General features: G+C 39.2%; 7 protein-coding genes across 9 annotated transcripts; 3 read left to right on the forward strand and 4 right to left on the reverse strand.

The window, feature by feature from the left end:
- Positions 1-14788: 14788 nt before the first annotated feature.
- On the forward strand, positions 14789-16369 carry LOC117300250. Its single transcript, XM_033783977.1, has one exon. It carries the CDS (start codon positions 14789-14791, stop codon positions 16367-16369), a length of 1581 nt encoding a protein of 526 aa, XP_033639868.1.
- A 17353-nt stretch (positions 16370-33722) lies between these two features.
- LOC117300146 (cullin-2-like) lies at positions 33723-139554 on the reverse strand. Of its 2 annotated transcripts, none has more exons than XM_033783865.1 (22): positions 139376-139554; positions 129450-129620; positions 127770-127872; positions 125444-125538; positions 124004-124109; positions 122901-122983; positions 106121-106217; positions 101916-102026; positions 93033-93195; positions 92537-92626; positions 88815-88849; positions 87411-87518; positions 73598-73660; positions 67896-68024; positions 66286-66372; positions 56375-56521; positions 55580-55657; positions 54840-54906; positions 42172-42371; positions 39593-39694; positions 36812-36928; positions 33723-36456 (listed from the first exon to the last, which is right to left on the reverse strand). In XM_033783865.1, the coding sequence occupies exons 2-22, from the start codon at positions 129566-129568 to the stop codon at positions 36328-36330; spliced, it is 2229 nt and encodes a 742-aa protein (XP_033639756.1). In that variant the 5' UTR covers positions 129569-129620; positions 139376-139554; the 3' UTR covers positions 33723-36327. The 2 variants fall into 2 exon arrangements, with proteins under 2 accessions (XP_033639756.1, XP_033639757.1); XM_033783866.1 differs by having other exon boundaries at positions 139366-139554.
- Positions 77576-80291, forward strand: LOC117300147. Its single transcript, XM_033783867.1, has 3 exons — positions 77576-78907; positions 79278-79355; positions 79738-80291. The coding sequence occupies exons 1-3, from the start codon at positions 77677-77679 to the stop codon at positions 79983-79985; spliced, it is 1557 nt and encodes a 518-aa protein (XP_033639758.1). The 5' UTR covers positions 77576-77676; the 3' UTR covers positions 79986-80291.
- On the reverse strand, positions 135008-138388 carry LOC117300255 (uncharacterized protein K02A2.6-like). Its single transcript, XM_033783985.1, has one exon. It carries the CDS (start codon positions 138386-138388, stop codon positions 135008-135010), a length of 3381 nt encoding a protein of 1126 aa, XP_033639876.1.
- A 1375-nt stretch (positions 139555-140929) lies between the features above and the next one.
- LOC117299944 (polypeptide N-acetylgalactosaminyltransferase 11-like) lies at positions 140930-181727 on the forward strand. Its single transcript, XM_033783560.1, has 11 exons — positions 140930-141193; positions 143709-144226; positions 145712-145881; positions 165903-166063; positions 169145-169359; positions 173122-173239; positions 173770-173922; positions 174196-174414; positions 175328-175432; positions 179464-179607; positions 180277-181727. The coding sequence occupies exons 2-11, from the start codon at positions 143781-143783 to the stop codon at positions 180394-180396; spliced, it is 1851 nt and encodes a 616-aa protein (XP_033639451.1). The 5' UTR covers positions 140930-141193; positions 143709-143780; the 3' UTR covers positions 180397-181727.
- Positions 181728-186904: 5177 nt separating this feature from the next.
- LOC117299938 (plexin domain-containing protein 2-like) lies at positions 186905-221149 on the reverse strand. The gene is made up of 13 exons (XM_033783551.1): positions 220932-221149; positions 216141-216289; positions 215549-215680; positions 211410-211479; positions 208259-208381; positions 205581-205634; positions 202880-202944; positions 201796-201889; positions 198789-198890; positions 195202-195350; positions 191264-191294; positions 189032-189162; positions 186905-187792 (listed from the first exon to the last, which is right to left on the reverse strand). Exons 1-13 carry the CDS (start codon positions 221086-221088, stop codon positions 187541-187543), a joined length of 1509 nt encoding a protein of 502 aa, XP_033639442.1. The 5' UTR covers positions 221089-221149; the 3' UTR covers positions 186905-187540.
- A 16184-nt stretch (positions 221150-237333) lies between these two features.
- Positions 237334-257350, reverse strand: LOC117300355 (E3 ubiquitin-protein ligase TRIM33-like). Of its 2 annotated transcripts, XR_004520166.1 has the most exons (4): positions 257245-257350; positions 243590-243775; positions 238270-241267; positions 237334-238208 (listed from the first exon to the last, which is right to left on the reverse strand). XR_004520166.1 is itself a non-coding variant. In XM_033784120.1 (3 exons), exons 2-3 carry the CDS (start codon positions 243744-243746, stop codon positions 239376-239378), a joined length of 2049 nt encoding a protein of 682 aa, XP_033640011.1. In that variant the 5' UTR covers positions 243747-243775; positions 257245-257350; the 3' UTR covers positions 237334-239375. The 2 variants fall into 2 exon arrangements, 1 of the variants encoding a protein (XP_033640011.1); XM_033784120.1 differs by having other exon boundaries at positions 237334-241267.
- Between the last annotated feature and the right edge of the window lie 9218 nt (positions 257351-266568).

Here is a 266568-nt window from a genome sequence, read left to right on the forward strand (position 1 = left end):
GTGCTGTGTGTGAAAAGAAAACTAGAACGTCTTGCACGAAGACTATACGCATACGAACGGATCCTGAAACTGTCCTCTCAGTCATAACAATGCAACATACGGACGTAGCCTACAGAGCTCAAGCACGTCAGAAACGAATAAGTTTGAAAGAGTTTCTTACTTTTTTACGCCTTTTAACCAAAAAGGCATTTATGAATGGGAATAACAGAGTATTGACTTGTCTAAAACGGCCGTTTAATGCCCTGCAGGGTCGTTGCCATGCGAATTATACGGCAACGACCCTTCCGGTTCTAAACGGCTGTTTAAGAACTCGTCGCTACCCTTTTATTCCCTTGTTTATATAGCGCTCTTACACAAGGTACCACAGCGCTTTACAAGAAACTATACAATAAGCAAATAAATAATGGCACTGATAATGGGAAAACAGTCAAAGCAATCAATCATTGAACAAGTTATGTGACCCCTGCGGAATGGATTTGATGAAGGAGACGGTTCCAAAGGCGCAGAGCATGTGCGTATAAAGCATGATCCCCAGCAGCGGATTGCACCTTTGGAACTGCCAAGAGTGTACTGTCTGAACCAGAGCGACGGCCGGTCTTCCAGGTTGGTGAATCTTGATGAGACTGGTGAGATATGTAGGAGAGGTATGGTGAAGACATTTGTATACAATGGTGAGAATCTTGAAAACAATACGCTGATGGACTGGGAGCCATCGAAGTGGTGTGACGTGGTCGTATTTACGACACTTTTTATCAGTTTTGCAGCCCGGTTTTGGACGCCCTGAAGGCCTTTGGTATCGGATGATGAGATCCCATGTAGCAATGAGTTAAAAAAGTTGAGTCTTGATGTGACAACTGCCCGAACTGCCCTTTTCGCATGTTGAGTTGTCGGCAAATGGCCTTATGCGTCCTATATTGCGAGCGACAAAGAGAAGACACGTGATGGTTCATCTTCAGAGCAGAGTCAAACTCCACCCCAAAGTTCCAAACAGTAGTGGAAGGTGCAATGATCTCGTTGTTGATCCGAAGTGAAATATTTGCGAGGGGAAATAGCGACAACCATGAACTGAGTTTTGCTGCAGTTAAGTTTCAGCATGTTGTGAGCCATCCACGTCCGTAATGCTCTCTGACAATGACGATAGACCAGCTTTGATGGAATTATGACTCCTGGGATCGACTGCAATGAATAGTTGCACATCGTCCGCATAGGAATGGTATTGCACGTCCTCATGCTGCTTGATGATGATGGCGGTTGGACTGGTGTACATGGTGAACGGTTGTGGGCCAATAACAGAGCCTTGTGGGGATGCCAAAGTCAAGAGATTTTGGTTCTTTTGACCCGGATGGCAGATCGATCTCAAACTTTTGCAGATTTGTCAGATGGATTATGTAAAGTTCTTACACTGCAAGCAACTGTTTTGTTAGCAAAAAGCAATTTTGTAATGTTCCTTTTTGTGAATTTCTGGCTTATTGTTTGAATTGTTAATGTACAACTCGTAATGCAATATGATTATACCAACTGAATAATTATGCTCTTCCGTATGTATGTTGTACAAATGTCCATGCTTCCTGTGTATAATTACAACAAAGTTAGGTTTCAGAGTGAAATTTGAAACACTATTAATAAATACCTTGGACGGTTTCAAGTCTCTGATTGGTCAAAACCCGGTCACGTGTGAGAGTGTTATTGATGTTATAAAGACCAACTTTGGAAAATAGCGAATAAGTGGCCACTAAATCAGCATACATTGTGTAACCTTGCGAGTTGCACTGTATCGCACGCTTATTTATATCCCTGTATGTTTCATTGCAACTTCGCGCACGTACGCGCGCTGAAAATGTATCAATTTTGAGTGCGCGCGTATAAACTGACGCTCATGCGCGCGTTTTAATGCACAAGGAACAGCTATCGTCCAATCATTTGCCTCCTTTGACCCCAGTGAAGGCGCTGAACAGATCATTATTCACAAGAGTCACTGGTCTCAAAGATCAGTAATGTGATTAACGCACGAAAGAGATGGGAACCATCAAAAGCTCAAATATGGCCCCTGAACAGGTCTGGAAGTACCGCCGAGAGAAAAGTCACAAATTGGACAATTTTAGCCGTTTAATTCGCTAAAAAAGGTATTTATTAATGGGAATAACAGTGTTCATACCCGGTCATTACCATGCAGTGAAGACCGGGTACTCGCACCGTTATTCCCTAATGTAGCAACTTAAATAAACTAGTGCTCTTAGGCATTCATGGCTGTGTGTAGCATTTAGTACGTTAATCTGGAGGTCGTTGGTTCAAATCCCACTCTAGTCAATTCTTTGTTCAACCCCAAAAATTTGGCGTCTTATTAGATTAAGCAGATTCTATGTTTGAGGTTTTATTATTGTACAAATAAGTCGATTCTGTTTAGCTTTTAGTACGTTAATCTGGAGGTCGTTGGTTCGAATCCCACTCTAATCAATTCTTTGTTGAACCCCAAAAACTTTGTGTCTTATTAGATCAAGCAGATTCTATGTAAGAGGTTGTATTATTGTACAAATTAGTCGATTCTAAAGCGGTCAATTTGCCTAGTGCATCACTAACATTACACTCTCTTATCTACAAGTATGTCATAATTTTGCTATTTTCCATGAGATTATCAGCGATAACTAGTGTGGAAATCTAGTGTAAAGTTAAAAGGACTGCACAGACCCAACTAATGTAAACATCATGTGTAGCCTGCCAGTTGACTACAATTTGTAGAAGACCTTTTTTCTGTCAGGATTTTGAGTGAACCCGTGTTGGAAAATTCATGAAGAATAGAGCTGACTGCTGGGATTCACAACAAATCCCCTTTTTATAGTTTTGTTTTATGAAGGGTTTGTAACACTTGATCAGCCCATTGCTTTGATAAGCAATGGTAAATTTATGACTGGATATGCAAAGCTGATTGGGTTGCACATTAGCAACAACTTGACATAACCAACCCATGGTGCTTGGTAAGGGCCCCTTAATGTAATTTTTGCTCTAATTCCTAATCTTTGGCTTGAAGGAAGGGGGCTAATATAAGTTATCACACAAGCGCGTGTTGAATATTGAAAAATATAGAGCTCCTGCATCCAATATCCAATGAGGCTGAAGGTAGAGTCAGAAATGGGGCGCAGACATGCTATATTTTTCCGTATTCCACGAGCGCACGAGTTGTAATGAATTTATCTTCCAGTGTCACATGCAACGCGCAACGGTTAAAAATTCAGAACGTTATTTCGTGACGAAGCTGATTTTTTTTGTAATTTGCTTATTTGTATCTTGTATCTTTTTGTCTCATTGTTTATTTTATTGTTCTCTTTATGCGCTTAGAGGCTTTTTGCATTAGGCGCTTTACAAATGTCTTATTATTATTATTATTATTTTAATTAAAGAGGACGTATGGCTTTATGACAAAAATGTGAATACTACAATGTAGCTCCTGTACTAGCACATAAGTTGTCCTTTGTAAGAGGTGTTGTATGTATTTTACATCATTATTTACATCTTGTGGTTTTTCTTAATTGAAATAGTTGTTCCTTTTGCATTGTTACCCTTCCTTAAGTTTATGTCTGCACCCGATAACTTTGCTTTAGCCTTGATGGTTTTTTTTTTTTGCCCTGGCTATGTTGTTGTTTTTCTGTAAATGTCAGGACCATTTCCAATTAGAAATTAACAAATTTTTCAAAAAGAAGTTAATTTTTTCTTCTTTAATGTTTCAACCAGTCTCGCCCTATTTTCATGTACATTATTTACTGCTCTGTACCGACCTTGGGCAGCCGTCTTTTGAGCCGAAATTGCATTGGCCTTCACTTGGAGATAATGGCAAATAAGTTTCCCTCAAAGCACATAACATATAACTTGAATCTGAATGCAAACCTTTTGAAAATTGTTTGCTCATAAAAGGAAATTGAATGGTTGACCAGGTCTTGCTGCTGGCTTTTACAAAATAAAATGATTCTTGTGGTCTAGTGAAATTGAATGATCTGACTTGACCAGGGAATTACTCTTGAATGTTGAAGGCTGATTCAACAGAGCATTCGTTTTCAAACAAAAGTTGAATGAGCCTGGAGTTAAAATGAATGGATTTTTGATGAAACTGTCTGGGAAAACCTATACTGAATAGACGAATGCAGTGTTTATGTTTCACAACAGAAACAATGCACAAAAACTCAAACGGCTTTTACACATTAATGTGTATTTATTTTTGCCAAGGTAAAATATACCGTAAGCTTTTTAAAGATATAACAAAGCATTTTTTTCCCTCTCTGAAATGTATGTGTCGGTCATTTAGGCTAATTGATCATGAAATCAGAGGAAACATTAGTAAGAGCATTTCAGTAGAATGTTGTGCATAATGTTATCTGTGACCCACTCTGTGAAAATGAGTCACATGTCGCGCAATGCAATATTAAGTTATGGACAGTTTAAAGTGGAAAATGTATTAAAAAGAATCTTTAAAAAGAAATCTTTTTTCTTTTCTATTTAAGATCTTTAGTTGCATGGTCATAACCTTTAGAACACTTACTTTTAGGCAATAAAGCTATGAATACAATAATTTTGTGATCATACTTATGTCTAATTTGTATCCTTTTGCACACAATGGTAGTTTAAAATATCATTTTACTTGTAATTCGTTTTTCACAAAAAATGGTGTAGTGGCTAATTTCAAACGGGAGTAACTCAGCAAGGCGATACACTCCAAAGCTTAGACACATACCAAATTACTGCTGCTGATGTGTTCTTTCCAGCCATGCATATAACTCAATTCTTGAAATTGCCTACATGTGACTCATTTTCACTGAGCGGGTCACATTTAAACTTATAAAATTTTAATTAAATATCTATGCTCGTATTCAGCTCTCCACTTCTCTATAAAAGCACTCTACTGCTCCACTTAACTTTCTGCTTGTGCTTTGGTCACTATGGCGTTTCAGTAGCTTTATAACAAAAACGTTTTGCTTTGATTCGTTGAGTGTCATGGCCGAGTGGTTAAGAAGAGCATGGAGTTCAACTTCTGGTACTACATGTACATGTAAGTCACCAGAGTGTGGGTTCAAATCCCGGCATGACACTTGTGTCCTTGAGCAAGATACTTTGCCCAGGTTGTATACCAGGAGCTTGTCCTATTGTCCTATTGTCCTGTAGCATTTACTTTTAGTTTTACCATGTTTAGTTATTAAGATAATAAAGCCATATAAATGAAAACTAGCAATTGCTTATCACGTAAGAGGTCCAGCATACATGTGTAAGTAAATGATCAGGCTGAAGCAGTTGCTTAAACCTCTACAAATAACCTTTAAAGGCAGTGGACACTATTGGTAATTACTCAAAATAATTCTTGGCATAAAACCTTACTTGGTGACGAGTAATGAGGAGAGGTTGATGGTATAAAACATTGTGAGAAACGGCTCCCTCTGAAGTGCCATAGTTTTAGAGGAAGACGTAATTTTCCATGATTTTTATTTCGAGACCTCAGCCATCAACCATCTAAACGCACACAACTTCGTGTGACAAGGGTGTTTTTTTCTTTCATTATTATCTCGCATGTTCGATGACCGATTGAGCTCAAATTTTCACAGGTTTGTTATTTTATGCTTATGTTGAGATACACCAACTGTGAAGGCTAGTCTTTGACAGGTACCAATAGTGTCCACTGCCTTTAACATGACTTAAGACATTTTACTGGATTGGAATAGTGAAATGGTCGGAGGATAGCACAATTATGGCGGGGTAAATAATCAGGAGTACATGTATAACAATAGTAGGGTATTAAGATGAATATTGATTCATAGATCAAAATCTAGTTTAAATACAGGAGTTGTGAATGGCCGAGGATATTAAAACATCAATTAAAATTGCACACAAATGGTTAAACTTGAACTTGGAAACCTGCATTATAAAAAGACTTGTGATTTACCTTTAATGGTGGTGAGAAACTTCAAGTTGATATCATTTAAATATTAAATATTTAGAATAATTGTTATTTTATTTTAATTTTAAGGAAACTTTGAAAGAACCAGAAACAAATAAATTCAGTTGTAAATTTCAATTCTTCCTTGTCTGATTGATTCATTTTATTAGGTGTTCATGCAATATGAGCATGTGGCTCCTCTTGATTTTGTTGTGTTTTAGGTGTTTGGCCAACAGTCAAAAACCTATTTTTCTTGTTCTGCCTTAGGTCCCTCCCCCACTGAACCTTCTCAAGCAATTTTCACAATAAGTGAATGTTGTACTGTGTTGAAACTTGGCATGTACTTAGACCTAAGTGAATACACACAACCGAATCATTTTCAAGATGATGTCATCATTGACGCCATAACATTATGTTTTAAAAAATAACATTCATTGTTTCAATTGCGCATATCTTTAAAGGCAGTGGACACTATTGGTAATTACTCAAAATAATTATTAGCATAAAACCTTTCTTGATTACGAGTAATGGGGAGAAGTTGATGGTATAAACATTGTGAGAAATAGCTCCCTCTGAAGTGACGTAGTTTTCGAGAAAGAAGTAATTTTCCATGAATTTGATTTCGAGACCTCAAGTTTAGAACTTGAGGTCTCGAAATCAACCATCTAAACGCACACAACTTTGTGTGACAAGGGTGTTTTTTCTTTCATTATTATCTCGCAACTTCTACGACCTATGAGCTCAAATTTTCACAGGTTTGTTATTTCATGCATATGTTGAGATACACCAAGTGTGAAGACTACCACAAAATAAACTGAACGTTGAATGTTTTTATTTTAATAACAATTCCTTTTATCACCATAAAGGATAAAAGGCCTTATACTCAGCGCAACCTTAATTGTACTTGGCATGTTCCCAGCTTTACACACAGGGTATATATATCCTCTGCTTACCAGTTTTCACGCTAATATGCCTTTTTCTTTGAATTGGGAAAAAAATAATGATGCCATATATCAACCGATGCCCTAATTATCTTCATTTGTTAATATGAAGTATGCAAACATGTATTAAAACTTGATGGACATTGAAATGTTCACACCACACACCGATCTTCAATGACTTCAACTGGCCCCATTTGTTTTGAGTTTTTCCTGTTTTCACGGCAAACGAGAAAGTATGGTTTCCCGGTGAAGCCATACATGGAAGAAACATCTGCAGTGACTACAAGTGTTCTTTGAGACTCTATGTATGACTGTATAGCCAGAAGTTGCCTTCATTTTATTCAAAATATTTTTTTATTAAATTTTTTAAATTACCATGGTAACTTGTACAAAATAAAAAAATTAAAAAAATAAGAAAATAAAAAAATATATAAAAAGTGTGAATAATTACTGGCTTCCAAATCTACGAAAGCCCATTAGTGCCATTGCAAGTACATATTCACTGCGATTCTTGTTTTTTTTTAGTACATGTTCAGCGATTCTTGTTTTTTTGAAGTACATGTTCAGCGATTCTTGTTTTTTTGAAGTACATGTTCAGCGATTCTTGTTTTTTTAAAGTACATGTTCAGCGATTCTTGTTTTTTTGAAGTACATGTTCAGCGATTCTTGTTTTTTTGAAGTGTTATGTTTGGCGATGTGCATGAGGGCGCTGTTAGCCATATATTTTGGTCTGTAAAGGCAGTCATGCCGATAGCAGAGATCAGTAACGAATTAATTCGTCATTACGTTAATTTGGGGCTTAATTAAGATGAAATAATTGCATCGCTTCTTGCAAACAATAATATTATCATAAGCAAACGGCATCTTAACAGGAAACTGTGAGCTCTTGGTCTCTTTCGGCGAAAAAATCATTGTAGACGTCGCTACCTTTATTGAAGGAGAGTTGCAAACATCGGGGCAACTGCATGGTTATAGGTGGATGCACTTGCGATGCATTCAGAATAGAATCAGTATTGATAGAGAAACAGTGCGCCTTCTGTTGGGAATACTAGATCCAGAAGGCGTTCAACAGAGGGCAAGGAGACGGCTTCAGAGACGCAGATATCACGTAAGCGGTCCAAACTTCCTATGGCACTTGGACTCGTATGATAAACTGAAACCGTATGGAATTTGTATAAACGGCTGCATTGATGTTTTTTCCAGAAACGTGCTTTGGGTAGAAGCTTACATAACAAGTAGTGATCCTAGTGTCATTGCTGGTTATTATATGAAAACGGTAAGGGCAAAAATGGGGTGTCCGAGAGTAATTCGGTCAGACTTTGGAACTGAAAATGGTACGTTCGACAAATGCAACACTTCATGAGAACTAATTGCCAAGATGCGTTTGCAGGAGACAGGAGTTTTCTTCAAGGTACCAGTCAAAGCAATCAGCGCATCGAATGTTGGTGGAGTGTATTTCGGAAAAATTGCACTCAGTATTGGATTAACTTATTTGAAGAACTTAAAGATGATGGTCATTTCAGTGGCGATTTTCTGGATACATCTTTAATACAGTTGTGCTTCATGAATCTAATCCAGGTACTATAATGATGAGGCATTCCTAGTTTGACCAAGTCTCATTAATTTGTAAAAATTTGTATGTGACATCATTGGAAGACGTTTCACTTTCTGACTTTGTGAACAACATGATGACCTTGTTATCGTCTGTAAAGTGAAGGGGTACAGCCTCAAAGCTATAAAGAATGGCGTACCTATCAACCTTCACTTGGCTAAAAACTAAATCATGAAAAAGATGAAGATAAAAAAAAGCTGAAATCCGCCGCTTATCTGATCCGGAAGAATCCACCATGTCAAATGCGCCCTCACACACCGTGCACCTGACGCCGCGCGAGGATGGGGGAAAACATATCTAAAAAACAACTCGCCAAATATGTACTTCCAAAAAACAAGATTCGCTGAATATGTACTTAAAAAAAACAAGACTCGCTGAATATGTACTTCCAAAAAACAAGATTCGCTAAATATGTACTTCAAAAAAACAAGAATCGCTGAATATGTACTTCCAAAAAACAAGAATCGCTGAATATGTACTTAAAAAAAAACAAGATTCGCTGAATATGTACTTCAAAAAAACAAGATTCGCTGAATATGTACTTCAAAAAAACAAGAATCGCTGAATATGTACTTCAAAAAAACTTCCAAAAAACAAGATTCGCTGAATATGTACTTCCAAAAAACAAGATTCGCTGAATATGTACTAAAAAAAAACAAGAATCGCTAAATATGTACTTAAAAAAAACAAGAATGGCTGAATATGTACTTGCGATGGCACTAATGGGCTTTCGTAGTGAGGAGACTCTTTGCTTGGCAAATAAAACCACACAATTTTTATCTAGGGACTGTTTACATCGCGCACAGAGAGGTAAAAGATTTGCCACGATTTTAGGGACACCTCGAAAACAGGACCTCCTACGATATATATATATATTAAGTTATATATTATATATTAAGCCAAGCATTAAGTTGTTGTTTCCCCTGTGTGCAGAGTTCCAAACTCATAGCTGTGTTTCTGGGTCATGCTGTATTACATTTAGGTAGCAAATCGATGTATTACATTGTTTTTGTTTCAACCAATCAAAGCGCCAGAATTTTTGTTTTGGCGGGCTTGTTAATTTTATCTCTCACTTCGTCACAGTCATTCGTTTGGAATAGATGTTTTTAATTTTGTGTTCTTCGTTTTGGACGTTTATTTGAGCGTTTGTTCTTCTAAGAATATGTACTCATAGTACTATTTCTATTAAAAGGACTACAATATGTTGTAGTTTTCACACTATTTGTGGGTTTTTACAACTATTACTATCCGCAATCCGGTCGCTATATATGCTCGGAGAGACGTTGCCGCCCATATGGACGGAGCGGGAAACATCGAACAAGATGATGTTCGCTTTGGTGCAAAACATTGGAAGGAACGTTGACGGTACTCGGAGTCCGCTGGAGTCGAACGACACGTTCTGCTATAACATTGAGCTAAGTAACATGCTTGTTCTAATTTTGGCACCGCAAATAATGGATAGTGAAAGGGTTGTTTTGCTTGTATTGTAGCCTAAGCTTAGGTTAGTGTAGTAGTAGTACAGTAGTAGGTTGAATGTTTTGCCAAGATTTGGTGTTCGGTAAAGTTGGGCAATATTTTAAAAAACTGTTGTTTATTGTCCTTTCTCTGCAAACCTTCATGACACTACCTACGTCATGTGTCAATACTGTCATGTATTTGTGTTTGTGTGCTGTTATTTATTAAATTCTATGACAGACTGTGAGACATGAGCGAACAATTGTGTTGCAATTCAACACAATTTTCATGAGCCACGTCAGGATTTCGTTGGATGTCCGCCCGTCTTCGGTGTACAGTCTAATTCTGTTCTCCGTGCATTGCGTAATTGTATACATATTTAAGTCTGGTTTGTGTTGGCCGGGGATTATTTTATTTGTAATATCCGATATTTGCTAGGTATAGATCATGGATGTAACTTTTGATGTGGGTGCTGTTTTTTTTTAAATTTATTATTATTATATTTTGTTAGTTAATAGCGGTACGGGGACGAGGTTGCCCCTCTAAATTATACCACAGGACATGATTGGTTGTTTTTTTGCTGCTCTTACTTAATATACATGCATTGCATTAACATGTTTTCGCTGGTATTTGTTGGTTTTTGGTAATGTGTTTTTCCTTTGATTTGAAACTGATCCAGTTTCGGTCATTTGTTACTATTAGGGATGTCAAAACGGGTCACGTGACACGCGTAAAAATGGCGAACTTTTTCACGTCCAGTGTCAATGTTTCATCTTCCAAAACATCGCTTTTCTGCGTCCCGTCGATTTATTAACTTTTTGTTTCCGAGCGTGATGAAGTTTTTCGTTGTGGTTGTAGTCTCACGAAATATGTCCCAATATTGTCATACTTCCCCTTAAAATGAAGCTTAGATGTTTATCTTTTCATATTTAACCCGGGTCAGGGCGATAAACATGATCTTGAATTAATAAAACACCGAACAAATGTAGCGTTTGATTAAACGCAATGAAAGCCTGTCAGCCCGCGATACAGTTGCATACCGTTGGAAAGCCCCATTCGTGATCTAACGAATGACAGCAGTGTCAAAGTTCAAGAACGAGGCAGTTTCCGATGAAAGCGCAATCAACACGAGGGGTTGCTCAAGTTTTATGCACCTATCCGGTACAGAGGTTGTGTATACAGCTAGTTGTCTGGTTTCCACCTCTTATAAAGAGTAACGCATGCAGCACACGGCAAAGCTGTTTACGGGGTGACGTCATTGGGCCGAAACCAGACTATTGTATGCTGCGCAATGGTTTTGCAAAATGGAGACTACAGCGCCGCGTCCCCCGTGAGAAGGCCGGTTTATAGTCGGTCGCGCGATGGTCGCGCGACGGAAGACTTGCGCGCAATCCTAAGACTGAGGCCTAAAAACCATGTCTTTTTATGATCGCGCGTCAAGATTTCCGACGCCCGACCATCGGGCTTGAGTGTGCATTGTTGACGTTTCCAAGGTTAAGATCGGACGTGTGGAAAGTGTCGCAAGTATTGTTTACCAAAATTGAAGAATAACAGCGGGAATTTTAAATTGTTTCTAGAGAAATTTTGGTTGTTTATAGAGTGTATTCATATTATCTTCGAAAAACAAACTTTTGAGTTGATTTTTATACTCTTTCAGTGTCATTAGTGTTCAGTTTTCAGAATTCAGTTCTCATTTTTTTTTTCAATTTTACTAAACTTTAACTGAAACGTCCAGTAGAGTCAGTGCACAACCTAGCTTCTGTATAAAACAATTATCAGTCTGTAAGTTGGAGCAAATTAAACACAGTTCAGTTTTTCTTTGATTTTTAATTAACATTTACTTTTATTAATAAATAACTTTAAGTTTAACACATATTTTCTACAGTACAACAACTGCCCTTATTTTGATGAAAATTCTTGAAACAACAATTACACCTAATTTGCATATTTAAAAAAAATAACAAATTTAATTAATTAACAAATTAGTTGGTGGATATTGTTTTTGCATACATATCCTAAAGGTATCTTGCTTTCCTATTCCTGGTCCAAAAATGAAGGTGGTGACATATTTACTTTTTGAGATATTCCTTTTTGAAAACGTGAGTTTATTATAGAACGGGATTCAAATAACCACCAATTATGCATAATTTGCATATTTAAGAAACAAAACAATAAACAGCATAATGGTTTTTTTTGTTTTTTTGTTAAATTATCTGAAATGAATCTCACTTTCCTATTCCTGCTCCAAAAATGAAGGTAGTCAGACATTTACTTTTTGAGATATTCCCTTTTGAAAACACAAGTTTATTCATTGTTTATTTTAAAACCGGGATCAAATTACCCGCAATTAGGCATAATTTGCATATTTAAAAAACAAACAATAAATAAGATAATGGATTGTTATTGTTGTTCTTTATTTTATTTTGAGGCACCTGACTTTTCTATTAGTGCTCCAAAAATGAACATTGTCAGACATTTACTTTTTGAGATATGTTCCTTTGAAAACATGGGTTTGTTCAATGTTTGTTTGTTTGTTTAAAAAGCAGTGAAAAGTCAATATTCACACCTTTCACTAATCCCTCGGGACTTTAGGTCTTTCTTTAAAACTTGTTAATTTAAATTCCTAGCAATCAAATTGTTTTATTTCTTCTATTCTCATAAAACTTTTTGCAAGGAAGTAATATATTTAGGTTTTGTGCGACTTGAAACCTTAGTTTGTTAATTAGGACCCTGATAACATTGTTATTTGTTTGTTTATTGTTTACGTTAGTTGCTATTAGCAACGGCCTTGTTGAACTTGACCTGTAAATTAATCATAACTTTGGAATCCCTTGACCGATTTTCTTCAAACTACCACCTAACAACTCCTATCACTGTGTTCTTTCATTATAGCCACATTGCAAAGCAAAAAAAAAAACATTATAATTTCAACTGACATCCCTATTACTATAATTATTCTTATCTAGCCAGCCTCTTCTTTTATTTTGAGGCAACATGTGGTTGCTTAATTAATATTCAATTGGTTCATTATCTGACCTATTTTAATAGGCCTAGTTAGCTGCAGGCAATTTGTGTTTGTTTTGGAGTCATTTTCATTTATGGATTAGGCTCATGGAATTATTTCATTGTTTTGGTTTATTTTCGGCCAGTGCACAGCTTTTGTGAGCTGCAACCTAAGGTCTACTGCTCGGAGTTTCTTGTGCAACATTTTTAATTATGTATATTTACATTTCTGCACACTCAGTTTTCGCTGTGTGTACGTATACTGTTGTTTCCCGACTGGCTTACGCTGTGGTTAATGCGTTTTTAGTTTTAATTAAAATTGTCAATTGCAGGTATTTTTAATGTTTTGGTTGGTTATAACAGTGCACAAGGCACCAGCTATTTATTTCGTCTTGTTGCTTTTCTCAATCCAACGGTGTAAATCCAGTTTAGTGTAAGTTCTGTATTGTTATACTATTAGTTAGTCTGCATGTTCTGCATTTATAATAAATAAGCCTGCCCACGACAGGATATAATTTTCACATCAAGGTGGAAGGCAATTTTTTTGTTTATTTGTTTATCCATACAACATGTATGTAGCAATTAGACTCGCTGGGTTAGCGAAATCTTTGCAATGGGTGATCCGTTTGTGGTGTGGTTTAATTTTAGTGTTACTTTATGTAAGTGTTGGCCTCAACCCATTATAACAACTTCAAACTTCAATACAAAAAATTATCGGATACATTATACATGTAAGTAGTTTATAGGATAAATGTTGTCCGGATTTAATGGACATTACATGTACCTATGGAGGTGGGTGTGCAATATTATGTGTTTGTGGCTGATATACTTGGAAATCATACGTTAGGTGCATGCTTTCATGGCTATTTTAGGTAGTCAATATCAAGTTTAAATTGACTGGTAAATTTTAACAAGTTTTATTTTATTTCTCCTCTCCATATATGAACAAGCAACATGGCCGTATCGACGTTTGCTACACGCATGTGGGGTTTATTTGACCGTGGTCCAGTACCTCGGGTGGTGTGTTGTCGTCATATCCTTTGTTTCACAAAGGTGGTTAATTGTTGGTGGTCCAAGCTGGTGGTTGACAGACAAGTTCTACGGACAGTCAGACGGGAGTTTGGTTTCCGGGAGTGCCTCCCTCGCTGGCGTTAAGTGTAAACAAAATTGAAACAAATCGCTGGAGTTCGTCAACACACACCGGGACTAACTTGCTAATGATGTGGAGTTGTGGTATTTGAGTTGACTTTAATTTGATGGACGTTTAACTGTCTTTAAATAGGCTCAATAACATTTTCTTCGCCAGTGTGAGCCTAAACCTTTTTTATTACTTTTGGCTCGAGGAGATTTTCTCCAGTATGAGCTTAAACTTGCTTATTACTTTTTACTTGTACTTGTACTCAAGTTCATTTTCTTCAGTGCGAGCCTGAACTTTATTATTACTAGGCTCAATAACATTTTCTTCAGTGTGAAACTAAACTTTATTATTACTAGGCTTGAGAACATTTTCTTCAGTGTGAGACTAAACTTTATTATTACTTGGCTCGAGAATATTTTCTTCAGTGTGAGACTAAACTTTATTATTACTAGGCTCAATAACATTTTCTTCAGTGTGAAACTAAACTTTATTATTACTAGGCTTGAGAACATTTTCTTCAGTGTGAGACTAAACTTTATTTATACTAGGCTCAATAACATTTTCTTCAGTGTGAAACTAAACTTTATTATTACTAGGCTTGAGAACATTTTCTTCAGTGTGAGACTAAACTTTATTATTACTAGGCTCGAGAACATTTTCGTCAGTGTGAGGCTGAACTTTATTATTACTAGACTCGAGAACATTTTCTTCAGTGAAGAATCCCGATGGAAGACAGGCCCACTCCTCAGTGGCCGAAAAGTCCAATCACTGACCCTACAGAGGATGCAACAGAGCTGAAGAAAGCAACCTTCTGTGGTAAGACTGCCATTGTAGAAAACCCATTGCAGCCCGATCTCCATCAGTACAACAGCTGGGACGCTCTGGTAGAGGCTTTCAAACTATCCCTTCACGGGGTGGCCAAACCTGGAGATGACACAGCACAGTTGCAGGAGGACATCGAAAATCTTCTGTGCCAAAAATGTCAACTCGAAAGCTTCCCTGAAGAGCTGTCTGCCTTAAAGGCCAAACGAGGAATACCGTCCGGGAGCAAGCTCTCACAGTTGGACCCAGCCTATGACGAAACCGCAAAGCTCATCAGAGTTGGAGGACGACTACGTAGGGCAGAAATCCTCTCCGATGCTGTTAAATACCCAATCGTCCTTGATCCTCATCACCACATCACCAAGCTGATAATACGTGACTATGACGAGAAGCTTCTTCACTATGGTCCAGAACGTATTCTAGCTGAATTAAGACGCAAGTTTTGGATACTCCGGGGAAGGGAGGCAATTCGTCGTCATCAGCATCAATGCTTTGAATGCCGCAAATGGCGCGCAAAACCCGAAGTACCAAAGATGGGTGATCTTCCTCCATCCCGTCTCCGTCTATTTAAGCCAGCCTTCTACTCTACCGGTGTTGACTGTTTCGGTCCGATGCATGTCAAGATTGGTCGCCGCTCCGAGAAAAGGTGGGGGGTGATCCTCAAGTGTATGACGACCAGAGCTATTCATATAGATCTCTTAGAAGGCCTGGACACCGATGCCTTCTTGATGTCCTTTCGGCGCTTCATTTCCAGACGAGGGAAGCCCTATGAGTTGCTATCTGATTGCGGAACCAATTTCAAGGGAGCTGAAACTGAATTACAGGAAGCATTCCACGCCATGAAACCTGACCTTGCTGCACAACTAGGCGACCAGAAAGTGAGATTCAAGTTTAATCCACCCAGTGCACCTCACTTCGGCGGAGTGTGGGAGCGAGAGATCAAGAGCATTAAAGACGGTCTCAAGGTTGTAATCAAGGACCAATCAGTCACCGAAGCCGTACTCCGCACCGTCCTTATAGAAATTGAAGGCATCCTCAATTCCAAGCCATTGGGCTACATCTCATCTGATGTTGCAGACATAAATCCCATAACTCTGAATATCCTACTGATGGGACGCCATGACCAGTCACTTCCACAAGTAGTATACCCTGTCGAAGAGCTGATAGGACGACGCCGATGGCGCCACAGCCAAGTACTAGCGGACCAGTTTTGGTCACATTTCCTGAAATACTACCTGCCAAGCCTCCAACTTCGCCCAAAATGGCAAAAGGACTGCCGTAACCTCACCTGTGGCGATGTTGTCATGATTGCCGACCCTCAGCAGCCTAGAGCTCATTGGCTAGTTGGTAGAGTCATCGAGACACTTCCTGGAGTTGATGATCGCATCCGAGCTGCCAGAGTTAAAGTTGCTGATCGCGAATACACCAGACCCGTTGCGCGTCTGATACGCCTACCTGAGATCACCGATAGTGAAGACCCCTAGAGATGGACACCTATCGTGGACTTTTGAAGACTTTCTCTGTTTGATAAAATTTAGAGCCTAAATTTGGGGTGGCTGTCAGAAAGTCTCCGCATCAGGACAGTTTTTGTTATAGCGCCCTCTCTTGAATCAAAATCTCCAATGTTTCCATGATCATACCAATCGCCATTTTACAAGTCCAAATCCAAACTAATCACGTAAATTCCTCAAATAATTCCTAAATATCCAGGTTAATCCAATCATCGAATCACTTCTATTAATCACCAAAGTCCCGTGCGTGCATCTTAATCGTGAGTACTGTTTTAATTATTGCAAAGGGTGATTTTAAGGGAAGTTGGTTTTCCATGTAATTCACGTTTCGATTTGTTTACATCCACATTGTTGCAATGCATGCATATAAATGTACATGTAGGCCCATATCATAGCGTATAATGTATAACGATGATTACTGTTACCAGCCCAATATGTATAATTGATTGGGGTTAATTTCTGCTTTCTCTATAGAACCACGGGTATATGATCACCGATAAACCACTACAATCAAAGTTCAAGTACACCTTCTTTTCAGCCGAACAACTATTGTTATTGTTCTTTTCTTTTTTTTAGGTGTTCGGCCAACAGCCGAACAACTATTGTTATTGTTCTGTTTTTTTTTTTAGGTGTTCGGCCAACAGCCGAACAACTATTGTTATTGTTCTGTTTTTGTTTTGTTTTTTTAGGTGTTCGGCCAACAGCCGAACAACTATTGTTATTGTTCTGTTTTTTTTTTTTAGGTGTTCAGCCAACAGCCGAACAACTATTGTTATTGTTCTGTTTTTTTTTTTTTTTTTAGGTGTTCGGCCAACAGCCGAACAACTATTGTTATTGTTCTGTTTTTTTTAGGTGTTCGGCCAACAGCCGAACAACTATCAGGTGATCGGCCAACAGCCGAACAACTATTGTTATTGTTCTGTTTTTTTAGGTGTTCGGCCAACAGCCGAACAACTATTGTTATTGTTCTGTTTTTTAGGTGTTCGGCCAACAGCCGAACAACTATTGTTATTGTTCTGTTTTTTTTTTAGGTGTTCGGCCAACAGCCGAACAACTATTGTTATTGTTCTGTTTTTTTTTTGGTTTTTTTCCTCGCGTTCTTCTTTCCCTGCGAACCTTCTCCAGCAATTTTAAACAAAAGTAAAGCTTGTACAAACTTAAAACTTACTATGTACATAGGCAATAGTAAGTAGACGAAACCGCCACCTTTTGGGAATGATGACGTCATTGATGACGTCATGGCAAGGTTTTTAAAGTTGAAAAACGACATTTGCTTTTCGCTGTATCTCAACGAATATTAATGCTATGATGTTCATTCTTGGGCATCACATAGATAAAGACTTGGACAACATTTGAAAAGTTAACGCCAAAATCGTATGACCTCATCTTCCGGTCGTACCGGAAGGTCAAACTCTGCCTTTGTGTTTTTTGTGTTTTTTTGTAAAAAAAGACAATTTGTTGTCATAACTCAAGATTGATATGGAATTTAACATTGAAACTCATCAGACAGTTGAACCTTAATAATAAGACCACACAAACTTAATGATGTCATGATGACGTCATCAGGTTTTGAATTACAACAAATCAAAGTTAAATATTTTAAAGAAATCATAACTCCTGAACCACATGGTGGATTTTGACAATCTACATATCATTGGACAGGTCGATCAAACTTCAAAAAACGCTACACACAAAATGACCCCATTTGACCTTGGCTTCCGGTTCAAACCAAAAGTTGAACAATATTTTACAATTTTTGATCTCTAAAACTATGAACATTTCAACATAAATTTTGCATCCCGTTATAGATGAGTGATCCTGCTCAAACTTTCCCACAGAGATGATACCAATTTGACCTGAAACTCTGGTCGAAATCGGACGATAAAGCCCACGGATGTGTTGACCCGCGTGATAACTGCGTACACTGCAAAAGCGCTTTGGCTGGCTGTTCCGCTCCATTGATCACACCTTTATCAGTCCACGAGGCCTGTGTGTTCTGCTCGGAATAGTGCATCGTTTGACTGTACGCGTGATTTCCATTCAAGTTTTGACAAGTCTCAGGTCATTGTACTTACAACGTAGCGCTAGTTTAATGGTGTACCAACATTTTACAATTGAAGTCCACTCATATTCGGCGTCAAATTGTTCCCCTGTTCGCCCTTCTCATGGCTTAATTATCAAAACGGAATTAAAGACGAAGCTTCGCTGAGATGGCCACCTACTTCAGTGATTCGTATGACTTTTAATTATGTGAGAAAATGCAACCAGAAAAAGACGAACATTGGTTATGTTTTGATCAAACACCGAGAAGTGGATTCGTGACATCGACTCGTGAAGGGTGTTTCTATCCGGCACTCACGGCAGTGTTTAGCGCGCTACACGGTAAAGCTTTGTGTACAAATCATTGCTTTTCAAAATAAGTGTTTATTTAATGCCTAACAAAATCTAACGTGCATCCCAGTTATCGTAGTTGTATCTGTACCCGTGTCGTACACTTGCGAAACCTCTGTAATACTTAATAATAAGTCTTTTACAGTTATGTACTTCACAAGTCTAAAATTAGTAAACTGTTGTTTTGTATAAAGTTTCCCCAAATCTAGTTAACCTTTTAAGAAGTTTACTCTTGAGTTAAACATCACAAGGATCACAAAACCTTCAAACTTTGCACATAGTTAGCTCTTTACTAATAAAATACATCGCTTTAATAAGTATTAACCTTAGCATTTGTTTTCTGTGCAAAGAAAGGTATAAATGTAATAGATTTACACTTTTACTTTCTGTGAAAATTAAAAAGCTATCAACAATCTGTTCATAGATTTAATTTTCCTCGTGTTCTTCTTTACCTCTGAACCTTCCCAAGCAATTTTAAACAAAAGTAAAGCTTGTACAAACTTAAAACTTACTGTGTACATCGGCAATAGTGAGTAGATGAAACCGCCACTTTTTTGGAATGATGACGACATTAATGACGTCATGACAAGGTTTTTAATGTTGAAAAATGACCATTTGCTTGTTGCTGTATATCAACAAATATAAAAGCTATGATGTTCATACTTGGGCATCGGAAAGATAAAGACTTGGGAAACATTTGAAAAGTAAACGCCAAAGTCGTACGACCTTAACTTCCGGGTCGTTGCCCTGGGTCAAAGTTCGCCTTCGTGTTTTTTTCATCAAAAAAACAACTTTTGAGCTTAACTACGGCATAACTCAAGATTGAGATCGATTTGAACCTTGAAACTCAACAGATAGTTGAACCTTCAAAATGACGTTATCGGGTATTAAATAACAATAAAACGTTTAAAATTTGTAAAAATCATATGGCGCGAAAGTTTTTGGGGGAATTCCCAACAGCGCTCTCTTTTTGCCCACCAAAGAGGGCGCTGTTGATTATCAAATCTGTGTACAGCATCAAGTGCAGGGGTGAGCTAGATTTTTAAAGGGCTTTCATAAGTTGCAAACAAAAAAACTGATGCCAATCTCACACAAACATATTGCATTTGTGAAGAAACAAGGCGTTCAAAAGTATGATACAACTTTAACTATAAAATAACGACACATTGTATAAAAAACATCTTTATGGTTCAATGTTTTTGAACTACGTCATCACGTAACGTCCAACCGAACGCCGTGTTTTTGTAATTAACAAAAAACACTAGGTCTAGTTTTTTGTTTTCCTCGCGTTCTTCTTTCCCTGCGAACCTTCTCCAGCAATTTTAAACAAAAGTAAAGCTTGTACAAACTTAAAACTTACTATGTACATAGGCAATAGTGAGTAGACGAAACCGCCACTTTTTGGGAATGATGACGTCATTGATGACGTCATGGCAAGGTTTTTAAAGTTGAAAAATTACATTTGCTTGTTGCTGTATATCAACGAATATAAAAGCTATGATGTTCATACTTGGGCATTGGAAAGATAAAGACTTGGGAAACATTTGAAAAGTTAACGCCAAAATCGTACGACCTTAACTTCCGGGTCGTTACCCTGGGTCAAAGTTCGCCTTCGTGTTTTTTTCATCAAAAAAACAACTTTTGAGCTTAACTACGGCATAACTCAAGATTGAGATCGATTTGAACCTTGAAACTCAACAGATAGTTGAACCTTCAAAATGACGTTATCGGGTATTAAATAACAATAACAACGTTTAAAATTTGTAAAAATCATATGGCGCGAAAGTTTTTGGGGGAATTCCCAACAGCGCTCTCTTTTTGCCCACCAAAGAGGGCGCTGTTGATTATCAAATCTGTGTACAGCATTACGTGCAGGGGTGAGCTAGATTTTTAAAGGGCTTTCATAAGTTGCAAACAAAAAACCTGATGCCAATCTCACTCAAACATATTGCATTTGTGAAGAAACAAGGCATTCAAAAGTGTGATACAAGTTTAACTATAAAATAGCGACACATTGTATAAAAAACATCTTTATGGTTCAATGTTTTTGAATTACGTCATCACGTAACGTCCAACCGAACACCGTGTTTTTGTAATTAATTGGTTTTGGTATTGTTGCCATAGCGTTCGAAAGTTTCATGAAGCTATGATTCTGACTGAGGTTTTGTGTGGGCGCCTTGATCAGTTTTCTGATACGTGCGCATTTTAAATCCATATTAAAGTCAGTGGTCTTCAGACTGTGGCTGTATTCCAACAATTGTGTCTTGTTTATTTTATTGGAGTCTGAGTATAATTCCTTTTATCACCATAAAGGATAAAAGGCCTTATACTCAGCGCAACCTTAATTGTACTTGGCATGTTCCCAGCTTTAAACACAGGGCATATATATATATATATGCCAAGCATTAAGTTGTTGTTTCCCCTGTGTGCTGCATAGTGCAGAGTTCCAAACTCATAGCTGTGTTTCTGGGTCATGCTGTATTACATTTAGGTAGCAAATCGATGTATTACATTGTTTTTGTTTCAACCAATCAAAGCGCCAGAAGTTTTGTTTTGGCGGGCTTGTTAATTTTATCTCTCACTTCGTCACAGTCATTCGTTTGGAATAGATGGTTTTTTTTTTCATTTTCCCACCACCATCCCACTTTACTCCACCAGTTAATTTGGCACTATTTTATGGTGGCTGTTTTGCTGCAATGGCATAATTAGAGGGTTCAGACAGCCATTTTCCCCGTTTTGGGCCTTTATTGAACAACCTTTAACAATTATATACACCAATGGAATTTGTTAATTGGTTTTGGTATTGTTGCCATAGTGTCCGAAAGTTTCATGAGGCTATGATTCCGACTGAGGTTTCATCGGTGGAAGCGCAACTGTATCATTTGACTCTGTGTAATTAAACAGTGTATATTGTCAACTAAATAATTTCTACAAAACACAGTAAAATTTATCTGGTGTAGGCCTTCACAAATTATATTGAGTTTGTGGCTGCTATATGCAGCTATTTTTTGGGTCAAATTGAACCTGTGTTCGGGTGCAAGTGCATCCTGGTTTTTGGGTCTATTAAACCCAGGTTTGGGTGCAAGTGCATCCTGGTTCAGGGGTCAGGTGTACCCCGCTTGTTTTCCTGTGTCCGGTGTGCCCAATTCGGTATCGGGCACAATTACCTATGTTTATTCTTCATTTTCAATTGTACATTTTCTTTTTGTGTGGGCGCCTTGATCAGTTTTCTGATACGTGCGCATTTTAAATACATATTAAAGTCAGTGGTCTTCAGACTGTGGCCGTATTCCAACAATTGTGTCTTGTTTATTCTATTGGAGTCCGAGTATAATACATGTATATCTTAAAAAATTAACATGGTAATAACAATCCATACATTTTCCGCAAGCCATCAATAAACAAAGTTTTCTTTGGGACCCCATTTTGACCTTTACTTCCGGTCCAAGCCGGAAGTAGCATTTCGGACATAAACTTGTATCTCATGGACTTACTATGTACCCCCCAAAATTTTAAAAATATAACTCCTGAAGAAGTCGTCGTAAATTCATTCAATTATATTTGATTGGTTTTTGTAGTTTTCTTCTCAATCTTCCCTACATTAGCATAACTCAAGATTTTCATTTTTCATGACGTCACTTTGACGTCGTCAGATGTTGAATCCCCTCCCCCCCCACAATAGTGTGGGCCGAGTCTATGATTGATACTTGCCCAAATAGCCACTACTTATGCATATTTCATAGCCGACAGGCTAATTCGCTAGGAAAATTGACAACCAGAGGGCGCCCTCTCGCGCCCACCCAGCATGCTACGCAGTAGCTCCGCCAAATACGTCCTTCTTTTTCTCATCTTACAGGTAACCCTGAACACGAGCCGTTAGTGGGGAAGGAGGGCAGGAAGGCTATTTGGGTAAGTATCAATCATAGACTCGTCCCACACTATTGTGGGGGGGGGGAGTCTATTTCATTCACTTACCCAAATAGCCACTTCTTATGCATAGAATAGCACCGTAACATGGAGGTTGGGTAGGCGAGGCGCCTTTATGAAAAATCAGACTATAGTCGGCAAGTACCCAAGACTTAAAACTACAGACTGATAGGAAGTGCTTATGAAAATCAGGGGACATTTTTGGGGGCCCACCTCAAGCTCTGTCCTGGCGGTGCCTGGACGGGTGGGGCTCGGGGGCTCCCTTCTGGGTTGAGATGCTGACAGCACCGCTTTCCCAAAAACTCTCCCAAAAACCTCTTTGTTCTGGAGCACATCACGCAGATAGCAGGTGGTGAAGGTTGATGGGCCCTTCCAGCAAGCTGCTTGTGAGATCTCTGCAAAGGAGATCCCCCTGAAAAACGCCCAGGATGTTGACACGGCACGGACGTCATGTGCACGTGTGGGTCCCTGACTGCCTATATCCTTATCTGACAGCCAGTCGGGGTTCGCTGACTTTATTGCTAATACAATCCACCGTTTGATTGTATCTTTGGAGGCTGGACCATGCGGGGGAGTAGTCGAGACAAAAAGTTGGTCGACGGTCCCTCTAAGTGGTTTGGTACGTTCCAGATACCATTTGAGGGAGCGTATGGGGCACCAGAGCTTGTCTGATCGGACAGATGATATAGAGGAAATTTCGGGAATGAAGATATCAGGCGGGGTAAAAACTGCCGTCTGGTTCTTAGTAAGGAATGAAGCCTTGGGTACAAGGCGAACCCCTCCCGGTGTGGCGGTTTCAGTCTTCCGCCGTGTTCAGTTTTCCGGGTGACGTACTTGGACATATCAGCAAGTTGTTCGAACGGTTTTAGCTTTCCGGCGTGTTCAGTTTTCCGGGAGACCTGTCAGATACCGCCGCGAGTACCCTGGCGAGTACTGTAGTTCTCTCAGCAGTGACCCCAAATTGTTTATATTACGATTCTTTTCTGTGTAGTCACATAATCTCTTGCCCCATCTTTACATGTATTCATGAGTACAACTTTAGGCAGGTCACACTCTGCTTGCATAAAAAACAACTCATACGATCCACGCGTTTGCCGCTAGTTGTACTCGACTCGTGGACGCCGCCATGACAGCTACCGGAGGGTAACGGATGACTCAATACGGCACTAAAAATCGACTACTTTCGCTTGCTGTGCGCAGGCATGGCATGACGTAATGCTACCGTATTTGGTCATTCGGAAAACTGAACACAGCGGAAAGTTGAAACCGCCACACCGGTTCCCACCGGATGTGTCCTGGTTGGATCGTAAGTGCCTGGATTTCACATCCCCTCCTAGCTGAAGCTGCAGCTATGAGGAAGGCCAGCTTGATCGAAAGTTGCAACAGTCAAGACCGGTGTGCCAGCTCATAGGGGACCGCTGCTTAGTTCTCTAGCAACCGCCCCAAGTCCCAGGATGGGACCAGCCTCTGTCTCGGGGGCCTTTCGTTAAACATGCCCCGAAGTATCTGTGTTAGCACGTGCTCGATGAGATTGTGGAGCCATGGGAGAACCCTTCGTGGACTGCCGCAATGGCCGATCTGTAATTCTTAATTGTTGTCACCTTCAGTTGGGAATTAAAGAGGTGAACTAGAAAATCTGACACCATCGCTAAAGATGCAGTGGTCGGATCCACAGCGTGGTCGTCACACCACCGACTAAAATGTTGAAGTCGGTTGTCGTAAACCTTTCGTGTGGAGAGGCGACGCCCCTTCGCTGCAAGGGTCGCAGCCTCTTCAGAAAGGCCAGCTGTAACGAGGGATCGTTTGACAGTGGCCAACACGCCAGGTGGAGGTCTCCCGGCGCCGGATGTAATAGTCGGGAGTGTGGTTGGTATAGGAGACCGTGTCGATCCGGGAGAATCAGGGGGTCCCCTACTAGAAGTCTCACTAGTCTTAGGAACCATGGCTGGCGTGGCCAGAAAGGAGCGATCAGGAGAATCCGGCACGATTCCTGCTCTATTTTCCCTATGACTCTCTGAAGGAGGGATATCAGAGGGAACGCATATGTGAAAATGCCTGTCCAGTCTATGGCTAGGGCGTCAGTGGCCCAGGCCCTGGGATGATGGAATCTTGCGCAGAATACCGGGAGTTTGGCGTTTATCTCTGTCGCAAAAAGGTCTATGTGTGGTCGACCCGCTGTCGCAAAGATCTGTTGGGTCACACCGTTGTGCAGGGTCCACTCTGTAGGGATCACTGTACCCCTGGACAGTGCATCCGCTATCGTGTTTTCCACTCCCGCAATGTGGATTGCATGCAGAGTTGTCTCGTTCTCGATGAGCCAGAGGCTCAAGTCCCAGGTGAGGAGGCACAGCTGAGGTGACCGCGTGCCTCCCTGTCTGTTTATATATGACACGACTGTCGTGTTGTCTGTTCTGATGAGGACCGCACGGTTCCTGACCTAGGTTTGGAAGTGCCGTAGGGCATTGATGACCGCCTGGAGCTCCAGGATATTGATGTGTTGGGACTTGAAGAACTTGTCCCACACTCCAGCTGTTTGCCGTGGGCCCAGGGACGCGCCCCAGCCCTTGTTGGATGCGTCGGTTAAGATTGTGACCCGGGGAGCCCTTGGTGGGAACCCAAGGCCGCAGTTGACGTTTTCCTCCTTTTGCCACCATCGCAGATGAGGAAGGATGTGGCTGCTGATTGGCACGAGGATTGATATATAGTCCCTTTTCGGCCTGAAATGTGACAAGAGGTGTAGCTGGAGTGGTCGCATTCGAAGTCGGCACCATGGAACCAGATGTACCAGGCTGGCCATGAAGCCCAGAAGTTTTAACCAGGCTGTGGTGGATGATAGGAACAGGTCCACGCACTGATATAGAGCTGTGGATGCGCTCCGTTGTGGGAAAGGCCATGCCGTTCCGAAGGTCGACGACCGCTCCTAGGAAGGTCGGAGACTGGGTTGGTATGAAACGGGATTTCTCTTCGTTTATAATGAAGCCTTCAGCCCTCGTCACCTCGCAGGTGGTCTACATATATTGGGCTGTTTCCTCTTCCGATCTTCCGACAATCAGCCAGTCGTCCAGGTACATATAGATCATGATATTCTGACTACGTAGATAGGCTGTGATTGCTTGTGTGACTCTTGTGAACGCCCTTGGTGACGTTGAGAGTCCAAATGGGAGGGCCGTGAACTCCAGGGTGCGCCCCCGATATCTGAATCGGAGGTATCGGGAGTGCCCCGAAGAGATTGGTATGTGGAGGTAAGCGTCTCTGAGGTTGATTGACGCTGCCCATACCGCCTTTGGTAGTGATTCCAGGATCACTTTTAGTGTTTCCATCCGGAAGCGTCTCGGTCTGATGAACCGATTGAGCGGTTTGAGATTGATTATAGGTCGCCATTCCATAGTTCCCTTTTTTGGCGTTAGAAAGAACGTCGAGAGGAACCCCTGGAACTGTTCTGCGTCCGCCACCGGACGCACTGCCTGCTTTTCTAGTAGGGAGGATATCTCCAAGGCGCTTTTCTCTGTTCGCCGGAACTGGCGTTTCGTGAACCAGGGTGTCCGACGGAGGGGTGCTCGTGAACTCTAAACGGTAACCGTGTTCGACCGTTGCGAGCACCCATGCGTTGGACATGATCTCGCTCCAAGACCCTACGAAATCTCTGAGACGGCCCCCGACGGGTTCCGGTTCGGGGGCCAGAGTCGAAAGCAGGGCGTCACCGCCTCCACCCCCCCGAGTAGCGAGGAGGAGGAGGGGGCCTACCGCCGCCACGTCCCCTGCCGCCTGTCTGGAAGTTCTGACGGGCAGGCTGGGAGTAGCAGGGTGCCGCTGGGGCAGTGCCGAGGGAAGAAAAACTGCCCGGTTCTTTGGGCTCGTCTTCCTCAGAGCGTGCCTCATGTGAGCTCCTCTCCCCCTCGGGCTCCTCCTCAGGTTCCTCCCCGTTGGATGCCTCAAGGGTTGTTGAAGGGTGCAGCGAGATGGCCGTAGGAGAACCTTTCCGTTGCCATTCACGCCCCGGAGTGCGAGGCACCTCCGTCCCACTATCGATTACCTCTGCCAACTGTGGAGGTTCGGTAACGACTGGGGCTGCTCTGATAGGCCCCTGCACAACCAATCCCGGGTCTGGGTCCGGGAAGGTGGATGGTGGGGGAGCCCGTTGTGGGGTGGGTGCTGCCCCCCATCGCTGTTGGGCGATCGTTGCCAATGAAGCGTTGATTGAATCGAACGCCTTCATAAAGGCTGACGGGGATATGGTATCCTGTTCTTTCTTCTTCTTTTTGACCTTCAGTGTAGCTGAAGTTCGTCCCTCTTTCCGGGCGGTACTGTGTATGTGGGAAGAAAAAGACCGTCTGGTTCATGTTTCTCACAACAGCGCCCTCAATAGTCCCTCGATCCAAGTCACCGCGGTGTCGAGGAAGGAAAATGGCTGACCATGGAATTTATCGAACGGCCTTACCGGCATAAATTCCTGGTAGCCCGTGGACCGGCTCAGTACGAAAACAGACGGGGCAAGGGAGAGGCCAGAGGCCGGTATACCCCGTATATATTTTCGTTTGCGCCCACGCTCTCCACTGGAGCGAGGGGGAGCGAGCAGGGGTAGGGAACGGATTTAAACGGTATACCCAAGCTCTCTCCGCTATTACTTCCTGCGCTGGGCCGGGAGTACGACTGGTCACGACCAGAAGAACGTTAGCCAATCGTAAAATTATTGAGCCCTGGAGTCAGCCTCCTACTACAATGGCCGGGAGTACTTCTCTCGGAGAGTAGGGAGTCCCACGAGTGTGGAACACTGACCCTAGAAAAAACTAGGTTTTTTACCACGGACGGGAGTACCGTCTCGAGGTGAGACGCTAGTTAATTTATATATCGTAATTAATTAAATTAAGGAAGACACGGAGACACAACAATAATATATATACACTTGGAAAATAAGGTAAGGGGATGTACACGATCCCCGAGAATCCTGAGTGCTACTCGCGCTCGGGTCTCAACAGAATTCAGAATATATATCTTAGCAAATCATGCAATAATTCTCAAGAATTCGGGGATAAGTGTAACAGAAAAGACGTCTCGGGCTCTTCCAAAACGTCACTCAAAATGACTGAAGACTCTACTAATGAACTGGTTGTAATCTTATAGGAATAAAGCGAACGTACAAGTACTCTAGCTAAAGCAAGAGGGTGGAAAAAACTCAAGTCTACCACGTACGGTCGCTAGAAAAAGGACGTATTTGGCGGAGCTACTGCGTAGCATGCTGGGTGGGCGCGAGAGGGCGCCCTCTGGTTGTCAATTTTTCTAGCGAATTAGCCTGTCGGCTATGAAATATGCATAAGTAGTGGCTATTTGGGTCAGTGAATGAAATAGACTACTAATTTGCATAGACTCGCACCGAGGAAAAGGCGGTGGGTATACGCGGTGCTACTGCATGTCTTACGGGGGGCAGAGAACGCTTCGCGGCCGTTAGGCCCGATAGTGATCCATGCCCAAAACGTACAAGGGGTGTCGTCCCACGGGTGAGCAAAACATTATAAGTATTGTTAGCACTGTATTACCGTGGAAAAACTCACCTAAACACATGACTGACGAGGTGGAGCTTGTTCTGGCTTTGCAGCTTGGTTGGCCGCCTGCAACACCGCTCTACCCGCTCTCCCATCCACCTGTAGAACGTCCTTCAGGTAGCAGTCGGAGAACCTGGACGGGCTCTTCCAGGAGGCCGCCCTTGTTATGTCACTCATGGAGACCCCTTTAAAGAAAGCCCATGAGGCCGACACCCCCCGTACCTCGTGGGCATGAACTGGACCATCGGTCGCTGGCCATCCGCCCGGCACTGAGCAGATGGCTGTAACTATCCAACGCGCGATTGTATCGCAGGATGCTGGTCGGAATGGTGGAACCGTGTTCCGGTTCGGAGTGACTTTGTACCGTACCGGGCACCAAAGTTTGTCCGCTGTGACCGCCGAAAAGGTTTTAAGGTCGGGAACGAAAATATCACGTCAGGTGCAGGTCCCTCGGAGCCGGATGAACCACTCCGGACCCGGGCTGGTGTATGAGGTCCGGGCACCAGGAGCTTGACCAGCCGGGGGAACCAGGGCTGTCGGGGCCAAAAGGGGGCGATCAAGAGAACTTTGCAATGATCCTGCTCGATCTTTGTCAGCACCCGTGGAATGAGGGAGATGGGCGGGTAGGCGTATGCCAACAGCCCCTCCCATCGCATAGTCAGAGCGTCGATCCGCCATGCCCCGGGGTCGGGACCCCTGGCGCAGTAGATCGGTAGTTGATTGTTCGTCCGAGAGGCGAACAGATCTACATGAGGTCGGTCGATAAGCAGGAAGAGCGACTGGGCCACACAGGGGCGAGGGACCACTCTGTCGGGACGATCAAGCCCCGGGAGAGAGCGTCGGCCGTGACATTCTCTTTCCCCGGGATGTACACCGCCGACAGGGCACCGGCTTTCTTGGCCTTGCCAGGGCGCGTGACCTTCGAATGAGTCGACCCACGCACACTGACCGAGGAGGGGGAGCGGTAAGCAACCTCTCTTTGATCAGTGGGTCTTCCGGCAGACGCAGCCGACAGAGGCTGCGTAGGTCGGCTGGAGGACTGCAAGCCGGGCGATGTAGTGTCGGCGGCGCAGTCCCCCGAGAGCTCCGACTGTCCCGGGGAAACGGACATAACCCCAGTAGTGACAGTCGAAGCCCTCCCCAATTTCTTTACGCCACTCATTATTTTCTCAACGAAATCAAACTACAGTTTATTTCACAACTCACTACAACAACAACAACTAAAACTCTACAATCTTTCTAGTCTTTTTAAGCACTCTTAGCGAGGATAAGGTTTAGACAACGGTTGAACTGTTGGAACAGATTTAAAACACAACCTCACCCACTCGCGGCTAAGAGAAAAGAGGACGACTCCATGACGGGCATGTCGCGGGGCGTTATTGGTAGGACGGTGGAGGGCGCTATTGTGTGTAAAAGTGTTAGCATTTCTGCCTCGCGGCATAGGGAATATGCAAATTAGTAATTCGACTCTACCGGTTAGTAGAGTGAAATAGACTCATTATTTTGTTAAATACTATTTCAGGTTGAACAATTAAACTAGCAGGAAATCAAATCAGAGCCACAGCGGTGAAAGACAAGTACTTTACACACTGACAGCCACACGTGCCAACCCCTATAATCAAACACAGTTTAAAATTTGATGGAGAAAGCTTCCCAAATTAAGATGAAGTTTTCTCTGTGAGTTTTTATTTTTTAACATAAACATCCAGAATAAATGGTGTTATGGTGAGGACAAAAATTGGTGCTTAAAGTAGCAGGCACAGCCACGCATAACAAAAGAATATGTCACAGATTCTCAAGGATCATTTGCTTGTGCTTATTTTGACTTACTATAAGCACACTTGGGTTTCACAGTCAGCACTTCAGAAAATTAGACCTTTCACATGATATCTGTAAATTGCACAAAGCGCATGCGACATTTTGGTTGGCAAAATGAGGTAACATCGCGCCGTTTCGTACACGGCTAATGGCTGCGTGACGCACAACTCTATGCATTTTGCCAACCAATAGGGTCTGTATGCATGTGTGGATGTAATTAGCATACTTCACAGGAAGGACCCATGGTATTAAGCCCATTAATATTATGTGGAACAGCTCTCTTTTTGTAGTGGTCATTCTCACCGTGATCATACCTTTGTGCATTTATTTGGTTCAAGCAAGCTAAGCAATAGATGGGAGCCTAACCAAAGGGTTGCATACAATGAGATTTAAATTAGGCAAGCTAAGCAATAGATGGGAGCCTAACCAAAGGCTTGCATACAATGAGATTTAAATTAGGAAAGCTAAGCAATAGATGGGAGCCAAACCAAAGTCTTGCATACAATGAGATTTAAATTAGGCAGTCTAAGCAATAGATGGGAGCCTAACCAAAGGGTTGCATACAATGAGATTTAAATTAGGCAAGCTAAGCAATAGATGGGAGCCTAACCAAAGGGTTGCATACAATGAGATTTAAATTAGGCAAGCTAAGCAATAGATGGGAGCCTAACCAAAGGGTTGCATACAATGAGATTTAAATTAGGCAAGCTAAGCAATAGATGGGAGCCTAACCAAAGGGTTGCATACAATGGGATTTAAATTAGGCAAGCTAAGCAATAGATGGGAGCCTAACCAAAGGGTTGCATACAATGAGATTTAAATTAGGCAAGCTAAGCAATAGATGGGAGCCTAACCAAAGGCTTGCATACAACGAGATTTAAATTAGGCAAGCTAAGCAATAGATGGGAGCCTAACCAAAGGGTTGCATACAATGAGATTTAAATTAGGCAAGCTAAGCAATAGATGGGAGCCTAACCAAAGGGTTGCATACAATGAGATTTAAGATAGGCAAGCTTAGCAATAGATGGGAGCCTAACCAAAGGGTTGCATACAATGAGATTTAAGATAGGCAAGCTAAGCAATAGATGGGAGCCTAACCAAAGGCTTGCATACAATGAGATTTAAATTAGGCAAGCTAAGCAATAGATGGGAGCCTAACCAAAGGGTTGCATACAATGAGATTTAAATTAGGCAAGCTAAGCAATAGATGGGAGCCTAACCAAAGGCTTGCATACAATGAGATTTAAGATAGGCAAGCTAAGCAATAGATTGGAGCCTAACCAAAGGGTTGCATACAATGAGATTTAAATTAGGCAAGCTAAGCAATAGATGGGAGCCTAACCAGAGGGTTGCATACAATGAGATTTAAGGTAGGCAAGCTAAGCAATAGATGGGAGCCTAACCAAAGGGTTGCATACAATGATATTTAAATTAGGCAAGCTAAGCAATAGATGGGAGCCTAACCAAAGGGTTGCATACAACGAGATTTAAATTAGGCAAGCTAAGCAATAGATGGGAGCCTTACCAAAGGGTTGCATACAACGAGATTTAAATTAGGCAAGCTAAGCAATAGATGGGAGCCTAACCAAAGGGTTGCATACAACGAGATTTAAACTAGGCAAGCTAAGCAATAGATGGGAGCCTAACCAGAGGGTTGCATACAATGAGATTTAAATTAGGCAAGCTAAGCAATAGATGGGAGCCTAACCAAAGGGTTGCATACAATGGGATTTAAATTAGGCAAGCTAAGCAATAGATGGGAGCCAAACCAAAGGCTTGCATACAATGGGATTTAAATTAGGCAAGCTAAGCAATAGATGGGAGCCAAACCAAAGGCTTGCATACAATGAGATTTAAATTAGGCAAGCTAAGCAATAGATGGGAGCCTAACCAAAGGGTTGCATACAATGAGATTTAAATTAGGCAAGCTAAGCAATAGATGGGAGCCAAACCAAAGGCTTGCATACAATGAGATTTAAATTAGGCAAGCTAAGCAATAGATGGGAGCCTAACCAAAGGGTTGCATACAATGAGATTTAAATTAGGCAAGCTAAGCAATAGATGGGAGCCTAACCAAAGGGTTGCATACAATGAGATTTAAGATTGGCAAGCTAAGCAATAGATGGGAGCCTAACCAAAGGCTTGCATACAATGAGATTTAAATTAGGCAAGCTAAGCAATAGATGGGAGCCTAACCAAAGGCTTGCATACAATGAGATTTAAATTAGGCAAGCTTAGCAATAGATGGGAGCCAAACCAAAGGGTTGCATACAATGAGATTTAAATTAGGCAAGCTAAGCAATAGATGGGAGCCTAACCAAAGGGTTGAATACAATGAGATTTAAATTAGGCAAGCTAAGCAATAGATGGGAGCCAAACCAAAGGGTTGCATACAATGAGATTTAAATTAGGCAAGCTAAGCAATAGATGGGAGCCTAACCAAAGGCTTGCATACAATGAGATTTAAATTAGGCAAGCTTAGCAATAGATGGGAGCCAAACCAAAGGGTTGCATACAATGAGATTTAAATTAGGCAAGCTAAGCAAAAGATGGGAGCCTAACCAAAGGCTTGCATACAATGAGATTTAAATTAGGCAAGCTAAGCAATAGATGGGAGCCTAACCAAAGGGTTGCATACAATGAGATTTAAATTAGGCAAGCTAAGCAATAGATGGGAGCCTAACCAAAGGGTTGCATACAATGACATTTAAATTAGGCAAGCTAAGCTATAGATGGGAGCCTAACCAAAGGGTTGCATACAACGAGATTTAAATTAGGCAAGCTAAGCAATAGATGGGAGCCTAACCAAAGGGTTGCATACAATGAGATTTAAATTAGGCAAGCTAAGCTATAGATGGGAGCCTAACCAAAGGGTTGCATACAACGAGATTTAAATTAGGCAAGCTTAGCAATAGATGGGAGCCTAACCAAAGGGTTGCATACAACGAGATTTAAATTAGGCAAGCCAAGCAATAGATGGGAGCCTAACCAAAGGCTTGCATACAACGAGATTTAAATTAGGCAAGCTAAGCAATAGATGGGAGCCTAACCAAAGGGTTGCATACAACGAGATTTAAATTAGGCAAGCTAAGCTATAGATGGGAGCCTAACCAAAGGGTTGCATACAATGACATTTAAATTAGGCAAGCTTAGCAATAGATGGGAGCCAAACCAAAGGGTTGCATACAATGAGATTTAAGATAGGCAAGTAACACATCCAAACAGCCAATGTGTAATGATACATGTAAATGTCTGACTTTGTGTCAACACTCTAATTGTAGATACTCAAATGCTATTTATGACACATTTGTAGACACAATGGGAATTAAAATAATTGAGACTTCAAAATATAACCAACAAGTTTGACTTTAGTGCAGTAACATTTCAGCGCACATTTTACAATTGTATGTACTTTTACATGTAAATAATTGCCTTTTAATTGTTCAACTTTCAGTTGCATACTAAATATTGACTAATTGGGAATTCAATTCACCTTCTTACTAGCAGTTTTAACTCATTTAAAACAAAATGAAAAGTAATGGTCATTCATTTTAAGCCCTGTTCATATAATTGCTTCTCTCCACCCAGGGGTAAATGGGTACCTGTGAGGGCAGAGATGGTTCTTGTGATTGATTTAGCCGAGTAGCGCATATTAATGTTGCACAGAATGCATACTCCCCACCAGAGAGCTGAGATGGTTTAAGGAATGATTTAAGGCCCAGTGACTAGGGGTAACAATGTGAAGCCCTTTGGGATGCCCTCCGGGTGTGAAAAGCGCAATATAAAAACGGGTTATTATTATTATTATTATTATCTTAAACTGCAGGTCAATCTTAAATGCTAAGCAAAGTTTGATGTCACAGTACAAGTCACTATGGTGATACTGTCATCTTATGATGAATTGTACCATGTGCAATAACATACATCAACAAAATGTAGGCAGACGGTTTATTTATTTTAAATTGTTTTTATCATAATATCCTTTTGTTGTAATTTTGGTTACAGTTTCGACTGGTCAGTACATCTGTGGGAACTGTCGAATGGACCAACTTGTCCGTCTTGCAGAACCACTATTGCATGGTGAGGAATCAATAAAAAGTTGATTACATTTGGTGTACATGGTATTACCGCATACCAATATATCTGGTGAACCAAAGGGTGTTATGTTACTAATTATAAAGGGTTTCAATTATGAGCCAAACGGCTTAGAATCAATTAAACAACTTTGGCCAATTTGGAAGTCAGTTCAATGATAAGATATTTCCTGAGGTCAAGACAAATCTGAAATTACAACCAAGATTTACCAAAAGTTTTTTTGTATACAAACTTATTTATATCCATACCAATTTGTTCTCTCGATGTTGATTTAATTGCATAAACATGATAAATGAAGTAGATTATTTTGACTGAATGTAAACATCAACATTTACAACGTAGGAGCATCTTGCCGGGTGGTATAGGATAAGTACGATTCTTTAATTGGAAATATTACATTATCAAGTTTCATGTGGGTGGCAGTAGGTGATGCATCTATAACTGTATTCTTCACTGCTATCCAGAAGGTAGCACAGATATTATTTTTAGGGGTATGTATCTCAAAAATACACTAAGTATGATATTCTGCAGTGAAAACATGTTTTTCCACAAAGCCTTTGACATTAACTACATGTACATGTAAGGGAGCATGGATAAAAAAATGATGTCACCGGCACACACGCGACATGACGCATTCCTTCGTGTGACAACTCAAACAAAAGAAAACCTACCCAGTGTCACACGATTTCTCGCAATCGCCCAGTCTTGGGAAGAATCACTGTATAACAAGGGAAAATGGTGCTGGCCAAATACTACTGTGTAGTACGGTATACCTGAGCTACAGAGCACAAACACTAATCCTTCACTCCTCTGAGGGCTACTTAAGCCCTGCCTTGTCCATGTCATCTGAACAACAGAAGGCACCAACAATAGATGGATAGCACATGACAGTTTTGGAAAGACCACGTGCTGTCACATGTCTGCACGCAAGCGACTGCGTTTATCCATGGTCCCTAATGCACACATTGCAAAATGCAAAGAAATGCTGCCATAGAAACGGGCATTGGATCCAAAGTAGTTGAATACAAACTAGTTACTGAACAAATTCCAATTCTGCTTTGCAGAGAAAAACCTTGCACTGTACATATTGTCCATGTAAAAATTACTGTTGTAAAATGAGAAGTATTATGTCAAAACACATTATTATAAATATCACAATTTTTTTCTACTCCGTTTTATGGAAATTGAAGTTGGTGTTTGATACACAACAAACTCAGAGTGAGGATTTTTAATCATGGAAGTTCAGTCAAATGTAGAAGAGAGCCTGATAGCTGTTGCAGATGAATGACCATTAATAAATACTTCGGACAGTTTCCAGGCTCTCATTGGTCAAAACCCAATCATATGGGGACGTATTAACGGATGATAAAGGACCGGCTTTGGAAAATAGCGAATAAATGGTCCCTAAACCAGCATACATTGTGTGCAACTAGTTTGCGCTTTGCAATGTATATCGCACGCTTAATCATCTTGTAAGTTTCATTGCAACTTCATTACATGCACGTACGCGCTGAAAATGTATCAATTTTGATGTAACAGGTGCGCGCGTATAAACTCATTTGTCCATATATGGTCTTGTGACAGCAACATACTACATGGACGCTGAGCTCATGCGCGCGTTTTACGCACAAAGAACAACTATCGTCCAAACATTTGCCTAATTTGACCCCAATGAGGGCGATGATTCTTTTAAGTCTCAAACTATCAGTAATGTGATTATCACATGAAAGAGATGGGAACCATCGAAAGCTAAAATATGGCCCCTGAACATGTCTGGAAGTATCGCTGAGAGAAAAGTCAATACATTTGGACAGTTTTAGCTGTTTTCTTTAAATAAAAAAAAGGTATTTATTAATGGGAATAACAGTGCGAGGACCCGGTCTTCACTGCGTGGTAATGACCTCGTTTGGTGGCTAGCCCTGTTAACAGACCTTGCCAACCCAGTCATTTACACGCGGTGAAGACCAGGTTCTCGCACTGTTCTAATTCTTAAAGGGCATTTTGTTCCAATTGAATAACATTCACACCAATTCAAATGTGTTAGAATTGCCTTTAGCACCATACCAAGTCCCCTCTCCAGTTGGACAATGCAACACTTTTTGCTCACGAATCAGTGACTTAATCAATGTCTATGATGAAGCTATCATAGGTGGTATACTGTTATGCAATATATGCATACTCATCAGCAGCTGATGTTCGTTCTAAGTACTGCTTGTCAATAAGAATCTCCACACACTTCTTGATCATACTCACACTGGGTGAAAACCGGGCTTTGGCTTGGCTTATCACCTACATGTACATTGAAAACAAACAAATAGGGATTTGTTGGATGTGACAAGAATAGTGACTACAATGGCAGAGGTGTGGGTTCCATCCCAATTAAATAAATAGTATGAACATGTATATGGACTTTTTTTCTGCAGTGTACTCGGGAAAGTGCTTTTACACGTATTGCACAATGGTGTAGGGGAACAACCAAAATAATACTTGGTTAAAAAATTGTAAACGAATGTTGTTTCACGTTGCTTTTTTTTAAACAAAATAAAACGGGGAAAAGTAGACCTGAAATTAACATGACTGTAAAAACTTTCAGCAAAATTCCAAACTATCTGATCCCTGGTAATATGATGAAAAAGACACGTACCTCTTGTATGAGTATCATATGCTTCAGCTGTTTCCGTGCCTTCATGATTCGTACAATGGCAGCCTGGATGTATAACTTACGATCTTCATCAACAGCAAAATGGGTCTGCTCAACCTCCTTCAATCCAAATCAAAACTAGTGTTCATTATATCAGCACATATACAAAAATAAATAGTTATCACAAAAAAGGGTAAAAATGGTTTATGATTCCTGATAATTATGATTGTTTGCAGTTAACACTTTAATGCAAAATAGTAAGCATATTACATGAACAATGTACATGTATAAGGAGCAGCCATGGCGCCACCAGTCGAGTTCTGATCAAATCTAACACCAAAGCGGCTTGAGTTTTTGTTTATTGTGACAGCTGGGGCGTGGTTGCCATGGTTGTTGAATTGATTATACATGTACTCCTGTATGAAGGGTTAGAGAATACCATCATTCCCTGTTGGTTAGCAGACCTGGCAATGGTAGCCATCTTCTCAAGCAGCTGGTGAAATGTAATCATCTTCTACAGTATGTCAATTGTAAGAAGAAAGAAAACTCTGATTTCAAACATTCCCACCAGGTCAAAACGCCATCTGTAGGAGAAGTACAACTCTGATCAAACCTGGGTGGGTGTGGTTCGTAAGCCATGGAAGGCAGCCCACCTAAGAGAAGGGAAACTCGAAGGAGACTTCAAACCCCATATGATCATCGCTCCCACAGCGTGACGTAGGAGTCGCCTTGTGGTTGGCGTCAGGAAGGGCATCCGACTGTGAAACTTTAATCCAATTTTCAAACTATGGCTAGAAATATAAATAGGTGGGGTACAGCCTCAAGTACTCTGTGGGCCATCCCACCAGCCTACGTCAAAACAGGAAGGTGGAGGAGGCCAAGCCGCAGAAATTAATGACAACTACTCACCCGACGTCCTGATGAGAGTTTGAGGGTGGCAACTTTGAACATTGGCAGCATGTCGAGGAGGTCTGGGGAGATGGTGGATGCAATGGTGCGGAGGATGCTGTGTGCAGAAGGAGGTAGTGCAAGGTGGCTAGGTAGGGGTGAGCGGTACAAGTTCTTCTGGATGGGCATTGATGGCGGGAGTGGAGGTGTCGGGATGTTGCTGGCGGAGTGGTGGGTTAACAAGGTGATGGCTGTTCAGCGAGTCAGTGAACGAATCCTAGTGCTGAAGCTACTGGTTGAGAGGAGGGTGTTCAACATTGTCACAGCCTATTGCCCTACAGATCAGGAGGTCACAGGAAGAGAAGGATTCCTTCTGGGATCAGATGGTTAGGGTTGTCTCGAGGCCGACACTGAGAGAGATTGTCATTGTGGGAGGTGATCTCAATGGCCACGTGGGAGTGGCTGGAGATGGTTATGATGGCGTGCCTGGAGGCATGGGTTACGGTGACAGGAATGTTGAGGGAGAGCGGATTCTCAAGTTTGGTGACTCGGTCGGGCTGATGATTTGTATCACATTCTTAAAGGAACACGTTGCTTTGGATCGATCGGGTTGGTCTTTGAAAAAGCGTTTGTTACCGTTTGTTATCAAATGCATATGGTTAGAAAGATGTTGTAAAAGTAGAATACAATGATCCACACAAACATGCCTCAAAATTACATGGTTTTCCTTTTACATCGTCGGATAACAACGTCCGCCATTTATGGGAGTCAAATTTCTGACTCCCATAAATGGCCGACTGTGTTAGTTCGCAAAGTAAAAGGAAAACCACGCTATTTCGAGGCAAATTTGTGTGGATCATTGTATTCTACTTTTACAACATCTTTCTAACCATATGCATTTGATAACAAACGGTTACAAACGCTTTTTCAAAGACCAACTCGACCGATCCAAGGCAACGTGTCAGCAAAGCCGTCGGCCGCCATCTTGCATTTTCACTGGGCTTGTACAACATCGACAACAGCATTTGGAATAGTTGATTGGTACTGCATGTGTAGTACGTACTGCACTTTTTGTTAATTGATCGCTGACGCCTTGGGTGAAGACTAGTTCATACATACCATCTGCGTAGTGGTTGAGTTGACGGCGAGTTGACGACACATATATTTTCTCCGGTCAGATGAAATACACAGCGCCGGAAATCTCTTTTCAAGAAATATTGTTTTTTTTTCGGCCAGATGAAACATGGAGCGCCAGGAAAATTCAGGAAAATTTGAAAAAGCCGGAGCTCCGGCAATAGCCATAAAAAAACTGGCATCCCTGTTTAGGCTGTCAGTGTCCTGTAGGAGATGCGAGGTGATGGTCCATGGCCGGAGGAGAAGCGGGTTTGGAGATCTGTGGCGACACGTATCAGATGGTGGACTGGTTTTGCTACCTTAGTGACATGCTGGACATGCCTTTAAACCGACATGATGATTTATTAGTTGATTGGCTGCTTAGCTATCATTCTGTAAGCTTTTGTTTAAGGGGAATTTAAAAGCGCCACTCTATTACTATTTGAACTTTTTACTAGAGAATAAATGACACATCATAAGCACACAATATAAAAAACTTTAATCAAGAAAATAGGTGTAAGCTTAAGTAGTATACATTCTAGAAATGCTTTAACATCTTAAAATACACAAAACATTACAACTGCTTCTGTGACATCAGCACAATGATATGTTCAGGATGGTTTGGTGATTTATTCATGTATGAATTTGATATCTGCATTGTTTTGTTAATCTACAGGCAACTTGGAGAGTAGGGACTTAAGTTCTGATAAATACATCAGTTGTAACACGTTCTAAGTAAAAAATGACTTTCAACAACACTAAAGATATGACCAGAAAACATACCTGAGGTGTGTCTTTTTGTACTGCAGCAGTAATTTTGAATTTAGTTCTCTTATTGCTGTATCCATTATTGATTGTGTAGTGTGTGGTTGCAGTCAGATCACCCTGTAATAAAATACAAAACATTCTATTCAATTGTAACACATAAAAGCTACTTGTGACGTTTTTTTGCAGTAGTCAAGGGCCCCACTTAGACCAACAGTAAACAATTTCTGCTCATTTGTTTCAGTTTGTTAAAGGCTATTGTGATAAAAATTGTAGTTGAAGGTAACTTTTCCTTTTATATTAAATAAACTGTATATCATCCTAGGATTGGGTGACATCTCGTTATAATCGAAAATCGTGATAATATTTCTTAAACGATTACCGTTTCGTCTTGCAAGTTGCGGTTTTGATGAAGTATCACGATGTCTTCACTAATTGAGCCGTCTTGCAAACACAAAGGGCTGTTTCAAATAAATATATACAGTAGTCCCAAAACCAACCGCAAGATTCCCCGGTTGATCTCAAAATTACATGGTTTCTTTGTCAAAAAAAACCATCAAAGACTCAAGCTCCCAGGCGATCTCCCACAGACACTACAGAAGTAACACAATGTATCATTTACCTCCCATGTGTGTGTGCCACAAAATGCACACATTATTTGAATCATATTTCACAAACCACAACCCATCAGTACTGTTGTAGTCACCTCATGTGCATTATGGATGCTTATTGGTTAGCTAGAATGAAATGGGTGGGATCTAGCTAAATATGCATAATGTAAACACAGTCTAGCCTTGCTGAAGGCAGTCGAATTATTCACTCCGAAAAAAGGCCGCCGCTGTATAAAAACCCACCCGTATTCACTGTGCGTAACATCACACGACACGATGCCCCCGTACACTATCCGCATGCGGAGGCCGTCAGGCCGACAGCCTTGTAGGGTCTGTGTTGAAGCCACTGCCCTCATTAATATAATAAGCGAAGAGTTCCCTCTCTTCTCATTACCATAATGCCCGCGAAAGACTAGACATGTCTACATCACACACAACCACGCATGATAGGCATGCGTGATTGGACGTCAAAATGAATAATTAATTTGCCTCACATCCTGTGTTGTCTGATAGGTCTGACGAAAGATATACATATTCATGAGCTGCATACTAGCATATTCGAGAGCCCCCCCAATTTTTTCCAACATTTTTTCAACACATTAAACCCGGAAGTTACAGACCCGACAAGGCTGTCGGCCTGACGGCCTCCGCATGCGGTTAGTGGTACGAGTGCGGATGACTTGTGTGCACAGTATTCGTACGATGTGACTGTGTGTACGGGTGGGTCATGCTGTGTGATCGCACGCACCACGCACAGGGTATACGGGTGGGTTTACAGCGACGTCTTTTTGGAGCGAAGAGTGCGACTGCCTTGAGCAAGGCTAAACACAGTCATGCACAGTAGACACTTTAAAAGACACTTTATGTGTGTGTAATATAAATCTATGGTGTATTTGAAAGGCCATGTTTTCACACCATGGGTAGACAGTACAACCCACCTCGATTTGTAACTATTATAAAGAATTAAAATCGGTAGTTATAAGATGTCAAAATTTTAGACTTCAAATATAAATCATAGTATAATCGAATATCAATACAAACCACAAAGTTTTACAATCAAATATTGCAATACTTTTTTTGACGATACATCGTGAGATAATTAAAGCAATATCGCCCAAGCTTAATCATCACAAAGGTCTTGGTCAGTGCCCGAGTTGGTTGAGTATTGTTTGGGTCAGTGCCTTGATTGTTTGAGTATTGTTTGGGTCAGTGCCTTGATTGATTGAGTAGTGTTTGGGTCAGTGCCTTGATTGATTGAGTATTGTTTGGGTCAGTGCCTTGATTGATTGAGTATTGTTTGGGTCAGTGCCTTGATTGGTTGAGTATTGTTTGGGACAGTGCCTTGATTGGTTGAGTATTGTTTGGGTCAGTGCCTCAATTGGTTGAGTATTGTTTGGGACAGTGCCTTGATTGGTTGAGTATTGTTTGGGTCAGTGCCTCAATTGGTTGAGTATTGTTTGGGTCAGTGCCTTGATTGTTTGAGTATTATTTTGGTCAATGTCAACTATCCTCAGATAATTGCTTGTGATAAGTGCACCAAGCATGCAGTGTTAGACCATACACCAGTGTAAAGCACCAAGCATGCAGTGTTTGACCATACACCAGTGTAAATCACCAAGCATGCAGTGTTTGACCATACACCAGTGTAAAGCAACAAGCATGCAGTGTAAGACCATACACCAGTGTAAAGCACCAAGCATGCAGTGTTTGACCATACACCAGTGTAAAGCACCAAGCATGCAGGGTTTGACCATACACCAGTGTAAAGCACCAAGCATGCAGTGTAAGACCATACACCAGTGTAAAGCACCAAGCATGCAGTGTTTGACCATACACCAGTGTAAAGCACCAAGCATGCAGTGTTTGACCATACACCAGTGTAAAGCACCAAGCATGCAGTGTTAGATCATACACCAGCGTAAAGCACTGTGCAAAGCTAAACATCTAAAAAAGTTATTTCTAATTAAATAAAAATGATGATTTAACCTCTGGTTCATGGTCCACCAGCTTGACGTCTACCAGTGACTGTATTGTTCTCTGTAGTTCCTTTTCACTTAATTGAGTGCTTTCTAGTAGCTCATTGTAGCGTAGACAGGACTGGCTGTTGAACTGCAGTAACACAGCCATCTGAAATGTTGTTGCAGTAACAATGTAGGACTTTTTCAGATAGTTCAGTTTGAGTTCACCTGAGGCATTGATAAAATAAAATAATAAAACAAATGAATGCAAGTAGGGAACACCGTACTTCTTCCTGATAAGACGCGTCTTATTTGGCTGTCAAATGTCAAACAAAAATCACTGGGCCTATCTTCAGATGCGCCCTATCATACCGATAAGTTCATTGTGATGATTTCTTCTTGAAATCTGACATTTATAAGGCCAAACTAGAGGTACATGTACAGTTTTTGTTTACTACAAAAACAAGGTGTTCGTGGTGAGTGAGTGAATGAATTGGTGACAACACTTTACCTCATCAATCCAATGACTGGTTAAGGAGTTATGATTTTTTTACAAATTAAACACCAACTTCCGGTTTGCATCGGATAAAAGGTCAAATAGGGGTTACTTTTTATGTAGCGCGTGATAAGTTTATTAAGACCTTTTAAATGATGGATGGGTTGTAAAAATCCAATATTTGGTTTAGAAGTTATGATTTTTTCAAATATAAAGTTTCAACTTCCGTTTTGAACTGGAAGGTACTGTCAAATGAGGTCACACTTGGTAGCGTTGGTGATGTCTTTTGAGTTCTTTCTTTTGACGTATAGATGATAAAAATCAAATCATGTGGTTTAGGATTTTTTTATTTTTCAAACATATCAATTTCCAACTTTAACTGGAAGTCAAGGTCAAACAGGGTCGCATACTGTATAGCACGTGATAAGTCTATTAAGACCTTTCAGATGATGCATAGATTCCAAAAATCCAATGTATGGTTCAGATGTTATGATTTTTTTCAAATATAAAATTTAAACATCCGGTTTGAACCGGAAGACAATTTTTTCAGGTCACAAATTATAGCATTAGTAATGTTTTTCAAAGCCTTATCTGACGACGTTCAGATAATAAACAACTAATTTCTGGTTCTGGAGTAATATTTTTTCAAATAATTAACTGCACCTTCCTGTTTAACTGGAGGTCAAGGTTTAATAGTCAATGTTGTGTATCGTTTCTTAAGTTGTTACATACCTACCCAATGACGTATAAATATATAAAAAATCAAATGTGTGGTTGTGAAATTATTTTTCTTTGACCAATTATTTTCAACCTCCGGTTTGAACAAGAAGCCAAGTTTAAACTGATTTCATTTGTGTAGATCCTGACTAGTTCATTTAAACCTTTCAGCTGATGTATGACTTGTAAGCATTTTATAATTATGTGATGGACTATCTGAAGGTGTATAATGTATCTTATAACATCAATGCAAATGTATTCCTACTTGTAGTTTTGGTGCGAGACGTTGTTCATTATTACTCAACTATTGCGATTCACCACGATTCACTTAGCGCTCGATGTTACTAAAAACGTTACAGCGCCCTCTTTCGCTGGACTAAAGAGAGCACTTTTGGGAATTCCCCCAAAAAACACGGCGCTTGCATGCACTGCATAGCGTACATAGCGTGCGTTGTTGATCAAAATGGGGTAAACGCGTGGGTCAACAGGTGCCTTGACGTCCCTTTTCGACTGATGTAAAGGTCCAAATGTTATTTCTGTGCAAAAGATTGAGCGGGATTGCTGTTTTACAATCTGAAACAAAAATTACGTTGAAATGATCAGTAGTTTTAAAAACATGAATACGATAAGATTTTATGAAATTTTCAACTTTCGTTTGGCACTAGAAGTATTAAAAATATTTTACGTGTTCTGTGAAGCATTTGTCCAACTTTTAATGATCTATCCGATGATGTGTAGATTGTCAAAATCCGAATCATAGTTTTTGAGTTATGATTTTTACAAATATTAAACTTTGATCTAACTTAATTCAATTCCCGATGACGTCATAATGACGTAATTAAGTATGTGTTGTCTTGACACTGAGGTTCAATTATGTGTTGAGTTTCAACATTCCATTCAATCTCAATCTTGAGTTATTCCGTAGAAAAGCTTGAAAACCCGAAGGTGAACTTCGACCCAGGGTAACGACCCGGATGCTAAGGTCGTACGATTTTGGCGTTAACTTTTCAAATGTTGCCCCAGTCTTGGTCTATCAGATGCGAAAACTTTGAACATCATAGCTTTCATATTCGTTGAAATACAGCAAAACGAAAATGGTCCCTTTTCAACTTTAAAAACCTTGTAATTTGACACCTAATGACGTCATCATGACGTAATGAAAACTGTGCCGTCTTCGTATTGAGGTTCAATTTTCTGATGAGTTTCAAGGTTCAGTTTGGCTTGAATCTTGAGTTATGCTGTAGAGAAGAGTTGACGGTGAAGAAGAAGGAAGATGGAGAAGAAAAAAAAACAGAGCAATAACAATAGGTGTTCGTGCTGAAATGCACGACCACCTAATAATACCTTGATTTTGTCCAGGATAATTTGACTTGTTATAATTTTTCCTCATATAAAACCTGCACTGTTCATGTTGTGTAGTTTAACCATGCTTTGATGAATGTACCGCCACCAAAGAACTAAGTGACTACCTTGCTGCTGCCCGCAAAAATAACAATAATAATAATAATAACTAGACATAGTGTTTTTTGTTAATTACAAAAACACGGTGTTCGGTTGGACGTTACGTGATGACGTAGTTCAAAAACATTGAACCATAAAGATGTTTTTTATACAATGTGTCGTTATTTTATAGTTAAACTTGTATCACACTTTTGAACGCCTTGTTTCTTCACAAATGCAATAATTATGTTTGTGTGAGATTGGCATCAGTTTTTTTGTTTGCAACTTATGAAAGCCCTTTAAAAATCTAGCTCACCCCTGCACTTGATGCTGTACACAGATTTGATAATCAACAGCGCCCTCTTTGGTGGGCAAAAAGAGAGCGCTGTTGGGAATTCCCCCAAAAACTTTTGCGCCATATGATTTTTACACATTTTATTGTTATTTAATACCTGATGACGTCATTATGACGTAATTAGGCCTGTGTTGTCTTAAAAATACTAGGGTTCAACTATCTATTGAGTTTCAAGGTTCAAATCGATCTCAATCTTGAGTTATGCCGTAGATAAGCTCAAAAGTTGTTTTTTTTATGAAAAAAACACGAAGGCGAACTTTGACCCGACCTTCGACCCGGAAGTTAAGGTCGTACGATTTTAGCGTTAACTTTTCAAATGTTGTCCAAGTCTTTATCTATCCGATGCCCAAGTATGAACATCATAGCTTTTATATTTGTTGAGATACAGCAACAAGCAAAAGGTAATTTTTTAACATTAAAAACCCTGTCATGACGTCATCAATGACGTCATCATTCCAAAAAAGTGGCAGTTTTATCAACTCACTGATGCCTATACTGTACATAGGAAGTTTTAAGTTTATACAAGCTTAACTTTTGTTTAAAAGCTCAAAAGTTGTTTTTTGATGGAAAAAAACGAATAAAAAAGAACGAATGCGAACTTTGACCCAGGGTAACGACCCGGAAGTTAAGGTCGTACGATTTTTGCATTAACTTTTCAAATGTTGCTTAAGTCTTAAACTATCTGATGCCTAAGTATGAACATCATAGCTGTTATAATCGTTGAGATACAGCAACAAGCAAATGATCATTTTTGAACATTAAAAACCCTGTCATGACGTCATCAATGACGTCATCATTCCAAAAAAGAGGCGGTTTCATCTAATCACTATTACCTATGTACATAGTAAGTTTTAAGTTTGTACAAGCTTTACTTTTGTTTAAAAGCTCAAAAGTTGTTTTTTGATGAAAAAACACGAATCAAAAAACACGAAGGCGAACTTTGACCCAGGGTAACGACCCGGAAGTTAAGGTCGTACGATTTTGGCGTTAACTTTTCAAATGTTTTCCAAGTCTTTATCTATCCGATGGCCAAGTATGAACATCATAGCTTTTATATTCGTTGAGCTACAGCAACAAGCAAATGGTCATTTTTTAACATTAAAATCCCTGTCATGACGTCATCAATGACGTCATCATTCCAAAAAAGTGGCGGTTTCATCAACTCACTGGTGCCTATGTACATAGTAAGTTTTAAGTTTATACAAGCTTAACTTTTGTTTAAAAGCTCAAAAGTTGTTTTTTGATGAAAAAAAAACGAATAAAAAAACGACCGGAAGTTAAGGTCATACGATTTTGGCGTTAACTTTTCAAATGTTGTCCAAGTCTTTATCTATCTGATCCCCAAGTATGAACATCATAGCATTCATATTCGTTGAGATACAGCGAAAAGCAAATGTCGTTTTTCAACTTTAAAAACCTTGCCATGACGTCATCAATGACGTCATCATTCCCAAAAAGTGGCGGTTTCGTCTACTCACTATTGCCTATGTACATAGTAAGTTTTAAGTTTGTACAAGCTTTACTTTTGTTTAAAATTGCTGGAGAAGGTTCGCAGGGAAAGAAGAACGCGAGGAAAAAAAAAAAACAGAACAATAACAATAGTTGTTCGGCTGTTGGCCGAACACCTAATAAAAACGCAATCTTTGAAAAGGAGGACCTTTTCCACATTCGCGCAAGCTGCCATTTTTTTTTACGGAGAAAGCGTACGCTAGAAGGCATTTCGACTGGGCACGGACTGACGGACGGACGGATGGACGGACACAATTGGGTATTACATAGGCTCGCATTCTGCTAAAGCAGCTCGCCAAAAATCGTAATAATAATAAACAAAAAATATGTTTTATTTACCATCGTGATTACAAAATAGCATTCGTCTGCACGATAACATTCCCTTTAGTGAGTGTTCTTATATCATCACAGTGATCCCTGTATGTGTTGATGTACAAGAAGTGAATGGGATCCTAACACAGAAAAACAGTTTGCGATCCGTCAAGCCTGCGTTATTTGTCATGTTGCATCTTGTACAACGTTGCGCCACAAACGTTGAGCATAACAAATATTTTGTTAGTAATTTGGGGTACTGTGTCTTGTCTGCTGAGCGTCTTATCCGCAGGAAATTACAGTAGTTCTTTTAATAACTACTGTAAAATAATTTATTAAATTGAAAAATAAAAAGAAAATTAACATACAAAAACACATTTACACTGAAATAGATTTCCTTGAGTATTATCATCTGCATACATGTAAGGGAAACCTTTGGATAAAAGTCTCATTTTTCTGAGTGCCATAACAAAATCATTTTCTAAGTTCTAAGTTCTCTAAGAACAAACTCTACCTGGAAAGTAGATACACACATGGTGTTACCGCAAACCAAAAAACCAAATTTACATGTATACTGATCCCTCACCATGTATGCCTCTAATCCTATTTAAAATTATTTTTACTATATGTAATAATATTAACAATAATAATAATAAATACTTGTAATGCACACATATGTACATGTACTTGTTATACTCCGGTAACAAACTAAAGTTTGATTGGTCGAGAACCAATCACGTGACGTGCAACAAATTTCTCCCCACAGTAGTATGGATGGGGTTTACGAACGAATACTTACCGGTAGAATCGAATTACTAATTTGCATAGACTCGCACCGAGGATAGGAGGTGGGTATCACGGTGCTACTGCATGTTTTCTGGGGGTGTAGGACCCAGGCGCACTCCTAAGTTCAGAAAACGCCTCGCGGACCCTAGGCCTGATTAAGGTCCATGCCCGAATGAATGGAGGTTTCGTCTCCATGGGTGAACAAAACTTAAGTATTGTTAGCACTCTATTATATGGAAAAATCACCCATCAGAGTGAACCCTGACGAGGTGGAGCTTGTTCTGGCTTCACAGCTCGGCTGGCTGCCTGTAACACAACTCGACCTGCTCTCCCATCCACCTGCAGAACGTCCTTCAGGTAGCAGTCGGAGAACATGGAAGGGCTCTTTCAGAAAACCGACCTTGTGATATCCTTCATGGGGACACCTTTAAAGAAAGTCCATGAGGGAAAACACCCCCGCATCTCGTGGGGATGAACCGGACCAGTGGCCGCAGGCCACCCGCCCTACACTGAACGAACAGCCGTGATTATCCGACATGCCATCATATCGCGAGACGTCGGTCGGAATAGTGGAACCGTGGACACAAACAGTTGTTCGTGGCCGGTTCGGATTGACTTTGTGCAGGTTGAAGAACCACCTTACCTTATGCCCGTACAGGGCACCAAAGTCTGTCGGTCGTGACCTTTAAGGTCGGGGACAAATCTGCAGTAGGTATTAGGCAGACTGCGTCCAGCTGACACTGTAAGGGAGTGGAGTTCACTTTGTTGGCAAGGCTTAGCAACTGCTACCAAAAAAGCCACCTTGACTGTATGAAAATCGTCTCGGGTGCCATTTTCTCCCTCGGGTGTACAAAAATGCCATGGACCCCGTCACAGCAAGAAAAAATTGTAATATACCAACCCTGCTGGGTGTTCAAGGCGCAGATATGGCTTGGTCGATACTTGTACATTGCTCCCCACGATTTTATCGGAATTGATTGAAGTCAGCAATGCCTAATTTTTTGCTGATGGACCCCAAAAATAAATAAAAATTGTCAGAGCGAAAGTTGACAATCATTTTAAATGTTTTGTCCTGGTAAACAAAATTATAACTCAGTTGTACATGTATAATTTCACTAAATATTAATAAAACAATTTTTTTTTCAATTATTCAGTTTTCAAATGAAAGTTTATAACTTCCTTGACAAAAAGAAATTGACTGAAAACACTAGACACACATTTTGATGTAAAACTTGACATGTTTTGAACTATTTATTCTATATGTACATGTATACTCTTGCTTTTATTTAATTCACCATAACACAAGTCTGTGTCTATCAAATTGGGTAAGTTAATATGTTTTATTAAAGAAAGCACCAAATAAAACTAAATATTTCGCTAGGTATTTTGTGGACACTTCATACATTTTTATTTGTTGGTGTTGGCATAGAGCAAGGAACAGAAGGAGTTACAACTTCAGTCTTAATCCCCGAAGCTCAAATTAATCTGATTAGTGTTGCATCAACCTCCAGTGGAAACACTATGGATGTGAACCGCAGCGCCTGTAAAAGGCTGTACACATTCCGACCGCAGCGAGCTCTTTGTACCCCATGTGTGTTACCGCCTTTCGCTGTCGTCGCTGGTATCAGGTCGTTTTCCATTCATAGTTATTGGAGTGGTAAAGTAGTAACACACAAGTTCAACGCGTGCACAGTAAACAATGTCAGCCACGTTGCATGCGCACAATGCTACATTAGAAACTGTAGACTTTGAGCTTTTGACTGAATTTTGAAGCAAACAAATCGGCCTTTCCTGTGATGAATTATGACATTTGTTAGGTTTTGCTGATCGGGAAAATTATGAAATATGTGGTATTGATTGTTTTATCATGAACAGAATGTCGGTGGTCTCCGGCCGTTGAAAACGAATTGAGATTGTTTGCAAACGCTTTTCCTAGTGGGGGATATGCATTTGAGCTTTTAGACACAATTAGACACAAACTGACAAAGGGGAATATAACTTTTAGACAATTTCGCGAGGATATTTTTGGTTGAGAAAATTGAGAGAGCCATAATTATTAAACTGATTTTATGTTTGTTATATAAGATTATTACAAACAGGGTATTTCCTGTTGCATTTTTTTTTGCCAAAATCATTGAAATGTCGTTACTAATGGCTTAAAATCATTCTTGCCGTATGCCATTGGTTGAGAACGACGCTTGAACGCAATGCAATCTGTGTATTTTTTTTACTGTGGCGTAACCACAGACATATATTCCCCCCCCCCCCCCACAATAGTGTGGGACGAGTCTATGATTGATACTTACCCAAATAGCAACTACTTGTGCATATTTCATAGCCGACAGGCTAATTCGCTAGAAAAATTGACAACCAGAGGGCGCCCTCTCGCGCCCACCCAGCATGCTACGCAGTAGCTCCGCCAAATACGTCCTTCTTTTTCTCATCTTACAGGTAACCCTGAACACGAGCCGTTAGTGTCTGTTTATATATGACACGACTGTCGTGTTGTCTGTCCTGATGAGGACCGCACGGTTCCTGACCTCGGTTTGGAAAAGCCGTAGGGCATTGATGACCGCCTGGAGCTCCAAGATGTTGCTGTGTTGGGACTTGAAGAACTTGTCCCACACCCCAGCTGTCTGCCGTGGGCCCATAGACGCGCCCCAGCCCTTGTTGGATGCGTCGCTTAAGATTGTGACCTGGGGAGCCCTTGGTGGGAACCCAAGGCCGCAGTTTACGTTTTCCTCCTTTTGCCACCATCGCAGATGAGGAAGGATGTGGCTGCTGATTGGCACGAGGATTGATATATAGTCCCTTTTCGGCCTGAAATGTGACAAGAGGTGCAGCTGGAGTGGTCGCATTCGAAGTCGGCACCATGGAACCAGATCTACCAGACTGGCCATGAAGCCCAGAAGTTTTAACCAGGCCCGTGCTGGGGCCGTGGTGGATGATAGGAACAGGTCCAAGCACTGATATAGAGCTGTGATGCGCTCCGTTGTGGGAAAGGCCATGCCGTTCCGAAGGTCGACGACCGCTCCTAGGAAGGTCGGAGACTGGGTTGGTATGAAACGGGATTTCTCTTTGTTTATAATGAAGCCTACAGCCCTCGTCACCTCGCAGGTGGTCTGCAGATAATGGGCTGTTTCCTCTTCCGATCTGCCGACAATCAGCCAGTCGTCCAGGTACATATAGATCATGATATTCCGACGACGTATATAGGCTGCGATTGCTCGTGTGACTCTTGTGAACGCCCTTGGTGACGTTGAGAGTCCAAATGGGAGGGCCGTGAACTCCAGGGTGTGCCCCCGATATCTGAATCGGAGGTATCGGGAGTGCCCCGAAGAGATTGGTATGTGGAGGTAAGCGTCTCTGAGGTCGATTGACGCTGCCCATACCGCCTTGGGTAGCGATTCCAGGATCACTTTTAGTGTTTCCATCCGGAAGCGTCTGATGAACCGATTGAGCGGTTTGAGATTGATTATAGGTCGCCATTCCATAGTTCCCTTTTTTGGCGTAAGAAAGAACGTCGAGAGGAACCCCTGGAACTGTTCTGCGTCCACCACCGGACGCACTGCCTGCTTTTCTAGTAGGGAGGATATCTCCTTCTCTAGAGCCAGGCGCTTTTCCCTGTTCGCCGGAACTGGCGTTTCGCGGACCAGGGTGTCTGACGGAGGGGTGCTCGTGAACTCTAAACAGTAACCGTGTTCTCGCTCCAAGACCCTACGAAATCTCTGAACGGCCTTATCGACCCTACGAAATCTCTGAGACGGCCCCCTACGAAATATCTGAGACGGCCCCCGACGGGTCCCGGTTCGAGGGCCAGAGTCGGAAGCAGGGCGTCACCGCCTCCAACCCCCCCGAGTAGCGAGGAGGGGGAGGGGGCCTACCGTCGCCACGTCCCCTGCCGCCTGTCTGGAAGTTCTGACGGGCAGGCTGGGAGTAGCAGGGTGCCGCTGGGGCAGTGCCGAGGGATGTCCTAGGGGCCTGTTGTTGAGAGGCCTTACAAAAGGCTGGGCGTGGCGTGAAGCCAGCCCTGGTAGCCTTTCTTGCCCCAAGCTTGGCTTTTGGGGCTGCTGGTTTTCGCAGGTTTAGCTTGTCTGCAGTTTTTAAGCGTTTTGCCTCTGTCTCAAGAACCTCTTGGAATTGCCCTCCAAAGAGGTCGTTCCCAAGAAGAGAGATATCCTCTAATTTCTTCTTAGCCCCTTCGTAGGGTTGTACAGTGTCTCAAGTACATTTGTCCTTCTGGAACTGGGGGTCTGGAGCGAAATTCTGGTGAATTGCTCCAGGGACATCCTAAGGCCTTCCTCTAGACAGCGAAAAGCTATGGCTAGCATGTCCGCTGGGGTGGATGCGCCCTCCTCACAGGCGCAGACAATGTATTACGAGAGCAGTAGAAGAAAAGCGTTGGCTTTGGCGCCGAAGCGTGCTGCCTCATTTTCCTCATCTGCTCCTCAAGTCAGGCTTTCCCCTTGTCGGCAATGATTGCCTTAGCTGAGGCTTTACCGCTATCGCTTTGGAGTTTGTCTTTTGCGGTAGACGGTATGGTGGGGACGGTGAAGAAATCTTCACAGTCCTTTTGCGGGTACTGGAAGTAGTTCTTAGACCTTTTGGTATGTGGAATCCATTTCTTTAGAGCGGCTGTGCTTTTGATGCGGTGCACGCAAAGACGGTCTAATGGGAGGGTCGGGAACGGTGTGCTGTGCGTTTCTTCCCCTCCAGTTCTTGTCTTGAAAGAGCGACGGTCCGATGAGTCCCCTGGGGTATCATCAGTCGGTAGCTTGAGTACCCGAACCATGTCCCGTTGCACCAGTCGGAGCTGAGTTTCAAAAGAAGGAAAACTGCCCGGTTCTGTGGGCTCGTCTTCCTCTGAGCGTGCCTCACGTGAGCTCCTCTCCCCCTCGGGCTCCTCCTCAGGTTCCTCCCCATTGGATGCCTCAAGGGTTGATGAAGGGTGCAGCGAGATGGCCGTAGGAGAACCTCTTTGTTGCCATTCACGCCCCGGAGTGCGAGACACCTCCGTCCCACTATCGATTACCTCTGCCAACTGTGGAGGTTCGGTAACGACTGGGGCTGCTCTGATAGGCCCCTGCACAACCAATCCCGGGTCTGGGTCCGGGAAGGTGGATGGTGGGGGAGCCCGCTGTGGGGTGGGTGCTGTCCCCAACCGCTGTTGGGCGATCGTTGCCAATGAAGCGTTGATTGAATCGAACGCCTACATAAAGGCTGATGGGGATATGGTATCCTGTTCTTTCTTCTTCGTTTTGACCTTCAGTGTAGCTGAAGAGTCATCAGAAGAGGAGACTGAACGCTTTTGGTTGGTCTTCTTGACTGAAGCCACGCTGACCAGGAAAAACTCTGAATCAGTCATTGGTATTCCCGAGCAGCGGTCCGTAAATGAGGTGGACTGTGATTCCCTCACGGGCGGGGGACTAGAGCGCCCGGAACGCGAAGATTGGGCCGGAGAAAAATTTAATTCTGAGCCCACTCGCTTTTGTTCAACTGCCTGGGTTAACAGTCCAGAGGATTGTTGAGGTGTAGAGTATCCTGAGGAAATCTTCGCCTGAGGACTGAGTGAAGTTGCAGTCGTTGGCTTCGAGTGTGATGTACTTTTCATGGGTTTACCCTTAGTACTACTCGAGCCCTTAGCTGTGCTCTTTACCATTGTAAATAGGCGTGATATGTTGTGGTAAGTCGCGCACTTCTTATTTACTAATTATTTTAGTAAAAAAATATTATTATTATTATTTTTTTATTTTTTTTATTTATTTATTTATTATTATTATTATTTGGATAATCACGCCAAATAAATAATTGCTAATGCGTTAATATCACGTGGATAGTGATAGGAGACGCTAGGGCATGTATGTGCAGTAGCGCGGTCTTTTTCAATTTTGACTGGTACTGAAGTTCGTCCCTCTTTCCTGGCGGTACTGTGTATGTGGGAAGAAAAAGACCGTCCGGTCGATGTTTCTCACAACAGCTCTCTCAATAGTCCCTCGATCCAAGTCACCGCGGTGTCGAGGAAGGAAAATGGCTGACCATGGAACTTATCGAACGGCCTTACCGGCGTTAACTCCTGGTAGCCCGGGGACTGGCTCAGTTTGAAAACAGACAGGGCAAGGGAGAGGCCAGAGGCCAGTATACCCCGTATATGTTTTCGTTTGCGCCCACGCTCTCCGCTGGAGCGAGGGGAAGCGAGCAGGGGAAGGGAACGGATTTAACCGGTATACCCAAGCTTTCTCCGCTAACTTCCTGCGCCGGGCCGGGAGTACTTCTCTCGGGCGGGGGGAGTTCGACTGGTCCTGACCAGAAGAACGTTAGCCAATCGTAAAATTATTGAGCCCTGGAGTCAGCCTCCTACTACAACGGCCGGGAGTACTTCTCTCGGAGAGTAGGGAGTTCCACGAGTGTGGAACACTGACCCTAAAAAACTAGCTTTTCTACCACGGACGGGAGTACTGCTCCCAGAGGGAGTCCCACGGAGGTGAGACGCTAGTTAATTTATATATTGTAATTAATTAAATTAAGGAAGACACGGAGACACAACAATAATATATATTCACTTGGAAAATAAGGTAAGGGGATGTACTCGATCCCCGAGAACCCTGAGTGCTACTCGCGCTCGGGTCTCAACAGAATTCAGAATATATATCTTAGCAAATCATGCAATAATTCTCAAGAATTTGGGGATAAGTGTAACAGAAAGATGTCTCGGGCTCTTCTAAAACGTCACTCAAAATGACTAAAAACTCTACTAATGAACTGGTTGTAATCTTATAGGAATAAAGCGAACGTACATGTACCAGTACTCTAGCTAAAGCAAGATTATACGCCCGCGGTAACAGACATGGAACCTTTGAAGACGACTAGTTGTAACTCCTTCTGTTCCTTGCTCTATGGTGTTGGTAAATGGACGTAAGAACCAAGAGCCTGTTCTTACACATGGAAACAATGTATTTCCAAAGAAAATATTTCTCATGACATTCAGTGCTAGTGTAAAAGAGAAACATTTGTTTTACTCGTTTGCTTACTTTTTGTTGTTTTTTGTATACTGATAGTCAGAATAACCCAATAGTTGTCTCACCTGTGCATAAATGATGCAGCCACGTTAGCTTTCTACCTGGAAACTTTTCACTGTAGAACTCCTCAAACTGAAAGAATATTCAATTCACTAAATTATTATTAAACCATTAAAACAGTTTAAGAAATAATTTGAAGCCTGTTTCAACAATCCTCTACATATAGATTGGCAGGTTAATGCAATTATTATCCAATTATTATAATTGATTCATTACATGTGTGCCATGACAAGCTGCGAATCATGCTTTCTTACTCAAGTCTCAACCTACTTTATGCTGGATACCTGAAACAATTTTTACCATTTAGACAGAGAAAAAAGTCGAAGGAAATTGTTTCGTTGTTGACTATTGTATGGTACATGTAGAATGGTACATGTCGACAAGTTAAGTATCATTTTGAAGCTTAGGAAACACTCTCCCAGCCATGATACTCCTGTCAAATTTGGTTTATGTTCAGAATCAATTTTGTTGTCTTCACTTGTTCAAGTATCTACTTTTCTTGATTTTTCATGTAATTGTAAACCATGTATGGCACCTATAAAGTGAGACAAGTTTGACACAGATTTTTGTCCTGTTTTTTTCCAACGGTATAATACAAGTGTTTCTGTCAGTTATTAGATTATTTATTAGATGCATGTTTCCAGATAAATGTTTTTGCAGGCCCTTCAGGCATATAAAGTCTTTTTTGATAAATACTCCCTTGGCCGGATATGGGTTAAGTTGAAACTAATACAAACATACTCACCTTGCTAACACTCTGCTCCAATTCTTGTGGGATTGCAAATGGTGTGAGTGTGGATTGGCCAAGTGGCCATGAGCCAGTCTGCAAGAATAAAAACAATCAACATAGAAACATAAGATTCTCCACATGTGGGTTTTCGGAGGGCAGGGTGCCTTCTAAAATTTCAGGCAGCCGCGAGGCAACAAATTTGCCAACCTTTTAAAATTTGACAAATCATGGACAAATGCAACTTCAATCCTAGTACAGAACGCAGGGATAAGTTTCTCCTACTCAGAATTTAGCCGCCATGAGCTCATTCTAGCGAGTAGTCATGTTGGGTGGCTCAGTGACTGACAAGCTGCTGCCATGAGATCACCCTAGACCAGACCAGCCTGGCTGTGCACTCACCAATGTATGCAAAATATCAAAACATACGCTGGTGTATGCTGATGTGTGCGGATGTAAGCTATGATTTTTTTCCAAATGGGGCATCTCAGTTCATTGCCAAACAAAATCAACAGAGCATCTTTTTAGTAGGGATGCAAATAATCATGACCATTGTCATGGCGATAATGAACTCATACTAATGGGCACCAATCCGCTTACTAATAAGCTAGTCTAGTTTGACTACTTTGACAGGCGTTTCAAACATATTCCAGATGTCTTTAGCTCATTTCACTAAAGAAAATATTAATAGTAACAAACAAATTACTGGTACTGTTCTCTTGCACACTACGGTAATTTAGATATAAATGTTTCTGAGGACAAATCATTACATAAAGAACAGGTACTAATTATGGTACATATTAAAAAACTTACTGTTAAAACGTAAATAGAGAAGTTGACAGCAAGGTCCACTTGCTTGGACTGACAGTAGGTGTGGAAGTTTGTATTGAGTCCTTCACTGATTCCAATATCTGTAAACATTCTATGAAGCTTGTTGGTGAACTCATAACCAAAGGCTTGCTAAAAGCACAAATTAATTATGGATTTCAATCAGTTGATGAAAAGTAAACAATCCCATATTCAATTCAGTATAAAGCATATCCTTAAAGCGTTAATATATTTTTTGTTAGTACTTATTACTTTCCATCAAGTATTGCATCAAGTATTTTTAAACTCTCTCGGATGTTGACAATCTAGGGGTCAACACCACAGAGACAGTATCCAGTTATGGATAAAAGAATCATCTGTGACGTATTGAACAGCCTGCAGTGGCTTTGGAATGACAATTCTGGCTGTGTTGATTCAGTTTTACATATCACTGTCCAATTGACAAGTTGTGCCGTTTCAAAAAGAGTATTATATGCCCTCTATTATGTTAAGAAATTTTCTTGCGGACAATTTTTAGTGCACATCTGATATATTTTTCATGGAAATTCCATGACACATTTGTCCATGTCTGTTGGTTTAACAGTGCATTCATAAATACCTCAGACAGTTTCGCTGTTCCTATTGGTGGAGAGCGCGTCACGTGGGTGTGTATAAACCTTTGTTGATGACCGGTAAAAAGTGTTAATTCATGGGCGTGACACGCGATCTTGCAACTGTTCTTATAAGAATTATGAATATAATATAATGAGTAGGGTAGATGGCCTTAGCTTTCGATCATAACCGGACCTTATTCAGAGGCATAAAACAAGTACAAACAAATACTAGCCATTAATATATTAAAAAAAAGGGGAAAGGGATTAAGGAAAGGATCCAGGAAAAGCAGGAAAGTTATAGACAATCAAAGTTTCTATTTCAGAAACAATTAGTGGCTATGTACATGTAGAGGACCAGATTTAGACTTTTGAGTCACACTAATTGCAAAAGTTTGTTTTATTGTTGATTCTTGTTTATCGGGTGGTTATTGATGACATATCCAAAATCACACAAGAATTTCAAGCCAGAAGTGACCTAATTTGCATATTCAAATTAGGTGGTAATTAGCAATCTTTCAGGTCAATTATCTCTAAAACTAATCATTTTATGGACAAGGTAGACAAGACCCGAGTTTCTTGGTCTTTATAGAAGAGACATGATTCGCAAAGCGTAGACCGAGTTTGGTCTTAGTCTCTCCCACATATTGTAGCCCACATCTCTTACATGATATGACATAGACTACATTACCGTAATTTTCAGATTATAAACCGCCCGGCGTATAAACCGCACTTCCCCAAAATAGAGAAAAATATTGAAGTGTCGGCGTATAAACTGCCCGGCAAATAAACTGCAGTCACGAGCGCACAAAGAGAGGGGGCCGTGCGTAAGTGGGGTCCTACTACTTGCCGTCAACTTGCCTTTAACTCACTTGGTGCCGTCAACTCGCCGTCAACTCCTCCAATAATACATTTAAAATCCACAAAAGAGGCAAAGAACTGTAAAGTATTAGCTATAGGAGAATTTATAGGAGTGTTAGGTTACGTTTCAGTATACAAAATTAAGTTTTTTCTCATTAATAATTACCTCTTGAAGCAACAAAACCATTGGCCGCCATTTTGCTTTTTTTTACAGAGCTTACACAATATGGTCAACAGAGGGCGCCTTCCTGCATATGGATTAGTCTAGGCCCAAGATGTCAATGATTGGTACCACATAGTGTCTTGGGAGAAGACTAATTCATACATGCCATCTGCGTAGTGGTGGAGTTGACGGCGAGTAGAAGGCACAAACGAGTTGATGGCGAATTGACGGCGCAAGTAGTAGGACCGAAAATAACAAACTCCGACCGGCATTAATTTATTTATAATTGTTAACATTTCCATTGGTATATTGTGAACAATAAAAAAAGAACTTTGTTGTAAACTCCTTATTAAAGTGTGTTTTTGTTTCTGTTAAAACAATCAAACAAGTTTATTCTCCAAATCCCTCGATTATTTGCTTACATCCATGGGTCGCTTGATGAGGGGTGAGTTGGCAGACGAGTCCAACCATCAGACGATCGTTTCAAAGTCTGCTCTAAATAAAAAAGAATCTCCCCAAAAACATGGACCGAAAATAACAAACTCCGACCGGCATTAATTTATTTATAATTGTTAACATTTCCATTGGTATATTGTGAACAATAAAAAAAGAACTTTGTTGTAAACTCCTTATTAAAGTGTGTTTTTGTTTCTGTTAAAACAATCAAACAAGTTTATTCTCCAAATCCCTCGATTATTTGCTTACATCCATGGGTCGCTTGATGAGGGGTGAGTTGGCAGACGAGTCCAACCATCAGGCGATCGTTTCAAAGTCTGCTCTAAATAAAAAAGAATCTCCCCAAAAACATGCACCCATCTGTACATGGCAGCCGGTACCCAGAGGTAAGCAATTTGGCAATGACACTTAGCATGTGTTTCTCTTCTGTGTTGAAGGGCAACCCGACTATATTTCTTTTGCAGCTATCCTCGTATTCACGATCTTGCCTTGCGCTCGACCTCAAAATTTTGTTACACATCACGGATTATATTGTGGGTCCATCATTTTGATGTTCAAAATGTGCCATAAATATGGACAAAAATTGTCTTGTTGGACAGATGGATTTTTTTATGGAGTCAAACAAGGACTTTTGTGACCAATTCATCTACAAATAAAATCAAGGCCTTGTTATGGCAGACAAGGTTGGTGGAGTCGTCCATGTAGCAATAATTTCTTGTTAAAGGATTTTCAGAGTGAGTATGGCGCGCCGGTGTATAATTTTTCCTGTCTGTTTTGTATTTGTTTTAAGAAGTTTTTTTAAACGATGTTGGCTGTTTTTTTTCTTCTTCAATATTAATAGTTCGGTGTACAAGCTGCCAGGCGAATAAACCGCAGGAGTTCAAAAAAATGTCAAAATCAAAGTATAAACTAGTAGAGTGTCATGGCCGGGTGGTTAAGAGCATCGAATTCAAGTTCTGGTGCTGATTCACCGGAGTGTGGGTTCGAATCCAGGTCGTGACACTTGTGTCCTTGAGCAAGATACTTCACTATAATTGCTTCTCTTCACCCAGGGGTATGAATGGGTACTTGCGAAAAAGCCACAAGCGCCTTACAGGCAGCTCAGGGCTGTATACCCCCTAGGGAGCTGAGAAACATTACAGGGATGTTATTGGCCCTATGACCAGGGCACTAATGTAAAGAGCATTGATACGGTTATTGTGAAATGCGCTATATAAGAGTTTGTTACTATTATTATTATTGATATTTATAAACTGCGGTTTATAATCCAAAAAGTACGGCAGTTGTACAGCACTATATACGCCTCCCTTAATATTTATGCATGAGGTTCGTCACAATGCTAACTCAAAACGAGGCGATGGGCGCAGCCACTGCAAGTGATGGGGAACGTGCGCCCATAGCCTCATTTTGGGTAAGAATTATGACGTCATGCATAATTATTAAGAGAGGTGTATAGGACTCTTTCTCTGTACACAGATACAGAGTCCTAACTATTGAGGCTAATTTTCAACGCTTCATAACTCAAATCTTACCTGCAACAAGCCACTAATGGTCGTCATATATTCTTCACAAATCCGTAATTTTCGTGAAATAATGCAGCTCCCAACGTGCTTTCTTGCAGGTAAAATTTGAGTTATGAAAGCTTTGAAAATTTTCCGCCCCAGATATGTACCCTGATATCCAGGACGTCACTGTAGTACAATACGAAAGTGTAAGGCCGCCAGGGCTAGGTAGTTGTGCTACATTGGGAGTCGGTCTTGATGGAGTGACTCAGTCGGTTGAATGAAGAGCCAGTGATATGACTCTTGACCTTAAATGAGGGCTTAATGTATGACTCTTGACCTTAAATGAGGGCTTAATGTACAGACACGTTTGGAATGGGTACATTTGTGACAGCCCAGTAAATCTGTAATATATAATATACAATGTATATAATAGGACTTTTGGTTCAAATCCCGCTCAAGTCAATTATTGTGGATCACACCCAGGTAACGATACAACCTTGGAAGCGGCAGACAGGGGATCACCTTAAGGGGATGCGACTTTTTATATCAGATATCAAATAATAAACCACAAGGGAAACTGACTGGGTACATTTTATAAATGATTTTGGGTTGAACAAAGAAAAAACTGCAGTTTGCGGTTGAATGGCTTCTGACAGGCACCCCCCAAACAAAGATATTGACTAAATAGGGAGACCGCCAACATAGGGCTAGATAGCTCAGTTGGTAGAGCGCCGGCACATTAAACCGGAGGACGTTGGTTCAAATCTCGCTCTAGTCAATTTTTCTTTGTTCAACCCAAAATCATTTATAAAATGTACCCAGTCAGTTTCCCTTGTGGTTTATTATTTGATATGTAATAATAATATATAAGTTAACTCTTATGAATAAGATGAAGAATATTTTATCATCTTGAGGTCTGGTGTGGTTTTAAATTCCTTGAATAACTGGATTCATTCCCTCTGTAGCCATCTCTGCCGACAGTATTGGTTTTGTTCCCTTTGCCATATTTTTAACAGTTATACTTTAAACTCTCAAAATTGTTTCTATTTATTAGCTGTTTCGTAGCAGAGCACAGCGAAACAGCTCTTGTTTTTTGTCATGTTCAGTAGATGCGATTGTTTGCATAGTTCCGAACAAGCAATGGAAGGTTATGGCGCATTAAACGCAGTGGACACTATTGGTAATTACTCAAAACATTTATCATCACAAAATCTTTCTTGATTACAAGTAATGAGGAGAGATAGATGGTATAAAACATTGTGAGAAACAGCTCCCTCTGAAGTGACGTAGTTTTCAAGAAAGAAGTAATTTTCCACGAATTTGATTTCGAGACCTCAAGTTTAGAATTTGAGGTCTCGAAATCAAGCATCAGAAAGCACACAACTTCGTGAAACAAGGCTGTTTTTTCTTTCATTATTATCTCGCAAATTCGACGACCGGTTGAGCTCAAATTTTCACAGGTTTGTTATTTAATGCATATGTTGAGATACACCAACTGTGAAGACTAGTCTTTGACAATTATCATTAGTGTCCTTGATCCTAAAGCAAGGATGTCATGATGACGTCATCACCGGTCACGTGACGTCATCTTAAAGGTGTTTTATGTTAAATGTTTGAAGATCTAAACTGCTCACAAAAAGTAAGGAAACTTTTTTCAATCCGGTATATTTGTTATTATTTAATACTCTGTTTGTATATGGTATACACATCAATGCAAAGCTGAACTGTTCCTCTTTAAAATGATACCACATTTGCAATGATTACATGTTGCTGAACTTGGCTACATGAATAACAATGAAGCAAAGTCACAAATCAAATGTGCCAAAATTATCGTTTTCTGTGCTAAATGGTCATAAGGTAATGCTCAATAATCAAACCGATCAAGCTTTTCAGAACCGTTAATGGTTTACACAAAGATTTGGACACGTGAGCTCATCCGACACAATTAACCCTCATCTCTTGAAAAACACCTTGTTTGATGGGTACTTGCAAGATGATATTCTACAGCAGATTGCAATCCCATACTTGCAGACTCTTGGACCAAATGCCATATTTTAAGATGACAACACTCGCCCCCATCGATCCCGACTGTGGGACCAGCTTGGCCTCGCTGTCCGCGCCAGAACCACCAACACATCAACTGTCATGACTGTGGCTGACCTAACCAGGTTCCTTAATGAAGAATGGAACGCCATCCCTCATCATCAGCGCATCACAAGACTTTTGTGCAGCATGAGAAGAAGGTGCCAGGCTGTCATCAACGCCTTCGGATCGTCCACTTGTTACTGAACTTTTTGTATCAATAAAGTGTATTAAGATCAGTAAGTTGTCTTGCTCTATACCAAACTTCTTGTCTCAATAAAGTGGATCGAGATCAGTAAGTTGTCTTGCTTGTTTGAATTACAGTGTCAATTTGATTGTTCACACGGTAACACAAAATTGCTAATTTTGGCACATTTGATTTGTGACTTTGTCTCATTCTCATTAACGTGGTCAAGTCCAGCAACATGTAATCATTGCAATTGTGGTATCATTTTGAAGAGGAACAGTTCAGCTTTGCAATGATATATACCATATACAAAGAGAGTATTAAATAATAACAAATATACTGGATAAAAAAAAGTTTCCTTACTTTTTGTGAGCAGTTTATATCAAATCAGCCAAAAAAGACCATAGGTTTCTGTTTGCGGGATTGGGTAGGGATAAATTAGGTCTTCATTTTGTTTCGTGTGTGTGACCTCACATGACCTCTACTTCCGGTCGAAACTGACCGAAAACGGAAGTGCCCTGTAACTCAAAAGTGGTAAAAGTTACTTTTCAAGGACGTGAGTGTCTAGCAAGGGTGGGCAGTTAAAAAAATATATTGATGACGTCACAAATTGCAATAGCGCCCTCTTCGGTAGGTTGAAAATTCTTCAAAATAGACTTTTTGAAGATGTCTGTGGTGAAGTTTTTTGTAATCACTTTAAATTTTAAACACACACGTTTACTGTAAGTCAGGCGCCATATGTGTAAAGTTTCAGATCAATGATGTCATCGGGGTCACATGACGCGGCATTAAAGATGCACTTTTCAAAGTCGTATACATGTAACTCTCGAAGTAATGACGCGATTATGTTGAAACTACGTAGATTGTTAGATACTGACATGTGTTAGTAAATTCTGAAGTGACGTCATGATGGCGTCATCACATGATTTGTTATGATATTTTTCATGTTTGCACCTTTAACCCATAATATGCTACATGAACATGGTACATGTATAATCTAAATTGTTTGTTTAAATACGCTGGATTGGTCATAACTGCTTTGATGCCAATAGAATTTCAAATTCAGTTGAGAAATTTAAAAGGTTATTATCGAAACAGCTCTGCATTTGTGCACAAATGCAATCATGTCTAGTTATTGTTTTTGTTTTATTTGTCTGTTTCAGTACACACAATTTGTTGCATATAATGTAGTTCCTAAAGAGCAATTGCAATGAAACGTTCAGGGATGGAAGGTTATGGTGCAATAATGATCCTAAAGCAAGGATGTCATGATGTCGTCATCACCGGTCACGTGACGTCATCTTAAAGGTGTTTTATGTTAAATGTGTGAAAATCTATATCAAACCAGCCAAAAAAGACCGTAGGGTTCTGTTTGCGGGATTGGGTAGGGATAAGTTAGGTCTTCATTTTGTTTTGTGTGCGTGACCTCACATGACCTCTACTTCTTTCGAAACTGGCCAAAAACGGAAGTGCCCTTTAATCAAAAGTGGTAAAAGTTATGAAGTTGCTTTATAAGGACTTGAGTGTCTAGCAAGGGTAGGCAGTTCAAAAAAAATATTGATGACGTCACAAATTGCGATAGCGCCCTCTAGCGGCAGGTTGAAAATTCTTCAAAATGGACTTTTTGAAGATGTCTGTGGTGAAGTTTGTGTAATCACTTTAAATTAATTTTACACACACGTTTACTGTCAGGCAGGCATCATATGTGTGAAGTTTCAGATCAATGACGTCATCGGGGGGTCACGTGACGTGGCATTAAAAGAACACTTTTTGAAGTAATTTAACTGCCGAAGTAATGATGCGATCAAGTTGAAACTTTGTAGGTTGTTAGATATTGGCAAATTATTAATAATAATTCAAACTACAGAAATTATAAGGCGCATTTTACTAAAAAAGATAAACATTCAAAGGCGCCGGTCAAGTTTTGTCAAGATGTTGGAAAGCAAGCAAGGAGTTTCTGCTGGAAGAGAGTAATGTTGTGTACTGGATGTCTGATGTATTCCGGGAGTGAGTTCCAGAGTCTGGGTGCTATGTTGGAGTAAGCCCTGTCCCCGTAACTGTCAAGAGATCGTGTATGTAGGGTGGAGCTGAACCATGTAGTGCCTTGAATGTGAGTTTGATTATTTTGAATTGAATTCACTGATGGACAGGTAGCCAGTGTAGTTTATAGAGTATGGGGGTGATGTGATCGAATTTTCTAGTACCAGTTATGAGACGTGCTGCAGCATTCTGTACCGACTGGAGACGATTAAGTGTGCTCTGAGGAAGACCGGTAAGAAGGCCGTTACAAAAGTCAAGTCTGGATGTGATGAATGCGTGTATGAGCTGCTCTGCCGCCTGCTTACACAAAAGGTGTCTGATTTTGGCAATGCCTCTAAGGTGCATGTAAGAAATTCCAAAAAAATTGTAAAACTACGCAATGATGACGTCATCACATGATTTTTTATGATTTTGCATCTTTAATCATAAATTGCTAACTGATGCGATTCTTCCATTACAATATCCAGAAGAAATCTCCTAGTCATGTTTACCAACTCACACTTCTTATCTACTAGTAATCTCATGAATAAACACTGGCTTTAAATCCCTTTATCTCAGCCACAGGCAATTAGCTGTAGCTGGTACTACTTTTAGCCACTGAAGCATCAAGATTGATCTTCCAGCATGAAAACCACTGTAGTTTTGGACAATCTGCTTTGAATACACAAACAATTTCAAAATCATGTTATTAACGAAACAGCTCTGCATTTGTGCACAAATGCAATCATGTCTAGTTTTTATATGTTTTATTTATTTGTTTATCAATTTAAATTTGTTTATATATTTTTATTTGTTTTCTTTTTTACTTATCTAGTTATTTATTTATTTATTTATTGATCTATTTATTTATTTATTTATTTTTTATTAAGGGGCCTACATTGTATTTGTTTATTTATTATTATTTTGTTGGCATTTAACTATTTTTCATATGTTTTTCTATGTTTATAACTCTTTTAAAACTGTTAGGGGAACCTGTTAAACCTACGTCTCTCTTGCCAATTTAATGTTTTATATAAATGTTTCTTTTTTTGTTAAATTTTTGATGGTGAAGTTTATTATTAGCCTGGTGGGAGATGGGGGATATGTTGCGTTTTTACTCATTCTGCGTCATTGCTTTTTTATTGCTGTCATCTTTCTGTTGTTGTCTAATGTTCTTAATGACTATATAGATTTATTGTCAATTATAGATTTTTAATATATATGGCCAGGGATATTGGAATTGAAGGCATTTGGGCTACAGATGTCCCTGGCTTTTGTTTTGTTTTGATTATGTTTGTATTTTGTATGTGTTTTATGCCGAATAAATAGTAATAATAATAATAATAATAATAATAACAATAATAATAATAATAATAATAACAATAATAAAAATAATATAACAGATGTTAAATATGCATCGGGGATAAAGAACATTAGTTTTGGTTTTTACCCATACAGCAATGTGTGTTAGCACTGTATACTCAGTACTTTCCCGAGTCCTGTGAAAAAATATCACAGGCATGTCACTCGGGTGGGATTCGAACCCACGACCCTTGCAATTCTAGAGCAGTGTCTTACCAACTAGACTACCGAGGTTGCCCGGCAGCTAGAGGCAGTTCAAATCCTATGTTTTGGCAGTAGGTATCGCAACGATATAATAGATGTTAAATTTGCATCGCGGATACAAATTATTAATTTTGGTTTTGACCCATACACCGATGTTTGTTAGCACTGTATACTCAGTACTTTCCCGAGTCCTGCTATATACATTTATAACTGCAAAAAAAAGTTAATGGGGGTTGAAGGGAAGGGACTGGCTTGACCACAATAATAATAACACTAATAATCTCTATTTTAGACATTAAAATTAATGGTTTCTAAGACGAACAAAATAAGTAATTGGATCCAACTTTGATTCATGTACACGTATATGTACTCCCAAATCATTACCCTATGTTGACTCTTATTTTGTTTACGATGGGAGGTGAATTATTCATGTTATTGATTATAACAAGTTCAGAAGAAGCTAATACCTTGAGCTTGTTGATCATTGATTCTTCTGTATCCATCGATGTTGACAAACCATGGATTAATCTTTTTGCTAGCATACGAGCATAGAACTGCAATATAATCACACAAAATGGTTTAGGAACAATCAAATAAATTTACAACTATTCAGACACACTAGCTTGCTGAATACACTACATTTACAACCGCAAACATGAACAGGTAACTAAGTGAAACATAAGCAGTGAAGTGGAAATGAATGTCAGACAACTCGTCTGTCGGACAACTCGTCCGCTCGGACAACTCGACAGTTCAGACAGCTCAGCCGTTCGTACAACTCGCAGTTCAGACATTTCGACTTTGAGACAACTTGACGGATGGCCAAGGTTGAGCGGCTGACATCCGTTACTGTCATGTTTACACGAATTTTCCTGTATAGCTAATGTCCTGCGATTCTATAATTTATCATTATTATGTATCAATTATTATTTATCACAAGAAAGTGTGGTGTCCCAGTGAAGCCATACGTGGAGGAAACATCATGTTATCACTATGTCATGTGATACTTTGTGTACAATGTATGACTCTGTTACTTAGCAAGCGGCAGTTCTCTTCAATTTATTCAAAATAACAAGTAAAAAAAACAAAAAACAATTTAAACATTAAAATATTAAAACATCACCAACAGCTCTATAGTATATAAGAAGGTTTACTTATTTACTTTACTTATTACAACAACAACTTATATAAGCTCGATCGTGTATGAAAAAAATAAAATGAAAATGGTAAATAAAAAAAACGTTATTATCCATAATGAAAATGGTAATGGTAAATAAAAAAAACGCTATTATTCGTTCACCCAGGTATTATACCCACCCACCATAATATACCCCCACCCCGGGGACGCCCGTGCATGTGCCAAGTCAGTAACCCCCTCCCCCCAGATCGCTATCCCCCCCCCCCACATTAATTAGTGAATGAGGCACAGGTTAAAAGGGCGATATCTGTGGGGGGAAAAGGAGATGGCAAAACAAAAGGTTTATTAGTAGTTTCCTTCCTGGATGTTCACAGACCATGGGGTTGAATGGTCTGAAGGCGTCTAATCCAGAGTGTCTCCTACTCAAATACATTTACAACCATAAAATAGCATCATAGAAATTCATTCGTCTTCTCCTTAATAGTGAAGTTAAAATAGTAGAGATTTTATCTTTGGGTGTTTATTTTCCACAAGGCAGTAAATGAAGTTGAGATTTATATAAACCTGTTTATGTATGACATCCAGACAGTTTAACAGACCCTTAACTCCATCAGGACCAACTAGAAATGAGTTTATTAAAAAAAAAACAGTTTTTTTTTTTGTTTTTTTTTTAAATCAGTAATATCGTCAAGAAAAACAAAACAAAAAAACATTTCAAACAACTGCTGCATGATCTAACTAAGTTAAAAAGCACATGCCTTATCTTTGTGTCTTTTTAAGACTTGTTTCTGATGAAATGTCACGTCAGAATGCTATGCGAATTTCCGGAAAGAAGTATTAAAAAAGAAGAAATACAAATCTGGACAGAAACAAAGGTGGTTTCGGCATACCCCCCCAAAAGCCTAGTCAAGTAAAAACACATATAGTTAAATGACCTACCCGTTGGAAGACATCCTTGTCATCTATATATCTAAAGACTAAGATGGACTGCTGTAACTTATCATCTATCTCAGACTCACTGACTCCTTTGGCACTTTTCTTGAGTAACGTATCACAGTGTTTTGCTAACTACAAAAAAAAAAGAAAAAATATTAAAAAGGTACAATAAAACACAACCATTACCAAGTTCTGCTACATTAGTTAAAAAAAACCAGGGCAATGTTTTCAGTTGAGGCGCGTTAATGTGTTGCACATGCTCAACAAAATTGTTGTTTTACCAGCTCACTGGGAAAAATTGTTTTTTATGTCAAATTGTGTTACTAATTTAAAAAAATAAAACAGAGCATCCCACAAGTAACATTTTAAGGGAAGCTTTTATCAATATGTAAATCTGTGGACATTTGTGTTTTGTGTCCTTCAAAAAGTACCCAAACCCATTAATTGGACTAAATGAAAATTAGTTTAGCAAATGCATAATCTGATCATTTCTTTTCATGTGACTAATTACCACCTGATAAATACACACAGACACAAGGATTTGTTGTTGTAGTGAACTCTGCCAAGAATTAATTTATTCCGTACTCTGAATTTAGTGGTAAAACGCCAATTAATAATAAGGGATTTCCCTTTATTTAATTCCATCCAGTGATATCCACTCATAAATAAGTATACCAATTTCAATTATAAATACACTTTGCGGCCAATCCGCAAAGGTTCCCAATTACACTTTGCGAACGGTAAATTTCCAATCCGCAAAGGTTCCCACTTCTCAGCGATTTGCCAAAGAAGGTACCAGACCATTTACAATTATTATAATTATAAATGCACTCATTGACTGAAGAAAACTCCGGGTCAATGAGGTTCCCACTTCCAGCGAGTTGCCAAGAAGGTACCAATTTAATTTACTTCTTTATATACAATCACATCATTTTATTACCACCATATTTATCCATATCAATTCACATAAATTAATTTACCACTTCCTCACAGGCTACCATGCCTATTAGCTTCTTGTTTATAGGAACAACCTAAACTTACCGCCAAAGCAAATTTTGCTATAAAAATTTGCCCAAACACCCCCCCCCCTTTTTTTTTTGTCCGGGTGTGTAGTGAAGAACCTCAACCCATCCGATAAATTTTGATGGAACCAAATGAACATGTCTTGCCAGTACGCATCTTCCTCGGAAGAATTAATGAGATGGGGGTGTTTTATAACATGTGCGTTTTGCATTTCCAGAAGTATCTTCATTGCATACATATTTAAATCCCAAGTGCACCGTTTGCCCGCCCCTCCTTTAGCTTTACCTTGGTACTTCGCCCTTAACAAAATGTCTGACCAAATTAACCGTGTGTTGGGTAGGATATTCCTAATTACCTTTAGGCTCTCTTTTACCCTATGTCTAATCTGTCCCAAAATTTCCTTCAAGATATCTTTGGTCCCTAGATGTAACCGCCCCATCTTCGCCCCCATCATCAGATATCACTTGGATTTCCTTCTAGGATCCTCCTGTGATATCTGATTATGGGTGCCGCCCTGGCTGCGGGTTCGTGTGTGGGCGTCTGCTGTGACTGTGACGGTGTTTGTAGAGCTACATTGTAAGTGCTGCCCTGGCGTTCGCCCGGGCTCTGGTCCGTCCCTCACTGCTGGTGCTCATACCCCGGCCTCTTTTTGCATTGGACACTGTCACTAAGTTTCCGCGGACTCCTTGTCCGCCACGTCCCGTACCCCGCCTTCGATTTCCGCCTCAAGACTGCGCCATTTGACTGGACACTTAAGAAATTTTGCAAAACTATACAATCTATCTTAACTCCTTCGTGGCAGAATATTCAATGACGGTTCCCAGAAAGACAAGCACCCTTACCCCGAAATCCCTTGCTTTGGTTGGTTGAAAAGAACAATGGAAACACGTCTGAATGCACCCTGACAATCACACTTGCTTAGCCCCGACTGTAACATGACTATGTATATTTCCCGGTGTTAAATCAGTTTATTGCGTTTCGCCTTAAACCCTATTATGTGAGTTTGCATATTATACATCAAAACCCCATTTGGGAACCACCCAAAAATTTGTGCAACCATTACAAAGGTTTGATAATAAAATGAACATCAGTTGGGCAAAATGATTAACTATTTACAAGTACTGCAACCAGCACTCAAGTCTTTACTCAGATTTTCTTTATTGATATGTAAACTTGTTTTTACTTTCACACATTTGATGGCTACATTTGACCTTATCAACAATATGATATAAGTTGTATAGCCATAAACTATGTTAAACTAAAGTATTTGAAAAAAAAAAAAACTAGAATGGTTGGGACGAAGAGTATGAACACATGCAAGACTAATTTAGACTTGCAAAGTCTATAATGAGGACAAATGTCACATAAATCATCTGAATACAAGTGCATGTAGTGTGCAAAGTAGGGCACAGTGTTAAGCCAAAACAAAAGCTGTGAAAATCCCCTTAGAATCTCCTTTTATGCCTAACCTTGAGCAGTAACATTTGAAGGTTGACAATGCCTCTCGGTTTTGCCTTATAAGGGACCATGGATAAATTATGTCACGGGAACGACCGCGTCGCGACGCGTTCCTTCGCGTGACAAAACGAACAAAAGAAAAACTACGGAGTGGAACGCGTTCTCCTCAACCACCGGGTCTCGAGGAAGACCCACTGTATAACAAAGGAACAATGGGTGTAGGCCGAAAACCACTGTGTAGTTATAATCGGCTTATCTGGGTAGATAAACCCAAGTTGTAGCCCTTTTCACACAATAAGTCAAAACACAACCGCAGATTAAAAAATAAAAAATACTACGTCTTTGCACGACCGCCATGCAAAATAGTCCCCCAAAGTAAAACAAAGTCAATAGGAAAAACATCTTACATTAAACAGTAAAACTATACTCTTTTTTGTACATCCAAGGTGTCCAAAATGTTTCATGTTTGAACAATGAAGCCAACACGTTATGAAGTTTTTCTTAAACACGCTTAATATTTCCCAAGGAACTGCTGAAAATTCACCACGTTGCACAAAGTACCAGCGACGGCGCCAATGTTGTATGAGTTTAGCTCGGGCACCAACGCTGGTTAGTATTGCAATTTTCGGACACCAGGTTCTCCCAAAAGTCTTAATCTCAAGGCGGTTGAAACTAATTTCGTAAGCTGTTGCGCAATTTTTCCAACGGAGGGCGGCTCTCCCGCTATCACATTGTTTAGGAAAGCCCTCTAGCGTTCAATGTTTCTTGCATTATAGTTTGTTGCACGCAAAGTAACAAGACTACTAGGCCTGAATATTGAAAACACTGTGTGTGAGTGTGTCGCTGGATATAGTGTGATTGTGTACTACGATGTAATTTTGCGTTGTGTTTTGTGTGATTGCGAGCCGGTCAGCATGATTTCGCGGTACCTTTATGAACGAATCTTGTAAGTGTAATCATCTCTGTAAACACGGGTCCTAATGTAACAATTAGATGTAGATACAAAATAAGTTGGCGATGATTTCAAATTTAAGAATAATAGTCACCACTTCAACTTGTTATGGCAGTAGCATATTATTGTATTGGCTTTGGCAAACTTGAGGGTTGGCTGTACATGGACATCTCCAACCCATTGTCTGGTGTATACCTGAGCTAGACCGCAAACACTAATCCTTCACCCCTTCGTGGCTTACTTGCAAGCTGCCTTGTCCATGTAATCTGAACAACAAAAGGCACCAACCATCTTGGGACGGGCGCGTGACAATTTTGGGACGGACTCGTTCTAGAACGAGTCTGACCGCGGGCGGCCGCGTTCTTTATTTATCCATGGTCCCTAATAAAGTGAGTTGCTTTTACTAATGCTGTAAGAATATTAAGTTATGAGTGCTTGTGAAGCTGATTTAGATTTTCACAAGTCTTCATGGATGATTTTCTTTTTACCAGGATCTCCATGTTGGCCCTGTCTGTTTAGTCAGGCAAATGCTTTACATAGTGATTCTCCAATCGGAAGGAGTTCACCTCAAGACCATTTCAATTTTCGGCACTGACATTTTTAGTGGCGAGTTTCAAGACCTGTTTGAATTGAGGCGTGGCATAATGAAGCGACTGAAAAAAATGAACTTTGGAAAGGTCCCAGGACCAAAGGGGTCTTGGCCTGTGCCATGTGGAACCAAGACACAAACTTCAGTTGGTCAAAGCTTCCCCCGTAAACAAATATAGCCATTTCTGGTGAAATCAAAGACACAACAGAGTAATCCCTCAGCCCAGCCTCCAACTGAACAGGGGCAGTAATTAAGCTGGCCAGCAACCAACATCTTTTACCTTCCCTTGTCTGGAGAACTTTGGGGGATATGGGAGAGGGTTTGTTCAAAATGACATGTACATGTATTGGTAGCTGCACGGATCCCTAGTCTTGGGCTTGTTGGAATGGCCTAAGCCCTTTGAAGAGAGCTGGGCCCATTTCAGTTCCAACCAATGGATGCCTACATGCTTATTCAAATCATATTTTAATTATTATTTAATATATATGCTTTATTCTCTTTCTTTATAAATGTGTGTTTTAGGGACACTTTATTTTATTTTGAACAATGAAATATATAAAGCAATTTGCTTCTTTAAAAAATCTTTAAAAGCTGTTATTTGTTAATGTTTGTTTGTGTTTTTGTTTGTTTGTTTGTTTCATTGTTTTAGGTTTCACATTGGGCACAGAGGCTCCTGCATTGTGCCCTTTATTTTTATTTTTATTTAAAGCTATGGACTGTTAAAATAAAAATGAACATGAATATATCATTACATGTGGAAATGTTTTTTGAGTAAATTGTACAGCACAATCAAGTGGAAATTTCATAAAAACTAACGATGTACATGTAATCGTTAGTTTTTACCAGCTCCAGCTCCAAAAACCAGCTGCAAAACCAGTTCCTTTTGTGGGACTATCGTGGCCGAGCGGTTAAGAGCACCGAATTCAAACTCTGGTGTTTCTGATCAGCAGAAGGTGGGTTCGAATCCCCAGGGGGGGGCACTTGTGTCCTTAAGCAAGACACATAACCATTGCTTTGTCGTCCGGATGGGACGTAAAGCCGTTGGTCCCATGTGTTGTGTAAACGCATGTAAAAGAACCCAGTGCACTTATCGAAAAGAGAAGGGGTTTGCCCCGGTGTTCCTGGCTGGATTGGCAGCATATTTCGCCACAGCACCTTGTAAATCATTACATGTTGCTTAAGGATTAGGTCTTATATGTATATCTCAAAATTCGCCCCACTCCTTGCAGTAATAATACCTGGCGCTTTGTATCCTTTGGCAAAATGCGCATTATAAATACAGTTGTCATTTTCATTGTCATTGTCATTGTCATTGTCATTGTCATTGTCATTGTCATTGTCATTGTCATTGTCATTGTCATTGTCATTGTCATTGTCATTGTCATTATTATTATTATTATTATTATTATTAATCGTGATGTAGTGTGCTCGCAATAATTGATCCATTTTTTTTAAAAATTAGAAATTAAAGTAGGTCAAAATATGATTTTTGAAGGGTGTGGTATTATTTTTAAGAACATTTTAAAACCAGCTCCTCACTACTTTATCCTTTCTGTACTTACATATCTGGATCACAATTCTCCTTGAATTAAGCTCAATTCTGCAGGTTAAATTTTGAAATACACAAAGTGCTCGACTCTACAAAACTCATTGACTTTAATTAAGTTAAAAGTGGTAACATACCAGTTCCGGTGATCTACATGGAAGTCTTGGGTTGGGTCTATCATTGACTATTGCAGCACACGCCTAGCGAAAAGAAACAAGGCACAAACTTACTATTGACATGATTGATATCTCATTTTACATCATTCAAATCTTATTAGACCAATTGGGTGAATAGAAAACAAGAATAAATATTAAGTCTTAGATGTGGGAGGAAAACCCCAAAGGGGGAAACCAGTGCAACCAGGACTGAAAACCCAATCCACACGCAAGGCTCCAGTATGTGGTTAGATTTGAACAGGGGTCCACAGTGCAATGGTTAAAGGCCACCCTAATCAACTAAATCGTAGTCTAATAATGTTTAATACTCTTACATGTACAATGTACGTGCAAGTGAAAAAATGCATCTTGAAAAAGAAACGACATAAAAAAGGCAATTAACTAACTTTCTACAAAACAACATTATGATGAAGTCTGTTTTAAAAGGCTGACAATATTATTTCAAATAAAAACAGAAGTGCCATTACAATGTATTTCATGATAAGAACACACAGTGTTAGTTGGACATTTTGAAAATGGAACCTAATTCCTTATTGTTTGGATATCAGGTAGCTTTGTGTCTAGATGTCAATTGAGGGTCATTGAAGTCCCAGTGAATGGGTTACGTTTGTACAGGTATTGCTTCTGTGAAAAGTATACACAGTGAGCATACTCACTAGGCAGGCAACTGACAGGTAGGGCTCAGAAAACTCTGTTTTAAAATCCATTGCAGACGGCTATTAATCTAGTGCATGTAAGGAGGAGTTGAGCCCACTGGCATTAACCAGCATGTCAAAGAGAAATTGCGAAACACAAAACAAATCCTATACTTCCAGCAGCAGGGAGGAGGGATTGATACATGTGGTGTTTAAATACAGTTAGAATAAGCCATTTGTAGTTGAATAGTGTCCGTGTGCGTGTGTGTGTGCGTGCGTGTGTACTTGTCATCGCCGGGAAGCGAGGTCTTCTGTGTGAATACACACTCGCACATCGAGGACTTTGAGCACAGCGAGGACGTCCTCGCTTTGAAAAATTGTGATAAATGCAGCATTATAGCCAGTTTGGACGCCACTGAGATATCTAAGCTTTTGGGACTAATCCTTGGTTTACGTCATTTTCGAGAGGAGTATGTGTGAGTTAACACCATTCTGTTGCCGGTTAGCACTCTTGGATGGTTACATCGCCCTCTGTTGATATGAAGTTTCCTTCTTGTAGGTAGTAGTAGAGGCGGCCATTTCTAATCCTGAACTCATTTATGCATGACGGTTAGCTTATTCGATTTGAGTCGGGTAGCGTGGCTGGTTGCAGGTGTCATGGGGACGCATCATAAACATTGAGTGCATTGCATCCACCAGGACCCTAGAGACAACCATTCGACCCATGGCAGCTCTCGAGAGAAGACAAGAAATGGTGAGTGATCTAAGTGTAAATAAATTTCAATGTAATCCTTACTGTACTGACTACATCACTATATACATTTCTTACACTTGTCAACCAACACATAATAGTTAAATGATTTAGGACATTACCAATTTAAGTTTATGCCTGTGATTAAGAATTCACCCCTAATAATACGTACCCCAGTTGGAATTCCACAAGTTCAATAATGGATTTGTTTTCAACACATCTCATGACACGAAACGTATATTTTTAGGCCTATGTCTATAGGTATGTCTTTAAGAAAAGAGATGAACATCAAACATGTTTGTTTGCTTAAAAAAGTGGATCTGAATGATTTTCAGCAGAAACGAGAGGAACATATAACATTATTAAAAACGACATTATGTTATGAAGCAAGTACTAAAGTAGAACACGGTTTACTATCACTTATATAAAATCACGGCGCACGGGAATTCTCCGTTTCGGCATACATTGTACGTTATACGGTACGAGTTGACTTGGGTACGAGTTGACTCGGGTACGAGTTGACTCGGGTACGAGTTGACTCGGGTACGAGTTTACTCGGGTACGAGTTGACTCGGGTACGAGTTGACTCGGGTACGAGTTGACTCGGGTACGAGTTGACTCGGGTACGAGTTGACTCGGGTACGAGTTGACTCGGGTACGAGTTGACTTGGGTACGAGTTGACCTTTTTACGTCGTGAGGGGTCGTGAGTTGTCGCTATTTAGTGCGACCCTTATGACATGTTCCACTAAACCGATCGATATGTTACATAATTTGTATGTCTTCTTTCTAGTATGAAGAAGGGGACAGCGTAATGGCACTGTGGCCACCAGACTCGTCATGGTATCCAGCTGTAATCACCTCCATAACCAAAGGTATTTAATAATAATAATAATAATAACAAATTCTTATATAGCGCATTTCACAATAAACCGTATCAATGCGCTTTACATTAGTCCCCTGGTCATTGGGCCAACAAACATCCCTTGAATCTTTCTATACAGCCCCGAGCTGCCGTGGCACTCCGAAAGTTTTGTATTCACATATTTAAACAAGTATCATTACTTTTGTACTGTGGACACACGAAATTACAGTTACACACCCTTATTGTGATCCACATCACGTGCAGAGCACGTTTTAAAGATGGCACAAAGTTGTATGTTTCCCCCCCTCCCCCCCAAATGAAATACAAATTAATAAACCCTTTGCCTTTCATTTTTCAGGGAAGTCACTAATGAAGTACTCTGTGCGTTACAATGAGGATGGCATCACACGCTCCTTATTTCAGCACCAGGTGAGTAAATGATGATGTCATGTATTAATTGCATCAATATGAGTTTAATAACATGCTATGTTTCTTCATAGTATATTATGTTCTGTACAATTGAGACGTTTTTCCAAGGTTTACGACGTGTTGCGGCAATAGAATGTCCTCTCTAAATGTAACAGAGTCCCGTAACCGTTTGTTATCAAATCGATATGTTTAGAAAGATGTTGTAGAAGTAGAATACAATGATCAACACAAATAGGCCATGAAATAGCGTGGTTTTCGTTTTACCTCGTCGACAAACACGGTCGGCCATTTATGGGAGTCAAAACTTGGACTCCCATAAATGGCCGACCGTGTTCGTTCGCGACGTAAAATGAAAACCGTGCAATTTGTAGTGATACTTGTAAAACATCTTTCTAACCATATGCATTTCATAACAAACGGTTTCAAACGCTTTTCATTTCTCAGTGGTGTTAATTATGTCATTTGTCTTTTCCTTGCTAGCTGGCCCATCAAACATCAGATTTTCAGTGTGATACTTCAAAGTCTGTCAACCCCAACACCAATTGCAGGGATGACGATGACCCACAAGCTAGTTTTCAGTCTGATCCTTCAAGGTCTGTCAACCCCAACACCAGTTCCTGGGATGACGATGACCCACAAGCTAGTTTTCAGTCTGATCCTTCAAGGTCTGTCAACCCCAACACCAGTTCCTGGGATGACGATGACCCACAAGCTATTTTTCAGTCTGATCCTTCAAGTTCTGTCAACCCCAACACCAGTTCCTGGAATGACGATGACCCACAAGCTATTTTAGAAACTGCCGAGCTTCACCAAAGCAATCAAGCTGTAGGATGTGAAACAAATGATTCTAGTGAGAAGTGTGCCGTAACAGTCATGCAGACCGATAATGTCGGTGGACAAAGGAAATGGGACAAAAAACACTATTGCTTTTACTGTGATGAGCCTCAGGCCAAGTTACCCCGTCATCTTCAGTTGCATCACAAAGAGGAGAGGGAAGTTGTAGAGATAGCATCGGAGACTGACTTTACTGCCCGCAAGAAACTTCTGTTATACATCCGCAATATTGGTAATCACAGACACAATTGCCAAGTCCTTAGAGAGGGAAAGGGTGTCCTTATTATAGTATACAGACCAAATCATGAAGCATCTCCACACGCATATGGACCATGCATACATTGTTATGGCTATTACGTGCGTCTTGATCTTTGGCGTCATCAGTGCCCACTTAAGCCTGCTCTCCCTGCACAGACTGATGGTAGCAGTAGGATAGGTCGTGTTAGGGGGCGAGTAGCTAACAATAGTGATTTGTTAAAACCACCCCCTGCTGGTGTATCTTTCCAGTTGAACAAGGTTCTTAGTTCTATGAGGAGAGACAATGTTGGTCTGGTTGTCAAGAATGATTCTTTGATTCTGGAAGTTGCCAAACGTGAATACCTCAGACTTGGCCACGATGTTACACAACATGGCTACATTCGGAACAAACTACGAGAACTTGGTCGTCTTGTTATACAACTGAGAAAAAACACCCACCAACCAAATGCATCACTGGAAGTATTCGTGCATCCCCGCCATCTGAATGATATCGTCAAGGCTGTTCATGATGTCGCCGGCTTCAGTGAAGGAAAACAGATGTATCACGTTCCATCTCTAGCACTCAAGATTGGACACTCCATCAAGAGATGTGCACTCATACTGCAAGCAAGTGCTTTAGAGTTTAATCTTAGGCAAAAAGCGGAACAGACCGAACAGTTTAGGCAGTTATGTGAAATTAAGTGGCCAGAACTTGTGTCAACCCATGCCCACAGAACACTGTACCAAGGAAAGCGCAACAAACGTGCTGATCTCCCCACAAATGCAGATGTGGTGAAAATCTCATCGTTCCTTCATGAAACTGGCAACAGGGAAGTGCAGCTCCTACACTCTGCTAAGGGCCATGAAATTACACCAGCTTGGAAGAAATTAAATGAAGTCACACTGTGCCATCTCATTATCTTCAACCGCAGACGACAGGGGGAAGTATCCAAAATGAAACTGGAAGATTTTCACAAGCGCAGTAGTGCAGCCATTGTGAAAGGTGATTGCGTGATGACTGATCTTGAACGCCACCTCTGTAAAATGTTCCAAGTCATTGAAATAGTTGGTAAGAGGGGCAGAACTGTTCCTGTGCTTCTTGGTACTGATGTGATGGCGTGGTTGAAGGCTCTGGTCGCAAATAGAAATGCAGCTGGAGTGGCACAAGACAATATATTCTTATTCGCACGAAGTTGTTACGGAGGCTCAGGTCATATACGAGGAAGCGACTGTCTACGAGCATATGCAAATGAGGCGGGCCTTGAGAATGCTGGTAGCATGCGGTCTACAAAGCTTCGTAAACATGTAGCGACTGTTTCACAAATTCTGGCCTTGAATGAACATCAGCTTGAAACACTTGCAGACTTCATGGGTCATGATTTGCGGGTCCATCGCGAGTACTACCAGTTGCCAGACACTGTCCAGAGGGTTACCAAACTGTCTAGACTTTTCCTCAGCTTGGAGAGAGGCAACTTGGTTTCGCAACATGGCAAATCTTTGGAGGAGTTGCATGTTACTGGAGGTAAACAAACCCGTTTTTAACTTGTCTTTCCAATTTTATTCAAACTGTGGTACCCCCCCCCCAAATAACATTCATTCACTGTACAACCTCCCCCCCTTCCACCCCCCCCCAATGGATTGGCCAACATGTTTAGGTGTGTACGCCAAAAAGCAAGCATACCTAAATGTAACAATTGCTCTTTGTTTTTGGGGCCTGATAACTCGGCCTGTGGCCGTCATCACCTAACCCCCTCCCCCCCCCCCCTTTGAACCTCATTCACTGTACACCCCAAACCCCACACACCCAACCCAACGGATTGGCCCACATTGTTATTTGTGTGCCACAAACCAATCAAAGCTAACTCTAGAAGTTTAATTTCTTTTTATTGCAGAAGGCTTCACCAGCGATGAGGACAGCAGTGATTCAGGTGACTCGTGTGACCCAGCTTTGGAGGACAGTGTTGATGCCAGTAAGTTTATAATATTTTTGACTGCCTATATCTCTTGTAGGTCTCTTGCATATGCTGGTCCTATTCCCTGTTTCCCCCCCCCCCCCAGACCAAAATGCGATAAGATGCCAGACTCCGTTTGCTGTCAACAAATTTAAGGTGTCATGCACCATCAAAGTACAGTCATAACCTAGAGTCACTTTGTAGGCACAGCCAAGTGATTAGTCTAGATTAGCCCATCTCGGCAACTCATTTTGTACGGTAGGATGAAACAAGATGGCTGCTTCTTGTCAGGCATTTCCGGCAGGTACCGGCACATTGGTAAAATGAACTGATTTAGGGTATGTATACGCCCCATTTGATTATGTTTACTAATTGACCTCTTCTTTCCTGTGTGTTGTAGGAAGGCCACCAACCCAAACGGATCCAGCTCCAAAAGCTCGACAAGTCAAGCGTCGACAATTCAAGCGACGCCCCTGGACTGCCCAGGAAAAGAAAGACGTAACTGAGGGCTTGCAGAGATTCATTTTGCTGAAGAAGATTCCAGGAAAACGTGACATTGAATCATCCTGTCCTGTGGCATTGCAGACCAGAACTTGGAAAAACATTAAGGACTTTTGTAGAAACACGATGACACTTAAACAAAGTTAAGGTCTCCTGCACCACCAAAGTACAGTCATAACCTAGAGTGACTCTGTAGGCACAGCCAAATGATTAGTCTAGACCTTTGGCCTGCCCCCCCCCCCTCCCCCAAAGAACAAGAAAATCGTGTACCACCCCCAAAAACATTTCCCAGAAGGCCAGTATACACATTCACATTAGTGAACCGCAAGAAAAAGGATTCATGTGTTATGTCCTCACATCGATAGGTACCATTCGACTTTTGGCAATGTCCTCCATTGGATAGTATTAAAAGTATGTCCTCAATCTGCAGTGTACACATGTATTGGTGTGTGTGTGTGTGTGTAGACCTATGTTATTGGATCTCCTCCCTGGACACCGCATCAAACCTCGCCAAATTCACACGGAAGAAAGAGTACTTCGTCTTAACACTCGTCTATTTTTGAACAAAATCTGTTTAGAATTGACAGATTTATGAGCAAAACACACCAATATTTGTGGTGTTTTGTGCACCATTTTCACTGTTGCTATGGGCGTTTCCTGAATATTTTTTTTTTTTTTTAAGTGACAGTTGACAGTCAAACTAACACTAACACTGATTCCTTGATGTGATCTGATGATGTTGTCATGTGGTCATTGTGTAACGCATCACCCCTTGCTACATGTATGATCAGATCATCATCAGTGCACATTGTTATGCGTAGCAGGTATTCAGGTGTGCTATCTGCCCAGTTTACCTGTCAAGCGAGACCCACAGTACAGTAATTGGCACAAAACAAAAAACATTGCAAAAACACATACAAGTGCGCAAACGGGGGATAATGAACGGGACAGGAACAAAATTTATTTGACTGACAGATAATAAAAAACGGGGAAAAAAAGAGCGATAAAATATTGATTAGGATGGAAAAAATTATGGGGATGGGGAAACAATATGAGAATGGAAAAAGAAAAGGGACTAATAAATGATTGGGGACAACCACAAAAAACTGAACAGGAAAAAATAAATGAAATGTACAAACAGGGACAGGGTAATTGGTATTGTGACGTCACTCTTTGCATAGCAATTAAGATTTACACAAAGTTAAGATCAATCTTAGTGCTTTGTGAAATCGGAACAGCACGTAGCGCGGGTTTCCCGCTAGATTATTATTATTAATGGTTTATTTTAATCTGAATAAAAAACAACCAAAAGGTTGACAACATTCAAATTTACAGTTTATTATTCAAGTTTTTACAGAATTAAGAAAAATGGAATTAACAATAAACAGGCAAAATCTATACATAAATACACAAAAATTTAAAGAAAAATAAAAATCATTAACAAGCAGAAACACGCCATAAAAATTTGCCAAGCAGCCCCAACCACTATTTCAATATTCTAGCTAATGAGGGTAGCGTGGATTTACTATAGCGCTCAGTTTTGCATTTAGGCATTTGAAAGCTAGTAGTTGAGGCTGCTCTGAGATGCATGTTAGTGGTGTTAGATCTGGCAAGAGGTAGTAAGTGACAAAATTTTTGAGAACAACGAAGACTATTACCAAACTTAAGCAACAGATTATGGCGTCTAGATTCTAAAGTGGGAATGTTAAGACTAGTCAGAGCATGTGAGTAGGAAATATATCCATAGCCTAAAATAATATGACTGGCTCGTAACAGAACAGAGGCCTAAAACAGTTCAAGATGTTCAATTTAAACATCGAATCACGGTGCTCCCAACCTGGGGAGGTTTCACAAGCAGCCACTGGGATAGTTTTTTTCTAATAAAGTATGTCATTCAAAGTTACAGAACGCATACTGAGGGCTGCCTTCCAGAGTAATCTTTATGCAGCTACATGTACATACAGCAGTAACAATGAAAGTAAGGGGTTGTATACTACTAAGCTTTGTAATTTAGGCAAGTACATGTATGTGAACAAAATGGGCAGTGGCCGATACCCCAAAAGTCTCTTTAAAAGGTCACAATGCAGGTAACAGACCCAGAGGAAGACTAGGAAAACGATGGCTGGAAAACATCAAGCACTTCTGCGAAGAGGCTGACATGCCATCTGTGGCAGCAGCAGGACACCTATGTAGCAAGGAACAGAGGCCTAGAGAGACTCATAGTTGGGAAGCTATCTCCGAGACCTACATGTACCTCTGGAAGCCGGCTATAATGATGATGATGTTCCAGCCCATAACTATCTGATGATTTGGGATGACTTTAATGCTTGACTGGGTAAGAATGATCTTCCCTTTCCTCTTTATAACAAATCAAACAGGAATGGTGACATTCTTCATAATTTCAAGAATGAGAAACAACTGGTGGCTACTACATGTTGTACATGTAACACCATGTTTCAAAAGCCTAAGGGAAAATACTGGACGTTCCTCAGTCCCTGTAGCTGAAAATATCAAATCGACTACATTCTGGTGTGAGGAAGAATTGGTAGAAATGTGTTCTCAACTCTGAGATGTTTAGTTTGTTTTGCGTAGTAAAGGCTCAAAAACTCAACCAAGTCTAGGGCTGCTAACAAGCACACAAGGATCAGGTACGATTGGAAGGCTTTTTCTGTGAACAGAGTTACAAGTGGTGTATGAGGTTAAGGTTAAGAGCAGGTTTCAACTGCTCTAAGCAAAAAGGCAGGAGGACACAACAGAGAGGTATGATAGATTTATTCAGTCTAAGTCTGGCAGCTAAATAATGTGTCCTAGTGTGTGAAAGAACAAGATCTGCTCACTTCCATGACCACACTGATGTCAAAGAGGCCTGGTTGACAATAAAATCAGATCATACATGTGTAAACCCCATATGGAAACAGCTGCAGTGTTCTTCACAGACTTTTTTTTTAGGAGGGCGGCATGACAAAATTCAAAATGGCCCCCATCGATATGGCTTAGTCAAAATGCCGCCCATTTTTATATGGCCTCAATTGTGAAAGCAACAATTGCTTGAGAAACACCTTTCTTAAAGATAATGTTATTATCCCCAATTTGTTACACATTTTGCTTTGTACACTGCGCCAATAACCTCAAAGGGATGATCTGCATGCCACAGTCGCACACACAGAGTAGGAATTTCGGATTCAGAAGCAGGTGATTGGACGACCTTTGTCCAATTTTCAAGGCGGAAAAAAAACACACCAAAAAACCCTACATTTTTGGACGATCTTATCCCCAAATGTTGCATTTGGCGATGTTGAAATGCTTCTTTTAACGATGTTGAGTTGTCCAACCGCCCTGACCAGGCGTGGTCTGTTTTTGAAGGTATTTTTATTCATATATGTGATAAACACGCTCCTTTTAAACAAATTAAAGTTCCTAACAAGGCTCCTAGCTGGCTCAATGATGATTACCTTGTTCTCAGGAAAAAGTTGGAGCAAGCTAAAATTCATGCTCAAAGCACTAAATCTCCCACAGATTGGGACGCCTATCGAGATTTTAGAAACACGACCAATAATCTGGCCAAAAGGTTGAAACGTGAATTTTATGAATCCTCTATTAGAAATGCTGGCTCTGACACAGGTAAATTATGGAAGGTCATTAAAAGTATTCTGCCTAGCACTAAAAAGGTCAGCATAAACAAAATTAGGTCCGGATATGAAATTTTAACTGATGGATCTGCCATTGCTAATGAGTTTAACAATTTTGTTGCTAGTATCGGCAGGAAATTAACTGATACCCTGATTCAGCAGAGTTAAGTTGACTTCATCAGCTTATGTACCCAGCTGTCAATTTCACCAAACTTTTCCTAACTTAGGATTAATCTTAGGACTTAGGACCGGTTCAGTTACGTATCAAAATACGTAGGACGCATTGAACTCATCCTAAGTTAGAACGGGTTACTCGTCCTAACTCAAGATAGGATTGATCCTAGCGTTTCGTGAAATCGGCCTCTACTGTAGTAACTTCTGGTGTGCCTCAGGGTTCTGTGCTTGGGCCACTTCTTTTTACATTGTACTAAGCTTGGGCGGTTCCAGAAATTTGGGGCTCGGTTCCGGTTCCGAAAAAAAGCTCGGTTCTGAGACATACCCGGTTCCAATTCAATATAAAACATAAGCCGCCCGTCCCGAGCTCACACACACACAATTGAGCCGATCTATTTTAACTGAAAATAACCAAGTTAATCAGACATCGGTCCCGAGCTCACACAAACACAATTGGAGCCGATCTATTTTTAACGAAAATACCAGAATACCCACCCCAAGTCAATCAGACATCGTGCCACCGAGCACCTATTCTCCCTGCATTTAACGAAGTCTTTGATTTAGCCGGCAGTATGTCCGTTGTGTAGCAGTACGTCCGTAGTGCAGTACGTCCGTAGTGCAGTACGGCCGCAGTGCAGTATGTCCGTAGTGCAGTTCGTCCGTTGTGCATGCAGTGTGTCGTCTCTGTACATACAAGTGTACATGCCTGTACATGCCTGTACATGCATACAGTACTAGTGTTTTGTGCATGGTTGGATGGGGCAAGCTTTTATGAATATGGATATATCGGCAGCCAATCACAACGTGCTGTCTATTTGGACTTTGGACTCTGTACATGTACATGTATATGCATGAGATATACATGTATAGATGCCTATGCATTGGAGGGGGCTGTGCACTGTGTATGCAGCCACACGTGATAGTTGATACTCATGTCGGCTTGAAGCCTTTGCACACTGTATCTGCGGTCACCGCTTTCAACATCAAGCCTCAATTTCTAGAGCCGGTTCGTCGCAGGATCGGCTCCACAGAGTCTTTTATAGTTGGGATTCGGTCTTTTAAAATCGGAACCGACAAAAGCGGGTACCCGGTTCCACAGAAGAGTGGAACCGCCGGTCCGGTTTTCAATTTGGAACCGGGTAGAACCGGGTAACCGAAGGAACCGCCCAAGCTTACATTGTACATTAATGACTTTGCCAATACTCTTCCGGTAGACTCTAAAATGTATTTTTATGCTGATGACACAGCTATTTTTACTTGTGCTAAATCTATTGGTCTTATTAACAGAGCCCTCAATGCAGATATGATTGAGGTTTCCAAGTGGCTGCAGACTAATTTTTTAACTCTCAATACAAGCAAAACTAAAAGTATGTTATTTGGTACTCAAGCTAAACTTTGCCGTATTGAAGAAAGTTTACATGTGAAGATCGGTTCCAATACCATTGACAATGTTGATCATTTTAAGTACTTAGGTGTCTGGCTAGATCAATCTTTATCTTGGAGTGTGCACATTGACAAAAGTACTAAGACTTTTAATAAATGTGTGGATGAGAAGTGTTCTTCCTCAACATACTTTAAACCGGTTTTTCAGTTGCCCCAAACAGCATCACAATAATCAAAGTGAGGGAGAATCAGAGTTTTGTGATGCTGTTTGGGCCAACTGAAAAACCCTTGCCATGCACTGTAGCAAATTTTAAAGTTCACTACAAAAGTTTGATTTTTTAATATAATGGGGCTTGTGGTGTTTTTCCTGGCTGGACCAGAATTTTAATCATTGTCTATAATATTGTATTTTGCTTGTTGTAAAAAAAATTTGTGCTGTTGAGTGTTATGGTATAATTATCCATAGTCTTTATTTAAATTTGGCTGGTTTCTATTTTTAATATTAATTAATATTTTGATATACATATTTTTATATTAAAACAATTTGTTTATTTTAATGTGTATGTAGTTGCTGGGCACCTCTGAAAAACAGTGTTTCACTGAGAGGTTTCCCCAGGGTAAAGAAGAAATAAATAAAGAGGTGGGCTAAGGTGGTCACCACAGACTAGCACCTTTCTTGTCAAGCTTGTATTGGATTATGATTGGAGGTGAGCGATCAATGGAAGGGAGGAGGAGCTAGGCTTATCATGCTTGCCAGGCGCCGGTGCCTGCTGTAGTGATCACAGTGACCTTGACTATGCTGATGACATTAGCCTCCTCTCAGACACATTGGATCAGGCACAAAAACTGCTTGCAGCTGTTGAGCTCCTGTGTAGCCGAGTTGGCCTGCAGCTAAACTCAAAGAAGACAAAGGTGGTGGAAATCAACTCAGTGGACAGTAACCTTTAAGACCAGAGATGACGCTCCGCTAGAGGTCATTGGAGAGTCTAAATACATATATTGTGTACATGTACCTTGGCGTCCTCAAAGGATCAACTGAGAGTGAGATGAGAAAGAGGAGAGCTTTGGAATGGAAGGCCCTTCATGGCATGAGGTGGGTGTGGAGAGCTGGTCTCAAAGATGACATCAAGAGACGTCTGTCCGCTGCTACAGTTGAGTCTGTACTTTTGTAGGGAGCCAAGACATTGATTCAGACAGCTAATCAAGAAAGAGCACTAGAGGAATGCTATGGTTAGCCCTGGGAAAACCATATGCCCAACTTCCAGCCCAACTTCCAGCCCTACAATGCCCTTCCAAGAGTGTCTGTCAAGATCAGGGAACGAACGATGAGGTTGGCTGGCCACTGTGTCTGCCATTCAGAGCTAGCTGTAAGCCCCCTAGAACCCATCAATAGAAACAGGAGCAACGGCAGGAGGAGACTTTCGTAGATCAGCTGAAGAAGGGCGCAACACAACAAAAAAACAACTTAGCTGGACCAAGATGTGTTGAAGGCGACCTTAGAGTTTCCCGAGAAGGCGTCGGCTGAAGACAACCTCTCGCTCAACTGTATTAGCTGGGTATTGCAAAGTCACACGGTTACTTTTAATCATTTCATAATTGTACTTTGCACTCATTACCTGATGATGTTGGACTCATCTCACGTAGGGTGGTGCAGGTACAGTGGATACAGGAAAAGGGAGAGTTGGACTGGGGCTCAAGACGAAGAAGACAGAGAGGTCCAACAATAAACACTAAAACCTACAGTGTAGGAGAATCCATGGGGTCCAGAAGAAAAACAAAAAGTTCACAGTCCAAGTAGTGATGGCGGGCTGACATGTCAAAATCGGGGGTGAATGGCTGCTAGCAATTAGTACAGAACTAACAGAGTTCAAGTACTTAATGTCCAGGGAAGATGATACAGAGAAAGATGTAAGAGTGCACTCGGCCTCCAAAGATGAAGTCAGTCTAACAAAGTGAAATTGATCTAAAACCTAAAGCTCAGATTCTTCTTCACAACAGTGGAGTCAGTCCATGGCCCCATTTCATAGAGCTGCTTAATGGCTGATATTGTGCTTACTGTGCGATTTCAATTTCATAGCGCTGCTAACCGTAAGCCAGCAAAAATGGTTGCTAACCTTCCAGTGATCATTTCCTTACTAACCTGTGAAATACGTTTACACCTTAGCAAATTTTTCTGCTACAGTAATCTACGAGTCAGTTGTAAACAGCTGTTTGAAACATCGCTAGATAGTGGCCGTGTAGTACAGGATCTCGCCTTTGACTTGGTCCATTATTACAGTTTTAGGCCTCAACGCTTATGGTGTGACATTTTAAAATAATGTTATTTGCACAAATAATGTTTAAAATACACAAAAACACTCAAAACAAACAGAATAAAATGTAGTACCTTATCTAATGCCATAGTGAAGACCTTATCCTTTCCCAGTGTTTGATTCACCATACTGCTGTACTTAGTATGCAATGCTAAGATAACATCAACAAAGTGAGCATGGACCTGTCAATATCAATATTAAAACACAAATAACATGTGATCACCAATAATCACACACTCATCGCAGTAAATACATTTATACAGCCTGTTATTTGAAAACAGACTTGTTTTACTCATTTCTCAAAAACTACAGCAACTCTATCAGCAAGTAATATTTTAAGGGAAGCTTATTTTCAAACCGTGTAAGTTTAATTTAAATCTCTGGACATTGTGTTTGTGTTACAAAAAGTACCCAAATCCTTTAAGTGAATATGTTCCTATATTTTATATGCCTCTATCAATAAAATTGGTAACAAAATAATCTTTTTATCTTAGTCATAGTCATAGACAAAAATGTCAACTTGTCGCACAACATCAGAACTGCTCCAAACCAGAACATTTTCAAACATCTGCTGAAAACTTACCTGTTTAAGTCATTAATTTTTGTAAAGCGCCTCGGGAATTTTGTGTGAAGTGCTAATATAAGTACCGTTCATAATTATAATTATTATTACAAAAAATAAAGTGATAGGAAACAATACGTTTTCAACACCTCCCTTCACTGATAACAAACGTACGAACAAAATATATTCACACAAGCTGGAACCAATGTTAACTAATATGTAAATGATTCAAATTAATCAAATTTGCAAAATAAATTCAACTGGTCTTTGGGTTTTTGTTAAACAACAGAGAAAACAAAAACCTAAGATTGTTTAATATTAGCCGCGAGTAATGAATGTTGTTTTAGTCCAACAATGAGCTTGGCAGCTATACATGTAATTTGGCTCTTATTGTGTGTGGTTTATCCTCACATGCATCTTATTTTCATGACTTTTAATTGCCACAACTTTTCTTGTGACACACTTCCACACCAAAAATGGTGATACAGCAGGCATCTGGGATAACAAACTAAGTGTGTGGAGTAGTTGCCCCTCAACCACACCTGTTTTTTGTTCATACAACATCCGGGTTGCACTGTTATGCACCCCCCCCCCCCCCCTCCAATCTACGATACGTTGTGGTACGGTATTCTTAAGCAAAACTGCTCAAGGTATCTTGTAAAACTACCTTTTTTGCAATGCTAAACAAAATAATTGTGAATCCTGAAGTGGTAGAATAAACATAAGAATGATCCAATGAGGAAGAGGTTCCCTCCGTCACCAAGTGTTTGAGCCTGTCAACAGAGAAATGTTGCTAAAGGACTGTTCATAGAAAACATGTACACTGTACAATCCATATACTGTGTATCTCTCATGTGAAAAATGTTCAAATATTTGGCATGATAGTATGTAGTGTACACATTGTATTGTAACTTACATTGTCACCCTGTAGACTTGAAACTGACTGTAAACCTTTGGAAGTTATAGGATAAACAAATAAATAAATAAAGATTAATTCAGAGACACAATCAACTCAACTAGATTTTAAAATTGTGTACATTGAGCTTGTCAACCCTAATTACAATTTACAGGCACAGTCACCTCAAAATAAATTGTGGTTGCAAACATGTAAAAAGTGTACCTAAGTATATTTTCTTTTGAAATTTAGAAGCATTAGCCAGATAACATGGTTTGTGTTAGAATTTTAATCATACATTTGGTAATCGTCAAAGACAGGTAATCTCACTTGGTGTATCTCAACATTTGCATAAAGTAACAAACCTTTGAAAATTTTGACTCAACTGGTTATCAAAGTTGCAAGAGAATAATGGAAACTAGAACAGCGAAGCTGCCATGACGAGCTGCTGATCACTAGATAGAACCAATGACTGACAGAAAAGCCAATCATTTGATCAACTGATGGTCAAAGGGGTGGGGGACATTGACAATTATGAAGTAATGACCATTTAAGGTTTTCATTGATTTAGCTCATTCAACTGGAACCAGTGATCTTTGAGTTTTATCTGTTCATATTATATACATGTAAGCAACAATATGTTTGATTAAAGTTTTGCACTCTTCAGAGATGCATTTTATTTAGTTATCATTTCATATGCATCTTTACGTAAAAAGCAATATTTGATTTATGTTTCAAGTCATTATTACATCATTGAAATTACCCCAAAAATGACTGGCCATTATATATAACAATCTCACTTGTGCTTGTTCATACCAAACAACTCAACTCAAAAACTTAAACTTAAACCAAACACTTCAACATTTCCAAAATTTTTGAACGGCCAGACGGACGGACAGACTGACCGACAGACGGACGGAAAGTGGTATTACATAGGCTGGCACTGCTCTGCAGTTCGCCAAAAAACCATGTTGTTGCACAGTTTTATGTGCTTTCAAATGCCTAACAGGGGCTTCTGGCCTGAAATCTTGTGACATTAGAGTGAGAAATTACCTCTTCCAGAAAAAAATACACTACTACTTCAGAGGGAGCCCTTTCTCACAATGTTGTATAAGCTCTCCGTTGCTTGCTACCAAGCAAAACTGTATGCTTATAACTATTTGTTAGTAAAAACCAATAGTGCCCAGTGCCTTTAAGCGGCAGGTTTGAATGTTCAATGTACAGGTGTGTATCAATACAATTGTCAACTATGTTATTCCTTGGTAAGTTTATTTTATCATACCAGCCCCCGATTTCACGGAGCGCTGCGACGCGTCGCAAGTGCAAGTTGCGACCGGTTACACGTCGTTAGTTGCGATGCGTATGAAATCGATTTCATCAAAGTTACGATGCGTTGGATACGTCGCAAGTTCCATGACAACGAGGAAGAACACGTCGTAAGAATGCTATGTTTCATTTGTTTACGCACAAAATGCATGAAAGGACATAACAATTACCACACGTAACTTGCGTGAACCAATCGGGAAGACACTAGACGACAAATGGAAATTTATCCCCCCCCCAAAAAAAAAAAAGGACGGGTAAAAGAAAAGAAAACAAACACACGCATAACAAACGAACACACACAAACTAAAACAACTGAACAAATAAACAATAATAAACCAACCAAAAAAAAAAACCTAAACACTAGTCCGAAACGGATGAGTGTCTGCCATATTGAATGAACTATAATACACGACTGTTTCATGACCAAGTTGTACACATATTGAATGAACTATAATACACGACTGTTTCATGACCAAGTTGTACACAACATAAAACAGCCGCAGAACTTTAGCAGTTCATCCTCGTCCAAAGAGTGAAAAGAGTTTGTATTGCGACTCATCGCGCTTACGACGTGTTTGGTGAAATGGATTGTGGAACTCGTCGCAGCCGCGACGTGTCTTAGGTCCGCGACGCATGGCAAACCCTATGATGATGAGTTTTGCGAACTCGGGGGCTGGTAAGGTAATGGAAAGCACTGAATGCAAATATACTTCTAAAAAACATACAAAACTATGTAATAATAAATCTACTTTCGGATAAACAAAGACAAATTGATTAGAATAGAATTTGAACATGCAATCCTGGCACACATGTGGGTGCTCTACCAATTTAACTACAAGGTATAGTAGCCCCACGATTGGGGTCTCACAATCTTGTCAATATCTTTGTTCACGGGCACCAGTGAGAAGTTGTGTATAAACAACAATTAAAATAAAACCAACACAGGTGTATTCACATGACTTAGGCGCCTTGTCAAAACCTCCCGAGCGTTCCTCCACAGACAAGCCGCAGATCGGACAGCAAATACCGCCGTTGCTAAGGACCTCGAACAGTCTGCTGAAGAACTGTTACGTGCGTTGAAGCGTGACGAAGTGAATGAGCTATCCATGCCAGGCGCTATTGTTGGTATAACAATGAGCTTCATGAATAAACAAGTTGTATTTTAAGGTCATGAATATCAGCGGCTTGGACGCAGACCGACCGTGCTCTCCCAGAATAAAATATTTGCAACTCATGAATACCATCGTTCTGGAAGCGGAAAGGCCCCACCGACAAGACAATTTTCACCATGCTTGTTGGGTGTGCCAGCCGACCCTCCTGCTCACATGTAATAATCGCGTACTACATGTTTAAACAATAAACATTGTAGTCAACCAAATCGGCAACTTTGGAAATCAACATATATTTTGTGGCATTCAACAGGCATTCAAGAGGCACAGAACTGGCTTGTATTTTTAAAAAGCACAATGTTGAGTCCTAGCTTAATAACTCAAAACTTTCACCACTTTTACCAGCTTTGTTCGGTCCATGAGAATTATATGGTGCCAAAATTAGTGAGTGGTGTGACGAGTCGAATTTCGTGAATAGGGTCTATATTGGTGAAGTCAATTTTCAGTTATGCTACTAAATGCATCATACACATGCCGTCTTCCCCTATGATAAATATATCCTCACCATATGTTCCCAGATCTTCTCGTATTAAAAAACAAATTCTCAAATTTATTTATTTTCACTGCTATTCTCTGACATGTCTGATGACGCCCACTTTTGCAACTGGGTGGGATAACATCGTAAACCACTAAAACTATAAACCGGAGCTTGCATGTAGCTTTCGAGTTAATGGCTGAAACTTTTGTCAGTCGAAGCCGGGAATAAAGAAAACCATTTCTAGAACTCACACATATAACCCAGTCTTAAAAATCACACATTGGAGGAAATGGCTTTTAGTTACAAATCTATCCTCACTTTGCTTTTTAAGCTGTAAAGGTAAAGCCATTGTTAACCACCTGCGTTCCTCCGCAGTTCCGCCGGTCAGCGAATAAGCTGGACCTAACCGGAGCCGCCGGAATATTCATATTTATTGACATGTAAATGAGCTGTCGTGGCCGTGGACCTGCCCGGTTGCTACGGGTTCTTTTGTTATAAAAATCCGCGGACTCCCACAGAATGCACGCGGAATGGCAGCTTGGAGGTTTTGACAAGGCGCCTTACATGCATTGAACATGTTAACAGACAACATCACCTCAATTATAATTGTATTGAATCTATAGAACTGAGTTTATTGATAAAGCTTTGACAACAAATTCAGTTCTATGGACTCAATACAACTATGATATACTAAAAATGTTGTCTATTAGCTTAACTATTTGATGATCTTATTTGTTGACTAGTTGTATATTATCCACTACTATACATACCCGTTTGCTTGATGTGTTCTTGTAATTCTGTAACCATGATATGAAGACCATTGGGTACTGGTTTTAGCAGCTTATACATCCTTGCAAGATCTTGGAACAAAATACGACATTAATCATGTTGATGTTTACTAACATACATTTAACAACTCATAACCTAAAATTGATGTATCTTTACCTAAGAAGTTACTATTTGAGTCCTTAATCCTCGGCAATGTGTATATGTTTCTGATTTGAAAATCACAACTAATTCCACCATACAAAGACTAGACAGAAATTAAATGCACTTTATTATCCTGTACCATTTGTACATGGAAAGTAAATTGGTATTCCACTTGAAAAGTTAAATAAAATTACATGTACAAACACTACATGTACATCCCCCTAATGTTTGTTAAATAAATAAAGAAAATAACTAAAGAGTGCCACAATTTGAAAGACTTGTTAGTTAGCATTACAGTGCTCCTACGGTATGTCCCTTACAGTCCATAGTATTTACCTGACAGCATCTCTGTGCGAACCATATTCCTACATTCACCATGAAGGAAAGACATGTGATCAGCTACCATCCGTGTCCGACACTCATGCATCACTTTATTGTACGAACTATGATGTAAGAACTTCCGACTTCTAAAATTTTCCTCTTCCAATCTTTGAAGGACCTTAAAAAAGGAAGAAAAAAGGTTATCCTTGCTTATTATAAATCTCAAACATTTTATTAACAATCTATCAGCAGCCCGTGCATTAATGGGGTAAAATCCTGATGTTTATCTGCACAAAAATCCATGAGTTTTCGTACATGACCTTGGTATGAATATTTAATTACAAAAGGGCTTTGTGGATTCATTCTTTTTCGGCCTTTTCTGAAAACTATTGACAGATATAATGCACCAGTAAATTGAAATGAAGAGCATATATGTTGTTTTGTATGACAAAAACGGTGCAACGCTAATTTAAAAAAGAGAAATTTGTACATGAAAAATGGCTTCAAAAAGAAAGAAAATAAGTCACACAAACACGGCAGATTGTCCTGTTATGAATGTTGCCAACAGTCCCCAAATAGTATTTGTTTTCTTTCTTTTTGAAGCCATTTTTTACGCACAAATTTCTCTTAAAAATTTGAAATTGGAGTGGCACCGATTTTTTCCATACAAACAGCAAATATGCTCTTCGTTTCACTTTACTGGTACAATTTTGTTGTTGAGACTTTTCAGAAAAGGTCAAAAAAATACTGAATTCCAGAAGCCCTTTTGTTTGTTTGTTTGTTTGTTTGTTTGTTTGTTTTGACTTACTTTTGACTTACTAATGTAAATATTCATACCGAGGTCACGCATTAATACCCATGAATATTTTGCAGATAAAAGAAACGGATTTTGTGTGTGCTGAGGATAGACTGTTAAGTAGTGCTGCAAATACATCAAATTGCACTACTTTACACTTCTTCTGTAACTTTTATTCTAAATATCCAAACTTTCAAACTTATTAATGACTTATCAATAACTTATCATTGACTTCGAGCTCCCTGTTTCAATTTCTAATTGGATTTTAGACTTTTTATTAGAATGTTTGTCAGGTTGTAAGAATTGGTAGTTGCACTTCACATTCTCTTGTGTTAAATACTGGTACTCCGCAAGGTTGTGTTCTGTCACCACTTTTATATTCATTGTATACTTATGATTGTAAAGCTACATGTACCAACCCCAATTCGCTTGTTGTTAAGTTTGCAAATGATACTAGTCTAATTGGTTTAATTGATGATGAAAGTGCTTGTCTTGCTCAGATTACTTTTGTTGTTAAATGGTGCGAGGAAAACAATCTTATATTAAATGTAGACAAAACCAAGCAGTTGATTGTGGACTTCTGTAGGAAACATACATGTAAGAACATTAAAGAGCCTGTTTATATCCATGACAACGTTGTAGAACAAGTAGATAAATTTAGATTACTTGGTACTCACATTGCCAATGACCTTAGTTGGAACACTAATTGCCATGAAATTCTGAAAAAGGCCTGTCAACGTTTATTCTTATTACGTAAACTGAACTCATTTGGTGTTCGTAAGTGTATTTTAGTAAATTTTTACCTGGCTATAATTGAAAGCATCCTTTGTTCATCCATCATTGTTTGGTTTGGTATATTTTTGTATTTTCTTCGTAATATTTTTAATGTAATTCTGTGATTGTTTAATCTAGAGAGCTCAAGGTACACTACAATTTCCGATGTTTTAGGAAGAAGCATGCAACATCGCCAAACAAGGCCTTCAAGCCGATCCTACACTGACAGACCGCACAAGCCTCACTCCAGAACAAGTACACGACCTTCTCATCACCTGTGTCGTCGCTTCCAGCTTCAAGACGAACAAACCTCTGGGACGGCCATGGGATCTCCTCTATCCCCGGTCCTGGCGGATTTGTACATGGAGGACTTGACAGCATCGAGAACGCAAATCTTCGCCCCAACCCCTGGCTCTGCTACATTGACGACACCTTTGTGGTTAGGCCCCACGGCAAGACAGCACTCCAAGAGTTCCTCCATCACCTGAACAGTCAACATCCACGCATCCAATTCACCATGGAACAAGAACAAAACAACACCATCTCCTTCCTAGATGTCCAAGTAACAAGACAAGCTGATGGCACTCTAGCCCACACGCTCACAGCAAGCCAACACACACCGACAGATACCTTCACAACTCTTCATTCCATCGTCCTCACTTCAAGTCTGCTGTCTGCAACACCTTGGTCCACCGGGCCTTCGACACCTGTGACAAATGCAGCTTGAAGCAGGAACTACATCACATCAAGACACCACTTCAACTCAAACGATACAAGACATTCAACCTCAGCGAACCCAAGACAAGCCTCACACCAGATGAACGACAAGAGTTCAAGGCTGCAATCACCCTCCCATACATCAACCACACTTCTCACAAGCTTCAAAGTATCTCCAGTCAAGCTCGAGTCAAGACCTTCCACATCAGTTTATCCAAGTGTAGGCTCTGGTACCATGTTCAACTAAGCATTGCTTACATGAAACTTTATCTGCAAAGTCCTCGCATCTAAAATACGGTCGCATGCATTGCAGGGAACTGCGTTTTTTTTACGTGGACATACACATGTAGGAAAGAAAGGACATGGAATTACTTAGGAATCTTATCAAAACCTCCAAGCTGGTGGAGGCTGCAGCTTTTCCGCAGAATTCTGCAAACTTTTTAATCCTTTGAAAACAAAAGGACCCTTGACAACCAAGCAGGTCTGCGGCAGAATGATTCATTTACATTTTAATAAACATGAACATTCCAGCAGCTCAGCGGAGAGATCGGTCGGCTGCTGTGAAGTCTAACTTATTTAAATATTAATGAGCATGACCTGACAATACAACTTGTTTACACAGACTAATTGTTATACCAACAATAGCGCCCGGGCATGGATAGCTCATTAAACTTCGCCCACGGCCATTATTCCGCTGACTATCTGCTGTCCTTAGAAACGTTGTATTTGCCGTCCAATCCACGTAAACACAGAGGTGTCACCTGGCTTTTCACCAAATACTTTGAGTATGGTTCTGTTTGACCCATGTATGGCAATGTACATCAGAAAATTTACAACAATAACATTCAGATGTACAAAATTAGTGGTGGATGTACACGCGACAATGGGCAAAATGGGACCACATAAAACATGCAAATGACCACATCAAGCGCCTTTGTGGAGTGTTTAAAAACTTGTTGTTCACTCAGCCTCATCGTCCTTGGTTAAAGCACTGGAGATGAACATGTAGGCTGGTTTGATGATGATAAACCTGTGAAACTACACGCCCTAATACACCAACCTGTGGGAAAAGGAGACCAGGAAGGCAATGCACATCATTCAGAAGTTATTTTCAACGCCTGCTAGGAGATGGTGAAGACATAGCTAGCCCTGGCGGCTTTATACTTTATTAATTGTATTCTCACAGTCTACTAAGTCTTGCACGTGAATGTATACTCGTACGCACAGACAACACTGTGAGAATACGTGAAAACATGAATTTTAAAGTTGACAATTTTCTGCCCCAGAAACGAGCCTTAACATTTAGGACTCTGTATCTGTGTACAGCAGAGAAAGAGAGTCCTATATAGGGCTAACTATATGCGGGTAGTATCACTGGCAAGTTGGGGATAAACAGTAACATTAGGGGGGGTCCAAACATAGAGACTACGGGTATGTTCAGACAGCTTACTAAGTTACACCCGAACCTGTTTAACATTTAAGTTGGTCGTAAAAAGTTGTTTTCCTTACGTTCAGACAGCAGTGAGTTAAACCCGATACGGTTTATCTTTGGTGTTGAGAGGTCAAAGCAGACGCGACCCCATTACTCTAACATCCGGTTTATTGTCATGTTCATTGGTCTTTGTGTGTTTACGTAATGATCTTGTACATATAGGTCAATGGGTCATCTGTTGTAAATTAAACAGGATGTGTTCTTTTTTATTCTGTCCACACACAGTGCTAACCCGAAGCGGTCTAAAGATAAACCCCCAGCTCGACGGTCTACTTTTATGGGTTGAACCCATTTCTGTCTAACTTAACAACCGTTCAGACACACAAAGTTGAACTCGATCGGGTTGAACTAACATCTGTCGATGTAAGTTTTTTTAATACCCGATAGGCCTATACACGTATTGAAAATTCAATATCGAGTATACTCGAATTTTTTTAGTTTTTCCCCATCGCCTAGCCCAATAAATCGGTCCAATCCGAAAAGAGTGGATTGGACAGATTTATGGGGCTAGATGAAGCCTAACTAAAAACTGTTCTTCATAAATAAAGGACCGACAGTTTAATAGGATTCATATTTACCGGTTTTCGGCTTGATCCTTCGCTTAGCAATATCAAATTGTCTCACCACACTCCGCTTTTTTTCCTTTTTTTTCTTACCAACAAAGACGTGATTACCGTTGCCATTTCTGCTTGCCAGGGGAAGAGAAGTCCGCGCCACCACCCGCATGACACCATGAGGTATGCTTTGGTTTCCGGTAGTTTGTTTACACATAAAGGTACCATTATGCAGCTAGAACACAATCTCTTCAGACAGCATACGTCTTACACTTTTTTTTTCCGCAGTCTGGCTCTGTGTGTTTTTTAGCTCGATGTACCGTAATTTTCGGATTATAAACCGCGCGGCGAATAAACCGCGATTCCCCAAAATATACAAACAAATATTTAGGTGTCGGCGTATATGCAGCGCGGCGTATAAACCGCGACCAAAATATTAAAAAAACATGAAAAAAATAACCTCAAAATACGGAAGTGAAGTACGCAAACCTGCCGCGTTATGGGTGATTTTTTCTTTATAAAATATAAAAGAAATAATAATGGGGACGGCTAAAGTTTTTCCCTCATCTTATTGTATAGCGGTAGTAATGAAACAAAATGCGCTACCTTATTGTTTGCGTAATCACAAGGACAGGGGATTCACTTTAATTAAACATCGGAGTAGACGGGAAACAAGGTTGAAATGGGTCTTTCAATAAGGGAATTAAAGAAAAGTGGTTGGTCGGTGTTTCTCCCTCTCTTTTATTGTAGTCCCACAACGAGGATCCACAACAGATTTTGCAACAACAGACGGGCGGACGGACGTAGCGTGTGTGTAGTAATGTATCCTACAGCGTGCACATTATGCACATGTACACATGCGAGTTCGTAAAGCTAGCAATCTGTTAATTGCGCTGCTCAATCTCGAGATTGCACAACAGATGTTGGGGGCACCATATTGAGCGATGTTCGCCGACGGGTTGTGCTACGTCCTCGCATTTGCGCCGCCTGGAAATGAAATTCCCAATGTTACTGGACTCAACAATCAGGGCGGTTTGAAAACGTTTTGTTAGACCCCCCCGGCGCGGCATAGTTCTTTGTGTACGTCCATTCACCATTCTGCTGTTGCGGTGTGCGTGGTTGAGCTGAAGAAACCGCTGGCTGACACGAGTGTAGCCTGGATGTCTGACGTCAGTATATAAAGATCGTGGGATAAATAGACAGGGGACGAGTCTATTTCGCTGAGACACGAGTATAGCCTGAATGTCTGAGGTCAGCATGTAGAGATCGCTAGGATAAATAGACGGGCACCAGTCTAGTCTAACTCGAGTTGCGCTGAGAGGGGGAACTGAGGGCGGTTGATAAAGGTTTTACAAAGGAAACACGGAATACAATTGTGGTGGGATTTTCAACAGGATTTTGTCATCACACAGGCAGGTTTTTGTTCTCGTTGAAGAAAAAAAACATTATTTAGAATATTTTACAAACGATTTTTTCTTTTAAAAAATGCTGTTTTTTCTCTTAAATATTTACGTCGGCCTACAAGCTGCCCAGAGAATAAACAACAGGAGTTCAAAAAAATGTCAAAATCAACATATAAACCGCGGTTTATAATCCAAAAATTACGGTACTGCATACCTTCTACACTGTTTTCTGCACAGGCAGCACAGTCTGGCTCCTGTGTGTTTTTCGCTTGTTGTATTTATTTCCCCTTATAAGGGGATGCGGGGCCTGAACCAGATGAAAAAGGGTAAAATACTTGGCTCTCTTCAGTCTACACGATCAATGGGAGATTATTTTCATATTTTTTTCCCACTGAAGAATTGCATGCCTGGTTTTTGCGACATCAAAATTTTCAAGAATATCAACAAATTTTGACAAATTAAAATTGTTGATATTTCGATATGGTTAAAAAAATTACATCAGCGATTTTGATGTTAAAAAAATCTCAAGTTTTTGAGTATTTTTGATATATCGACCGACGTTATAGTTGAACCATGAGTTAAACGGACTTTAGTACTGTGTCTGAACAACCTCTATCATGTCTATGGGTTTCTTCTTACCTAGTATTCTAAACCTGCTGAAGATGATCTGATGTGAAGGAATGTGTTTGTTTTGCAAATGAGAGGGAGTGGGGTGAATGTGACAACAAAAGGGACTATAGTGTTACAAGTATTTTAATGGGGCTTTCTTTCTGTAATTACTAATGCCATGTGCTCTGTCATTAAGAGGCACGCCATTAACAGTGCATTCCTGTACCTCTGGCAGTGCCATGTGCCTGCAAAAAAAATGATTGACCGCCAAAGAAAAGTTGGTTTGAACTAGAACACATTCTATGAGAAATTCTTAAGTAAGCATTGGGTGGTGAGGTGTGACTACTTGTCACTGTTTAGTCAGAGCTGTAGAGCAGTTAGCAAACCTATAATCATAGGGAATGTTGCTGTACAGAAAAGGACAAATCAAAGGAACCAATGAGAGCTGTAAGTGGAGCCTTGTTTTGAATACCCGGATTTGTTTAAATTATTTTTTATTTGATCAGCTACTTATCCTGACATGATAGATAGATAGATAGCTAGATAGATAAAATGGTTTATTAAAAAACTGTCCTCGCAGCCCAAAGCTGAATTACAACAATTTTACATAAAATTTTAAATTGAAATTAAATAGGAGGCACACAACCAGACATAAACAACCAGAGACAAGAAATTTTAACAAAAGGGATGAAACCGGCTTTTGACCTCCTCCCCTCAATTGCTAATGAATTCCTGAGACAGTGTAGAGGCAAGTCCAATAAACCTGCTAGGCAAGGCCCCTTACACGTAAGGTTTGGACCCTGCCTAACCCTGCTAGGCAAGGCCCCTTACATGTAAGGTTTGGGCCCTGCCTAAACCTGCTAGGCAAGGCCCCTTACTTGTAAGGTTTGGGCCCTGCCTAAACCTGCTAGGCAAGGCCCCTTACTTGTAAGGTTTGGGCCCTGCCTAAACCTGCTAGGCAAGGCCACTTACACGTAAGGTTTGGGCCCTGCCTAAACCTGCTAGGCAAGGTCCCTTACTTGTAAGGTTTGGGCCCTGCCTAAACCTGCTAGGCAAGGCCACTCACACGTAAGGTTTGGGCCCTGCCTAAACCTGCTAGGTAAGGCCCCTTACATGTAAGGTTTGGACCCTGCCTAAACCTGCTAGGCAAGGCCACTTACTTGTAAGGTTTGGGCCCTGCCTAAACTTGCTAGGCAAGGCCCCTTACATGTAAGGTTTGGGCCCTGCCTAAACCTGCTAGGCAAGGCCCCTTACATGTAAGGTTTGGGCCCTGCCTAAACCTGCTAGGCAAGGCCACTCACACTTAAGGTTTGGACCCTGCCTAAACCTGCTAGGCAAGGCCCCTTACATGTAAGGTTTGGGCCCTGCCTAAACCTGCTAGGCAAGGCCCCTTACATGTAAGGTTTGGGCCTTGCCTAAACCTGCTAGGCAAGGCCCCTTACATGTAAGATTTGGGCCCTGCCTAAACCTGCTATGCAAGGCCACTCACACGAAATTCTTGGGCCCTGCCTAAACCTGCTAGGTAAGGCCCCTTTACACGTAAGGTTTGGACCCTGCATAAACCTGCTAGGCAAGGCCACTTACTTGTAAGGTTTGGGCCCTGTCCAAACCTGCTAGGCAAGGCCCCTTACATGTAAGGTTGGGGCCCTGCCTAAACCTGCTAGGCAAGGCCACTTACACTTAAGGTTTGGGCCCTGCCTAAACCTGCTAGGCAAGGCCACTTACAATTAAGGTTTGGGCCCTGCCTAAACCTGCTAGGCAAGGCCCCTTACATGTAAGGTTTGGGCCCTGCCTTAACCTGCTAGGCAAGGCCCCTTACATGTAAGGTTTGGGCCCTGCCTAAACCTGCTAGGCAAGGCCACTTACTTGTAAGGTTTGGGCCCTGCCTAAACCTGCTAGGCAAGGCCACTTACTTGTAAGGTTTGGGCCCTGCCTAAACCTGCTAGGCAAGGCCCCTTACACGTAAGGTTTGGGCCCTGCCTAAACCTGTTAGGCAAGGCCACTTACTTGTAAGGTTTGGGCCCTGCCTTAACCTGCTAGGCAAGGCCCCTTACATGTAAGGTTTGGGCCCTGCCTAAACCTGCAAGGCAAGGCCACTTACACTTAAGGTTTGGACCCTGCCTAGACCTGCTAGGCAAGGCCCCTTACTTGTAAGGTTTGGGCCCTGCCTAAACCTGCTAGGCAAGGCCACTTACACGTAAGGTTTTGGCCCTGCCTAAACCTGCTAGGCAAGGCCACTTACTTGTAAGGTTTGGGCCCTGCTTAAACCTGCTAGGCAAGGCCACTTACACTTAAGGTTTGGGCCCTGCCTTAACCTGCTAGCCAAGGCCACTTACTTGTAAGGTTTGGGCCCTGCCATTCTTTTAAATAAACTATTTATAAAGAAGTACAACTTGACTGAACAATGTAAATTGAATGCATCAGATGTGTTTAAAAGTAGGAACTATTTAACCAATCCACCATGTTAACACATCCAATTCAAGTAAAAAGCAATCAATTATACTAAAAAGTTACAAAAGTACAGTTGAAACCCAGTCCAGAAATATCACATACCTTCTCCATGTATTGTGCACAGTTATGGTTTTGTAGAAGATTTGCCGACTCTTTTCTGTAGTACTCTCCAGTATCATGTATAAGCTTTTCCTCCAAGAGATTTTGGTAGAACTGAATAAAACAAATGGCAAATAAATTTTAAGGATTTGGGAATTTTTTAAAAATGTCCACACATTTACATTAAAAGTTTACGTTGAGGGTCATGGCCGAGTGGTTAAAGGAACATGTTGCCTAGGATCGGACGAGTTGGTCTATAAAAAGCGTTTGAAACCGCTTATGAAATGCAATGGTTAGAAAATGTTGTAAAAGAAGAATATAATGATCCACACAAACATACCTCGAAATTGCACGGTTTTCCTTTTTATTCGTCAACTAACACGGTCGGCCATTTCTTGTGGGAATCAAATTTTTAACTCCCATATAGCCGAACGTGTTAGTTTGCGACATAAAAGGAAAACCATGCAATTTTGAGTGATACTTGTGTGGATCATTATATTTTACTTAAAATAATAATAATAACAAGACTTGTAAAGCGCACGCATCTACATTTGTACCCTGCTGGGTGTTCAAGGCGCAGTTACACCAAAAACAAAACAAAAACAAAGCAAAGAAAATCAGACACAACCTGCTAGGCAAGGCCCCTTAAAGCAGTTCATGTGCTCAGTTAAATCACGGTTAAATATAAATCGTAAGCCAGGAGACTGTGAATATTTTTTTCGGCAACCATCGATTATTTTGCACCAAGCAGGGCCTAGCAAAGGCTGGCAAAGAATCTGAGCCTGTTGAAACAGCTGCAGAGGACGACAAGGCATGGCTTAAATTAAAACGAGGAAACATCGGAATGGGCTTTGGAGAGAGCATCTCGACGACAAAGAAGAAGTTGCCTAAACTACAGAACAAACAGATCGTCCACGTGTCAACAGATAAAAAACAATATGAATTTGAAGGAAACATTTATAATGAAACAATTTTCTTAGACAACCTAGCCCTCTGGTTTCTGACATGTTTAAATATAAATGAAAGAAGGGGAACATTAAAATTAGACATCTTAAAGCTTGGAGGTATGATTAGTAGAAACAAGGCTTAGAACTCAGCTGCCCCAATGTAATTTGCTTGTTTTTGTTACGGATATGTAGATGCATAGAGCAGCCAAGATAACATTGACTTAATTTTTTTTAGAGTCTTTTGAGATGACACTTGAGTTTTGAACTTCCATTCCAGTCCCAAATATTTTTTTGTTCAAGACACTGGACACTATTGGTAATTGTCAGAGACCAATCTTCTCACTTGGTGTATCTCAACATATTTTCAAGCAGAAAATAACCAACCTGTGAAAGGTTGCGCTCAATTGGTCGTCGAAGTTGCGAGGTAGCAATAAAGAAACAAAACACACAAAGTCGTGTACTTTCAGATGCTTGATTTCGAGACCTCAAATTTTAAATCTGAGTTCTCGAAATCAAATTCGTGAAAAATTACTTCTCGAAAATTACGTTACTTCAGAGGGAGCCATTTCTCACAATGTTTTATACTATCAACAGCTCCCCATTACTCGTTACCAAGCAAGGTTTTATGGTAATAACTATTTTGAGTAATTACCAATAGTGTCCACTGCCTTTATCGTTGTTTTCTCTCTAATTTCACTCTCTTAAATTTAATTTTGAATAGCTCAAGACATCTTTGCTTTCTTCAATCTTGTCTTTTGTATATTGAAGTTTTCAAATGTGTACATGACATGTAGAAAAATGTTTTTCGGCCTCAGGCTGAGAATATTTTTGTTGTATTGTGAATTAACCATCTAAAAATAAATCAAATCTATGCCAATGCATTTTGTCAACGTGAATCGCACCCTTCAGAATACCAGAGTGCCGATGAAGGCCAGCCAAATACCGCACCACCATTGCCGAAAACAAGTCATACATTTTGCTGAAATCCCAGTTCCGATTTGAAAAAAAATAATTTGTTTTCTACATTGGTGGTACCGTGATGTGGTAGGTAGTTGGTCCATGACCACGTCCATACAAACAAAATAATGTTTCGCAATAAGTGCGGCCTCAAAAGTGAAACTGCAAAGTTTGTTTACTTTCACGAGCAAATTTTCCTCGATGTGCACCTTTACCTCCGTCGCCCATCCAATTTGATTGTATAGTGCATCAATGTTTAAATTCATATGGATCTTTGTTGTTTTAACAATTTTTGTTTTAACGAATGAATTCGTTAGTATTTTTCTCACAGTATCGACCGGCGTCGACTTGCATTATCCGGAGTTAATATTATGTGCTTGATGTAATTCATTGTTTTACCAAATAAAACACTGAAAGAAAACCTTCACCAAATATCTATCGGAGAAAAACCAACTTTCTCGGTTTACAAACGTGCGTCTGCTGTTGTGAGCAGACGACGCGTTACCAACAGAAATAGTACTCAACATGGCCGTCAAGGCGCACAAAGAACTTTTGGCGGGGTCACGCAACCTCTCTATATACATATCCGAATAGCGCCCTCTGGAGGCTATAATGTGTATTTATACATGACGTCTTTTTAAAAACCTATCTCTAACCAATAATTTGACCAAGTTTTATCATTATACAGCAAAGCATAGTGGTGTAATTGCCAATTGTGCAACCATATCCTTACCCTAGTGCTAAGGATTTGTGCAATAAGCTCACTGTGACTAGGCTTAAAGAGTGGCCATTTACTACCACTAAGCTACCACATCAATTTGCTATCACATCAATTTATCATCCCTAGACATAGACCTTTCAAAATAATGTATTTAGATTTTGCCACGTCAGGTGGTACCAATAAGTTTGGCCTCTGGCCCATGGACTATTACTGAGGTATGAGATGTTTAATTTGCATCGGGGATAAAGAATATTAATTTTGGTTTTTACCCATACACCGATGTGTGTTAGCACTGTATACTCAGTACTTTCCCGAGTCCTGTGAAAAGATTCGAACCCACTACCTTTGCAATTCTAGAGCAGTGTCTTACCAACTACATTTGTAGACTACCGAGGTGTATGGGTAAAAACCAAAATTAATATTTTTTATCCCCGATGTAAATTTAACATCTCTTATATCGTTGCGGTACCCGATGCCAAAACATAGGATTTGAACTGCCTCTAGCTACAGGGCAACCTCAGTAGTCTCGTTGGTAAGACACTGCTCTAGAATTGCAAGGGTCGTGGGTTCGAATCCCACCCGAGTAACATGCCTGTGATATTTTTTTCACGGGACTCGGGAAAGTACCGAGTATACAGTGCTAACACACATCGGTGTATGGGTAAAAACCAAAATTAATATTACTGAGGTGCTGTAGTTTTTCAGGAATGAGGGAAGCAAGTCACAAAATAATATTCATCTCAGTGAGACGAAAATTATTGTAGGATGTAAAACCGTATTAACCAGTTATGATTTTATACCATAACATATGTTCATGTATATAACTGGTTAATACGTTTTTACATGCTAAAACTGAGACAAAAAGTATTTTTATGACATTGTTTTACTAATTTTTTTCAAAACTACAGCCCCTCAGTATTAGCAATATTTGAAGGGAAGCTTTCTACTATCATTATCTTCAAACTGAGTAAGTTTAATGTAAATCTGTGAACATTGTGTTTTGTGTTAGGAAAAAGTACATAGACCCTTTAAACCATATCTCGTTTAACAAAAACAAAGTTATCTCCTCACTCCTGTTCTGCGCTCCTAACACTGGCTCCCTGTGTCTCAAAGGATCCAATTTAAAGTTCTCACTCTTGCCTACAAAGTTAAACATGGTCTAGCCCCTAAACATATCTCAGAATTACTTATTCCCCAAAAGCAACCTATGTACAACTCATGTTATCCGATTATCATCTACCGCCCACCTTGAATTAAACTCTGGTCCTATCTATCCCCCCCCCTATTGACCACTATTGTCAACATACATAATGCATAAATAAACTCATACATGTTTCATACATGTGTGTATCCATTATTTGTATACACATTTGCTATGAATGTGTACCCTTCAGATGCTTGCTTTTCAGTAGAAAGGCATATTTGCACAGAAAATTTGGAACTGGCCGGTGACATCTTAAACAAGAATTATTCCTCATTGAATTTGTGCTATTTATGTCAGTGTTTCAATTCATATGAAGTCTTCTTGCATGTACATGTATTATTGCAATATTTGACCCTTGTAAGGGTATTTGTATACATACCTGAACCTGGTCTTTTTGTCTGTACTGCTCTACATCAACAAGTGAATTTATAACACTGTGAAGTACAGTCTGATTAGTGTCTTCACCACAACGATCTCTGCCAACCAAAAACAATAGCACAATTAACTTTAACTCATAAATACCTCAAACAGTTTTGCTATTCCTATTGGTGGAGAGCAAGTCACGTGGGTGTGTATAAACCTTTGTGTATGACCAGTAAAAAGTGTTGAAACATGGGCGTGACACACGAGCTTGCACCTGTGATTATAAGACAGTTTCTTCATTCCAATAGGAGACTTTCCAACGCTAGGCGGCAGCAGCCATACCGGGTAAATTTCCATTGTTTACGTAGTTCTGAACATGCGCATAATTCTGAGAACAATGGATTTACCCGGTAAGTCTGCTGCCCTCTATCGTCCCAGAAAGTCTCCCATTGGTCGAGAGCAACGGCCAGGACAGTTGTGGCACATCACGCGATACGCACGACGCGCACATCATTCCCTTATAAGGAGTTGTTTACCCGATCGGGTCGAAGCTTTACCATTTCATAGCTGGAGGGATGTTGTGTTGAAAGAAATCATTGAAAAATTAAAATTTTTGCATTTATTTTACTTTTTGACCAAAAAGTGTTGATATTTTTTGACCGAAAAGGTATTTATGAATGGGAATCAAAGTGTGTTTTTAACTAGTGGTTTAAACCCGCCGGGGCCTGGTTCTTGATAATTTACCTCGACTTTGACTCGGTAAAATTATCAAGAACTCGGTAAAATTATCAAGAACCAGGCCTGGTTCTTGATAATGGGCTTAAACCACTAGTTGAAAGCCTCTTCACCACACATTGATTCCCTTATTTATATACCGCATACTTAAAGAATTCTCTAATCTGATTGGTTAACAATGGAGTCATGGAAATAGCTGTGTCCCCTTTCTCTATCAACATGACGTCATAGTTGACGTGCCATAGTATATTGACCGTGCCCATCCCCGAAATTAACAGTCGCAAATAGGTCGTTTGGGTGTACTGTATGATAAAGACAGCAAAAAAAAGTAACTCAGCTGTTGTAAAAGCACCTATAATTTTAAAATTGTTACTCGTATTCTAAAAATGAAAATACCATGAGAGGGACAATTTAATTACTGTGATTTTGACACCTTGTTTGATCTCTCCTGTGATTCAGCGTGAATCTAATAGCGGGAATTTTGAAAAGCTGCTCTTGTCAATAGGAATTACTGCAACAATGGAAATGGGCACTTTTCACCTGTAGGCACATACCGCAACAATACTCGACCGATTGTTACAAACAAGGTGTGAAAATCACAGTAATTAAATTGTCCGTCTCCTGGTACACCATGTATATTCATTTTTAGAATACGAGTAACAAGTTTAAAACTATAGGTGCTTTTACAACAGCCAAGTTACTTTTTTTGCTGTCTTTATTTATGTACGACTAGCATTCCATGTCACGGCGGACACTTTCTTCGCAGGCGACCTTTCACCGTAGTCAGGGTTGTTGATTAAAAGAATCTTTATTCGGTATATAAAAGAATGACTGCTTAAAGACAGTGGACACTATTGGTAATTGTCAAAGACCAGTCTTCTCACTTGGTGTATCTCAACATATGCACAAAATAACAAATCTGTGAAAATTTACGCTCAATCGGCCATCAAAGTTGGGAGATAATAATGAAAGACTAGACATTAAGTGTTTGTGAACAAACACGAAGCTGTTCCTTGTTGTTTTGCTTGGATTATGTGCTTCATTGCCCAAGGAATATATAACCGAAAAAAAGGTTTCAAAAAAGTTGTGTAGCTCTTGTTATAAGGTTTTACTTCCCGGTTGACCCGTAAGTAAAGGTCAACATGGGCCCACAGCTACCAAAGATTAATCTGCAATGCCAAGGAGTCTATAAAATCGGTTGTGTAGATCTTGATATATAGCCCCACTTCCGGTTGACCCAGAAGTAGAGGTCAACTTGGGGTCACATTTTTCCAAAGCTAATATTTATTGCCTACGAGTCTACAACTGAAGTTTGAACATTAGCTTTGTACTTTTTTAGATATGGGTTCACTTCCGGTTGACCCGGAAGTAAAGGTCAACATGGGGTCAAAGTTGTTTCAAACTAATCTTGAATGCCCAAGGAGTCTATAACTGAACCAAAATTGATAATCTGTTGTATAGTTCTTGAGATATGGTCCCACTTCCGGTTGACCAGGAAGTAGGGGTCAACTTGAGGTCACGTTTTTTTAAAGTTAATATTTTATGCCTAAGGAGTTTGTAACTGAAAATATTTTGAAAATCTGTTGTATAGTTTTTGAGATATGGTGACACTTCCGGTTGACGCGGAAGTAGAGGTCAACTTGAGGTCACAGTTTTTTCAAATTAATCTCCAACCCCCAAGGAGTCTTTAAAAACAAACAGTTGAAAAGTCGGCCGTGAAGTTCTTGAGATATGATGCTGCAAAGATTTCCTAATTAATAAGCATATGAGGGTCACTGGTGGTTAATTAATAAATAATTTTAATATGTTTTATGATAGGAATTAAGCTGAACATCCTAAAGCTTCCATTTGATATTATTTTACGTGTTTAAAAACACATAATTAATTTGTAGGATACTCCTTTATTTTCCTACTCCTGCCGATAGGGGGCGCTCTTATGAGACATTTCAATTGCACGATTTCTGCACCGTAATGTCTGTATCTGACTCTGTATTTGTATGTGTACGTCGCAGAGACCAAAACTGTCACAAAATGTCAAGCTATAATTTCCCCTATAGAACACGGCCCAGTTTTATGGCTCTGTCTGCTTCAACCAAACTCTGCCCATTTATTATACCACCATTCTCCGCTTACTGTGCAGGCGCTGAAATATCTGTACAATTAGTTCAAAGCAAAGATTACATATGATAAGTTTCCCCGCGCACAAGCAAAAATATCCCTGCTAAGCTGTGAAATATGCTTTAAGTAAGCGATAATATCCGCGCTTCTGATGTGTCAATTCTTTGCTTACGCAGTGAAGCAGAGTCAAATTGGACCAGTTTCACAAGATTTCCCCTCATGTACTAACAATCTTTTTTGACTTTACATGTTTGAAGTGTAGGCCTTACCAAACCTACTTACAGGGCAAAATTACATGGTTCATGACCACCAAAGTCTGCGCTTACGATCACCATTTTCCGCTTTACTGTGATGTGCAAGCTTTGAAAATAATGTGCGAACTTGGAAGCACACAAACAAAAGAAATCCCTGCTATAAGCAGTCTATTTCGCTTGACGTAAGCGCAGAATTCAATGCTTCTGCAGAGCACTGAATCTTTTTCATTAAGCAAGTTCCCATCATGACTCGACTAGTCGAACCTCAAAACTAACTACGACACTTGTCGAGATAAAATTAATACAGATTCTCAAGATTTGTGCCGCTATGTGCCGCAAAGGCAATATTAATTATGTTGCGAATGGGTGACTAGTGAATTTTACTACTCGACTAGTCGCACCTCAAACCTGCCTACGACACTTGTCGAGATAAAATACGGATTCTCAAGATTTGTACCGCTATGTGCCGCAAGGGCAATATTAATTATGTTGCGAATGGGTGTGACTAGTGAAATTTACTACTCGACTAGTCGCACTTCAAACCTAACTATGACACTTGTCGAGATAAAGTACAGATTCTCAAGATTTGTGCCGCTATGCCGCATAAGGGCAATATTAATTATGTTGCGAATAGTAGTAAGCAACACAACTGGTTCACCAAACAGGTAGTCGAGACAAATTTTGTAGTCGATGTGTGGACACGATTATAACGGAGTAGAGAAAAACAGTAGTCGTGACTCAAATAATAATTTGTAGTCGCGAGTTTAACACTAAAGCACACTAGTCGGCCCTGCCTACTTTTGTCACAAGTAAAGCACGGTTTTTCCTGCGAATGTAAACCAAATTTTTAAGTCACTGTTTTCGCAGTGAAAGTTTCGCGGGAGTTGAGCACAATTAGTCAACTGTAGCAAATTTTTTGATGCAAATTGTGACGTGAAGAACACATTCCCTGCTAAGCTGTAAAATACGCTTAGCGTAAGCACAGTTCCCTGATTACGTAAGCGCTGCAATTCTTTCCTTTAAAAGCCATTGGCCCAGGACCAAACTACATAATAGCTTTTTAAACACAAAAAGCAGCTTAACCATGCCTAATGTTCAAGTTGTGAATCCAGGTATTCTGCTCAATTTCTGCAATTTTGTAAAGCAAAATGTTTTGCCTGTTTATTATAAGCAGCTCTATAAAACTGAGCCACTCAACCACCAGAGAAACGTCAGCATAATCAAATCTCTGCTTTTTTATTCCTGTCAAAGTGTTTTTGTTTGTCATGGTCTAATTTCCGAACGTAACGCGAAATACTGGAATTAGTTTAGGCAAATGGTCACCGGCGCGAACAAGGTGACTTTACTCGTAAATAATTCCAAATCCCGGGCGGTCTATTTTCGTCGTCCACGCTCGTCGGCTGAAATGAACCCGGTCCACGACGCACCATGCTCAGGCTTGTCAAATTTTGGGAACAAGTTTAGACTTGTGCTAGTCGGTTACCGTAAGAAATCTATGTATATTGAACAAAAAAACGCAATAACACCGGTCGAAATTGGTATAACGACCTGGTCAAGTTAACAGTTTTACAATTTTGACTATTCAAATCAAGTTTTACGCCGTACCCATGATCTTTGAAAAAACATCCCCGGAAATACAGGTTTTTTAAAATAATTACACTGTTTCTATAAGTTCTGATGCTTTTAAAATGACCATCAATAAAATATATCTTAATCTAAAGCAGTTTTGGGAAGTGTACAACATGTAATTTAATTTTAATCGAATAAATTATGTTTCGGAAAGCTGGGTTTGTTTACACTTCAAGAGCCATTGTGTTTGTGCACAGACACAAAACGTGCATTACATGACGTCATGGTGACGTCGTCCAGAATTTTATGTCGGAAATCACATTAACAGGACTCACTAGTGTATAGCAGAAAAAAGTTTCAGGATCGGCGGTCTACTTTTTGAGATATGGTGTTAACTTGGTTTGCTAATTAAATATTCACAAGCTTAATTAAGGCTTATTAATTAACAATTTTAACATTTTTTACGATAAGAATTAAGCTTATGTTCTAAGCTTCAATTTGGTACAATAAACTCACTCTTTCGTATTATGGTTTAGGAGATTAGGCTGCCGCAAAAACGTGTACAAACACTATGGGATTTAGGGAGAAACAAAGAATAATAATAATAACTAGACATTAAGTGTTTGTGAACAAACACGAAGCTGTTCCTTGTTGTTTTGCTTGGATTATGTGCTTCATTGCCCAAGGAATATATAACTGAAAAAAAGGTTTCAAAAAAGTTGTGTAGCTCTTGGTATTAGGTCACATTTTCCGGTTGACCCGCAAGTAAAGGTGAAAATGGGCCCACAGCTACCAAAGACTAATCTGCAATGCCAAGGAGTCTATAACTGAAAAAGTTAAAGCAATCGGTTGTGAAGATCTTGATATATAGTCCCACTTCCGGTTGACCCAGAAGTAGAGGTCAACATAGGGTCACAGTTTTCCAAAGTTAATATTTATTGCCTTAGAGTCTATAACCGAAGTTTCAACATTGGTTTTGTACTTCTTGAGATATGGGCCCACTTCCGGTCGACCCGGAAGTAAAGGTCAACATGGGGTCAAATGTGTTTCAAACTAATCTTGAATGTCCAAGGAGTCTATAACTGAAAAAAGTTTGAAAATCGGTTGTATATTTCTTGAGATATGGTCCCACTTCCGGTTGACCCGGAAGTAGAGGTCAACTTGAGGTCACGGTTTGTCAAAAGTTATATTTTATGCCTAAGGAGTTTATAACTGAAAAAAGTTTTATAATCTGTTGTACAGTTCTTGAGATATGGTCCCACTTCCGGTCGACCCGGAAGTAGGGGTCAACTTGAGGTCACGATTTTTCAAAATTAATTTCCAATCCCCAAAGAGGCTTTAGCAACAAACAGTCTTAAAATCGGCTGTATACTTCTTGAGATATGGTGCAGCAAAGATTTTCTAATTTAATATGCAAATGAGGGTCATGTGGTTAATTAGTTACTAGTTGCCATTTTTCAAAAACAAATTAAAGATGCAAACATCACGACATCGTCTTCTCAGACTCTCCCCGAGAGTCCTCAACCCATACAGGTCCGCAGTGTGTTGCAAGAGCCATAGAGATGTTTAAACATTGCAATGAAAGTGACTGCACCCAATTTATGAAGTACTACGTTGTACACATGATGCCAAGATTCTAATTGATTAATTAATTAATAGACGAACATTGATTGCTTTTATGGACTGAAACAAATCTTATTAGAATCAGTGTATTTTTCTACACATAATATGATATTTAGGAAACTAACAGATACATTATTTCGAAGTTATTGTGTTTTTGACCAGTTTAAAGTATAGATTTGAAGAGCCATTGTGTTTGTGCACAGACACAAAACGTGCATTAAATGACGTCATGGTGACGTCGTCCGAAATTTTATGTCAGAAATCACCTTAACAGGACCTGACTAGTGTATAGCTGAGAAAAGTTTCAGGATCGGCGGTCTACTTTTTGAGATATGGTGTTAACTAGGTTTGCTAATTAGATATTCATAAGCTTAATTAAGGCTTATTAATTAACAATTTTAATTTTTTTTTACGATAAGAATTAAGCTTATGTTCTAAGCTTCAATTTGGTATAATAAACTTACTCTTTCGTATTATGGTTTAGGAGATTAGGCTGCCACAAAAACGTGTACAAACACTATGGGATTTAGAGAGAAACAAAGAATAATAATAATAACTAGACATTAAGTGTTTGTGAACAAACACGAAGCTGTTCCTTGTTGTTTTGCTTGCATTATGTGCTTCATTGCCCAAGGAATATATAACTGAAAAAAAGGTTTCAAAAAAGTTGTGTAGCTCTTGCTATTAGGTCACACTTCCCGGTTGACCCGCAAGTAAAGGTCAAAATGGGCCCACAGCTACCAAAGACTAATCTGCAATGCCAAGGAGTCTATAACTGAAAAAGTTAAAGCAATCGGTTGTGAAGATCTTGATATATAGTCCCACTTCCGGTTGACCCAGAAGTAGAGGTCAACATAGGGTCACAGTTTTCCAAAGTTAATATTTATTGCCTTAGAGTCTATAACTGAAGTTTCAACATTGGTTTTGTACTTCTTGAGATATGGGCCCACTTCCGGTCGACCCGGAAGTAAAGGTCAACATGGGGTCAAATGTGTTTCAAACTAATCTTGAATGTCCAAGGAGTCTATAACTGAAAAAAAGTTTGAAAATCGGTTGTATATTTCTTGAGATATGGGCCCACTTCCGGTTGACCCGGAAGTAGAGGTCAACTTGAGGTCACGGTTTGTCAAAAGTTATATTTTATGCCTAAGGAGTTTATAACTGAAAAAAGTTTTATAATCTGTTGTATAGTTCTTGAGATATGGTCCCACTTCCGGTCGACCCGGAAGTAGGGGTCAACTTGAGGTCATGATTTTTCAAAATTAATTTCCAATCCCCAAAGAGTCTTTAGCAACAAACAGTCTTAAAATCGGCTGTATACTTCTTGAGATATGGTGCTGCAAAGATTTTCTAATTTAATATGCAAATGAGGGTCATGTGGTTAATTAGTTACTAGTTGCCATTTTTCAAAAACAAATTAAAGATGCAAACATCACGACATCGTCTTCTCAGACTCTCCCCGAGAGTCCTCAACCTATACAGGTCCGCAGTGTGTTGCAAGAGCCATAGAGATCTTTACATTGCAATGAAAGTGACTGCACCCAATTTATGAAGTACTACGTTGTACCCATGATGCCAAGATTCTAATTGATTAATTAATTAATAGACGAACATTGATTGCTTTTATGGACTGAAACAAATCTTATTAGAATCAGTGTATTTTTCTACACATAATATGATATTTAGGAAACATACAGATAATTTATTTCGAAGTTATTGTGTTTTTGACCAGTTTAAAGTATAGATTTGAAGAGCCATTGTGTTTGTGCACAGACAAAAAACGTGCATTAAATTACGTCATGGTGACGTCGTCCGAAATTTTATGTCAGAAATCACCTTAACAGGACCTGACTAGTGTATAGCTGAAAAAAGTTTCAGGATCGGCGGTCTACTTTTTGAGATATGGTGTTAACTAGGTTTGCTAATTAGATATTCATAAGCTTAATTAAGGCTTATTAATTAACAATTTAATTTTTTTTTACGATAAGAATTAAGCTTATGTTCTAAGCTTCAATTTGGTATAATAAACTCACTCTTTCGTATTATGGTTTAGGAGATTAGGCTGCCACAAAAACGTGTACAAACACTATGGGATTTAGGGAGAAACAAAGAATAATAATAAAAACAATAAAAATCTAGACGAAAACAATACCTGTTCCGACGGACGGTCGGAACAGCTAATAATAAAAATAATAAAAATCTCGACGAAAACAATAGCTGTTCCGACTGGATCGGAACAGCTAATAATAAAAATAATAAAAATCTCGACGAAAACAATAGCTGTTCCGACTGGGTCGGAACAGCTAATAAAAATAATAAAAATCTCGACGAAAACAATAGCTGTTCCGACTGGATCGGAACAGCTAACAATAAAAATCTAGACGAAAACAATACCTGTTCCGACGGACGGTCGGAACAGCTAATAATAATAATAAATATAACTGAAAGAAGGTTTCAAAAAAGTTGTGTAGCTCTTGTTATTTAAGGTCTTACTTCCCGGTTGACCCGTAAGTAAAGGTCAACATGGGCCCACAGCTACCAAAGATTAATCTGCAATGCCAAGGAGTCTATAAAATCGGTTGTGTAGATCTTGATATATAGTCCCACTTCCGGTTGACCCAGAAGTAGAGGTCAACTTGGGGTCACAGTGTTCCAAAGCTAATTATTTATTGCCTAAGACTCTATAACTGAAGTTTGAACATTAGCTTTGTACTTTTGTTTTAGATATGGGCTCACTTCCGGTTGACCCGGAAGTAAAGGTCAACATGGGGTCAAAGTTGGTTCAACTAATCTTGAATGCCCAAGGAGTCTATAACTGAACCAAAATTGATAATCTGTTGTATAGTTCTTGAGATATGGTCCCACTTCTGGTTGACCAGGAAGTAGGGGTCAACTTGAGGTCACGGTTTTTTAAAGTTAATATTTTATGCCTAAGGAGTTTATAACTGAAAATATTTTGAAAATCTGCTGTATAGTTCTTGAGATATGGTGACACTTCCGGTTGACGCGGAAGTAGAGGTCAACTTGACGTCACAGTTTTTTCAATCTAATCTCCAACCCCCAAGGAGTCTTTAAAAACAAACAGTTGAAAAGTCGGCCGTGAAGTTCTTGAGATATGATGCTGCAAAGATTTCCTAATTAATATGCATATGAGGGTCACTGGTGGTTAATTAATAAATAATTTTAATATGTTTTATGATAGGAATTAAGCTAAACATCCTAAAGCTTCCATTTGATATTATTTTACGTGTTTAAAAACACATAATTAATTTGTAGGATACTCCTTTATTTTCCTACTCCTGCCGATAGGGGGCGCTCTTATGAGACATTTCAATTGCACGATTTCTGCACCGTAACGTCTGTATCTGACTCTGTATTTGTATGTGTACGTGCAGAGACCAAAACTGTCACAAAATGTCAAGCTATAATTTCCCCTATAGAACACGGCCCAGTTTTATGGCTCTGTCTGCTTCAACCAAACTCTGCCCATTTATTATACCACCATTCTCCGCTTACTGTGCAGGCGCTGAAATATCTGTACAATTAGTTCAAAGCAAAGATTACATGTGATAAGTTTCCCCGCGCACAAGCAAAAATATCCCTGCTAAGCTGTGAAATATGCTTTAAGTAAGCGATAATATCCGCGCTTCTGATGTGTCAATTCTTTGCTTACGCAGTGAAGCAGAGTCAAATTGGACCAGTTTCACAAGATTTCCCCTCATGTACTAACAATCTTTTTTTACTTTACATGTTTGAAGTGTAGGCCTTACCAAACCTACTTACAGGGCAAAATTACATGGTTCTCATGACCACCAAAGTCTGCGCTTACGATCACCATTTTCCGCTTTACTGTGATGTGCAAGCTTGGAAAATAATGTGCGAACTTGGAAGCACACAAACAAAAGAAATCCCTGCTATAAGCAGTCTATTTCGCTTGACGTAAGCGCAGAATTCAATGCTTCTGCAGAGCACTGAATCTTTTTCATTAAGCAAATTCCCATCATGACTCGACTAGTCGAACCTCAAAACTAACTACGACACTTGTCGAGATAAAATTAATACAGATTCTCAAGATTTGTGCCGCTATGTGCCGCAAAGGCAATATTAATTATGTTGCGAAGTGGTGACTAGTGAATTTTACTACTCGACTAGTCGCACCTCAAACCTGCCTACGACACTTGTCGAGATAAAATACGGATTCTCAAGATTTGTACCGCTATGTGCCGCAAGGGCAATATTAATTATGTTGCGAATGGGTGTGACTAGTGAAATTTACTACTCGACTAGTCGCACTTCAAACCTAACTATGACACTTGTCGAGATAAAGTACAGATTCTCAAGATTTGTGCCGCTATGCCGCAAGGTCAATATTAATTATGTTGCGAATAGTAGTAAGCAACAGAACTGGTTCACCAAACAGGTAGTCGGGACAAATTTTGTAGTCGATGTTTGGACACGATTATAACGGAGTAGAGAAAAACAGTAGTCGCGACTCAAATAATAATTTGTAGTCGCGACTTTAACACTAAAGCACACTAGTCGCCCCTGCCTCCTTTTGTCACAAGTAAGCACAGTTTTTCCTGCGAATGCAAATCAAATTTTTAAGTCACTGTTTTCGCAGTGAAAGTTTCGCAGGAGTTGAGCACAATTAGTCAACTGTAGCAAATTGTTTGATGCGAATTGTGACGTGAAGAACACGTTCCCTGCTAAGCTGTAAAATACGCTTAGCGTAAGCACAGTTCCTTGATTACGTAAGCGCTGCGATTCTTTCCTTTAAAAGCCATTGGCCCAGGACCAAACTACATAATAGCTTTTTAAACACAAAAAGCAGCTTAACCATGCCTAATGTTCAAGTTGTGAATCCAGGTATTCTGCTCAATTTCTGCAATTTTGTAAAGCAAAATGTTTTGCATGTTTATTATAAGCAGCTCTATAAAACTGAGCCACTCAACCACCAGAGAAACGTCAGCATAATAAAATCTCTGCTTTTGTATTCCTGTCAAAGAGTTTTTGTTTGTCATGGTCTAATTTCCGAACGTAACGCGAAATACTGCAATTAGTTTAGGCAAATGGTCACCGGCGCGAACAAGGTGACTTTACCCGTAAATAATTCCAAATCCCGGGCGGTCTATTTTCGTCGTCCACGCTCGTCGGCTGAAATGAACCCGGTCCACGACGCACCATGCTCAGGCTTGTCAAATTTTGGGAATAAGTTTAGACTTGTGCTAGTCGGTTACCGTAAGAAATCTATGTATATTGAACAAAAAAACGCAATAACACCGGTCGAAATTGGTATAAGGACTTGGTCAAGTTAACAGTTTTACAATTTTGACTATTCAAATCAAGTTTTACGCCGTACCCATGATCTTTGAAAAAACATCCCCGGAAATACAGTTTTTTAAAATAATTACACTGTTTCTATAAGTTCTGATGCTTTTAAAATGACCATCAATAAAATATATCCTAATCTAAAGCAATTTTGGGAAGTGTACAACATGTAATTTAATTTTAATCGAATAAATTATGTTTTGGAAAGCTGGGTTTGTTTACACTTCAAGAGCCATTGTGTTTGTGCACAGACACAAATCGTGCATCACATGACGTCATGGTGACGTCGTCCAGAATTTTATGTAGGAAATCACATAAACAGGACCTGACTAGTGTATAACTGAAAAAAGTTTCAGGATCGGCGGTCTAATTTTTGAGATATGGTGTTAACTTGGTTTGCTAATTAAATATTCACAAGCTTAATTAAGGCTTATTAATTAACAATTTTTACATTTTTTACGATAAGAATTAAGCTTATGTTCTAAGCTTCAATTTAGTATAATAAACTCACTCTTTCGTATTATGGTTTAGGAGATTAGGCTGCCGCAAAAACGTGTACAAACACTATGGGATTTAGGGAGAAACAAAGAATAATAATAATAATAATAATAATAAAAATAATAAAAATCTCGACGAAAACAATAGCTGTTCCGACTGGATCGGAACAGCTAATAATAATAATAAAAATAATAAAAATCTCGACGAAAACAATAGCTGTTCCGACTGGATCGGAACAGCTAATAATAATAATAATAATAATAATAAAAATAATAAAAATCTCGACGAAAACAATAGCTGTTCCGACTTGATCGGAACAGCTAAAAAAACACCCTAGTCACACCTAGTTGTGCGCTTTCAAAACCTCAATTCTACATCTGAGGTCTCGAAATCAAATTTGTGGAAAATTACTTCTTTCTCGAATAACTATGTCACTTCAGAGGGAGCAGTTTCTCACAATGTATTACATGTATACTATCAACGTCTCCCCATTACTTGTTACCAAGTAAGGTTTTGTGCTAATAATTATTTTGAGTAAGTACCAATAGTGTCCACAGCCTTTAACAATCGGTGATGTCAAAACCATGGTTATGCCCTCAGCTTCGCTTCGGGCATGGTCATAGTTTTGACATCACTTTGGGCCTATAATTTTAACTGTGCCCCTCATAGCAGTCAATATTTCCATATTAATATAGCAGATATTTTGCTCAGGGTGCTGGGCAAAAATTGTGAGTCCTGGGCCGGTCGCCCAACACCGCCCACCATGACTACAACAAAGCTGACCTAGATCATTCCCAACATTGGTCGTTTGTAGCACCCTGTACGATACTATGACATGTATGAATAGGCCCGGGTATGAGCAGAGCAAGGGAATGAGGTTGTAATTACGCTGGTACTAGGTAAATTGATATACATTCCATGTGTTGTGCTGCGGGGATTAGTGAAGGAACATTTGGGGGAATCTTTGCGCCATCATCTGCTCTTATTGCACATACAGTAATTCACTCATTTAATGTTTGTTTCTTCTTCCAATATTATTACCATGGTATAACAAAACAACTGTTGCATGCTGTTACAGAGTCCATGGGTTTTGTACACCCGAGGGGGCAAATGGCACCGTCTGGCCCTCATGCAATGTTAAACAGAGCATCGTGCACCAATTCATAGATAATAACACAAGATTTCGGCCAGACCCAGAAATCTTCAGATAACTTTTGCTGTAATTATTTATTTATTACTTCTTCACCGAGCAAAGGTTGCGATCATTAAAAAAAAACACTAGTACATGTAGTAGAGTGGATAAGCTCCCATATTATGAAGATAGAGTGCCATTTTAGAGGAAAGCATGAAACTTCTTACATATGTAGTTAGTTTAGACCATAAGGATCAGTTTTAGATGTGGAGAGAAATCAGATTTGACCTCTGATAACCTTGAGAGGTCAAATTCAAAATGGCCGCCAATCTACCTATTCCAATGTAAAAACACGCTTAACTTTTGAACCAAATAGTCTAGAAAAATGCTTGAGGTATCAGTTCCCACTAAATTGGGGATGCCAACTTATTTGGTAATACTTGCAAGATCACCAAAACTTTAGGTTTTGCTTTAAGGTCAAGGTCAAAATTGACCCCAAAAATGCCAAATTTGAATGTTTACAACATGTTTAGCCATTATTTGCCATGTGTTCTCCCCTATATTCTAAAATTATATATGCGCGAAGCATGCACATAACGTGGAGTCGAGTTCAGCACATCATAGATGCAGCTGAGAAACTCCCAGTTTCGTAATCAATTTTGGTCGTTTACACAGCAAGATGGCCACATTGAAGTTGCTGGGAGACTGATTTGAAGATAGTGGCTCGACAAAAGCCCTGGTATGGCTGACATTGCAAGTTCTGGAACATCCAATTCTTTCATACCATGTTACCAAGACCAGCCATGCACATTAGAGGAGTGGTGCACATGGTGAGCAAAGGACTGTGTCCACTTTGACTACTGGCTCAAGAACCTGTCATTAGAGCTTCTTCTACTGCAGTACACTTCAGGTCTCTTCGCTTCAAGCTGTACGTAGAATCTCTGGCTAAGATTATGCCCTGGATGTTTGCCCTATTAGGAATTCTAATAACATGGACAACAGAAGGCGAGCGTTTTGCCAACAGAAGGCGTTGCGGGCCAAAGTTCATTGAATTATTTCTCAATGTGTGTTGTTGACCGATCCTTGATTCACAAAGATTGTGCTGCAAACGGAGATCAGAACATGTTCAAAACAACTGATTCTCAAACCACAAGTTCATTCAAATGGTTGGTGATGGAAAATGGATAATTAAGGGCACAAAGTAAGAGATAAAGTCGTCCAATTTTAGCGACTTCCCTTTTTTGTTTTTTTTGTTTTAAGTTTAATTTTTTTTTTTACCATACATGCAGCAGGCTAGTAAAAAAACCTTTGGTAGACCCGCCCGGCGGGCGATTGAAAAGAAAAATTAATCTGATGGGCGGACAAGGTTGGTGGAGTCGTCCACGTTGCACGAAATTTTCAGAGTGAGGGTAGGATTGATGATTTTTCCTGTCTTTTTATTTACTTGTGCACAGACTTTTTTGCATGCACTTGGTTCGAAAAACAATTGTCAATGAATATCACAAAGTGAAATATGGCTTTTCTATAATTTTACAAATTAATGTGCTCCTTTTTGAAATGGAATAGTCTAGATTTTGCGGCAATGATCGGACATGTGTCCCATCATCCCGTGTATCTGAACTTGTCTCTCCACTCTGCATTGCATGCCGACAAATGTGTTGCAAGCTTTTCAATTAATAAATTCAACACACACAAATTCTGCCTACATGTAGTCTTCCTACCCTATTTTGAGATGGGATTTAAATTGGAAACAGAATATTTTGTTTTACCCTTACTTTAAAACTTCATAAGTATTTATTTTCTATGGCTCCCTGGATGTGTTTTTTCCTCTGACAATGACTATGTAAAAGGCACAATGGGCAAGAGAGAGCCTGGGGAACCCATCAAAGCTTAAACAAAACCTAAAACCCTTCGGCTTCCAAAGACGCTGCCCCTTGATCCCACTGAGTTGGGAGGCGCTACGCTGCCCCCATACACACACCCTCTCGACCATGCTCTTGACAAAATTAGCCGACATCGAATTTGCCCTAGCTACAACCTTGCTCTTGAAGAATCTTTTTACATCACAGTATTCTGTGTGTAATCTGTGCAAAACAAGCGAAAGCTCGGCATATACATGCATGAAGCGTGGTAGTGTACAATATGGTCAGCCCACATAGAGAAAAACAGCAACTAGTTGTGCCTTACATGCGTTGATGATACGAATTCAGACCTTTGAACCTTAGGAGTGGAAAGCTTAATTTTTCTTTTGGCAACCAAGTGCTATTTTTTAGAATACTGTCATAGTGAGATTGTGCTCACATGCGCATATATGGCTGTTTGCTGTATTTTAATGGCATGCTTAGAACTCAAACAGAGTTGAGAGTCATCGCTGACAAAAAAAGTCTGAAACTATGACCCAAATTTGTTTAATATCATGAAGTTTCAGCATTTGCAGATTTTACTAACCATTGAGGTTAGATATCACAGGGCTCAGCCCTGGAGAATTACATGTATATCAAATAGCAGAATTTTCTTCACCAGGCTAACTTGAAAAGTCTGAATTCAGATTAATTTCAGAAATTTCTTATCCCCGATACAACTTGCAAACTTTAAGGGCAGTAGACTGCCTAAGTCTCGCGCACACCGGAGCGAGAAAACACCACAAACCAAGAACTTGTTTTTTATGTAATCAAATCATTGCTTTAAATTATTCTTTATGCCGAACCTGAACCACATCAAAAATCATTACAGCTTGTTTAAATTAGTTTTAGCTCTTAAAACACAAAGTACAATTAATAGGGTTTTAGTTTATGTTCAGACAAAAGTAAAACTCTGGGGCTAGGTTGTTTATTTGACCTTACATTTTTTGAAACCCCTTTTGTAAATCTACGCCCGAATGTGAAACTACTAAAAGCTGGTTTATACGCAGACGCACAATGGTCGCGATGCCTTAGATTAACGCATGACGCAGTTTAAAGAGGAAACCGACGCCTAAGCAACCAATGAAAAGGCTTTCCACCCCGCACCACCAAAACAAGCTTGTGATTAAGTTTCGTGATCGGAGATGGGCACAAGTTCTTAATTTGTTTCAAGTAACTTGACATATCCGTTTATTAAATATCCGTTTTACTCCGCTATTTTGTTGAATTTATTTCTACTTTTAAATATTGTTAATTAGTATTACATTTTCAACAACATATGTAATTTTTATGGTCATAAGGTACGTAAACTAAAATAATGGCCGAAACAAAATCTCCCCAACGTTAAACTCCATAAGGTTGGGACCACAATGGTCCCGGAAGTTCAGTTTCTCGCGAGACTTGCACAGTCTATTGCAGGCTGTATGCAAAGTAAAAGGCCCCGCTGCTGCAGGCGGTATGCAGGCTGAAGGGTTTAACATGTAAAAAAAATAAACCATGGAGAATACACTTTGTATGTAACCAGTGCATGCAGCCTGGTATGAAACCCTTGTTTTAATCCTTGTCAGGAAAGTCACTTTACCATGAGATATTGTCAAATGATGAGAAGTTTCAAACTATGGTGTTTACTGTACTTACTTGTCTATCTCTCTAAGAAGGAGGTCTTCAAGATTCTTCCTTAGTGGTTTGATCATCAGTCGCTTCCATATATCCAGGGCCAACTGCAAATACAAAATTAGAAACTACAGTTGGGTGATATCAACTTTGCTTTCCAGTTTGTAGCTTGTGTAACAAAGAGTGACAACAGGTTCTGGGAAAACCCAATGGATTTATGTTAAACCCCCAACTCAACAGAAATGTACCAAGTAAAAACTACTATCCTGTATGATACAGTTCTTAAGAAGAGTGCCATGGGCTAACCACTAAATAACTTTCAGGAAGTTACATGTATTGTAAAAAAACCTGACCTTTGTCCCTCCTCAATCACTTGTTTTAACTCTCTTACGGTCCATAATCGGGGGAGAATGACCCAAGAGAAAAAATGACAAGTAGAATTACTGTTGCAACATGTTGCTGATGTGGAAGGTGTTCAAAAGATAGTTTAATAGCCATTGAGACAATTTAATTGTATGACTGACGGCACAAAACCTCTACATTCATTGATTGAAACACATTTTAATTGAATAAATAAAATTAATTGGAGAAAATCAGTTCAGAAAGTCCACACCATTGCAATGAACAATCACTGAAGCCCGTTTCAAGCAAGGTTTCTAAACGATAGTCATTGGGTATGAAATCGCATACAGTGTGATGTATGTCTACTAAATTCCATAACACCCACACAACAACTCTTAAAATGTGTACCTTTCAAGGTGTACATTGTAAATATTTTCCAAAAGGGGGGCACAGCTAGCCCATTAGACCCCACCACTTATTGCCGCTTATTGGACCTCCCACTTATTTCTGCTAACAATTTGGACACCCTGTTTTTCAATCCAGTCAAAGTTTGACACATTTTTATCAAATCCTGGCTAAAAGCCTGCAGACATGCACATTATTACATGCAGTGAGCAACCCAACGTACAATTGTAGTTCAGAGTGTGATACTAAGCTGTGCTTTAAGTTTTCCCCTAGTAGCATCATAAAAATTATGCTACTAGGGGAAACCTTAGAATTAAGATTTTTAATTGTTTTTTTTTCACAAATGACACTGTAATTTGATTCTTGTTGAAGGTCTTTACCTCACCAATATCCATGAGTTGCTCCTCCCCAGTATCCAACATGAAACCAAATGTTCGATCAGCTTCACTCATTTTCTGTCTCTTTATAAACTGCTGATTTAGGTAACTATGAAAAAGCAACAGAAACTTTCTCTTTATTATCAAACCATCAATTAGACAATTAAAACCATCAGCACAGCTGCATAAGAATAAAATGCCATTTAAACCAAGCTCTCAATCATGTCAATGCAATACAAATTACTGAATTTCAACTTATATACATGTAGGCCTACATGTACATCAACAGAAGATTTTCCTTAAAACTATCAACAAACTGTTATGAAATTCAAACAGCTCTCCATTGCGTGTTATCAAGTAAGTTTTTATGCTAATAATTATTTTGAATAATTACCAATAGTGTCCAGTGCCTTTAATGGAATGGGTATTTTTTGTCAACATATTAAGATGGGCTGTACAAAAGATTTGAATCAATATAAGACCTTGATTATTAAGGGAATAAATATGTGCTTGGCTGGTTTTAAACACGAAGTTTCATACCGATTGCAATCTGGATGCGATAATTACCCGAGCCATAGGCGAGGGTAATTATCAGCATCCAGACTGCAACCGGAGTGTTTAAAACCAGCCATGCACAATTTTATTCCCATTCATAAATACCTTTTCCGACAAAAAACATCAAAACGTTTTGGTCCTAAATTAAAAAAAACCCAAAAATTATAATTGTTCAATGACAAAACACCGCTCCAGCTATGAAATAGTAAAGCCCTCTGGTGAAAACTCCTTATAAGGAAATTGGCGTGCGCGTCGCACGTATCCCGTGATGTGGCACAGGTGCTCCAACGATTGCTCTCGACCAATAGGAATGAATAAACTGTCTTAACAGCACAGGTGCAAGCTTGCGTGTCACGCCCATGTTTAAACACTTTTTACGGGTGCTATATAATCTGTTAAACACCCCCACGAAGTGTTCTCCACACACGTAAATTGGGATCGTTAAATCTCGATGATTTTATTGCAAAATGAAGTTCTTAACGACGGAACCGCTAATCACTAATTCATGAATATGGTTGTGGATGGAAAAAGGATTATTTAGGGCCATAAATTTGGGAAAAACATCGCCCCACAACGTGGGGTTTTTTTTTCTTCCCCCGTTTTGAAAAGTGCACACGAAGGCCGTCCCGATCATCAGCTTTCTAAATTCCGATGCGCGGCATACCGATCATTCTTCTGAGGTTTATTGGCGCAGCATACAAAGCAAAATGTTTGACAAATTGTAGTCATATCAAAATGGGTGCCATTTTGATTACGTCATGCCGCCCTCCTAAAAAAAAGTCTGTGGAGAACACTGCTTACGTGATGCCCTCTCGACCAATCACACTGGATAAACTGTCTCAGGTATTTATGAATGCTGAACTTAAGTCAAGTAAAGAACAAGCTTACGAATACAATTGGTCCAAATAGCTGGCTCCTTTACTATATTCTTCCCAATGGCGGTGATAAATGGACAAAAGACTTTCTCCAGCTTGACTAACATCCTGTCAACATGTGAAATATCAAAATGAAGAAAAGGAAAACACAAAAACAAATATTCAATAGAATTGTGGAAACAAACACTAGGTGTTCAGATTTCATTGGCAGATTGGGGTCAGTGTTATGTTAAGTTTTGGAAGTTTCACATCCCGGCTTAAATACATGCAATGTTTCAACTTTATCACACATTATTAAGCGTAAATATAAATCATTGGAAAATGCACAGGTGTAAGTCATGTGATTGATGTCATCGAGATGCCACTTCATATTGTAAATGTAACAATGTAACACATCTTGGCCTCATTAAATGGAAGGTTTCAGCTTGACCAGATATTCTGTTACATGTGTATTAAATAATGTACTATTATCATATCAATACTACGTTTGATTCAGCCAGAAGGTTATATTGGCAGTTTCCTGTGGAAAAGTTTGCGAAGGCTGATGTCAACATTTTGATCAAAGTCTTGGATAACTTAACGATGACACTGGGTACATTCCAACAGGTTAACTTTCCAACCGTCTGCTCTTGGAGTTGTTTGACTCGGGCAAAATTACCGAGACCCTTGGAGTGAACTAACCGAGCTGGCTCCTGCGTAACATTTGACCACACTTTATGAACTCCAGTTCTTTGTTTTCTTTGATTATTTGTTGATACCAATTTCGTAACGTCCGTCGTTGTCAGTTTTATTTTTAAATAACTGCTTATATGGGATGGTACACGTTTGGTAATTACTCAAAACAAATGTTAACTTAAAAACTGACTTGGTAACGACCATTGGAGAGCTGTTGATCATATAAAACATTGTGGAAAACGACTCCCTCTGAAGTAACGTAGTTTTTGAGAAGGAGGTAATTTCTCACTAAAATAATAAGACTTCTAGCTAGAAGTCTTTTATTCTTATCTGAAAGCACACAAATTCGTCTAACAAGGGTGTTTTTTCTTTTATCATTTTCTCGCAACTTTGATGACCAATTGAGCCCAAATTTTCACAGGCCTGTTATTTTATGGTTATGATGGGATACACCAAGTGAGAAGACTGGTCTTTGACGATTACCAAACGTGTACCCTCCCTTTAATCAAAAATTTAATATCAAGTATAATTGAGTTTTTATCCGTGTGCAAGATGAAGCCTAAAAACAGATTTTAATAGGGTTGCACATTTTCTGGTTTTCGGCTTTATCTTTCGCACTTACAGTATTGAAAGTCTAAATAATTATCAAATTGCGCCGTTCCGTTTTTTAAAAAAAACTTGTAGGCGAAGAGCATGCACACCCGGGCTCCCCACATGAGGCATGCTCCGACACAAAAGGTCCGAAAATCTTCCCCCTCCAATCGTGTTTTTATTGCTTGTTGTGTAACATGTATAAGGGGATGCGGGGCCACAATCAAACACAAAGGTACCAATACTCGGCTAGCTTTAGTACACCTGATCTAGTGGTTGTTGACTGCATTTACTACAAATCGCCGCCATATTGAAACTTTTGATCGCAACTTCCGAACGGGGCATTTTCTAACTAAATAAAGCTGTGTATCCTAAAATTTCCAAGACAACATGTCAGCTTCTTTGCGCCTGATTTCGGCCGGTGTAATGTCACAGACAGATGGGAGATTTAACTGAGTCGTTGCGCCTGCACTGGAATTTCTGGCTCGGTTAATTTGACCTAGTCAATGTTCCTGGGCACCTTTGGCTCAGTTAAACTAACTATGCGGCGTGGTTAAGTTACCTGTCAGGAAAGTTACCCGGGCTGTTTGCACTAGACTTGAAATTGGTAAGTTACTAATTGGCTCGGATAGATTGCCCAAATTAAGTCCAGTGAGAACACAGCTTTAGTGGTTCTTGAGATAGGAATGTGGAAATGAAACTTTCAACTTCCTGTCTGAACCGTACGTCAAATGGGTTCAAACATTATTTGTTGTAGGCCTCTTCCATGATTTATAGATTGATCAAATAGCTTCTGATGTTTAGATTTGATTTTTTTAAATAATAAACTTTCATGAAATGTATCTCGACAAATGATGATGTCACAACTATTTGATGATCTTCAAGTTTTAGTCTACATGTAACTACATGCAAAATTTCACGTTGACGCAAGTTTCACAAGTATGCCATTGCTAACTGACAAATAACTCTTAGGAAGAATGAAAAATAATCATAAGACAAAAAATGAACAACAATAGTACATGTAGATGTTCCGCTTTTGCCAGAACACATGAAAAGGGTAAAGCTTTCCATACCTTGTGTAATGCTTCTATGTGTTCTTCCAGAAAAATCTTAGTTTCTTCATACAGGCGGTTACTATGTGGCTCAGGAAAGGCTACGCACAAAGCATACACATCACTGACAATACTGTACATTAAGGATTGTTTGTTTACTATTGGACAAGCTGGGCTACCTCCAACATTAATAGATACAAATCAGGGTTTCAGACATTTTTGTTTGCCCAGGGAATCGATTAATTTTTCAGAACTGATGGAATTAATTTTCAAGAACATTAGATAGGTTTCGCAAGTGTACGGATACACATACAGATACCGATATGTCAACACTTTGTGTGTTCACGTGATGCATATCCGCGACTATCGTATTTTGCACACACGTTAGCAACGGATACGGGAGCTCATACACATCGTAGAAAAAACGGATACTGTTTCGCAGACTTTTAATTGTATTTTTGTCCCAGATCAAAAAACATTTCCCATGGAAATTCTTTCACTAGTATTGTGCTTGATATAGATAGCAAATTGTTAGTCATTTGCAAGCAAAACGATGAGAAAATGCAGTGTATAAAACACAGGGTCTCTTTCGGTCATGTTTGTCAGAAAAAATTATGAATGCGAGTGCACTCAAGTGATACATACCTAAAGTTTGCCAAACAAAATCCAACACGCGGCTGACGTGAATGAATACGATTATCATATCCGTATGATCTCTATCTATATCCGCACGCTTGCGAAACCTCTCTATTGGTAATTTTAGGTTTTTACCCATACACCAATGTGTGTTAGAACTGTATACTCAGTACTTTCCTGAGTACTATGAAGAGGGAAAAAACAGGAATTTTACTCGGGTGGAATTTGAACCCACGACCCTTGCAACTCTAGAGCAGTGTCTTACCAACTACCACCGAGAATGCCCAGTAGCTACAGGCAGTTCCAATCCTATGTTTTGGCACCTGATACCCCAACAATATATTATACCTACAGTGTACGTATTTGCATCGGGGATAAAGGTGTATGGGTAAAAACTAAAAATGAATATTCTTTATCCCCGATGCAAGTTTAACATCTATCTCTCTATCTCTAAAACAGAAAATGCACCAGTATTTCATGTATTTGTTGTTCTCATGCCAGAAAATGAGATGTATTTTGATGGTTATCGCTTATCATTGGATTTAAAGATGAAAATCGAAATCGAAGGAAAACATCTCTAATTCTAAAACGTATTGTTTAGTTTGTCCAACATGTGTAGAAGGGTCTCTTCTCATTTTAGGGTAGGTATACAGTGTATAAATGAAATGAGCAACTTCGGGCGAAGAAAACAACATTTATAAGAACTAAAGCTCTAAATCAGTTTCATCAAAATAAAAGAAGGCGCACATATCTGACTTAAAAGAGACACGCTTACATCAAAATTGTACTGTAAAAATTCATCCGTAAAATGCGGTAGCATGTGCAAGAAATAAGAGGATTTGCGCGGAGTCCCATGGCAGAGTAACTAGCACACCTGACTCAAGGTCAGAGTGTATAGTGGGTTGAGGTTCCAGCAATTTGGGTTACTAAGAAAGACGACGAGCATCTATCACTCAGATGGCCAGAGTTGTTGTGCAACACAAAAATGAACTCAGTAAACAATAGTTTATGTTCCTTCTACTATTAGAAAATCTCACTATACACAACAAAGTTTTAAAAGGATACGAGAAACGATCATTCCATGTTTTCCTCTTGACATTTCCCAGCTGTATGACTCCTTTTACAGTCTTGAGTAACCTGTCCCAAGTTTCATCAAAGTTGACAACCCTGGGCTTCAAAGACATCACTATAACGTGTTCCCTTAACGTTCAAGTTACACTGCTGAACAAATTTTCGCTGAAAACAAAAGCAGTGTTTCAAATGGATCATACAACAAATGAACAGAGTACAAATGAAAAGAGTACAGAATGTGCAACACCTTGGCAAAATTCCATGCCCCAATTAACCTATTTTTTACATTATTATTATGAATCATTACCGGTACAGTAACTTTTGCAATTCTAAGAGAAAATACCATCTGAGTTACTTTTAAATGGTACAATACAAATCATCTGGTTATGATGGAAGTGTCATGGCTGAGCGGTTAAGAGCAACAAATTCAAACTCTGGTGTTTCTGATCAGCAGAGTGTGGGTTCCAATCCCCAGCCGTGACACTTGTGTCCTTAAGCAAGACACTTAACCAGTTAACCATTGCTTCGTCCTTCGGATGGGACGTAAAGCCTTTGGTCCCAGTGCACTTATCAAAAAGAGAAGAGGTTCGTCCCTGTGTTTATGGCCATGGCTGCTGTTATGTAGTTTCCCTTCGCTGGTTGTGTTTCCCTTATAACGGTTTACAAGGTGCTACATAATTGAGTCTCAGAATCCATCACAGCAATAACCTAGGCCCCTATATTTCTGAAATTTTGTATATCTTAGCGTACTGAGTACCTTGTTTGGTAAATACGTGCGCTAATACTTTGGTATTATTATTATTATATTATAATAATGATTGAAGATGACAACAGATTCACTTCTTAGAAGACACACATGGTATTTAACAAAACAATGTTTTAATATGTTAAATTTGCATTGGGAATAAAGAATATTATATAACACCCAAGCAGATCCTTGCCATTTGATTGGAGGATTGTCCGTCACGTGATAGCAAATAAAAGTACCAATACACGCTGAGTCACTCACCGTGCTTTTTCGTTCCATCCGAAAAGTACCATTGCACGCTGCCAGCGTGCAATGGTACTTTTCGGATGGAACGAAAAAGCTGAGTAAAAACATCACTGCGTGCGCGTGTCTTTGGTAACGCAGCAGTGTTACTGCAAGGCATATTAGTAAAATTACTAGCATTCGGCTTCTACAATTAAAAATTGTAGGCCTACGCTTTGTTTGTTTTGAAAGTTGTATCTTTCAATCAAAATGACAAAGATCTACTTGGATGTTATATAAAACAAATAATGAATGTTTTTCATTCGTGCAATGGTGCGAAAATGTTCATTCGTTGAAAGCTGGAATGTTCCATTCAACTCGGCTCCGCCTCGTTGAATAGAACATTCCATCTTTCAACTCATGAACATATTCGCACCATTGCACTCATAAACATTCATTATGTGTATATCATTTGGGGTTTTTACCCATTTGTAGATGTGTTAGCACTGTATTGTAATATCCACTATGAGTGTTATTATTATACAATGCTTCAACACTACTGTTTGTTATTGATGTTAAGTGCTTCAATGCACATGTGAGAATCTAAAATGAAAGCACACACATGACGTTAGAATATTGTCCGTGTCATTTTACTTGCGCCCTAAAGTACCTGTCAGATAATTACATTGGCGACGAGGATGAAAAGGTAAAGAATTACTGACGTCTGGTAAGCAATCTCTTGTCAAATCATAGCTATATTTTCCAGAGCAAAACGGAAACATTTAGATCAAAAAGACGGAGCTAGAAATACCAGTGATCGTTATATTAAAAGTCAGTACCCTGTATCAACGTAACGTAGCATACACAGTATAGAAGCATGGGCGACTAAACGATAGCAGTAACCGTTGTCACAGAGACGAGAAATCTAAAGACACAACCCTTCGTACACCCTGATGACCAAATGACAACTGGGAAAGCATGGGAAGAATGGATAGAAGAGATTGAATGGGAATTCAGATACTTCAGAATAACTGAACCTGTAGACAAGAAAGATGCTTTGATAATCTATGGTGGGAAAGAAGTTGCAAGATTAGAGAAAAGTCTGCCCAACCCCACAGCAGAATTGAATGAGTATGACAAGCTAAAGACAAATCTCAATGAATACTTCACACCCAAGAAGAACAAACATCATGCCAGATATTTGTTCCTGAAAATGAAACCTAATACTGCTGAAACTACTGCAGCATATTCAGCTAGGCTGAGAGAGCAAGCCAATGAGTGTGAATTCTGATAAACCTGTGATGACAGAATTCTAGAGCAACTAATCCAGACAATTGATAGCAAAATGTTGATCCAAAAAGCAATCAACAAGAAGTGGTCATTGACAAAAATGCTAACAGAGGCTGCACAGATAGAGAATACATCACTGCAGATACGGAAAATGAAATCTTCAGATGAAGCTAGCAGTGTAGCCAAGGTACAGAAACAGCAAAGGTACAAAAGAAAACCAACGGATGGAAAGCACAAATTTGACAAATCACCACCATGCAACTACTGTGGACTGACAGGCATGCACAGCAAAGGCAAAAACTGCCCTGCTTACGGCAAGAAATGCAATAAATGCCAGCGTTGGAACCACTTTGCGAGTGTTTGCAGAGCTGATACTCCAACAAAACAAACCAAAGCTTCTCAACAATCCACTACCAGCCAGAGGTATGGCAAATCAAATTATAAAAAAAATCAGGTGAAGAAAACCACAGCAGAAGAAGAGGAAAACCAGACATCTTCAGATGATGAATTTTTTGACCAAGCCGTCAAACATCTGATTTTCCTGGGTATGATTGGATACCTTGCAAAGTTCATCCCCAGATATTCCTCATTAACGGCGCCCCTGAGAGAGCTGACCCATAAAGATACAAAGTTCAAGTGGGGACCAGTAGAACATGCAGCATTCGAGACACTCAAAGAGAGCATCACAAATGAAGACACTATGGCCTACTTTGACCCCAAACGACCTATCGTAGTACAAGCTGAGGCGAGTTTCCATGAAGGATTATTCGCTGGACTATTCCAAATCCAAGCGACTCCCAAAGGACTCCAACCAGTACACTTCATCAGCCGTACAATGACTGATGCAGAGAAGAGATACAGTCAGACCAAGAAAGATGCACTATCTATTCAGTGGGCAAAGAACGGTCACTACAACCTTGTAGCAGTTGACAAACAAACGAGATACCCAGAAACTCGAACAACCTACTCCACCGCATTCAAACCAACAAAGGAGAAACCTAGGGAGATGTTTGCGACTCATGGAACACCGAGACAACTAGAAAGCGACAATGGCCCACCCTTCAATTCCAAAGAGTTTGCAGAATTTGCAGAAGAAGGATTTCATCACCATCAAGTTACGCCAGAGCATGCCAGAGCCAATGGTGAAGCCGAAAGCTTCATGAAGTTGATGAATCGCAGCGAACAAATTTCCCATCTCCAGGGAAAGAAAACCATCCAAGACATGCTAACCGGATACCGATCAACTCCACACCACGCAACCAATGTCACACCATATGAGGCATTGATGAATAGACCAGTGAGAACCAAACTAGATCACCAAGTGAGAAACAACTCCCCAAAAACCAAAACCTGTATAAGGAGAAATTGAAGCTAAATGCTGAAATCAGGAACACAAAGCAACACAACTTCGTAGTTGGAGACTATGTACTACTCAGACAAGCCAAAAAAAACAAATGGAGTACAGCATATGAACCAGCTTTCTACATCATATACCGCATTGACAGCTCATCCATAGCAGCCAGAAGAGTTACAGAATGACGACTGGAGAAGAGACTACTAACAGGAAGGGAAATGTCTTGAAACAGGCTTAAGCGAAGTTATATAGAAAAAAGAAGAGAAAAAAACAGAGGAGCGCACTTATTTTTGGTTACCTTTGCCAGACTTGTATTTTTTGATCAAAAGGTTTACATTTCAACCTAAGGGTCAATAAATAACGCCTTTTCAAAGCATTGTTCAGTCACTTCCGGTTAAGACAGTTTAAAAGGTCAAGAAAAAGTCACCAACATATTCATTTTTGTTAAGTTCGTAAAGCCCTTTCATAATATGATTAGATTGTCAAAATAGCTTATGTGGTTGAGAAAATATGAACTAAATGAAGTATTGATGTCTGAAATGAAGACTACCTAATCAAATGGGAACCGTATGTTGATAACGCCGGGAACACAGACTACACCAAAACTACACCACGCGCTATATGGGGCTGGATGAACACATGCATACACTACCGTACGTGTACATTACATGTGTTGTGTGTGTACAATCTTTACATACGACCAATGGGAGAATTTCGTAGTTCTTTATACATGAATTTTTGAATTTTCAACCTCGATTTTGAACCGGAAGACAAGATCAAAATGAGGTCATGTCTGCGAGGCGTTTACAAAGTTTTTAATAACCTTTCAGATGATGTATCGATTGTAAGAATCCATAATGTAGATCAAAAGTTATGATTTTTTGAAATAATAAACTTTGAATTTTCATAACTCAAGAATGGATGACGTCATCATGACGTACACTTACACATTTTTCTTCTCCTAATGAATACCTAACTATGTGTGAAGTTTCAAGTTCATACAAGTTTGGGAAAGGTATTTTTGTTAGCGGACATCGAAGATTCAGAAGAAGAAAAAGAAGAAGAAGAAGAAGAAGTATTCAATAAAAAATAAAAACGAACAAAAATAAGAGGTGTTGCGGGCTGTTGGCCCGAACACCTAAAAATTATTTTAAAAATAAATAAAAATCTGATTTGGAAGCCAGTAATTATTCACACATTTTGTAATTTTTATATTTTTTTTAATATGTTTTCCAAGTTACCATGGTAATTTTTAAAGTTTAATAAAAAAATATTTTGAATAAAATGAAGGCAACTGCTGGCTATAGAGTCATACACAGAGTCTCAAAGAACACTTGTATTCACTGCAGATGTTTCTTCCATGTATGGCTTCACCGGGAAACCATACTTTCTCGTTTGCCGTGAAAACAGGAAAAACTCAACAAAACAAATGGGGCCAGTTGAAGTCATCGAAGATCGGTGTGTGGTGTGAACATTTCAATGTCCATCAAGTTTTTGTAATATTCGGGAATAACTGGAGAGTATTCGAGACAAGATGTCTGCCTTCATGAGCATGTTTACATGTGCTTTAACATCAACACTTGAGGGCGCTATAACAATAGTGCGGAGGCATTATCCTACATCTCCCCCCAAGTACAGATTGATGTACTTTAATTCCCAAAAATGTTCAACAAAGTCCAAAAGTGTCCATGAAAAGATCTCTAGAGTCCATGAATCATGTACAAATGTTAACGCTTAAACAACTTTGATAATTTTAAAAACCAAAACAGTAAATAGGATTTTTAGCAAACAAGACAACTGGAATAACAACTTCTAAAAATTCTGCATGGTTTTTATGCAGAGAGAGCATAAACTTTCCAACTCTCAATTTTATAGCCTGCAATGTCTTTCAATGCAGCTATTTGCTTTTTTGGGAACGTTTTTTGTTCTGTTTATAAATCAAGGCGGTAAGGCGGCTTCACTAAACGTCCTGATCGGGTTCGTCATCACCGCTGGTGGTGGAGTACTCGGTGGTGGGGACAACGACGGAGATTGTTTCTCTGGAGAAGTGGATGGAGGAAACTGCTGCATGTTAGTAGGAAGTATTGTCTGCGTGGTTACATCAGAGGGTGGAGACAGTAGTGCATCTGGGTCGGGTGGTTGAGGGGTGTGGTCTGGTGTGGTGACGAGAGCTGATCGATTGCGACGAACTGTGCCAAGATTGGTTTCAACAATGTAAGAACGTGGCTGGGATGATTTAGCGAGGATGGTCCCTTGGCGGTTCTGGTCTCGGATCCAAACTGAGTCACCAGGGTGTAGTGTTGGTAGAGTCGTAGCACGGTGACGAAGATTGAAGTTGTGCTGTTGCTTTGTGCGATACGCTTCTTCTTTCTGTCTGATCGTCTGGTCCTGTTGAGCTTTCGGATGTAGATTTGATGGAAGGATAGGCAGGGTTGTCTTTAGTTTCCTGCCCATCAATAGTTCGCTTGGGGACAAGCCATTTTGAAGTGGGGATGAGCGATACATCAGAAGGGCGAGGTACGGGTCTGTGTTCTTCTTAAGCAGCCCTTTGATCGTGCGAACTGCTCTCTCGGCTTCCCCATTTGCCTGTGGGTACCGTGGGGAACTAGTAGTGTGGATGAATCCATACGTCTTTGCAAACTGGAGGAATGAGGCTGAGCTGAATTGTGGCCCATTGTCGGACATAATCACATCTGGGATTCCGTGTACTGCAAAGATTTCCTTCAAGGCTTGGATCACAGCAGCTGAGGTTTGGACAGATGGGAGAGACTTGATTTCTATCCAGCGTGAATAGTAGTCAATAACGATGAGGTAGATTTTCCCTCGATACTCAAACAAATCTGCTCCCAGTCTTTCCCAGGGGCGTGACGGAAATGATGCTGGCATGAGAGGTTCACGCTGTTCTGGTCGATGCTTTGCACATGTCACACAATTGGAGATCATGTCTTCAATACTCTTGGAGAGACCAGGCCACCAAACAGATGTGCGTGCTCGGGCTCGGCATTTAGTGATACCAAGATGGCCTTGATGGATACGATCAAGTATATCCAATCTCATGGATCGTGGGATAACAATGCGATCATCATACAGAAGAAGATCATCGAGGATAGAGAGATGGCTTCGGTTTTCCCAGTACTGGCGCAGTAGTGGAGTGTGTGGCATGTATACGGGCCAACCGCCAATGCAGAACTCCTTTATTTGTGTGCATTCCTCATCTGATTTCTGTGCTGCAACAATTTCGAGTAGACGTTGTGATGTTGCTGGTAGTGAAGTCAACACGTGATTAGTGAAATGCTCTATTTCGGATATCAGAGCTGTGTCGGTTTCGTCTGGTGTACCAACAGGAGCACGGGATAGTGCATCAGCAGTAGTCTGGAGCTTGCCGGGAACATACTCAACAGTCGGACTAAATCTCATCAATCGAAGACGGAACCGAAGAATACGTGGGGGCATCTTGGAAAGTTCCTTTGTCTGAAGGAGAGACACAAGTGGTTTGTGGTCTGTCTCAAGAGTGAAGTGGAGACCGAGGACATAGTCAGAGAACTTCTCACAACCCCAGGTTGCAGCTAATGCTTCCTTCTCGATGACTGCATATCGCTTCTCCGTGTCGGATAGAGAACGCGATGCGTAGCATATTGGGTGACGTTTACCATTGTCTTGAGTCTGAAGCAGAACGGCGCCAATTCCAGATGAAGAAGCATCCGTGGCTACAAAGGTTGGACGAGATGGTTCATAGTGAGCCAGGACTGCAGATGAGAGAAGTAGATCTTTCACTCGTTGAAAAGAACTCTGCTGGGCTTCCCCCCAATACCAGATTGTGTCTTTCCTGAGCAACTGGCGCAATGGCTCGTTAATCTCTGCCAAACCAGGGACAAATTTGCCGAGTTGGTTGACCATTCCCATGAATCTCTGAAGCTCAGTGATGTTGGAGGGGACAGGATATTCTGCGATGGCTGTAGTTTTGCCTTTATCTGCGTGAATCCCTGCTGTGTCTATCACGTGGCCCAAGAACTTGATGGAGTGTTTGGAAAACTCACATTTTTCGTTGAGGGTGAGACCTGCGTTATGTAGTCGTTGCAGGACTGCCCGCACACGTGCATCATGCTCGAGTTGTGTGGCACCATGAATGAGAATGTCGTCCATATGGCAGATGACACCGTTGAGATCAACAAGAACTTGAGACATGGCTCTTTGGAAAATCTCAGGTGCAGAACTGATGCCAAAGGGTAGCCGGTTGAAGCAATATCGGCCTGAAGGAGCGATGAATGTAGTCAAGAGTGTGGATTCTGCATCAAGTGGTATCTGCCAAAATCCGCTCTTTGCATCTAGCTTAGAAAATATTGTACTTCTTCCAAGCTTCGCTAGGCTCTCATCAACTGATGACATTGGATGAATTTCTCGTAAGACGCTCTTGTTGAGATTGGTTAGGTCGACGCATATGCGATGTTTACCGTTTGATTTTGGAATGACAACCAGGCCGGAACACCATGTTGTTGGCGATGTCACCGGAGAAATAACCCCTTGTTTGAGCATGGATTGGATTTCTTTTTCCACTTGTGGTAGTAGTGGGTGGGGCACTTTTCTTGGTGTGTACAAACATACTGGCTTGGTGTCGGGGCACAGTGTGATATGGTATGGCGTCTGAAGTTTTCCAAGGCCAGTGAACAACCCAGGGAATTCTGCTCTGAAGTCCGGCGTCGAAATCTGCTTTACTTCATTCACTCTCTTGATGAGGCCAAGATTGACACATGCTCGTTTACTGAGGAGTGAACATCTCTGATTTTGAATGACGTAGAGGCGCTCAGTGATTTTCCTTTCGGAGTATTGCAGTGTAGCAGTCAGCATTCCTTTCACTGGTAAAGGAGTGCCTCCCGGACCACGAAGTAACTGAGTGGTTTCCTGGAGTTGCACATTGGCAAGCCATGGTTCTGTATCGCTGATGACGGAGACAGTTGCACCAGTGTCAAGTTTAAAGCAGGTGCGATTTCCATCGACTGTAATGAAAGCACTCCAGTAGTCGCTGTTACTTGTGACTTCACCAAGGAATGGTAAATCATCGTCGAAAAAATCTTGGACTTCATGTACCTTTGTGGTGTTGCGTTTGGATGCATTTCCACTTAAGCATGCTGACTTGAAATGTCCTGGTTTTGAGCAGGTGTCACATACAGCATCTTTCGCTGGGCAGTCACGACGGGGATGGCTTGTTCTTCCACACCATCTACAACTACGTGGCTTTGAATCATGTTCAAGGGTGTACTGTTTGGTGCGAGGCTGTCCCTTAGGTTTCGCAACATGATCAATGCTAGAAGATGTGGCCATGTCACCACATACTATGTCACGACTATCCTTTCTAGCTTCTGACTGGCGGCATATCTGGACTGCTTTGGTCAGATTGAGATCGGCTTTGATTTGAAGAGAGTCAGACAGTTTATCATCTAGTACTCCCACAACGATTCTATCTCTGATGAGGCTTTCTTTAAGATCACCATATTGACAATTGTCAGCCAGTCTAAACAATTTTGGATAAATATGTCGATTGATTCATTTGGCAGCTGTTTCTGTCGATTAAATCGAGCCCTCTCGACGATTACGTTGCGTCTGCGTTCATAATGCTTATCGAGAGCTGCCTTAACTTCAACATATGTAGCCTTTTCCTCTTTGATACCGAGTGCAACAATGATATCGTCGGCACATTCCCCCATAGAATATAACAGAGTGCTCACCTGTTCCTGGTCGCCTTTGATGTTGAGGCCGGAGGCGATTCTGTAGCGCTCGAATCTATTGGCCCCTCTTTTGCCAAAGTTCACTCTGGTGTGGTCCGTTTCCACCTTCAAACTTGTCTGGCAAGGGTAAATGGGGTCGTGGGGTGTTTTCCATGTCAGATGTGGGTCTTGATAACCGCTGCCACCATGTAATATTCGGGAATAACTGGAGAGTATTCGAGACAAGATGTCTGCTTTCATGAGCATGTTTACATGTGCTTTAATATCAACACTTGAGGGCGCTATAACAATAGTGCGGAGGCATTATCCTACAGTTTTAATATATGTTTGCATACTTCATATTAACAAATGAAGATAATTATGGCATCGGTTGATATATGGCATCATTATTTTTTTCCCAATTAAAAAAAAAAGGCATAATAGCGTGAAAACTGGTAAGCGGAGGATATAATAAAAATTTGGTTACAAAAAACAATTTTAACATCCATTCCATAGCATGGATGATTGATGATCACATCTTATTTTCTTATTAAATAATATATAGCAATGATTAACAGATTAAGTAGTCTATACTTGTCTTTACTTCACTTGGAGATTCTGCTCTGCCCTGCTCTCAAACTAAAGTTGGGTTCTGTTTGTGTCGTGTGATCCTCCAAAAGAAGATGCAGTATGCCGTGGGTTTAGCTAGCTCATTTGATGAGATGACCACCACACAGTACGTACACGTCCGTACACACACAGCAAGCAAGAGAGACAGGAAGAAACTGCGTGGATAGCGCCCTCAATCTTCAGTACTTATAAATTATTATCATTTTGTTTTGTGCTACGGCAAGTGGCATGGTTGAAACAGCATGCACACTCGTACTCCTCCCTTGTTTAACCGATATAAAGTTTGTATTGATAAATAATCCTGTAATAATGCGGTCTCGCTTACTAATAAATTAATGAGTTTTCAAAAAAATTAATATAAATAGGAGTACAGTGTCAGTTTGTTCACTTAGGCCGTGTCCGAAACGACGACTTCGGCTACAGCTACGTCTAGATCAGCGCGTCAACCAGTGTTTAGCAGACGCGCGCGATCTAGCCGTAGCTGTAGCCGAAGTCGCCGTTTCGGACACGGCCCTATTTTGGTTCAATTGTATCCTCCCCTTACCAGTTTTCACGCTATTATGCCTTTTTCTTTGAATTGGGAAAAAAATAATGGTGCCTTATATCAACCGATGCCCTAATTACCTTCTTTTGTTAATATGAAGTATGCAAACATATATTAAAACTTGATGGACATTGAAATGTTCACACTACACACCGATCTTCGATGACTTCAACTGGCCCCATTTGTTTTGAGTTTTTCCTGTTTTCACGGCAAACAAGAAAGCATGGTTTCCCGGTGAAGCCATACATGGAAGAAACATCTACAGTGACTACAAGTGTTCTTTGAGACTCTGTGTATGACTCTATAGCCAGCAGTTGTCTTCGTTTTATTCAAAAGATTTTTTAATGAAATTTTAAAATTACCATTGTAATTTGCAAAAAATAACAAAAATAAATAATTTAATAAAAAGTGTGAATAATCATTGGCTTTCAAATCTGATTTTTTTTTATTTCCACCCATTTTTTTCTCTTTAAATTTATAATAAAGCATATTAATAAACAGTGATAATTGAATCAACAAGCTGATCGTTTAAATTTTAAAATAAATAATAATATTGATCGGAGTGTTAAAAAGAAAAACCTCCAAAAATATTAGAAAATGATATAAGGCACATGGCTTCTTTAAGCCTCTGTATTTTTTTTTTCAGAATGCTCAGTAAAATATTCAGTCACATGATTTGATCATCATGAATTGTGAATTGAAATAGTGTTTGATGAAACTTTTTCGGTGGGCAAATATTTTTATATGGCCTCAACATTATGACATATTTTTGTACCTTGTAGAAATGCCTAAACTACCAAACTTTTTGCATTTACAAGTGCAAATATCCAGTGGAGCCTTCCTTACGTGTTTCTAAGTTTTGGTCAAGAGAGGAGACTATTTGCTTGGCAAATAAAACCACACAATTTTTATCTTGGGACTGTTTACATCGCGCACAGAGAGGTAAAAGATTTGCCACGATTTTAGGGACACCTCGAAAACAGGACCTCCTACGATACATTAAACGCTAAAGCAAAGTTGCCATTTAGCCCAATTACCACTTGTAATGGTAAGAATAAAAATTTATGCACTATTTACATCTAGCTAGCATGAAGTTTGTCTGGTGTGTCGTCGTGTCATTTTACTGCAAGATGGGAAGCAGTACTAATAGTTGAGTACGGACGACGTGTGGTGTGTGGCCATGATGGAGCAAAACACTAGCCATGGTGTGGTATGGTGTGATCAAACTGCATACATCAAGTCATGGAGGTAAAATCTATTTCTACTCCACTCCACGATATATATTAATATTATGATACTACTTATCCTGTCTCATATGTTTTCAGTAGGATAACAGGAAAATTGTTCACAATCAAACACTATTTTTTTTCCCCTTCAAATCATCTATCCATTTTTTTAACAATAACACTTTCACTTCATGGTGTGTTGAAATTTTTAAAGTTTTGGTTTTACGTTGCGAGAGGCAGTCCGCCATTAACAGTGCTTATGCATGCACGACATTGGAGCAACGTCATATGTTTTCACACCTTTCATTGGTTGGTATTTTATTGAATATTAAGAAGCTAGGGGTATGGCTGGCAAAATAAATCAAACAAAACTACTTAACAAATTTAATTACATTTTTGTCCTAATAAGGCATTATGGCTTCTAAAAATATTAGAATCCAGAGATATCATAAGGCATGAAAGTAAAACACCCACCCCCCCCCCTACTCGCACTTCATAACAATCCGTTTTCCCCCATTTCAGACCAGTAATGTTTGGTTTCAGGAGATAAGAAACCAATCTATGATATTTTCTCTTTAATTAATGTAGACTTAATAAATATTTATTACGCTTATTGAAATTTATTACAGTATGCAAAATTACCATGCAAAATAAAATACACCAGAAATACCAGAGAGAATAGAGACCACAAAATTACTCAACTCAAGCTCTTACTTACAACTAAAATTTTCAAGGGTTGGCTTTAAAATATCGGTTTTAGCCGCTGATTTAATTTGTGGCGGATTGAATTCCAGATTGGTACTGTTCTGGTATATTATACAAATAATGAATGTTTATGAGTGCAATGGTGCAAATAATTATGTTCATGAGTTGAAAGATGGAATCCATCTTTCAACGAATGAAAATATTATTTGCACTATTGCACGAATAAAAAACATTCATTAGGCCCTATTTGTTTTATATAACATCCAAGTAGATATTTGTCATTTTGATTGGAGGATACAACTTTCAAAACAAACAAAGCTTAGGCCTACAATTTTTAATTGTGAAATTACACCCGTTTCTTTTGGGTTGGCCTGTTGGATTCAACAGTGACAATGTGCGTTCTGTACAGCTATTTTGAGATATGCAGACGCCGAATGTAGTATGCGCCTTGTAACACTGCTGCGTTACCAAAGACTAGACACGCGCACGCAGTGATGTTTTTACTCAGCGTGCAATAGTACTCTTTGGATGGAACGAAAAATGCACGGTGAGTGACTCAGTGTGCAATAATACTTTTATTTGCTATCACGTGACGGACAATCCTCCAATACAATGGCAAGAATCTGCTTGGGTGTAAAATAGACTAATGGAGTATAGGCACATGACATTGATTCCAATAGTCCCAGTGTTTGTTTGATGAGAGTATAGCGAAGAACTTTCAATGTTAGATGTGCCATCTTGTTTAAGAGGCTGATTTTGTAACATATTTCGAACACTCATTGTGGTTGCAGCCTGCTGTGACTCGGTGCTTAAACTTCATGCACAGGTCTGGAAGGTGCGTGGAAGTTAGAGTGCCTTGTCACCGACGGCAAAACATGCCACACATGTTCAAAGTTAACATATCTGCCCCGCCTGAAGAAGATGGCCAAACCATGAAGATGCTTATTTAGACATGTTAGAGCCTGATCATGCTGGTTGGCCCATTTCCTTAATAACTGGGAATGGATTGTTTTTCTTTTTTGTTAACTGTGTAGTCAGTCTAGCTATGGTGCCGACATCTTGAAGGTGCTCTATGACATGTATGATCTCGAAAATAGTTTTTGTCTCGGCAGACAAACATAATTTATCATGTACATTGCCTACAGTGTACTAGCACTAGTAGCATACGATGATGAAATAGTTTCCGTCTCCTGAGACAAAAACTTTTGTGACATTGTTTTACCAATTTCTCAAAAACTACAGCACTTCAGCAAGTAATATTTTTAGGGAAGCTTTCTACTATCATTATCTTCAAACCTTGTAAGTTTAATGTAAATCTGTGGACATTTTGTTTTGTGCTACAAAAAGTACCCAGTCCCTTTAAAGCCATTGGACACTTTCGGTATTAAAAAGTATTGTCCAAGGCCCACACTTCGTGTATCACAACTTATATATAAAATAACAAACCTGTGAAAATTTAGGCTCAATCGGTCCTCGGAGTCGGGAGAAAATAACGGGAAAACCCACCCTTGTTCATGTTGTTTCCGCACGTTTCAAGGTGTCATGACATGTGTTTACTATAATCCGTAATTCTTGTTGTCGAGAATTGATAATTGTTTTAATGTTTTCTCAAAAAGTAAAGCATTTCATGGAATAAAATTTCAAGAGAAGTCTTTTACCATTACCTTCTGTAAACCCTGTAAGTTGTTTGTAAATTTGTGAACTTTCTTTTTTTTCTGTTCCGAAAGTGTATAATGGCTTTAAGGGATGCGACAAAGAGCTGCGATTATTGCAGCTAATGTTATCGGAGAGTTAAATAACCGTATAGAAGTGACTGTATTTATTTTCTACAGATGGTGACCAAATTCGTCCAGCAAACAAACAACAACAGTTTTAGAGTGGTGTGAGATGCAGGATTTGAAGAGATGGCCAGCCGACATCTGCGTTGTTTCTGCTTTGGACTGGTGTTATCATCTATTACATGGGCTATCATCATTTATATGTTTTTAGCTGAAGTAAGTCAACGTGAACATGATGCTGTACAAGGCAGCAGGCGTTTTCCCCATCGATTGGTCATCAACCATAAACTTACAAACAATATAGAATTACCAGCTGAAGAACTTTCCAAAAATGATGTTTACGATGACTTTATTAACAAAAACATGATAATTAGGAAAGTGAACATTTCGAATGACCTAAACCCAAAACAAGGTATCAGCCTGAAAGATAGTGACATTACGGATTTGGGAATAATAAAAACAGATGGAGATAGACAATTGCGTGATGAAGGATTCAGAAAACATGCTTTTAACGAGCTTGTCAGTATGCGAGTGGGTTATCATCGTAATGTCACAGACACTCGAAATCCTTTGTAAGTATTACTGTATGTAACACATTGTACTTTAAGACTGAATCATACTTTCCACTATTATTTCCAATTTCAAGGGTAATATCTTTAAAAAAAACACATGTTTTTGTTTTTACTTTGGTGAGTTTTTATCTGAAAGTTTGTGGTGTCGAGTTGCTTTGAGTTCACATAAAGATGATTTTTTCCTTCAATATATGGCAATATGACTAACTGTTTGTTTCTATGCGATAGTCCTAACATACACATGTAGGAGGGAAATAGACTGTGTGAGTCTCGCACATACTGGAACGAGAAAACATGTCAAAAGAAAAACATGATTTTTTTCTGAAGTCAAATGATTGTTTGAATAAAAATAGTCATGACAACTTTTTTGAAATATGTTTTTTGCATTTATTTTAAATACACAAATACATGTAGTTTGTTTTAAATTATTAAAACAAAATTAATTAACATCTATACATGATCTTAACTTTTTAGAAACCCTCTTAATGTACATTTACTAAAACCTTGTTTTTGTACACAAAACATTAAAGCTTGACACAGTTAGGGGGATACCTCAACGACAAATGAAAATGCTTTTCATCCCACACGTCCAAAACAAGCATCCACATAAGTTTTGTGATCGGAAATTGGCAAAATGCTTAATTTTTCGCAAGTAACTGGAAGCTGAGTTCAAAATTAATCATCATGCTTTCTTGGTTATATTTTTGAATTTATTCTGCTTTCATATTGTTTATCACTTACATTAGTTTTATATTCACAACTACATGTACATGTATTTTCATGGTAATAAACTACGATAAACTAAAATAATTGCCTATACAAAACCTCCACACAGAAAACACGTAAGGTTTGGACCATAATGGTCCCTGAAGTTCAAATACGTGCGAGACTTGCACAGTCTATTGGTCACCTGTAATAATAATAATATAATAATTTATTCATTTATATTGCGCCCATTCAATAAAATGTACACAAGCGCATAACAAAATAATTGTAGGCAAGTGGGCCTATAGGAAGTTGGGTTCAATCAATCAATGGCATAAAATAAAGTGATAATTATACATTGTAAGCTATTAAGATGCTTAATTGTGTTGGCTCTTTGAACAAATGGAACTGGAAGTATACACCAAAAAAATTAAACGTGCAGCGATTTTCTTTGCGGATCTGTTCCGATCAAATGATCAAGCAATCAATTTACAAGCACTTGGTGTAGTTAGTTAGAAATACTATTGCTTTTGTTGAAGCTATGTAGCTATGTAATTAAAAAACTTGATTGACCTGCAAAGGTGTAAGCTTAACTTTTACTTCGCTGATTGGCAAAGAAATTACAATAATTCACAGAGAAAGGGTCTACAAATTCCTTTAATGCTGTTGGAAAACGCAACGTATTTTTAATGTTTACCAAACTGTCAAGGCAGCTTTGCAAAATTGTCAACAATTGATACACGGACTTCATTTTGCTATTTCTGTTTGTGTTTTCCATAGATGTAAATACAAGGTATACTCAACAGATCTTAGTGCAAGAGTAAGTGTGATAATTTGTTTCTACAATGAAGCATGGTCCACTTTGCTACGCACTGTGTATAGTGTACTGGATAGGACTCCAAGGAATCTCATTCATGAAATCATTTTGCTGGATGATTTCAGTGATTTTGGTAAGAAGCTTTATCATTTTACACTGGGCAAGCAAATCATTTATGAAGGGGCAATGTGGTGCTGTCTGATCATGTTTCCTGAAGTCGTCACTGTGTAGGATGCATGTTGGAATTTCATCAATGGAAACCAAATGTGTACATGTAGCTAAACCAATAGAACTATCATTGCAGTCCCTTACTTTGTGTAGGCTCAACTTTAAATACATAACAGGTACACGTAGTTTCATCCTGGATTGCTAAAGAAGCCTTTTTATTTCGGGACATAATTAATATTACCAAAGGTCCATACCATGGGTTGTCAAAGTATGCTAAAATTATCTTTTCATATTGTGACGTCACTTTGCTTAGATCAATTCGCACATAAGCTAAATCTTAGCTCTTTGTGAATTTTGTGTGTGTAAATAAACAAATTCCAGATACAATGACTGCTGGTGTCAAAGCAACTGACACGTTATATAGTTTTGAACATTTCATTTTTAGAAAAAAAGAAGTATCAGCCCATCTTTGTTACATTTATACTAGGCATATCCATTTAAACGATAATAAAATCCACAACTAGGTCACAATTATGAACAGCCTTATAGGGTAAAAGGTAGACCTACATTGCTTTAAAATGAAATTACAAGGGAAGACAAATAAAACTCTTTTAAAGTCTTTAAAAATGTATTCATACTGTGATTGATAATGAAATAAGTTATATTTCGATAGGGCCTTAGCAATGGGCTTTTTTCTCTGGTCAATCTGCTGCGTGTAAAAAAAACCACCTTGAAGCCTTCCATGCTTGAAAAGATTTATTTGTTTTATGAGTGATAAATAAAATTTTCAAATAAAATATCTTACAATAGGGCCTTCGCAATGAGCTTCTTTGGCCTATCTGCTGCGTGTAAAAAATATATACTATCTTTAAGCGTTTTTTGGCTGAATGACGTCAGTGCAAAGGTTTATGCAAAAACCTCAACTTTGAAATTAAAAGAACATGAAAAAATGAATGCATTATATATTCATGCCGTTTAATATCACCCCCTTTTACTCACCTCCTGGTCAAACAAAAATTAGTGAGCAAGTGTAACACAAAAATTAAATGTAAAACTAGACATTGAGAGTTTGTGAACAAACTCAAGGTGTTTGGTTTCCGGGAGTAAAAGCCTGGATTAAAAAACAAATATTACACCTTGCTTTGTTCTCAAGATTTGTAATAAATGATTCAAATTGCAAAAACTGTCAAAACAACATGGTTACGTCATCTAGTAAAAGTGTATTTTTGGTGACGTCATCGATAATATTTTTGTTAAACCAGACCTTTGCCAGACTTGTATGCTGTGATGGTAAAGCATCAAAGGATGTATATTTCAACCTAAAAGGTTTAAACAGGTCAAAAAGTCAACAAAAGTTCACCAACATCCATTTCTGTAAAGTACGAAAAGCCCTTTCGTATGATGTATGGATTGTCAAAATAGCTTAGTTTAGGAAATATGAACTTGGGAAATATTGACGACTGCAGAAGAGACTGTAAGGGGCATGTATGTTTTAACCGCCTTGTACGAAGACTATTCTTCATGAAGCTTTTTCGCTCTCTATGGATGATCACTGGAGCGTGACTCTGCTGCACCGCTAATACACTACACGGTGTGTGTATTCTATGCACATACCAATGGGGATTTACGTTGTTCTTTAGACGTGAATTTTGAAATTTCCAACCTCTCTTTTGAGCCAGAAGACATAATCAAAATGGGGTCATGTCTGTGGGGCGTTTACAGAGTTTTCAATGAGTATTCTGATGATGTTTCAATTGTAAGAATCCCTCGTGTAGATCAAAAGTTATGATTTTTTTTGAATTAATAAACTTTGAATAATCATTACTCAAGAATTGATGACGTCATCATGACGTAACTCAAACGGTTTCTTCTAATAAATCGCTAACTATGTGTGAAATTTCAAGTTCATACGAGTTTTGAAAAGATGTTTTTGTTGGGGGACAAGGGACGTAGAGAAGAAGAAGAAGAAGTATCAACTAGATATAGTGTTTGTAGAAACAAACACTAGGTGTCCGGCTATTGTTGGGTCAGTGTTTGAATCAATGAAAAAAGTGTTGTTAATAGCTCGTCAAATTGCAAAGAAGTCAAAACCAAACAGTTTTCTCGATGTGAAATAATTTTATGATAAAGCATCAAAAAGTGTACATTTCAACCTAAAAGCCTTTAAATAATGCCTTTTCAAAGCATTTAACAGGCACTTCCGGTCTAAAAAGGTCAAAAGGCCAAGAGAAGGTCACCAACAAACCCATTTTTGTGAAGTACGTGAGGCCCTTTCATATGATGTATAGATTGTCAAAATAGCTTTTGTGGTTGAGGAAATGTGAACTGATGAATAATGACGACTGGAGAAGAGACTAACTAACCGGAAGGGAAATGTTTGTTGAAAATGCCTTGAAAACAGACTATGTACGCAAAGCCCTTTCATATGATGTAGATTGTCAAAATAGCTTTTGTGGTTGAAGGCATAGCAACGTACGCATAATGATGACTGGAGAAGAGACTAACTAACCGGAAGGGAAATGTTTGTTGAAAATGTCTTGAAAACGGACTAAAAACAAAGCTATTTATAGGAGAAGAAAAAATTAAATAAAACTAGACATTAAGTGTTTGTGAACAAACACGAAGCTGTTCCTTGTTGTTTTGCTTGGATTATGTGCTTCATTGCCCAAGGAATATATAACTGAGAAAAAAGGTTTCAAAAAAGTTGTGTAGCTCTTGTTATAAGGTTTTACTTCCCGATTGACCCATAAGTAAAGGTCAACATGGGCCCACAGCTACCAAAGATTAATCTGCAATGCCAAGGAGTCTATAAAATCGGTTGTGTAGATCTTGATATATAGTCCCACTTCCGGTTGACCCAGAAGTAGAGGTCAACTTGGGGTCACAGTTTCCCAAAGCTAATATTTATTGCCTAAGAGTCTACAACTGAAGTTTGAACATTAGCTTTGTACTTTTTTAGATATGGGTTCACTTCCGGTTGACCCGGAAGTAAAGGTCAACATGGGGTCAAAGTTGTTTCAAACTAATCTTGAATGCCCAAGGAGTCTATAACTGAACCAAAATTGATAATCTGTTGTATAGTTCTTGAGATATGGTCCCACTTCCGGTTGACCAGGAAGTAGGGGTCAACTTGAGGTCACGGTTTTTTAAAGTTAATATTTTATGCCTAAGGAGTTTATAACTGAAAATATTTTGAAAATCTGCTGTATAGTTCTTGAGATATGGTGACACTTCCGGTTGACGCGGAAGTAGAGGTCAACTTGAGGTCACAGTTTTTTCAAATTAATCTCCAACCCCCAAGGAGTCTTTAAAAACAAACAGTTGAAAAGTCGGCCGTGAAGTTCTTGAGATATGATGCTGCAAAGATTTCCTAATTAATATGCATATGAGGGTCACTGGTGGTTAATTAATAAATAATTTTAATATGTTTTATGATAGGAATTAAGCTAAACATCCTAAAGCTTCCATTTGATATTATTTTACGTGTTTAAAAACACATAATTAATTTGTAGGATACTCCTTTATTTTCCTACTCCTGCCGATAGGGGGCGCTCTTATGAGACATTTCAATTGCACGATTTCTGCACCGTAATGTCTGTATCTGACTCTGTATTTGTATGTGTACGTCGCAGAGACCAAAACTGTCACAAAATGTCAAGCTATAATTTCCCCTATAGAACACGGCCCAGTTTTATGGCTCTGTCTGCTTCAACCAAACTCTGCCCATTTATTATACAACCACCATTCTCCGCTTACTGTGCAGGCGCTGAAATATCTGTACAATTAGTTCAAAGCAAAGATTACATATGATAAGTTTCCCCGCGCACAAGCAAAAATATCCCTGCTAAGCTGTGAAATATGCTTTAAGTAAGCGATAATATCCGCGCTTCTGATGTGTCAATTCTTTGCTTACGCAGTGAAGCAGAGTCAAATTGGACCAGTTTCACAAGATTTCCCCTCATGTACTAACAATCTTTTTTGACTTTACATGTTTGAAGTGTAGGCCTTACCAAACCTACTTACAGGGCAAAATTACATGGTTCTCATGACCACCAAAGTCTGCGCTTACGATCACCATTTTCCGCTTTACTGTGATGTGCAAGCTTGGAAAATAATGTGCGAACTTGGAAGCACACAAACAAAAGAAATCCCTGCTATAAGCAGTCTATTTCGCTTGACGTAAGCGCAGAATTCAATGCTTCTGCAGAGCACTGAATCTTTTTCATTAAGCAAGTTCCCATCATGACTCGACTAGTCGAACCTCAAAACTAACTACGACACTTGTCGAGATAAAATTAATACAGATTCTCAAGATTTGTGCCGCTATGTGCCGCAAAGGCAATATTAATTATGTTGCGAATGGGTGACTAGTGAATTTTACTACTCGACTAGTCGCACCTCAAACCTGCCTACGACACTTGTCGAGATAAAATACGGATTCTCAAGATTTGTACCGCTATGTGCCGCAAGGGCAATATTAATTATGTTGCGAATGGGTGTGACTAGTGAAATTTACTACTCGACTAGTCGCACTTCAAACCTAACTATGACACTTGTCGAGATAAAGTACAGATTCTCAAGATTTGTGCCGCTATGCCGCAAGGGCAATATTAATTATGTTGCGAATAGTAGTAAGCAACACAACTGGTTCACCAAACAGGTAGTCGGGACAAATTTTGTAGTCGATGTGTGGACACGATTATAACGGAGTAGAGAAAAACAGTAGTCGCGACTCAAATAATAATTTGTAGTCGCGACTTTAACACTAAAGCACACTAGTCGCCCCTGCCTACTTTTGTCACAAGTAAAGCACGGTTTTTCCTGCGAATGCAAATCAAATTTTTAAGTCACTGTTTTCGCAGTGAAAGTTTCGCAGGAGTTGAGCACAATTAGTCAACTGTAGCAAATTTGTTGATGCGAATTGTGACGTGAAGAACACATTCCCTGCTAAGCTGTAAAATACGCTTAGCGTAAGCACAGTTCCCTGATTACGTAAGCGCTGCGATTCTTTCCTTTAAAAGCCATTGGCCCAGGACCAAACTACATAATAGCTTTTTAAACACAAAAAGCAGCTTAACCATGCCTCATGTTCAAGTTGTGAATCCAGGTATTCTGCTCAATTTCTGCAATTTTGTAAAGCAAAATGTTTTGCCTGTTTATTATAAGCAGCTCTATAAAACTGAGCCACTCAACCACCAGAGAAACGTCAGCATAATAAAATCTCTGCTTTTGTATTCCTGTCAAAGAGTTTTTGTTTGTCATGGTCTAATTTCCGAACGTAACGCGAAATACTGGAATTAGTTTAGGCAAATGGTCCCCGGCGCGAACAAGGTGACTTTACCCGTAAATAATTCCAAATCCCGGGCGGTCTATTTTCGTCGTCCACGCTCGTCGGCTGAAATGAACCCGGTCCACGACGCACCATGCTCAGGCTTGTCAAATTTTGGGAACAAGTTTAGACTTGTGCTAGTCGGTTACCGTAAGAAATCTATGTATATTGAACAAAAAAACGCAATAACACCGGTCGAAAATGGTATAAGGACTTGGTCAAGTTAACAGTTTTACAATTTTGACTATTCAAATCAAGTTTTACGCCGTACCCATGATCTTTGAAAAAACATCCCCGGAAATACAGGTTTTTTAAAATAATTACACTGTTTCTATAAGTTCTGATGCTTTTAAAATGACCATCAATAAAATATATCTTAATCTAAAGCAGTTTTGGGAAGTGTACAACATGTAATTTAATTTTAATCGAATAAATTATGTTTCGGAAAGCTGGGTTTGTTTACACTTCAAGAGCCATTGTGTTTGTGCACAGACACAAAACGTGCATTACATGACGTCATGGTGACGTCGTCCAGAATTTTATGTCGGAAATCACATTAACAGGACCTCACTAGTGTATAGCTGAAAAAAGTTTCAGGATCGGCGGTCTACTTTTTGAGATATGGTGTTAACTTGGTTTGCTAATTAAATATTCACAAGCTTAATTAAGGCTTATTAATTAACAATTTTAACATTTTTTACGATAAGAATTAAGCTTATGTTCTAAGCTTCAATTTGGTATAATAAACTCACTCTTTCGTATTATGGTTTAGGAGATTAGGCTGCCGCAAAAACGTGTACAAACACTATGGGATTTAGGGAGAAACAAAGAATAATAATAATAACTAGACATTAAGTGTTTGTGAACAAACACGAAGCTGTTCCTTGTTGTTTTGCTTGGATTATGTGCTTCATTGCCCAAGGAATATATAACTGAAAAAAAGGTTTCAAAAAAGTTGTGTAGCTCTTGTTATAAGGTTTTACTTCCCGGTTGACCCGTAAGTAAAGGTCAACATGGGCCCACAGCTACCAAAGATTAATCTGCAATGCCAAGGAGTCTATAAAATCGGTTGTGTAGATCTTGATATATAGTCCCACTTCCGGTTGACCCAGAAGTAGAGGTCAACATAGGGTCACAGTTTTCCAAAGTTAATATTTATTGCCTTAGAGTCTATAACTGAAGTTTGAACATTGGCTGTGTACTTATTGAGATATGGGCCCACTTCCGGTCGACCCGGAAGTAAAGGTCAACATGGGGTCAAATGTGTTTCAAACTAATCTTGAATGTCCAAGGAGTCTATAACTGAAAAAAGTTTGAAAATCGGTTGTATATTTCTTGAGATATGGTCCCACTTCCGGTTGACCCGGAAGTAGAGGTCAACTTGAGGTCACGGTTTGTCAAAAGTTATATTTTATGCCTAAGGAGTTTATAACTGAAAAAAGTTTTATAATCTGTTGTATAGTTCTTGAGATATGGTCCCACTTCCGGTCGACCCGGAAGTAGGGGTCAACTTGAGGTCACGATTTTTCAAAATTAATCTCCAATCCCCAAAGAGTCTTTAGCAACAAACAGTCTTAAAATCGGCTGTATACTTCTTGAGATATGGTGCTGCAAAGATTTTCTAATTTAATATGCAAATGAGGGTCATGTGGTTAATTAGTTACTAGTTGCCATTTTTCAAAAACAAATTAAAGATGCAAACATCACGACATCGTCTTCTCAGACTCTCCCCGAGAGTCCTCAACCCATACAGGTCCGCAGTGTGTTGCAAGAGCCATAGAGATGTTTAAACATTGCAATGAAAGTGACTGCACCCAATTTATGAAGTACTACGTTGTACCCATGATGCCAAGATTCTAATTGATTAATTAATTAATAGACGAACATTGATTGCTTTTATGGACTGAAACAAATCTTATTAGAATCAGTGTATTTTTCTACACATAATATGATATTTAGGAAACTAACAAATAAATTATTTAGAAGTTATTGTGTTTTTGACCAGTTTAAAGTATAGATTTGAAGAGCCATTGTGTTTGTGCACAGACACAAAACGTGCATTACATGACGTCATGGTGACGTCGTCCAGAATTTTATGTCGGAAATCACATTAACAGGACCTGACTAGTGTATAGCTGAAAAAAGTTTCAGGATCGGCGGTCTAATTTTTGAGATATGGTGTTAACTAGGTTTGCTAATTAAATATTCACAAGCTTAATTAAGGCTTATTAATTAACAATTTTACATTTTTTACGATAAGAATTAAGCTTATGTTCTAAGCTTCAATTTGGTATAATAAACTCACTCTTTCGTATTATGGTTTAGGAGATTAGGCTGCCGCAAAAACGTGTACAAACACTATGGGATTTAGGGAGAAACAAAGAATAACTAATAACTAGACATTAAGTGTTTGTGAACAAACACGAAGCTGTTCCGTGTGTTTTGCTTGGATTATGTGCTTCATTGCCCAAGGAATATATAACTGAAAAAAAGGTTTCAAAAAAGTTGTGTAGCTCTTGGTATTAGGTCACACTTCCCGGTTGACCCGCAAGTAAAGGTCAAAATGGGCCCACAGCTACCAAAGACTAATCTGCAATGCCAAGGAGTCTATAACTGAAAAAGTTAAGCAATCGGTTGTGAAGATCTTGATATATAGTCCCACTTCCGGTTGACCCAGAAGTAGAGGTCAACATAGGGTCACAGTTTTTCAAAGTTAATATTTATTGCCTTAGAGTCTATAACTGAAGTTTCAACATTGGTTTTGTACTTCTTGAGATATGGGCCCACTTCCGGTCGACCCGGAAGTAAAGGTCAACATGGGGTCAAATGTGTTTCAAACTAATCTTGAATGTCCAAGGAGTCTATAACTGAAAAAAGTTTGAAAATCGGTTGTATATTTCTTGAGATATGGTCCCACTTCCGGTTGACCCGGAAGTAGAGGTCAACTTGAGGTCACGGTTTGTCAAAAGTTATATTTTATGCCTAAGGAGTTTATAACTGAAAAAAGTTTTATAATCTGTTGTATAGTTCTTGAGATATGGTCCCACTTCCGGTCGACCCGGAAGTAGGGGTCAACTTGAGGTCACGATTTTTCAAAATTAATTTCCAATCCCCAAAGAGTCTTTAGCAACAAACAGTCTTAAAATCGGCTGTATACTTCTTGAGATATGGTGCTGCAAAGATTTTCTAATTTAATATGCAAATGAGGGTCATGTGGTTAATTAGTTACTAGTTGCCATTTTTCAAAAACAAATTAAAGATGCAAACATCACGACATCGTCTTCTCAGACTCTCCCCGAGAGTCCTCAACCCATACAGGTCCGCAGTGTGTTGCAAGAGCCATAGAGATGTTTAAACATTGCAATGAAAGTGACTGCACCCAATTTATGAAGTACTACGTTGTACCCATGATGCCAAGATTCTAATTGATTAATTAATTAATAGACGAACATTGATTGCTTTTATGGACTGAAACAAATCTTATTAGAATCAGTGTATTTTTCTACACATAATATGATATTAGGAAACTAACAGATAAATTATTTCGAAGTTATTGTGTTTTTGACCAGTTTAAAGTATAGATTTGAAGAGCCATTGTGTTTGTGCACAGACACAAAACGTGCATTAAATGACGTCATGGTGACGTCGTCCGAAATTTTATGTCAGAAATCACCTTAACAGGACCTGACTAGTGTATAGCTGAAAAAAGTTTCAGGATCGGCGGTCTACTTTTTGAGATATGGTGTTAACTAGGTTTGCTAATTAGATATTCATAAGCTTAATTAAGGCTTATTAATTAACAATTTTAATTTTTTTTACGATAAGAATTAAGCTTATGTTCTAAGCTTCAATTTGGTATAATAAACTCACTCTTTCGTATTATGGTTTAGGAGATTAGGCTGCCACAAAAACGTGTACAAACACTATGGGATTTAGGGAGAAACAAAGAATAATAATAACTAGACATTAAGTGTTTGTGAACAAACACGAAGCTGTTCCGTGATGTTTTGCTTGGATTATGTGCTTCATTGCCCAAGGAATATATAACTGGAAAAAAAGTTTCAAAAAAGTTGTGTAGCTCTTGGTATTAGGTCACACTTCCCGGTTGACCCGCAAGTAAAGGTCAAAATGGGCCCACAGCTACCAAAGACTAATCTGCAATGCCAAGGAGTCTATAACTGAAAAAGTTTAAGCAATCGGTTGTGAAGATCTTGATATATAGTCCCACTTCCGGTTGACCCAGAAGTAGAGGTCAACATAGGGTCACAGTTTTTCAAAGTTAATATTTATTGCCTTAGAGTCTATAACTGAAGTTTGAACATTGGCTTTGTACTTCTTGAGATATTGGCCCACTTCCGGTCGACCCGGAAGTAAAGGTCAACATGGGGTCAAATGTGTTTCAAACTAATCTTGAATGTCCAAGGAGTCTATAACTGAAAAAAGTTTGAAAATCGGTTGTATATTTCTTGAGATATGGTCCCACTTCCGGTTGACCCGGAAGTAGAGGTCAACTTGAGGTCACGGTTTGTCAAAAGTTATATTTTTATGCCTAAGGAGTTTATAACTGAAAAAAGTTTTATAATCTGTTGTATAGTTCTTGAGATATGGTCCCACTTCCGGCCGACCCGGAAGTAGGGGTCAACTTGAGGTCACGATTTTTCAAAATTAATCTCCAATCCCCAAAGAGTCTTTAGCAACAAACAGTCTTAAAATCGGCTGTATACTTCTTGAGATATGGTGCTGCAAAGATTTTCTAATTTAATATGCAAATGAGGGTCATGTGGTTAATTAGTTACTAGTTGCCATTTTTCAAAAACAAATTAAAGATGCAAACATCACGACATCGTCTTCTCAGACTCTCCCCGAGAGTCCTCAACCCATACAGGTCCGCAGTGTGTTGCAAGAGCCATAGAGATGTTTAAACATTGCAATGAAAGTGACTGCACCCAATTTATGAAGTACTACGTTGTACCCATGATGCCAAGATTCTAATTGATTAATTAATTAATAGACGAACATTGATTGCTTTTATGGACTGAAACAAATCTTATTAGAATCAGTGTATTTTTCTACACATAATATGATATTTAGGAAACTAACAAATAAATTATTTAGAAGTTATTGTGTTTTTGACCAGTTTAAAGTATAGATTTGAAGAGCCATTGTGTTTGTGCACAGACACAAAACGTGCATTACATGACGTCATGGTGACGTCGTCCGAAATTTTATGTCAGAAATCACCTTAACAGGACCTGACTAGTGTATAGCTGAAAAAGTTTCAGGATCGGCGGTCTACTTTTTTAGATATGGTGTTAACTAGGTTTGCTAATTAAATATTCATAAGCTTAATTAAGGCTTATTAATTAACAACTTTAGCATTTTTTTTACGATAAGAATTAAGCTTATGTTCTAAGCTTCAATTTGGTATAATAAACTCACTCTTTCGTATTATGGTTTAGGAGATTAGGCTGCCACAAAAACGTGTACAAACACTATGGGATTTAGGGAGAAACAAAGAATAATAATAACTAGACATTAAGTGTTTGTGAACAAACACGAAGCTGTTCCGTGATGTTTTGCTTTGATTATGTGCTTCATTGCCCAAGGAATATATAACTGGAAAAAAAGTTTCAAAAAGTTGTGTAGCTCTTGGTATTAGGTCACACTTCCCGGTTGACCCACAAGTAAAGGTCAAAATGGGCCCACAGCTACCAAAGACTAATCTGCAATGCCAAGGAGTCTATAACTGAAAAAGTTTAAGCAATCGGTTGTGAAGATCTTGATATATAGTCCCACTTCCGGTTGCCCAGAAGTAGAGGTCAACATAGGGTCACAGTTTTTCAAAGTTAATATTTATTGCCTTAGAGTCTATAACTGAAGTTTGAACATTGGCTTTGTACTTCTTGAGATATTGGCCCACTTCCGGTCGACCCGGAAGTAAAGGTCAATATGGGGTCAAATGTGTTTCAAACTAATCTTGAATGTCCAAGGAGTCTATAACTGAAAAAAGTTTGAAAATCGGTTGTATATTTCATGAGATATGGTCCCACTTCCGGTTGACCCGGAAGTAGAGGTCAACTTGAGGTCACGGTTTGTCAAAAGTTATATTTTATGCCTAAGGAGTTTATAACTGAAAAAAGTTTTATAATCTGTTGTATAGTTCTTGAGATATGGTCCCACTTCCGGCTGACCCGGAAGTAGAGGTCAACTTGAGGTCACGATTTTTCAAAATTAATCTCCAATCCCCAAAGAGTCTTTAGCAACAAACAGTCTTAAAATCGGCTGTATACTTCTTGAGATATGGTGCTGCAAAGATTTTCTGATTGAATATGCAAATGAGGGTCATGTGGTTAATTAGTTACTAGTTGCCATTTTTCAAAAACAAATTAAAGATGCAAACATCACGACATCGTCTTCTCAGACTCTCCCCAAGAGTCCTCAACCCATCATAGAAATGTTTAAACATTGCAATGAAAGTGACTGCACCCAATTTATGAAGTACTACGTTGTACCCATGATGCCAAGATTCTAATTGATTAATTAATTAATAGACGAACATTGATTGCTTTTATGGACTGAAACAAATCTTATTAGAATCAGTGTATTTTTCTACACATAATATGATATTTAGGAAACTAACAAATAAATTATTTAGAAGTTATTGTGTTTTTGACCAGTTTAAAGTATAGATTTGAAGAGCCATTGTGTTTGTGCACAGACACAAAACGTGCATTACATGACGTCATGGTGACGTCGTCCAGAATTTTATGTCGGAAATCACATCAACAGGACCTGACTAGTGTATAGCTGAAAAAAGTTTCAGGATCGGCGGTCTAATTTTTGAGATATGGTGTTAACTAGGTTTGCTAATTAAATATTCACAAGCTTAATTAAGGCTTATTAATTAAAATTTTTTACATTTTTTACGATAAGAATTAAGCTTATGTTCTAAGCTTCAATTTGGTATAATAAACTCACTCTTTCGTATTATGGTTTAGGAGATTAGGCTGCCGCAAAAACGTGTACAAACACTATGGGATTTAGGGAGAAACAAAGAATAATAATAATAACTAGACATTAAGTGTTTGTGAACAAACACGAAGCTGTTCCTTGTTGTTTTGCTTGGATTATGTGCTTCATTGCCCAAGGAATATATAACTGAAAAAAAGGTTTCAAAAAAGTTGTGTAGCTCTTGGTATTAGGTCACACTTCCCGGTTGACCCGCAAGTAAAGGTCAAATGGGCCCACAGCTACCAAAGACTAATCTGCAATGCCAAGGAGTCTATAACTGAAAAGTTTAAGCAATCGGTTGTGAAGATCTTGATATAGTCCCACTTCCGGTTGACCCAGAAGTAGAGGTCAACATAGGGTCACAGTTTTCCAAAGTTAATATTTATTGCCTTAGAGTCTATAACTGAAGTTTGAACATTGGCTTTGTACTTCTTGAGATATGGGCCCACTTCCGGTCGACCCGGAAGTAAAGGTCAACATGGGGTCAAATGTGTTTCAAACTAATCTTGAATGTCCAAGAGTCTATAACTGAAAAAAGTTTGAAAATCGGTTGTATATTTCTTGAGATATGGTCCCACTTCCGGTTGACCCGGAAGTAGAGGTCAACTTGAGGTCACGGTTTGTCAAAAGTTATATTTTATGCCCAAGGAGTTTATAACTGAAAAAAGTTTTATAATCTGTTGTATAGTTCTTGAGATATGGTCCCACTTCCGGTCGACCCGGAAGTAGGGGTCAACTTGAGGTCACGTTTTTTCAAAATTAATCTCCAATCCCCAAAGAGTCTTTAGCAACAAACAGTCTTAAAATCGGCTGCATACTTCTTGAGATATGGTGCAGCAAAGATTTTCTAATTTAATATGCAAATGAGGGTCATGTGGTTAATTAGTTACTAGTTGCCATTTTTCAAAAACAAATTAAAGATGCAAACATCACGACATCGTCTTCTCAGACTCTCCCCGAGAGTCCTCAACCCATACAGGTCCGCAGTGTGTTGTAAGAGCCATAGAGATGTTTAAACATTGCAATGCAAGTGACTGCAACCAATTTATGAAGTACTACGTTGTACCCATGATGCCAATATTCTAATTGATTAATTAATTAATAGACGAACATTGATTGCTTTTATGGACTGAAACAAATCTTATTAGAATCAGTGTATTTTTCTACACATAATATGATATTTAGGAAACTAACAAATAAATTATTTAGAAGTTATTGTGTTTTTGACCAGTTTAAAGTATAGATTTGAAGAGCCATTGTGTTTGTGCACAGACACAAAACGTGCATTACATGACGTCATGGTGACGTCGTCCAGAATTTTATGTCGTAAATCACATTAACAGGACCTGACTAGTGTATAGCTGAAAAAAGTTTCAGGATCGGCGGTCTAATTTTTGAGATATGGTGTTAACTAGGTTTGCTAATTAAATATTCACCAGCTTAATTAAGGCTTATTAATTAAAATTTGTTACATTTTTTACGATAAGAATTAAGCTTATGTTCTAAGCTTCAGTTTGGTATAATAAACTCACTCTTTCGTATTATGGTTTAGGAGATTAGGCTGCCGCAAAAACGTGTACAAACACTATGGGATTTAGGGAGAAACAAAGAATAATAATAATAATAATAATAATAAAAATAATAAAAATCTCGACGAAAACAATAGCTGTTCCGACTGGATCGGAACAGCTAACTAGACATTAAGTGTTTGTGAACAAACACGAAGCTGTTCCTTGTTGTTTTGCTTGGATTATGTGCTTCATTGCCCAAGGAATATATAACTGAAAAAAAGGTTTCAAAAAAGTTGTGTAGCTCTTGGTATTAGGTCACACTTCCCGGTTGACCCGCAAGTAAAGGTGAAAATGGGCCCACAGCTACCAAAGACTAATCTGCAATGCCAAGGAGTCTATAACTGAAAAAGTTAAAGCAATCGGTTGTGAAGATCTTGATATATAGTCCCACTTCCGGTTGACCCAGAAGTAGAGGTCAACATAGGGTCACAGTTTTCCAAAGTTAATATTTATTGCCTTAGAGTCTATAACCGAAGTTTCAACATTGGTTTTGTACTTCTTGAGATATGGGCCCACTTCCGGTCGACCCGGAAGTAAAGGTCAACATGGGGTCAAATGTGTTTCAAACTAATCTTGAATGTCCAAGGAGTCTATAACTGAAAAAAGTTTGAAAATCGGTTGTATATTTCTTGAGATATGGTCCCACTTCCGGTTGACCCGGAAGTAGAGGTCAACTTGAGGTCACGGTTTGTCAAAAGTTATATTTTATGCCTAAGGAGTTTATAACTGAAAAAAGTTTTATAATCTGTTGTACAGTTCTTGAGATATGGTCCCACTTCCGGTCGACCCGGAAGTAGGGGTCAACTTGAGGTCACGATTTTTCAAAATTAATTTCCAATCCCCAAAGAGGCTTTAGCAACAAACAGTCTTAAAATCGGCTGTATACTTCTTGAGATATGGTGCAGCAAAGATTTTCTAATTTAATATGCAAATGAGGGTCATGTGGTTAATTAGTTACTAGTTGCCATTTTTCAAAAACAAATTAAAGATGCAAACATCACGACATCGTCTTCTCAGACTCTCCCCGAGAGTCCTCAACCCATACAGGTCCGCAGTGTGTTGCAAGAGCCATAGAGATGTTTAAACATTGCAATGAAAGTGACTGCACCCAATTTATGAAGTACTACGTTGTACCCATGATGCCAAGATTCTAATTGATTAATTAATTAATAGACGAACATTGATTGCTTTTATGGACTGAAACAAATCTTATTAGAATCAGTGTATTTTTCTACACATAATATGATATTTAGGAAACTAACAGATACATTATTTCGAAGTTATTGTGTTTTTGACCAGTTTAAAGTATAGATTTGAAGAGCCATTGTGTTTGTGCACAGACACAAAACGTGCATTAAATGACGTCATGGTGACGTCGTCCGAAATTTTATGTCAGAAATCACCTTAACAGGACCTGACTAGTGTATAGCTGAGAAAAGTTTCAGGATCGGCGGTCTACTTTTTGAGATATGGTGTTAACTAGGTTTGCTAATTAGATATTCATAAGCTTAATTAAGGCTTATTAATTAACAATTTTAATTTTTTTTTACGATAAGAATTAAGCTTATGTTCTAAGCTTCAATTTGGTATAATAAACTTACTCTTTCGTATTATGGTTTAGGAGATTAGGCTGCCACAAAAACGTGTACAAACACTATGGGATTTAGGGAGAAACAAAGAATAATAATAACTAGACATTAAGTGTTTGTGAACAAACACGAAGCTGTTCCGTGATGTTTTGCTTGGATTATGTGCTTCATTGCCCAAGGAATATATAACTGGAAAAAAAAGTTTCAAAAAAGTTGTGTAGCTCTTGGTATTAGGTCACACTTCCCGGTTGACCCACAAGTAAAGGTCAAAATGGGCCCACAGCTACCAAAGACTAATCTGCAATGCCAAGGAGTCTATAACTGAAAAAGTTTAAGCAATCGGTTGTGAAGATCTTGATATATAGTCCCACTTCCGGTTGCCCAGAAGTAGAGGTCAACATAGGGTCACAGTTTTTCAAAGTTAATATTTATTGCCTTAGAGTCTATAACTGAAGTTTGAACATTGGCTTTGTACTTCTTGAGATATTGGCCCACTTCCGGTCGACCCGGAAGTAAAGGTCAACATGGGGTCAAATGTGTTTCAAACTAATCTTGAATGTCCAAGGAGTCTATAACTGAAAAAAGTTTGAAAATCGGTTGTATATTTCTTGAGATATGGTCCCACTTCCGGTTGACCCGGAAGTAGAGGTCAACTTGAGGTCACGGTTTGTCAAAAGTTATATTTTTATGCCTAAGGAGTTTATAACTGAAAAAAGTTTTATAATCTGGTGTATAGTTCTTGAGATATGGTCCCACTTCCGGCCGACCCGGAAGTAGGGGTCAACTTGAGGTCACGATTTTTCAAAATTAATCTCCAATCCCCAAAGAGTCTTTGACAACAAACAGTCTTAAAATCGGCTGTATACTTCTTGAGATATGGTGCTGCAAAGATTTTCAAATTTAATATGCAAATGAGGGTCATGTGGTTAATTAGTTACTAGTTGCCATTTTTCAAAAACAAATTAAAGATGCAAACATCACGACATCGTCTTCTCAGACTCTCCCCGAGAGTCCTCAACCCATACAGGTCCGCAGTGTGTTGCAAGAGCCATAGAGATGTTTGAACATTGCAATGAAAGTGACTGCACCCAATTTATGAAGTACTACGTTGTACCCATGATGCCAAGATTCTAACTGATTAATTAATTAATAGACGAACATTGATTGCTTTTATGGACTGAAACAAATCTTATTAGAATCAGTGTATTTTTCTACACATAATATGATATTTAGGAAACTAACAAATAAATTATTTAGAAGTTATTGTGTTTTTGACCAGTTTAAAGTATAGATTTGAAGAGCCATTGTGTTTGTGCACAGACACAAAACGTGCATTACATGACGTCATGGTGACGTCGTCCAGAATTTTATGTCGGAAATCACATTAACAGGACCTGACTAGTGTATAGCTGAAAAAAGTTTCAGGATCGGCGGTCTACTTTTTGAGATATGGTGTTAACAAGGTTTGCTAATTAAATATTCATAAGCTTAATTGAGGATTATTAATTAACAATTTTAACATTTTTTACGATAAGAATTAAGCTTATGTTCTAAGCTTCAATTTGGTATAATAAACTCACTCTTTCGTATTATGGTTTAGGAGATTAGGCTGCCGCAAAAACGTGTACAAACACTATGGGATTTAGGGAGAAACAAAGAATAACTAGACATTAAGTGTTTGTGAACAAACACGAAGCTGTTCCGTGATGTTTTGCTTGGATTATGTGCTTCATTGCCCAAGGAATATATAACTGGAAAAAAAAGTTTCAAAAAAGTTGTGTAGCTCTTGGTATTAGGTCACACTTTCCGGTTGACCCACAAGTAAAGGTCAAAATGGGCCCACAGCTACCAAAGACTAATCTGCAATGCCAAGGAGTCTATAACTGAAAAAGTTTAAGCAATCTGTTGTGAAGATCTTGATATATAGTCCCACTTCCGGTTGCCCAGAAGTAGAGGTCAACATAGGGTCACAGTTTTTCAAAGTTAATATTTATTGCCTTAGAGTCTATAACTGAGATTTGAACATTGGCTTTGTACTTCTTGAGATATTGGCCCACTTCCGGTCGACCCGGAAGTAAAGGTCAACATGGGGTCAAATGTGTTTCAAACTAATCTTGAATGTCCAAGGAGTCTATAACTGAAAAAAGTTTGAAAATCAGTTGTATATTTCTTGAGATATGGTCCCACTTCCGGTTGACCCGGAAGTAGAGGTCAACTTGAGGTCACGGTTTGTCAAAAGTTATATTTTTATGCCTAAGGAGTTTATAACTGAAAAAAGTTTTATAATCTGTTGTATAGTTCTTGAGATATGGTCCCACTTCCGGCCGACCCGGAAGTAGGGGTCAACTTGAGGTCACGATTTTTCAAAATTAATCTCCAATCCCCAAAGAGTCTTTAGCAACAAACAGTCTTAAAATCGGCTGTATACTTCTTGAGATATGGTGCTGCAAAGATTTTCTGATTGAATATGCAAATCAGGATCATGTGGTTAATTAGTTACTAGTTGCCATTTTTCATAACAAATTAAAGATGCAAACATCACGATATCGTCTTCTCAGACTCTCCCCGAGAGTCCTCAACCCATACAGGTCGCAGTGTGTTGCAAGAGCCATAGAGATGTTTAAACATTACAATGAAAGTGACTGCACCCAATTCATGAAGTACTACGTTGTACCCATGATGCCAAGATTCTAATTGATTAATTAATTAATAGACGAACATTGATTGCTTTTATGGACTGAAACAAATCTTATTAGAATCAGTGTATTTTTCTACACATAATATGGTATTTAGGAAACTAACAAATAAATTATTTAGAAGTTATTGTGTTTTTGACCAGTTTAAAGTATAGATTTGAAGAGCCATTGTGTTTGTGCACAGACACAAAACGTGCATTACATGACGTCATGGTGACGTCGTCCAGAATTTTATGTCGGAAATCACATTAACAGGACCTGACTAGTGTATAGCTGAAAAAAGTTTCAGGATCGGCGGTCTACTTTTTGAGATATGGTGTTAACAAGGTTTGCTAATTAAATATTCATAAGCTTAATTGGGGATTATTAATTAACAATTTTAACATTTTTTACGATAAGAATTAAGCTTATGTTCTAAGCTTCAATTTGGTATAATAAACTCACTCTTTCGTATTATGGTTTAGGAGATTAGGCTGCCGCAAAAACGTGTACAAACACTATGGGATTTAGGGAGAAACAAAGAATAATAATAATAAAAACAATAAAAATCTAGACGAAAACAATACCTGTTCCGACGGACGGTCGGAACAGCTAATAATAATAAAAACAATAAAAATCTAGACGAAAACAATACCTGTTCCGACGGACGGTCGGAACAGCTAATAATAATAAAAATAATAAAAATCTCGACGAAAACAATAGCTGTTCCGACTGGATCGGAACAGCTAATAATAATAAAAATAATAAAAATCTCGACGAAAACAATAGCTGTTCCGACTGGATCGGAACAGCTAAAAATAAATAATACAAAATTTGGTGGCCAATTGGTCTCCCATCCAAGTACTGACCAAGCCCGATTTTGCTTATCTACAGTGATCAGACGGGAACCAGTGATATCAACGCAGTACAGTCGTAGTTAATATACAATAAATTCGATTTGAACCAGAAGACGAGGTCAAAAGGTTAAACGCCTTGAATGAAGACTATTCTACATGAAGCGTTTTCGCACTCTATGGATGATCACTGGAGTGTGACTCTCCCGCACAGCTAATACACTACACGTTGTGTGTATGCCCAAGTGTAATGTACATGCACATACTAACGGGGGATTTACGTTGTTCTTTAGACGTGAATTTTGAAATTTTCAACCTCTCTTTTGAGCTGGAAAACAAAATCGAAATGGGGTCATGTCTGTGAGGCATTTACAGAGTTTTTAATGCCCTTTCCGATGTTGATTGTAAAAATCCCTCATGTAGATAAAAAGTTATGATTATCTCGTCAACTGATGACGTCATCGTGACGTAACAACTTCTGTATCATCTACTGGTTATTGTCTACCCGCATGCAAAGTTTCAACTTAATGCAAGCTTCGCAACTATGCTTTTTCTTGCGGACAATCGACTCGGAGAAGAATATTAAAAATAAAAAAAAAATAAAAAAAAAACGAACAATAACAAAGAGTTGTTCAGGCTGTTGCACGAACACCTAATAATAATACAAATCGAACAAAAATAAGAGTTGATCCGGGCTGTTGGCCCGAACACTTAAAAAATGGTATGGGGTGCAAATACATGTAATGTAAGATTTGTTTAAAGACTTGCTCGCCCGTCCCCCTCACTTTTCAGTAGAAATCAACGCCCTTGGCCTTGTGTGCACATGTTGGTTCATTTCTTTTCAGATCCTTTGTCCTACATCTACACATGTAGAAACTTTGTTGGTTGCCCTTCAATTTTATATGTGGAAATGAAATATGGCGTCTGAATTATTAACTAGAAATATCTCTTTTTCAGACCATTTGAAAAATAAACTTGATGATTATGTTTCTGCAAATTTGTCTCCACTGGTAAGAGTACTTCACAATGATCAGAGGGAAGGTTTGATCAGGGCACGCACCATTGGAGCAAGGCTAGCTACAGGAGATGTACTCATGTTTTTAGACAGTCATTGTGAGGTGAGCCTCTTTATTGTCCTTATATTGCAATAACATTGATAACCATAGTCAACAACAAACCACCCCATAATGTTAATCGGCAGCAAACTACACTAGTAGCAGACATCCATCAATCACCATGTGAAAGTATAGTTCACTTGTAATGTATTTTTGTCTTGGTTAAAGCATAGAACATTGAAAGTACATGTATGTTACCACTAGAATAATGATGTAGCATATTTACACATTAATGTGGTGCACAAGGGATGAACTTCCTCGTAAGTTGGCTAACGGGTTTAAATTTGGAATTCCGGTTCTTAAATCTGTTTGTTTATGCCTTTTGTACAACTTCAATCCCTGGATATTGTAATTGTGACATTGCTGGGCTTTCCAGCAGGGGGCGATATAAACACATAAAATAGCTTGAAAAACAACCAGTGACTTAAATGCAAGGTAAGTCATATACATGTACATGTAACGGAAGTTTTTAAAACTAATGCAAAAGCTCAGGATTCTTCTGTGCCCTAACCTTATATTTCAAGGATGAAGTTTGTGCTAAGAATCCCTAAGATCCTTCAATATAATAACCAAGGCTTTTAGGCCAACTTACATGTGTGTAACTAAAAAATGGTTGTTACTGTGTTACTGTGTTACCTGGTTACTTTAAGTTATTCTCATCCATACAATTAATTACCCTAGATTGAATGTTCAAATAATGTTCACAAGTTTTTGGGGCCAGGTGATTAAATGTTTGCTTCTAGTATTGCTCATACATGTTCTACTGCTTGTTCAATCTTCAGTGATGAGATTTTTATTAATGCTAACAGCTGTGCATGCTACATGTACATTTATGTTTTTTTGATACGTGTGGAATTTCCGAATCTTTTCCAGTTTTTTTCTAGATAAATCAGGGTTTTTTAAGGTAAGATATGACATCTTTTGTCAGAACAGCAGCCTAACATTAAGAGGGAATTATGTGATCATTTTATTTTTATTTTAGTGGTTTTCCAGTGATCTCCAGTGCTGGAAAAGTTAATGGTAAAAGAGTTTGCATTTTCTGAAAACCCATGCAACAAGCCATTTGCGCACGCACGATTCACAGGACATTCCCATCTGTCTCAGACATCATTCTTGTGGGCTCACCCAACCACGCTAATTGGAATTTTGGGAATGATAGTGGACGGCCGTGCCAGCCAACCTTGTCGTTTTGATGTAGGGCTTGTTCGAACTCCATTTATTTCCTTTCTTCATGGTAAGACAAGCTCTGCCAGTCTATTGTAAGCAAAAGATCACTCAGAATCTCAACTGAGAACCAAATGGAAGTGGCCTAAAATGTTTGACAGTAGCCTGTTTCCTGACCTACTGCATGTATGCTTCTCATAATGCAATTCCTTTAACTTGTTTTAAAGATTTGATGTAAACAAAAGTTGTTATCATTAAACTGCACACAATATATAAACCACTTTTTGGGGGCTTAATGTAACTTCTAAATTAGCAATATTTAGCAATATTTGGAAACCGGTTGGCATAAAACTAAACCAACTGGTTTTTGGGGGTTTTTTTTCTTCAAACACAAACAGTACAACACTTTTATAGGCACTGGACACTTTTGGTAATTTCTTAAAATAACTGTTAGCATAAAAACTTACTTGTTAACGATCAAGGGAGACCTGTTGATAGTATAAAATACCCCCGAACAAAGATATTGACAAAATAGGGACACCGCCAATATAGGGCTAGATAGCTCAGTTGGTAGAGCGCCGGCACGTTAATTCGGAGGTCGTTGGTTCGAATCCCACTCTAGTCAATTCTTTGTTCAACCCCAAAAATCAGTATAAAATACTGTGAGAACCTGCTCCCTCTAAAGTAACTTAAAGTGATTTTCCACTATAAATTAGAACTTGATTTCAAGACCTCAGAATTAGATTTTGAGGTCTCAAAATCAAGCATCTGAAAGCACACAACATCGTGTGACAAGGGTGTTGTTTCTTCCATTATTATCTTTTAACTTCGATGACAAATTGAATTCAAATGTTCATAGGTTTGTTATTTTGTGCATACATGTATGTGGGGATGCACCAAGTCTTTCACAATTACCAAAGGTGTCCAGTGTCTTTAAACAAACTTTAAAAACAAGGTTTAAAATGTTTTCAATGTACATGTACATGTAGCACTCATTTCGAGTTCAATGTTCTGTCCAGTTCATTCAGTTAAAAACAAAGTCTTTGTATTTCGGATGCATGCCACACTGTCTTTTGGGTCTGCAACTGTGTAGGAAAGAATATTTGGCCATGACAGCTGCTAGGGTCGCGACAAACTCTGAGTCCGGGAAACTGAAATCTTTTCAGGGGCAGCACTCCCATGATCCTCTGTGGATGGTTGAATGGCAGGGTCAGACTAGGGCATATTCACGTCATTTGCAGTTTGCATTCAACTTCTGCACATGGCTAGTGTTTCACGAATACTCCTTTCACGTGGGCGACTATGACTTTCTCACCAGTTTTGACCACAATTGTGAAGGGTTCAGGGCTGTACGAAGTAGAAAACTTCATAGTGACTTGCGTTCTGACGAGCGTCCGTGTACAGGTTGGATTTGTCTTTGTTTTCAGCATGGCGGTCTCGAATTTTGAAGTCAGATGATTGTCTGCCTGAAACACTGGTAGTTATCCATGGATGCATTTTCCGATTTAAACAACTCGGCTGTCATTTTCCTTGTAGCGCAATATTTTGTGACATAGTGTCTTAGTTCCTCTTGCCTGTTTTGACCTTGAGTCTGTGCGTTATGGATTTGATTAAAGATTGAGTCGTTTTGGCATCCACTTGGCTATTTGCTTGAGCCTACTTACATGTACATAGCTGTAACCTTTACATGGTCTATACTGTTCTCCTCACAGAACTCTCCAAACTCATGTGGAACCTTTGCTATTAGCCACAACTTATAATCATGAGTGCTTATGGTAAATATTCTTTGCCTACAATGTCAGCCCTGATCTTCTGCATTTGGCCATGTAAGTGACAAAGCTAAGTAAAGTGAAGTACGCTTTCCAACAAGCCAAATCTTTGCACACTGGTAACATTTTCATCTCTTTTGTTTGCATAAAGGTTAATGAGAAATGGTTAGAACCTCTTCTTGTGCGCATTCAGAGTGATAGACACAAGGTGGTGTGTCCCATCATTGATATAATAAACTCAGATACATTTACCTACCAAGCATCACCAATGGTTAAAGGTGGATTCAACTGGGGTTTGCATTTTAAATGGGAGAATCTTAATAGCAGTTTGTTGAAGGGCAAGGAAGATTACGTCAAGCCATTCAGGTAAGCTACCAACCAATCATGTATGTTTCAATGGTGTATTTATGGTCAATGTTTAATAAGAAAACACTTAATGTTTTCATCAGGATTTGTTGTTTATTTTTTATTATTAGGGGTTTTAGCCTTATTGCCAAACACCTTTTGTCCAAATGTTACTGAGGGGTTCTTTTTATCAAGAGATTTTTATTGTTTGATTTTATAATTACTTTAGAGAGTCTCTGCTCTCTACTGGTCAAAAACGTTTGAGGCATTAACATATGGCATGTTTGGCTTGTGCGTACCATTACGCCACAAGGGTTTTTCTCATGGCCCTCAAGTATTTATACCTCTGTAAAAATCAACAATTTTGATCTCATGCTGTGTTTCATGGCCATACACGTACAAGTATATGGCTCGTTGTGGCTGGCTGCCAAGACCCCCCTTGCATGCCTGCAGCTCAAACACAAAGTGACGTCTTCCACAATTCAGATTCTATGCTGTTAATAAGGTTGATAAGCCTCCCAAATTATTGTGATTATTTATAAAGACCGACTCAGTGAGCTAACAATATACATGGCCCCTATAAACCAGAATAGTATTGTGTGAAAGTCTGTAAGCACTGTGCTTGGTGTGCGGGAATTATTAGGTCAAATTCATTCATGAAATTCAATTCTGCGCCTTGAACACCCAGCAGGGTGGATATGTGCGCATTACAAGTCTTATTATTATTATTATTATTATTATTATTATTATTATTATTATTATTATTATTATTATTATTATTATTATTATTATTATTATTATTATTATTATGTAAAATAGATGTTTAATATGCATCAGGGATAAAAAATATTCATTTTGGATTTTACTCATACACCGATGTGTTTGTTGCATGTGGCACATTTCAAGGCCTTGTGTGCTCCTTCATATGTTCGTGCAGGTTGGAACATTTGCCCCTGTGTGCTCCTTCATATGTTTGTTGCGCGTTGGAACATTCGCCCCTATGTGGTCATGCATATATATGTTTGTTGCGTGTTGGAACATTTGCCCCTGTGTGGTCCTTCATATAATTGTTGCGCGTTGGAACGTTTGCCCCTGTGTGGTCCTTCATATGTTTGTTGCAGGTTGGAACGTTTGCCCCTGTGTGGTCCTTCATATGTTTGTTGCAGGTTGGAACGTTTGCCCCTGTGTGCTCCTTCATATGTTTGTTGCAGGTTGGAACGTTTGCCCCTGTGTGCTCCTTCATATGTTTGTTGCGCGTTGGAACATTCGCCCCTATGTGGTCATGCATATATATATGTTTGTTGCGTGTTGGAACATTTGCCCCTGTGTGCTCCTTCATATGTTTGTTGCGTGTTGGAACGTTTGCCCCTGTGTGGTCCTTCATATGTTTGTTGCAGGTTGGAATGTTTGCCGCTGTGTGCTCCTTCATATGTTTGTTGCATGTTGGAATGTTTGCCCCTGTGTGGTCCTTCATATGTGGTTGCGCGTTGGAACATTTGCCCCTGTGTGCTCCTTCATATGTTTGTTGCGTGTTGGAACGTTTGGCCCTGTGTGCTCCTTCATATGTTTGTTGCGTGTTGGAACGTTTGCCCCTGTGTGGTCCTTCATATGTTTGTTGCAGGTTGGAACGTTTGCCCCTGTGTGCTCCTTCATATGTTTGTTGCGTGTTGGAACGTTTGGCCCTGTGTGCTCCTTCATATGTTTGTTGCAGGTTGGAACATTCGCCCCTATGTGGTCATGCATATATATGTTTGTTGCGTGTTGGAATGTTTGCCCCTGTGTGCTCCTTCATATGTTTGTTGCGCGTTGGAACATTTGCCCCTGTGTGCTCCTTCACATGTTTAATGCAGGTTGGAACGTTTGCCCCTGTGTGCTCCTTCATATGTTTGTTGCGTGTTGGAACATTTGCCCCTGTGTGCTCCTTCATATGTTTGTTGCGCGTTGGAACATTTGCCCCTGTGTGCTCCTTCACATGTTTAATGCAGGTTGGAATGTTTGCCCCTGTGTGCTCCTTCATATGTTTGTTGTGCGTTGGAACGTTTGGCCCTGTGTGCTCCTTCATATGTTTGTTACAGGTTGGAACGTTTGGCGCTGTGTGCTCCTTCATATGTGGTTACGCTTTGGAACGTTTGGCCCTGTGTGGTCCTTCATACGTTTGTTGCGTGTTGGAACATTTGCCCCTGTGTGCTCCTTCATATGTTTGTTGCGCGTTGGAACGTTTGGCCCTGTGTGGTCCTTCATATGTTTGTTGCGCGTTGGAACATTTGCCCCTGTGTGCTCCTTCACATGTTTAATGCAGGTTGGAATGTTTGCCCCTGTGTGCTCCTTCATATGTTTGTTGTGCGTTGGAACGTTTGGCCCTGTGTGCTCCTTCATATGTTAGTTGCAGGTTGGAACGTTTGGCCCTGTGTGCTCCTTCATATGTGGTTGCGCTTTGGAACGTTTGGCCCTGTGTGCTCCTTCATATGTTTGTTGCAGGTTGGAACGTTTGCCCCTGTGTGGTCCTTCATATGTTTGTTGCGTGTTGGAACGTTTGGCCCTGTGTGCTCCTTCATATGTTTGTTGCGTGTTGGAACGTTTGCCCCGTGTTGGAACGTTTGCCCCTGTGTGGTCCTTCATATGTTTGTTGCAGGTTGGAATGTTTGCCGCTGTGTGCGCCTTCATATGTTTGTTGCGTGTTGGAATGTTTGCCCCTGTGTGGTCCTTCATATGTGGTTGCGCGTTGGAACATTTGCCCCTGTGTGCTCCTTCATATGTTTGTTGCGTGTTGGAACGTTTGGCCCTGTGTGCTCCTTCATATGTTTGTTGCGTGTTGGAACATTCGCCCCTGTGTGCTCCTTCATATGTTTGTTGCGCGTTGGAACGTTTGGCCCTGTGTGGTCCTTCATATGTTTGTTGCGCGTTGGAACGTTTGGCCCTGTGTGCTCCTTCATATGTTTGTTGCAGGTTGGAACGTTTGGCCCTGTGTGCTCCTTCATATGTGGTTGCACTTTGGAACGTTTTGCCCTGTGTGGTCCTTCATATGTTTGTTGCGTGTTGGAACATTTGCCCCTGTGTGCTCCTTCATATGTTTGTTGCGTGTTGGAACATTTGGCAGCAACAATCCTAGTCCCTAAAACCCTTAAACAGCCAATAAAGGGTGATCTCAAATATATAGATCTTACAGTTTTCCAACAGCTGCAGTCCATCCAGGAAACATAAAAAATGTAACGAGTCTCTAACCTCATGTTTAACATGGTAAAAATGGGTTTTTCTCCAGAACGCTCTAAGCCAAATTTCTGAAAAATGTGGGGTCAAACAAACCCGCGCGACAAAGGAATCGTGACGTCAGTGGCGGCTATTTGGTGTGGAAATGCCAAAGCTGGAGAACTGTTCAAAACCAATAGGGGAAATTCGTCACTGGCGTCGAGGGTCATTATAATAGATAAGCCGTTTTTGACTCTCGGCTGAAAAAGCTGCGCGGACGGGTGCATTTTTGACTTGAGTTATTTATTACTAAATGCAAATTTTGAAAGTAAAATGGTTATTAACCGGTATCTGCGATGTCTATTTGGCCATAAAAAGGTAATAGTTGACATATTGAGATCATCCTTTATTGGCTCTTTAGAGTAATGTTTTAGTGGGCTGGTTTTAATTACCCTCTTGATTGTATAAATGTACGATAGTTTTTTTATTGTCTGTACTTTTGTGACTGTTTGTAATGAGTGTTTTTTGACTGGGAAAATACTGTTCATGCTTACATGATGACTAAATCTAATCAAATCTAACTTGAATTGTGTGCAGCTCACCTACAATGGCAGGAGGGTTGTTCGCCATAGATCGTTTGTACTTCCATCAACTTGGGGCATATGATGAAGGAATGGATGTATGGGGTGGAGAAAATCTAGAAATATCCTTTAGGGTAAGAGAATTAACTAATTTTCTATTCAGTGTGAAATACATATTAAATAAAAAATACGTTTGACATATAGTATTAAAAAGATTGATTGAATTTTTAATTTTGTGAAGCATTATTTCCGTCCTTAAACACAACCGATGACTAACCAGTAGTGCTGCCAGTTTATTTTACATATAAAGAATGAATGAAATCACAGACAAAGTATTGTAAATAATTGGAGGGGAATTTTACTTTGAAGAAAAACCCATGTGAACAAATCAGTAAACTTACATGTGCTTAAAAAAAGGGAACTTTCTAAAGTCTTTTATAACTACATTTGGATCTTTACCAGAAAAAAAAGTGAATAATGATCAGGCAATGAGGGTCAGTCATAATTAATAATTAGGATTGTAAGAATGAAGAGTTGTCAATTGATACATAACAACAATGGTTGTGCACTGTGGTAGATTACTGAGGTATCAGCTATTCTGAAACTGTTGATAAATTTATACATCTATACAGATTATTTACTTGTTTTTCTTTATGTTCTACAGATCTGGCAGTGTGGAGGTTCGCTAGAGATTGTGCCATGTTCAAGAGTTGGTCATGTTTTTAGAAAACGGCGTCCTTATGGTTCTCCGTCAGGCAAAGATACTACATTACGTAATGCACTAAGAGTAGCACATGTCTGGATGGATGAATATAAGGTATTTTTTCATGGTTTTGTAACTTGCATGTTATACTGTTCTTTGATAATGGAACATGACTCAAAAAAAAAAAATTGTTTACAGTGCTAAAGTTGAAACACAAAACAAGGATAGGCCTATGTAAGAGAAAACAAATTATTATTGAAAATGTTAAGTTGAACATCAGAGTCTGAAATCAAGTATTATTTATAAAACATGTATGCCATATTCATAAACAGCAAATCTATTTGATGTAATTCCTTAATTTGATATGTATATGTGTTTTCTACACAGGAGTACTTTTTTCAGACAAATAAAGCAGCACGTGACAAGGAATATGGGGATGTGTCTGACAGGGTCTCTTTGAGAAAGAAATTAGAGTGTAAATCTTTCAAGTGGTATTTAGAGAATGTTTATCCAGAGTTACGATTGCCTAACGACACCAGCAGTCTAGGAGTTAATAGTGCTTGGCGTACACACAAGAGACCACCACTGGCAATACGCAAAGGACTGGTAGGTTGAAATATCTGTAGTACAGTGTACCATATGTACCCAGGAGACAAGTGATTGTGACAAATTGTTCTTTAAACTCTTTATTCTGCTTCCAAAATCAATTGTTTGTAATATTAATTTTGGTTTTACCCATATACACCGATGTGTGTAGCACTGTATACTCATCACTGTTTGAAGTGTTGTTTGAATCTTTGCTAACAAGGGAGAACTTTAATTTGTTGCTTTTACCCTGACTGTCACAGGAAAAAATTGTAAGTCAAAACTCCTGGTTCATCCAAATACATCGTCCATCATTTGAATGTTTATGAGTGCAATGGTGCGAATATGTTCATGAGTTGAAAGATGGATTGAATGGAACATTCCATCTTTCAACGAATGAACATATTTGCACCATTGCACGAATGAAAAACATTCATTATTTGTTTTATATAACATCCAAGTAGATCTTTGTCATTTTGATTGGAAGATACAACTTTCAAAACAAACAAAGCGTAGGCCTACAATTTATAATTGTGAAATTACACTCGTTTCTTTTGGGTCGGCCTATTTGACAATGTGCGTTCTGTACAGCTATTTTGAGACACGCAGAAGCCGAATGCTAGTAATGTGCCTTGCAGTAACACTGCTGCGTTACCAAAGACATGCGCACACGCGGTGATGTTTTTACTCAGCGTGCAATAGTACGCTGTGTGAGGCAGCGTGCAACAGTACTTTTATTTGCCAAAACGTGACGGGCAAACCTCCAATCAAATGGCAAGGATCTGCCTGGGTGTTAAATAAATACCATTATCTTATTATACGCATGATAAATGTTGAGGTAGGATTCCCTGCTTTCTAACTGGGGTAAAGTTTCTTTGGGGAGTTGGGTCTTTATTTGTTCATTCTCATGATGTTTTCTTTGGATGGATTGCAGATTCACCATATCTCAACAGCATTGTGTATGGTAGCTCAAACCTCAGCCATGCAGAAAGGAAGTAAGCTCGTATTGCAAAAATGTAACAGAAGAGATAAAAACCAGGTAAGTCTATTAGTGAATTAAAACTATTGAGTTTTAAAAAAGTGACACAAGTTGAACACCACTCAATCGTATTACTGAATGTATGGTAAACTAGTTGCTTGCTGGAAGAGTGAAATTATTTCTTAACTTCTTCTTTTTAAAATGAAATACACCATACTCTGAGAAAAGTTGATACACAAGTTTGTTTGACTGTATATGTGTCTACTAAAGAATACGTCATGGAAAAATAGCTAAATTAGCAATCAGTTCAACTGCGATTAATACAATACATCTGCTGTTATGCTAATTACGGGAAAGAAACTGACAAAATTTTACAAGAACTGTGTAAGAATGTGATATTTTGGTTTACTGATGTGTAAATTTGAAGTTTTTTCAAAATTGCCTCGGTGCACGGTGAAACTTTTTATGATTGCCATTGAAATTTCCAAAATAACCTTGGTGCCCTGAATTTAAAATAAGTTGAAGCGAACTGCCTCATTTTAGCTGAAGTATCAGGGCTGTACATAAATAATGTACATGTACTACTTTCTGGTGATTGAGTGATTGTTCGTGCTAAATTTTACCCTAAAAAATGGATTTATCAAAGATGGACCTACATGTAGCTCAAATTATCCACAGAGACTACAAAGAAATGAAACTACAAAAAAAAACAATTCTCAGAGAGTTTGGTTATGGACTGGTCACATGTGGGGGGGGGGGGTTCCTTTTGGTTGATAAGTATTTTGCACAGCTGCAGGTAACTCTATTTCCTGGCTGTGGCTGCTGAATGCACCACAGCACCTTGTAAACCCTTATAATGTGCTTTATAATTGGGTCTCAGAATTCATCACTTCATGAACATATCTTCCTGTATAAATGTATATAAGCGCCTTGAGTACCTTGTTTGGTAGATCTGTCCGTTATAACACTTTGATATTATTACTGAAAAGCAACCTCTAGCATTTAATGTCTCTTACTCTGTATTGAAGCCTGCAAAAAAAACAAGACAACAAAGACTTACAGTCAATTCATTATGAAGCCTTGGGAGAACTAAAAAACTTCAATATAAAACTTAACAAATGTTTAAAAAAGTAGAAGCAATTCCTTTCATTATGATAAGTGTTCTTAAAGGCAGTGGACGCTATTAGTAATTACTCAAAATAATTATTAGCACAAAACCTTACTTGGTAACGAGTAATGGGAGCTGTTGATAGTATACAAATATTGACTGCTTCGAGTGCTATGGTTAAAACTATGACTCCCGAGGTGATCCCCGGAGCGTTCGATTTTCCCAAAGCGAAGCTACGGGGATCACCGAGGGAGTCATCGTTTTAACCATTGCACGAGTAAAAGCAGTCAATATTTGTTTTATAACACCCCAAACATTTCTTAATACTGTACTATTATTATTAAGTTACAGACCTGAATGCTACAATCCACGGTCGACGCGAATACAGACTGAAAAAACTTTTACTGTGCTGCATGTAGTGTCGTGCAATCCGAAATGGTTACAGACTATTAATTTATCATCCTCGTACACGCAAGGGACGTCTGGGTAATGCACGCCGTGTGCTAGTCTTCGGACTAGCGCACGGCAAACCGACGCACTATCACACGGCCGTCGTCTAGCAAAACTAAGACATGTCATGTGACGCGCTCTAAACCAATGAGCGGGGAGAATACTTGTAACGGGTGTTATAATATAAAATATTGTGAGAAATGGTTCCCTCTGAAGTAACGTAGTAACGAGAAAGAAATAATTTTCCATGAATTTGATTTCATAACCTCAGAATTAGATTTTGAGGTCTCGAAATCAAGCATCTGGAGCACACAACTTCTTGTGACAAGGGTGTTTTTTCTTTCATTGTTCTCTCGCAACTTCAACGATTAAATGAGTTCAAATTTTAACAGGTTTGTTGTTGTATGCCTATTGTGAGAAGACTGGTCTTTTACAATTACCAGTAGTGTACAGTGTCTTTAATCATCAAAGTGACCCCTGTATTTGTTGATGTGCAAGCAGGAAATGGGATATGGCAAGCCTGACTTAGTTATCATGTTTCGTCTGGATGCGATAATTACATCCAGACTACAACTGGTTTTAAACAGAAGGGTTAATATCGGCCAAGCACATTTTTATTCCCATTCATAAATACCTTTTCGGTTAAAAAAAACATCAAAACTTTTGGGTCCAAAAGTATAAAAAAAAAATCAAAATTTTTATTTGTTCAATGATTTCTTTCAACACAACACCCCTCCAGCTATGAATGGTAAGGCCCTCGGGTAAACAACTCCTTATAAGGAGATTTCCGAGCGCGTCGCGCGTATCGCGTGATGTGGCACAACTGCTCCAGCCGTTGCTCTCGACCAATAGGAATTAATAAACTGTCTCGCGTGTAAGCTTGGGCGATATCACAATATTATCGAATATCGTGATACTAATTTGGAAACGATTTCGCTATCTGAACGATTTGGTTTTAATCGAAATATCGCGATATCGCGATATCGCGATGTATTTCCTAGCTGAGACATCTTGTACCCCATAGATTTGGAGTAAAACCAGAAGAATAGGTCATATAAGAACACCTCTCTTATGCTATGACTGTCTCTTCTACAACTTTCACTGGGAGTTTAAAGACTGATGATGTCAAATTTAATTAATCGCGATTATATCGAATATCGCGATATATTGTCGGCGATATATCATGAATCAAATAAATCGATATCGCCCAAGCTTACTCGCGTGTCACGCCCATGTTTGAACACTTCTGGCTGTGGTTATATCATCCGTTTTAACACCCCAACGTGATGTCCTCTCAACCAATCAAAATGGAGAAACTGTCAGGGGTATTTATGAATGTAGGACACGCAAGCTGTATCACACAGGCTTTGGATTGCAAATGATTGGTGGATTGGCTTTGTCACGCCCCGAGTCTTCCTCCGACCTCGGCAGCCATGATCTTCGGTAGTTGTAAAGAATTGAATGGCACAGGAAACAAGATTATATTTACAAGAAAATATACAGATTTATTTACAATTTACATTAAGTGTATCTTCACAAAAATAATAAAATAAACATTGTCCTATCAGTGGCTTTTAACAGTGGTTGCCAGTTATTACAATTCTTCTTCATTCTCTCTGTGTCCCTCTTTCGGTTTCTAGCCATTACGTCTTCGGAGTCTTCTTTAAGTTCAGATTATAGTCTTCAGGCACTGGGTCGTACTCTGCCCGGCCTTTTGTTAGCCCTCAGCTAAGCACATCAACTTCAAGTATGGCGTTTTAACCCTTGTGGGAAAAAACCCTGCAATAAGCAAATAAACCCAAATCTATATTTATACAACTTAAAGTAAAATAACACATAATAAACTTATAATCAATGTTTTCTTCACGGTAGTTCGACAATGCACTCCAAATCTTTAACACATAAATTCAAATCAATGCTATATACAAAGCTTTCTTTCCACGACTTCCTCGTACAATTAACTTAAAGTAAATCACGGTTCTATTGAGAGGTGGTTCCACAATTAAATACAGCAAAACTGAATGTTATTAATACAATCTTCTTAAAAACTGAATGTTATTAATACAATCTTCTTGAAATAAACAACATTATTTAAAAGCTACTTACAGGTCGATTTGTCGATCCTGGTTTATACAGTGGCGGGTCTCTTCAATTAAATTTCGGTGTGTCTCAGACGTCAGATAAAACTGCTTTTGCATTACAGGTACAATTCATTATTCAACTATTGAAATCTGGTAGAGGTTTTATTCAGGTTTCTATTCTATAGCAGTTAGATTCTATAAAAAATACTTCTATAGATGGCTCTATAAAGTTCTATAGAGCTCTATAAGTCATTCTATAGAATCTATAAAACATTGATCAGTTGTCAAAATTACACCCAGTCAAAGGATATTGTTTACAATATAGAATTTTTGAACGCATGTCATACATTGTTAGTTCTGCAAAGTATAATTGTTATCACTTGTGACACATGTCATGTTCAGAATATGATTGCGAGTTTAGAAGCTTTTTTTCTTTTGTTGATTTAACACAGCTATGGTATGAGAGTCAAACTAATGAGCTGCGCCTTGCTGATTCTTTATGTCTTGATATGCCTGAGAGTAATAGTGCTGCATTACCAAGATTGATGAAATGTCATGGATCAGGAGGCTCACAAACATGGAAATTGCAAAACCAGGTCAGTTTGCTACTCCTTCATTTACATAGGTCATTTCAATATTCATCTCTACTACATGTAAACCAGGTCAATTATGTTTTAAAAGATGTTAAATATGCATCAGGGATAGAGAATATTCATTTTCGGTTTTACCCATATACACCGATGTGTGTTAGTACTGAATACCTGGTACTTTCCTTGAGTTCTGTGAAAAAAATCACAGGAATATTACTGGGGTGGGACTCAAGCCCACGATCTTTGCAATTCTAGAGCAGTGTCATAACAACTAGACTACCGAGATTGCCCGGTAGCTAGAAGCAGTTCATAAAAAGATAAACTAGTGGCCCCTGTTGGCTCTTCTTATATTATGTACATTGTATTCATGCTGTGCATGGTGGCACTGATGACACATGGGTTAATATTGTTTGCGACCGGCGATGTGAGCTCGTTAATAATGCCAGGGACTCGGCTCCAGGTGGGTGTTATTTTCGGTTAATGTAGGTTGGATCTTTGTGCCTGTATGCTCGGACTGAGACCGCTTATGTTTTTTATTGAACTAATGGAACCGGCTACGACTCAGAACCAAGTCTTTTTTGAGAACCGGAACCGAGTCTGAAATTTCTGGAACTGCCCAAGCTTATTCCTAATGTGTTGATTTAACATTTCATATTCTAAACTTGATTTTGGCAGATGCTTTACCACCCCAGCACAGGACAATGTCTGGTCAATAAGTATGACATGCATGTCATCTATGCAGCTCTTCATATATGCAATGATGCAGAAGACCAGAAGTGGATACTACAGACATGACAAACACAATTCCATTCCAATCACACTGGAGGAACACAACATGCCTTATGATATTACTTTATTCAGTTGCTACTGGTGTGTTGTTATGCTGTACACCAAAAGCACAAGTTACATGAAGGTGGTTCACATTGCAGTACAACCCCATTTTATAACTGACAGTGGAACAAGAAAACAATTTGTATAATAATAGTAAAAACTAGTTTTATATAGTGCGTTTCACACCCGAAAGGCATCACAAAGCACTTCCAACATTATTACCCGTGGTCACTGGGTCATTTAATTTTTTCATTAAACCATCTCATTTCCCTGAGGGGTATACAGCCTCTGCTGCCAAATGTGTAGCGCTAATCAATCACAAGAACCATCTCTGCCCTCGCAGGTACCCATTTACCCTTGGGTGGAGAAAAGCTTATGGTTGTTAGTGTCTTGCTCAGGGACATGACCGGGATTCCAAGCCAGACTCTGCTGATCAGAAACACCAGAGCTTGAGTTCGGTGCTCTTACTCGCTCGGCCACGACATCCTAAGTGTCATGAAGACCTTCTCAAATTGTTAAAATGCTGTATAAATTGCAGAACTGAAATCATTGTTGAAATGTAGCTTTTTTTGATAGTTATTTTGTTCTTTTTATTTGTACACATACTGTAACATGTACATATTTGGTTTTAGTCCTTAAATGGATGTGTATTAAGCAATGTGTATTCAGTACTTTCCCGATTTTTTGTGGGGATAAAAATACAGACATGTAGCTTGGGATGAAGTTTTTATAAACATGTACTCAGAATGCTTTTGTCAACACAGCACATTTCCATTGACTAAGCTAAGACCGTCCAGTTAGTTATCATGGTTACTTACGGCTATATAGCCGGCATAACTGACTTATCTTAGACTACTGACTTAGACCATTTAATAGACTGATTGCGCTGCCAATGTTTACATGTGATCACGTGACCTATAGTTGGTATAGTAAAATACAGCTACACAGTTGAGACATGGGAAGACTCGTACGGATTTAACTAAGAACGGAGCCCTTTTATAAAGTTGAATATTGTGACATTGATTTAAATCACACTTGCTGTTTGATGTTCCCAGTTTTCTACTACAAAAGAGGTTTCTTTTGAGAGTATGGCTAGACTACGTAAATTACTGAGGTTTGAGCGAGCTCATGTGCCGTAGATTTTGCGTTGTGCATGGCGTGAAGTTGGGCTGTGATGAGGGAGATCGCGAATTGTCCGACTCATAGCTGACGGCTACTCCTTCTAATCAAATAATTTGGGGGTGAAAATAAAGGGATTTGCAGCTTCTTAATGAGATTTTTATTGAAAATATTGGCAGCAAAATCATTACAATGAGGGCAATGTAAAACCACACTTTCCGTGCACAAACACATGACATCTTGTGAACATTCTCGTGGAATTTCCTATTTAAGTGGAACTGTGTTTACCCATTACTGGCATTGTTCAGCTAACAGTAAGGTCACATGTTACAAACTCTGGAATATTCTTCAGTGATTTTGAGCCAAAACTTGCAACAGTATTCATGTCTTTGTAATGCATGTTTACATGCAGTACGCTGTGTTTGTTTACATCTAATACCCACTATACACATGTAGGTCACGTGACGCAAGGAGCGCAATCTGTCTATCTGCCCATGGTCTATTAGTGTATGTCTGTTTCCAATTCACCTACGTCATCACCACAGTAAGTCTTGGTTGCGCCATGTGGGAGTTATTTTCCCAGTGTGTTCCTCTGAAAATTGCAAACGACACTATCATTACGATGTTTAGCTGTGTTTGCATTGGACTTTAAATGGTAAACTTATTGCAGCAAATTGTTAATTTACCGATATTAAAGGGTCTACATGTATGTACTTTTTCCTAACACAAAACATAATGTCCACAAATTTACATTAAACTTACACAGTTTGAAGATAATGATAGTAGAAAGCTTCCCTTGAAATTTTACTTACTGAGGTGCTGTAGTTTTTGAGAAATGAGTAAAATAAATAATTTTCGTCTCAGTATTAGCGTGTAAAATCGCATTCATAAATACCTCAGACAGTTTCGCTATTCCTATTGCGCATCACGTGGGTGTGTATAAACCTTTGTTTATGACCGGTAAAAAGTGTTGAAACATGGGCGTGACACGCGAGTTTGCACCTGTGCTTATAAGACAGTTTCTTCATTCCTATTGGTCGTGAGACGAAAATTATTTTGTGACTTATAACCTACAGAACCTCAGTTAGTAATATTTGATGGGAAGCTTTCCACTGTCATTATCTTCAAACCTGTAAGTTTAATGTAAGTCTGTGGACATTTGGAAAAGTACCCAAATCCTTAAATCCTTAATTTGGCTTGTTAACCATTCTGGTTTATCAAGAAAGCTCGTCTATAAAATGAATCATTCATGTACATTGGTCTGCCTAAACATGGTTGGCCTCTTGGTCTACTCGCATGTGAATGCTCAGCTTGAAGACGACATGAACAAGCATCTAGGAGCTATTGAACGTCTCCATGAGGGATTCGGACTACATAATACTCTGTGCATGGAGGTAGAAGTGTGAATTCCCTATTCCCTATTTTTATGATGGCCATTAGAAATTTCCTTCCGAGGTATTGGAAGTTGACAAACTAGTTCAGAGGCGAAGCCGAGGGAACTAGTATGTCAACTTCCAATACCGAGGGGAGCTCATATCGACTGGTCACCCGAAACAAACCATGTTATATTTGTTTTACTATACTGTACTTCATACATAGTCAGTTGTTTGGAGCAAGGGAAAATGGCGACAAATAAAATGCACCATGATAAATTTATTCATGTGTTGGATGTCGCTAGAGCGATGTTCATGCATGTGAAAAAAACACTCAGTACCACGATCTTCAAGTGCATGTACAAGTAGAATAGCGCCCGCGCTGACCGGTCGCACATGGTAATTGCGCATGACAAGTAGAATAGCGCTCGATCTGCTATTCTACTTGTCATGCGTGTTTACCATGTGCGTGAATACTCCCATGCTGTCTTGGTAAATAGCAAAAATAGCACCTGGCATGTGATGATGAATGGACCAGTAAGAATGGATATGTATGAGGTATAGTAGTAAAATATAGATGATTTGTCTTTGTCATGTTTATTAGTGGGATGATTTGAATTGTCAGAACCTTGGTTTTCATTGGCCCACTTTATTTTGATACACAGTATGTCAACTGGATAGTCAAATAATAAACACTCTTTGTTTTCTTGTTTAAAAGAAGACATGTAATGTAACATGTTACTCTGCTCTCCTGTAGTTGACTTCCTTGATTTAGTTTGAATAAATATTATAAACAAATCCCAAGTAACTGCTCATGAGAATGATTTCATGTTGTAATAATTCCCCCCTTGACAATCATGTACCATATAAAACATCTTTGTGAAGATATTTCCACATTTTATGTTTGGAGTTTAAGGGTGATTGTGTTCATACTAAAGTCACCTGGAAGTGGTATTTTTTCAAAATAAAGCTTTTGTCCCTAATATGTGTTTTGATGAGTGGAATGTGAATAAACAGTTAACTAAGGTTTTAAACAATCAGTTTTTTTTTTTGGTTTTTTTTTCTTTTCCGGCAATGCCGACCAGGTATATTGCTGCTGAATGCAGAAAAACACTTTTTGAAATATACCAACTCACGACTTGGACGTACATGTACTTTGCAAGTGTGTTAACTATACGCATTGCAGGCAAAGTCTGCCTCGATTGACGTCACAAAAGGGGTAGGCGGAGTCAGCCCCCGAAACAACTTTATATTTTTTTAAACATATAAATCTTGACAAACAATTACTAAAAAAATTGTTTTATTGTTCGTAAGCATATACTCTTATGTTGAAAATAAAAAAAAAATTCTATTTCCTGGTGACTTTAAGTTTCATTGTGTTTGAAATCCGATTTAATTTTTTTTTTTACTGGGGGGTGGGGCTGGCGGTTCGTTTTACTACATCACCTCGTGTTTCCAAGTAAATTTCGAATTTTTGTTTCCTCGACACAGTTTCTTTGAATATGAATATACACCTTTTGTCATCTTCAATTTGAATTTGAATCGGCTCTAAAGTTGTACCGCGGTCCTACTACTTGCCGTCAACTCGCCGACTTGCCGTCAACTCGCCGTCAACTCATTTTCGTGCCGTCAACTCATTTTCGTGCCGTCAACTCATTAAATTTACAAGAAAAATTTATAAATGGGACACGGTATTGTTAAGTCTGGCCTAAAATACATATTTCTCATGGTTTTCGGTAAAAATTCATTCAAAAAAACAACTTTGTGTTGATAGGAAAAAAGTACCAATCATTGACAACTTGGGCCAAGACTAATCAATGTGAAAAAGCAACATGGCGGCCGACGGTTTTGCTGTTTCGAGATAATTTTTTCACAACAAAAAAACTCAATTTTTATTCCGAAATATGACCTAAAACTTTCGCGAACTCTCTTTGAGCTGATACTTTACAGTTCTAATGCTTCTTTTGTGGATTTTAAATGTATATTGAAGGAGTTGACGGCGAGTTGACGGCGCAAGTGAGTTGACGGCAAGTGGTAGGACCCTTGTACCGTGAAACAAAATGTGATGATAGAATCAGATATAACTTGCTAAAGGCACACCGGCGTTAACTGTTTGTCAACAATTTTAGAGACTACCAAAGTAAGATGCAAACATTCAAACATTTCATGAACATCTTGTTTTATTGCATGACATAAGAGCACAATTGAAAATAAACAGATTTAAGATATTTTAAAAAATAGAATGGTTATATATTGTTCCATATTTAGCCTACAAAATCCGATGATCATTATTTATTTTTTGTTACAATTCAAACAATGCTGAAAAAAGTTTATCTAAATACATGTGTGTCATTACTCTGAAGTACAAAATATTCTCTAGCATGTACAAAAATGGTCCTAACACTAGGTCTTCCAATTCTATTTATAATATGCACAGACTTTTTAAGAACATTTCAAATTTATACAGATAATTAGCAAGTACAAATACCCTTAATATACATATAAGTTCCAATAAAATGGCACTTTGTTTCACACAGTGAGACACCAATTTGTGTCTTTCTTATTAACACACCACCACAAAGGGTTTTCAATCAAATTTAACCTAATATTTTTCTTAGTTCTTCCAATGTTTGGACAAATCAAATCGACGCAAAATTGTCAAACTACCAAGATGCTTTTTGTTTTAGTCCCGTTTTAATAAGTAGCCATGCTTAAAGGCAATGCACACCTTTGGTAATTGTCAAAGACCAATCTTCTCACTTGGTGTATCTCAACATATGCATAAAATAACAAACCAGTAAAAATTGGAACTCAATTGGTCGTCGAAGTTGCGAGAGCGAAGTTGATTGCTTTCAAATGCCTTGAATTTGAGACCTCAGCTGACGTAAAATTCAACTCAAATATTTTAGTGAGAAATTACTTCATTCTCATAAACTACAATACTTCAGAGGGAGTCGTTTTCTCACAACAGCTCTCCATTGCTCGTCGCGACCAAGTAACTTTTGATGCCTCCGGCTTGGTCCATTAACAGCGCCAGCCACCAACCCAGTCATTACCACGCAGTGAAGACCGGGTACTCACACTGTTATTCCCCAAGTAAGAATCAATAATGTCCAGTGCCTTTAAACACACTACGGGTTTAATCAATAGTGTCCAGTGCCTTTAAACACACTACGGGTTTAATCAATAGTGTCAAGTGCCTTTAAACACACTACGGGTTTAATCAATAGTGTCAAGTGCCTTTAAACACACTACGGGTTTAATCAATAGTGTCAAGTGCCTTTAAACACACTACGGGTTTAATCAATAGTGTCCAGTGCCTTTAAACACACTACGGGTTTAATCAATAATGTCCAGTGCCTTTAAACACACTACGGGTGTAATCAATAATGTCCAGTGCCTTTAAACACACTACGGGTTTAGTCAATAGTGTCAAGTACCTTTAAACACACTACGGGTTTAGTCAATAGTGTCAAGTACCTTTAAACACACTACGGGTTTAATCAATAGTGTCAAGTGCCTTTAAACACACTACGGGTTTAATCAATAGTGTCAAGTGCCTTTAAACACACTACGGGTTTAATCAATAGTGTCAAGTGCCTTTAAACACACTACGGGTTTAATCAATAGTGTCAAGTGCCTTTAAACACACTACGGGTTTAATCAATAGTGTCCAGTGCCTTTAAACACACTACGGGTGTAATCAATAATGTACAGTGCCTTTAAACACACTACGGGTTTAATCAATAGTGTCAAGTGCCTTTAAACACACTACGGGTTTAATCAATAGTGTCCAGTGCCTTTAAACACACTACGGGTTTAATCAATAGTGTCCAGTGCCTTTAAACACACTACAGGTTTAATCAATAGTGTCAAGTGCCTTTAAACACACTACGGGTTTAATCAATAGTGTCCAGTGCCTTTAAACACACTACGGGTTTAATCAATAGTGTCAAGTGCCTTTAAACACACTACAGGTTTAATCAATAGTTTCAAGTGCCTTTAAACACACTACGGGTTTAATCAATAGTGTCCAGTGCCTTTAAACACACTACGGGTTTAATCTCTGACAGTCCACATTGATGTGTACAAGAAAAAAGACAAATCAGTTGAGCTAGAAAACAAACTAAACAACCTACCTTGACTTTGTCTCAACATTTATGTACAATATGTATAAATATTGTACTATTTTTATTTTGTCTTTGAATATAAGTGTACCCTGAGGTGTTACATTTACCTTATTCTGACTACAATAAAGGTGATTCAAACTATGTACTCTAGCAGTAGTCTTGGAATAAAATGAACTTGTCTTTGCATTCTAAGAAAAGTTAAGTGTCTATTGCCCATCTTGTTTGTGAATTGTATGTTTTGACACTATGTGCACTGAGAAACACATGAACGATTTCAAGCTTTTGTCGATCTACTCTAGAATGGGGGTTCAAATAACATCGCAATTGTATGCCTGTGCATTATCATTTCGGCAATATTCTCTAACACAGCTATAGCACAATCCTTTTAAATATAATATTTTATGTTGTAAATGTAAGCCCATTGTTTTCAACATAACAAAGACTGCCTTGAACAAGTAAAAGACAATGATCCCAACAATCAGCAACCTATGCCTGCACAACAGAAGGTGCATCAGCAGAGATAGGTTTAACATCAGGATCTTCAGGGTAATTGTTTGCAGCAGCAGTAGCAGACAGAGTGGCTGTTGGTGTGTCACATACATGTAGAGACACATCACCTGATTTCTCTGCACTACCATTGGCTTCTACATTGTCATGGATATCACCACTGATGCTCACTGCATGACGATCTTCATTCGACATGTTGTGACGAGAATCTTTCTTGAAAAAATGACGAAACTGCAAGGACAAGCATTTCAGTACAAATTAGATTGTGAAAATATTATGTGTTGGTCAGGAGTTATGATTTTTCATACATTAAACTTCAACGTGCCAATTAAGGGAAAGTCTTTAAAAAAAAATGCATGATGATCGATTAATGAGTGCTGGGAGCAAGGTGTGCAGAGAGAAAAAAATAGAGCAGTGAGAATGATCAGTTTTAAGTGCAAGGTTATAATTTTGCATGAGACATAACAAGGAGGAGGTTGAGATTAGACACCACTATTAAAGTGTCTTCCAACCCTGCAATTTGGAGTTGAGTGTTTCATGAAGTAGAGAGCCAGAATAACATGTGAATGTGTATTTTAATGATTGTATACTGAAATGATTAAACCCTGATTGTGATTGTGTTCAAGGCAACATTAGATCTTTATCAGGCCATTTCAACAGTGATATTTCCCTTTAATAATTTCCCTGAGCAAGACACTTCACTGTAATTGCTTCTCTCCATTAGCGCTACATATTTGGCAGCACAGGCTGTATACTCCCCAAGGAACTGAGGTGGTTTAAGGAAAGATTTAAGGCCCAGTGCCAAGGGGTAATAATGTTGAAGCGCCATGAGCGTCACTGCGTGGCGGACCTGAGCGCTATATAAGAAGTCACTATTATTATTGTTATAAAAACAACCAACTGGATCACCTCTCACTCCCCTTCCCCCCCCCCCCTTAGATTTTAAACTGGAATCGCAATAACTCGGAGAGGGGGTATATTTTGGCCTAACAAAACCCGCGGAAACCACAAAAACACTGGAAATTCTTATACCTGTTTGACTATCAGGTACAACCGGAAGCGGAAGTAAAGGTCATACCATTTTGGTGTCAACTTTTTAGATATTGCCCCAGTCCTGATCTATCAAGTGCCCAATTATAAACATCATAGCTGTACAAATTCAAGGAAGTACAAGGATTAGAAAAATTGTCATTTTTTAAACTGAAAAACCTTGTACATGTAATTCAACAGATGATGATGACAACATGACATGTTTGACCAGGTGCCACATTTCAAGATACAAGTTACAATTCAAATCTTGAATTATATTTGGAGAAGAGTTCGGCAGAAGTACATAGAATTTTTTACTATTTTTTAATGTTAACTCAAACAAAACAGAACATTTTCGACTCTTGCCCAAACACCTGAAGAAAAAAAATGGCATAACTATATTTTTGAATGGATTAGTTTCCAAAGATGACCTACATGTACCTCAATAAGAAATAATCCAGAATTGGATGTTGGATGTGTGTAGCTGTAGCCAAGCCAGAGTACCAATGCAATGATGGCAATCAGTACCAGTATGCCAATCAGAATACCAATCACTCCTCCTGCAGACACACCTACAATATAAAAATTACAAAAATACATTACTGACCCAAAATAACAACCCAAGTTGAATTCACAAAGAATATCCCAATACAAATGAAGTCATTAAAACAGTCCTATTCATTTAGATGCCTCTCTAATAACACCTTTCAGGTACAATCAAAGTGACCACCATTTTTAACAGCTGATTCTTTTGCTTTAAGGTGAATACAAAAGTAATAATTGTTCAGCGAATTTGCCATTGGCACTGGTTTGACTGAAGACCACAAATTATCCATACATTACGCAGAACCTACTAAAGATATCTTCACCTAAGAAGTTCTGGGCAAGATGGTTTTCAAAATCACTTTCATTAGTGGAGTTTCAGTCACCGATCAAGCTGATTTTGATGCTACTGTTAACAGAGCCATGAAAGAAGAGTCGGGATAATGACATTAGTATATTTCTAAGCGTTGGCAACATTGGCATGTATTGGAAAGCATTAAAAAAATATTTGTAAGATAACGATAAGGAGAAGGCTGACCGAGGACGACCAAGGGGCTAGACCAAGATGAAAATACTCACTATCCGACTGAAGCCGAACTCACCACGAAATTCAAATATTCAAATTCGCAAGAATATTCACCACAGTGTGAGAGCAGCATAATTCTCAACAAAAACAGCACACTATCAAGAAGTATTTGTTTGGGTAACATTTTATGAGCTTACTGTAAGAATTGGAATAATAAATGATAATTTTCTATTACCTTTTAAATTATTCCTCAATATATGTAATATCATAGATGTTAAATTTGCATCGGGGATAAAGAATATAAATTTTTTTTTTTTACCCATACACCGATGTGTGTTAGCACTGTATACTCAGTACTTTCCTGAGTCCTGTGAAAAAATATCACAGGCATGTTACTCGGGTGGGATTCGAACCCACGACCCTTGCAATTCTAGAGCAGTGTCTTACCAACTAGACTACCGAGGTTGCCCGGCAGCTACAGGCAGTTCAAATCCTGTTTTGGCAGCGGGTACCGCAACGATATAATAGATGTTAAATTTGCATCGGGGATAAAGAATATTAATTTCGTTTTTTTTTACCCATACACCGATGTGTGTTAGCACTGTATACTCAGTACTTTCCTGAGTCCTGTGCGAAAAATATCACAGGCATGTTACTCAGGTGGGATTCGAACCCACGACCCTTGCAATTCTAGAGCAGTGTCTTACCAACTAGACTACCGAGGTTGCCCAGCAGCTAAAGGCAGTTCGAATCCTATGTTTTGGCAGCGGGTACCGCAACGATATAATAGATGTTCAATTTGCATCGGGGATAAAGAATATTAATTTTTTTTTTTTTTTACCCATACACCGTTGTGTGTTAGCACTGTATACTCAGTACTTTCCCGAGTCCTGTGAAAAAATATCACAGGCAGGTTACTCGGGTGGGATTCAAACCCATGATATTTTTTCACAGGATATGTATGGGTAAAATAAAAAAAAATTAATATTCTTTATCCCCGATGCAAATTTAATATCTATTATATCGTTGCGGTACCTGCTGCCAAAACATAGGATTCGAACTGCCTCTAGCTGCCGCGCAACCTCTAGCTGCCGGGCAAAACAAAATTAATATATGTAATATCCATTTGAATATTGCCTAGTCGCACACTTTCATTCCGTAGAACAAAGTACTGAATGACAATTCACAAGCACTGTAAATACATATTCCTAACAGGTTAGCTCTGGCACTGCAGTCATCCCAATTAATAGGTATATTGGATGTACATGTATGTAATGTTAATTTGTGCAGACTGACCTTGACAGCATTTTCCATACAAAACATATCAATAGCAACAGCTTTGTCCAAAACAACAAAGTGCATCAACTATGAGGTTGCAAGATGTATCAAATGGCATGTGCTTTTGTCTACATCACAAATTTGTCCCCTTTTTGGTACGCGGATTTCACCCCTTATTTCTGCTATTATTTGTTTGCAATATAAGCCTCCTATACATTTGGGACGAAAGTACATTGATGGGTAAATAAGTGCTAGTTTGAAAGTTTAAGCGGGAAAAAATCCCAATCATAGGACCTTTAATAAGTAGATGAAAGATTTATATTTACCACTTGAACAATCTGACACATCACTATGTTTCTGAAAAATAAATAACAAAATAACACTTTAAAAGAACAAGGCAGTAAAAGCAGCCTGTCTGGAAGGACAAATCAGTTTAGCAAAATCACTACAAATAATTGATTATTTTGATAATTTTTAATCACTCTTGAACACTTATTAGTACTGTGCAACTACACAACAACTTTGATGAGATTTAAAATGTTTCAGAAACACACTTTACATTTACACCAATGGTTGCCAATCCAGGTTTAGGCCATCTTTTATAATCTACATTGGCTTCCCATCGAACAACGCATCAAATTCAAAATAACCATTCTCACTTTCAAGGCATTCCAAGGGACAGCCCCACTCTATATTCAAAACCTGTTGACTACCCGTACTACAAAACCAGGTCTTAGATTCACAAGCAACATGCTCCTTGTTCCCCAGTCTCGTCTAGCCAGCTACGGGGATAAAAGTTTTTCCATTACAGCACCCAGGCTCTGGAATTCACTCCCTGCAAACCTCAGGGAAATACATAACATCTCCATCTTTCAGCAGCAACTCAAGACACACCTGTTCACACTTGCTTTCCCCAACACTTGAGAATTTTCCCTCTTTCCATCTTGACCGGCGCCTTTGAATGGTTTTACACCAGATTTAGCGCGCCTTTACAAATGCTGTGTTGTTATTATTATTATTAAAAATGACCACTTACATGTGCAAAGTTTGTTAACACACTTGAGCTTATGTCATGCAGAGGACACCCCAAATGTCAGCAATGTGAATCAGACATTTATAGATCACCACAGGTTTGAGACTCACTGCAACATTGTATGTTGAACACAATGGACATAGAAGTAATTACATTTAATACTAGCCATATAGAGTGTATACACATGTAGGACTCTTCCTCTGTGCTGTACAGAGAAACAGAGTCCTAAATATTAGGGCCTGTTTTTGGAAACAAATCAAAGGTTCATAACTCACACTAGCGGGATGCCGCGCGAGATGAGAAGGAGGATTCTAGTATACAAATGTTGTAAAAGGTAATGTGGGGGCAAGGGAGGTATTCTTACAGGTAATAATAATTCAGTTACACTTGGCAAAATGTACATCCTGAGTCCCGCCCAAACTGCTTTCATTATAGTTATGAACTTTGTGAAACATTTGCCTTGTTATTTTGAGGGTCTGTACGTCCAGTTTGGTTAATTTATATGGAGATGGGCCAATTGGACAATGTATAACCAATGAATTTAGAATCAGCAGTGGTATTTGGTTCCCTTATCAACAAATCCATAGTCACCGATAGCCACGGATTTGAGTGGTCTAAGTCTGGTCTCCCCCCTCATCAATTATCACCGCTGCTAATAGCAGAGGAGAAATCCGACTAAAAAGGCTTGTATGAAAGTGGTACTCTCTTTTAAAACAAACTCATAATCACAGCCACTAATAGCCGCTGAGTTTATCTGACTGAAAAGGAAGCTTCGAAGAAGTTCTGGTATACAGCAGATAAAAAAAAACGCGCCAGTTGGTATGGACTTTAACGACAAAGTCAATTTCTTCAAAATTGTATTGAAAATAAATATATTTAATGATTGGTTGCTATAACTGTTGAATGATTTTTGCTTTGTTTCCAATGACGTGTACACGATTTTAGAATCTAAGGTCCCATTCATCGTGATTTATTGAGCGAACGTCCAACGACGCATACAAAGTTGTCTGAGCACCAAATAAAGCGAGTTTTCGGAACATGCTATGCAACATCTTATCTACTGTTTTTACCACCGCTTTAGGGAGTAACAGAGCGTCGGCCTCATTAATTTTTAGTTTATTCTTATATCAATTAATTCTCATGTAAACTTTCTGGTCAACATCCGCCGGGGCGCGCCCCGCGTGACGAAGTCCCCTGATAAAACATCCAATTTTATATGTTATCATAATTATCTGTGGAACCCTATACAAACTAAAATAATAGAAACGGTAATTTTATTGGTCTTTAATAACTACTCCTACATTCTCTCACTTAATTCACTTTCAGAAAACATTTGCCTAGTTATTTTGAGAGTTTGTATGCCAGCTACCCCTACATCCTCTCACTTAATTCACTTTCAGAAAACATTTGCCTTGTTGTTTTAAGGGTTTGTAGGCCAGTTTGGTTAATTTTGTATGGAGAAATTCGTAAAAAGTACCGATTCAGCTGCACATGAGGGCTCTTTCGATAACAAAACCTGACGGCCGATTGCTTAATACAAAACGGATTTGGCAAAATCTACATCCTGAGTCCGGACCAAACTGCATTCTAACAATTTTGTTGCTTCAGAACTTTGAATGGAATGTTCGTTTACAGCTTCAAAACAGCCGTTGATGTTTCAAAAAGTTCGTAACTATGAAAGCATACTATTCTTAAACGGTGATTTCATGTACTCTTTTGTAGGTTTAACTGGCAAAACCTGTACAATGTATATGAAAAGAATCAGTAATGTATTTACTTTCTTTTTGAAATTTTTTCGACTTTTGCGTGTATACGTTCTGTGTGTGGGGGGTGACATATGGACTGTACGACTAATGGTGCAGAGTTAAATGGAACAAATAAAGTTTCACAGCAATGGGTTGCTGTTTGATGCGTTTAAAAAATGCTGGAAAGTTGGGTAGGCCTACATGAGTGACTTAATTGTAATAAACACATATGTAACAGATGCATGTATTAAAGCCTAATGTTTTTAATTTAACACGCGAAATTAAACCCCCCTGTACAAAATGGTATATACACAATACCATTTACCCCTCTGCAAAACATCAACGAGTCACTCTGGAATGTTAATGGGAGTCCGAGGTTGCCACCCACTTCAAACCTAAAGAGGTGGCTCTGTGTGCAGCCTACAGCTCCCCCCCCCCCTTAGACCAACAGGTGGCCCATATCAAAACCAGACAACCACACATGTTAGGAGATATCGCTCGTGACTCCAGCCAATCAGACAACTCATAAGAGGGAGTTCGGTTCAGGGTTTTGTAGACTTGCAACCCGACGTCTGTAACGACAAAACCGTGTTGGATTCCACAAGGATGCCATGCCACTGGACCTTCTAATTTTCAATCCAAGATGGCGCGGGTTATGCTTTTAATAGTATAGATTACCTGCAAGAAGCCACTAATTTCAATAGATTCACATTCCATGGAAGCTTACATGTACATTTTTTGGCGGTGGAATATGGAAGTTATTTATTCGTCATTAAATCGTCATTTCCGTGGGAAGCTCTCAATGTTAACAAATACCCAACTTGTTTGGCTTCTCATAGTTGTCTGTCATGCATACACAAACACTTGCGTGTAATACAGGATGTACTAAGCGCATATGGTATGTTGGGTTTGCATGTTAACAACGCTGTGCAGTCAAGATACTGTGACCAAAAAGCCCAGGCACGCGTCTTGGTTTTACTTGTATAAAGTTCGTTAGAGTTGAGAGCTGCATTATTTCAAGAAAATGACGGATTAGTGAGAAATATGAGCATCAAAAAACCACTGCGAAACATTTTATTCATCCATGGGAAAACCCTGGAATATAAATTGGGTAGATTTCAAGGCAATGTTCAAGTAAAACCCTGCACTTTCGGCTTATACATGTATCTTCCTTGGAAACACAATCGTTAGTGTTTGTCTTTCTTGTTTGGTCTTAGGTTCTAGGTTACAATCTTTAATATTAACCTTAATATCTTTAAATTTTCTCTCTTAAAAAAAAAGATATCTATTGCAGTACGTAGTTGTTATTTTTCATAACCTGAAATGTGTTGTGTACTATGCCCTGCAATTCATGCATATCAGCAAAGTCATCAATGCGGTACATTTTAGCATAATTTGATGTTGCATGCTTTACTTACTGCAACTACATGTACGTGTCATGAATCTATCTTGGTTTTTTATGCATGTTGAATGTGTTTATTCTTACCTCATTGTTACATCCAGAGTCTGTCCAATCTTGTCTATTACGGTCAAAGCCAGATGAGCAGACACTTAAAGTATTGCACCATCCACATTGAAATGTTGGCAAAGGACTTCCTAAGCAGGTCTTACAAGACTGACTCAACTGGTTGCAAGCTACATTAATATCAAGTAACAATTCAATATTGCATTACAAGTTGAATTAAATGACAGAAGGCTTGTAGTGTTTCCATGCAATATTAGTAATTTTTCAAGAAAACAGGCACGAGGGCTTAATAAATAAAAGAGTAATTTGATGTTCCACAGTTGGCATGATAAGTGAGGTATGAGTGATATTACCCAAGACAATTCATTGTGTAGCATGCTCTATGCAGTCACACTGTGAAGCACAGACAGAGAGAAATCAGTCTAAATCACTCCTTCTAGGGAATTACATTGTAATAGACCGTTTGTAATTCATGCGCGTATTCAAACATTGATAGCGGTTAAAGCATGAAAAGTGTGTGAGTTTGTTTTCTTCATATGTTAAAGGCAGTGAGTAATTACTCAAAATAATTATCAGCATAAAACCTCACTTGGTAACGAGTAATGGGGAGAGGTTGATAGTATAAAACATTGTGAGAAACAGCTCCCTCTGAAGTGACGTAGTTTTCGAGAAACAAGTAATTTTCCACGAATTTGATTTCGAGACCTCAAGTTTAGAATTTGAAGTCTCGAAATCAAGCATCTGAAAGCACACAACTTCGTGTGACAAAGGTGTTTTTTCTGTCATAGTTATCTCGCAACTTCGACGACCAATCGAGCTCAAATTTTCACAGGTGTGTTATTTTGTGCATATGTTGAGATACACCAAGTGAGAAGACCGGACATTTCTTTTTGTTATCGAAGGAAACGCTGCGCCCATAAGCGCTTACGCATATCCCTTTGTTAATGCTCACTGAACAGGGTATATATAAACCCTGTTGCGTGCACAATTCCTCATTCTCTATTGAGTAATTACACCTAGTTCCCCTTAATAGCCCTCCCTCTTAAGATTTATTGCAAGGAAAAGGGACTGCACCCCCACTTGGTGTCCTTGGACGCAACCTTGTTCCCTCCTAGAAATTAGGGGGGTTTGCGTGGCCTCCGAGCGCCAGCAACCGCTGGACTGATACCAAGTGCCTTGTTGTTGTTAATGATACCGTTGTTTTTGTTGTTTATTAGATGAGTAGTTCAATTTGGCAAAGTTTTGTGTTATGAAGGTAGCGAAATGTATACTTTGGCTTTCTTGTTTTTTTTTTTTTTATCAACAAATCTTTCCGCAACTCGATCCAGGATCACACCCTGCAATCACTCGCCAAGTCCCTACCTAACTTGCTGATGGCAGCCAAGGCATCATCCACAACCAAAAAATACGTCACCTCATGGACAAAATGGGAGAACTGGGCGAACTCAAAAAACAGAATCCAGACGATACCAGCTGCCCCGCTCCATCTTACCCTCTACATCACACACCTCTATACGACATCCGGAGTAAAAACTGCTGCAGACGCTTTCGCTGCAAGCATCAAGTGGGTACATAACCTAGCCGGGCTCCCATCTCCTAAGGACGATCCCATGTTCAAACTAGCACTACAGGTTACAAATGCTTCTACGCCACACCAGTCAAGAGAAAAGAGCCCATTTCACCCAACATCCTAGAAAAATTACTTGTCTCACATGGCCATCCAACCGCGACACTGGCTGACCTTCGAACTCTTTTCATTTGTTTCATTAGTTAAGCCGTATTTTTGAGATTTGACGACATCAGTCAGATCAGACGACAGGACTATACATTGACACCAGATAGTCTCGTGTTACATCTACAGAAATCTTAAACGGATCAACTCCATCAGATAGTCTCGTGTTACATCTACAGAAATCTAAAACGGATCAACTCCATCAGATAGTCTCGTGCTACATCTACAGAAATCTAAAACGGATCAACTCCATCAGATAGTCTCGTGTTACATCTACAGAAATCTAAAACGGATCAACTCCATCAGATAGTCTCGTGTTACATCTACAGAAATCTAAAACGGATCAACTCCATCAGATAGTCTCGTGTTACATCTACAGAAATCTAAAACGGATCAACTCCATCAGATAGTCTCGTGTTACATCTACAGAAATCTAAAACGGATCAACTCCATCAGATAGTCTCGTGTTACATCTACAGAAATCTAAAACAGATCAACTCCATCAGATAGTCTCGTGTTACATCTACAGAAATCTAAAACGGATCAACTCCATCAGATAGTCTCGTGTTACATCTACAGAAATCTAAAACGGATCAACTCCATCAGATAGTCTCGTGATGTGTACATCTACAGAAATCTAAAACGGATCAACTCCATCAGATAGTCTCGTGTTACATCTACAGAAATCTAAAACGGATCAACTACATCAGATAGTCTCGTGTTACATCTACAGAAATCTAAAACGGATCAACTCCATCAGATAGTCTCGTGCTACTACTTTAGCTTATAGGACCCCCTAAAAATCATTTCACATTTAACATGTCTGAAATAGTATGTCTGAGATTTTAATTTGCTGTTCTTCGGTGCAAAACTACAGTCCTAGGCAGTCAACAAAAAGATTCTTGTTTTTCATTGGTTATCACCAGTGTATATGCTAGATGGTAGATTGCCAACGCAAGATACCAGGGAAATCTTGCTGTTGCAATAAATATTGATAGTGTAACTATTTTTGCTTTTCAACTTCGGTGGGTTTTTTTCCTGCTGAAAATGTACATCATGCGCTTGTTAAAGTCAATGATTCAGTATTTCAAGATTTCACATGAATTGATAAATGCTGACTTACATTAGTATGGAATCTGCTCCCTTGTTTGAACCTCGCAAGCCTCCTAATCCCACCATTGTCTGAAGTTTGGAATTAACAACCTTGCTGGCCGATCGTGACTCCAGTTTCAGATTAGTATTTCTAGTGTTAGCGTCCAGTAAGCGCCTTAATTGATTGTCTTACAAGCAATAAATATCGACTTTCAGGCTGTTAAAAGGTATTTCCTTTGTTTTGTTCTTTATTTGTTTTTAAAAGAATGTTTTGCTCATAATACATGTAGGTCGAACATGTTACCTTATAGTAACCATGTTCTCGCAACTACAGTGCTCGTATAATCCATATTTAAATGCATTGAAACATGCACAGGCAGCTTTGGACCGGCAAAAAACCTTGTATTAGTGGGAACCTTGTATTGTAATATGCCAGCTTGTTATAACACAAGTCCACTGTAGTTTCCAGAATTTTAAAGAACGCTTGATGGCACTATTTCACCAGTGTCAATATATGCACAAAATGTATAAACTTTGAATTTGATATACATTTTGCATTTCACAATGGAACCGGTATCTCGAAACGTTTACAAACACAATGTATCAAAACAGAATGTTCTCATGTCACTTTGAGCTCAAACATGTATACTGTCAAGAATAAGTAGCCCCACATTCTTACAGGATAGTGTATTTTCCAAACACATACTATTACTCATATTATCCACCATTTAAATTAAATAAATTGTTAAGCCAACTCTTTTCTTTGGAACTACATAAAGCTTACTTTTGAGTGGAGTCAACACAAAGGCAGTGTTGTCCTCTACAAGCTGTTCATCAAGCTCTATAACATGGTAACGATAGATGTAACGCTGAATTACAGATGATCCTACAATAAGAAAAGAAAATTCATATCAACAATTTTAACCTATCAATTAGGATAAACTCACAGTATCCAGTCTTAATTGACACCAGCAAAGACAGGAGCAACCTTACTCTGAGCGGCCCATGGTCATGCAGCTCTATCTCAGTACACAGACTGCCAGATAGGAGTATTTCTCAGTCCTTTCTCAGTCCTTTTCAGTCCTTTCTCAGTCCTTTCTCAGTCCTTTCTCAGTCCTTTCTCAGTCCTTTTCAGTTCTTCCTCAGTCCTTTCTCGATCCTTTCTCGATCCTTTCTCGATCCTTTCTCAGTCCTTTCTCGGTCCTTTCTCAGTCCTTTCTCAGTCCTTTCTCAGTCCTTTCTCAGTCCTTTCTCAGTTCTTTCTCAGTCTGATCAATATTAATAGCATTCCTAAGCCCATTTTCCCCATCTGTTTGGTTGCTCGCACAGATACATTAAAATACTCTATGCCATGTCTTGTTATCAGGAACTCAAGTTCTTATCCAGTAACCATTTGTAAATACATGTAAATTTATGGTGTCAGATTGTCTTACTTTTTTACTGAACTTAAAATTTGTCCATGTTTGCCAATTGTGGTAATGTGCAATGTGCATTGTGTAGTTTTCTGTCACATCAGATGCCCATAACAAAGGGCAGTCATACTTTTCACTATGGAGTAAACCACAGTGCTCACCATGCTATGATGCAATGCTCCGTTTCACCCACACAGAGGACAGGCACTAGACAAAATAATGCTGGAATTCTGCTTTTTGTGTGTGCTATTGTGTAATCTATATCTAGATCTTTGTCTTATTGTTGCAAGAAAGGGGTGAAGTGGCAAGTCTAGATCTTTGTCTTATTGTTGCAAGAAACGGGTGAAGTGGCAAGTCTAGATCTTTGTCTTATTGTTGCAAGAAAGGGATGAAGTGGCAAGTCTAGATCTTTGTCTTATTGTTGCAAGAAAGGGATGAAGTGGCAAGTCTATATCTTTGTCTTATTGTTGCAAGAAAGGGGTGAAGTGGCAAGTCTAGATCTTTGTCTTATTGTTGCAAGAAACGGGTGAAGTGGCAAGTCTAGATCTTTGTCTTATTGTTGCAAGAAAGGGATGAAGTGGCAAGTCTAGATCTTTGTCTTATTGTTGCAAGAAAGGGATGAAGTGGCAAGTCTATATCTTTGTCTTATTGTTGCAAGAAAGGGGTGAAGTGGCAAGTCTAGATCTTTGTCTTATTGTTGCAAGAAAGGGGTGAAGTGGCAAGTCTAGATCTTTGTCTTATTGTTGCAAGAAAGGGGTGAAGTGGCAAGTCTAGATCTTTGTCTTATTGTTGCAAGAAAGGGATGAAGTGGCAAGTCTAGATCTTTGTCTTATTGTTGCAAGAAAGGGGTGAAGTGGCAAGTCTATATCTTTGTCTTATTGTTGCAAGAAAGGGATGAAGTGGCAAGTCTAGATCTTTGTCTTATTGTTGCAAGAAACGGGTGAAGTGGCAAGTCTAGATCTTTGTCTTATTGTTGCAAGAAAGGGGTAAAGTGGCAAGTCTAGATCTTTGTCTTAATGTTGCAAGAAAGGGATGAAGTGGCAAGTCTAGATCTTTGTCTTATTGTTGCAAGAAAGGGGTGAAGTGGCAAGTCTAGATCTTTGTCTTATTGTTGCAAGAAAGGGATGAAGTGGCAAGTCTAGATCTTTGTCTTATTGTTGCAAGAAAGGGATGAAGTGGCAAGTCTAGATCTTTGTCTTATTGTTGCAAGAAAGGGGTAAAGTGGCAAGTCTAGATCTTTGTCTTAATGTTGCAAGAAAGGGGTGAAGTGGCAAGTCTAGATCTTTGTCTTATTGTTGCAAGAAACGGGTGAAGTGGCAAGTCTAGATCTTTGTCTTATTGTTGCAAGAAAGGGATGAAGTGGCAAGTCTAGATCTTTGTCTTATTGTTGCAAGAAAGGGATGAAGTGGCACCTCTATATCTTTGTCTTATTGTTGCAAGAAAGGGGTGAAGTGGCAAGTCTAGATCTTTGTCTTATTGTTGCAAGAAAGGGGTGAAGTGGCAAGTCTAGATCTTTGTCTTATTGTTGCAAGAAAGGGGTGAAGTGGCAAGTCTACATCTTTGTCTTATTGTTGCAAGAAAGGGATGAAGTGACAAGTCTAGATCTTTGTCTTATTGTTGCAAGAAACGGGTGAAGTGGCAAGTCTAGATCTTTGTCTTATTGTTGCAAGAAAGGGGTAAAGTGGCAAGTCTAGATCTTTGTCTTAATGTTGCAAGAAAGGGATGAAGTGGCAAGTCTAGATCTTTGTCTTATTGTTGCAAGAAAGGGGTGAAGTGGCAAGTCTAGATCTTTGTCTTATTGTTGCAAGAAAGGGATGAAGTGGCAAGTCTAGATCTTTGTCTTATTGTTGCAAGAAAGGGATGAAGTGGCAAGTCTAGATCTTTGTCTTATTGTTGCAAGAAAGGGGTGAAGTGGCAAGTCTAGATCTTTGTCTTATTGTTGCAATGAAGGGGTGAAGTGGCAAGTCTAGATCTTTGTCTTATTGTTGCAAGAAAGGGGTGAAGTAGCAAGTCCCAAAAATTCCAGCCTTGGTTCTGGCAAAAGACCCAGTAAGCAACCACGACTCAGGGCAGAGGTTTTACTATTTAAATGTATAATATGTAAATATGGAGATAACATCTTCTTGGAGACTGAATTTCCAGTGCCCTTTAGCATGTTTAGTCTCTCTTACAGTGGAAATGAAGCATAACATGGTGAGCATGCTACACAATGGTATATTGACAAGACTTACGGGATTACTTGTTAAAGTCATCTTCCTCTGCAGAAGAAAAGGCAACAAACTTATCATTTAGAGAGATAAAGAGAGTCAGTTTTTGACATGTGTCCATTATTGAACTGAATCTTTGCAAGTTTGAAGACCTAAATGTAATGTAACTTACCTTCTAAATACTTGTCAACATAATAAGCATCAGACACACCAACTGTAACCTTGTGGCCATTACCACCATGGATTGCTAATGGTGATACAGGTACCTGCAATATGTACATCATACATCTAATGTCAACATTTTTCCAACTCTCAAAACTGATTCCATCCTCAGATGCGTCAACTATAAAAGTCTGGTCAACCATCCGTACTACAGTATTAAACACTTTCATTGCCTTCGCCTTTTTACTATAGTGTCACTGGTCCCCTTAGTAGGACCCAGGCTATTGGGACTGCGGAAGAAACCATGTTTATGAGGCTGGTTCCAAATGGTCAACCACAGTAGTTAAAAAATGGTCGGCCAGCCTGGGTTTCACTCATTCGTTCAACCTTACATATCCATACTTTATGAAAACAGTACAAAGAATTTTTTGAAAGGAGTAATCAATAAACAATGCTATTTAACGAGGACGAAAAAATAAATAAAAAAGTGTATAAAGGTTGGAGTTAAAATAGTCAACCTTTATTCATAAATACCTCAGACAGTTTCGCTATTCATTTTGGTGGAGAGTGCGGCACGTGGGTGTGTATAAACCTTTGTTTATGACCGGTAAAAAGTGTTAATTCATGGGCGTGACACGCGACCTTGCACCTGTTCTTATAAGACAGTTTCTTCATTCCTTTTGGTCGAGAGCAACAGCTGAAACAGTTGTGCCACATCACGCGATACGCGTAACGCGCACAACATTCCCTTTTAAGGAGTTGTTTGCCCGAGGGCGGCGGAGGGCTTTACCATTTCATAGCTGGAGGGGTGTTGAAAGAAATCGTTTTAAAATTATAGCTTTTGCATTTATTTTACTTTTTGACTTAAAAAGTGATGATGTTTTGACCGAAAAGGTATTTATTCTGGTTGGCTGAAACAGGGTCACTGGTGGTCACTCAAAGTTCCTTAGGGAACAATACAATTTCTTTTTATCAAACTAACTTTTGTGGTTGTACAGAAGGCATGCTCTGCATTAATACAGGCCATGCAAGTTCATATTAAGCACTATTCAATTGACAAATTGACAGATGTTGTTGTGCAGAACCATACTTACTCTCTTGTAGGCAAATACTATACGTCCATCATTCAAGAGGGTTGCTTGAAATGTGAAACTCCCAACTGCATCATCAGGTAATGTGTGGTGTTAGACAAAGCAATAACATCACACAAAACAGTTAGTATTTTAACATGATGCAAAAACAAAAACTATTAATGAAACAGCAGTTCCATGCCTAAAATCAAGAACTATTTATAGGGTTATCATGCACTTTTTCATTCATAATGCTTAAAATAGAAGTTTGAGCAGTGACATTTGTTTGGTTAATGTAAAGAAACTCTGGAATTTCATGCAAAGAGTCTCAGCGTCAAGCAATGAAAACAGCTTGTTTTATTTTCAAGTGTTACCAATAAAACCATATTTGTATACATTTCTTCATTTATCAGTAACTAAATTGAGGCAAATCGATGGATACCTCCATGAAAACAACCCTTGTACCTCTATCAAGCAATGACAATCCTTGAAATTTTGACATTCAATTTATTCTAAAGAAAACTGTACTGTTGATCTAGCCTTGCTCAAGACAGTCGAATTATTCATTCAGCTTTGAAAAAACCACAGGTATACACTGTGCGAAATGTGTGTAACCACATCGCACGACACGTCGCCCCTCGTACACTAGCCACATGCAGAAGCTGTAAGCCGACAGCCTTTTAGGGTCTGTATTGAAGCCACTGACCTCATTACTATAATGCGCACGAAAGAAGAGTTTCCACGGTCAACTCATCACCATAATGCCCGCGAAAGACGAGACCCCATTGGTCAGTAGCGGAGGTCATGTTTATCGCACCGCCACGGACGCTCAGCCAGCATGATAGGGTATAAAGGTCATAAGGGAAGTGCATGATTGGACGTCAAAATGAATAATTCATTTGCTTCACATCCTGTGTTGTCTGATAGGTCTGACAAGAGATATAAATATTCATGAGCTGCATACTAGCATATCTGAGAGCCCCCCCCCCATTTTTTCCCAATATTGGATTTTTTTTTCATAAAACACATTAAACCCGGAAGTTACAGACCTTACAAGGCTGTCGGCCTAGGGGCCTCCGCATGCGGTTAGTGGTACGAGTGCGGATGACTTGTGCTAAGTAGTCGTAGACAGGTGTTGATCGATGTGACAGTGTATACGGCTATGTAGTGCGGTGTGATAACTCACACTACGCACAGTGTATACGGGTGGGTTTACTGTACAACTGCATCTTCTTTACTGTACAACTGCATATTTTCGGCGAGAATAAAGCCCTGTTCATACTTTAAACGAATGCGAAACGAATGTTGACATCACAACGTCGCAAGGAATACTTCGCAGCAGTTCAACTCTGCGCAACTTGCTTGCGAATATCAGTGCGAAGGGAGGGTTGTGACGTCAAACTCACTTCGCATTCGCATTCGCAGGAAGTAAGCACCGGGCTTAATGCGTCTGCCTTGAGCAAGTCTACTATTGACCCTGAATATAACAACCTTTACAATCCTTCCAAGTGCTGGAGGAAAAGGAACAGCGACGTAGTTGAAACCCCTCATCCCTTGTCCAATAATGTTCACAAACCATGTGCCTATACCCGAGCACTGTGACCTTGACATTTGGCCTGCTCACTTTAAAAAATGTGAAGTTTCCTTATATAGGGCAACCCCTATCCAGTGCGGCCTCGACCTTTGACCACCCAAAACAAACAATTACAGAATGGAAATAGCTATAACTATAACATAGTATAACATAATGGATAGCTATAACTTTAACATAATGGATAGCTATAACTATAACATATGTACATTAGTATAACATAATGGATAGCTATAACTCACCACCTGACCTGGACCTACATGTATCACCTTTTTTATCCTCCAAATAATCATAATTTTTCTTTACCCGAGTGAATTACCCCCAACCCCCAGTTACAAGTTCAAATGTCACTTCTAACTCAAGTTGCGGTCCAAAAACAAAAGTCCCCCCACACCGATAGAAATACGGAACATAATTTATAGGCAATGACCCCTGAAGGTTTCACAATGATAATGCAGGGTTAGTAAAGGGTACTATTGCCAAGAGAAATGCATTACATTACATGAACATGCACTACTGAGTACCTCGAGTCCTCATGCACTACTGAGTACCTCAAGTCCTCATGCACTACTGAGTACCTCGAGTCCTCATGCACTACTGAGTACCTCGAGTCCTCATGCACTACTGAGTACCTCGAGTCCTCATGCACTACTGAGTACCTCAAGTCCTCATGCACTACTGAGTACCTCGAGTCCTCATGCACTACTGAGTACCTCGAGTCCTCATGCACTACTGAGTACCTCGAGTCCTCATGCACTACTGAGTACCTCGAGTCCTCATGCACTACTGAGTACCTCAAGTCCTCATGCACTACTGAGTACCTCGAGTCCTCATGCACTACTGAGTACCTCGAGTCCTCATGCACTACTGAGTACCTCGAGTCCTCATGCACTACTGAGTACCTCAAGTCCTCATGCACTACTGAGTACCTCGAGTCCTCATGCACTACTGAGTACCTCGAGTCCTCATGCACTACTGAGTACCTCGAGTCCTCATGCACTACTGAGTACCTCGAGTCCTCATGCACTACTGAGTACCTCAAATCCTCATTAGGAAATGACCCTTTTCGGGTACATATCAGAGAAGGGAATTGAATTATCAAATTCAAATATCAATTGATACTAGTTCTCTTACCTTCAATATTATGCTGGACATGAACACCACTCCACTCCACTGTAAATGCAGTACCTAATGTTCACACGAACAAAATAGCCCTAGGTAAGTGTTGTCTAATTAAAGGCTGGTGTGTCTATTTGGAAATAGCCCTAAATCTAGGTAAGTGTTGTCTAATTAAAGGCTGGTGTGTCTATTTGGAAACAGCCCTAAATCTAGGTAAGTGTTGTCTAATTAAAGGCTGGTGTGTCTATTTGGAAATAGCCCTAAATCTAGGTAAGTGTTGTCTAATTAAAGGCTGGTGTGTCTATTTGGAAATAGCCCTAAATCTAGGTAAGTGTTGTCTAATTAAAGGCTGGTGTGTCTATTTGGAAATAGCCCTAAATCTAGGTAAGTGTTGTCTAATTAAAGGTTGGTGTGTCTGTTTGGAAATAGCCCTAAATCTAGGTAAGTGTTGTCTAATTAAAGGTTGGTGTGTCCGTTTGGAAATAGCCCTAAATCTAGGTAAGTGTTGTCTAATTAAAGGTTGGTGTGTCTGTTTGGAAATAGCCCTAAATCTAGGTAAGTGTTGTCTAATTAAAGGTTGGTGTGTCTGTTTGGAAAACACCCCTAAATCTAGGTAAGTGTTGTCTAATTAAAGGTTGGTGTGTCTGTTTGGTGGTGCTAATGTAAAGTGTAAAGCCCTTATGATGTCAACAATGTTAGATACTCAATGCTCTGTGGTGCAACCTCAGGCTATTCCTTGACCCTTTCCCTTTACATGTTTGGAGCAAAAGCTTTCAAGATAATAGGGAGAATTCCATCATTGGTTTACTCTTGCTCTCACAAAGCTGCTTAGGTACTAAAAAATAGAAGTGCTATTTACCACTGGACATAATTTGATGCATGGGCTATTTACAACTGGGCCCAATTTCATAGCACTGCTTAACGGTAAGCAAACTTGCATGCTTACTGTAGCAGAAAAGTTTGCTTAAGCCTTAGCGTATTTCACAGGTTAGCAGAAAAATTGGGCGGCCATATTGCGTGTTTACCGTGGATTTGCATTGTTACGTCATTTATTTTTGTGCGGTAAGCACCAGAAGGTTAGCATGCCTTTTCGTGTGCTTACGATTAGCAGCGATATGAAATAGAAATTGCACAATAAATGCACAGTATGTAAGCACAAAGTCAGCCGCTCAGCAGCGCTATAAAACTGGGCCCTGGACATAATTCTGATCTAGGAGTAAAGCCATTGGTCCTGCATGATGTATCGCAAGTAAAAGACCATTGGTCCTGCGTGATGTATCGCAAGTAAAAGACCATTGGTCCTGCGTGATGTATCGCAAGTAAAAGACCATTGGTCCTGCGTGATGTATCGCAAGTAAAAGACCATTGGTCCTGCGTGATGTATCGCAAGTAAAAGACCATTGGTCCTGCGTGATGTATCGCAAGTAAAAGACCATTGGTCTTGCATGATGTATCGCAAGTAAAAGACCATTGGTCTTGCGTGATGTATCGCAAGTAAAAGACCATTGGTCCTGCGTGATGTATCGCAAGTAAAAGACCATTGGTCCTGCGTGATGTATCGCAAGTAAAAGACCATTGGTCTTGCGTGATGTATCGCAAGTAAAAGACCATTGGTCTTGCGTGATGTATCGCAAGTAAAAGACCATTGGTCCTGCGTGATGTATCGCAAGTAAAAGACCATTGGTCCTGCGTGATGTATCGCAAGTAAAAGACCATTGGTCCTGCGTGATGTATCGCAAGTAAAAGACCATTGGTCTTGCGTGATGTATCGCAAGTAAAAGACCATTGGTCCTGCGTGATGTATCGCAAGTAAAAGACCATTGGTCCTGCGTGATGTATCGCAAGTAAAAGACCATTGGTCCTGCGTGATGTATTGCAAGTAAAAGACCATTGGTCCTGCGTGATGTATCGCAAGTAAAAGACCATTGGTCTTGCGTGATGTATCGCAAGTAAAAGACCATTGGTCCTGCGTGATGTATCGCAAGTAAAAGACCATTGGTCCTGCGTGATGTATCGCAAGTAAAAGAACCCAGCACAATTATCGAAAAGTGGAGGGGTTTGCCCAGGTTTTCCTGGTCTGATCAGCAGCATATTGCACAACAACACGTTGTAAACCATTACATGGTGCTTTAAAGGAATGGGTCTCATACTTCCAAATGTTGCTCTACATTTTGTTTGAAGAAAGCCTTTAAAAGCTGAACATTGTGTGTTTGGATGTTGAGTAAAAAGAGGGGAAACCCAAAACTGAGTGGAAAAACTGTGTAAGAGTGTGCCGTAAGTGTGACAAATTTCCCTCTTCACTCACTGCCACACACCTGCAGGCCATGGCTCGGTAAACGACAAATGTTTTGCTCATTATAATTGGGATACATGTACACACTTAAAATTGGTTAATATAATCAATTATTAATTACTGAAAGAACAATTCATTACATTGTTTTATTTAACAAACTAAGTTAGCCGGAAATGTGCGAGTGCTGTGTGTGGCAGTAAGACAGCGCAATACGTACAGCACAAACTCACGCTAAGACGACACTTATACTGGTCCTAAGTGAAGTCGACCTAAAGTTATCGTGATCAAACTTACAAAAAAAAATATTGAACATGGCTCATTTATTCATTTTACAAAAGATTCAAGGGAACATGTCCAGGCAGTTAAACCCCATTAGTGATAATAATGAACGTAAACTTACCATTATTTGCATATCTTATAATAGCTGAGTCATTGATGCTAGGATCAAAGTTTCCCATCAAAGGAGCAACATACTGGTTGGCTGATATGTACTCATGAAAAAAAGTACCAAGATATATGAAACCTGTGAAAATGTGACACCAAGCAATTAGTTTGTCACAAGATAAACAGATATTGTACATCATCAAAAGATGGAACATGCATAACCAGAACAAAACAATTCAGAGGTTTCTCAAACCTATGGGTCTGTGTACGGATACAGATTCCTCAGTTTTGCAAGGCCATTAATAACAAGGGAACCAAAAGATCATACAAAATCATTTAACAACAGAAACCGCTTCAAATAAAATGATTTAATGATAGATGTAGAATGGAAAGCCTGAATGATCAAATGATTTAATGATAGATGTAGGATGGAAAGCCTGAATAATCAAATGATTTAATGATAGATGTAGGATGGAAATCCTGAATGATCAAATGATTTAATGATAGATGTAGGATGGAAAGCCGCAATGATCAAATGATTTAAAGTTAGATGTAGGATGGAAAGCCAGAATAATCAAATGATTTAATGATAGATGTAGGATGGAAAGCCTGAATAATCAAAAGATTTAATGATAGATGTAGGATGGAAAGCCTGAATGATCAAATGATTTAATGATAGATGTAGGATGGAAAGCCTGAATAATCAAATGATTTAATGATAGATGTAGGATGGAAAGCCTGAATAATCAAATGATTTATAGATAGATGTAGGATGGAAAGCCTGAATAAGGGACGAATTCAAAATTAAACAAGCGGTAACTCCAGGCCTTTTTAAGAATCACCCGAGGTAATACAGGGTATTTACAGCCTTGCATACGAACAATAGAGTCATGAATATCCGTCTGCACATGCTGGGTCAACTTGGTCGTGGATGGGTGACCGCGGATACAAAGAGCAATTTAACAAAAGGCAAGATTTGTGTGTGGGATTACGTCAGCAAGGGATTATCGGATTAGTGACAGCTGCCTGGCTGCTCCAATAAATGTTCTACTGATCTATTAACAAATTATGATTATGAATGATAAGCCTAAAATATTGTTATTTTAGATGTCTCGAATCGTTCTTGTCTACCAAAGTATTCTATAATTAATTTTTTGATCGGTCAAAATCGGCCACTGAACAGCAAATTTAGCTATTAAAACGATATACCTAACAATATTTTATTGCAGGTCGTCGTGTTCGTGACCATCGTTGCGTCGTTGAAGAGACGGCTCATAAACACGTTCCGATTCCTCCAAAATGAATATACCATACTTAGGATATTTTACTCTCTGAATTCACAATGCTAAGGCGGACGAATTTGTTTTAGTCGTTTCTGTTACTGTTTATAAGTACTGAATCAAGTTTACGTCTCATTTGTTTTCTTCAAAATGTTGAGATTTAGCTTTTCAACCAAATGAATAGATACCACAACCATAGACTGTTGATAAAAACAAAACAACAACACAATCAATTGCGATTATTATTCTCGACTGCGGCTTTTTTATTCTTTCTTATGATTGTTGTCTTCTTTACAGTTGCAGACACACATTAAAAAGAATTGATTTGCAATCAGAGTAGATATATGAGAGTCTATTTGTAGTAATATATGATATGACTATAATATGAATATATAAATTTAATAATAAAGAAAATAATATCAATACGTGTAATTTTTGCATTTGTATTATTAGTAATATTGCTCCCTCTCTTTTGTTTTACTTTTTCATTGTATATTGACATGCGCATTTGATCAGCGCTGTCTGGAATTATCGCACTACAAATTCTCCAATGCTCGTTGCCAAGACAGATTTTAAGTTAACATTTGTTTTTTGAAGTAATTACCAAACGTGTACCTTCCTTTTAAAAGCTGAAAAGAAACCCCAGTCGGGCGATCTTTTGCATAATAAAAACTACTTAATATCGGTCCAAACTTTAATGAAAGATTGAAGAATGTCTTCTCTTGTCTGCCTTTGAGGAAAAATAATAGCAAGGACAGTCAGGGCATTTCCCAAGATCTTTTTCCACGTATGACGGCATTGTCTCTAGGTTTACCAGGTCGTTGGACAAGGCAGTGAGTTCAAGGTACGTCATGTAGTGCTGAGGTTGTGTTGGTGATTTCTTCGGCAGCAGCATGATCCCGCGATTCTTCCGAATTTCTTCAACCGACTTGACAGCACTCACTGGGTGTGTGGAACAAAAACCACAGTTCACATCCAAGCACTTTACAAGTGAGAGTTCTCTGGGTCGCTTGTAAACGTGCTTAACAACCAAACAAACATAAGCATGCAATTTGACTCATCCTGGCTCGTTTTTCTTCATTGAAAATGCTGTTAACCTTAACATCTTGTAAATTTTAACTATTTTGCGGGGGGAAATACAAAACTTTATATCTTTTGTGAAATATCAGTTTCTGTATAATTTCTCAGTGGGCAAGTCTTGGCCTCCTTCAGGTACTCAATGTTTCTAAAGAAACCAATGGACCGCAAACTCCACTTATCTATTGTTGAACAGTATCAATTACGGATTAACCGAGCCTCTGCCAAACCGCGGCGCAGCCGGCGGCGATATCAAAGAAGTAAACTTGGCTCTCTGTGGCCCCAAGAGCGATGTTCATTGACCTGTAGATAATGAGCTCATTATGGCCCGACTTCCTTTTACCTCGTATAACCCCGGGGGAAAATGAAGATTTACCCCGAGTTACCGATTGTTTAATTTTGAATTCGCCCCTAATCAAATGATTTAATGATAGATGTAGGATGGAAATCCTGAATGATCAAAAGATTTAATGATAGATGTAAGATCGAAAGCCTGAATGATCAAAAGATTTAATGATAGATGTAGGATGGAAAGCCTGAATGATCAAATGATTTAATGATAGACGTAGGATGGAAAGCCTGAATAATCAAATGATTTAATGATAGATGTAGGATGGAAAGCCTGAATGATCAAATGATTTAATGATAGATGTAGGATGGAAAGCCAGAATAATCAAATGATTTAATGATAGATGTAGGATGGAAAGCCTGAATGATTGAATAGATGTTGAGATAATTAATTAAATTATTTTTAAAGCTACTACTGATTCCTATTCCCTATTTACAAAGTAAATGAAAAGCTGAACCTACCTCCAGTAGCAATGTATGCCTTTGTAACATTGTGGCCATAGAATGGAAATACAAATGGTAGATTAACCACCTAGAAGAAAACAGTCATTGAAAATTATGTTCTTGTATTAAGCTCTGTTAAAGTTTGGTAGCGATGGCATCATCAGACTTGGGCTTTAAGACAACTTCTTCGCAAAACAAAATACAACAAAAACAGCAAAAGTCTCAAATAGATGATTAATGTCCATCGATGTCAGTTTTTTAATAACCGATATATCAAAAATTTAATATCGAGTATACTCGATATATCATGTTTTTCCCCTGTGCAAGATGAAGCCTATAGTAACAGTTCTTAATGAACCGAAAACAGGACAGTCTATTAGGGTTGCACATTTACCCGTTTCAGCTTGATCCTTCGCACTTATTGTTAGTCTAAACATGGAGGAAGGAAGAGAAGGAGCTCGAACGACCCGCAAAACCGCAGAGTAACAAAAGAATACCCTGACAATGCCCCTGTCTGACCAGTGGAAAAAGATAGGAGACCTCCAGCTGGACGGCCGATTAACGAGCAGGATTGGATCTCTTTGTACAGAACGTGCGGTACCGCCGCTCTGCACCGTTGCCTCGTGTAAAGTTGAATCATTGGAGACAAGAATTGTGAATATAATACACGTTTTCATTTACCGTTTGTGGTGTTTCACTGAAACATCATGGCATATTTTTACATTTTTTGTGACTTTCTGGTCACTCGCGGTGGTTCAAAATTTGAGTATTAGCACACAAGGGTGGTTGGTATTCAATTGTGTTTTTCGATTTGGTGGGCACAAGTGTACACAATTTTTATCAGGTCTCAAAAAAATTCTGTATTCTGTATATCCATACGACATACGACACCATGGTTGAGTAAAGAACCAAGTGCGCACGCGCAAACTCACATACGCCAGGTCGCCCATTGTCTGTATAAGGTATGTGGGTGATTATGAGGTGTCATTAAACGACCGCGGTACCACGGGTTCGACTTTTGAATTCCCTTCGTTCAAGCTCCTTCTCTTCCTTCCTCCATGGTCTAAACAATATCAAATTGCCCCGCCATGCTCCGCTTTTATTTTTGTCAATGAAGCAAAGATGTGATTACGGTTGCCGCTTCTGCTTGCTATTAAGCGAAAAGAGAACGTCCGCTCCATGGGGCATGTTTTTACACACAAAGGTCCCATTATGCAGCTAGGACACAGTTCTTCTCGTACAGAATAGGCTCTACACTTTTTTTTGCACAGTCTGGCTCTGTGTGTTTTTAAAACTCAATGTATGAGGGAATGCAGGGGAACCAGACGCTTAAAAGGTCCCACTAAGCGGCTAGGACACAATTTTCCTTGTACTGCATGTAACTTCTACATTATTATCCCCACAGTCTGGCTCTGTTGTGCTTTAATTGCTTGTTGTATTTAGGCGCCTTGTCAAAACCTCCCGGGCGTTCCTCCGCTGACAATCTACGGACTGGACAGCAAATACCGCCGTTGCTAAGGACCTCGGACAGTCCACGGAAGAACGGCCATGTGCGTTGAAGCGCGGCGAAGTTAATGAGCTATCCTCGCCGGGTGCTATTGTTAGTATAACAATAAGTCTCATAAATAAACAAGTTGTATTTTCAGGTCATGAATATCAGCGGCTTGGACGCGGACCGGCCGTGCTCTTCCAGAACAATACATTTTCTACTCATGAATAACATCCTCGTGGAACAGGCCGCACCGACAAGACAATTACACCATCCAGCGCTTGTGATAATCAGGGAACGATTTCGCCTGTATCACATCGCAATTTGTGATGCAATTTTGATGATTTGCTATGCAATTGTAAAAAGTGCATCGCAAATGTTGCGATCCAATTTGCGAAGCATAATTTGCAACATTTATGCTTGATACAAAAGTATCGATTTTTAACTTGAAACCATTCACATTTAATCGATTTTCCCACAAGAAAAACGATGCTAAATTAATAAGAAATCACCGCCGCCGCAACTACTAAACGTTTTCTTCCATGATGTTGAATACAATATGCTGCTCTGGCAGTAGGGCAAAATCGACCAATGAAAACATTCGTTACGCGCTATATGTAAATTCAACAGCCAATAGAAACACCGGTCTCTGAAACTATGGCTTCCCCCCCCCCCAGACATTGGACAAACCAGACTATCTGGTTGTTTTGACATGGAGACACACTCGCACAGGTGTGTAGATTTGTTTATTGGTGACGGTGACTTGGGATTTAATAAAAAAGAAACTAATGTTTTCCGCTTGGAAAGTAAGAAAGAACAGTTAAAATTGTCCCCTGGATACTCTGACCCACTTGGAACGGAGTTTTCACATAGCCTGGAACTTTTGTCAGTCAACCATTTTTAAAATTCATGTTTTGGTTATGTAGGCCCAACCAAGTCTTAAAAATCACACATTGGAGGAAATCGATTTTAGATACACATCCACCCTTACTTTGCTTTTTAATATGCAAATTAAGGTAAAACCATTGTTAACCACCTACATTCCTCCGCGGTTCCACCGGTCAGCTCATAAGCTGGACCTTACAATGGCCGACCGGTCGCTCCGCGGAGCCCCTGGAATATTCATGTTTATTGACATGTAAATGAGCCGTCGTGGCCGTGGACATGCCCGGTTGCTACGGGTTCTTTTGTTACAAAAATCCGCGGACTCCCGCAGAATGCACGCGGAATGGAACGGCTTTGAGGTTTTGACAAGGCGCCTTAGGGCAAGTGGGGTCGGAACCAGACAAAAATGGACAAATACTTGGCTATCTACAATTTACGCAATAAATGGGACATTATTTTCCGTACTTATTCTGCTGGAGAATTGCATGCCTGGTTTACGCGACATTAACATTTTCGAAAATATCGAAAAATTCCGAAATATCAAAAAATTTGATAATTCGATAAGATTTTAAGAAAAGACATCGGCAATTTCGATGTAAAAAAAATATTGAGTTTTTGAGTATTTACGATATATCAACGCACGTTATAGATGATACATCTTACCTATTCCCTTTGTTCATTAAAAATTTGAGCAATCTTTACAATAAAAGAACAAATGTTGAAATAAAATAAAAAATTAATTAGAGAGCCTAGTGAAAAGAAACTGTTATAATTCATATAAAAATCTTCAAACACACATTATTTATTGTAGTTTTAAACGCGCAAAGTGAAAGCAGTCACTGACCCTGGAATCCTTCAGCGTTAATGAATCATCTAATGACACAGTATAAACAAAGTCCTTAATTTAGAGTGACATTGACTTCCAAAACAACAACTGAGACTATTGTGATGACGTCAGGTGAATTTTGCAATAGAAACTTTGCAGATTTTGGAATAGGGAGGTTATAGGGAGGTTGGAATGTCTAGAAAGTGTCAAAGTGAACCTTAGACAGATCATAAAAGCACATCTATACTGAAAAAAGTTCACTTACAATATCAACAATAGTAAAAGGTAAAAACAACAATGTAGTTAGAACCCGAATGATACCACAGCTCACTGTTCCAGCTGCCCATTGCATACTTGTGTTTACTTAATGGCAGATGGAACAAATGAACTGCCATACTTCCAGGTTGAAGGAACCAATTGATTGTTTCTTAACGTTTTTTTGGAATTTCAATTGAATTTGGGTGTGAGCTGTCAGAACTAATTAAATTTATTTTATTTGAAACGAGAGATTTGTATAAATCATCCGGTACAGCCTGCTGAAAACCGATAATTTTGTTGGCATGTTTGACTACTCTATCCAATCAACCTTATCTTGAGCCCTCATGTTCCCATACACAGATTAAACAGAATGTCAAAACAACCTGTAGGACAGATTTGTAGAACAATTGTAAAATTGCATGATCAAGAGTATAGCTTTTGTAGGAAAAAACAAGCTTTGTTGGAGCTTGTTAATCTTGGATTCAGCACAAGAGTAAAGTTTAGTTGATTGTCGATTTCAACTTGGACCTTTCAACAACTTTGCCCTTATTACTTACGGGACGATCCACAGTCTTGTTAATTTTTAATCAAGCGTCATCTCTTTTGTTTTCTTAACATTCATTTCTACAAAAAATTAAAACAATTAAGTACAGGTACATAAATGTTAATCAGTGACACATAAGAATAACAGAAACTTACTGCTGCTGTGAGATGACTTTCGGATAATGCTTTGTGTGGAATCACAGTAAAAGAAGGTTCTCTTTCCAAGTCAATATAATGAGTGCTTTGCCCTTGATAATACGATGAATTATAGTATAAATGACCCTGATCCTGTAAAACAAAAAGATATGACAGTAATCAGAATAGAAACAATGATACCAATCAAATGTTCGTCTTTACAGGGGTGAGAGTCATTACTAATGAAAAAGTCTGAAACTTGGATACAAATACAAAGGTATGTTGAAATGATGCCATTTCTACTGTTTGGTAGCCCCTGGGGTTATAGATTCCAAGGAGCTTTTGGAAACGGTATCCAAAGCAGTAGAGAAGTAGACCAATGAGCAGGATTTCATTAGTTGTGGAAAAAAATATTGTCTGATTTTCTTCACCAGGCCTACATAAAAAGTCTGAATTCAGCCAAAAGTCTGAACAATATCATCCCTGTCTTGACTAGAATGTACAAGGCTCAAAAGCACATTGACACTTCCACAATACTATCAACAAAAAGTGCTGTCAGTGCCTTTCCAACAGAAATCTGTTAATCTTAATTGAAATCTTCCCTCAAACTCACCTCATCTATAATCATTGATTGAGGGGTTGTTGTTACTCCCTGTCGTTTTTGTCTAGATGAAAGAATATTGGGTTCCAACTGGTCCTCTCTGATAGAATGTACACGTATGTTAGTGTGCATAGCTTCATCAATCACTGTGTATCCCGGCACTAAAAAAAGGGAGAAATGAATCAAGAATGAATTAAAGGTAATGTTTCAAAGTATCATGGCAGTCTAGTGCTCTGGACTCCAGTGACAAACATTGGCGTCAATCAGGGCGGAGGAGGGGGGGGGGGGTTGAGGAAATGGGGGAGATGTCCCCACAACTTTACAAGGGTGGTGGACACAATATCAGCTGTACCCCCATGTTTGTGGCCACCTTTGTCATGAAGCTCATGGGCACTTTTGTCCCCCACTTTTGAATATCAAATGCCCCCCTCAAATTGGCCTAACATTGCACCAGATTTTTGAAGGGTTGTCTCCGGAGACGATAACAGAACGATCCACCTTAGTTCTAGACGGAGAAGATAGTGGAACAAACCTCCATACATGTAGTTCCATAGCCTTCTCCATTGGCTTAAAGATGCTATGTAGCATTTTGGCCGATTTTACCCCAAAATTTTGATTTAAAATTCAATAGGTACTTTGATGGGGGTCGAGAAAGTTACATGTACAAGCTTTCATTTGAGCCATTGCTCGAAAAAGTCCGCCAATTATTAGTAGCAGTGAATTAAAGTGCTCAAAGTAAGTTTGTCGAGATCCTGACAATATATCACATGACCAATTCTTAAATGTGTTTTATAAGAAACGTTTTAAATTTTTGTCATGGTTCCTGACCATTAAAAGTTAATTTGATAAAGGTGTGCGCCAGACGGCAGACCCTTGCGATTTGGTCTCGCTTTTCTCAAGTTTCTCAGTTTTTCTCAAGTTGTGAAACCTTCTAGAATACTAAGTAGCTATATTTTCCAATTTGCTATCACATTAATCTGACCTGTTTTTAAATTAATTAATACTATTATTATTACATATTTAAAGTCAAAAAAGGCTATCAAATTAATGAACCCCCCTTACGAACACAATAATTTGGTACGAATAAATAAAATTTGGCTTCCAGCAGTGCAGTTAAGTTGACCTTGCAAGTCATAATATTGAAATAGCGACGATCGGAAATCGAGACAATATATCAGTTGGTATAAAACAGTATACTAAGTAAATTAGTTTAAAAACAAAAATTGACAGACCAGTCAAAATCCAGTCTTTATGAAGGCCCCCTTTATCGTCTTAGTTTTTAACTTTACCCAGTAAAGTTAAAAACTAAGACGATATAGGGGGCCTTCATAAAACTAAGACGATATAGGGGGCCTTCATAAAACTAAGACGATATAGGGGGCCTTCATAAAGAGGAAGCATTTGCAGGGGTTGCCCTTAACTTTTTTTTCAACTGGCCAGCAGGACCAGTTGGCTTGATTGTTCACTGGTCCACCAGGTTTTTGACTGGTCCCTCAATTTTTTTTTAAACTAATAGTACTGTTGTATACCAACTGATACATTATCTCGATTATCTTTGGGTTGCTTGTTAACAAAGGCGAGGCACCCACAGAGCGAGCTAGCGTCAAGGGATCACCGGGACCCTGGGACGGGGTGACCAGCCATAGGCTTTGATAGGTGTTGCGATGATGCTCTGGGATGATTCTCGGAGTGGGGGCAGCGGCGATTTGGAACACAGTGTTGAAAGATCATCAAAGTACACGTATTTAAAGTCACCTGGAAGTGGTATTTTGTCAAAATAAAGCTTTTGTCACTAAAAATGTGTTTTGATGAGTGGAATATGAATAAACCGTAAACTTAGGTTCTTAAAAATTTGTTTCCATTTATTTACAAGCTTAAATGTAGGCCCGACCTGATAGGGCGCTGTTCGTGACATCAACCGAGGCGCGGTATTTGAAGAGAAAATGAGTTACCTGGCCCCGTACACTACGTCTTGGTACCTGAATGGTATGATGCCTACGTACAGAACTACGGTCACGGAGCAGACTGAATGCACTGTATGGCTGCTGTGTGGAAGGTTCACTCGGATTACCCAGCACGGTAAATCGCATGCAGTGCCAACACAAGATAGTGACGCTTAGCGCAAGCTACAAACATGACCTCAAAGTTGAAACAATACCCATTTTTTTTCACGTTAGGCAAATGCTCCTTTAGGTTCGGAACGTCTTTCAGGTACCTTCTTCGATTTCCCACTAGCTGAAAAAAATTTTGGGATGGCGTCATGTTTTAGAAAAGATCGTTTCCGAAAGCTCGAAGTGTTGCTGCACAGCGCTGGGAAATATGTCGGACCCATCGGACCACTTTGCAAAAACTGACCCCATCTTAAGTTGTTTTGCTGCATCCAGCAGCAATACACCTGCTTGACATTGCCGGAAAAATGCAAGAAAAAAAAAAACTTTTTTGCGAAACGTACAAACTTTCATGTTACCACTAGGACTTGAATGTACTTGCACGTACGTGTGTTCGATGTTCGATCGAGGCAAAGTCTGCCTGGATTGACGTCAAAATAGGGGTAGGCGGGGTCACCCCCCAAACAACTTTATCTATTTTGTAAACATATAAATCGTTACAAACAATTACTCAATTTTTTTTTTATTGTGCATAAACATACTCTAATGTTTGAAGAAGAAAAAACGATATTTCCAGGTGACTTTTGAAGCTTTCTCTGATGTCACAAGCTATGTTTAATTAGTGGACTAGCCTATTCATCACCACTAAAACCCAAATCAATCTATTCAATAAAAGCACCTTTATGGGCCTGGACTATTTATATTTTTTCCACCAGCCGCAACTCCTGCGATTTTCCACTTTCCCCATCTTCCAAAGAGAGATAGTGTTATTTGTTTTTTGTTAAATAAATAATTAAACAATAATAGTATAATACTGCAAATCTAAGTATTAACCTACAATTGAATCAAATTAAGGTATAACTCTTCTTTCATAAGTATGACTAAACGAAAGTTTGATGAATGAACAAACAGCTCCCAAATAAAAGCCAACTTTTCACACACATGCTCCAAATATAAACGGTTCAACAGAATCATATTCTTAACTAAACAAATGGCAGAAGAAAGTGAACTTTTCATAACCAACCTATCCAGGGCAAACCTAAAAAATTGCTTCAAAATATTCAAAGGCATAAGCCCCCCTATGGCTTAACATCGCTCAACTAGACACTGGGTGACTTTGATAGGGGGCGACCTGGTCGGGGGGTGACTTTGTTGGGAGGCGATTCCGTCAGGGGGCAACTTTGTGAGGGGCGACCTTGACAGGGGCGACTTTGTAAGTGAAGGGGCGACTTTTTAGTGGGCAGCTTTGCTGGGGGGCGACTTAGTAGTGGGCGACTTTGCTGGGGGGCGAGTTGACTGGTTTCCATTCCGGCCATTGCTCTCGACCAATAGAAATGAAAAAACTGTCTTATATTATCGTAGGAGGTCCTGTTTTCAAGGTGTTCCTAAAATCAGGGCAAATCGTTTACCTCTCTGTGCGCGATGTAAACAGTCCCTAGATAACAATTTTGTAGTTTTATTTGCCAAGCAAAGAGTCTCCTCTCCCTTGACCAAAATTAGAAACACGTAAGGCTCCACTGGTTATTTGATAATTTGCATTTGTAATGCAAAAAGTTTGGTAATTTAGGCATTTCTACAAGGTACAAAAATATGTCATAATGTTGATGCCATATGAAAATATTTGCCCACCCAAAAAGTTTCATCAAACACTATTTCAATTCACAATTCATGATGGATCAAATCGTGTGACTGAATATTTTGCTGAGCATTCTGGAAAAAAAATACAGAGGCTTAAAGAAGCCATGTGCCTTATATCATTAATTTTCTAATAATTTTGGAGATTTTTATTTGTTAACCTTATATCAATATTATTATTAATATTAAAATGTAATCATCAGCTTGTTGATTCAATTATCACTGTTTATTTATACGCTTTATTATAAATTTTAAGAAAAGAAAACGGGAAAAAAATTAAATATAAATCAGATTTGAAAGCCAATAATTATTCACACTTTTTATTAATTTTTTTTTTTTTTTTTTTTTTTTTGCAAATTACCATGGTAGTTTTTTAAATTTCATTAAAAAATATTTTGAATTTTGAGACAACTGCTGAACAGCAAGAAAGAACACTTGTTTTTTTGTAGTCACTGCAGATGTTTCTTCCATGTATGGCTTCACCGGGAAACCATACTTTCTTGTTTGCCGTGAAAACAGGAAAAATCGATAAATCAAAACAAATGGGGCCAGTTGAAGTCATCAAATCGGTGTGTAGTGTGAACATTTCAATGTCCATCAAGTTTTAATGTTTGCATACTTCATATTATAATAAAGATAATTAGGGCATCGGTTGATATATGGCATCATTATTTTTTTCCCAATTCAAAGAAAAAGGCATAATACCGTGAAAACTGGTCAGAGGTGCAAGCTCACGTGTCACGCCCATGTTTAAAGTGTCTGGCTGTGGTTATATCATCTGTTTAAACACCCCCACGTGATGTCCTTTCAACCAACCATTCAAAATGGAGAAACTGTCCCAGGTATTTTATTTATCAAATGCTGAGATGATGAACATGTCATGATGAACACTGTACACGTACAGTACCATTTTCATATAATACTTTCTACTTTCTTACTAAATTAATAAATAGTATTTAAAATTTAATAAATAGAATAGTTTGAAAAGCAAAGATCGTATAGCGCCGTAACTATAGGCGTAAACAAACATGACATGAAATGAAAGAGTGACTTGACTTACCGCTCCTTGAGCTTGCAAAGCAAAAGCATTGCAATAATGACACCAAACACAACATGTAGGTAATCATATAAATCTGATGATGGTGGGTACGACCACGACGTAGCACATTCAATTTAAGTAGTTTTGGAAACATGCACAACGAAGTTCTGACTGCCATTTTGAGATGTCCGTTCGTTCGTTCGGTTTTCGTGCATCCAAAATCCACAAATGAAATTAATGGAAATGCAGGTATTAAAAAGGGTCCTACTACTTGCCGTCAACTCGCCGTCAACTCACTTGCGCCGTCAACTCGCCGTCAACTCCACCAATATATATTTAAAAATCCACTAAAGAAGCATAGAACTGTAAAGTATCAGCTCAAAGAGAATTCGAGTAAGTTTTAGGTCATATTTTGGAATAAAATTTGAGTTTTTTTCTCGTGAAAAAGTTTCTCGAAGCAGCAAAACCGTCGGCCGCCATCTTGCTTTTTCACATTGATTAGTCTTGGCCCAAGATGTCAATGATTGGTACTTTTTTTATCAACACAAAGTCGTTTTTGTGAATGAATTTGTACCGAAAACCATGAGAAAGATGCAGTTTAGCCCAGACTTAACACTTCCGTGCCCCATTTATAAATTGTTCATGTAAATGTAATGAGCTGACGGCACGAAAATGAGTTGACGGCAAGTTGACGGCGAGTTGACGGCAAGTCGGCGAGTTCACGGCAAGTAGTGTAGGACCGATTAAAAATGCTGCAGCAGCCCGTCTGCTGTGTAAAAGACGTCGTCGATGTCGGCAGCCGAGAGCCTAGACTTGACGACAAGTCGTTAGACGCTGCCCATTTGTCTGCCTTTCATGCAACAGTCACAGTGCGATGTTACACATGCAAAACAGTCGTCGTAGGTAGCGCGAGATTGAGACTGACCATAGCGATTAGCCCATCCCAGCGGTCCTCTGGTGGATTTCACAAAGGTAGTCCTAACTTAGGACTAGTCCTAACTTAGAACTAGTCCTAGGCAATGCTAAGAGATAGGACCAGTCCTAAGTTAGGATGAGTTACTAGTCCTAACTTAGGACCAGTCCTATCTCTTAGCATTGCCTAGGACTAGTCCTAAGTTAGGACTACCTTTGTGAAATCCACCCTGGATAGACTGGCCGCTGGGGCCGAGCGAACACCGCGCTTAACAATTACCGTCTTGACTTCAAGACTACTGAGAGCCTCACGTAGTCTCCTGATTCTGTCGTCGTCGTCGTCATATATGAGGTTGGCGCTGTGTGTGTATTATAAAACCTGGCAGAGGGGGCGCAACAGAACGTACGACGTATTTGATAGTCTTGGTGCAAGACGTTTCTCGTTTCCCTTTTCACGCACACCGCGGCCAATTCACCAACAGCGCCCGCACCGACTCAATCCGCACCGACTCACGTGACTTAGTTCACTCACCGCTCCGGGGAGCGGTGAGTGAACTAAGTCACGTGAGTCGGTGCGGATTGAGTCGGTGCGGGCGCTGTTGGTGAATTGGCCGCGGTGTGCGTGAAAAGGGAAACGAGAAACGTCTTGCACCAAGACTACGTATTTGATGGATGGGTCAACTTGGTCCCAAGTCAACTCGGTTCCAAGTCAACTCGGTCCATAGAGCTATCTAAAAGTGACATCTTTTATATATAGCTCTATGACTCGGTCCCAAGTCAACTCGGTCTGTAAGGTTGATCGATGGGAAGCATGGTTGCATCGATGGGCAGTAATTGGTATGTTTTTCTTTGAAATGGAAATGGGAAACAAAAAACAACTAATTGGTCACGAAACGAGATGAGTGTGTACCATAGAGCTATATAATAAGTGGTGTGCACCGATCGTCGGGGTATTATATTAGATGCCTTCAATAGCGTCCCATTGGTTTTTATATTCAACATAAAAAATTATGTTTGTGTTTCACTTTTGAAAATTACCATCTGTGTTGGGCAATAAATTATGCAACTGAAAAACAATGTGTTCAAATGCTTCTTCGTTTTCAACCAGCGTATAGTGTTTTCTTTAGAGCTCTCAACAATAACATAAATTGACAATTGCATGAATCCTCTTTCTGTAAGTGTAACATAGTGTTTATTTTATCAACCAATTTTCTCCCAAGTAATCTTGCTACATATAAATAGGTTTTTCTTAACATTTTATACATATTTATTTTGTTCTTAATATTTATTATATTTTCCAAAGTTTATCTTTACTGTTTTTAAATGTTTGTTAAAGATTCTATTCCTATTTTAAGATTGGATTGATAGGCTTTCGAGTCACAGTGGTTAGGTTCACTTTGATTAATCCTGGCCATCTTAGAATGGGCTTGTCCTGTCTGTTATAATTGTCTTGCTTGATTGCCAGTGCTCTGTCTCACTCAATCATTGGTTTACAATTGTTCTAGATGTCAAAAGTTTACATTCATTGTTTCTTATACTGTTATATTTCTTTATTTATATTTCAATATTGTATCTTGTACTGTTTGTTGAAATCTTGGCCGAATAAATAATAATAATAATAATAAAACAATATAAAAGCAGTACGCTTTCCGAGAGTTAAAGGCAGTGGACACTATTGGTAATTACTCAAAATAATTATTAGCATAAAACCTTTCTTGGTGACGAGTAATGGGGAGAGGTTGATGGTATAAAACATTGTGAGAAACGGCTCCCTCTGAAGTGCCATAGTTTTCGAGAAAGAAGTAAATTTCCACGAATTTGATTTCAAGACCTCCAGATTTAGAGCTTGAAGTCTCGAAATCAAACATCTAAACGCACACAAATTCGTGTGACACGGGTGGGTTTTTTTCTTTCATTATCACGCAAGTTCGTTGACCGATTGAGCTCAAATTTTCACAGGTTTGTTTTTTTATGCATATGTTGAGATACACCAAGTATGAAGACTAGTCTTTGACAATTATTACCAATAGTGTCCACTGCCTTTAATACATGAGGAAATTCAGTTCAAAATAAATATGAATAAATATTATCAAGTCATTTACACGTAATGATAAATAATATCTAATTAGTACTAACAAAATGAAAAATAAAAAATTAAGGTTGGTTGAAAATAAAAAAGTAACTGTAAACTTACAAAGTACATAATAAATATCACAAGTTAAATTGCGCGTAATAATAAATGATAATGAAATGTACTAATTACAATTTAAAAAATAATCAGGAAATTAATGTTTAATATATAACAAATAATATTGTTCAAATAAGTGGTGGACATTTCGGATTCAAGTTCTCAGACCTAGTTGACTAAAGCACTGTAAATAGCGGACTATCTCTCTCGCAAAGTAAAACCAACAATTTTAAGATTTCAACACACGATGAAGTGCAAGTGTCGTTGTAAAAAGGTTGGATAGATGATTTTTTTTTTTAAATCGTTCAGTTTTTGATTGTGAAATTTTTTTCCGTTATCCTACTGAAAACCCATGACACCAGGATACGCAGTGTGGCTTTCCAAGTTGTCATTCATCGGCAGCAGCATGCTACCACACTTTTAAAGTTGGCTTTATATAGTAGTTGGTCAGTCCCTATTTGGCATCATAAGCATGGGCCTTAGTCTGGATTTGAAGTATGCAAAACATAGCTATTTGACGTCAAAATTATGCGGGCTGGAACACAAAACAAAATATCCACACTAAAAACTTACGTTTTGATTGACTAGCTTCTATAGCGTAACCGATGTAGCTCGCTTCATGAACGTCAACCCCTAACCATAAGAGGTGCTGTAGTTTTCGAGAAATGAGTAAAACAATAATACATGAATAAAGTTCGTCTCGGGAGACGAACATTATTTTAGCGTCTCGGGAGACGAACATTATTTTAGCATGTTTAAAGTATAAGCTTCCTAGTGAGCATTAAGAGATAGCGCAGCGTGTGGATCGGACGGACGTGTGTTTTTTAGCGCCGTGTTTAGTGTCTATTTTTTTTCTTCTTTTGAGTGTGTTTTAACATAATAGTTTCGTCTTTTTAACAAGTAACACTAGTTCAGCAAGTACAAGTGACTTTCGTCGTTGTATATTTTTTAGTTTTGGAGGATGTTATGACTTTAAAGAGACATTTTTATCGTCGGATTTTTCCCGCGGAAAACAGCCAGCACAGGACCACTCCTTCTATTGTTATTTTAAACAATACAAGCGACGTGACCCGGTGACACAGCATCATGGCGTCTGGTATTATAGCGGCCCATTCCCGGGAGAGATTGAACTTCAGTAATTTTTTTTACTACAAGCCTTCACCCAACTTGTTTGTAGCATTTTTTGCAGCACTAAAAGATTTTCGTTTTCTTATGAGAAGAACAGCCATTTTGATTTTGGCAAGCTTCGGAAAACCATCTCCTTCAAACCAGGCCAATTTGATCAGGATAAACAATGTAACATTGCTTTAAGTCGTTATCAAACGGATGATGGGCATCAAATCGGGTTATTTGTGTATAGCGATATCACCTTCACATCACAAGCAGAAATCATGGCGCGTGTTAATATTCTGCCTTGCCTTATCTGGAGATGTAGAATTAACCCAGGCCCAAACACCTCGAACTGTACTACAGGCCAGAACACTAAAACCACTGCAAGGGACATTTGTAGCAAATGTACCAAAATAATTAGATCTAATGGTTTGAAGCTCTCGTGTGAAGAATGCAGTTCATATACACATCAAGTGCGCAGGAGTCTCTCGCACCGAGTACTTTAAAGGCAAATCAAATCCCACACCATGGTTTTGTACCAAATGCTCAGCACCATGCGGTATTTGCAATGGACATGTTCTAAATGAGCACAAAGCTGTTCAATGCGACCGTTGTGACATATGGATTCATACAAACTGTTGTGACATTGATGACCAAACGTATGAAACATTAATTAACTCTTCATGCTCATGGGCGTGCCCAGGGTGTGACTGCTATAATTTTTCAGATTCTTTTTTTCGACACCAGTGCCAAACTCATAACCTCCAACTCTTTTGACTTACAGCTGATAACAGTCAACACACTTTGCAAAGTAATATAGGTACCCACGACAGACCAGGGAAAAAACATTTCCGGCAACCATCAAATCGTTCTAAGAAAAGAGATAATTTCAAGTGTATTCTTATCAACTGTCAAAGCATCCGGGGAAAATCAGCTGTCATTAGTAGCCTTCACAGGTGGTGTATCTCAACATATGCATAAAATAACAAACCTGTGAAAATTTGAGCTCAATCGGTCATCAAAGTTGCGAGATAATAATGAAAGAAGAAAACACCCTTGTCACAAGCAGTTGTGTGTGTTAGATGGTTGATTTCGAGACCTCAAGTTCTAAACTTGAGGTCTCAAAATCAATTTCGTGGAAAATTACTTCTTTCTCCAAAACTATGGCACTTCAGAGGGAGCTGTTTCTCACAATGTTTTATACCACCAACCTCTCCCCATTACTTGTCACTAAGAAAGGTTTTATGCTATTAATTATTTAGAGTAATTACCAATAGTGTCCACTGCCTTTAAAGTTATTGATGAGCTACACGAACCAGATGTTATCTGTGCCACAGAATCTTGGCTCGACCCTTCAATAAACAACAGTGAGATATTTCCCTCACATCTCAGTGTTTTCAGGAAAGACCGAAACTCTAACTCCACGGCTCGATCATAGGACTGTCCTAGCTACAGACTGTGAAAGCGTCTGGACGGAAACTCAAATCAAAGGCAGGAAATCAATTACCATTGGAACATTTGAGCGTACCTCATCAGACAAAGCAAGGTGACACAATTTATGAACTTGAATTAGCCGTGTCTCGACTTTGAGATAAAATCAACGCTCATGACGTATTTTTCGTTGGGGACTTCAAATTCTCAAAACATTAACTGGGAAAATCATCAAATCAACAACAGAAGTGGATACAACACAGCCGCTGCAAAAAAGCTAGTATCCCTCACTGAAGAATATGGTCTGTTCCAACATGTGAATCAAGCAACAAGAATGGACCTTGTATTCACAATCAAACCCGACTTGATTAAGAGACTCTATATAACTGATGGACTGTCAGATCACAACAGGGCTCCTAAGCTAAAACGTCGACCAAAACGCACAATCTTCATCCGTAGTAAAGCAGACCAAATAGGTATTCAACATGCTCTGAATTCCTTCCTTAAGGAGTATATATCTTTTGCTTTGGATACGTCAGTGGATGACAAATGGAACATGATTGCCACCAAAATCACTGAAATAATGAACAAAATTGTCCCTACCCGGATGACCTCATCAAGACACAACCTACCATAGTTTACAAACGACCTAAAAAAAACTATGTACACTTAAAAAACGGTTGTACAACAAGGCAAAGAGAGCAAACCTTCATGGCGACTGGCAGAAGTTTTGTGACGCAAGGAAAATCGTCCACAAGAATCTCAAATCTGCTCACGCCAGAAAAAACAAAGTAATTTTGGAACTTCATCTCCAAACTCCAACAAGACAACCAAGACATTGGTGACATTGAAAATGAAGAGAACATCATTAGTGAGGACGCTCAGTAAGCAGACATTCTAAGCAATCAGTTCAAAAGTGTCTCCGCTGAAGAGGGATCCTCTCCAATGCCAGACATGGGGGAAAACCCATACGGATCAATCGTGAAACTAATCATCTCACTTAAAGGGGTCAAGACCAACTACTTAAGATAAACCCATCTAAATCGCAAGGATCAGACGGTATCCCACCTTGGTTTTTACAAAACATTTGCAGATCAACTAGTACCAATTCTTTAGGACTTGTTTCAGTCATCAACTGACTCGGGCCAAGTCCCCAAAGGTTGGAAGGAGGCCAATGTTACGGCATTATTCAAAAAGGGAAGTAGATGTGATCCAGCGAATGATAGACCAGTTTCATTAACACCAGTTATCTCCAAACTCCTTGAACACATTCTACATAGTCACATCATGAAACAATTTGAAGATCATCAAATACTCACAGATTATCAACATGGTTTCGTACTAAAAGGTCTACTGAGACTAAACTTATACCCACCATAAACGACAAAGACGCTCGATAATAAGCAAATGCATGGTCGACGCAGCTATCTAAGACTTTACCAAAGCTTTTTATAAAGTTCCCCACCGTAGACTCCTTCACAAATTAAACTACTATGGAATCAACGGCAATATTGCCAAATGGATAAAAAGCTTTCTCATTGGAAGAACTCAACAAGTTGTCGTAAATGGGACTTCATCCTCGTCTGTTGCCGTCACCTCGGGCATACCTTAAGGGACTGTCCTCGGACCGCTTATGTTTTTGGCTTACATAAACGATCTTCCTAGCAAACTAATCTCTTCATCAAGGTTGTTTGCAGATGATTGTCGTTGTATCACACCAGTAGTCAGCTCAGGATAGATCCATTCTACAAGATGACCTGAAGCGACTTGAAGAATGGCAAGACACTTGGTTCATGCAATTCAACCCCAGCAAGTGTTTTACTATGACAATTGCTTCAAGAAAAGTCACCCCCACCACAGCTACACCTTTTGTGGCAAACAACTAGCATCTGTGGAATCTCACTCGTATCTTGGCGTTCATATCACCAACACATTAAACTGGGACGTTCAAACAGCTTCAGCTGTACTAAGTAAAAGGAACTCAATGCCCTGTTCATGTAAAATCGGTAGCCTACACAAGTTTGGTTCGTCCCATCCTAGAGTATGCCACAGCAGCCTGGGACCCACATAGTAAAAAGAACTGTCAAGCCCTGGAAAGAATTCAAAAACAAGCGGCTCGCTTCACCACAAATAATTACAGTAGAACGCCAGGTGGGTCACCGTTATTCTAGAATAACTTAGCTAGAAACAACTAGAAATAAGAAGGAAAGCTAGAAGATGTTCTACAAACTCGTCAATTATATAGTTGAAATCCCTCTTCAAGACTTTGCACAACATTCCACTCGACCCTCCAGAAAACACAATCTCCAATTTCATCAACTTCGTCACTCAACCAAAATCTACGGCAACAGTTTTTTTTTCCGGCTACCATCAAGGACTGGAACGCCTTACCCGGTAGTGTGATTTCCAGCAACTCATTGGATATCTTCAAAGACACTCTCGCTAAGCACTTCAAAAATTAAGCCATCCCCGGTCACACAATGCGCAAAGCTGGTGTGATGTGTCTTATAATAGGGGGGCAAAGGATGAAACAACCTTTTGAAGGGTAGGGGACACTATATCAAATGTCCCCCTCAAAATTGGCCCTAGATTGCATCACAGAGCATCTAAAAAGCAAAATTTTCCCGGGCCCTATAAGCGGTCCCGGATCCATGACGTAAACGCTTCACACTCGCATGCTCACTCGTCGACAGATTTACCCCCAAAAACTGTGTCTTCGATCCGCAACTGAAGATACTGTTAACTCAAAAGGTTCTACTGCTGTTTACATTTTAAAGGCTATATGGGTCGTATGAATAAAAACTAGTATTATCTTTTAAGTGACAAATTCAAGTGTTTACTACCATCCATGAATAAAAGGAAGTAAAGGCTTTTACTGGAAAGCATTTACTAAATTGCTAAAAGTATCTATATAATGAAAAGTAAATCATTTTCTGTTTAGCACTTACTTATACTTCCATTTTAAGAATAAAAAGGAGAAAATACTACAAAATGCAAACAAGTACTGGTCATTTGTCAAGGTAGCTCTCAGAGCAGAGCTATACCTTGGACTAAAACATTAAATAGACCCATGCACAGTGTTTCACAACAGAAACACCGTTTGAAGATACTGATAGTAGAACGCGTACCTTAAAATATTAGTTGCTGATGTGCTGTAGTTTTCTGAGAAATGAGTAAAACAATGTCATGAAACTACGTTTTTACAAGCTAAAATAATTTTTGACGTCAATCGAGGCGCGATGAATCGCATGCAGTACAGTGCCAACACAAGTAAGTGACGCTTGGCGCAAGCTTAACACATGCCCTCAAAGGTACCTTCTTCGACTTCCCCACTAGCTGGAAAAATTGTTGGGATCGCGTCATGTTTTAGAAAAGAACTTTTCTCTTCATGACAAAATGTGTAGTGTATTCCGGGTTCTCGAAGCACGACGGCTCGAAGTGTTTGCTACACAGCGCTGGAAAAGACGTCGGACCGGACCACTTTGCAAACTGACCCCATCTTATAGTTGTTTTGCTGCAGTACACCTGGTCGACATTGCCGGGAAAATGAAAGAAAAAACCTTTTTCGGAACGTACAAACTCACCACTAGGACTTGAATGTACTTGCACGTACATGTCTTCGATGTTCGATCGGGACAAAGTCTGCATCGATTGACGTCACGAAAGGGGTAGGCGGAGTCACCCCCACACAACTTTATTATTTTTTTTAAACATATAAATCGTTAAAAACAATCACTCAAAAAATTATGTTATTGTTCAGGAACATAATTAAACTCTAATGTTTGAAAAACAAAATTATTTCCAGGTGACTTTAAATTAAATAGCTTTGCTCATATAGCTCTTATGGGCTCTATATAGCACTCTCTCCTGCTCCAGTGTAACTTTTGATTATACTTGCGCTTTAGTCACATTTTTTGTTAGGTACAATAACCATGATAGCAAAAATAGGTGGATCATAGCTTGAAATAGGCATTAAATTTCAACATCTGAGAGGGGGGCACATCACCCTTCAGACTACCTAGATTGCACCAGAGAGCATCTACGGCCTAAACAATTTCCCGGGGCCCAAAAGCGGGCCCGGACCCCACTCCGTAAATGTTATGGCCCCCCCCCCTTTCAAGACGGATTGACGCCCCTGCTTATTCACCCTCAAAACAACAAATTGGTGATCAGAAGACATATTCGAAGACCTGTTGTATCAATGTGGGCCTGTACAATAATTAACGTTGCAGCTTTACCTTCAGAATAATTATTTTCAATATGATTTCCACATCTTTTCGTGAAAAACGAAACGGAGTTGGATACACCACTAAAGGTAGTTCCGATCGGCCATCCCAACGAATATCGACTTGATTCCAAAACTATAATATTGGAAGTAGCTATGCCTACTTCCCAGTCTTATCTCCACGTCGGTATTTGGAGGCCCACACGAAATAATACTATCTGCGCACATTTGCAGGCAGCCTACGCTGCACATAGTTCCCCAAAGTTGAGCATTTTTAATGAAAAGGAACAACAAATGTCTTATTTTATTGTTTAAAAAGATTACATGAGTCAATTAGACGAAAACAAATGATATAAACATATAACTACAAATTTGGTATAAAATGAGAGGGGGACAAATTCCCCCGGCGGACAGAAAACCCTAGCCGGGGGGACAGAATCCCCTAGGAGACTCTGTTCCCCCGTTACATTGTGCGGGGAACAGAGTTCCCCATGACACCAGTATCCGCCGAGAGCGGGGCTTATGGCGCTAATGTTGATCTCTGATGATATACAGGTCTACTGTTCACATTCAAATAAGATAAAGTTCATCTGTGATGATATTCAGGGCTGCTGTTCGCATTCAAGTAAGATTACATTGATCTCTGATGATATTCAGGTATACTGTTCACATTCAAATAAGATTACGTTCATCTGTAATGATATTCAGGTCTACTGTTCACATTCAAATAAGATTACGTTCATCTGTAATGATATTCAGGTCTACTGTTCACATTCAAATAAGATTACGTTCATCTGTAATGATATTCAGGACTACTGTTCACATTCAAAGAAGATTACGTTGATCTCTGATGATATTCAGGTATACTGTTCACATTCAAATAAGATTACGTTCATCTGTAATGATATTCAGGTCTGCTGTTCACATTCAAAGAAGATTACGTTGATCTCTGATGATATTCAGGTATACTGTTCACATTCAAATAAGATTACGTTCATCTGTAATGATATTCAGGTCTACTGTTCACATTCAAATAAGATTACGTTCATCTGTAATGATATTCAGGTCTACTGTTCACATTCAAATAAGATTACGTTCATCTGTAATGATATTCAGGACTACTGTTCACATTCAAAGAAGATTACGTTGATCTCTGATGATATTCAGGTATACTGTTCACATTCAAATAAGATAATGTTCATCTGTAATGATATTCAGGTCTGCTGTTCACATTCAAAGAAGATTACGTTGATCTCTGATGATATTCAGGTATACTGTTCACATTCAAATAAGATTACGTTCATCTGTAATGATATTCAGGTCTACTGTTCACATTCAAATAAGATTACGTTCATCTGTAATGATATTCAGGACTACTGTTCACATTCAAAGAAGATTACGTTGATCTCTGATGATATTCAGGTATACTGTTCACATTCAAATGAGATTACGTTCATCTGTAATGATATTCAGGTCTACTGTTCACATTCAAATAAGATTACGTTCATCTGTAATGATATTCAGGTCTACTGTTCACATTCAAATAAGATTACGTTCATCTGTAATGATATTCAGGTCTACTGTTCACATTCAAATAAGATTACGTTCATCTGTAATGATATTCAGGTCTACTGTTCACATTCAAATAAGATTACGGTAATCTGTAATGATATTCAGGACTGCTATTCACATTCAAATAAGATTACGGTCATCTGTAATGATATTCAGGACTGCTGTTCACATTCGAATAAGTTTACGTTCATCGGTGAAGATATTCAGGACTGCTGTTCACATTCAAATAAGATTACGTTCATCTGTGATGATATTCAGCATTGCAGTCAGTAAATGGTCACTTAAAAAAAAATTATATTTGTCTTTTTATGAAACCCTACTTTAAGTGAACTACCAATAGTGTCCACTGCCTTATATTCTATTCAGCTGCTTTATCTACTTCAACAACTGTGTGTGATTCCCTGAAACAAACAAAAAACTTGTGTAAGTACAGGTACAAAACTGACGAGGCGAACCTTCCTTATTTATAGGCAGTGGACACTATTGGTAGTTACTCAAGATAATTATTATCACAGAACCTTACTTGGTAATGAGTAATGGCGAGAGGTTGATAGCATAAAACATTGTGAGAAACGCTCCCTCTGAAATAAACGTATTTTTCGAGAAAGAAGTAATTTTCCGCGAACTTGATTTCGAGACCTCAGATTTGGAATTTGAGGTCTCGAAATCAAGCATCTGAAAGCACACAACTTCGTGTGACAAGGGTGTTTTTTCTTTTATTATTATCTCGCAACTTCGACGACCAATTGAGTTCAAATTTTCACAGGTTTGTTATTTTTTGCATATGTTTAGATACACCAAGAGAGAAGACTGGTCTTTGACAATTACCAATAGTGACCACACTCAAAAAAATGTTTTGTTCAACTTACTTAATTTTATTAAGGCAAGTTTGTTGCCTCAATTTTATTGAGTAGATTGAACGGGATAAGAATTTAAGTTCTTGGTACTTTTATTCCTCAAGTTATTTAAACTTAAAAATGTCAAAGTCCAGTTAACTTAAAAATTATGTGTTCCTCGCTTTTTCAAGTTAGCTTTACTGATTTGAAATGAGTTGGGATGACATATTACGATTCATTTACTATTACTCAAATCTAAGGCAAGTTGAAATAACTTGAGGCTAGAAGTAGGCGCTACGTTTAATTGTAAGTAAAATAAACTCAAAACGCGTTTTCTTCAAATTACTTAATTGTATTAAGGCAAGTTTGTTGACTTGATATAATTGAGTAAATTGAACGGGACAAGAATATAAGTTCTTTGTACTTGTATTCCCCAAGTTTGTTAAACTTAAAATATCACAGCTTGATTTACTCAATGTGATGCAACTAATATTACTTCCTATGTCAAGTTGAATTAACTTACAATTCGAAGTGGGCGCTACTTTTCATTTGAAGTAAAATTAACTAAAAACCACTTGATTAAATCAATTCAATTTTACTCAGTATAGGTTTGTTTGATTGAATTGAATTTGGTTATTAACCCAACAAAATTATATTATTGTATGTAACTTGAATGTGCAAGGTAAATAGGCGCAAATAATTTAAGTTTGTGCTACTCACATTTAACTTAGACAATCACAAAAATAAAATGATCTGGGCAAGTTTAATTGATTGAGGTAGATTCCACAAGGTATTTATTCAGATTGCACATGAAATTAAACTGAATTACAGCTACAATATTACTTAAATGTTTTAAACTTAATTCGCAGTGTGATTTAATACTGTGTGTAATGATGCAAGAATTAACACAAATCAATGTGTAAACAATTTAAGTCATAGAGTTGACGGAAATTAACTGAGTTGAGGAAATTAACCGATTAGGGGGTAAATCACTCAAACAAAATCATGAAAGTGCTTTCTGTGTGTTACTAAAATTATTGACACTCTTATCCAAATTCAGTAAGGTTTGACTTGCGGTTTGTGCAATTATCTACCATGAACGCATTTATTTTATGTAAACATAATAATTATGAACAACAACAACAACAATAATTTTTAACAATAACATCAGCAAACTCGTTTGAACACTCTTGAAGGATTTTGGTATTTTTTGTAACACATAAAACAATTTCCACAGATTCCTATTAAACTTACACCGTTTGAAGATATTGACAGTAGAAAGCTTATATTACTTGCTGAGGTGCTGTAGTATTTGAGAAATTAACAAACAAAAATTCACGAAAATAAATTTCACAAGCTTAAATAGTTTTCGTTGACGAAAATTATTTTTGTGACTTGTTTTGCTCATTCCTCAGCAAGTAACATTGTAAGGAAAGCTTTCTACTATAATTATTTTCAAACTGTGTGAGTTTAATGTAAATCTGTGGACATTGTGTTTTGTATCATACAAAAAGTACCCAGACCCTTTTACTTCATAGCATAATCACATAAAAAACACCTTGCTTTGTTGTATCAATTTTTAGTTGTGTTTATGATACAACTTTCATTTGTTAACGTCTTAATTATCTGACACGGAAGTTATTAAATACAGTATTTTTTTTGGCAAGTGGTCATACGCTTCAAAACAATATTCTCTTGACGGTGTGGATTATAACTAAAGTACAGATTTTTCAGGAGGAACTTAAAGCTCTTCAGCATCAATACAAGTAATTGAGTATTTCTTACTCAATAACCGCAGTAAAAGTGGCAAAGTTTTATTTTTAAGTATCACTAACCAATAAGTGTCAGCAGTAACTACTTGATCGTAACTCTTGTTGATTTGACCTATTATTTATGGATAAACAACTTACATGATTAAAGTAAATCTGACTTTTCAAGATTTAAGTTTCAATTACTTTTGAAGCCCTTTTTGTCCATCAACAAAGTCTCAAATTAAATGGTACAAAAGGGCGAGCAAATTCTGTAGTTTCTCCCTTCAGTACGCTACGGAATGAATGTTTGATTGCATTAACCACGCACAAGTACTCTAAAAAAAAATGTTCTGACCCTGAACTTCCTTTGAAAGGCCACAAGAGAAGGAGCCACACCTAGCGAGTCAAAAATGTCACACACGAAGTTCACACCCTTTTTGGCCCAGTGTTTATAGTTAATGTGTTTCAAAGGAGCCTTCTGAGCCGTCAAAAAAAAAACCTGTGTCATCGGCATATTGGGAAAGCCTGAACTCACAATCGCTAGCCATTATGCCTTTTAGCACTTTGTTTTTTTCGGATCAACATTCCGAACACTTCTGCACATAACAGGAATAAGCCATCGCCCCGTCTACAAACCTCTTTCAATCTTAAAATATTCGGAAAGAAAACCATTCACCAGAACGGAAGCCTTCGCCCCGCTATAAAAAAAACTCTAAACCAATTCTGAATTGAAGGGCCGAAATTAAATTGTTCAGGAACCTTCAAATATAAACTGTGTGAAACTGAATCAAAGGCTTTCTCCAAATCAATTAACAAAAACATACCGGGAATATTATTGTTTTCTGTAAAATTATAAGCAAGTCATACTTCAGCCCAGCCTAATGTTTTCTCCAATATAGCGGCCACTAAGAAAACCCTTTTTAAAGACAGTGGACACTATTGGTAATTGTCAAAGACCAGTCTTCTCACTTAGTGTATGTCAACATATGCATAAAATAACAAACCTGTGAACATTTGAGCTTGATTGGTCGTTTGAGTTGTGAGATAACTATGAAAGAAAAAACACCATTGTCACACGAAGTTGTGTGCTTTTTGTAGATGCTTGATTTCGAGACCCAAACTTCTAAACTTGAGGTCACGAAATCAAATTCGTGGAAAATTACTTCTTTCTTGAAAACTACGTCACTTCAGAGGGAGCCGTTTCTCACAATGTTTTATATTGTCAACCTCTCCCCATTACTCGTTACCAATTGAGGTTTTATGCTGATAATTATTTTGGGTAATTACCAATAGTGTCCACCGCCTTAAAAGTCTATCACAAATGCAAGAAGAGGCTAGTTTAGAGAAAATAATACTATATTGTATGAGCCAATAATTTGCCCGGAGGATGAGGTCATTTTGCAAAATGATCTTAACCAAATTCATTGTTGGTGTCTCAAAATTTGATTGCGCCTTGAAAATCATTAATCCTGTGTTGAACGTCGCACTTTTGCCGTGTCGAACTCATAATTGAATTAAATTCGACAAAAGAGCGACAAAAGTGGCCGACCGTGTTAGTCGACGAGGTAAAAGGAAAACCGTGCAATTTCGAGGCATGTTTGTGTGGATCATTGTATTCTACTTTTACAACATCTTTCTACCCATATGCATTTTATAACAAACTGGACCAACTCGACCGATCCAAGGCAACGTGTTCCTTTAAGATGGGAAACTATATCATTATGAAAATTGCCATTATCAATTTGGTAGTGTCACAGCTCGAATCAATTGTCATCATGTCACATGACTCTTTAGCAAAGGTTTCTCCCGCCTCGCCATTTTGAATTAATTCAAGTGCGGCAAATTAAGTCAATAAATTCGACGTTTGTCACCGATTCGTTTAACGTCACCTGGAAGTGGTATTTTTTCAAAATAAAGCTTTTGTCACTAATATATGTGTTTTGATGAGTGGAATGTGAATAAACAGTTAACTAAGGCTTTTAAAAACCAGTTCTTATGTTATTTACAAATTTAAGAGTAGACCCCGACCCGAGAGGGCGCTGTTCGTGACGTCAATCGAGGCAGACTTTGCCTGTAATGCGTAGAGTAAACACAATTGCAAAGTACATGTACGGACCAAGTCGTGAGTTTGTACGTTTCAAAAAAAGATTATTTTTGTTTTTTTCCGGCAATGCCGACCAGGTGTATTGCTACTGAATGCAGAAAAACACCTTTTGAAACGTACCAACTCACGACCTGGACGTACATGTACTTTGCACGTGTGTTTACTATACGCATTGAAGGCAAAGTCTGCCTCGATTGACCTCACAAAAGGGGTAGGCGGAGTCAGCCCCCAAACAACTTTATATATATTGTTTAAACATATAAATCGTGACAAACAATTACTAAAAAAATTGTTTTATTGTTCGTAAGCATATACTCTTATGTTTGAAAGAAAAAAAAATATATTTCCAGGTGACTTTAATTGCCGCACTTTTGTCGCGCGAAAATCATTTGATGTCGACACGGCAAAAGAGCGACGTTTTAGCTCGCAGGCCTAATACTCTGTAAAAAAAAAAAACCTGGTGCCCCCATGTATACAATTAACAACACTCATCTTGACATTGTATCTAGTGTAATTATAAATACATGTATAAACACTTTACTTTTTGTGCAAATCTAACGGCACAATGTTTTGTTAGCAACCTAAACTACTACGTGGTAAACAACTACATATCTGCAAAACTCAAGTTGAACAAACCTACATACTAACTCGGAACGAGCGTCTTGTAAAATACCTAAGTTTTACGTATTTGACAAACTTAAAACAAAACGTCGCGACAACCTTTTGTTTCCCACAAACAAACTACGTGTTGAGTAAATATAAAATACGTCTGCACAACATTTTGGCAATTAATAATGCTACGTGGTAAATGAACCCTAATACTACGTCGACATAGCTTCTTATGAGTTATCTAAATACTACGTGGTGAACCAGCTTAACTACTATGTCGTCACAACGTCTTGTTAGCATCCTAAAGTATTACGTATTGGGAGAAACTAAATACTATGTCGTCCTGCACAACGGCTTGTTAGCAACCTAAATTATTACGTATTGGGAGAACCTAAACCATGTCGTCACAACGTCTTGTTATGGGAACCTAAATTATTACGTATTGGGAGAACCTAAACACTATGTCGTCACAACGTCTCGTTGTCAACCTAAATTATTACGTATTGGGATCCAGAGAACCTAAATTAATACTAAGTCGTCCCTCACGTCTCGTTGGCAACCTAAATTATTACGTATTGGGAGAACCTACATGCTATGTCGCCACAACGTCTCGTTGGCAACCTAAATATTACGTATTGGGAGAACCTAAACACTATGTCGTCACAACGTTTTGCTAGAAACCTAAATATTAGGCCCCCTCCGTGGTGAGAAAACAAAAGTACTACGTCTAGTTAGCAACCTAAATATTACATGTATAGAGAGAACCTAATTAATACGTCGGCACAACGTATTTTATATCTTAAGACAACTAAAATACAACGTTCAGAGAACCTAAATACTACGTCGACACAATTATTGGTCTTGTTGCAAACCTAAATATTACGTAGAGAAAACCTAAACTACTTGTTATCGTTAACAACCTAAATAATACATGTTGAGAGAACCTAAATACTACGTCAGTACAACGTCTCTTTGGCAGCCTAATTATTAAGTGTTGAGAGAACCTAAAATACGTACTACGTCGGCACAGCGTCTTGTTAGCAACCTAAATATTACGTGTGCTGAGAACCTAAATACTGTACGTCGGCACAACGTCTCCTTGGCAACCTAAATATTAGGCTACGTATTGTGAGCGAACCTATATACTACGTCAGCCATCGTCGTGGCAGCAAACTACGTGTTCAGAAAACAAAAATACAACGTCGGCAAAACGGCTAGTTGCAGAGAACTTAAATACTGTACGTCGGCACAACGTATTTTGTAGTATTTTAAGACACGTTAAACCGGAGGTCGTTGGTTCAAATCCCGCTCTAGTCAATTTTTCTTTGTTCAACCCTAAATCATTTAAAAATGCACCCAGTCAGTTTCCCTTGTGGTTTATTATTTGGTATTTTAAGACAACTAACTATAAATACAATGTTGTCAAAACATTTGCTTTAAACCTATACGTAACGTCGAATTTTTAAAAGCAATGAACACTGTACTACCAAATTGAAACATTAATTTGAAAAAGAGAAAAATTCTGACCTATCATGTGACTTTGTCAGGGCGTTGCCCTCGGACGCAACACGCTAACCTTATCAGACATTGCACGATGTTTTAGCTACGCAATGTGTTAGCTGGGAACTTCTTGTATAGATGACAGATATGTTAATCAATTTTTCTCATTACATGCAATTGATACATGTCTGTACTGAACAAAATGCCCTTTTTTTTATTCCAACTCTTCAAACCCTCTGAAAGACCTTCACGGAATGTCTGTCTGCGACCATCAGCTCACCAATTGGGCTAAAGGAAATTCCAATGGGATTGTATAAGTTTTTTGTCACCAAGCCAACATAGCTTCCCTCTGCACTATAATGGTGGATCTCACCGGTACCCCGCTCCAACCCAGTGTGCACTGCGATGTAAATCTCACCAGTCTTATCAATGCAAACACCAGTGGGCTTCACAGACTTTTTATTGACAACTGTTGAAACATTAAAATTTTCTTTTCCCGAAAAGTCAACGGATACCAGTCGGGACTTCTCGTAGTTGGTGTAGATCAGGGACTGTGTTTTGTTGCAGATAGCGATGTGTTTGTCTATCAGCTTGGCTAATATGGAGATTGGGTTTGATCCGTCTTCGTCAAAGAGCATGATCGTCTCCTGGTCACCTATGGCTATCTTCCCGCCCCCTGCATCCATGCATTTGGCCGATGATACATCTTTTGGTAACACCAGTCTGGAAATGAAAATCCCATCCTTGTCGAACACCTTTATTGCCGAGTCCAAAACCAGACTGTGCTCCGAGCTGGACAAGGCGATGTCGACAGGGCTGATGAAAATTCCCTTAGGGTCCTGGCTTTTAATGGTACCCTTGTTAACACCTTTTGAGGTTAATGTCACCACTGTGTTGGTAAGACCATCCAAAACTACCATGTCACCGTTCAAACGGCCAACAGCAGCCTTCACCCATTCAAAATTAATGTCAAGGACGGAGTTGTTTCCAAATTCATTCTTAAGGCCCCATAATTCTTCAAAGACCAATTCCCCAAGGTTGTTACCACTGGATAAACTTTCTGTAAAGTCAATGAATGTTAGATCAAGAGGGACACTCTCTGCTTTCTTCTTGGAAATACAATTCAGGTTCTTCAAGATTTGTACCTTCAGAGTGATGAGGTCATGGCAGTCTTCGTCACTGATCATGCTTCTTACCCTTTTCAAGATAAATTCTGCTTTAGTTGCATTCGTGTTCGCAACCCAGCACTTGTCTAGTACTTCACTCCTCTCTTTTGCCACAGACTCTGCCTTGTCCTTGAGGATCTTAAGTCTTTTGGTGAGCTTTCCTAGCTCTGACTTCTTCTTCTTTGCCATCTTTTGAAGCACTTCCGCCACATTGGATTCCAACTTCTTTCTGGTTTGTTCCGCTAAGGTCTTTGCAGCTTGGAGCTTCTTAGCATTTCGCTCCAGTGGTGTTAAGACCTTTAGGATATCAGAGCGGCAGGATGCTGCTGCTGTTTTTATTTCAACATAGTCGTGATTGGGCTTACAGTGTTTGAAGGCCACACACTTCAAACATATCGTCTCTTGACAGGTAATGCAGAACATGCAAAGGTCATGCCCCGCGTGATGTCTGCACTTCTCCATTTGTGCCTGCAGGGGCACCTTGCCAGATGATAGATCTTCCAAACTGTGGAATATATGCGACTTCATCTTGTTGAATCTCTGATGTGCCATCTTGCAAGTGAAGCAAACAAACTCTTCACAGTTCTTGCAGTGAGCGACGGCAACTCTCTTTTCTTGGCAAGCTTGGCAAAGAGTTGGATAACCCTGGGGCAAAAGCTGTTTTCCTTGCTCTTCGATTAATTTAGTGGCAATGAAGTCTTTGCAAAGACCCGACACTCCCATCAGTGGTACATCGGTATCCTGGTGACAATCTGGGCAACGTAGTTGTTTTCCCGAGCTGGTCTTGTAAACCTCAGGCTTGTCAAGGCACTTCAGACAGAAGCTATGAAGGCAGTCAAGAAATCTTGGGTCGATGTATTGGTGATTGCACAGTTTGCAGAGGACGGCCTGCCCGTCGTTGCTTTGTAGAGATGTTGCATCACTCTGGTGACTAGTGGAAGGTTTATACTCATCTGTTAAAGATAAATAGAAAGAAGAACAATATGCATTTGAAGGTTAAGGTTAAGTTACACAGTCAGCCCTCCTAATGCTTGACCATTCAATGTCATTCACTGTGATTTTAAATGATAGATAAGGCGTTACTAGATCCCACCCTGTGTCTCGAAACCAGGTGAGCAACAGGGGTGTATTGGCCCAGCTTTAAGCTGTTCCCTTTGGGGCCTTTGTTACAAAGTCCACAACCATAGCTCCTCTACTGGTGGAACCAAACAATAGACAAAGCTTCAGCTGGGATAATCCACCCTAGTCAGGGAGATGGCTCAAAAAATTTAAACAGCTTCGATAACTTTATACTAACAGCTCCAGACAGGAAACCGGTCTGGAAAATCAATACCTGATGGAATGGTAATCAAAGCCTGAAATATGGTATCATATGGTGAATGCATTTTACTCAGTACCTTCTATTCCTACTATCATTCAGTCTGGTTTAAAGTGGTAAATACACAATGCAAGCCTGAAATATGATGTCAAGTGGTAAACACATCTTAATAGTTCACAGTAAACTCTCCTACAGTCTGACCATTATAAGACAGTGTTTTTGAATGATAGGTAAACTTTACCAGCCAACACCATAGATAATGTTGTAAAGGCATTTTTCACTGTACAAAGTCACCCCTCCTACTGTTTGTCTAATTAATATCATTCATTGGCTTTTGAAAGATATGAACATAGGTAAACTAAACCAGCCGGCAATATGATATGATGAATGCATATTTTGTATTATAACACCCCTTGCAAGTATTCTGCCTGCTCATTGGTTTAGAGCGCGTCACATGACATGTCTTAGTTTTGCTAGACAACGGCCGTGTGATAGTGCGTCGGTTTGCCATGCGCTAGTCCGGCGTGCAGTACCCAGACGTCTGTTGCGTGTACAAGGATGATAAATGAATAGTCTGTAACCATTTCGGATTGCACGACACTACATGCAGCACAGTAAAAGTGTTTGCAATCTGTATTCGCGTCGTCCGTGGATTGTAGCATTCAGGTCTGTAACTTAATAATAGTACAGTATTTAGAAATGTTTGGGGTGTTATAAAACAAATATTGACTGCTTTTACTCGTGCAATGGTTAAAAACTATGACTCCCTCGGTGATCCCCGTAGCGTTCTATTTTCCCTCGGCTTCGCCTCGGGAAAATAGAACGCTCCCGGGGATCACCTCAGGAGTCATAGTTTTAACCATAGCACTCGGAGCAGTCAATATTTGTATATTATAACACCTATTATAAATATTCTGCCTTTTCATTGGTTTAGAGCGCGTCACATGATATGTCTTAATTTACTAGACAGCGGCCGTGTGATAGTGCATCGATTGCCGTGTGATAGTGCGTCGTTTGCCGTGTGATAGTGCGTCGTTTGGCGTGTAATAGTCCGACGACTATTACACGGCGTACAGTGCCCAGACGTCTTTTTAACCAACTCGAACCCAATCAGTTGTGCACCTGTATATCTGAAATGCGCGTAGGAACGTTACGTGTACTACTGTACGAAGATGATAAATAGTCTGTTGGTGTGTTAAACAATATTGACTGTTTTAACTTGTGGTATGGTTAAACTACGACTCCCTCGGTGATCCCCAGAACGTTCCATTTTCAACGCTCCGGGGATCACCTTGGGAGTCGTAGTTTTAACCATAGCTCTCGAAGCAGACAATATTTGTATACGCACATTATTAGTTAAATTTTTACTGAGATGTGGCACCCAAGAACCGTGAATTTAGTATGTAATGGGAAACTTTAGACTATCTGCCAATCACCAAGAGAGGGCGCTCTTCACCAGGTAATGTCAACAACTTAGGAATAGGAGAAGCATGAGTGACGGTCACTGACAGCAAATACCTTGTGTTTTGCGTGTTTTTGATTTTGTATTTCGATTTAGCCAAACTGTATTTTGTTTTTCATAACACAATGCCAGCATAAACCAAACTGTTCTGGAACAGGACGTACTGGACACTAGTTTCCCAAGGATAACAAGCGGTGTGCATGAGTTTTTGGGAGTGTTTCTTTTAGGGTTATTCCAAAATGCTGACCTACCAAAAATTGAGAAGAAATCTGAAGTTTAGTTGTATGACAATGTATCTGATTAAATTTTCAAGAGGCTGAGAGACTTCTTAATATTTTTTTAGTATTTTTGAATTTTTAGCATTTAACATAGGAGTTGTGCACCCTTACCTGGTAGGTCTGCTGCCCTCTAGTGGCAGAGCTTTCAACAAGTCTCCCATTGGTCAACTCGTTAGACATGTTTTCAAAAACAGGCGATTATAAAGGTACCACATACCTTTGAACGCTGGCAGTAGTAATGTTGATTGGCCTTGTTCTTCTTGAAGGTTTGATTCTTGCTTGACTTGATGCATGGGTTGCAAATCCATCATTTTCCTTTTTTTGGTCTCAGGCTGGCCTATCACCTCATTTACTACAACGTTACGGTTGTCCATGGCTGTCACCAAGTCACGATTGAATAAAGCTACAAAGACAAAGTAACAATGTTCAAATTCATTACACTATTCCAAAAAAAGGCAGAGAGGGCGCATTATTACGCAGCGTTCCAGAAAAACTGGGATAAAAACCACTGATCTAACTGCGTGGTGTCTGTTTGAGATTGCTATGGCCAGAGATGCTGTCAACGACCGCAAAGCAGTTAGCTAGTTCCTTAACCAAAAATCGAGCTAATAAAATTGTTTCAGGGTAGTTTTTAATCGTACAGAATAAAACAGAATAAAATCATTAGGTGTTCGGGCCAACAGCCCGAAACACCTCTTATTTTCAACTTGTTCATTTTTAAAACTAAATAAAAACCTACTTTACTGCAGCAGTCCTTCACCATACTATAGGTAAATTTCAATTCGTTGAACCACTGAATTTGCCATTAAAAAAAATGCACACCATTATTCCTTGTTTGTTTAAAATTCAGGCAAAAACAAGTTCGCAGAAAAAAACAATATGTTTCCAGATTCAGCTCATGCTAGACAGGCTCTTTAGGCTGTACATCAATATCGGTGCCGCATCATCAGGCAATCACCGTGCAGAAAAACCATGCTGCCTATAATAATGGTGGCTTTTTGCGTAACGGAAGTTTGTAGTCAGGTGGCTTAGCGAAATTACTGTTACACGGCAGACAAAAGCACTATCTTTTGGCACAGGGCTTCTTAAAGTCACCTGGAAGTGGTATTTTGTCAAAATAAAGCTTTTGTCACTAAAATATGTGTTTTGATGAGTGGAATATCAGGCATCAACCTTTAGCTTCAGAGGGGCAAGGCCACTTGGCCTCATAAGCTCTCAAAAAGAAAGGGGCACCAAGGCCAACTGAAAGGGCACCAAGGCCAATTTCAAACCTTTATTTGTTGATGATTATGTTAAAATACTTTCCACTGATTTCAAGATGGTGGTCAATTTTCCAACCCATATTTATTTCATTTTCGCTGAAATTGAATAAAAGTTTAAAAATATTTGTTTCTGAATTATTTACAGTTTTTTTTTGCAGCGCTCGAATTGCAAACGATTACCCCAGTAATTAACTTACCCCCAAACCCTTATTCATCGACTTAATTAAACTCCCTTCTGGTCATCTGACAACAAATCGTTGCTCCAGAACAAAGAATTGTTGAAAAAATCTTACAGAAAAAATATTAAGAAAAATAATTCCCTGCGTGTTAATCTGAAGAAAAAAGATCAATTAGTCTCTGGCTCACCACTACCCCAACTCTGCGAGACAAACGAGCCCAACCCACCCCACGCCAACAACCCCCATCATACACCAACAACCCGGAGGCTCAGCTAAATCCGATGATTTGGAAAAATATTTATTTCTTTTTTTCCCTTCTTTTTTTATATAAATATGATAAAGAAAATTAAAAACGAACCCTCAACCCCTTAGCACAAAATAATTGGCCTAGCATTTAGCTAAACTTGTAAGTTGTATTTTGCATGCCGGCGTTTATGCCATGCTAGACTGCGCTAAATAATTATTATAAAAAGAGTAAACAAACGCACCTAATTAAAAAATGCTTCTAAAGTTGGCACTTTGCTACCACTCTAGCCCTTTCGCCTTCCTGCTTATTTTTGCATCTTTTGTGGGGATGGCATGCTGATTAATCAATAATGAACTTGATGGAGTATGATGATTGCCAAATTAGGGCTCTGCCGTTTGACGTTTTACAATTCCACGCTTTTTGTGTGTACACAAACATGTGTTTGGCAATGAAAAATTGCCATAATGAATGTCTCCTGGAGGGATCACATCACCAACCTGGAGCTGGTCACTGTCTACGGCACCCAGAGCTACCAGCCAACAAAGTCATCGTGTGGGAGCCCACTCACGGCAGGTGCGGCCCCGGAAGACCCAACAAGACCATCCTAAAGACCTTGATTGAAGACGCAGGAGTAGTCAACAAGGAGGAGCTAATCAGCTGTATGCAGGATAGAGTTGTGTGGCGTGTCAGACATAGAGCCTGAATCAAACATGCTGCATGCGACAACTTTGGTGGACTGAGTGAGTGAGCCTCGATGACGACAGTCAATTTTTCATTCCTGTGTGGACTTTCATTCAACTTTAAAACTCCAAGATGGCCGCCATAAAAAAGAAAACATTGCTTCTGTTCTATTTGTATGCATTAGCCATGCAAATGTATGTATCAGACGTGACTTACAAGGTTAGATCTTGAAAACCCAAGATGGCTACTTTAAAACAAAGAAGGCACTGTTGCTCTTCTGAGTGGTTCAATTAGAATCCTTGACCGTGAAAACATATATTTGGTCACCATAATTGTGATTATAAGTGATTAAGAAGGTGAGATATTGATAAAATATGTGTTTCCTTCATACACCGGCCATCTTGAAAACCCAAGATGGCCGTAGTATAAAAGAAAGAAGGCACTGCTGCTCTTCTGAGTGGTACAGTTGGATCCATTGACCATGGAAATATATATTTGGACACAATATTTTTTATTCTATGTGACTTTGGAGGCGAGATACCGGCAAATATGGGTTTTTTATATGGTGACCGTCTTAAAAATCCAAGATGGCCGCCATGACAAAGAAATAAAGCACTTTTGCTTTTCTAAGTGGTGAAGATGTATTCCTTGACCATGGAAATGTATATCTAGACACCATAATTGTGATCCTAGGTGACTCAGGAGGTGAGATACTGGCAAAAACAGGTTTTTAAATGGCGGCCATCTTGGAAATCCAAGATGGCCGCCATAATACGTCTTGGTGAGGTGGTTCCTATCAAAAATGCAAAGCTTAGGTAATAAGGACCACGTGGAAAAAATTTGGTGCTTTTGTCTGGAACGTCCACATCCATTCGCTAAGCTGCCTGACTACCATCTTTAGTTGAAATACACCTGGTTGACATTGCCGGAAAAATGCAAGAAAAAACTTTTTCAAACGTACAAACTCACGTCCAGGACTTGAATGTACTTGCACGTACGTGTGTTCGATGTTCGATCGAGGCAAAGTCTTCCTCGATTGACGTCACAAAAGGGGTAGGCGGAGTCACCCCCATCCACACAACTTTATTTAATTTGTTAAACATATAAATCTTCAAAAACAATTACTCAAACAATTATTTTATTGTTCAGGAACATATACTCTAATGTTTGAAGGGGAAAAAAAAAATCTATTTCCAGGTGCCTTTAAGGGTCTGTTAATTAATATTAGCCGAGGAGAACTCTAGAATTTTCTATATTTTTTATGTAAATCAAAACAAAAATTTTGAAAATGGCGGCCAATTTTGACTCACATGCTCACAGGTAGTTGGACAATAGTACTCAAATAATTGATCTCACTAGTACGACTTAGATAAAATGATAAGTCAATTTACTGACATAATTTATCTCAACAAGTCGACTTTAGATAAAATGATAAGTCGACTTACTGACATAATTTATCTCAACAAGTCGACTTAGATAAAATGATAAGTAAACTTACTGACATAATTTATCTCAACAAGTCGACTTAGATAAAATGATAAGTCGACTTACTGACACAATTTATCTCAACAAGTCGACTTAGATAAAATGATAAGTCGACTTACTGACATAATTTATCTCAACAAGTCGACTTAGATAAAATGATAAGTCGACTTACTGACACAATTTATCTCAACAAGTCGACTTAGATAAAATGATAAGTCGACTTACTGACATAATTTATCTCAACAAGTCGACTGAGATAAAATGATAAGTAAACTTACTGACATAATTTATCTCAACAAGTCGACTTAGATAAAATGATAAGTCGACTTACTGACACAATTTATCTCAACAAGTCGACTTAGATAAAATGATAAGTCGACTTACTGACATAATTTATCTCAACAAGTCGACTTAGATAAAATGATAAGTCGACTTACTGACATAATTTATCTCAACAAGTCGACTTAGATAAAATGATAAGTAAACTTACGGACATAATTTATCTCAACAAGTCGACTTAGATAAAATGATAAGTAAACTTACTGACATAATTTATCTCAACAAGTCGACTTAGATAAAATGATAAGTCGACTTACTGACATAATTTATCTCAACAAGTCGACTTAGATAAAATGATAAGTAAACTTACGGACATAATTTATCTCAACAAGTCGACTTAGATAAAATGATAAGTAAACTTACTGACATAATTTATCTCAACAAGTCGACTTAGATAAAATGATAAGTAAACTTACGGACATAATTTATCTCAACAAGTCGACTTAGATAAAATGATAAGTAAACTTACTGACATAATTTATCTCAACAAGTCGACTTAGATAAAATGATAAGTAAACTTACAGACATAATTTATCTCAACAAGTCGACTTAGATAAAATGATAAGTAAACTTACTGACATAATTTATCTCAACAAGTCGACTTAGATAAAATGATAAGTAAACTTACGGACATAATTTATCTCAACAAGTCGACTTAGATAAAATGATAAGTAAACTTACGGACATAATTTATCTCAACAAGTCGACTTAGATAAAATGATAAGTAAACTTACGGACATAATTTATCTCAACATGTCGACTTAGATAAAATGATAAGTCGACTTACTGACACAATTTATCTCAACATGTCGTCTTAGATAAAATGATAAGTAAACTTACTGACATAATTTATCTCAACATGTCGACTTAGATAAAATGATAAGTAAACTTACTGACATAATTTATCTCAACATGTCGACTTAGATAAAATGATAAGTCGACTTACTGACATAATTTATCTCAACAAGTCGACTTAGATAAAATGATAAGTCGACGTACTGATATAATTGATCTCACCAAGTCTACAGAAACTAAGACGTTGACTTACACACAGCCTGAACACGCGTTGCAACGTGCGTGTATCAAATCGTGCATACAAGCACTATATGAGAGCACGTTATCTGCACCTTGTCCAACTCTGATTGTTTAAGTCAACTCAGGCATCCTCTTCAATTTTATTTTAGGTAACAAACAAACTGATTAATTTATTGATTTTATTTAAAAAGGTTAATGGCTGTTAGCAAACTGCGTCCAACTAAAACTATATGATGTACGTGCAAAATATTGTTACCATGGCCTCACGTTTTGACCCTACTAGATAGCTACGTGAGAAGAATTAGATAATAAATTATGAATTCAATTCAAAAGGATCAAAGTTTGTTTTCGCCTTTATTCATCAAACTAAGTCTTTACAAAAATAAAATAATATTCACAAGAAAATTTATGAATGGAAGGTAGCAGACAGCACACAATGGAACCGAGTTTGATAGTGACAATACAAAACGTGGACCATGAATCTATGCACAAATAAAATATATTCATAAGAATATCCAAACATAGATTTGTCTGGTGCATAAAATGATGTCCCAGCCATGGGATTGTTTGTGTGTGTTTTGCTACTTTCCTCGCTCCCCAACCAAAATGACTATAGTACGTCTCTATTAAATAACAATGGTATATTTTGACATGTATTGTTTTTTCTTCAGCGGAGTTGTGGGCCCATTTTCTCCAGTATTATTTTTATCACACACCTTTTTTGTCATGTTCTCTTTTATACCCAGTTCAGATCACCCCCTATATGGTTTGCTTGTGAACCGTGCTGTGTCGCGTTTGAGGATGCCTTGCTTCCCACTCCTCTTTTCCGCGTATTATTAGGCTCGGATATGAGTAATTTATTTCACCATTTAATGAATAGTGCAAAGTTGAAAAGGAATCTCCGGCGTCGGCGGACAGAATTCCCTGCAATTTTACAAGTTGAAGAAAAAAAGTCTCTTTGACGGCATTCAGACTTCGTGCTGTACACCAAATATAACGAGCGAACATGGTTCTAAATTAGTGTTCGTTCCAATATTTTGCTAGTATAATTTTGAAATGATGCTCGTTTCGAAACGTTCTTTCCAGGTGTCGAGCGGATTAAAGCACCGAACTCAAGCTGGTGCTTCTGTTCGAGTCCTGGTCGTGATACTTGTGTCCCTGAGCAAGACACTTAACTACTGGTTCCATGTGTAAATGGGTACATGTGAGGGCAGAAATTGTTCTTGTTATTGAATTAGGGAATAAAAGCGTATCCACTAGTTCTTTCACGGCCGTTTAAAACAGGCAGGGTTGATTTGCCGTGTGATAAAGGCCCGAGCCGATTCTAGGCCTTTATCAAACGACAATTCGACCCTGCAAGGTTTTAAACGGCCGTGAAAAAAAATTAGTAGACACACCTTTATTCCCATTCAAAAATACCTTTTTGGTTAAAAGGCGAGTTACATGTACATGTACGATGTTTGTACGAGTGTGTTGCATGCCTATTTCCGACAGTTTCCGGTTCCGTTCGTGCGCATGCGCGTATAGTCTTGGTGCAACACGCTGGTTTTCCTTTACCACACAGCGCTAGCGCGGCCAACTCACCGACAGCGCCTGCATCGCCCGTAACAAGAAACGTCTCGCATCAAGACTAGCGCGGAATATCCGCTCACATCCGGTTATAAACACTGGTCATTATCAAAGGTTTAAATCCCCCACGACGCGCTCTCCGCCAATAGGAATAGTGAAACTGTCTATTTATGAATAGCCGATTAGCTGTACATGTACTCCCCAGTGAGCTGAGATGGTTGGTTTTAAGGAATGAAACAAGGCCCAGTGACCAGGGCCTGCAAGGGTGATAATGTTGGAAGGCGAATTTTCAACCTGGGTCATTCGCTCGGGAATCTGGTAAGTTTTTGTGCCTTTTCTTCAAATTATTTCCTCAATGGTGTTTTGAGTGATATTGTAGGATTCATTAGATATTGAGGATCAAGTTTGTGTTTCTAGAAATTGTGTCATGATTTTCAAAAGTGGTAAAAAATTGAGCAAATCTGCTGACTAGCTTTCGAAATAGTACGTTTTTAACCATTTCGCCCTGCACACATTGCGTTTGCTTCGTAACCCTCCGGCTACGCCGTCGGCAGGAGGGTTACGTTATCGCAACTGAGGGCATAGTCATGGTTTTGACAACACCGAGGGCCTATAATTTCAACTGTGCCCCGAATATTAAGCAGTCAATATTACTTTTATATACCAAATAGTATAGATTCTTCTAATCTGATTGGTTAAAAGATTTCATGAACTGGGCCTTGATTGTGAAATGTATAAAAGTGTAATAACTTACCAAAATCATGTCTTCGTGTTCGCATACACGGGTAAAATATATCGTAGGAGTTCCTGTTTTCGAGGTGTCCCTAAAATCGTGGCAAATCTTTTACCTCTCTGTGCGCGATGTAAACAGTCCCTAGATAAAAATTGTGTGGTTTTATTTGCCAAGCAAAGAGTCTCCTCTCCCTTGACCAAAACTTAGAAACACGTAAGGCTCCACTGGTCATTTGCAAAAAGTTTGGAATTTTAGGCATTTCTACAAGGTTCAAAAACATTTCATAATGATGAGGCCATATAAAAATATTTGCCCACCGAAAAAGTTTCATCAAACACTATTTCAATTCACAATTCATGATGATCAAAATCATGTGACTGAATGTTTTGCTGAGCATTCTGGAAAAAAATACCGAGGCTTAAAGAAGCCATGTGCCTTATATCATTTTCTAATATTTTTGGAGATTTTAATTTTTTAACCCTCATATCAATATTATTATTAATATTTAAATTTAAACATCAGCTTGTTGATTCAATTATCACTGTTTATGTATACGCTTTATTATAAATATTAAGAGAAATTTTTTTTGCAAGTTACCATGGTAATTTTTAAAATTTAATAAAAAAATATTTTGAATAAAATGAAGGCAACTGCTGGCTATAGAGTCATACACAGAGTCTCAAAGAACACTTGTAGTCACTGCAGATGTTTCTTCCATGTATGGCTTCACCGGGAAACCATACTTTCTTGTTTGCCGTGAAAACAGGAAAAACTCAAAACAAAGGGGGCCAGTTGAAGTCATCGAAGATCGGTGTGTGGTGTGAACATTTCAATGTTCATCAAGTTTTAATATATGTTTGCATAATTCATTATTAACAAATGAAGATAATTAGGGCATCAGTTGATATATGGCATCATTATTTTTTTCCAAATTCAAAGAAAAAGGCATAATAGCGTGAAAACTGGTAAGCGGAGGATACCAATCCAACACCGAACAAATCCAACGAGAGATAATAGATGCCGCCGACAGCAAAAGCACAAAGCAGCTGATAAAGTACGCCGTAAAAGTCTTTGAAGACTATCTAAAGCTCATTAACAACCACATTAAACCAACTTCTGTTGACGTAGATAAAAGTTGCGAGTTTGACATGAACACAAACAATTAAATTTCCCACACAAACATCTACGTTGAAAGGTCGTCTGCGAATAAAGGTCACAGCTATAGTTCATGCAGTAGTAGTTCGCGCCGTGACACGACGAGCGTATACAACGCATCAAACACTTGCGCGACCTACATGTAGGAATACAGTGTGTTGAGACGGATCCATTTTCCAGGGCGGGCATAGTCGATTGACTATGCTCCGGGCATAGTCAATATGACGTCATCTTGAAAGAAAAAGCGGGCATAGCTATTTACATGACTCCTGTTTTAACCAATCAGATTAGAGGATTCTATACATGAGGTATATAACAGAAAATGAGAACTTTCAAAAGGGACTGTTTGACCATAAACTCTGTTTTTACTACACAATATTGGGGGGGGGGGGGGATTATGCCCACTTTTAGTTCTCCATACCGAAAATTACTAAGTCAGAAGATGTGAAAGAGTTTACAAAATGCACTAAAAAGTTCTGTCTTCTTTCCTGGTCACGAGGATTCGGTTTTAGTTGGTTGTTTATTAATTGTAAATAGGTCTGATGTGCCTATACCTTGCGCTGTGACTGACCCTTTAAATGGTGTTTGATGCTTCGATAATAATGACAACCGGTTTTGCGCTTTTTACACCGAAGGTCGTGTCAAATACTACAGTATAGGTTCTAACCAAAGGTTTTTATTGACATTAAATATTTTAAGAATGATTACCAAACAATCATCTTCCTTTAAGGGACAACAACAATTGCGTTAAATGATTGCACATCGTAAAACGCACACGTATACGTTTTTACTGAAAACTTAGTTTTAAAATACTGAACCTACACGACCCGAACATTCGTGCTTTTTGTGTGTGAGTTTGGAAGCCCCATTACATCTTTTGACCTACGGTGGTGTCCTGTCCGAGGCATCAATCATAATTTAAAGAGAAAGTCAAGTCCTGTAAAATTATTTATTTACATAAATAAAGAAAATACGGGAACCCAGTCTTCTCACTTGGTGTATCTCTCAACGTAAGCATGAAATAAAAAAACCTGTAAAAATTTGAGCTCAATTGGTCGTTGAAGTTGCGAGATAGCGAAAGAAAACAATCATTGCCATATCTATAAGTCGACAAGGTCGATTTACCAAAATTGAATGGCTTATCTGTTGGTGTGGACGAAAAAACGAAAATGACGAAAGCTAAAAAAATAAACGGCTTTAAAGGGTCTATGTACTTTTTGGGGGGACAAAAGAACCCAATGTCCGTAGATTTACATTAAACTTACACAGTTTGAAGATAATGAAAGTAGAAAGCTTCCCTGAAAGTATTACTTGCTAAAGTGCTGTAGTAAATGAGAAATTAGTAAAACAATGTCATCAAAATAATTGTCGTCTCACTGATCAAGAGTCGAACATTATTTTAGCATGTAAAACGTATTTTCATGACATTGTTTTACTCATTTCTCAACAATTTCTCTAATATTTTCAGGGAAGCTCTCTATAATCATTATCTTCAAACGGTGTAAATGTGTGGACATTGTGTTTTGTGTTACAAAAAGTACCCAAATCCTTAAAGATGTGATGTTACGGCCTACAATGAAAAAGTTCGTCCGGCAAAGTTGAAGATAAGGGCTAAGGATTACTGATTCCGGTATGTTACAACTGAATGAGCAAGACATGAAATGATCATATAATAATTTTGATGAAATGAACTTGGCGGGCGCAATCCAACGCAGATATCCGACAGAGGCAGAGTGTACATCTTGAAGAAACTTGGAGGGTTAAATCGAACAAGTTTCCTCTGACGGTGTCCAGTGGCCAAGTTTAAAATTACTACTCGCCATTCAAAAAATACAAATAAAAATTATACTAAAATTAAACACTTGAAATAAATATTGTAGCCATTTGAGAAGAAGGAAATCACTAATCTATAAAATAAACTAACGTGTGGTACTGTAAGACATTCCATTAACCCCACCGCCACCCCAGCAACCGTTTTTACTATCACAATTTGGTAACTCCTGGGAGTACTATTTCCCAGGAATATGCACGGTCGTTTCACATACGATCAAACACCAGGAAATGTGGTTAACAGGTCAGCCTATGCGGAAGTTACAACATCAACAGTCGTTTTTTCCCATTGTGCAAAGAAAGGATACTGAATAGGCTTAAACCCTATTGGCAACCATTTGTTTAATGGCTTAAAATACTTTTAAATGTATGTTTCGTCTAAAACATTTTTTGCAGAGGGGAACAACAGTGCATTTTATAGACATTCCGGCCTTTAAAAAAACTAGTATCCTCACCGACCTTTTTTCTCTCTCAAGGTTTTCAGTTTTTCGTTGGGCAGAGGTCCGTTCATATCCGGCACCACGCAGGCAGTCAGCCAATTTTGAGAAAACTTTTTAAATTCTTGTATGCCCATCTATCTGGCCCAAAATTGAACTATAGTTTCAAAAAACATTAACGGTTAGGTGGTAGACAACCATGTCGATCGAAGAACTCAAATCTGACTCTGGACAACACAAGTTCACTATATGGCCAAGTAAATAAGAAATACCACACACGTGGCGTGTGTACGAGAAGGAAGCATGTTCACGCCAACTATTTATTCTATTCCTATTCCATTCACCTGGTCAATTTCTTTTAGTCATAATTTTATTTGTAAATCTCACTTATAATTTCGTATCTAAATGTAAACACTTTCAGAAGGAGAAAACAAAAAAGGGCTCATTGTACAGCGCGAATTATTTGGCGCGCTATTTTTGACGTCTGTGACAAACGTCTCAACACAGTGGAAGCAAAAGGTGGGGTAAGTTAAACCCGCTTTCGTTCTCGCTAGCTGCTTTTCCCGGGGGAAAAACGCTTTTCCCCGGGGTTAACTCCTTAACACTAACCCCGAGTAGGGTTAACTATATTTCCCGGGAAAGCATATATTTCATGGGATTTGTTTTGTAGTGTCAGATCGACGAAACGTTTTCATTTCCCGGGAAATACCTATAGTGTGATAACGGCTTAAAAGTTATACAAAATGGTAAACTTTCAAGAAGTCTAAAATAAAAGTAAATGTAAAATGTCAAAAGCAAACATTAGTAAAAATCAAAGTTATATCAAACCAAAGAGCAAGCCTTTGCCCATAATCATCTGACTATAAGTATTTCATTAAACCAAAACTAACCAAAATTCATAAAATCAAATCTTGAAATACAAAACTATTCTTTGCCTCTCGTCACGCTCAAATCGAAAAGTTGTTTCTAATAACCAACAGGTGGAAGCACACAAATCAACCACTCAATAAAACAGACTCAGTAAAAGTATCAGTCCCGATGCTACAGGACACGGTGTTCATGGCATCAGCAACAACAAAATCCCTGTTCGCATTGGACTGAATTTGGGTAAACTAACCGAGCCAATGGGTAACTTGCCCATTTTAAGTTCAATGCGAACAGCCCAGGAAGTTTTCCTCCCAGGTAACTTACCCAACCCGTATGGGTAGTTTAACCATGGTTTAACCGAGCCAGAAAGTCCAATGCGCACTCAGCGACTCGGTTAAATCTCCCATCTGTTCGTAACCCGAAGAAGCTGACATGTTTTCTCATGGAAGAATAAGATTTTCGTGATTCAATGCCAGCTCGACTAGTTTTCCCACTGTCAGGCAAGTTTACCCGAGTCAAATAAATCCAAGTGCGGACGGTGGGAAAGTTAACCCGTCGGAATGTTACCCAGCGTCATGGTTAAGTTACCCAAAATATTAATCCAGTGCGAACACGGCTTTATACTGTACAAGGCTTGTATAAATCTGCATACATATTTAATAGTTGAAAAATGTTGATGTTTAAATCAGTTTCTTTAATACTTACCAACACTTACCAGTTGAAATCTGTTCATATGAACTTCTCAATTAAAACTTAAAACACATTGGCACTCTGCTAGCCAGAACATCAATGTGTCAATATTATTAAATTGAAAGAACCTATAACCTTGTCTTTGTTTAAAGGCAGTGCAAAGACCAGTCTTTTCACTTGGTGTATCTCAACATATACAAAAAATAACAAACCTGTGAAAATTTGAGCTCAATCGGTCATCGAAGTTGCGAGATAATAATGAAAGAAAAAACACCCTTGTCACACGAAGTTGTGTGCTTTTAGATGGTTTATTTCGAGACCTCAAATTCTAAACTTGAGGTCTCGAAATCAAATTCGTTGAAAAATACTTCTTTCTCGAAATCTATGTCACTTCAGAGGGAGCCGTTTCTCACAATGTTTTATACCATCAACCTCTCCCCATTACTCATTACCAAGTAAGGTTTTATGCTTATAATTATTTTGAGTAATTACCAATAGTGTCCACTGCCTTTAAGATAATATAAAGTGGGAATATTCAATTGAAAAATAAATGACTATTACGCCTAGTACACTAAAACTGAAATCGGGCCAGCGGGTCACGAGTTCAACATTTGAGCCCTGTTGTGTTAATGTAACACAGCATTGATAGGTTTTACATTCGAGGCAATCACTAACATTATTAGAAACCCTCGGGGAAAAAACACTCACCCAGTGTTGTGGTAAACTTTGTAAACATAATCCGCAGTGTGAAATTTAAAGTCGGATGCTTTGAGCTACGGGATATTGCCAATGTTGGTTGCAACGGTTTTGGTTTTCCCCGTCGGCCTCTAACATACCAGCCGCACCAGACTACGTATACACACCCTGTGCCTTCATTTGCAAAAAGCATGTGGTGTAGATACATGTACATGGGTAGGTGTGGAACAGCGTGCGGGGAGCCCCAAACCTCCATTATTTGCGTATGAATGAATGTGCCATGGCCTTGAACTTCAGTCTAGGACTCGATTCAAGTCCCTTTCTTGTGCGAGATGTCCCTATATCATATCCGCGCTCCAAATCATATTTGTAGATATTGTAATGGATTCACCGCGGTAACTCGTTGGGTACCTCGGTATTGAGCACAGAGACCCGAGGGGAGGAACTCGACGTTTGGGGCATTGTGACCCAACACAAGGCGTCTAGATCAGTTCACGCGCACACACCACACAGGGCCGAGACTACAGTTAGTTTACACTTCACACTGATTACTGGACAGGTTTATTTAATAATTACTGGCAGATTATGTGAAAGAGGTCGGTTAATTGGTAATCGTAACTTATATCGATTAATTGGTAATCGTTACTTATATCGGATGCCAACTCACCCAAGGCCTGCGGTACGTCCAACACAACAATAAATATCAGCTAGGGCTCTGACTTCGACAATACAATACACACTCGAAGAGAGTCGAGAGAGGGAAGAGAACAGCGATTGCGTGCGACTCAATTTTATACCCTCGCGGGTACAGGGTCCGGTCACCGCTGCAATAGACCTTATCGCAAATACCAATGCGCAAGCGCAGACTGAATGAGGTGCATTGTGGGATATATATGGATCAAATTTGGATACCAGCTAGACCACAATGCACCTAATTCCAAGCTTTACGCGCGCGCCCCGGTATTTGCGAAAAGGTCTATGCGTAAAAAGACGACATACAGTTTTACGCATGCGCGAGATTTTAGGCGAGGTGAACCGAAATGAATATGTATGAAGGGTGACCTCTAGTGTATGTTTACGTTGATAAAGCAATCTAAAAAGGCAAAATTGCCGATGAATATTCATAGTTTAGCCCACAATATTGACCAATTACGATTGTGGAAAGTTTCTAGTTTATCATAGTATGTCAAAAATCGTCTGCTGGCTTTTGCGTCGCGGGAAATTTGATGCAAAGTTAGCACAGCGTAACCAATGACGCGAAGCCAAATCTTGATTTTGGGCCGAATTTACAGCTGTATTTATGAGTGAAAGTAAGTTTTTCAATGTTTTTCAAAACGATATTTATTTTATTAAGATAACACTCTACCAATAAATCATATTTTTAAAGGAGCAAACCCCGCCAATAGTTTTTAAACAGGGGTATTTCCAAGCAGGTTTTTGACGTTTTTCCACGGAATTCCGCGATATAAACAAGAATTGTGTGCGGGGTTGGCCCGGTTTACGCGCCGCATTGAACGGGGGGATTGTCCAACTCGTAAGTCAGTCATGTCGTCAGTCGGTGTAGAAGAGGGGAGGTCTAAATCAACACAGATTATTAAAAATATGATGCTGTAGATTTGTTTTATTATTATACTTTGTTGTTTAATTTCTTGGAACATTTTTAGAACTGACTAACGTCGGATGAACACACACATAGCGAATAGAGCATGATTTTTTTTCATTATCTATTTATTTATTTATTTATTTTAATGGGGGGGGGGTTAATTTACAATAATTCGTTTTCAAGTGTGTTTACACATTACATCATTTGGGAGTTGGTCTAAGAATATTTTGAGCTGTACAGTAACAAATAATTTATAACACTCATGATATTATAGAGCAAACATTTTACAACAAGGTAATTCCAAAAAACTTAAATTCTATGTTAATTGCCAAACATACCATTAGGAATATTTTATTTGTTTTAATATGAATTATAAATACCTAGTTAATGGGGGGGGGGGGTAATTTACAACAATTCGTTTTCAAGTGTGTTTACACATTACATCATATGGGAATTGGTCTAAGACTATTTTGAGCTGTACAGTAACAAATAATTTATAACACTCATGATGTTATATAGCAAACATTTTACAACAAGGTAATTCCAAAAACTTGAATTCTATGTTAATTGCCAAACATACCATTAGGAATATTTTATTTGTTTTAATATGAATTATAGGTAGTAGTAGGCCTATTATTTATACTGAAACATGTATTCAAGCCCATCGATAATCTCTTATGTTCAGGTAGGATCCATAATGGAACGTCATGAGAGTAATCTTAGCAAGTTGTGTAGAATTTGTAAGAATAAGGCTCAAAAAAAGAAGCATAGAGCCAAAACCCTCAAAAGATGCATTGACTACCAAATTAAAATCAAGGAGAAATATGGCATTGATATTTCACTGGATGAAAAGCACCGTCACCCTCAGTACTTGTGCCATCTCTGTTACTCCAACTTATATCTGCCCAAGACTCACGCCCTCCAAAATGATTGGCCAGCCCACACAGAAGGTGAAACATGTCTGGTGTGCATGAAGGTGGAGAACAACAAAGGTGGACGACCAGCAGAAGCCAAAGCAAAATATGATCGCTTAAACAACCTATATCAACTCGAAGCAACTGCCAAAGCTGAAGTTGAAGACCTGTTCCAACAACTCATTGGTAGAACAACAGAGTTTTCAAGGGAAGGTTTCTGTTGTAAAATGTGTTCCCAAATCTTGAACAGGCCTGTGGAAACACAGTGTCAGCACATTTTCTGTCTAAGCTGCTTACACACCGTCTTTCTTCAAGCCTCAACTTTAACAGTGCCCTGCCCGAGTTGCCATACAAACATCAACTTGAAGAACATCAGCCCAGTCAAAGAATACTTAAAAAGCATTCTGGAAAAAGCCAAAGTTATGTGTAACACCTGCAAGAGAAGTAGTTGGTTGGAGAGCACTTGTAATCATGACTGTCAAGATCCCTATTCATCTCAACAAATTGATGAAGAAATTTTCAAGGATATCTTGACAAGAAATGTATCCCCCCTTGGAAAACTTGGCCAAAAAATGACATCGAAGTTGTTGCGACAGGAAATGAAAAACACAGGTGCAACACAATTGCGGCTCTCTACTGGGGGTGAGGTAAGTTGACACATTTGGTAGGAATTAAATTTACAATCAAAATCTAAATAGATGCAAAATTTACAGAGCTTTAAGGTCAGGTATAATAATTCATTTAAACGAGTGTAGTGTTTTTAATTTAGTCCGAAGACAAATAAATCAGGCTTGACACCTTGTTTGGGTTGCGTAGGCTCAATTCACACCCTCCTCAGCATATCATACATCTCCATTCAATTCCAAAGAAAAACCTAATATAAAGATACAGTCAATACTTCGTATAAGTTCTTACATCAAATGACAACAAGATTACAGATTACTTAGAGAATCATCCACCTTAGTTTACACTCCATCAGTATGCATGACACTTAACGTTAATGTTGCCCCATGCCTGTTTACATTGTACACCATATGTGCTATTTACTCGGTAGACTATTGTCGACATTATTTACCCAAAATAATGAATTCGAAAATGCCAAAATCTAACTTACCAACCGATCTGTCTTCTATAGAACAATTATTTGGTCATCTGGTCATCTGGTCATCTTATTTCTCTGTTAAAAACAACTTTTAAGAGCTTCTCTCCGACCACACTCCTGGCAACTTGACGACCAAAACAGAACAGGGACCAAAAGTAAACCCTGTTCCGTAACCCGGCTAATGTTCATACGCCCCAGCCTAATTAATTTACTCAACTTACTCATAAAGACCTGGAAGTTGGTTATCACATTCTAAATATTTCGATAATTATTTGCAAATAATTTACATACTACCGCGTACCGGTATCGATGAGAATGAGACTAAATTCCTCTGACAATAAAATAATCCCAAAAGTCTGGCCTTTTCACAATCTTACAACATGTATCCTCACGCTCACCGTTAAAGTGAAAGAGCGCCCTCAGTTGGTTACGGCATCATTCAACAAAAGTGTGATGTATACCAAAATTTCGTTTCACCACAATCTCCCCTACTGGTTCGATCAACTCCTGGAGATCGATTGAATGATTCCAAAAATTATACTGAATACATACATATTCTACTCCTTTACCTTACAAATAACAGACCATATTCAATCTTAATTAGAGTATGTACACAATCTCTATGATTTCGCCTTTAAACAACACAAAACATCTTTAAGTAACAATAAACACTTGTTTTGGTTTCAACAAACAATCAAAAAGAACATTTCTCATCATCATCTAAGAACTATGCCCATATGCGAGATTCAAAGAACTTTACCAATTGGCGTAGCGTTCATACTGCACCATACCGGCTGCATTCAGGTGGACTCCATCAAGGTTATACCGACAATGCCTCAGTCCCCTATGCTCCCATAGCCACCATCGATCCTCCACAAAGGTCGACTTCTGGACAAGATCATTGAATCTCTCCACCCGAGCATTAAATTCTTCGAGTGAAACTTGGTTAACCCGTAAACCTCCCGTTCTAGGTAGAACTGGCAGAAACACTATTATTTCTGGGTTAATACCCCTCATGGGCAATTCGTGTACAAAGTCACAGAGTAAAGAGTACACTTGGTTCGAATCAATATCCTTGGAACATAGATCATTCGTACCCAAATCCAAGATTAAAACTGATGGATTAGCTTGCCTTAAAGATTCAAAAAACTTTCTAGGCCTTGCCTGGATTCTATGTAACGTGAGACCACCCTCACCAATACATCTTACAGGAATTACTTGACGCTGTAACTCAATCTTTAACTGAAAACCACGCTTCTTCTGCAAGCGTTTAACATAACTGTGCCCAAAAAGGACAAAACTCATTTTTCTTTCCATAAAATACTAAAACAGATAAGTACTATAAATACACTCCTCAGAAATACAATAACTTTCTTACCGGCAATGACTAAAACTATGTGTCAACTTACTGGTAGCAGGAATGCCCAATGGCGTCTCCAGTCAGGTGCGCCCTTGTGGAAACTGGATACCCCAAGTCTTTCCAACAAGGTAGCTTCCTGACTTTCTGCAATCCACTGTACACACCTGCAAACAGAAGACAAGACAAAATTACTGAATAACTGAGCAAAACACCCAAGATAGACCTTATGTGCAAGGATGTGGAGCCACCTGCAACAGGGGGCTCCCCTACTTTATCGCTGCATACAACTCAAAAAGGGAAAGGAAGCTTTTATTACCAAACCTACTCCTCCAACATACATGTATAATCAATTACAATTTCTCACAATTTGACCAACACATGTCAGTACACTGGTAGCCAGAATACCCAGTGGTGCCCTCCAGTCAGGTGTGCCATTGCGAAAACTGGATGCCCCCAGTCTTTCCAACAAGGCAACTCCCTGACCTTCTGCAATCCACTGAGATCCCCGCCTTTAGAGTAAAGACAAATCACTTAATAGTCGAACAGGGCAATCTGTATGGATTACTGTGTCTCCCCTGTGTACTTCTTTGAGAACGTCTTAAGTGCCCAGATGTGGAGCCACGCAAAATGGGGGGCTCCCCTACTTCTACATTGCTCACTCCCTCTAAATCTTGAACCAAAGGCTGATCCGCTAAAGGCTCGGTGTGCAGGACCTCCCAATCTGCCTCTTCATCAGACCCCTCACTCTGTTTTCTGTTTCGCTTTCTGCAAAGGGATCTAATCGCAAGAGCTTTCTGTTAACCACTTTTTCTGGACCCCCTTTTAACGGACGGATACGATATACATCATTATGTTCATTTACCCAGACAACGACATATGGGTATCTTTCAAACACATCAGCCAGTTTGTGGCGTCCTTTGAATGCACGCTTCCTGAGTAGAACATGGGAACTAACCTTCATAGGTTTGCTTGGTTTCACCTTCCTATCATATGTAGCTTTGTTGCGAGCGCAGCTCTTTGCTACTCGTTCCTTTACTAATTCGCTGGCCCTTGAGAGCAAGGACGCTTGTTCTCTGACAAAATCTTGATCCCAATCATTATTGGTTCGCCCTAACATCTGGTCTAAAGGTATCAGTGGTGCCCTACCAAACATAAGCAAATAGGGAGCTACTCCAGTAGTGCAATGTGGAGTAGCGTTATACACAAAAACAAGGTGCTGTAAAAGATCAGGCCACCTCCGCCTATCCCGCCCATCCATGGACTTAATAAGACCGAACAGAGTCCGGTTAAAGCGCTCTGTTTGAGCATTTCCCTCAGGGTGATAGGGCGTTGTTCTGGTCTTGTTCATGCCATACAATGCACATAATTCTCTCACACCTTCCCCTTCAAAGTTTCGACCTTGGTCGCTATGCAAACGACAAGGTATGCCAAATTTAGAAAACCACTGATTCCTCAAGACTTTGGCAACTGTTACTGCATGCTGATCCTTACATGGATATGCCTGGACAAACTTCGTATAGATGTCGGTCATGACGAGGACATCCTCGTACCCCCCAACCCCTCTATCAATTTTGACAAAATCTATAGCTAGCACTTCGAGTGGTCGAAATGCCAAGAGATGCCGCATTGGCACTTTCGCTTGAGGCTCTGATGCCTTGGCGATGACACATTGTTTACAATGACCGATATACACACGCACTGCAGCGGCCATTTTGGGCCAAAACACCCGTTGTCTCAGGAGGGAACAAGTCCTAACAACCCCTTGATGACCCCAGCCATCGTGGCAACCCTCTAATACCCTCTGTTGTAAACTTTTGGGCATCAGTACCTGAGCTAGTTCGCCATGCAATGGGTCCATGACACGACGATGCAAAACGCCATCCCTTTCAATGAACCTGGGCCACTGCCACAACCATTCCTTGATTTCTACTGGCTCCTCATGTTTAGCCTGAAAAAGTTCACCTGGCTTCCAATTTTGATCCCAACGTTCCCAGATACACTTCAGTACTGGGTCAGCCCTTTGCAGGGAGGACAACTGCTCTGGTGTCCATGATGGGAAAATACCTGAATGCCTGGTGACCTCTGGAGGTCCGACCCCTGTATCCTGAGAAGTCAACACATTATGTACGCTGATATGTTGCAGTGGGACCACTGTGGAGTGGACCTTACACTGCAGTATTTCCTCAACTTCCTCTGTTAGTGAGTGACCTGGGTTGCGACTCAGTGCGTCAGCAACACGATTGCTAGCCCCTGACCTAAACTTCACATCAAAAGTGAAAGCTGCAAGTTGCGCTATCCAACGCATTTCACACGCGCCCAACTTGGCCGATTGAAGATGAGACAAGGGATTATTATCTATCAATACTGTAAATGGTACCCCAAGGAGATAATCCCGAAACTTATCTACCACAGCCCATTTTAGGGACAGAAGTTCTAACTTAAAAGAACTGAAATCTGGGTACCTAGTTTCTGCCCCCCTCAGCCCCCGACTAGCGAAAGCAACCGGGTGTCTCTTGCCTTCCTTGTCATTCTGAGCCAAACAAGCTCCCAAACCCTTTAAAGAGGCGTTTATCTCTAATAAAAATGGCCTAGTAAAATCTGGGTATGCAAGCACTGGTGCTTGTGTCAAGGCACGCTTCAAAGCATCAAAGGCCACTTGTGCATCAGAACCCCAACAAAATGGCGCAGGTTTGGATTTTGCATTGCCCTTAGCCAATGAGGGCACTAGAGCATGCAAGGGCGCCACAATTTTGGAAAAGCCAGGCACAAAGCGCCTGTAGTACCCTGCCAAGCCAAGAAATGATCGCAGGTGTACACCTGTCCTAGGTACTGGCCAATCCTCGATTCTCTTAATCTTATCATTGTTTACTGAAACACCTTCTGGCCCTACAATATGTCCTAAGTAGGACACATGCCTACGAAATAGGTTGCACTTTCCACCCTTGATCTTAAGTCCAAAATCTGCTAATCTGGAAAAAACTCTGTCTAGCCTATCAATGTGTTCTTGTACCGTGGAGGAAAATACCAGAATGTCATCTAAATAAATTAAAAGCTCTGATAAATTCATGTCACCGAGGCACATTTCCATTACCCTTTGGAACGTTCCAGGCGCGTTTACCAGCCCGAACGGCATTCTGGTGTATTCAAATAAACCAAAAGGTACTCTGAATGCCGTTTTACTTATTGATTCTGAGTCCATCACAACTTGGTGATAGCCATGGGCTAAGTCTAATGAGGAAAAGTATTTCGCACCACGGAGGGCCTCCAGGGACTCCTCGATGCGAGGCAGTGGAAATGCGTCTCGTACTGTTTTGGCATTAAGCCTCCTGTAATCTACACAAATCCGTAGCGACCCATCCTTCTTCTGAACCAATACAATTGGGCTCGCATAGGGACTGTTACTCTTTTGTATTATACCCTGTTCAAAACTTTTGGAGTAAGTCCCTAACTTCCTTAAATTGTTGCGGAGGAATTCGTCTGTATGGTTGGTTAACAGGTCTGTCATCAGTAGTGTCAATCTTGTGGGGAACCTTATCACAAAGTCCTAAATCCAAAGGGTTCTTTGAGAACACCTCATCATGTTTTTGAATTAGTCGCACAATTTTGTCCTGGTCCTCCTTACATAAGTCTGTACATAAATCAAGACTCAATCCATGTGGAAGCTGGTACCGTGACCCATCCCCAAACACATACAACTCTCCCGCCCGCGACTCTGTGGTATCACCCATTTCATTTGATTCTACATCAGCGGCTGCCTCAATGTGGCTGGTGTCTAAATATTCCCCAGACTCTGTCAGGCAATGATTCACCGAAACATGCACACAATCCACACCCGTCTCGAGTGCAACATTTGAACTTGGGGAGACCTCAGTCACACAAGCAAGCTTTGTATGTGGGGATAATTCAAGAACCTGCATCCCTATATTTGCGACCAACACATTTACAGTTCTACCACTAACAACTGTACACGAATTGTAAACACGACAATTACCATCTATACTAATGGTTTGACCTTGCTCTGAAGAATGACATCCACTAACAGCATAACTAGACAGACTCTCAACAAGAACAGTTTGCGCATCAAGGCTGTTTGAATGAGCCGGAACATAGCAGGTGACATTACGTACTTCCCTAGGCAACAAATGTATTGGATTTCTACCTGTACGAGCACCCAATGGGTCCCGTAGTACACTCTTACATGTATTTGCCCCATTTGACTCCTCAGCCACTGGGTTTTTAGTCAGACGATACCAATTAATGGCCATCGTCCATGCATCTGCATCTTTTTGCTCTAAATCAACCTCTACATCTTTCAGCTGGTGTAGGACATTACAACCAAACAATACTGGAAAACTTTTATGATTCCTTGCCTCACCCTTAGGAATTTCTTTGACCACCAGAAAATGTGCATCAATAGTGTGATTATGTACCACCAATGGGGCACGTATGTACCCCTCAATTGGTACCTCACTATTCCCTGCCCCGAACACACGCAGGTAAGTGCCCAGAGGTTTAACTCCACTTAATTTCCCTGCAAGGTGATCCCTATAAAAAGAGGCACTAATCAGGGATGTCTCAGCCCCGGTATCGAGGAGACATTCTGTTGGCACTCCAGCCAAAGTAATATGGGCCTTGGGGCTCTCTTTTACTAGATTGGCTAAAATGTCGTCATAAGACTTCCCTGTTACCCCTCCACCCGGTGAGGCCTTTCCAGATTGTTTCTCTGTCACTCGGCCTACAGTGGCAGAGAAGCCTGGTTTCCCGACTCAGTGTTTTGTTTGTCCCCTGTAGCTTGCCCCTGTTCCTCCCTCGCTTTTTCTTCATGTGCCATACGAAGTGGGCACTCATGCTTCATGTGACCAAGACGCTTGCAATAAAAACAGCGAATCAGAGACTTGCCCTGGTTAGTCCCTACCCCAGTTTGTTTAACTACTGCTTGCATAAGCGTAGTAATCTGTTCTTGCTGTTTACAAAGAGTGTCTTGCTGCGCTTGCATACATTTAAGAATCTCT

The sequence above is a fragment of the Asterias rubens genome, chromosome 15 (assembly GCF_902459465.1).
Source record: "Asterias rubens chromosome 15, eAstRub1.3, whole genome shotgun sequence".
Lineage (NCBI taxonomy): Eukaryota > Metazoa > Echinodermata > Asteroidea > Forcipulatida > Asteriidae > Asterias > Asterias rubens.

Excerpts from the sequence above, each read along its gene's own strand:
- LOC117300255 (XM_033783985.1), bottom strand. The coding sequence starts at position 138,388 with ATGGCCACATCTTCTAGCATTGATCATGTTGCGAAACCTAAGGGACAG.
- LOC117300147 (XM_033783867.1), top strand. The coding sequence starts at position 77,677 with ATGAGGAGAGACAATGTTGGTCTGGTTGTCAAGAATGATTCTTTGATT. Across the intron at positions 78,908-79,277 it reads GGAGTTGCATGTTACTGGAG|AAGGCTTCACCAGCGATGAG; the intron begins GTAAACAAACCC and ends TTTTTATTGCAG. Across the intron at positions 79,356-79,737 it reads GGAGGACAGTGTTGATGCCA|GAAGGCCACCAACCCAAACG; the intron begins GTAAGTTTATAA and ends TGTGTGTTGTAG.
- LOC117299938 (XM_033783551.1), bottom strand. The coding sequence starts at position 221,088 with ATGGCAGTCAGAACTTCGTTGTGCATGTTTCCAAAACTACTTAAATTG. Across the intron at positions 216,290-220,931 it reads CTTTGCAAGCTCAAGGAGCG|TGCCGGGATACACAGTGATT; the intron begins GTAAGTCAAGTC and ends CCCTTTTTTTAG. Across the intron at positions 189,163-191,263 it reads TGTGTCAGATTGTTCAAGTG|GTGTGTCTGCAGGAGGAGTG; the intron begins GTAAATATAAAT and ends TTTATATTGTAG.
- LOC117299944 (XM_033783560.1), top strand. The coding sequence starts at position 143,781 with ATGGCCAGCCGACATCTGCGTTGTTTCTGCTTTGGACTGGTGTTATCA. Across the intron at positions 169,360-173,121 it reads GATTACGTCAAGCCATTCAG|CTCACCTACAATGGCAGGAG; the intron begins GTAAGCTACCAA and ends AATTGTGTGCAG. Across the intron at positions 179,608-180,276 it reads CATGGAAATTGCAAAACCAG|ATGCTTTACCACCCCAGCAC; the intron begins GTCAGTTTGCTA and ends TGATTTTGGCAG.
- LOC117300146 (XM_033783865.1), bottom strand. The coding sequence starts at position 129,568 with ATGTCTTTGAAGCCCAGGGTTGTCAACTTTGATGAAACTTGGGACAGG. Across the intron at positions 39,695-42,171 it reads TGGTGGACCATGAACCAGAG|GGTGATCTGACTGCAACCAC; the intron begins GTTAAATCATCA and ends ATTTTATTACAG. Across the intron at positions 36,929-39,592 it reads TACAAAAAGACACACCTCAG|GAGGTTGAGCAGACCCATTT; the intron begins GTATGTTTTCTG and ends TTTGGATTGAAG.
- LOC117300250 (XM_033783977.1), top strand. The coding sequence starts at position 14,789 with ATGGAAGACAGGCCCACTCCTCAGTGGCCGAAAAGTCCAATCACTGAC.
- LOC117300355 (XM_033784120.1), bottom strand. The coding sequence starts at position 243,746 with ATGGACAACCGTAACGTTGTAGTAAATGAGGTGATAGGCCAGCCTGAG. Across the intron at positions 241,268-243,589 it reads ACTACTGCCAGCGTTCAAAG|ATGAGTATAAACCTTCCACT; the intron begins GTATGTGGTACC and ends TATCTTTAACAG.